At 46.1% G+C, this 288,358-nt stretch overlaps 1 protein-coding gene across 3 annotated transcripts; it reads left to right on the top strand.

Moving 5' to 3' along the window:
* The first annotated feature begins 120,402 nt into the window (after positions 1 to 120,402).
* On the top strand, positions 120,403 to 267,476 carry LOC137563315 (long-chain fatty acid transport protein 2-like). Of its 3 annotated transcripts, none has more exons than XM_068275612.1 (12): positions 120,403 to 120,436; positions 144,594 to 145,072; positions 156,199 to 156,408; positions 170,227 to 170,385; positions 172,848 to 172,972; positions 193,955 to 194,149; positions 202,414 to 202,504; positions 220,135 to 220,333; positions 241,146 to 241,243; positions 259,826 to 259,956; positions 265,344 to 267,214; positions 267,458 to 267,476. In XM_068275612.1, the coding sequence occupies exons 2-11, from the start codon at positions 144,595 to 144,597 to the stop codon at positions 265,518 to 265,520; spliced, it is 1,863 nt and encodes a 620-aa protein (XP_068131713.1). In that variant the 5' UTR covers positions 120,403 to 120,436; position 144,594; the 3' UTR covers positions 265,521 to 267,214; positions 267,458 to 267,476. The 3 variants fall into 3 exon arrangements, with proteins under 3 accessions (XP_068131713.1, XP_068131711.1, XP_068131712.1); XM_068275610.1 differs by lacking the exon at positions 120,403 to 120,436 and adding an exon at positions 120,500 to 120,603; XM_068275611.1 differs by lacking the exon at positions 120,403 to 120,436 and adding an exon at positions 126,805 to 126,868.
* Positions 267,477 to 288,358: the final 20,882 nt, after the last annotated feature.

The raw sequence follows: 288,358 nt of genomic DNA, 5'->3' as shown, positions 1-288,358 counted from the left end.
TCTGTGGGGAACGTTATCTGATTTGATTTGTAGAGGACATACCACCTGACATTATTTGTGCTATTATATATCTGAACATGTTCAGAATTGGCCATGTTATCTGCTGTTGTGTGACGTTAGCGTTGCGTTGTATCGTGTTGTGTTATGGTAACGCACTGCTGCAGTGCTTTGCCTCTAAACGCACATGTCAACATGTACAGTGAAAGCATACTTTTCATTGTCCGTATGCTTCACTATACCTATTTTATGCAACGGTAACACAGCGTTAATGTGAGTTACCATTTTGTGTTGAGTCATAATTTTGCATTGCTTCTTTAACGTTGCATCACAACGCATCATCCCACTGTGAACCTAGCCTTGAGGTTGAAAATTGATGTTTTGTTTATTTACTGCAATTTGGGATTTCTGGTTTGGTTACTTTCAAATTCCAAAGTTGCACAGGGGGCTTTATATTCCTTCTATTTTGCTGACAGCCCATGGGAACTTCACTGCATATAGCCTGGATCAGTTGTGATTTGCTAAGTTTCTGAATGTGTTATTAAACTCTTGAATTGTATAATATATTTTATGGGGAGCTGGAATAGATACAGTGGCGGACACAGCCAGCAGTGGGCCCCTGTGCAAAATATCAATTGTGGGCCCCCCTGACCTGCGCCGCGGCAAAAAATGGGCGTGGCTATAACCTACAAATGGGCGTAGCGCCACGGCAAAAAATGGGCGTGGCAATGACCAGATAAGGGCGGAGCTAACTGTAATTTAAAGTGATCCCGGGGTGAGAGTGATATGGAGGCTGCCATATTTATTTCCTTTTAAACAATACTAGTTGCCTGGCGGCCCTGCTGATCTATTTGGCTGCAGTAATAAACTGAATTACACCAGCAACAAGCATGCAGCTTAATCTTCTCAGTTCTGACAATATTGTCAGAAACCCCTGACCTGCTGCATGCTTGTTCAGGGTCTATGGTTGAAAGAATAAGAGGCAGAGGACCAGCACGGCAACCAGGCAACTGGTATTGCTTAAAAGGAGAGAAATATGGCAGCCTCTATATTATTCTCACCTCAGGTTCCCTTGAAAAGTGCAACGCAAAGACAGTGGGCCCAAGTTTTGGTGACCCTTTCCCCAGAAAATTCACATAATTGTGCAGGTTTTCTCAAGAAAATACACATAATGTGAGCAGATTTGCCCAGAAAATACATTCAATCATGTCGGCAGATATGCCCAGAAAATATGTGCAATGATGTCGGCAGATATGCCCAGAAAATACATGCAATGATGTCGGCAGATATGCCCAGAAAATACGTGCAATCATGTCGGCAGATATGCCCAGAAAATACGTGCAATCATGTCGGCAGATATGCCCAGAAAATATGTGCAATCATGTCGGCAGATATGCCCAGAAAATACATGCAATCATGTCGGCAGATATGCCCAGAAAATACGTGCAATGATGTCGGCAGATATGCCCAGAAAATACGTGCAATGATGTCGGCAGATATGCCCAGAAAATACGTGCAATGATGTCGGCAGATATGACCAGAAAACACGTGCAATGATGTCGGCAGATATGCCCAGAAAATACGTGCAATCATGTCGGCAGATATGCCCAGAAAATACGTGCAATCATGTCGGCAGATATGCCCAGAAAATACGTGCAATCATGTCGGCAGATATGCCCAGAAAATACGTGCAATCATGTCGGCAGATATGCCCAGAAAATACGTGCAATCTTTTCGGCAGATATGCCCAGAAAATACGTACAATCAAGTCGGCAGATATGCCCAGAAAATACGTGCAATCAAGTCAGCAGATATGCCCAGAAAATACGTGCGATGACGGGTACATGAACTTAGCAGCAGTTAATTCAGCAGTTGACATCAACAGGGAACTTTGAGTAAAGCCCTGTCTCCTAATAAAAAATGATGCGCTATTTACTATACATATAGAAGATATTAGATAGTGAGCTCCTCTGAGCACAGTCAGTGTCGTGACTTTGTACTCTGTAAAACGCTGCAGAAGATGTCAGAGCTATATAAATACATAATAATATGATAAGACATTTAACTATGACTATGGTAGGAGTAGTGTGAGCTCCTCTAAAGGACAGTGAGCGACATAACGATGTACTCTGTAAAGTGCTGCAGGTGGGTGGGTGGGCTAAACGATTACCTGGTGAGGAGGGTGGGTGAGCTAAAAGATTATCTGGTCGGGAGGGTAGGTGGGTGTGTGGGCTAATAAAATTACCTGTGAGGGTGGGTGGGCTAAAATATTACCTGTGAGGGTGGGTGGGCTAAAAGAAAACCTGTGATGCAAAAGATTACCCATGAGGGTGGGTGGGCTAAAAGATTACCGGTGAGGGTGGGCTGAAAGATTACCTGGGTCTAGGTGGGTGGGCTGTAGGATTACCTGGGTCTGGGTGGGTGGGCTGTAGGATTATCTGGGTGGGTGGGCTGTAGGATTACCTGGGTCTGGGTGGGTGGGCTGTAGGATTACCTGGGTCTGGGTGGGTGGGATGGAGGAATACCTGGGTCAGGGTGGGTGGGTGGGATGGAGGAATACCTGGGTCAGGGTGGGTGGGTGGGCTGTAGGAATACCTGGGTCAGGGTGGGTGGGTGTCGTGACTATGTACTCTGTAAAACGCTGCAGAAGATGTCAGAGCTATATAAATACATAATAATATGATAAGACATTTAACTATGACTATGGTAGGAGTAGTGTGAGCTCCTCTAAAGGACAGTGAGCGACATAACGATGTACTCTGTAAAGTGCTGCAGGTGGGTGGGTGGGCTAAACGATTACCTGGTGAGGAGGGTGGGTGAGCTAAAAGATTATCTGGTCAGGAGGGTAGGTGGGTGTGTGGGCTAATAAAATTACCTGTGAGGGTGGGTGGGCTAAAATATTACCTGTGAGGGTGGGTGGGCTAAAAGATAACCTGTGATGCAAAAGATTACCCATGAGGGTGGGTGGGCTAAAAGATTACCGGTGAGGGTGGGCTGAAAGATTACCTGGGTCTGGGTGGGTGGGCTGTAGGGTTACCTGGGTCTGGGTGGGTGGACTGTAGGATTATCTGGGTGGGTGGGTGGGCTGTAGGATTATCTGAATGGGTGGGTGGGCTGTAGGATTACCTGGGTCTGGGTGGGTGGGCTGTAGGATTACCTGGATCTGGGTGGGTGGGCTGTAGGATTACCTGGATCTCATCGGGCTGTAGGATTACCTGGGTCTGGGTGGGTGGGCTGTAGGATTATCTGGGTGGGTGGGCTGTAGGATTACCTGGGTCTGGGTGGGTGGGCTGTAGGATTACCTGGGTCTGGGTGGGTGGGATGGAGGAATACCTGGGTCAGGGTGGGTGGGATGGAGGAATACCTGGGTCAGGGTGGGTGGGTGGGCTGTAGGAATACTTGGGTCAGGGTGGGTGGGTGGGCTGTGGGATTACCTGGATCTGGGTGGGCTGTAGGATTACCTGGGTCTGGGTGGGTGGGTGGGTGGGCTATAGGATTACCTGGGTCTGGGTGGGTGGGCTATAGGATTACCTGGGTCTGGGTGGACTGTAGGATTACCTGGGGGGGCTGTAGAATTACCTGGGGGTGGGCTGTAGGATTACCGGGGGGGGGCTGTAGAATTACCTGGGGGGGCCTGTAGGATTACCTGGGGGGGGAGCTGTAGGATTACCTGGGGGTGGGTGGGCTATAGGATTACCTGGGTCTGGGTGGGCTGTAGGATTACCTGGGGGGGCTGTAGAATTACCTGGGGGTGGGCTGTAGGATTACCGTGGGGGGGGGGCTGTAGAATTACCTGGGGGGGCCTGTAGAATTACCTGGGGGGGGGGAGCTGTAGGATTACCTGGGGGTGGGTGGGCTTTAGGATTACCTGGGTCTGGGTGGGCTGTAGGATTACCTGGGGGGGCTGTAGAATTACCTGGGGGTGGGCTGTAGGATTACCGGGGGGGGGGGCTGTAGAATTACCTGGGGGGGCCTGTAGGATTACCTGGGGGCGGGCTGTAGGATTACCTGGGGGGCGGGCTGTAGGATTACCTGGGGGGTGGGCTGGTCGGTCTGGGAGGGTGAAAGATAAGATTACCTGGTGGGTGGACTATTTGCCGAGGCTGGGAGGAGGGCCCGATCACTCCCTCACCTCGGCGGGCCCCCCTCCTGTTATGCGCGGCGCCGAGCGGGAGATACAGCTATTAGTCTCCGGGCTGCAGCAGACACTAGAGCTCCAGCCGCCTGTCCACTCCTGTCTCCTCCTCAGCAATACCGCTCTGCACTACTTCCTGATTCAATGCGTGCAGAGCGGTATTGCTGAGGAGGAGACAGGAGTGGACAGGCGGCTGGAGCTCTAGTGTCTGCTGCAGCCCAGAGACTAATAGCTGTATCTCCCGCTCAGCGCCGCGCATAACAGAGGGGGGGGGGGGCCGCTGAGGTGAGGGAATGATAAGAGTCGGGCCCCCCGGGGATAAAAAAAACTTTAAAAAAAAAAAAAAAAAAACGCCTGCAATGCCTAATGGGCCCCTCAAAAACGGAGCTTGAGGGGCCCCTGTGCGCTTGCACGGCCTGCACGGCCGTATGTCCGCCACTGAATAGATATTTGCTTTGGTTGTGCATCATATTGTGAAGCAGTTTATGTTATGGAAGCTTTTTACTCATTACTGGTACTCTCCTCCTTTGTAGGCTTCATCATGAAACGATCAAAGCCTTCAGGGGCAGAATTTAAAAAAAGGAGGAAAGAGGCGGAGCAAAAAGCAGTTCAATACAGAGGTATTTTATATAGAAATATAATAGGTGAATTTTAAGTTACTAAAGGTGAACCTGGTTTGACCTCATCTTAAGTTTAGTGATGACCCCTCAGCCGCTTTGGTCAAGCAACAGGGCTCCAATGTAGTGCACATCATACAGGTAGGTAGGTAGGAGCTCCAAATTAACAAGGATTTGCCAAGCTTTTGGGAAATGTGCATCAGTATAGACTTTGCATCTGCCACAGCCAGTGAGTGGTGCCCTGAGGGAGGAGACTTGACTAAACTTAAGGTTACTCTCACTTTAAATGTCTGATTTTAAGGATCCCCTCTTTGCCAGTATGAAACACTTTCTGTCTGACTAAAAATAAGATGCCTGTGAGTCTCATTGCAATGCAATGGGATTTCCTTCTGATGAAAAAGTGCAACTTTGATAGTTCAAACTTTGGATTTGGACAGTATTCTCAGGGCTGTGGACTGTGGAGTCAGAGCCGAGGAGTCGGAGCAATTTTGGGCACCTGGAGTCGGAGGTTTCAGAAACTGAGGAGTCTAAGTCGGATTATTTTTGTACTGAATCCACAGCCCTGAGTATTCAAATGACCAAGACAAGGTGCTTAACTGTGCATTGAAGAAATTGAGGTCAAAATCTGCAACCATGCTGCCTGATGCTACGTGATTCAGAACATTTTCTAGTTAAAATTTCATATTTACAAATGAAAGTTTTTATACATTGTGTGCCCGGATTACAAGAGACACCCAGAACTCTACATTGGATGGCTCCATTAGCGACACATGATGAAGACACAAGAGATATCGTATCAAGAGATCGGTTTAGCCTCTACATGGGTATTCTAAAATATTTAAACAAACTGGAATGAGTCATGTAACAAAATGATGGATTCAATATTTAGGAAACCACAAACATACTTGGCTTTTCTTGTGAAACAATATCTCAGGTGTCCAGAGGATGACTACTGGTCTAAAAACCTCATGGCATTATTGGTGTGGTGTCTCTAATAATTTGGACAGTCAGTATGCATGTGCATTATCGTTTTGATTGATCTTGTTCAGAGTTCAGGTTTTACAACATGCAGTACTGTGGTTCGTGATAAGACCAGGATCTTTCAGTGACTATAGTGTCTAATTTTGCACTGAAGTGCTTTAAGAGTGTAGATTATTGTAAATTCATTAAAAACTTTACGGATGCCATGAAGAAGTACTTGGAACGCTCAAAACCAGATCCGAATAGTGGACCCAGTGAGGAAGGACCATCTGGAGTAACGGTCACATGTACATCACTTTCTACCCTTTATTCTTTATTAGAGTACAATATCTATAGATTCTAAGGATTTCATGCTACATAAGTGTTTGGTTTTTCACACAGGTGAAACTGCATCGTGCTCAAGACCTGAAACACAAGAGGCGACACATTGTACTACAGAGACAAGTACTGAGAAACGATCTGAAGTGCAGGTGGTTGCAGAGGTTCATTTAGCACAGGAAAGTACAGCAGGAATCGCAGCAAGTCATGAAGCCGCAGATCCAATATCAAAGGAACATACTTCTTCCGAAGTACTTGAAGTTGAAGTCCAAAAAGCTCCAGAAGCGCATGGCGAGACAGGGGTGTGTGACCCTATCAAAGCAGCACCTCTAGACCCTGCTGATTGGCCAGTCCTTACAAATAGTGTAAGGGATGAGTTGGTGAGAAGTGGACCATATTATGTTGAATCTGGATTTATTTTTCCAAGAAGAGAAGATGGGAGATGCTGCCACCACCATGTCTTCCATAGAATTCTAGTAAATGGTGAAAAAATAAGAAGAAGTTGGCTCATTTATTCTAAAAAAAGTAACACAGTATTTTGCTTTTGTTGTAAGCTGTTCTCCAACAAAGAATTAGAGTTGGGCCGAACGGTTCGCCTGCGAACGGTTCCATGCGAACTTCCGTGGTTCGCGTTCGCGTCCCGCAGGCGAACCTTTGCGGAAGTTCGGTTCGCCCCATAATGCACATGGAGGGTCAACTTTGACCCTCTACATCACAGTCAGCAGGCCCAGTGTAGCCAATTAGGCTACACTAGCCCCTGGAGCCCCACCCCCCTTATATAAGGCAGGCAGTGGCGGCCATTACGGTCACTCGTGTGCCTGCATTAGTGAGAGTAGGGCGAGCTGCTGCAGACTGTCTCTCATAGGGAAAGATTAGTTAGGCTTAGCTTGTTCCTGGCTGCATACCTGTTCTGTGAACCCACCACTGCATACCTGTACTGTGAACCCACCACTGCATACCTGTTCAGTGAACCCACCACTGCATACCTGTTCTGTGAACCCACCACTGCATACCTGTACTGTGAACCCACCACTGCATACCTGTTCAATGAACCCACCACTGCATACCTGTTCAGTGAACCCACCACTGCATACCTGTTCAGTGAACCTGCCACTGCATACCTGTTCTGTGAACCCACCACTGCATACCTGTTCTGTGAACCCACCACTGCATACCTGTTCAGTGAACCCACCACTGCATACCTGTTGTGTTCAGTGAACCTGCCACTGCATACCTGTTCTGTTCAGTGGACCCGCCACTGTATACCTGTTCCGTGAACCCGCCACTGTATACCTGTACTGTTCAGTGGACCCGCTACTGTATACCTGTTCTGTTCAGTGAACCCGCCACTGCATACCTGTTGTGTTCAGTGAACCCGCCACTGTATACCTGTACTGTTCTGTGAACCCGCCACTGCATACCTGTTCTGTTCAGTGGACCCGCCACTGTATACCTGTTCTGTTCAGTGGACCTGCCACTGTATACCTGTTCTGTGAACCCGCCACTGTATACCTGTACTGTTCAGTGGACCCGCTACTGTATACCTGTTCTGTTCAGTGAACCCGCCACTGCATACCTGTTGTGTTCAGTGAACCCGCCACTGTATACCTGTACTGTTCAGTGAACCTGCCACTGCATACCTGTTCTGTTCAGTGAACCTGCCACTGCATACCTGTTCTGTGAACCCGCCACTGTATACCTGTACTGTTCAGTGGACCCGCTACTGTATACCTGTTCTGTTCAGTGAACCCGCCACTGCATACCTGTTGTGTTCAGTGAACCCGCCACTGTATACCTGTACTGTTCAGTGAACCCGCCACTGCATACCTGTTGTGTTCAAATTTGATCAGCTGGACAGTCACTGTTCTGTCATTCAGCTACATCAGCCAGGCGACCATATGGGCTGTAAAGCCACCAAAACCTGCACTCTCGCCATGGTGCGCACCAGTCCAGCACGGCCGTCATTACACAAACAGCTGTTTGCGGTGCGTTACACGGTGAGTTTGGTGTGTCAGTGTGAAGCAGTACCTTAATTACACTACCTGATTGATGTATACACATGCAAGATGTTTTAAAGCACTTTAGGCCTGTCATTTAGCATTCAATGTGATTTCTGCCCTTAAAACGCTGCTTTGCGTCAAATCCAGATTTTTACCGGGGACTTTTGGCGTGTATCCCACTCCGCCATGCCCCCCTCCAGGTGTTAGACCCCTTGAAACATCTTTTCCATCACTTTTGTGGCCAGCATAATTTTTTTTTTTTTTCAAAGTTCGCATCCCCATTGAAGTCTATTGCGGTTCGCGAACTTTAACGCGAACCGAACGTTACGCGAAAGTTCGCGAACCCGGTTCGCAAACCTAAAATCGGAGGTTCGGCCCAACTCTACAAAGAATTCAAACTGATCAAGGACGGATTTCAAGATTGGAAGAACTGTGGAGAGCATTTAAAGAACCATGAGAACAGTGCAGAGCATCATACGTATATGTCAATGTGGAAGGCATTAGAGATCCGTCTTCAACAAGGCAAAACGATAGATAAAGTTGAAATGGAACTTTATGATGCTGAAAGGAAACGATGGCGAGCAGTCTTAACAAGGTTGGTTGCTATTATACAGTCACTAGCAGAACGAAATATTGCTTTGAGAGGCAAAACAAAGGCCCTTTTCCAACCAAACAACAGAAACTTTCTAAAGGAAGTGGAACTTATGGCTAAATTTGACCCGGTACTCAAACAGCATATTAGTGAAGTGCAAAGGGGAGCCAGTCACACTACATATTTGGGACTTAATATTCAGAATGAGCTGATTGACTGTATTAGAACCAAAATTCCAGATGCCATTGTGAAAGAAATAAAAGATTCTAAATATTATGCAATCATTTTGGATTGTACACCTGATGTGAGCCACAAGGAGCAGATGTCAGTGATTATTAGAATGTGAGCCACAAGGAGCAGATGTCAGTGATTATTAGAATTGTGGCCCTTGAAAGTCTTCAAATCAAAGAGCACTTTATGGGTTTCCTTGAAGCAGAAGAAACGACTGGTGAAGGCCTGGCATCTCTCATTTTGAAGAGACTTGAAGATCTCAACATCTCTTTTGAAGACTGTAGAGGACAGCCCTATGACAATGGCGCAAATATGAGAGGGAAAAGGAAGGGCGTGCAAGCCAGACTCTTGGAAATCAACCCAAGGGCATTTTTTGTGCCCTGTGGAGCACACACATTAAACCTAGTGGTTGCTGATGCAGCTAAAAACTCTCCTGAGGCCAATGCCTATTTTGGTTACCTACAAAATCCTTTCAAACTTTTCTCAGCTTCTACTCAGAGATGGAGTATTTTAAAAAGCAAGGTCACCATCACACTGAAATCATGGTCGGAAACAAGATGGGAGAGTCGGGTGGAAAGTGTAGAAGCTGTAAGATACCAGGCTTCAAATATTAGGGAGGCTCTTCTTCAAGTGAGGGAAACGTCTTCTGACCCTGGAGTGCAAGTAGAGGCGCAATCTTTAGCTGAGGAAGTGGGGTCATACCGGTTTTTGATCTGTACTGTTGTATGGTATGACATACTTCAGAAAATCAAAATTGTAAGCAAATTGATGCAGTCAGAATCCATGCAGTTGGATGTTGCTGTAGACCTTCTGAAAAAAACAGAAGCCTCCTTACTTGATTACAGAGGTACTGGATTTGTTTCTGCACAGATCTAAGCGAAGCATATTTGTGAGGAGATGAATGTGGAACCTGTGCTAAAGCAAAAGAGGCTGAGAAAAAACAAACTCCATTTCTCCTATGAGGCCCCGGATGAGCCTATTCAAGATGCACTTAGGCAATTAGAAGTCTCTTTCTTTAACAGAGTAGTGGATACTTCAATTGCATCATTGCAAGAGAGATTTCTGACAGTAGGGGAAATTGAAAAGAAATTTGGAGTTCTTACAAACTTTCCTAAGCTTTCCATTGAGGAGAAGATTGAGCAATGTACAAAGCTCTGTGACAGCCTGACCTACAATGGACATTGTGACCTTGATGGGAAAGGACTAGCACAAGAACTACAAATCTTCCCAGATTTGCCTAAATCCACCATGACTGCCTTTAAACTGTTGGCGTTTTTACAGGAAAAACGTTTAATGGAGATATATCCTAACATGTGGCTAGCCCTTAGAATTGCAGCAACTACTCCCATAACTGTTGCTTCAGCTGAGAGAAGTTTCTCAAAACTGAAGCTAATGAAAAACTATTTGAGGTCAACCATGTCACAGGAACGTCTCAATGGCCTTGCTATGATGAGCATTAATAGAGATGTGTCTGGGAATATATCATTTGATGATGTCATTAACGATTTTGCTGCTAGAAAGTCCAGGCGTGTTAAGTTTTAAATATTCTGACTTTGATATTGAGCAAGCACTTTTATGTTTACATTATTGTTCACTTGTGCATTATATTTATTCTTAAGTTATTGTTCCAAGCACATCATTTGTTTCTCTTACTGAAGTTATGAAACTTGAAAGCAGTTGAAGTTCCTACTTTGTGCACTATATTTATTTGTTCTTAAGACCAGGCATGTTCAGCTTTAAATAATGTGCCTTATGGATCAGCCAGGGCACTATCTGCAAAGAGTTTGTATGTTCTCTCCGTGTCTGCGTGGGTTTCCTCCGGGCACTCCGGTTTCCTCCCACATTCCAAAAACATACGGATAAGTTAATTGGCTCCCCCTAAAATTGGCCCTAGACTACAGTACTTACACTACATAATATAGACATATGGCAATGGTAGGGATTAGATTGTGAGCTCCTTTGAGGGACAGTTAGTGACAAGACAATATATATATATACACTGTACAGCGCTGCGTAATATGTCGGCGCTATATAAATACTAAATAATAATAAATAATAATAATAGTAATGGATCTCAAGCCAGCACTTTTGTAATGTTTACATTGTTCATTTGTGCACTATATTTAATTGTTCTTAAGTTATATTGTTCCATGCACGCAAATTTTATTTGTCTCAAGTTATAACACTCAAAAGCATTCCAGCTTTGTGCATTATATTTAATAGTACTTAAGTTATTGTTCCAAGTGTGTAATTTGTCTCTTACTGAAGATATAAAACATGAAACGTATAGAAAAAAGATAAAATGTGGAACTTTATCATTATAGTATAATATTGTGTGTGTGTGTGTGTGTGTGTGTGTGTGTGTAAGGGGGGGTTTCATGTGGCTGAAGATGGGGGGGGGGGGGGGCGCCACAGGTTTTCCCGCCTGGAGTGACAAAATGGCTAGAGGCGCCCCTGCATCTGCAAATAGGTGATAGTTGAAACCCAGAGAGGAGATGAGTTTTCCGATGGAGGCGGTGTAAATGGAGAACTGCAGGGGACCAAGAACAGAGCCTTGGGGGACCCCAACTAAAAGTGGGAAGGAGGTTGAGGAGGAACCATTGAAGGAGGTCTTGAAGGAGCGATTTAAGAGGTAGGAGGAAAACCATGCTAGGGCACGGTCTTGGATAGGGCTGACCGGAACAGCTGAATTCCGATTTCGTCGAAATTTCGTGTACCGCATGTGAAAACCGAGTTTCGTGTTCCAAATTTTCGTGTTCCGAGTGCATTTCTATTGAATTAAATAGTGTTAACTTCTGCGGTTAATTGTAAAGCCCCCGTACATGCTATCATTACCAAATTTGCCATGTTTATTAAGCAGATGAGTAGGAACATGGTAAAAAAAAAAATTGTGAAAAGAGCTTATAGTTTTTGAGCAAATCGATTTCAAAGTTTCATAAGAAATATGTTTTTTAAACTGTGTAAAATGACACTGCTGCAGAACAGGTTACTGCATTCCGAGTTCTGTATACATATTGTATACATTTCATGAAAACAGACAGCGTGGGGTCCCCCCTCCCAAGCCTCCTTAACCCCTTGTCCCCCATGCAGGCTGAGATAGCCAGAATGCGGAGTCCCGGCCACGTGGGGCTTCGCACCCTGAGCTATAGCAGCCCGCATGGTCCATGGTATGGGGGGGCTCTGGAGGAGAGGGGCGGCCAACCTCCCCCTCTCCTCCAGAGCCCTTGTCCAATCCATGGACAAGGGGCTCTTCCCCACCTCCGGTGCCCAAGGAAGAGGTGGGGGCCGCCGACGTCCTGGGGGGTTCATGGTGCCATCCGGGGTTCCCCTTTAACAAGCGGACCCCGGAAGCCACCCCCTCCCCAGGAGAAATGAGTATAGGGGTACACGGTACCCCTTACCCATTTCAGCAGAGTTAAAAAAAAGAAATAAAAACACGACAACGAAAAAAGTCCTTTATTGTTCTAAATTAACCAGGGATACTTACCTTGGGATAATCTCACGCCAGTAACCTCAGGAGTGGTCCCACGCCAGTATCCTCTTATGACATCCCACCTCCCTCCCACACTGACGAACTCCCACTACTGAATGGTCACAGTCAGCCTCTGCATCTGTATAGCAGAGGCTGAGAACACGAAAATTTTGCCTTTAAAACAAGAAATTTCGGCAAACAGTGATGCAATCAAAATGGCTACTGGGAAATCCCCGATCGCTGGAGGCCACACTAGAGTGGCGAAACCAGTGATTTTTCACATAGATGGTGGGTCCAGGTGACCAGAGCAGGAGGTGCCCTAATCCCCTGGACCCACCCATTCATGTGAAATAACGCGTATTCTGACACTCTGAGGTTGCCTCCGGGGAACGGGGATTCCCCAGCAGCCATTTTGTTTATGACACTGTTTGCCGAAAATTCTTGTTTTAGCAAACAATTTTCGTGTTTCTAGCCTATTCAATACAGATTGCAGAGGCTGTCTACAGCCATTCATCCCCAGGAGTTCTGCAGGATCGGCAGGTGCGCGGGACCTCCTAAGAGGATAGAGGGGGGGCACAGCGCAGGAAGGTGGGAAAGTGGGCACAGAGCGGCGGGGAGAGGGGGAAGCCTCCCCTCCCTCACCTTGGGCCCCCCCTATCCCTGGTTAATTTAGAACAATAAAGGACTTTTTTCGTTATCGTGTTTTTATTTCTTTTTTTAACTCTGCTGAAATGGGTAAGGGGTACCGTGTACCCCTATACTCATTTCTCCTGGGGAGGGGGCGGCTTCCGGGGTCCGCTTGTTAAAGGGGAACCCCGGATGGCACCATGAACCCCCCAGGACGTCGGCGGCCCCCACCTCCTCCTGGGACACCGGAGGTGAGGAAGAGCCCCTTGTCCATTGATTGGACAAGGGCTCTGGGGAAGAGGGGGCGGTTGGCCGCCCCTCTCGTCCAGAGCCCCCCCATACCATGGACCATGCGGGCTGGTATAGCTCAGGGTGCGAAGCCCCACGTGGCCGGGACTCTGCATTCTGGCTATCCCAGCCTGCATAGGGGACAAGGGGTTAAGGAGGCTTGGGAGGGGGGACCCCACGCTGTATGTTTTCATGAAATGTATACAATATGTATACAGAACTCGGAATGCAGTAACCTGTTCTGCAGCAGTGTCATTTTACACAGTTTAAAAAACATTTTTCCTATGAAACTTTAAAATCGATTTTTTTCAAAAACTATAAGGTCTTTTCACAATTTTTTTTACCATGTTCCTACTCATCTGCTTAACATACATGCCAAATTTGGTGATGATAGCATGTAAGGGGGCTTTACAATTAACCATGGAATTTAGCACTATTGACTTCAATGTAAACGCGAATTCGGTACTCGGAATTGCCGAATTTTCGGGTTTCGAGAGCTTACTCGGAACTGCCAAATTCCGATGGCAAACTCGAAATTCGGAATCCGAGAGCTTAGCCCTAGTCTTGGATACCCACAGATTGCAGGGACTGGAGTAGCAGGGAGTGATCAACAGTGTCGAATGCTGATGAGAGGTCTAGGAGGAGAAGGATAGTGTATTTTCCTTCGGCCGTGGCAAGCGTGAGGTCATTGATGACCTTGGTGAGGGCAGTCTTGGTAGAGTGGCCTGGCCGAAATCCTGATTGTAGGGGGTCAAACAGGGAGTTGGAGTCAAGGTAATGGGTCATGCGTTGGTGGACTAAACGCTCCAGGAGTTTAGATGCAAAAGGGAGTAAGGAGATGGGGCGGTAGCTGGATGGAAGTGAGGGGTCTAGTGAGGGTTTTTTAAGTAGGGGAAGTGCAGTGGCCTGTTTGAAGTCAGAGGGGAAGGTACCCGTGGAGAGGGAGAGGTTAAACAGAGTGGTGAGGACAGGAGCCAGAACAGGGAAGTGAGGACGGAGGCATTTGGATGGCACAGGGTCTAGGAGGCTGGAGGTGGCAGGAGAAGTGGCTAGGAGACGGCTGTGATAGGAGTAAAGGCAGTGAGTGGTGGGTGGGGTGGGGAATAGGTATTGGTGGGGGAGGAAGAGGTGGTGGAGTGGAGGCATGAGATTTCCTGTCGGATGCTGGCTATTTTGTCGGTAAAGTGGGTGGACAGATCAGTGGCTGAGAGGGCAAAGGTGGGGGGAGGAGTGGTGGGGTTAAGGAGGGAGTTGAAGGTGGCGAAGAGGCGCCGAGGGTCGGAGGCTTGGGATCTGATCAAGGCAGCATAAACCGTATATACTCGCATATAAGCCGACCCGCATATAAGCCGACCCCCCAACTTTTCCATGAAAAACAGGGAAAAATGATTGACCCCCATATAAGCCGGGGGTAGGAAATGCTGGATTGGTGCAGGCCGCGTAATCCCCCCAGTGTGTCCCAGTATAGCTAGTATAGTGCCCAGTATGGGTAGGTAGTGCCCCAGTATAGCTAGTATAGTGCCCAGTTTAGCTAGTATAGTGCCCAGTTTAGCCAGTATAGTGCCCAGTATAGGTAGGTAGTGCCCCAGTATAGCTAGTATAGTGCCCAGTTTAGCTAGTATAGTGCCCAGTTTAGCCAGTATAGTGCCCAGTATAGGTAGGTAGTGCCCCAGTATAGCTAGTATAGTGCCCCAGTATAGCTAGTATAGTGCGCAGTATAGCTAGTATAGTGCCCCAGTATAGCTAGTATAGTGCCCCAGTATAGCTAGTATAGTGCCCCAGTATAGCTAGTATAGTGCCCCAGTATAGCTAGTATAGTGACCCAGTATAGCCAGTATAGTGCCCCAGTATAGCCAGTATAGTGCCCCAGTATAGCTAGTATAGTGCCCCAGTATAGCTAGTATAGTGCCCAGTTTAGCTAGTAAAGTGCCCAGTTTAGCTAGTAAAGTGCCCAGTTTAGCTAGTATAGTTTCCAGTATAGCTAGTATAGTGCCCAGTATAGGTAGGTAGTGCCCCAGTATAGGTAGGTAGTGCCCCAGTATAGGTAGGTAGTGCCCCAGTATAGCTAGTATAGTGCCCCAGTATAGCTAGTAAAGTGCCCAGTTTAGCTAGTATCGTGCCCAGTTTAGCTAGTATAGTGCCCAGTTTAGCTAGTATAGTACCCAGTATAGGTAGGTAGTGCCCCAGTATAGCTAGTATAGTACCTAGTATAGTGCCCCAGTATAGCTAGTATAGTGCCCAGTTTAGCTAGTATAGTGCCCAGTATAGGTAGGTGGTGCCCCAGTATAGCTAGTATAGTACCCAGTGTAGGTAGGTAGTGGCCGGTATAGTGCCCTGCTCCCCCCGCTGCTATTACCTGCAGCGGCTTCCTCGTCCCCGGCGCTTCCTCTTCCCCGCTCTCATGCCTGTATGAAGAGATCACAGCAGCGCGCTCGGCGCTGCTGCTGTGACGATGCAGGGGGCAGGAAAGAGCGCGGCTCCCTGTAGCGGCGATCTGTATCGCCGTTACCAGGGGAACCGCTCTTTCCTGCCCCCTGCATCGTCACAGCAGCAGCGCCGAGCGCGCTGCTGTGATCTCTTCATACAGGCATGAGAGCGGGGAAGAGGAAGCGCCGGGGACGAGGAAGCCGCTGCCTAAACAAGTAATAGCAGCGGCGGCGGCAGGGGGAGCGGGGAGGGGGTAGCGGGGGCCGCGGACCACGGACCACCAGGGAAGACTCGCATACAAGCCGACCCCCCAACTTTTGACACCCTTTTTGGGGGTCAAAAATTTGGCTTGTATGCGAGTATATACGGTAGTTAGCTGAGCAGTCCATTTGAAGAATGAAGAAAAATAGTCCAGTTTAAAAGCAGGCATTCAGGTTAAGAGTCCTTTGAACACAGCATGCGCCGATTCTCCTTAAGCACATGCTTGGACTTTCCTGGTCGATGAAATTTGGAGAACTGGGCAGGTTTGGTCTCGCCCCACTTTTATAGGACCTGAGTCTTGGAGCTGTCACTACCTGGAAAGTAGGTGTGTTTAAGGCGGGTTTACCTCCTAATCAGCAGGTTGCCGCCCCCCAGACTCAGAGCAAGAAATGTACCGATTATTAATAATCTGTGTAACTCTGCCCCAGATTGGCGCATCGCAAATCCGAGACTTCATAAGCGGCTTGCGACCCTGTATCAATTGAGGCTATACATGCCTATTCTATTGCATTCGCTCTACACAGGTCGGATAAAGTGGTTTCTCTATTGATTCCTGATAGCTAAAAAATTATAATTCAGGTGAATGACAGAACTGTTTCTTAGGTATCAGGGAATGTGATTTTTGTCTTGCTGTGCCAAACCTATTTTGAATTATTAATACATTAAGGATTCCTTTGTTTGAGCCTCTGAGTTTGGAGGGAACTTCGTATCTTACTGGTTCAAACTGGCTTTCGTTTGGGAGAGGCTGAAGCAGGAAATGGCCCTCGGCCGGGGGTCAGCCAGGCATGAAACTCCTTGCTGACCTGACACAGGATGTGGGTGAGGGGCTGTTGCTCTCAGTAAGAAGAGAGGGAAAAAGACATCTATTTTACATTTACACAGGACTGACAGGGATTGTGCACGACCATATGAAAATCGTTGGCAATTGCGCACAACCTTCCGTAATGTCCGTCACACATGTAATGACATCAGAACTGCTTGGGTTGCAATACCACTGCAGCCAGCAGTAAACGCTGCAGAAGCGATTGTGACAGTCAATTGTCCTGAGCCTGGGTGTTTCGCAGGTGACAGTGCCGACCCTCCACTATTGTTGGGACCCTTGATCCTCCCCCTCCTTTTCCTAGCAGAGGCTTCAATGCTCCCCCTCCCCTCCTTCTGTACAATGTCCCCTGCCTAGGCACTCCTGAGGACATGCTTCCCAATGTTTACATAGGGCGATACTTCAGCTCTGTCCAGTTGTCACCTGACCTGATCAGATGTTATTGCTGCTCTGATCAGGTCAGGTGACAGCTGGTCAGTGCCTGAGGTGTTGCCCTATGGAAACACTGCTGGAGGCCAGGTCTAGCCTAGAGGGACCATTGGAAGAATAAAGTGAAGGATAATAGGATTGCCTCAGCAGGGGATACTGTTTAGAAGGGGGGAGGGGGTGGGAGTATTGTAGTCTCAGCTAGAGAAGTGGGGAGATCAGTGAGGGTGATGAGGCTCCTATTAAAATTATTATTATTTAGTACTTTATATAGCGTCAACATCTTCCGCAGCGCTGTACAGAGTATATTGTAACTAACTGTCCCTCAGAGGAGCTCACAATCTAACCCTACCATAGTCATATCTCTGTGTATAAATCGTGTAGTGCATGTATCATAGTTTAGGGCTAATTAACTTATCTGTATGTGTTTGTGTTGTAGAAGGAAATAGAAGTGCCCAGGGGAAACCCAGGCAGACACAGGGAGAACATACAAACTCCGTGCAGTAGTTCCCTGGCTAGGATTTGAACCATGGTCCCAAATTGCAAGGCAAGAGCTATAGCCACTACACCATCCTTCTGCCCACTACAACACCATGTCAGTGTCACCAGTAAGGATCAAGTTCAAGTGTGACATCAGTTGGGTATACCCAAACAGTGTGCTGTTTCTATGGAATTGGGAGGAGGCACGACAGAGCAGCTTCCCACTGGCTGGGAGGAGAGGAACAAACTGGCTGGGAGGAGAGGAACAATGCATCAATTCCTGCCTGCCGTTAGATTCGACCAATTACTGCTTGCCTGCCTGTCACTAGAATCAACCAATCACTAGAAAAACGGCCCTCCATGCCCAAGTTGGACAGCACACTGCTGAGGTCTTCTATATTTGGCCCCACCCATGACCACGCCCACATGCTGTTGTGATCGTCCTCTTTTTTGGAAATCAAAATATGGTCACCCTATCTTAGACATGTCTTGCCTCAAAGCGGAGAGTCACACTGGACCAGCTCTTCTGACTGCTCTTAACAAACACAACACGGGAGTCAAAACTGGCTCAAACGTCCTAAAAAGTACTGAAAGGAGTGTTGCAAATCTCGGCCACTTGTTTATTTGTGTGTCTACACAGACTACATAATGGTTATTAAAAAATGCAATAAAATCAACAACCTTATATTGTGACTGTATGCCCAGGCGGGTGTCTTTGCCTATCCCCCCCCACAGTACACTAAAAAGTGTGGCAATAAGTGTACAGGCAGCTGTGTATTTGGCTGCACACGCTGTGGGTTGTGGCTAGCCCTAGAACACTGGGTTACAGTATACAGGTGTTTGTAGTAAATTACCAAAGTTGTGTAGAGCATAGAGGTGTCCAGACCTGCAGCAATGAAGGCAGGCAGGTAGCAACTTAGGCTGGCTGATATACTTGATTCCGTCAGTCTGTTGTCTCAATAGCGGACACCCACCTTGCTCACACAAAAAAGTTACAATGCAGCTGAGGGGTTATATACAGGGTTTAGGGAGTGCTACACATATTATATACAGTGCTAACAGTGCTTGACATGTTTCATCTTAAACAGATTTCGTCAGGAGCATAATAACGTGCAGAAAATAATAAACAGAGAACTCCACACCCACCACCGAAGTATCCCCCAGCAGCAAAATAGCTCAAGTCAGAGCTGAAGTGCCCATTGCATGATGGGCTATTAAATAGTGGATAATTGGGTAACGCCCACCCAGCCAGGTGTTGTCTATCAAAGGTAGCCACCCCCTTAGTGCTCTTTCATGCTCAACACATACCTTCTATTCAAAGTGCTGGAACAGGGCTCCCACCCTGCACCCTGTATACATCATAGTACCCTATTCAGCCGGTGTTCTGCTATATTGGTGTATAGTAAGCCTATAATTTATACATATTACAGAGCCACCAGTGCACAGCAAGCCTATAGCTTATACATGTTACACAGCGACCGCTGTGCAGCAAGCCTATAGCTTATATCTTATACATGTTAAAGAGCCGCTGGATGTATAGTCGGCCTATAGCTTATACTTGTTACCGAGCCGCTGGTGTATAGCAAAGCCTATAGCTTATACATGTTACAGGGCCGCTAGTGTATAGGGAGCCTACAACCTATACATGCTACAGAGCTGCGGGTGTATAGTGAGCCCACAGCTTATACATGTTACAGAGCTGCTGGTGTGTAGTGAGCCTATAGCTTATACATGTTACAGAGCTGCGGGTGTATAGTGAGCCTATAGCTTATACATGTTACCAGGCTGCGGGTGTATAGTGAGCGTGTATCTTATATCTTATACATGTATCTTATACATGTTAGAGGGCTGCTGGTGTGCAGTAAGCTTATAGCTTATACATGCTACATAACCCCTGGTGTATAGTGAGCCTATAGCTCATACATGCTACAGAGCTGCTGGTGTATAGCGAGCCTATAGCTTATACATGTTACAGAGCAGCGGGTGTACAGTGAGCCTATAGCTTATACATGTTACAGAGCAGCGGGTGTATAATGAGCCTATAGCCCATACCCGCTACAGAGCTGCTGGTGTATAGTGAGCCTATAGTTTATACATGCTACAGAGCTGCGGGTGTATAGTGAGCCCATAGCTTATACATGTTACAGAGCAGCGGGTGTACCGTGAGCCTATAGCTTATACATGTTACAGTGCCACTGGTGTATAGTAAACATATAGCTTATACATGTTACAGAGCTGTGGGTGTATAGTGAGCCTATAGCTTATACATGCTACATAACCCCTAGTGTATAGGGAGCCTATAGCCCATACATGCTACAGAGCTGCTGGTGTATAGCAAGCCTATAGTTTATACATGCTACAGAGCTGCGGGGTGTATAGTGAGCCCATAGCTCATACATGTTGCAGAGCTGCTGGAGTATAGCGAGCCTACAGCCTATATACGCTACAGAACCACTGGTGTATAATGAGCCTATAGCCCACACACGCTACAGAGCTTCTGGTGTATAGTGAGCCCATAGCTTATACACGTACCAGAGCCGCTGGACACGCTACAGAGCTGCTGGTGTATAGTGAGCCCATAGCTTATACACGTACCAGAGCCGCTGGAGTATAGTGAGCCTATAGCTTATACATGTTACAGAGCTGCTGGTGTATAGCGAGCCCATAGGTTATACATGTTACAGAGCCACTGGTGTACAGTGAGCCCATAGCTTATACATGCTACATAACCCCTAGTGTATAGGGAGCCTATAGCTTATACATGTTACAGAGCTGCTGGTGTATAGCGAGCCTATAGCTTATACATGTTACCGAGCAGCGGGTATACAGTGAGCCCATAGCTTATACATGCTACATAACCCCTAGTGTATAGGGAGCCTATAGCTTATACATGTTACAGAGCCGCTGGTGTATAGTGATCCTATAGCCCATACACACTACAGTGCCACTGGTGTATAGTGAGCCTATAGCTTATACATGCTACAGAGCTGCGGGGTGTATAGTGAGCCCATAGCTCATACATGTTGCAGAGCTGCTGGAGTATAGCGAGCCTACAGCCTATATACGCTACAGAACCACTGGTGTATAATGAGCCTATAGCCCACACACGCTACAGAGCTGCTGGCGTATAGCGAGCCCATAGCTTATACACGTACCAGAGCCACTGGAGTATAGTGAGCCCATAGCTTATACATGTTACAGAGCTGCGGGTGTACAGTGAGCCTATAGCTTATACATGTTACACTGCCACTGGTGTATAGTGAGCATATAGCTTATACATGTTACAGAGCCGCTGGAGTATAGTGAGCCCATAGCTTATACATGTTACACAGCAGCGGGTGTACAGTGAGCCTATAGCTTATACATGTTACACTGCCACTGGTGTATAGTGAGCATATAGCTTATACATGTTACAGAGCTGCTGGAGTACCTCAAACAATGCCTGCCGAGCTGAGCTGGGGAGATTCCCATTACTGCTTGAGATACAGAAGAGAGTGTTGTCCTTCTGGGCCCACCTACAGAGCAGCAGCCCTGACTCACCCCACTACAAAGCCATGCTGCACAATGAAGACCAAGAAAAGCCGTGTGCACTGAAAGTTGTGGTCAGCTCTATACTCCCTCCAACCCCCGACCCACAGGTCATAACAAAAGTCCAGATAAAACACACCACAGCTAAGAGCAAAGAAGACTATGTGGAAAAATGGAGGAGTGAAATAAAACAGTCACAAAAGCTAACCATATACCAGTCTCTACAAAGAGAATACAAAATGGCCCCATACCTGGAAAAGCTGCAAAACTCTCAAGAGAGGAAAATCCTGAGTGTCTACAGATTGAGTGCTCACAACCTCGAAATAGAGTCTGGGAGACACAGACAGACGTACAAACCCAGGGAGGAGAGACTATGCCAACACTGTGAGCAGAAAACCCTTGAGGATGAAAGCCACTTCCTGCTGCACTGCCCCAAATATACTGCAACCAGGGCCACTTACTTTAAGAAATTGTTGGAACTAGTCCCAGACTTTCTCACACTAGAAGATGAGAGAAAAACATATATCCTACTGGGAGAAGAGGAATCCACAGTGACAATCGCTGCACACTATGTCACAGCATGCCACAGACTGAGAGGAGCATAACTGAACTGTAAACGTAAAAAATGTCCACAGACTGCTTAGCCATTGTCCCCCCTACCCCACCCCCTCCCATGTCCCCTATTTCCCCTTGCTTTGGCAATACCTGTAATGAATCTTGGTCATGCCAATAAAGCTATCTTTGATTTGATTTGATTTGTATAGTGAGCCCACAGCTTATACATGTTACAGAGCTGCTGGTGTACAGTGATCCCATAGTTCATACATGTCACAGCGCCACCGGTGTACAGTGAGCCTATAGCTTATACATGTTACAGAGCTGTGGGTGTATAGTGAGTCCATAGGTTATACATGTTACAGAGCCGCTGGTGTATAGTGATCCTATAGCCCATACACACTACAGTGCCACTGGTGTATAGTGAGTCTATAGCTTATACATGTTACAGAGCTGCTGGTGTATAGCAAGCCCATAGGTTATACATGTTACAGAGCCACTGGTGTATAGTGAGCCTATAGCTTAAACATGTTACAGAGCTGCGGGTGTACAGTGAGCCCATAGCTTATACATGCTACATAACCCCTAGTGTATAGGGAGCCTATAGCTTATATATGTTACAGAGCTGCTGGTGTATAGCGAGCCTATAGCTTATACATGTTACAGAGCAGCGGGTGTACAGTGAGCCCATAGCTTATACAGGCTACATAACCCCTAGTGTATAGGGAGCCTATAGCTTATACATGTTACAGAGCCGCTGGTGTATAGTGATCCTATAGCCCATACACACTACAGTGCCACTGGTGTATAGTGAGCCTATAGCTTATACATGCTACAGAGCTGCGGGTGTATAGTGAGCCTATAGCTTATACATGTTGCAGAGCTGCTGGAGTATAGCGAGCCTACAGCCTATATTACGCTACAGAACCACTGGTGTATAATGAGCCTATAGCCCACACACGCTACAGAGCTGCTGGTGTATAGCGAGCCCATAGCTTATACACGTACCAGAGCCGCTGGAGTATAGTGAGCCCATAGCTTATACATGTTACAGAGCTGCAGGTGTACAGCGAGCCTATAGCTTATACATGTTACACTGCCACTGGTGTATAGTGAGCATATAGCTTATACATGTTACACAGCCGCTGGAGTATAGTGAGCACATAGCTTATACATGTTACAGAGCTGCAGGTGTACAGCGAGCCTATAGCTTATACATGTTACACTGCCACTGGTGTATAGTGAGCATATAGCTTATACATGTTACACAGCCGCTGGAGTATAGTGAGCACATAGCTTATACATGTTACACAGCAGCGGGTGTACAGCGAGCCTATAGCTTATACATGTTACACTGCCACTGGTGTATAGTGAGCATATAGCTTATACATGTTACAGAGCTGCTGGAGTACCTCAAACAATGCCTGCCGAGCTGAGCTGGGGAGATTCCCATTACTGCTTGAGATACAGAAGAGAGTGTTGTCCTTCTGGGCCCACCTACAGAGCAGCAGCCCTGACTCACCCCACTACAAAGCCATGCTGCACAATGAAGACCAAGAAAAGCCGTGTGCACTGAAAGTTGTGGTCAGCTCTATACTCCCTCCAACCCCCGACCCACAGGTCATAACAAAAGTCCAGATAAAACACACCACAGCTAAGAGCAAAGAAGACTATGTGGAAAAATGGAGGAGTGAAATAAAACAGTCACAAAAGCTAACCATATACCAGTCTCTACAAAGAGAATACAAAATGGCCCCATACCTGGAAAAGCTGCAAAACTCTCAAGAGAGGAAAATCCTGAGTGTCTACAGATTGAGTGCTCACAACCTCGAAATAGAGTCTGGGAGACACAGACAGACGTACAAACCCAGGGAGGAGAGACTATGCCAACACTGTGAGCAGAAAACCCTTGAGGATGAAAGCCACTTCCTGCTGCACTGCCCCAAATATACTGCAACCAGGGCCACTTACTTTAAGAAATTGTTGGAACTAGTCCCAGACTTTCTCACACTAGAAGATGAGAGAAAAACATATATCCTACTGGGAGAAGAGGAATCCACAGTGACAATCGCTGCACACTATGTCACAGCATGCCACAGACTGAGAGGAGCATAACTGAACTGTAAACGTAAAAAATGTCCACAGACTGCTTAGCCATTGTCCCCCCTACCCCACCCCCTCCCATGTCCCCTATTTCCCCTTGCTTTGGCAATACCTGTAATGAATCTTGGTCATGCCAATAAAGCTATCTTTGATTTGATTTGATTTGATTTGTATAGTGAGCCCACAGCTTATACATGTTACAGAGCTGCTGGTGTACAGTGATCCCATAGTTCATACATGTCACAGCGCCACCGGTGTACAGTGAGCCTATAGCTTATACATGTTACAGAGCTGTGGGTGTATAGTGAGTCCATAGGTTATACATGTTACAGAGCCGCTGGTGTATAGTGATCCTATAGCCCATACACACTACAGTGCCACTGGTGTATAGTGAGCCTATAGCTTATACATGTTACAGAGCTGCTGGTGTATAGCAAGCCCATAGGTTATACATGTTACAGAGCCACTGGTGTATAGTGAGCCTATAGCTTAAACATGTTACAGAGCTGCGGGTGTACAGTGAGCCCATAGTTCATACATGTCACAGCGCCACCGGTGTACAGTGAGCCTATAGCTTATACATGTTACAGAGCTGTGGGTGTATAGTGAGTCCATAGGTTATACATGTTACAGAGCCGCTGGTGTATAGTGATCCTATAGCCCATACACACTACAGTGCCACTGGTGTATAGTGAGCCTATAGCTTATACATGTTACAGAGCTGCTGGTGTATAGCAAGCCCATAGGTTATACATGTTACAGAGCCACTGGTGTATAGTGAGCCTATAGCTTAAACATGTTACAGAGCTGCGGGTGTACAGTGAGCCCATAGCTTATACATGCTACATAACCCCTAGTGTATAGGGAGCCTATAGCTTATATATGTTACAGAGCTGCTGGTGTATAGCGAGCCTATAGCTTATACATGTTACAGAGCAGCGGGTGTACAGTGAGCCCATAGCTTATACAGGCTACATAACCCCTAGTGTATAGGGAGCCTATAGCTTATACATGTTACAGAGCCGCTGGTGTATAGTGATCCTATAGCCCATACACACTACAGTGCCACTGGTGTATAGTGAGCCTATAGCTTATACATGCTACAGAGCTGCGGGTGTATAGTGAGCCCATAGTTCATACATGTTGCAGAGCTGCTGGAGTATAGCGAGCCTACAGCCTATATTACGCTACAGAACCACTGGTGTATAATGAGCCTATAGCCCACACACGCTACAGAGCTGCTGGTGTATAGCGAGCCCATAGCTTATACACGTACCAGAGCCGCTGGAGTATAGTGAGCCCATAGCTTATACATGTTACAGAGCTGCAGGTGTACAGCGAGCCTATAGCTTATACATGTTACACTGCCACTGGTGTATAGTGAGCATATAGCTTATACATGTTACACAGCCGCTGGAGTATAGTGAGCACATAGCTTATACATGTTACACAGCAGCGGGTGTACAGCGAGCCTATAGCTTATACATGTTACACTGCCACTGGTGTATAGTGAGCATATAGCTTATACATGTTACAGAGCCGCTGGAGTATAGTGAGCCCACAGCTTATACATGTTACAGAGCTGCTGGTGTACAGTGATCCCATAGTTCATACATGTCACAGCGCCACCGGTGTACAGTGAGCCTATAGCTTATACATGTTACAGAGCTGCGGGTGTATAGTAAGCCCATAGGTTATACATGTTACAGAGCCGCTGGTGTATAGTGATCCTATAGCCCATACACACAACAGTGCCACTGGTGTATAGTGAGCCTATAGCTTATACATGTTACAGAGCTGCTGGTGTATAGCGAGCCCAAAGGTTATACATGTTACAGAGCCACTGGTGTATAGTGAGCCTATAGCTTATACATGTTACAGAGCTGCGGGTGTATAGTGAGCCCATAGCTTATACATGCTACATAACCCCTAGTGTATAGGGAGCCTATAGCTTATACATGTTGCAGAGACGCTGGTCTATAGTGAGCCTATAGCTTATACATGTTACAGAGCCGCTGGTGTATAGTGATCCTATAGCCCATACACACTACAGTGCCACTGGTGTATAGTGAGCCTATAGTTTATACATGCTACAGAGCTGCGGGTGTATAGTGAGCCTATAGCTTATACATGTTACAGAGCTGCTGGTGTACAGTGATCCCATAGTTCATACATGTCACAGAGCCGCTGGTGTATAGTGATCCTATAGCCCATACACACTACAGTGCCACTGGTGTATAGTGAGCCTATAGCTTATGCATGCTACAGAGCTGCGGGTGTATAGTGAGCCCATAGCTCATACATGTTGCAGAGCTGCTGGAGTATAGCGTGCCACAGCCTATATTACGCTACAGAACCACTGGTGTATAATGAGCCTATAGCCCACACACGCTACAGAGCTGCTGGTGTATAGCGAGCCCATAGCTTATACACGTACCAGAGCCGCTGGAGTATAGTGAGCCCATAGCTTATACATGTTACAGAGCTGCAGGTGTACAGCGAGCCTATAGCTTATACATGTTACACTGCCACTGGTGTATAGTGAGCATATAGCTTATACATGTTACACAGCCGCTGGAGTATAGTGAGCCCATAGCTTATACATGTTACAGTGCTGCGGGTGTACAGTGAGCCTATAGCTTATACATGTTACACTGCCACTGGTGTATAGTGAGCATATAGCTTATACATGGTACAGAGCTGCTGGTGTATAGCGAGCCCATAGCTTATACATGTACCAGAGCCGCTGGAGTATAGAGAGCCCATAGCTTATACATGTTACACTGCCACTGGTGTATAGTGAGCATATAGCTTATACATGGTACAGAGCCGCTGGAGTATAGTGAGCCCATAGCTTATACATGTTACAGTGCTGCGGGTGTACAGTGAGCCTATAGCTTATACATGTTACACTGCCACTGGTGTATAGTGAGCATATAGCTTATAAATGTTACAGAGCTGCAGGTGTACAGCGAGCCTATAGCTTATACATGTTACACTGCCACTGGTGTAAAGTGAGCATATAGCTTATACATGTTACAGAGCCGCTGGAGTATAGTGAGCCCATAGCTTATACATGTTACACAGCAGCGGGTGTACAGTGAGCCTATTGCTTATACATGTTACACTGCCACTGGTGTATAGTGAGCATATAGCTTATACATGTTACAGAGCCGCTGGTGTACAGTGAGCCCACAGCTTATACATGTTACAGAGCTGCTGGTGCACAGTGATCCCATAGTTCATACATGTCACAGCGCCACCGGTGTACAGTGAGCCTATAGCTTATACATGTTTAGAGATGGGCCGAACGGTTCGCCGGCGAACGGTTCCACGCGAACTTCGGTGGTTCGCGTTCGCGTCCCGCTGGCGAACCTTTGCGGAAGTTCGATTCGCCCCATAATGCACCTTGAGGGTCAACTTTGACCCTCTACATCACAGTCAGCAGGCCCAGTGTAGCCAATTAGGCTACACTAGCCCCTGGAGCCCCACCCCCCCTTATATAAGGCAGGCAGCGGCGGCCATTACGGTCACTCGTGTGCTGCCTGCGTTAGTGAGAGTAGGGCGAGCTGCTGCAGACTGTCTCTCAGGGAAAGATTAGTTAGGCTTAACTTGTTCCTGTCTGGCTGCATACCTGTTCTGTGAACCCACCACTGCATACCTGTGCTGTGAACCCACCACTGCATACCTGTTCTGTGAACCCACCACTGCATACCTGTGCTGTGAACCCACCACTGCATACCTGTTCAGTGAACCCACCACTGCATACCTGTGCTGTGAACCCACCACTGCATACCTGTTCTGTGAACCCACCACTGCATACCTGTGCTGTGAACCCACCACTGCATACCTGTTCTGTGAACCCACCACTGCATACCTGTTCTGTGAACCCACCACTGCATACCTGTTCTGTGAACCCACCACTGCATACCTGTTCAGTGAACCCGCCACTGCATACCTGTTCTGTTCAGTGGACCCGCCACTGTATACCTGTTTAGTGAACCCGCCACTGCATACCTGTTGTGTTCAGTGAACCTGCCACTGCATACCTGTTCTGTGAACCCGCCACTGTATACCTGTTCTGTTCAGTGAACCCGCCACTGTATACCTGTTCAGTGAACCCGCCACTGCATACCTGTTGTGTTCAGTGAACCCGCCACTGTATACCTGTACTGTTCAGTGAACCCGCCACTGCATACCTGTTCAGTGAACCCGCCACTGTATACCTGTACTGTTCAGTGAACCCGCCACTGCATACCTGTTCTGTGAACCCACCACTGCATACCTGTTCAGTGAACCCACCACTGCATACCTGTTGTGTTCAGTGAACCCGCCACTGCATACCTGTTCTGTTCAGTGGACCCGCCACTGTATACCTGTTTAGGAAACCCGCCACTGCATACCTGTTCAGTGAACCCGCCACTGCATACCTGTTGTGTTCAGTGAACCCGCCACTGTATACCTGTACTGTTCAGTGAACCCGCCACTGCATACCTGTTCAGTGAACCCGCCACTGTATACCTGTACTGTTCAGTGAACCCGCCACTGCATACCTGTTCAGTGAACCCGCCACTGTATACCTGTACTGTTCAGTGAACCCGCCACTGCATACCTGTTCTGTGAACCCACCACTGCATACCTGTTCAGTGAACCCACCACTGCATACCTGTTGTGTTCAGTGAACCCGCCACTGCATACCTGTTCTGTTCAGTGGACCCGCCACTGTATACCTGTTTAGTGAACCTGCCACTGCATACCTGTTCAGTGAACCCGCCACTGCATACCTGTTGTGTTCAGTGAACCCGCCACTGTATACCTGTACTGTTCAGTGAACCCGCCACTGCATACCTGTTCAGTGAACCCGCCACTGTATACCTGTACTGTTCAGTGAACCCGCCACTGCATACCTGTTCTGTTCAGTGAACCTGCCACTGTATACCTGTACTGTTCAGTGAACCCGCCACTGCATACCTGTTCAGTGAACCCGCCACTGTATACCTGTACTGTTCAGTGAACCGCCACTGTATACCTGTTCTGTTCAGTGAACCCGCCACTGTATACCTGTTCAGTGAACCCGCCACTGCATACCTGTTGTGTTCAGTGAACCCGCCACTGTATACCTGTACTGTTCATTGAACCTGCCACTGCATACCTGTTCTGTTCAGTGAACCCACCGCATCAGTGCGCATACCTGTGCAGTTAAGTGAACCCACCTACCCACGTGAGTGCACGCAGTGTGATATACCACTCCGTGCATACCCGATATGGACAAAACAGGTAGAGGAAGAGGTAGTGCCAGAGCCAGAGGAAGGCCACCCGGCAGGTCTGCGCGAGGTCGTGTAAATGTAATTTCGTGTGGACCTGGCCCACAGTACAGTGCTCAGAAGAAGGCACGTCCCATCACCTCCCAAGATTGTCAGGACGTGGTTGAGTATTTAGCGACACAGAACACCTCATCTTGCTCAGCCACCAGCGCTACTACTAGCACCACTTCCGCTGCATTTGACACTTCGCAAGAATTATTTAGTGGTGAAATCACTGATGCACAGCCATTGTTGTTACAGCCAGATGAATTTTCACCAGCTCATATGTCTGCGTTACGCGGCAACACTATGGATGTAACGTGTAAGGAGGATGAAGGACCTACTGATGGTGCATGTTTGGATTTTTCTTAGTTAAGCGAAGCTGGGCAGGATGATTACGATGATGACGATGATAGGGATCCTCTGTATGTTCCTAATAGAGGAGATGAAGAGGGGGACAGTTCAGAGGGGGAGTCAGAGAGTAGTAGGAGGAGAGAAGTTGCTGAAAGAAGCTGGGGCAGCTCTTCGTCAGAAACAGCTGGTGGCAGAGTCCGGCACCATGTATCGCCACCTATGTACAGCCAGCCAACTTGCCCTTCAGCATCAGCTGCTGAGGTCCCCATAGTGCCCACATCCCAGGGTGGCTCAGCGGTGTGGAAATTTTTTAATGTGTGTGCCTCAGATCGGACCAAAGCCATCTGTTCGCTCTGCCAACAAAAATTGAGCCGTGGAAAGGCCAACACTCACGTAGGGACAAGTGCCTTACGAAGGCACCTGGAGAAAAGGCACAAACAGCAATGGGATGGCCACCTGAGCAAAAGCAGCAGCAGCACACAAAAGCAAAGCCACCCTCCTTCTCCTCTTCCTCCTCCATCAGGTGCATTATCTGCTTCTGCCGCTTTCTCCCTTCCACCTTCACAGGCACCCTCCTCCACTCCGCCTCTGCCCTTGAGCGGTTCCTGCTCCTCTGCCCACAGCAGCAGTCAGGTGTCCGTGAAGGAAATGTTTGAGCGGAAGAAGCCAATTTCGGCCAGTCACCCCCTTGCCCGGCGTCTGACAGCTGGCGTGGCAGCTGTTACCATACCGGCTGGTGGACTCTGAGGCCTTCCGTAAATTTGTGGCCATCGGAACACCGCAGTGGAAGATACCAGGCCGCACTTATTTTTCGAGAAAGGCCATACCCCAACTGCACCGTGAAGTTGAGAGGCAAGTGGTGTCATCTCTTGCGAAGAGTGTTGGGTCAAGGGTACACCTGACCACGGATGCCTGGTCTGCCAAGCACGGGCAGGGCCGCTACATTACGTACACAGCCCATTGGGTGAACCTGGTGGTGAACGATGGCAAGCAGGGCGCAGCGGACCAAATTGTGACACCTCCACGGCTTGCAGGCAGGCCTCCTGCCACCTCCTCTCCTCCTGCTACATGCTCTTCGCTGTCCTCCTCCTCCTTGGCTGAGTGGCAGTTCTCCTCTCCAGCTACCAGGGGCGTAGCAATAGGGGGTGCAGAGGTTGCGACCGCATCGGGGCCCTCCCCCAACTGCAGTATTTACTCTCTATTGGTCCTGTGCTCATAATAATCACTTCTATAGATACTTTGAATAGTGGTAATCATTAACAAACTGTTCCCCATCCCCTGCTTGCACCTATGACACTGTAGTTGCCTTTGGCAGGTTGTATCAATCGTTATGTATAGAGTGCTTGGGGGGCCCCATGTAAAACTTGCATCGGGGCCCACAGCTCCTTAGCTACGCCACTGCCAGCTACACAGCCCCAGCTCCGCAGGGCCTATGCTGCATGCCAGGTAAGACGGTGTCACGCCATCTTAGACATGTCTTGTCTCAAAGCGGAGAGTCACACTGGAGCAGCTCTCCTGGCTGCTCCTAAGAAACAGGTGGATGAGTGGCTGACCCCGCACCACCTGGAGATAGGCAACGTGGTGTGCGACAACGGCAGCAATCTGCTTGCCGCTTTGCATATGGGGAAGCTGACACACATACCCTGCATGGCACATGTCATGAATCTAGTGGTTCAAAGATTTGTGGCAAAGTACCCTGGCTTAGCGGATGTCCTGAAGCAGGCCAGGAAGTTCTGTGGGCATTTGAGGCGGTCTTACACAGCCATGGCACGCTTTGCGGAAATTCAGCGCAAAAACAACATGCCGGTGAGACGCCTCATTTGCGATAGCCCGACTCGCTGGAACCCGACCCTGCTCATGTTCTCCCGCCTGCTAGAACAGAAGAAAGCCGTGACCCACTACCTCTACAACTACAGTAGAATGAAACAGTCTGGGAAGATGGGGATGTTCTGGCCCGACAACTGGACACTGATGAAAAATGCATGCAGGCTCATGCGGCCGTTTGAGGAGGTGACCAACCTGGTGAGCCGCAGTGAGGGCACCATCAGCGACTTAATTCCCTACGCTTACTTCTTGGAGCGTGCTGTGCGTAGAGTGGCGGATGAAGCTGTGAATGAGCGTGACCAGGAACCGTTACGGCAGGAACAGGCATGGGACCAATTTTCATCAGACCCAGCTGTTTCCTCAACACCTGCGGCAGCACAGAGGGGGGAGGAGGAGAAAGAAGAGAAGTCGTGTGCAGAAGAAAAGTCAGACTCAGAGGATGATGAGCAAGGTGTTTCTTTGGGGGAGGAGGAGGAGGAGGAGGGGACAGCGGCAGGAGAACAACCGCAGCAGGCGTCGCAGGGGGCTTGTGCTGCTCAACCTTCCCGTGGTATTGTTCGCGGCTGGGGGGAGGAGGTTGACTTACCTGACGTCACTGAGGAAGAGCAAGAGGAGATGGAGGGTACTGGATCCGACTTTGTGCAGATGTCGTCTTTTATGCTGTCCTGCCTGTTGAGGGACCCCCGTATAAAAAACCTCAAGGGGAATGAGCTGTACTGGGTGGCCACACTACTAGACCCTCGGTACAGGCACAAAGTGGCGGACCTGTTACCAACTCACCGGAAGGTGGAAAGGATGCAGCACATGCAGAACCAGCTGTCAACTATGCTTTACAATGCCTTTAAGGGTGATGTGACAGCACAACGCCAGCAAGGTACCACTGCCACTAATCCTCCTCCCGTGTCCACGCAGTCAAAGACAGGACGCTCCAGCGATCTCATGGTGATGTCGGACATGCGGACGTTCTTTAGTCCAACGCCTCGCCGTAGCCCTTCCGGATCCACCCTCCACCAACGCCTGGAACGGCAGGTAGCCGACTACCTGGCCTTAAGTGTGGATGTAGACACTGCTGTGAACAGCGATGAGGAACCCTTGAACTACTGGGTGCGCAGGCTTGACCTGTGGCCAGAGCTGTCCCAATTTGCCATCCAACTTCTCTCCTGCCCTGCCGCAAGCGTCCTGTCAGAAAGGACCTTCAGCGCAGCTGGAGGCATTGTCACAGAGAAGAGAAGTCGCCTAAGTCACAAAAGTGTTAAGTACCTCACCTTTATCAAAATGAATGAGGCATGGATCCCGGAGGGCTGCTGCCCGCCCCAAGACTAAGTCAGTCCCCGCACACACAGCATCTCTGCCTGCACGCCGTGTGACTGGCTGCCTGGGCTGCCCCAAGAAGACTAAGTCGCTCCCAGTCCCTCCACACAGCATGTCTGCCTGCAGGCCGCTTGACTACCTTCTCCGCCACCACCAACAGGGTCCGGGACTCCAGGCGGATTGCTGAATTTTTTAGGCCGCTGCTAGCAGCGGCCGCTGTAATAATTTTTCTGGTGCGTGTACATGACTGCCTAATTTTTCTGGCTGCACTGCGGGCAGCTGCAACAACAAAAGAAAAGGCATGTACATGCGCCCATTCCCCTTCGTGATCATTACCTTGCCGTGGTAAAGGGGCTTGCCTATCACAATGAAGCAATGACCGGCGCATAGATGAGTGTCTCGGGGGGCACACAAAAGATAATAAGGTCGTTGCTTCATTGTGGTCAGACCAAATTTGATCAGCTGGACAGTCACTGTTCTGTCATTCAGCTACATCAGCCAGGCGACCATATGGGCTGTAAAGCCACCAAAACATGCACTCTCGCCATGGTGCGCACCAGTCCAGCACGGCCGTCACTACACAAATAGTTGTTTGCGGTGCGTTACACGGTGAGTTTGTTGTGTCAGTGTGAAGCAGTACCTTAATTACACTACCTGATTGTACCTTAATTACACTACCTGATTGATGTATACACATGCAAGATGTTTTAAAGCACTTTAGGCCTGTCATTTAGCATTCAATGTGATTTCTGCCCTTAAAACGCTGCTTTGCGTCAAATCCAGATTTTTCCTGGGGACTTTTGGCGTGTATCCCACTCCGCCATGCCCCCCTCCAGGTGTTAGACCCCTTGAAACATCTTTTCCATCACTATTGTGGCCAGCATAATTATTTTTTTTTTCAAAGTTCGCATTCCCATTGAAGTCTATTGCGGTTCGCGAACTTTAACGCGAACCGAACCTTCCGCGGAAGTTCGCGAACCCGGTTCGCGAACCTAAAATCGGAGGTTCGGCCCAACTCTATACATGTTACAGGGCTGCTGGTGTATAGTGAGCCTATAGCTTATACATGTTAGGGAGGATGGGGGGCTATGGATTTCATCCACAGTTCTAATTGGAGTAATTTTTTATCCAGATTTCCCCCACGTATAACCAATTTCCACTGTTGGACCCCCCAGAAGCATATTTGTCTAGGGTCCAATGAATGGTTTTCCTTCATGTGACGCGCTATGCTTGTGTCCCTCTTTTTAGTGATGTCATCGACATGTTCAAGCTTGAGTGGTTTTACCAATGTATACTTTATTGCAGGTACACCTAGCGGCGTATACCACCCCTTTAGTGTTGCAATTAATGAAAGAACGTATAGAGAACCTGCGTCCATTTGATGGAGAGTTAAATGTTTTTACTGTCAGCATATTGGGGCAGGCCTTACAATGGCCACACTTGAATGGCCCATTGGATTTCGGGGGTAGCCAGGTAGGTCTCGCATTAGTTTTTTAATTAAACGTACTATGCACTAGGATAGCTGTTAAATTGCATGTACGTCTATAAGTGACAGCTGGTCTGGCTGGTAGGATTTTTCGTAAGCTCCTTATCTTGATGCAGTATGGGCCAATAGTGTTCAATAATGTTAAATATTTCATGTGACTGATTTGAGAAAGTCCCAATTAATATCGGGGGACCTCTCTCGAGACCCTCAGACTGTTTGTCGGTTAATGTAGCAGTACGGTTGGTATTTTTGGCCCTAGTATATGCTTTTTGAATGACATTTTCTGGGAAACCTTTGTCTCTGAAGTGCCCAGCTAGAAGTCTGCTTTCCTTCTCAAATGCCCCCTCTGTCGAGCAGTTCCTGCGCGCCCTCAGGAACTGACCAGTAGGGATACCAGCTTGCAGAGATCTTGGGTGTGCGCTGTCCCACCTCAGCAGGGAGTTTGTGGAGGTGGGCTTACGGAATATTTCTGCATTTAGAAAAACGTTTTTTCCCCGTTTGTTATGCTGATGTCAAGAAAGGTGATACATTATTAGTTTGTTTCATATGTGAAATGCATCCCTATCCTGTTGTTGTTCAAAATCTCCACAAAATCAATTAACAAACTTCTAGGGCCCTGTTAAAAGAAATAATAATAACACAATGAGACCTTCTCCAATGTTGCCAATGAAAATGGAATCTTTTATTTACTCAGCTGAGGACTTTTTAATGTGCCAGCATATTAAAGCAACAGACTGACTGCAGCTTCACTAGCCCAAAATAGTGAGGAATTCCTTTCTCTGCTGATCTTTATACCCCAGTTAATATGCTAACATATTCCTCCCTCCAGGCAGTCTGTTCTTATATGAATCCAATGAGCATCATGTTAAGGTGGCTTGGACCTCCTCGCTGGGTGGGATCACCTGTGTCCTTCAGGAGACTTCCTGTAAAATTAAGTTTCACTTTGTGCTAAGTTTCATTTCCTTGAAATGACACAAAAGTCCTGGTAGATGAAGTTTCGAGTTCTGACCTCTAGTCAGTGACCAGCAAGGATAAATCCGCCTGGAAATCTGGTTTAAACTGCCTCTTAGATTCTTCTCTCGTCGTTTGAGGCTAGAATTCCACTGCAAAGGCATAAAGAACTATACACAGTTACCGAGCTCTTAAATGTAAATAATTATTAAAACAGTACTTATAATCATAATATTAAAGTGTCACTCTAGCACACTAGTCTGGTTACATTAATGTGATTCTTATAGCCACATGGGAATATAAAGGATATACATATAATTAATTATATAAACCTTTATTAATTCTTTCAACATTTCCCTCCCGTTTATAATTAATACTGTGGGTTAGTAGCTTGAATATATATTTGTATATAAATGGAAAAAGTATTTACATTCTCATTTCTGTGCTTATGCTTGCTTAAGTCTCGGTTATCTGCAAATGTGTCTCCACTACAGGGATTGGAGACTCAAGCCAACACAGCCTTCTATTCCCCTTTACTGCAAATGGGTATGCACTACAGCAAGTCAGGGCATAGAAGTGAAATGATCAAAAAAAAACATCAAGCACTGGCCGTGAGCTGGAACAACTGTCTCACACGTTGGCCTGGCCATCACCTTCCAGCATGCTATCATAATCTCCTCCCTGATCACCGTATGATCCTTCATCATGCTGCGATAAGGCTGCATACATAGTAGTACTCATATGCTTATCCAATACTGAGAACATTTTTTACAAGACTAATGTCTTGTAAAAAATGTTCTCAGTATTGGAAAAATACAGCAAGCTAATAGGAACAAAACTATAAGAACAGTTAGGAATGCGATACCAAAACTGAAAAAATTAGGTCCAGCTTCCAAACCAGTTCTGCAACCAGTCTGTTATTGGGTTTGAAGCACCTGAGTTTCATTTTAGCTCTTCAGATAGGTCTTTCAACTGCTGAAGAGCCACTGTCACTTTTCCATCAGGGGACGTATTATCTGGAATGTAGGTACAACATTGTTCCCCAAAAAATTCACATACACCCCCTTTTTCTACCAACAGCATATCTAATGCAATTCTATTCTGCAATGCTGTCAATGATGTGCTTTCAGTTGCTCTGCAAAACCTTCGATAGCATCTCTAGTATAATTAACAAATCTTTGCTGATTATAGTAAATATAATTAATCCAATCCACATTTTTGTTAACTGTTGGCCATAGAAAAATCGATTCAAAACCTGCAGCAATTTGGTTCCTAGCCTTGAACTCATCTGGCACACCTCTTGGAACCCCTATCGCATCAATATACACATATGGGTCCAAACTCCCTTTTCGTGTCTCTCTTTTACTCCGGTGTACCTTTTTATCCACCAAAATTTTAAAGGACTCATAGGGCAATATAGTTACATGTTCTATCATCCAGACAGGGGCACACAATCCTTTCCATTCTGGTGGCAATGATGATTCTGCTTTGTTGGGTTCACAAGTCCACTAAGTATCTTATAACTTTTTGTTCCTAAGCTCAACCCTTTATCATTTGGTACCTCCAATATTTCCCCACAATATTTCCCCACAATACTTAATCATTAAATGGTTACTGGGGCAGACCTATTATAACACGTAAGATTGCTGGCTGTAGCAAATGCACGCTGCGGTGTGCCCGGTACCTTCATACGGGCTCTCTCTGTGGTACAGTTTCGTGGTAGATTCACACTTATCATACTCTGTATCAAACATTCTAATTCAGTCCCACTCGCTACTATTGATACCAAAGCAATCTGCGGTCTAGCCGCTGCACATACAATACAATCAGACACATTAATTTGGTTTGCAGTAAAAGTTGCCAAAGTAGTCCAAAGATCCCCCCTGTATTCTACCTCCTTTAATAAATGGAGTAGTCTAGGGGGTAGCTGCTCTCCTTTTACTAGAACCTTGTTACTATATAATACTATAAGAGAATAGTTACCCCTATAAACAGCACCACTGCAGACCATATGTATCAATCAAAAAATTCTTTATTACAATCTTTGCAAACACATATCAATGATACACAAAATTAAAAACATCTAAAAACAGCATAATATTGTATTTCCAGCCATATTCAACATGATGGGTCTGCTAGATATAATAATCTATTATGTTCAATCTCAGTGGATGTACAACCTGTAACCACTGGGGGCTCAGAGGATGAGCCCCCTCGTGGACGAACCCGGGTTCAGTATGAATTATAAAGTGCAAAAAACCTGTGTATAACAGTGCATATCAGCCCTACTTGGAACCATGAAAGTGCATATAGTGCTATATTTACACAAACAAACAATCATTCAGCATATGCAATAACCTGTACTGTGCAACCTATCAGACTAGCATATGCAATAACCTGTACTGTGCAACCTATCAGACTAAAAGTACAATTTAAATACTGTCAGAGTCACTAATGACCAAGTGGAAGCAGCCTATAGGGTCTGCAAGGAAGTGAATAAGTAGAAGATATACTTAGCCGGGTATGAAAAGAGGCAGGCGCAGACTGGCTTGGAAAGACGGAAATATCCCCTCAGGACATAGCCCACATGCTCCGCGGTCGTCACTCCGCTTTGAAAGGTGAGGTGGATAGCCGTCATCAGAACCTTGTTACTAGTCACGTCAATCTTGTTAACACTGTTCGCTGGGGATGGGTCAGTAGTCTGTTTGTCTATCCTGTCGTTGCTGTTCAATGGAGGTCATTCAGTGGTCTGTTTAGGTCGAGCAGCTATTGTCATTGTCATAATAACATAGGGATCTGTCCCTGGAATCGTGACCCCGAGTACATATATGCCAGTATCTGACACCTCATGTCTTTGTAATATTATCCAAACTTCATTTGCAACCTTTTGGATGCCTATTCTGTCATACAGGTTTATGTCTTTGAGTTCTAACTTTTTACTCGATGTCTCCCACCCAGATGGATCAGTAGTCTTCCACACATCTTTCCAGCTCAATATGGGTAGTTTGTCTCTTGCTCCCAAGTAAAAGTTGTAGTTAGTTCCATACCTATCCACAAATATTTCAGTGGGTTTTAGTCTAAACACTACATTGTCCATTCCAGGTGAGATAGTTGCATTCAAGTCGATCACCCCTGGCCCATACCTGTGGTTAGTATATTTGGACGTTCTCTGTGTGATTAGTTTTCTGACCTGTCTAGTTAGAGTCTCGTCGGTAGGGAGTTGTAACCAGGTGATTCCTTCAATTACGATCACAATCAAGGCTAGTACAATCATAGCAACTATGGTCCCTTTTCCCACTGGAGTTCTAAAGAAACCCACGTCCATTATACTCATATGCGGGGGCGCCCTCTTTCCCTCCTCTACCTCCTTCATCCTGCTTCGAGCAAGAACAGCTGTATAGGTGAGAAGCAACCTGCTAATATATTTCTCACCTCGGCCCTTCTTGACCAGTTCAGGCAAATGTTCCTTCCCTGGAGGCAGATTCCACTGGAACCCTCTGCAGGCGTTAACTATTCTTTCCCTGAGACAGGTATGGGTGCCCTCTTACAGTGAGTGAGATGAACCCAGGAGTTCCTTTCTCCTATTCTTGCTGCAGTGGGAGTTGCTATTTAAGACTTGGTAAAGGCCCTCCCACCCTGGGGAAAGACAGTGCTTCTTCTTGATTACCTTGCCCTGTCTTTTCTGTGTGTATTTGGCCTGGGTAGGTGTTTGGTGCTTACGGGTGTGCCTCAGGTAATCTGCCAGTCACCCCTCCTCTGGAACTATTCCTGTGTATTGAAAAAAACAGGAGATCTGTATTGTTTCACAAACTACGGACAATATCTCACAAAATAACAGTTTCTTCTCATTCTTCCATGTGGTGTTATTCTAATTTAGCCACCACCCCTCCTGTTGACACATGAAATAACCCATGTGTCATAACTACAATTTAATTAAACATAAAGTCAGTCAAGGGAAGTTTAGTAGGTCAGTGGTATAGAGAGCGTCCTGTAAGTAGAGTCTGAGACTGCAAGTCAGCAGAGGGTGCTGTAGTTGTAGACTTTGGAACTGCCAGGTCGTTGCCACAGGAGATCGGGGGACTGGGATGTTGTACACATATAAATATCCAGTGTTGTGGGAGCCCGGAAAGCTTCCATAGTTATAGAAGCAACTCTGTGTGACGGACAGGCTTCCCTGTTGCTGTCACCTCACCCTGCTAATGCCATTAAAGGGACACTTAAGCCAGAAAAAAAAATGAGTTTTACTCACCTGGGGCTTCTACCAGCCCCCTGCAGCAGTCCTGTGCCTTTGCAGCCACTCACTAATCCTCTGGTCCCCCGCTGCCAGCTAGTTTCGTTTTTGCCAACAGGCCCGACAGGACTGGCCACGCGTAGCTTTTTCCGCATTCCCGACTGTAATTAGCGCTATTGCGGACCGCAACGTGTACAAAAATACGCGTTGCCGCATTATGAACGCATAGATATGCGGCAACGCATATTTTTGTATGCGTTGCGGCCCGCAATAGTGCTAATTACAGTGGGGGAATGCGGAAAAAGCTACGCATGGCCAGTCCTGACGGGCCTGTCGGCAAAAACAAAACTAGCTGGCAGCGGGGGACCAGAGGATTAGTGAGTGGCTGCGAGGGCACAGGACTGCTGCAGGGGGCTGGTAGAAGCCCCAGGTGAGTAAAACTCTTTTTTTTTTCTGGCTTAAGGTTCACTTTAAGCCGCAAATGTATGCATGATGGAAAAGCATACTGACTGTCAGTAGGGACAGTGGGGGATTGAATCCCGTGCAGCAGGCTCGCGTAGGAAAACAATAAAATATACAGGCTAGAACATCTAATTTTAATCTTTGTACTGAGGATGGAATAAAGGTGTTTTTTTGCTATCCACTGGTGCCCGGAAGCTTTTCTCTTGTTGCTGTTACATTGGATCTTAAATTCTGGAGGCGCAGTGGTCACACCGTTCCCTCAGTGGTCAACCAAGGATCTAGTGCCAGTCCGTTTTTTGATCTCCCCTTACATACAATAAAATATACAGCTTGAGCAAATACGCAGAAAGAAGCTTATCTATTCTACGATGTTCTTCAGCTTACTACTGCAAGCCCAGCTTAGTTGTTGGTTTTATTCCCTCCTATGCACATAGAACCTATCCGCAAAGATCTTTTAACTCCCCTGCGGAAAGGTCACTGTGCAGATGTGGATGGGGAAGAGAAGCATGGCGACATCCTCAAAACTGATATATGAGGACAGGTTGGTAGACAACAAAGATATCAAAGTTGCAGGGTCCAGGGTGGTGCAGCTTTGGACAGTAATACGTAGGTGTCCAAGGAAACTGGCTGTGCAGCATAGGTGGCTGCCGGGGAGGGGGGGGGGGTAGGCTGGTGGGGTGGGGCTGGTGGGGTGGGGCTGGTTGGGGGAGGCTGGTTGGGTGGGGCTGGTAGGGGGGGAGCAGGTGGCGGGCTCTTGGCAGAGAGCTACAGTCATGCATCCCTCTCTGCAGCTCGTCATTAAAAAGAAAAAACATTGTGGTCAAAATGTCCCATCAAGGTCATTTTACTTAAAGGGAAGGTTCAGGGTGGCTCTTAAAAAAATAAAAATGCCCATCCACTTACCTGGGGCTTCCTCCAGCCGTGGGCAGCCAGGACGCGCCCTCGGCGCCGCTCTGCAGGCTCCCGGTCCCCTCCCGTGGCCGACCCGACCTGGCCAGGCCGGCTGCCAGGTCGGGCTCTTCTGCGTTTCAAAATGCGCCTCACGGGGGCGCGCTGACGTCATCGGACGTCCTCCGGGCTGTACTGCGCAGTGGATGGGCATTTTTATTTTTTTAAGAGCCACCCTGAACCTTCCCTTTAATTTCTTCTAACAAACCCATGAACTATAAAATGCTAATCATGTGACAATTGAACAGTCAACGACCCATACTCCACAGTCATAATATACATATAACATTTTACAAATGTTAGCATTACATACACAATCCAACATACCTGACATACACAGACAGACAATCACACGGCAGTAAACATCGCTTTTGGATCTCCAATCTTCAGACAAAACATCAGACAAACAGATTATCCATTTAATACTGCACCTTAACATTCTATTTTCACATCCTTGTGTCCATCAATAAATTCACTTACATATTTGCCCTCTACTAGGGTGACCTCAAGTTTGCAGTGATTTTCCACAACTTCGGTACCCTTACTCACACCTCGTCATCGTCATTGTGGACCTCATACCCTCTGGGGGCACTGTCGGGCCAGATGACCTGTCAAACGACATTCAAAACATTCTCCGCGTTTCTTGCGACCTTCAAAATCCTTAAATCTGCGCTTTTGTGGGCGTGTGTGGTGCCCACCACCATTCACATAACAATTACTTTCATCATCATTGCAATCATTCAGTCAAAACTTCATGTATAGCAATCTTAAAGCGGAATATAACCTTGCATTTCAACTTTGCTCTAAAACATTATTTACAGCATATTATATGCAAAAAGCATTTTTTTTTACTAGACCAGCATTGGAAGGGTTACACACCGAGGTTTAAAGTTCCGTGGAGAGATATGCAGAAGTTCAGATTGTTACATTCTATTTAGTTATATGTATCTATTGAGAAATGTTACACACTCTTTGGCTGTCCTCCAACTCCTTCTCAGTCAGAGAGATGAGTCACATTCGACACTTAGATACATTTATGTAAACAAAATGTATCTATGTCAGCTTCGGATGCGTCTGCAGAAATCTCCAGGAACTTTAAAGAACTGTGCAACCCTACCAATGCTGGTCTAGTAAAAAAAAAATGCTGGTTGCATATAATATACTGTAAATAATGTTTTAGAGCAAAGTTGAAATGCAGGGTTATATTCCACTTTAAGCTGTTGTTCATACGGGGAATCTGTTGTTTTGTCAGCAGGGGGAGCTATACCTCTATATTTACTGCAAACCTCCATCACTCTATCCACTAACTCATCTATATCTATTCCGTTTGCATCATCTTTCACCTCATATTTCTGGGAGGCCCCATCCACCTTTTGTGGGAGGGGCGTGGTCTTGTCTTGGACTAGGGGAGGGTTCTGAGGAACCTGACATACAGTACATGGTACCTCCTCCAAGTCTTTGTTCTCCTTTCCTAACCAATATGTTAAGACTTGGCCCCTCCTCGTATATGCCTCTAGTAGCCATCTTTGAGCTTCTGGTAAACCATATTGCTTTTCCAAAATCGCATTACCTTGAGCATCACATTTAATTTGAGAAACAAGTCTTTTACAACTCTCGAGATGTAGATGTCCTGAAAACCCATATTTATCTCTCCACAGGCTGTGATACTTTACCCAGTTGCCATATTTTCTGCGCATAACACATTCATTATTAGTGGCCATAATCTTGCTTGTACCTTGACCCATTCTTTACCTCCCCGTTCACACACCTCTTATTTTGAAGGATTATTAGTCACCTGGATCCCTTATCCGGCACTCAAATATAGGCACGGGGTAACTGACACAACTTCTGTGTGTTGAACTTCTAGGGAGAAGCACCTCCAACTGAGGTACAGACGCAATCAGTGGTCTAGATCCACTCCGATATTACTGCCTGTCACGTGGCTGTATTCTGTCACAAGGGACTTACAATTCCGCTGAGGCACACGGTAGCTTAGGAAATTGACCACAGATTCTTTTATGCAAAACAATCACATCAAAAACGTATACTCTAATTTTGCGCAGCCCTGTGTATGAGAAGTTACAGAGAAAGAAAAAAAAGTAGTACTTACAATTAAGAAGTTTTCAGGACACCCGAGAACTTTGTTTTAGAATCCTAAGCAGGCGATTCCACCGACCATGGCTGAAGAAGTCTCACGGTTCGAAATAAACCGTATGTCACAAGGACATGAGGCCTAGTTGCGTCTGGCCACCTGTTTGAAGGGAACGTTTTGCCCCAGGGGTCTTTACTGGCCTACTATTGGATTTTTTCGCCAGTCACAAACGCGCTTCTAGGCCTCAAATCCTGTAGACGATAGGTTCCCGGTTCGACAGGACCAGATGTTAAAAGAAATAATAATAACACAATGAGACCTTCTCCAATGTTGCCAATGAAAATGGAATCTTTTATTTACTCAGCTGAGGACTTTTTCATGTGCCAGCATATTAAAGCAACAGACTGACTGCAACTTCACTAGCCAGAAAAAGTGAGGAATTCCTTTTTTTGCTGATCTTTACATCCCAGTTAATATGCTAACATATTCCTCCCTCCAGGCAGTCTGTTCTTATATGAATCCAATGAGCATCATGTTAAGGTGGCTTGGACCTCCTCGCTGGGTGGGATCACCTGTGTCCTTCAGGAGACTTCCTGTAAAATTAAGTTTCACTTTGTGCTAAGTTTCATTTCCTTGAAATGACACAGAAGTCCTGGTAGATGAAGTTTCGAGTTCCGACCTCAAGTCAGTGACCAGCAAGGATAAATCCGCCTCTGGAAATCTGGTTTAAACCGCCTCTTAGATTCCTCTCTCGTCGTTTGAGGCTGGAATTCCACTGCAAAGGCATAAAGAACTATACACAGTAACCGTATTAAAACAGTACTTATAATCATAATATTAAAGTGTCACTCTAGCACGCTAGTCTGGTTATATTAATGTGATTCTTATAGCCACATGGGAATACAAAGGATATACATATAATTAATTATAAAAACCTTCATTAATTCTTTCCACAGAGCATCAAGATATCATCTATAAATCTCCCCCAGAAGGTAATGTGAGCCGTATAAAATGACAGGTCTTCACAGAAAACATAGCTGTCTTCCCACCAGCCCAGGAACAGATCTTGATACATCCTCTGCACTATCGTCCTCCTCCTCCTTGGCTGAATGGCAGTTCAACTCTACTGGTGCTGCAATCTCCTCTCCAGCTACACAGCCATATCACCCCAGGGCCTATGCTGCATGCCAGGTACGACGGTGTCAAGCCATCTTAGACATGTCTTGCCTCAAAGCGGAGAGTCACACTGGACCAGCTCTTCTGGCTGCTCTTAACAAACAGGTGGATCAGTGGCTGACCCCGCACCAGCTGGAGATTGGCAACGTGGTGTGTGACAATGGTAGCAATCTCCTTTCCGCTTTGAATTTGGGAAAGCTGACACATGTAAACTGCATGGCACATGTGCTGAATCTAGTCATTCAAAGATTTGTGTCAAAGTACCCAGGCTTAGAGAACGTCCTGAAGCAGGCCAGGAAGTTGTGTGGGCATTTCAGGCATCCATGGCACGCTTTGTGGACATTCAGTGGAGAAACAACTTGTTGGTGAGACGCTTGATATGTGAGAGCCCGACTTGCTGGAATTTAACCCTGGTCATGTTCTCTCGCCTGCTAGAACAGGAGAAAGCCGTCACCCAGTACCTGTACAATTACAGTAAAATGACACATTCTGGGGAGATGGAGATGTTCTGGCCCAACAACTGGACACTGATGCGAAATGCATGCAGGCTCATGCGGCCGTTTGAGGAGGTGACCAACCTGGTGAGATGCAGTGAAGGCACCATCAGCGACTTGATCACGTACGTTTACTTCCTGGAGCGTGCCATGCGTAGAGTGGTGGATCAAGCTGTGGAGGAGTTACGGGAGGAACAGTTGTGGGAGCAATTTTCATCAGAACCAGATGTTTCCTCAACTCCTGCAGCAGCACAGAGGGGGGAGGAGGAGGAGGAAGAGTCATGTGGGGAAGAGGAGTCCGACTCGGATGATGAGGAAGGTGTTTCTTTGGAAGAGGAGGAGGAGGCGGCAGCAGAAGAACAACCGCAGCAGGCGTTGCAGGGGGCTTGTGCTGCTCGACGTTCCCGTGGTATTGTTCGTGGCTGGGGGGAGGAGGAGGACTTACCTGACGAGGAAGAGCAAGAGGAGATGGATAGTACGTCTGGATCCAAGTTTGTGCAGATAGCGTCTTTAATGCTGTCCAGCCTGTTGAGAGACCCCCGTATAAAAAAACTCAAGGGGAATGAGCTGTACTGGGTGGCCACGCTACTAGACCCTCGTTATAAGCACAAAGTGGAGGACATGTTACCAACTCACCTGAAGGCAGAAAGGATGCAGCACATGCAGATCAAGCTGGCAAGTATGCTTTAAAATATGTTTAAGGGTGATGTCACAGCACAACGCAATAAAGGTACCACTGCCAGTAATCCTTCTACCATGTCCACGCAGGCAAGGACAGGACGCTCCAGCGATCTCATGGTGATGTTGGACATTCTTTAGTCCAACGCCTCATCTTAGCACTTCCGGATCCACCCTCCACCAAAGCCTGGACCGGCAGGTAGCCGACTACCCGGCCTTAAGTGTGGATGTAGACACTGTGAGCAGCGATGAACCCTTGGACTACCGGGTGCGCAGGCTTGACCTGTGACCAGAGCTGTTCCAATTTGCCATCCAACTTCTGTCTTGCCCTGCCTCAAGCGTCCTGTCAGAAAGGACCTTCAGCTCAGCTGGAGGCATTGTCACTGAGAAGAGAAGTCGCCTAAGTCACAAAAGTGTTCAGTACCTCACCTTTATCAAAACGAATGAGGCATGGATCCCGGAGGGCTACTGCCCGCCCGAAGACTAAGTCAGTCCCCACACACAGCATCTCTGCCTGCATGCAGTGTGACTGGCTGCCTGCCCAAGACTAAGTCGCTCCCCACACAGCACCTCGCCCGCAGGCCGCTTGACTGCCTTCTCCGCCACCACCAACAGGGTCCAGGTCTCCAGGCGGATTCCTGAATTTTTAAGGCCGCTTTTAGCAGTGGCCACTATAATAATTTTTCTGGTGCGTGTACATGCCTGCCTAATTTTTCTGGCTGCAGTGCAGCTGCAACAACAGGGCATGTACATGAGCCCATTCCTCATCATGATCATTACCTTGCCGTGGTGATGGGGCTTGCGTATCACAATGAAGCAATGACTGCCGGCTATATGAGTGTCTTGGGGGGTGGCACACCAAAGATAATAAGGTCATTGCCTCATTGTGGACAGACCAAATTTGATCAACTGGACAGTCACTGTTCTGTCATTCAGCTACCTCAGCCCGGCGACCACATGGGCTAAAGGCCGCCATCACCTGCACTCTCGTCATTGTGCGCACCAGTCCAGCATGGCCGTCACTACACAAACAGCTGTTTGCAGTCACTGCATACCTTTCACTGCATCTTTGACTGCACATTGTATTATACCTGGCAGTCAGTGCATACCTTTCACTTGAATGGATGGCAGACTTGCCCTCCATAACAGATTCTTGTTAAAGGTAGTAAAGTCGATCAGTGTCATATACAGCAGGGCCTCGAAAGTCCTCCTTTTGGTCACTACCTCGGGACGTGCATGCCATGCCTGCTGCCTTCCTTGGATGTGTGGTAGCCGTTCCTGCTCCTTTGCCCACAGCGTGCCTGCTGCCTTCATTGGATGTGTGGTGGTGGTAGCCATTTCTTAGGCTCCCACTCCAGACCGGAATCGAACCAGGATTCCCCAGCCATTACCCGTGGTCACCATGCTACTGAGAAAGTACCATATAAAGTTTCACACAGTTGAATGAATGGCAGACTTGCCCTCCATAACACATTCTTGGCAAATGCTTTTGATTTGGTTCGTCTTGCGCTGGGTCAAGGATCCATCTGACCACAGATGCCTGGTCTGCAAAGCACGGTAAGAGCAGGTACATTACTTATACAGCAAATGGGTCCTTACTTGGATGTGCGATGGTGGTAGCCAGTTCTCAGGCTCCCACTCCGGACCGGAATCAAACCCTGATTCCCCGGCCATTACCCGTGGTCACTCACAATGGCAGACTTGCCCTCCATAAAAGATTCTCGTTGCAGGTACTGAACAGCAAGCAGAACAAGTATTTAAAAAAATAGATGTAAGCTTTAACAATGGTCTTGCAGCGCTGGCTCGCTGGTTTGAATCCCAGCCAGGTCAACATCTACAAGGAGTTTGTATGTTCTCCCCATGTCTGTGTGGGTTTCCTCTGGGCACTCAGGTTTCCTCCCACATCCCAAAAACATGCAGATAAGTTAATTGGCTTCCCCTAAAATTGACCCTAGACTATGATACATGCACTACACGATTCATACATAGACATATGACTATGGTAGGATTAGATTGTGAGCTCCTCTGAGGACAGTCAGTGACAAGACAATATACTCTGTACAGCGCTGCGGAAGATGTCGGCGTTATATAAATACTTAAATAAATATATGGGAGGAAGCCAGCACTAACAAGGCACCAGGTTGATTCTTTACACACAGGGGAAGCAGACTGATAGACAGCAGGAGGGGACTGACAGGACTTGCAAGCCTTCCGTTTAAGAAAGCAAATTTCACCAAGCATTGCTTATTAGTAGGAGGGCTCTTTTATCCCCCTATACACTCCTAGTGGTTTGGGTCACCCTGAGCTGCTTGGTTACTCTGATGGACTTGCAGTCTATTTTGCCTCTCTGCGAACAAGCACTCCACACAAAGCCTCTCCTTATGCAGACAAATCAAAAACAGCACTCAGCACCTAATAGGGAAAAGTGGCTGCACAAATCTGCCCCCTCCACCATAGCACTACAAGCACAGACTTTTCCAGCTTAGAAAGGGTTAAAGTACACTGACAGCCAGGCCCAATGCATATAGAGAACCAACAGATGCCATAGCTGCTTATCAACACAATTAACTTCAGATATTGTTAAAGGGTTGTAAATCAGTAAAGCACAGTGAAGCAATGTGATCCCCTGGAGAGCAGAGAGAGAGAGAGAATATGCTCCCTACCTCTGGATGATCACACTTGAGCAGCTTGTCCTGGGGCTCCGAGTGCTGGTGGGAGGTAACATCAGATGCTCTCTAGAAAGGGGGAAATGCTGGGGGCAGCTTGCCTTGCAGTCAGATCTCCAAGTCGGATCAGCAGAGGGCTTTCTCCCAGCCATGATCCTCCTTGCCTGTCTTTCAAATCTCCCGGCAAGTCTCCCTCACTGTGTGGGCAGGGGGCGGGGCCTCTTCCCTCCAGCAGCCATGTGGTCCTGTACACTGCACAGACAGCCTGGCTTTAGAGGAGGAGGGGTGGAAAAGAGCAGTGTTGTTCTGCATCTCTATTGGCTGAGAGAGGAGGGGGGGGGGTGTGTATCAAGGCGGAAGCACATGGTGGTAGTGTGCGAGTGCTGCTTTCGGCTGGTGGGACTGCTCAGCTTTTAAGTAAAATACATGACGGCTGGTCAGTGTAATGGAAGTAGCGGCAGGGGAGAGGGGGAAGGGCGCCTTTTCCTCCAACAGCGCCTCAGGCAGTGGCTTGTACTGCCTATTGATAGAAGCGACCCTGTGCGCACCAGTCCAGCACGTCCGTCACTACGCAAACAGCTGTTTGCGGTGCGTTACACAGTTAGTTTGGTGTGTCAGTGTGAAGCAGTACTCTAATTACACTCCCTGATTGATGTATACACATGCAAGATGTTTTAAAGCACTTTAGGCCTGCAATTTAGCATTCAATGTGATTTCTGCCCTTAAAACGCTGCTTTGCATAAAATCCAGACTTTTGGCATGTATCCCACTCCGCCATGCCCCCCTCCAGGTGTTAGACCCCTTGAAACATCTTTTCCATCACTTTTGAGGCCAGCATAAATGTTTCTAGGTATTAAAGTTCGCCTCCCAATTGAAGTCTATTGCGGTTCGCGAAAGTTCGCACGAACTGAACGTTTGGCGAAGGTTCGCAATCCCGGTTCGCAAACCTAAAATCGGTGGTTCGGACCATCTCTAGTTGTGATTAACCTTTGCTTGATTCCTGGATATCCTTGCCTACTGCCTGGACCGACCCTTGCCTGTTTATTGAATAATCTTTGCTTGTTGCCTGGACCGACCCTTGCCTGTTACTGGATACTCTTGCCTGCCACCTGGAACGACCACTGCCTGTTACTGGATACTCTTGTCTGCCGCCTGCACCGACCATTGCTTGTTTACTGGATACTTCTTGCATGCTACTTGGACTGGACGATAAGTTTACTCATACTAATCCTTATCAGTAGTTGAACACAGTGGCGGACATACGGCCGTGCAGGCTGTGCCGCCGCACGAGGGCCCCTGAAGTTTCGTTGCTTCAGGGGCCCATTAAGTATTGCTGTTTTTTTTTTTTTTTCCTGGGGGGCCCCGACTCCTATCCTCCCTCCCTCACCTCGGGGGGCCCCCCTCCCGGTATGCGCGGCGGGAGAGCAGCAAATACAGGAAGTCTCCGGGGCTCCAGGCAGGCGCTAGAGGCTCAGCGGCCGCTTGGTCTCCGATGTCTCCAACTCTATATACTGCTCGCTACTAAACCAGGAAGTAGCGAGCAGTATACAGAGTTGGAGACATCGAAGACCAAGCGGCTGAGCCTCTAGCGCCTGCCTGGAGCCCCGGAGACTTCCTGTATTTGCATACCGGGAGGGGGGTATCGCGCATACAGGGAGGGGGGCCCCCCGAGGTGAGGGAGGGAGGAAGGATAGGAGTCGGGCCCCCCACCCGGATAGCTACCGACCAACCCGGCTACCTACCTACCTACCCACCCACCCGGCTACCTACCTACTTACCCACCCGGCTACCTACCCACCCGGCTACCTAACCACCTACCCACCTGGCTACCTACCCACCCACCAGGCTTCCTACCTACCTACCCACCCGCTACCTACCCACCCACTAGGCTACCTACCTAACCACCCACCCACCCGGCTACCTACCTACTTACCGGGCTAGTTACCAACTCACCAGGCTACCTAACCACCCAGCTACCTGCCCACCCACCTACCTACCCACCTGGCTACCTACCCACCCACCAGACTACCTACCCACCCGGCTACCCAGCCATCCACCCGGCTACCTACCCACCCACCCGGCTACCTACCCACCCGGCTACCCACCCACCAGGCTTCCTACCTACCCACCCACCCACCAGGCTACCTACCTACCTACCGGGCTAGTTACCAACCCACCCACCAGGCTACCTACCCACCTGGCTACCCACCCACCAGGCTGCCTACCTACCTACCTACCTACCCACCCACCCACCAGGCTACCTACCTACCTACCTACCGGGCTAGTTACCAACCCACCCACCAGGCTACCTACCCACCTGGCTACTGTGGAAGTCACTTACTTACCAATACACCAAGATTTCAAAAATAAGTCAGGAGATGAAAAGAAAAACAACTTATGGCTTTATTCAAAAATGGCACATGTATACATAAGGGAAACCCAGTTAAGCCTAGCAAAAGGGTCAAGGCAGTTTAAGGTTTCTGAAACAACTTCCGCTGTGCACCAGTTCTTATACTCCAAATTACGTGGTCATGATGTAATTTACTTGTCCAATAATAATGTGTGTCTCCGAGGGTCTTCTTCTTTCACTCCAAGAGGGTGGAGAATTCCCACAGCCTTGCACCTGGTCTGGACTACAGCACACAATCTCTCCGACATCCTGTTCTCATAGTTATTTTCAAGGCAGTTTAAGGTTTCTGAAACAACTTCCGCTGTGCACCAGTTCTTATACTCCAAATTACGTGGTCATGATGTAATTTACTTGTCCAATAATAATGTGTGTCTTCGAGGGTCTTCTTCTTTCACTCCAAGAGGGTGGAGAATTCCCACAGCCTTGCACCTGGTCTGGACTACAGCACATAATCTCTCCGACATCCTGTTCTCATAGTTATTTTCAAGGCCTTTAGTAGTGTGTCTTGAACCATCTCCCGATGGGAGGTTGCAGTGCCAGGCACGCCATATCAGTTTAGAAATTCCTGAGAAGACAAAAAAACTTACACAGTACCAGGTCTTGGCTAGAGCATGTCTGTAATGAAAGAATCTAAGACTAACTTTAAAGGGTAACTCTATTCATCTGAATCATCTGTGTTACATTAGCCTTATTAAACATTGGTGTCACCTTATATCTATTAAGTGCATATATATGAAACTTGGATTAACATACAGCTATGACATTAACACTACCTACTCACCAGGCTACCCACCCACCAGGCTACCTACCTACCTACCCACCCACCAGGCTACCTACCTACCCACCCACCAGGCTACCTACCCGCCCGGCTACCCACCCACCCACCAGGCTACCTACCCACCCACCAGGCTACCTACCCACCCAGCTACCCAGCCACCCACCCGGCTACCTACCCACCCACCAGGCTACCTACCCACCCGGCTAAGGGCTACTTATCTACCCAGCCACCAGGCTGCCTACCTACCTACCCAGCCACCAGGCTACCTACCCACCCACCCGCCAGGCTACCTATCCACCCAACCACCCATGGGAGCTGCACGCCGGATGGAGGCTGGGACAGGAGGTCTGCTGCTGCAGGTGAGTAAATTTTTTTTTTTTATTTATATTAGCAGGTGTATGTTCTGGGCAGGTCTGCCACATGATTGCATGTATTTTCTGGGCAAATCTGCCGACATGATTGCACGTATTTTCTGGGCATATCTGCCGACATGATTGCACGTATTTTCTGGGCATATCTGCCGATATGATTGCACGTATTTTCTGGGCATATCTGCCGACATGATTGCACATATTTTCTGGGCATATCTGCCGACGTGATTGCACGTATTTTCTGGGCATATCTGCCGACATGATTGCACGTATTTTCTGGGCATATCTGCCGACATGATTGCACGTATTTTCTGGGCATATCTGCCGACATGATTGCACGTATTTTCTAGGCATATCTGCTGACATTATGTTTATTTTTTTGAGAAAATGTGATGAAACGCGGAAAAGCCGCTGTCTCTCAAGGCGAGGCGGCTGTTTCCGCGTCCAGCACGGCGTCACAACGCGGAAAAAACGCTGCATGCCGCTTAGGCAGAGCGGCGGAATCCGCATCGGAGGCGGCTCCCGCACTCAGTTCACTGGATACATTGCAAGACAGTACTGGTGTGGCTGGGACTGATAGTCCACCAAGATTCAGACTTACACGCGCGCGAGCACAGAGGCAGAGTTTAAATAGCAGTTAGAAGGGTGTCGGCTGACGAGCTGGGTCAGCTGACATATTCCACTGCTCTCATTGGACCAGCAATTAGGGAGGTCCTGGAAAGGTCCTAGAGTATATATACTGCTGGTTGTTCACTTGCTCTTGGTCTGGCGTGCGATCACATATGTGGAAGCACCCAGATCCGTAGTCAGATCCGCAAGTGTGCCGGGACCAGCTGGAGCTGTAATCCTACACTTAGCTAGATTTTGTTGATAGCTTAAAGTACTAGTTTGATTGTGATTATTTGTTATGACTTTTGCCTGCCTTGACTACCCTTCTGAACTCTGATCTTGTACCTTGATATTTCTGATACCCTGTTGCCGAACCCCGGCTCGTTTCTAGACTCCGCCTCAGCCTCCTGATTCTGTACCTCGATATTTCTGATACCCCGTTACTGAACCCTGCCTGTACTTAGACTCCGCCTTTGCCTCCTGATCTTGTACTTTATCTGTCCGTGTGTGTACGACCTGGCTTGTCCGACCTCGAGAACCGGCCTTACCGTTAGAGGCGGTTCCTCGCTCTGTTAGCGACCTTTCCTCCTGAGGGTCACTTCCAGACATCCTTCCTACTGTCAGTCTGACTCCTCCCGTCTTGGAGAGCTCAGGTCTGCAGAAGGAATCTGTGCAGTACTCCTTGCTGCACTGAGACCTAGTCCTCAAAGTGTTACTGTTACACCAAACACTACACTCTACTCAGGTGAACAGAGGTTAGCTAGTATATCGGATTATCGGTGAGACTGCAGATCACTTATAATCTGGTATATATCTGTATTCCCAGTGATACTGCAGATCACCGGTAATCAGATCCTCTCTGTGCTTCACCGATCGTTACAGAAAACCTGCACAATTATGTGAATTTTCTGGGGAAAGGGTCACCAAAACTTGGGCCCACTGTCTTTGCGTTGCACTTTTCAATGGAACTTGAGGTGAGAATAATATTGAGGCTGCCATATTTCTCTCCTTTTAAGCAATACCAGTTGCCTGGCTGCCATGCTGGTCCTCTGCCTCTTATTCTTTCAACCATAGACCCTGAACAAGCATGCAGCAGGTCAGGGGTTTCTGACAATAGTCAGAACTGAGAAGACTAGCTGCATGCTTGTTGCTGGTGTAATTCAGTTTATTACTGCAGCCAAATAGATCAGCAGGGCCGCCAGGCAACTAGTATTGTTTAAAAGGAAATAAACCCTCACCCTGGGTTCGCTTTAAATTACAGTTAGCTCCGCCCTCATCCGGTCATTGCCACGCCCATTTTTTGCAGCTGGGTAGGTAGTAGTGTGTCTTGAACCATCTCCCGATGGGAGGTTGCAGTGCCAGGCACGCCATATCAGTTTAGAAATTCCTGAGAAGACAAAAAAACTCACACAGTACCAGGTCTTGGCTAGAGCATGTCTGTAATGAAAGAATCTAAGACTAACTTTAAAGGGTAACTCTATTCATCTGAATCATCTGTGTTACATTAGCCTTATTAAACATTGGTGTCACCTTATATCTATTAAGTGCATATATATGAAACTTGGATTAACATACAGCTATGACATTAACATACCCCCCCTGTTGCACATATATATGTATAAGGTGGCAAAGGGTTCAACTACATAGACTTGAAACGCTTCTTAAATAATGGAAGCTAGCAGTTGCTTTCATTGTAGCCTTGTAGCATTGCAAAATATATATGTTTAACGCCTACTGCTTCTAGTGTACTATCTTATCAAATATCAAACAATCTACACAACTGAGAAGTCAATTTTTGGGAATTTGTGCTTCCCCATAAAGTTGTCCTCTTCCTCACTGTCATTGTATTCCTCATGTTGGAGTGAAAACATGGTTGCATCGGTTTTCTGAAACTGCCCAAGTATTTCCTGGCCAGGGGTATGACACAACAAGCAAAAAAACTGAACATGAGTATCACAATAAATATCATGATACCAACATTTTTTTAGGAAACCCTTCCAGTCTCCAAACCAGTCATTGAACCATTTTGTAAAGGAATCTGATACACCAGAGTTTCTTTTTAACTCGTCTGATAGGTCAGTCAGTTTCCTCAAAGCTTCTGTCACCCGTCCATCAAGGCCAGTTTCACTGGGAATGTAGGTACAGCAGGCCCCGCCCAGTCCCAGAAATTTGCAAACTCCTCCTTTTTCGGCAAGCATCATGTCCAGACTCATTCTGTTTTGAAATGTCATTTTGGAGTTTGGGCCTAACTCATTAACTATGCCCTGCAGAGCATCACGCGTGAAATTCACAAATCTTTGCTGATTGTAATATATGTAGTTTATCCACTCCACGTTTTTGTTAATGGTGATCTGTGGAATCAAAGACTCAAACCCTGCCCACACCGGGTTTCTGGCCTTAAATTCATCTGGAACCCCTCTGGGGACACCTATTGCATCCAAAAAGACATGTGGGTCCAGGTTACCTTTAAGTTCTCTCTTAAAGATCTTGTGGGCTTCTTTTTCAAAATCCTGGTCACCCTCTCTAAACATGTGTATGGGCATAATGAGTTTGGCCAGTGCACAGTGACCTTTCCACACTGGTGGCAATCTAGGGCGTAATTTAAGATCACCGCACAACCAGTAGATATCACCAAGGGAGTGTGTCTGATGAAATAGTAGGAAAGGGTCTGCTTGCTTCATTACAGTACAGTAACCAGGGGAAATTCACCCACATCTACTCCACCTGAATTGGTACTGTTATGACAGGTATAGTTACCCTTGTACACAGTTGCTGAGTGGTCAATTTGATCAGGGGTACCTTCCTTCAATGGGTATCGGTCTATCCACATTTTACAGAGTGGATCTGTTGTGGCTGGGGTCTGACCTTTACTCCTATAGAGTGACAGAAAACATTTCTGACCCCCTTCTGGAAGGGGAAGTGGCACAGTGCCAAGGTGTGGCCTTGCTCCTGCACATACATAACAATCCGACATATTGTGTTGCTTGGCTGTGTACCTCATCCATTCAAGCCACATGTTAGTATCTGAATATCCTGTCTCCATGGCAATGGTCTCCTCAAATGTAGGGTTACCCAGGGCCTGTACCCATGGTTCCTGATCCTCATGCTCCATGACTTTAAACTCAGGGTTTTTGTACATGTCCCTGAGCGAAAACTTCCCCAGAGGCCCCCCTGTATACCCTGGGACATGCATGCCTATCACATACGTTCCTGCATCTCCAGGGCTCGGGTTTTCTATATTCAGGGTCAGGCGCTGGGAACTATCTATTAGTTTTCCAGGCATACAGGCTCCCCCAGCTGTTGTTAAGGTCATCCTTGAGCGAAGGGGCACCCCATTTCTGTCAACCCGAGTCATGACAGGGTCAGGTCTGTATCCCCAGTCAGTACCTGTGTTCCAGGCAGCTGCTTTCCAAGAACTACATTTATACCCCCAATGGTCATCAGTCACACAAATGAAAAATTGTCCTTTTTCATAAAGGCTGCAGTGCCAATTATAACGTTGCACAACCTGGCAGTAGTCAAAGGTGTAAGTCGCCACTTGTATTTGTGAAGAATTATACCAGAACACTAAGCTCTGGTGTTCTCTTGTTACAGCAACCTGTCCTCTTCGCATCAGTCCTATATTTATGGCATCCCGTTTAACCCTTGGTCAGTTGTGGGTTACATTATCAGTTTGTGGAAAGGCTGAAGGAGGTGTTTGGAAATGCTCTAGGGCTTCTAACACTATCCACAATGCCCCATTGAAAAGCATAGAAATAATGACTCCCTTTCCACTTGGAGTCTTAAGGTATCCTGTATCCAAGATTCCCATTTCTTCTCTCTTTTTTTTATATATATATATATATTTTTAAAAGAACTCTGGGAATTAAGCGGGCCCCAACTCTCCCTAATCTAGCTCCTCAATCATCCTGTTCAGGGCTTGTGCCCGCTTTAAATGGAGGAAAATCTCTAATATTCCCACCACCCGCTGTGACGTTGTCTTGACTGGAGCTCAGGCAAATGTTCCTCACACTCCAGGGCCCAGGAGCCAACACCTCCCGTCACAGGATGCTGTCTATTCTGTCCCTGAACAGGGAATGGGTGCCCTTTTGCAGTGAGTTCAATGTAATCCAGTGCAATGGTATGAAAGGGGTAATGTGGTGTAGGTGTTTTACCAATAGGTGGCTTTAATCCCTTTCCTGTTTTGTGCTGGGCACATACAGTGCATTGTGAGACAAACTTTTTTTTTTAAAAAAGATACTTATGCCCAGACAGTAAAAATGTTTGGTGGCTATGGCCATCATACCACCCGTTGAGACATGGGTGACCCCATGTAACACAAGAGCCAATAATCTGTACAAAAGTCTGGGAAGGCATAAGGCATCATTGACACAGAGGAGGCCGCTATCATTAACTGTTGCATGTGCCCTTCCCCACTGAGCCTTTTCAGCTGCTGGTGCAGTGTTCTGGAATTCCACTAAGAGATCAGTGGTGATCGCTGCAGAGGATGGAATGATGAGAGGGGAGGGGGCTGATGGCAGAGGGGGATCAGTGGCAGGGAAAGAAGGGGAGGCGGCAGCTGTGGTGGGCAGAAGGGATGGGATGGGATGGCTCAGAAGTTGGGAGAGGGCGCAGCGCCGCCAATTTCGCCTCAGCATCTGCAAGATTGTTGCCACGGGTAACGTCAGAGTCATCACGCATGTGTGCCATGCAGTTTACCACAGCTACCTGCGAGGGCAGCAGTACACTATAAAGGAGCTGTTGCAATAAGTCTTTATGGCGGACTGGTTTCCCAGCCGCAGTTAACATGCCACGGTTCTGCCACTGTGCAGCGTAGGTATGGCAAGCAGAGAATGCATACTGGCTGTCAGTGTAAACAGTGAGAACTTCACCCTTGTGCAACGCACAGGCTCAAGTGAGTGCATGAATCTCTGCAGCTTGTGCGGAGTAGGAGATTGGTAAAGGACCAGACTCCAAAACAGCATCCAGGGTAACAACAGCATATCCCACTCTGTTCACTCCTAAGGCATCTTTGGAGGCAGAGCCATCGACAAAGACGAGCGTACTTCCGGGTATTGGTTCGGACTTCAGGTCTTCTCTGGGCAGAAAGACCTTTTGTGACTCTGTGACACAATCATGCTGGGGCTCAACACCCTCTGCAGCGGGGGTCAGGAGTAAAGTTGCTGGGTTGAGTGTGGTACAGCGTTTCACTGTAAGGTGAGGCTGACCCAGCAAAGTGGCAGTGCAATACAAGTGACGGGCAGGAGTAAGTAACGTCATTTTATCCTGCAACAAAAGAGCATGCACTGCGTGGGGAACAAGAACCTCTAGTGGATGGTAGAGGACCAGGGTGGCCGTTATGTCAACAGCCATCGCAGCAGCAATAACAGCTTGTACACAAGACGGCAAGGCACATGCAACCTGATCCAAAGGCTTAAAATAAAAACCTAGCGGCCTCTGTTTGTCTCTCCAAGTTTGTGTCATCACAGCTGTCATGCATTTATCTTTGCAATCAACATACAGTTTAAAAACCTTCGTGTAATCAGGGAAGGCTAAAACCAGGGGATCTTGCAGCGCAGACTTACACCTCTCAAATGCCATAGTCAAGTCATCTGTCCAGGTGACTTTGTCAGTCATTGCCATTGGGTCAGTGTGGATGGCATTGAACAAAGGCTTAACCAGTGCTGAGCAATGGATAATCCAGGCCCTGCAGTAGTTAAGGGTCCCAAGGAACGTCATCATGTATTTCTTTGTCACAGGTTTTGGTATATCTTGGATAGCTCGTATCCGCGTATCCTCAATAGTACGTCCTGCACCTGAAATGAGTTGTCCTAAATATTTAACAGTGGGCTGACAGAACTGTATTTTTTTTACGTGAGGCCTTGTGGCCCTGTTCTGCTAAGAAACAGAGCAGTTGCACTGTGAGTTGCAGACACCTCTTCTCATCTGGAGCACCTATACACAAATCATCGACATAAATGAGGAGTCTGCAATCATCAGGGACAGGGAAAGATTCTAGAGACCTATTTATCTCTTGTGAAAAGATTGCCGGACTTTTACAGTACCCTTGCGGGAGTCTCGAGTACGTGTACCTTTTCCCTTTAAAGGTAAATGCAAACCAAAATCTGCTGTCAGGATGGAGTTTTATCGAAAAAAAAAAGCGTTTTTTGTAAGGCCGGTACGCACCTTTAGCAACTACAATGACCTCCTCTGAATTTTGTATCAGGCCCACGCCAGTGTCAGATTGTGCCCACAGCTTGTCTGGGACACTGGACAACTCATGTCAGGACGCATCTGCAAAGTCTACATTGTCAGCTTCTTCAGGTCGTTTAATCAGGTGTATCAGCATTCCCGTGGTCTGAAGGTGGCGTGGGCAGTAAATGCCCTCACCACTTCCTTCTTTCCATTTGTTCAATAGAATCCCGGCCGTGTCCCAACGTCCCCACTGCGGTTTGTACAGTGAAGCATGAGGGGCGGAGTTTGGGACAGCAAACAGCTCATCCTGCAGGATGCCATCTGTCTCAACACTGTCCCAGCCTGGGATTGAAACCTCATACAGAACATAACCTTCTGCATTTTCCCATAGTCCGGTAATCTCTACACAGACTTTTCTCCTCATCGGGTACTTTTGCTCATAGTCCAAATCCCTGCATCCATTTGCTATGTAATGTGTGGTGACGTGTGCCACACATACTACCTCCTGAAATGTATCAGCCGGACCGGCATCCTGCTGCATCCAGTTCAGGAGTGAATTTGGCAGAATAATACCGTACCAATGCACGTCAGGTGCTTCTGCCATAGGAGCACGATGGATCTGCAGTGACTCTGGACCGGGAGCAATAGTCAACTTCAAATCACCAATCAAGTCTCAGCCACACAGATTAATTGGGCACCTTGCAGAGATTATGAAACTGCAAAACACAGCTCTGCCTGACTTTTCATCTAAAACCTGCAACAGTTTAGTGGTTGGGGACACTTCAAACCCATCACCGGCATTGCGTGTAACAACTGTACCCAACTTTTCCCACGGGATATTTAAACCAGTCCCAAGGACAGACCTACATGCACCAATGTCAACCAAAAACTTGATTCTAACACTCGATACAGACAAAATGATTTCAGGCTTTTTGTGTCAGCATAATCAATCTCAATCACAATAGTGTCACGGCTCAACTCTTCCCTGCCTAGTCATGCAGGCTGGGTTTGTTGCTTGGTTTGATTGGCCGTATTCTCTGGGCAGTCTCGTGCAATGTGATCCCGCTTTCCACAAATGAAACATTCCCCTCTTTCTCGTTTTCCAGCATAGTCACGCACAAATCTACGTGGACGGGGACGTGAGACATCTCCGCTGTATGCACCCTCCTCACCCGGGCCCTGGTTGCAGGTGGACAAGGAATAGGAGGCTGCCGCAGCAGGATGTCTCTTCTGTCCCCGCTTTTTTTTTTCTATCAGAATTTTCTCCGCATGCCTGGCATACTCCAAAAACTCTGTCACACTGCACGTACGCCATGTAATCAAATGTTTATGGATTGTCCACTGTAATTCTTCCTTTAAAGCCCTATCAATCTGTGCTTTGAGCTGTTGTTCCCATGGTGTAGTGCCATCAAGCACTGCAGGTTTCTGCAACCCACTGTATTTTTCAAAAGCATCCATGACCCGTGCTACCAGATCATCCACGCTTTCGTTTGCTTTCTGGGAAATCGTAGAAAGCTTGGTAAAATCTGGGGTGATCTTATAAAATGTTATCATTCGTTGGATCAATGCATCCCACCTGGTGGTTAAGGTTGTGCTATCCCAATCCAACTCCACTGGCGGGTCAGTCGCAAGTCGTCCAGGCCCCCATGCACTCCAATTACCCTCGACATTCACCCATCCAGTTCCACAGACTCTTCTCACAACTCTCTCACATTCAGTGGCAGTCAGCTTAAAACTCCGTCTCAACTCAGTCAGTTGTTTAACACATTCAACCACATCCTCTCTCGGGCTTGGTATAGTCTTAATTGCATTCAACATGTCGTCCTCTGTCCAGGGTCTGTAAACATGTATGGTTTGCCCTGCTCCGTTTGGGAGCTCTATCATAGGCATTTGCATTGCGGGTTCAGGGTTGCACTTTTCAGTAGGCATTGAAATGGCCACCGCCGGCTGTCGCAATGTGGTGGAAGATGGATATGGTAACATGGCGGAACCCGGGAGCTGTGACATGGCTGCCATCGGGTGCATAAAGATGGCGCCTGGATTATAGGAAGGAAGTTGAGGGTGTGGAAGCGGTGGGTAAATGTTGGTATATTTCGGCGGGGTCTGAGATGGCTGTTCTTCACTATTTGCACTTACTCTCAGATCTCCCGTTGTCACAGCTAACTGATCAACCTCCTGTTTGATGCCCGAGGCTGAGGGTGCTCTGCCTCGGGTTCCTGAGGTTCTTCGCCCCCGCAACTATCTATCAGACATTGTCACCTCAGTTTGTCTATTAACAGGTTTGGACTTAGTGGGCTCACTGATGTTTCCTGTACTTGAGGAGCGGGCTGGATGTCCTGACTTATGGTCTGGACCCCGCTAAGGGGATTGGGATCTCTGCCTCAGCCTTTGTGCTTCTCCAGCCTCAGCTCCAGGCACATCTCCACTTTCACTTTCACTCTCGCTCTCAACATCCTGCGCAGTCACACTGTGACCATATTCACCTTTCAAATCACTCGCTTTCTTCCCAAAATAAAAGAAGCACAGTTCCCTCTTACGCTTGTCAGCTTCATCTCGCCATTCTCTCGCCAATGGCAAACCATATTTATTCTGCAAAATCAATTTCCCTTTACTTCTCTCCTCTATAGCCTTTATCAATGCCCTGCATTGTCTCGGGTGCAAATTGCCCGGGAATTTGAACATCTCATGCCAAACCTCGCATTTCTCCGTCAAGCGGGGGTCTTTACGGTGCATGAGAAGTTCATCATCCGTTGCACGGAGAAGTTGAGCTTTAGTTGCATTTTGCCCCATCCTGTCTGACAACTCTACTTCGGGATACCTGTGACCTGTTTCCTATGATGTGACTGCTCAGCCGCCGCTGCCCCCCAGTGGACCGATACTGTGCTGGGGCCGACTTGCTGAATAGTACGCTTCACTGAATGCCGCTGTAACTCGGGCGCGCTTTGCGAGAATTACTACCCAGCCTAGCAAATCAGTGATGATAACCACGGCTATTATCCGGCTTGCACTTGAGCCCTGAATTCAACCCGGCTGTTTTAGCCCTGGATTAGATCCGGCTTGCACTTGAGCCCTGAATTCAACCCGGCTGTTGTAGCCCTGGATTAGATCCGGCTTGCACTTTCGCCCTGGATTACTTTTGCCCTGTGGCTATTGCGTGGTATCCGCTGTTTCTCCTCATCCGGTTAATGAGGATCTATTCCACCTCGCAGATACCACGACTGACAATTTGGTAAAATTGCCAGCTTTTTTACAGATCACAGGTATACCCCGGCTAACTCAATTGTCATGCAGTACTCGAATAAAATCAAATATCTACTTACTTTTTTGATGCAGCTTGATAGCTCTCAGCGTTGACAATCAATTTAATCCGCTCAATCCGTGGCCGGCCACACATTCACACACAAACACACCAAAAAAAGGTAAAGCCCGCCGCTCTTCAAAGCATCTCCTGAAATCTTGGTTCTTGGATTCGAGCTCCGTCCCGTCTGGGTATACCACTCCGAGAATTTGCCCCTTTTTACAGGGAATTTTCACCCTGGAGGACTTATTTTGTTGGGATGACTGGGATCATCACCCCCATATTTCAGAGATGTACCCCAGGCGAAACAGAATCGATTCCGGCTTCGAAGGACCAAAATGTGGAAGTCACTTACTTACCAATACACCAAGATTTCAAAAATAAGTCAGGAGATGAAAAGAAAAACAACTTATGGCTTTATTCAAAAATGGCACATGTATACATGAGGGAAACCCAGTTAAGCCTAGCAAAAGGGTCAAGGCAGTGTAAGGTTTTTGAAACAACTTCCGCTGTGCACCAGTTCTTATACTCCAAATTACGTGGTCATGATGTAATTTACTTGTCCAATAATAATGTGTGTCTCCGAGGGTCTTCTTCTTTCACTCCAAGAGGGTGGAGAATTCCCACAGCCTTGCACCTGGTCTGGACTACAGCACACAATCTCTCCGACATCCTGTTCTCATAGTTATTTTCAAGGCCTTTAGTAGTGTGTCTTGAACCATCTCCCGATGGGAGGTTGCAGTGCCAGGCACGCCATATCAGTTTAGAAATTCCTGAGAAGACAAAAAAACTCACACAGTACCAGGTCTTGGCTAGAGCATGTCTGTAATGAAAGAATCTAAGACTAACTTTAAAGGGTAACTCTATTCATCTGAATCATCTGTGTTACATTAGCCTTATTAAACATTGGTGTCACCTTATATCTATTAAGTGCATATATATGAAACTTGGATTAACATACAGCTATGACATTAACACTACCTACTCTCCAGGCTACCCACCCACCAGGCTACCTACCTACCTACCCACCCACCCACCCACCCACCAGGCTACCTACCTACCCACCCACCAGGCTACCTACCCACCCGGCTACCCACCCGCCCACCAGGCTACCTACCCACGCACCAGGCTATCTACCCACCCACCCAGCTACCCAGCCACCCACCCGGCTACCTACCCACCCACCAGGCTACCTACCCACCCAGCTAAGGGCTACCTACCTACCCAGCCACCAGGCTGCCTACCTACCTACCCAGCCACCAGGCTACCTACCCACCCACCCGCCAGGCTACCTATCCACCCAACCACCCATGGGAGCTGCACGCCGGATGGAGGCTGGGACAGGAGGTCTGCTGCTGCAGGTGAGTAATTTTTTTTTTTTTTATTTATATTAGCAGGTGTATGTTCTGGGCAGGTCTGCCACATGATTGCATGTATTTTCTGGGCAAATCTGCCGACATGATTGCACGTATTTTCTGGGCATATCTGCCGACATGATTGCACGTATTTTCTGGGCATATCTGCCGACATGATTGCACGTATTTTCTGGGCATATCTGCCGATATGATTGCACGTATTTTCTGGGCATATCTGCCGACATGATTGCACGTATTCTCTGGGCATATCTGCCGACATGATTGCACGTATTTTCTGGGCATATCTGCCGACATGATTGCACGTATTTTCTGGGCAGATCTGCCGACATGATTGCACGTATTTTCTGGGCATATCTGCCGACATGATTGCACGTATTTTCTGGGCATATCTGCTGACATTATGTGTATTTTCTTGAGAAAACCTGCACAATTATGTGAATTTTCTGGGGAAAGGGTCACCAAAACTTGGGCCCACTGTCTTTGCGTTGCACTTTTCAAGGGAACCTGAGGTGAGAATAATATTGAGGCTGCCATATTTCTCTCCTTTTACGCAATACCAGTTGCCTGGCTGCCGTGCTGGTCCTCTGCCTCTTATTCTTTCAACCATAGACCCTGAACAAGCATGCAGCAGGTCAGGGGTTTCTGACAATAGTCAGAACTGAGAAGACTAGCTGCATGCTTGTTGCTGGTGTAATTCAGTTTATTACTGCAGCCAAATAGATCAGCAGGGCCGCCAGGCAACTAGTATTGTTTAAAAGGAAATAAACCCTCACCCTGGGTTCACTTTAAATTACAGTTAGCTCCGCCCTCATCCGGTCATTGCCATGCCCATTTTTTGCAGCGCCGCTACGCGCCACAGGTTCTAACCACAAACCATTTTGTTATAGCCACACCCATTTTTTGCTGCGGCGCGCAGGTCGGTGGGGCCTGCAATTGCAATTTTGCACAGGGGCCCACTGCTGGCTGTGTCCGCCACTGGTTGAACAACTTTGCATGCAGTTTCATATGAACTATGTCACATACTGCCTGGAACATCCATTGCCTGTTGAATAATCTTGCATTAACTTTGTCATACCTGGATTACCTATTGCCTGAATCTTGCATGTGGACTTGCTTGATTCCTCCTCTGATATCTGAAAATCGGCACTTGTCATCTCAGCTACTATTGAAAAACGACGCTGGCAACCTCATCCCTCTGAATTAAGGTAATAACCCTGTGTGATACTGATGAACTATCGAACTGTGTTACTAGCCTCATTACGGTTCTAACAGGTTATTCCTCCCTACTTCAGTCTGTATGCCTTGCACGTTAAGACCAGGGGGTAACCATAGTCAGGAGACAGATAACGTGTCCTGTTCACGCGGGGGCTTGTCTATACGTGAAGACGTGGGCCGGCTCAGAGCTGCGGTAATAGATTGGGGCTTAGAGACTGATTAGTGACATAACCTGTCAAGCCTTACACATTCCCTGAAAAAGATTTATACAAAGATGCGGGCCAGCCTCCTTGCTCACTGCACACTTTTTTGGCAGTTGGACAGAGCAACTGCCATTTACTAAGTGGTTTTAAAAATAAAGAAAACCCAGAGAACCCCCCATGAGAAGATGGGCTAGTCCAAAGTCAGTAATGTCAGATTTCTACTGCTTACTGTAAGTGACAACAACATAGGAGAATAGTAATTTATGGCTCATTTTACTCTGGAAGACATGTACTTCTTATTGGTATATGTTTACATGTATTTCAAATTTTAAGATTTTCACGACAGAGGTCCTTTAACTACCTAACGACCGTGTCTTTTGACTAAGTACAGCGCTGCGATCTGCAGCAGCGCTGTACCTGGGGACAGCCGTGGGACATGGCTGTCCCCCTGGGGCACAAGAGAGCAATCAGCTCTCATAGGCAGAAGCCTATGACAGCTGATCGCCAGGATTTGCTGGCTGGGGGGAGGGAGGGGTTTTAGAAAAAAAAAAACAAGGAAAAATAGCAAAATATATTAATAAAAAAAAATAATGTAAATATTTGTTGAAAGAAAAATAAACACTGTGGGGGGATCAGACCCCACCAACAGGAAGCTCTGTTGGTGGGGAGAAAAGGGGGGGGGGATCACTTGTGTGCTGAGTTGTGCGGCTCTGCAGCGAGGCCTAAAGAGGAACTCCAGTGAAAATAATGCAATAAAAAAAGTGCTTAATTTTTACAATAATTATGTATAAATGATTTAGTCAGTGTTTGCTCATTGTAAAATCTTTCCTCTCCCCGATTTACATTCTGACATTTATTACATGGTGACATTTTTACTGTGGGCAGGTTATGTAGCTGCTGCTAGCTGTTTTGGCTGTTAGAGACAGCTGTAAACAGCTAATTCCTGTCTGTGAACCTTGTTACATTGTAACAAACTGCCAAAAGTACCGCGGTCCCAGAGTTTCTTGTGGGAGGGGTTTCAGCACAAAATCATACAGTCATACAGCGCCCCCTGATGGTCTGTTTGTGAAAAGCAATATATTTCTCATGTAAAAGGGGGTATCAGCTACTGATTGGGATAAAGTTCAATTCTTGGTTGGAGTTTCTCTTTAAAGCTGCAGTGGTCAATTTCAGGAAAAATGCCCTGGTCTTTAGGGGGTTTAACACTGCGGTCCTCAAGTGGTTAAGCAAACTCATATCAAATGTTTAGTTCAGTCACAGTGTATCTTCTATCTGGAGTTCTACTTTAGTTAATTTTGTAACTAAAGATTTGGTTACAAAATTAACTAAGGTAGAACTCCAGATAGAAGGAAAGGCTTAAAGGACAACTGAAGTGAGAGGTATATGAAGGCAGACATATTTATTTATTTTTAAGCAATACCAGTTGCCTGGCAGTCCTGCTGATCCTCAGCCTATAATGCTTTTAGCCATAAACCCTGAACAAGCATGCAGATCAGGTGTTTATGACATCATTATCAGATCTGACAAGATTAGCAGCATGCTTGGTTCTGGTGTTATTGAAACACTGCTGCAGCTAAATAGATCAGCAGGGCTGCCAGGCAACTGGCATTGTTTAATAAAGAAAAAAAATATGGTAGACTCCATGTTATTATCATTTCAGTTGTCCTTTAAGAAGTTAATAGGTTCACCTTAAAAATGGTCTTGGACTGTGACAAGGATTAGATTGTGAGCTGCTCTCAGGGGACAGTTTGTGGCATAAACGTTTTAGATTGAGGCTGGACTCAAAATGGTCAGTTGCATAAGGGATTCATAATAATGACTGAACTGCAATGGTGTCTGGACATAAACATTAATATAAGTAAACCAGGGACAGAAGTTCCCTAAAAGAACCGCACCACTCAAAAATATATCAATATAGATAAATCTTTATTCACAAAAATAATAAAAACACTTAAAAACATACAAGGACAGCCATGCCAAGAAACAAGCCAATAATGGATTATATCAAATGATAGAGTACATGGTAACCATATGGCTAAAAATCCATATTACATACTGACCAAAAAAGTAATAATAGTGATAGCAGATGGCAATGTAAACAATTGCAAAATATACAAAGCCATCCGCAGAACAAATTAATGTAGTAAAAACCAGTAGCAGCAACACTGTATACACATGTAAACCAAAAATATGTGCAAATTGGCAGTACAAGGAAGATCCCAATGGGGAAAAAAGGAGGGGGAGATCATGCAAACAGCAGAACAAGAAAAAGTGCAAATAGTGCATAGGACAGCGTGAAAACACTGAAGGAAGGTGCTAGTGCTTACCGATGATGGAGATCAGTAGAGGAAAAGGGGCATGGCGTCCACCTAATGCTGTCGCGATTCACCGCTCTCACAAGTCTGGCGGCTTCCACTGGGCCTACTCGCTCCTAAGCGTACTTGGCTATTTATGAAAGGACCTGAAGAGGTGGGCAGGCGTCACCTAACATCATAATGTGCGCTACGTCACTTCCCCTTCCTAGAACTAAGGGGTTATGGGTAATGTAGTTGCCAAGTAAAATTAAAAGAAAATGAATAAAGATAGAATACGGCTTGGTAAAGCCGAAAATGAATGCAGAAAATGGATATAAGAAAAGGCTCCGCAGAGTAAATGCAAATAATAACATATAATAGCCTTAAACCGTGCAAAACGGCACTATTAAACAAAACATTTATACAGATGAATGCAGTGCCATAGACAATGTCGCTATCTAGTGGCTACAAATTGTAAATACTTCAAATATATCAGTAATTTAACAAGACCAATAAAATACAGTCACATATTGTAGTAAGTCAAGAGAAACTTCAGAGATTTTCCAGAACTCCCAAGGAAGAGCTGATGGTCCTCACTCCCTCTCCCTGAGTACAAGTGCTCAGCAATCTCTATTTTAGAAGGATGTGAAACAGGGCACAAGAGCAAATCTAGGAGGACTCTACTTACTCATCCTCCATGTAAAGAAAAATACATCATTAGGCAAGAATAAAAACACCCCAGATCCTCCACAGTGTGATGGAAGAGCACACGTGTATGGAAGAGGGGACCCACTCACCAGAGGTCCCCATCCCCCCAATCGTACACCATTAGCGCAGGAACCCAAGAAAAGAGAAGTCCTCATTCAAACCTACCGGAGACCTTGAACCCAGGTCATAGATCCACTTTGTTTCATATTTCAAAAGACATGACACTACATTGCCGCCCCTAGAAGATAAAACAATACATTTAAGGCCACAAACAGTCCACCCAGTACTACTGCCCCCATGGACTTTAAATGCATGCTCGGCCACGGGGGTAAGGACTTTACCCTCCTCGGCATCCCTCTCCGCTAAACGTATAGTGGAAAGGTGTTTCTGTATCCTCGTTTTCAGTTTGTTTTTAGTCTGGCCTACATAATAAAGATTACAGGGACATCTAAGTAAGTATACCCCTGCTTCCGTTTGACAATTGAACTCATTAATGCGGTGAACTTTGTTGGTCTTGGGACTGAGAATCTCTTTAGTAGGTGTCATCAGAGGACAAATACTACATCGGCCACATGGGTAACTTCCCTTCACTCCATGACCTAATGTCTGTGACCTCTGAAAATGGCTCCTGCAGAGTTGATCTTTAAGACTCGGTGCTCTTTTGGCTGTTATAGAGGGCCTGGCCGAAATGGGTCGGTGTGTAAGATCGACCAATGTTGAGATAAACATTAATACAAAGCTTGCATGCAGCAAGTTAGAATAACGAGATCAGTTACAACACAATACTATAAACAGGCCCATAGAATTGTATGGGCAGTGAGATGACGTGCAGAATTATTCTGCAATGCAACTGACCACTGTAAACTAGCCCATAGTATATAACTCTGTGGAGGTTGTAAGTGGTATATAATTCAATAATAATCACAATAACCTATTAGGGTTTTTCGTTGTTTAATTTTTCCTTACTGAGGCTACGTTCACAGTGGGACATTGCGGTGCTGTGTTATAAAGTGTTATTGTAATGGATTACGGAGACACCGCCATGCGGTCTGACAGCGAGGCGGCTGGTTCCGTGTTCAGACCGGCGGTTTCTCCGCAGCAGCATGCGTCTGGTTTGTCTGAGCCCAGTAGTGCACACAGATGGAGAGCTACGCACGCGCGCGCTAACAGGCAGGCCCTTTATGCCAATAGGAGAGGGATCAGCTGATCAGGATGATCAGCTGATCCCAGCGCAGTAGGTGATTGGCTGAATGGGACTGGGCGGCGCTGAGGAGCGCTCTGCTATATATACTTCTTACTTGTCAGTTACTGGTTGTCTGCCGTTGCAAATGCTTATGTGTTAGCACTCAGGCCATAGTCAGATCCCTCAGTGTGTTAGAACCAGGTGGACCTGGGAATTCACACTTAGCCAGATTACTGTGTTATTACTGTGTTATACTTTAGACCAGTTCCAGGGTGTAGAGACCACGGACCTCACACCCAAGATTAGGGATACTGTGTCATTGCTGTGTTATTCTTTAGACCAGTTCCAGGGTGTAGAGACCACGGACCTCACACCCAAGATTAGGGATACTGTGTCATTGCTGTGTTATTCTTTAGACCAGTTCCAGGGTGTAGAGACCACGGACCTCACACCCAAGATTAGGGATACTGTGTCATTGCTGTGTTATTCTTTAGACCAGTCCCTGAGTGTTGAGACCACGGACCTCACACTCTAGACTAGGCCTCTGCTTGATATCTGTTATGACCTATTGCTCTCTTGATCCTTCTCCTGCTCTCTGATTCGGTACCTTCGCATATCTGATTACCTGTTGCCATCCCTGCCTGTCCCTGGTTACCAAATCAGCTTTCTGTCTCTGTACCTTATCTGCTTGTGTGTTGCCGACCCTGCCTGGCCGACCCTTCTACCCGTGACACCCCTGTGTCCAGCAGTTGCAGGGACTCCCTGCCCTCCAGAGGGACCTCTCTGCAATCCAGTTAGGGACTCTATCCCATAGGAGTCCTTTGACTGCAGTAGAGTCTGACTCCCAGCGGTTCAGGGAATCACTGGCTCTCTGGTTATCTCCAACCCCAACTAGGAGATACTCGTTATACGGTCTAGGGTCACCTGCTCCTCAGGTGGTCCAGGCTCATATAGTGTTGCACCAAACACTTACACTTCATCAGGTGTCCAGAGGTTAGTTATACTTGTATTATTGGTGATTCTGCAGGTCATCAATAATCAGGTATATATCTGTATTCTTGGTGATACTGCAGATCACCAATAATCAGATTCTCTCTGTGTGCTGACACCGATCGTTACACTTATAATGCAGCTTACTGCACTGCAATGATAAGCCTATGGGGTGTTCACAGTGTGACATTAGCGTTATGGTAATGCACTGCTGCAGGTACAGGAAAGCATACTTTTTATTGCCTGTATGCTTTACTGTATCTACTGTATGTGACGGTAACACAGCATTAACACAGCAATAACGTGCGCTACCACCTTTTTCATGTGTTGCATTGTAATGTTGCACTTTAAAGTGCAACGCAACTTCCAACTGTGACCCTAGCCTAAACAGAATATCAATCATTTCTGACTGTCATCATGGTCTCCTAAAGAAGCAAAAAAAAACCCTCTACGAAGGAAATAGCCACAATAAAAAATATTGTACAGCATGCGTTAGTGTTGGTGGTCGAATTTGGGTTATTGAAGTTCAGAAACCTGAATTTGCCCATCACCACATTTCAGCACGCAGACAAGTGAACAGTCGCAGGGTGAGTTCACTTATTGGCACTTTACGTGGAGATTAATGTCTGCTTCCTCAGGAGCTGAATAGTGATGCAGGCGTTAATTCCTGCTTACCGTGGGGCATTTGAGTGGGATTCTTTCCCAGTCTCCTTCCTGGCATTCTGGATATTGTAATCTCAAGTACTCAGTCTGACGCAGTGTAGTATGCACTTTGCACTCTCTGTTGCCCCTTATTAGTACTGTTATATGCTGTTCCATTATATCAGTGACATTCCAACCAGCACTTTACATTGATATTGATTTTTCCAGTATTTGTGATATCTGTGATATATATTATTCATGTGTTGCACTCTTTTCTTTACAGTTGTGGAATATATGGCTGCACTTTGTCTTATTTTTTCACCTAGTATTTATTATGAACAAGGGTTCAGCACAGAAAAGGTTCTATTTAGAACCCATTGACGTCAATTCATTATCATACCTTGTTATTGGATTATGGAAGGAGGTTTTGATTTTGTGTTATATATGAGGTTTTAACATATCATTGTAATGAAATTAAAATGTTTTGTTCAACAGGAGATGCTGTTAAAACACCATTCTGTTTCTCTAACTCTGTTTAGTTATCAGTGAACGTCAAACTACAGGGCTCTATAGCCAAACTGTAGTTATAAGGAATGCAATAAAAGTTGTAAAAAAAGAAATTAGGCTGGCAAAGATTGAAGCTGAAAATCAAATTGATAGGCATATCAAATTTAACCCAAAGAAGTTTTACAAGTACAGGTAGTCCCTGAACCGACTTACGAACATCCGACTTACGAAAGACCCACCGATATGAATGGCATGGAATCTCTGTTTCCATGGGAACAAGTAAAAAAAATTGGTTTAAAAAAATCAAAAAAAAAAATGGCTTTTAAACTTGTATAAACTGGTACAAAGGGCAGAGGTGAAACAGTGGGGGACACTGGAGGCACAGGGGGGCACAGAGAAGGTACAGGGGACAGAGATCGCACAATGTTCCGACTTAAGAACAGATTCAGGTTAAGGATGAATTTACAGTCCCTATCTCGTTCGTTAACCAGGGACTACCTGTACATCAATTCTAAAAAAAAAATAATAAAAAAAAGTTGACTGTATTGGTCTCCTAAACGATGAGGGTGGGAAGTCAATGATGGATGAAAGTTCGGCACTTGCAGCGATGTGTATTATAAAAAAAGCTTTAATTGTGCACATGGAGCCTCTGAAGACGCTCAACCCGAGCGAAACGATCGTCTGGCGTGCCACCACTCCCACCTCACCCCACAGCTGCCTTTAAGGATCGGGTAGGATTTGGAGACCTTTGCACATTGGTGTATGTTTATGTACATGTAGGCCTTCAAGTGCTGAATTTTCTCTTCTTTTTCTCAAGATACATGGATGTTGTTGTTCTGTAGTTCTGAGCACGCTGCTTGTATTTGAAGGGTACCCAATCCAATCACAAAGACAATCCTGCAGTATTTATTTTTTCACTAGAAATTGTAGTGCCTGTCCCTGTTTCTCTTGTGTACTACTCAATGGTGGATGACCAAGGTAGAGCAGAGTTATTAAGTGCTTTCTGTGCTTCTGTCTTCACAAGGGAAATATTGCTTTTGAAAATTACAGATGAGGAAGGGTCTCAATCTTCCAATTGTAATATTAAATACTTAACACAGGAAGAAGTGAAGGCAATCAACATCCTCGGGTCCTAAGGTAAGTAAGTTCAGTTATTGATAAACCCCTTTATCTTATCTTTTGTGACTCTCTATCAACTGGCAGAGTTCCAAAATTTGTGAACAGCCCACGTTTTCCCATTATTTAAGAAGGGCAAACAATCAGATCCGGGAAATTATAGACCTGTAAGCTTGACGTCAGTTGTGTGCAAACTATTAGAGGGGGTACTAAAAGATAATATACATGACTTCATAGCAGAAAATAATCTTATTTCTCAGCAACAGCATGTTTTAATAGGTACAGGTCCTGTTTAACTATCATGCTCAGCTTTTATGAGGTGGTGAACGCTAATGTGGATATTGGGAATGCTGTAGATGTGATATACTTCGACTTTGCAAAGGCCTTCAACACTGTTCCCCACAACAGTCTGGTGCAAAAGTTGAGGATGCAAGGACTGGGGAAGAGTCTGTGTGCATGGATAGCAAACTGACTAATGGACATAAAACAAAGAGTTGTGGTCAATGGATCTTATTCAAATTGGGTGACTGTTAGCAGTGGGGTCCCACAGGGGTCTGTACTGGGTCCAGTGCTCTTCAATTCATTTATTAACCCCCCTGGCGTTACAATAAAATCGCCAGGGGGTGGCGCAGCACTTATTTTTTAATTTATTTATTTTTAAATCATGTAGCTAGCCTAGCGGCATCCCCCACCCCTTCCGATCGCCTCCGGCGATCAGAGCAAACAGGAAATCCTGTTCAGAACGGGATTTCCTGTTTGGCTTCCCCGACGCCATGGCGACGATCGCGATGACGTCATCAACGTCGTGACGTCAGAGGGAGTCCCGATCCACCCCTCAGTGCTGCCTGGCACTGATTGGCCAGGCTGCATACGGGGTCTCGGGGGAGAGGGGGGGGGGCCTGTTACACGGCGGGTAGGCGTCCCCAACACGTAGCTAGTAAAGTGCTAGCTGCGTGTTTTTTAAAAAAAATATATGAAAATCGGCCCACCAAGGCCTGAGAAATCCTCCGCGGCGGCATAGCCCGAGCTCAGCTCAGGATTACAGCCAAGGAAGTTAATGAATGCAATTTGCATTAGAAAGCAATGTTGCTATTTTTGCAGATGATACAAACTTGTGCAGAATCATCAATTCTCAGGAGAATAGTGTCATATTGCAACAGGATCTGGATAGGATGGCTATATCAGCACTTAAATGACAGATGAAATTCAATGCTAAAAAATGTAAAGTCATGTATTTTGGTCGTACCAATTGTCTCGCACAATACAAAATAAACCGGATACAGATGGGGACATCAAACATGGAGAAGGACTTAGGAGTACTTATTAACAACAAGTTAAATAATCGTATTCAATGCCAAGCCGATGCAGCTAAAGCAAATAACATTTTGGGATGCATTGAAAGGGAAAAAAACTCAGGATGCTAGGATAATATTGCCCCGTTTAACTCTCTAGTAAGGCCACATCTGGAATATGGAATTCCGTTCTGGCACTACATTACAGGAAAGATATTGCAGTTTTAAAGCAGGTGCAGAGACAGGCAACAAAATTGATACAAGGGATGGAAGGTGTCACTGACGATGAAAGGTTAGATAAGCTGGGCTTATTTAGTCTGGAGAAAAGACGCCTTAGAGGAGATCTAATTAACATGTATAAATTCATCAGAGGGCAATATAAAAGCTTGGCAGATGAGCTTTTTGTCCCTGGGCTTTTACAAAGAACTAGGGTAAATGATCTGCGCATGGAGGAAAATTGTTTTAGTTATTTATTTCGGAAATGGTTCTTTACAGTAAGAGTGATTAAAATGTGGAATGCATTGCCACAGGAAGTAGTTATGGCAAATTCTATATCTGTGTTTAAAGCGGGCTTAGATGCTTTTCTTGCACTGAAAGACATCTATAGTTATAATTACTAGGTAATGCCTGGTGGTGTGGATCCAGGGATTTTATATGATTGCCATCTGCAGTCAGGAATTTTTTTACACCAGGCCTGGTCAACATTATAGCCACACCAGGAGATTAGCCTGTAGTGGCTTATCATCCTAGGTGTCCACTGATTTAGTATATAAGCTTATGCAGGTGACCATAGATGGGTGAGGAACCTATTGGTGCAATATTTGATCTCATAAGGTCTTATTTTAATGGGGGTGGCTCTAAAGGGTTTGAAAAAGCATGAAATATACATTATTTATTGGCTAATTTTGAGCAATAAAGTGTTTATTTTTGCAATACTTTTCCATTAGTAGTTATTGTTTGACTTATTGTACTATATTGGTTTTCTAGATCATCACTTGGATGTTTCTCAATACCAGATTGCTCTGATTAATTTGCTCTTCCTGGCTTTTACCATTTGCAAGGAACTGATGTCCTATGGAGCTACTGTAATACTGTACGTGCAACAGTTTGGGGCAATTTTTTGCATATCAGAGTCTTATGTAACTGTGGTCACCGCCTCAGGCCAGGGGATTGTAATTTTAATAGCCACCTTTACAGTTCACCCAGTTCTCAGGTTGTTAAAGCAAATGTAGGTTGCAGGGATTAAATCACAAAAAAAGTTGCACTTTTGACAGGTATAGTAAGGAGTCTTTCTACCTTGCTCCAGGGATATAGACCAGCTGATAAGCTATGCCTGGGAAGAAAACAGCAGAAAACTTCACATGGTGTGCATCACTTTACGCTACACTCTTGTGAACATCACACATTGTAAACAGCCCGGGGCAGACCTTTGGGATGTATCCTGTACCTTACTTGCAATGTCACAAGGACAGCTGCCTTGGAGCATGGAGCGGGAGCCAGTACCGTAAGGTACAACGCTTTGTTATATGTGGTTTTCAGGTTTTTTATGTATGCTTTATTCTGTGGGACAATGGAGGCTTATTAGAGGTGTTATTACCCTATTAGCGATATGCTATTCAATAAGGGGGAAGGATTTTTGAAGTGTTTTATTATACGCTGAATAGAAGCCTGCAGGTGAGCAGGGAACTGGGCAGGGGTGTTTTTAGGCATAGACATTCCAGGCCATTGCCTGGAGTGCTATTCATCCTGGGGGCGCCATGCCCCTAAATAAGCCCCACCCTCCTAACTAAGCCCTGCCTACCAAATTAAGCCATGCCTCTGTCATGATCGCTGCTGCAGCAGGTATTGCTGGAAGTAGTAGTGCTGCAGCTCAGGCAGTTCTGATCTCTTTCTATGCAAGCTGCATAGCTTTGTCTGCCTTTCCCTGCTGTCAGCTTGTGACTGATTATCATTCACCTGTGTGGGAATCTGCATGTCTGCTCCCATTGGATGACCTCAGTATAAAGATCTGCTTCCTGCAGGACTCCTCGGGTTTTCATAGCTTCAGTTTAAGCCTGTCTTGCTGTCGCTTCAGCCCCCGATCGTGTTTCTTGTTCTAAAGATACTTTGCTGGTTTTGCATCATATATTGGTTCATTGCCCATATATATGCATACCAGCACGTTTATTATTTTCCTTGTATTCGTGTTACGTTGATACATCAGTGACGCTGATATATACGTACACGAACTGTTTATACCCTGTGTTCAGTTAGTCAGTTCCAGCACGTTTTGGTGGTTGCGCGTATCGTGATCACCCGTGCTGAGCTAGTTATCCTGTTCCTGGTCCTGTTTGTGGATTGCGTTCATCTCTGCGAGGAGATAACGAATCCTTCTGAATCCTGTCCTGTTACCGTTTGTGGATTGCGTTCATCTCTGCGAAGAGATAGCGAATCCTTCTGAGTCCTGTTCCCTGTATCGTTCCAGTCCTAAGTCAGTGTTCCTGCTTATGTCATATATCGGTTCATTGCCGATATATACATATGTTAGTCAGACGTTACAAATAGTTTCATTGATAGCTGTAATTGTAATACGCTAGGAAATCATACTTATTGTATATTTACAATCCCGGCCAATCCCGATCTCCAAGCGACTCCTGTTTCAACCTGGGCACTCCAACTAAGTTATATTTTGTTTAAAGGGGAATTATTTCAGTGGGCATTTGATGTTCTCAATCATTCCGATTTGAAAGAGAGACCGCTGGAATTTCTAGCGTTTGTGATCCATAACTGGTTGCGCATAGATCCATTGCCTTTTCCTCTAAATGAACTCCTGGCAGCAGGCCAATCAGCTTCCCCTTCAATTGTTTGCAAAAATGATCAGCAAGCAGAGAGTGTTCCTGATAATTTTCCTGCAGCTTTGAATAAGTCACCAAAGGCAGCAGGGTCTAAGGCAAAACGCAAACGTTCTAAGAAACGTGTCCGATCTGCAGAGTCGTTATCCTTAGCGACTAAGACCTATAATGAGATTCTGCCATTAACAGATAATGAAATGCAATTGTCTTTCAGGGGAGTTAAATGGACTTATGAAACTACTAATGAACTTTCCTCCCTGGCTAGGGAAAATAAAGATTTTTGTTTAAAAGAATTATCTGAGTATGATTATGAGGAGATATTACAGAGTATGGAACAAATCAACTTATTTGTGAAGCAAGGAAAGTTTGCATACACTACAGTTCAGCACTTGCTACAGGTATTGGAGATTCTTAGGAATAAGGAATCTGCCAATCACCTGCTAATTAACCCAATATATGTCCCTGCTACAATCATATCTGCAAACCATGATCTGCCTGTTAAGTATGCTTGGAATCCTCCATTTGAGAAAGGAGAGATGGAAGCCCTGGTCTGTGAATGGAAGAATGATTCAAGTTCATTTTGTCAATTTTATCAGTGCAAAAAGTGAAATGGTATTGAATGCATGCATTAAGTCAGCCTATAACCTAATAGAGACTGGTGTGTGTAGGTATGACTGTGTGGCTCCTTTGATTGATGTGTGGGAACTGATTTTGGATGATTTTTATGTGACTCCGAATTCGCAAATTTGGCGTTCTGGCCCGCCTGCTTCAGCACCTTTCGCTGATTCAGCAGGTGATTCGGAGCTCTTTTTGTGTGAAATTGAAGTTCCTGCAATTCCACCCTGTACCATGGATAACTCAGTGTTACTTCCCAGTAAAACAGAAGCCACTGATACTTTCTTAACCTTGCCCTGCACAAATTTCTCAGCAGAGAATCCAGAGGTCCTGCTGACTTCCGAGTCCAGTCTAGCCAGTACTCATGAGTCTTTGTTCAGTGAAACAGACACCAGAAAAAGTCTTGCCTGCCTCTGCAAACACTTCTGCAGAAATTACCTGTGTTAATAAAGTTCAACTCTTGTCTGATCCAGCAGATGCCAATAGATGCACTACATCAGTTTCCGAGTCCCAGCAATCCTGTCTAGAAACCTCAGAACCCCAGCATCTGAATTTTCCAATTTTACAAATGAATGGTGATTCAGATGCGCAAACATTGTGTCTTGATCTTCCTGTTTCTACACCTCGCTCTAGTTTCGTGAATAGCTCAGAGCATCTGCTATGTGAACCTGAAATCGCAGAATTATTACCTTGTTCAGAAAATGTTCCAGTAAATTTGCCCTGTATCGTGAATAGCTCAGAGCATCTGCTATGTGAACCTGAAATCGTAGAATTATTACCTTGTTCAGAAAATGTTCCAGTAAATTTGCCCTGTATCGTGAATAGCTCAGAGCATCTGCTATGTGAACCTGAAAGCGCAGAATTATTACCTTGTTCAGAAAATGTTCCAGTAAATTTGCCCTGTACCATGAATTGTGCAGTAGATCTCTCCTATGAAGCTCAGGTCACAGAATCCTTATGCTGTCCAGCAGGTGCTTCCATGGTTTTGCCCTGCAATATGGACTGTTCAGTGATCCTGTCCAGTGAAGCTGGAGTCGCAGAGTCCTATGCTTCACCCAGTACTTTGGATACTTCAAACCCTCTAGCAGAAGACTCTGAGGCACTGCTTACCTCAGTGGGTGTTGCAGCAATATTCACTTGTTTAGCAGCTGTCTTAGAATTAAAGTCCACTCTAAATAAACTTGATGAATCTTTGTCTGATGAAGCAGAAGTCATTGAAATATTGTCCTCGTCAGCAAGTGTCTTAGATACCTTGCCCTGTACACAGTCTGATTTAACCAATATTGTGGAGTCCCTCTCCAGTGTTGTAACAGCCGAGGAACTCCAGCCCTGTCCTCTGAATGTTTCAGAAGTCTTGCCCTGTAACATGAATAATTCTGATTCTCTGGTCAAAATAACAGAAGTCTCAGAATTTCAGTCTGATTTAGTAAGCGTTCCTGAAACCCTGCCTTGTATTTTGGAAAATTCTGATTCTCTGGCCGGTGTGGCAGAGATTCCGGAGTTCCCTTCCTGTCCAGGGAATTCCTCAGATTTGCCCAGTTCAGTGGGGGATGCTGTAATATTGACTTGTTTTGCAGCTACTTTGGAGCCCCAATCCCAGGTACTAGATGAGTCTCTGTCCAGTCCAGAGGAAGTTGTGGAATTCCTATCTAGCTCAGGTCATACATCAGAAGACTTGTCCTGTCTTGTTTATGCCCCTGAACCTGATTTGTTAACAACCTTGCTAGAATCAGCGACATCCAAGTCTGTTCCTGCATTCTTTAGTGAGAGTCCAGTGCTTGTGAAGTCTAGTCATAATGAATTTTCGTCCAGTCCTGGTTTCGGTCCTATCTTGGCTGACCCTGAGGTTCACAGTTCCTTGACATGCCCAGAAGTTTCTCTTGTACCAGTGTGCCCAGATGTGCTTTGTGTGCCAGAATGCCCAAGTGTGTCTAAGGTGTTAGCGTACTCAGATGCTTCCTTAGGGGAGACATGTTCTGATGTTGCCAGTCTGCCTGCATGCCCAGAGATGGTTCTGGTCCCTGAAAGCCCTGATCTTGATGTTTGTCCTTGTAACCCTGACTCGGGAATTGCCATAGGTTCCATGGGGATTCTTGATGGTTCTCCATGTGAGCCTAAAGGGCGTTCTGACCTTTTGGGATCTCTTTGGAGCTTTAAAGTGTTCTGGGAGATCTCTGAGGAAGCTTGTCCTGGTACCTTGGACTGGTTCAACAGTGGGTTTTGTGTTGGTAAAGACAGTTCCGGTGGGCATTGCAAAGGCTTTGGCATTTTTGGACGGTCCCTGGAAGGCAGTGGGTATCGCTCAGAGAGCTTCGGGGGGCTTTCTTCTGGAAATCATGGTTCTGATGGGTGTCACACTGAGACTTGTAGTACTGATGGGCATGGTTCTGTAGGTTCTGGTTCTGATGGGTCCAGTCTTGTGATGACTGATTCTGGAATTTGGTCTTGCCAGGCTGTCCCGGTCATCATGAATTATCAGTTAGGTTGTCTCCTTGGGAAGGTCAGTTTTGAAAGGCGTCTGGTATCCGCCTTTAAGGGCGGGGGTACTGTCATGATCGCTGCTGCAGCAGGTATTGCTGGAAGTAGTAGTGCTGCAGCTCAGGCAGTTCTGATCTCTTACCATGCAAGCTACATAGCTTTGTCTGCCTTTCCCTGCTGTCAGCTTGTGACTGATTATCATTCACCTGTGTGGGAATCTGCATGTCTGCTCCCATTGGATGACCTCAGTATAAAGATCTGCTTCCTGCAGGACTCCTCGGGTTTTCATAGCTTCAGTTTAAGCCTGTCTTGCTGTCGCTTCAGCCCGCGATCGTGTTTCTTGTTCTAAAGATACTTTGCTGGTTTTGCATCATATATTGGTTCATTGCCCATATATATGCATACCAGCACGTTTATTATTTTCCTTGTATTCGTGTTACGTTGATACATCAGTGACGCTGATATATACGTACACGAACTGTTTATACCCTGTGTTCAGTTAGTCAGTTCCAGCACGTTTTGGTGGTTGCGCGTATCGTGATCACCCGTGCTGAGCTAGTTATCCTGTTCCTGGTCCTGTTTGTGGATTGCGTTCATCTCTGCGAGGAGATAACGAATCCTTCTGAATCCTGTCCTGTTACCGTTTGTGGATTGCGTTCATCTCTGCGAAGAGATAGCGAATCCTTCTGAGTCCTGTTCCCTGTATCGTTCCAGTCCTAAGTCAGTGTTCCTGCTTATGTCATATATCGGTTCATTGCCGATATATACATATGTTAGTCAGACGTTACAAATAGTTTCATTGATAGCTGTAATTGTAATACGCTAGGAAATCATACTTATTGTATATTTATCTGTGTTACATTCATCTATCTTGATCCTGCTATTTCCTGACTATCCTGTCCTGTCTTTGTGAGGCACGCCATCGCTGCTACGCATTGCTGCCTCATTCCAGTCTGTCTTGTTGTGGACGCTTGCTGTCACTAAGTAGCGGCTAGCTAGCAAGCGTTCATTCTGTCTACCTGTCCTGATCTCCTCAGTTCTGGTTTATGCGCTCAGCTCTACTTTGCGCTGAGACGTTATAGTGAAAGTATTGTTTGTGGCTGTCGGATCTGCACCGGCTCTGTGCGCCACAATCTCCTAGTCAGTCCTCCCCTCCACTATACTAGGGATAGCCTGTTTCCTTGTGCTAGTGTGTGTACCTCCTTCACGTCAGCTCATGCGTTGCATGCTGACTGTGGAGAATACACCACCAAGCCTTACAGCCTCCAAGGGTGTTTGTGCCTCCTTCTGTTCCAAGTGCCTTCTTCTGTCTCCCTTTGTGCCTCCTTCTGTCTCCTTGTGCTAACTTCAGTCCCCAGTGTGTCCAGAGATGTATTAAACTCCTTAGCGGTAATCCCCAGTCAGGCTCAGGATGGAAATCCGCAGCTCAGAGCGGTAATCCCATGCATAAAATTTTTTTTTACTAGACTTAACTTGCCCTTTAAATGCCAGAGCATGGCAGTCTTGAGAAAACCTCTCCAGATATATATATTTAAAGTGCACCCCAGGTGAAAAGTGCAACCAATTATATACAACCAATTACATTAATTACAGTGAGAGGATATAGACATATGGGGAAATATACATTTTTACCGGACTCAGAAACAGGGCTCAAAAATGTTGCATTTCAGTCGGCTTAGTACTCCCAGCTTGAACTCAACGGACAGGAAGCCAAAGGAGGGACTTGATAAGCATTATACCTTCAATCTCATTTAACTTCCTTAACTAGTTCATACAATTTTGAAATGAGTACACTGCAGGCACTGTCATCAACAATACGCAGTGTCAATCACATTTAAGAATGTGAACTGTAGGTCATGCCCTTGCTTCAGTTGCAGAAACGACCTACCCTGCTTATAAAAATCTTATTACTGACTACAATACTTATAATAACTATACGTCAATATATATTGGGTTTAACCACTTCGCGTCCCTGGGGTTTTCCCCCTAAAAAAACAGAACAATTTTCTACATTTCACACTGCTCCAATTCGTTTGCGAATAACTTTATCACTACTTATCATACATAAATTATCTATACCTTGTTTTTTCCGCCACCAATTAGGCTTTCTTTGGGTGGTACTTTTTGCTAAGAATTATATTATTGTCTATGCATTTTAAAGGGAACAAGGGGTAAAAAAATGAAAAAAGTCATTATTTCCCAGTTTTCAGCCATTATAGTTTGAAAATAAAAGTTGCTGCTGTAAGTTAAACCCACACATTTTACTTTTCTATTTGCCCTGGTTATTTTACCATTTAAATTTCAATCCTAGTACAATGTATGATGACAATAAATTTTTTGGAAATAAAATGCATTTTTTCATTTTGTGTCTGACTTTTATTTAGTTATTTTTTTCCTCCCTTATAATCTGATCCTCCCCCCAGTTAGCCAGATGTGCACCTACATATGCCTCCCTCCCCCATAGTTGGTCAGATGTGCCTCTGGATATCCCTCCCCCCCCCCCAGCCAGGCCTTAGTACCCCTCCCCCCCCAGATGTATATCCTTGGCTATTCACACCCCTCTCCCCCCAAAGCTGGCTGGATGTGTCTATTCCCTCCCCCCCTCCATAGCTAGGTGTGTGTGCGCCCCTTTAACCCCCCCCCCCCGGTAATCCCATGTGTGTTGCTCTTCTTCAACCCCCCTCCCCCCAGCAGCGGTGTCTCTTTAATGATTTCCCTCCCCCCCCCCTCTCCATGCTGCGATCGGCCAGCATGGGGATTTACAAAGATGATTTCCCACCTAATCTTCTTCCTGCGCGGCGATCGGCTCCCTTCCATTCAGTACTGCTGACAGCCTCTATGTGCAGAGTGGATCGGGTCCCGGCTTGATGACGTCATTAAGCCGGGACCCGATCCATTCTGCACATAGAGGCTGTCACCAGTACTGAATGGAGGGGAGCCGATCACTGCGCAGGAAGATAATTAAGTGGGAAATCATCTTTGTAATTCCCCATGCTGCCCGATCGCAGCATGGAGGAGCAGGGGGTGTAATTACAGGGGATAGGGCGTGGGGTGGGGGGATCAGACCCCCGGGAGGCCATCCAGGATTAGTGTAGTTAGAGGGAGGGGGGTTGATGAGCCCAGGTGCGTGCTAGCACGCACGCTGTGCTCATTTAAAGGGGACAACTTATATTCACGTCATGTGGCTTTCAGAAGCCACTTGCAATGACGTGAATATACTGTAGTTAGGATATGAATTGGTTAATGTTCACACTTATGGCATACAGTACTGCTTTCACTCATTATCTCCATCTGGATATCAGATCCCTTACCCTTAGGAATCCCTGATTCCTTTCACACTGGGACGCACTATCAGAGTGCTTACCGGGGTTCAGGCAATCCGTGCAAACAATATAGGGTAGTAATAAAAACATTGAATTACTTGCCCAATACTGGTGATAACGGATCCAACGCTTCTGACACCAGCTGTTAGAATTTTGACCAGGCCTCCACCTTACCACTCCCAAGTGTCTCATGAGTGTGAACTCTGCTCTAATTTAACATTTTTCCAAGCAAGGTATATACTGTATAGGCAAACAGTGAACAGCTGAACCAATCAACTGCAACATAATAAGGAAAAGATGGCCAATATAATTCATATAACTTACAGGTAACGTATATTAGGGCTTAGCCATTTCAGCGCAATTTCTTGTCTGGCCACAAATAAAGTTTCGTACAGAAATTTTCTGCTTTCAGCTTGAATACTGTCATCAGAGAATACCTCTAGCACGCATTGTAGTACATCAGTGGACACTGGACAACCCATCAGTGGACACTGGACAACCCATCAGTGGACACTGGACACCCATCGGGTGTCTCTAAAGGGTTTGAAAAAGTATGACATGTAAATTATTATATTGGCTCATTTTGAGCAATTATAGAGCATATTTTTGCAATACTTTTCAATTAGTAGTTATTGTTTGACTAATATTGTACTCTATTGGTTTTCTAGATCATCACTTGGATGTTTGCCAATACCAGATTGCTCTGATTAATTTGCTCTTACTGGCTTTTACCATTTGCAAGGAATTGATGTCCTACGGAGCTACTGTGATACTGTATGCACAACAGTTTTGGCAATCTTTGGCATATCAGTGTCATACAGGGAGTGCAGAATTATTAGGCAAATGAGTATTTTGACCACATCATCCTCTTTATGCATGTTGTCTTACTCCAAGCTGTATAGGCTCGAAAGCCTACTATCAATTAAGCATATTAGGTGATGTGCATCTCTGTAATGAGAAGGGGTGTGGTCTAATGACATCAACACCCTATATCAGGTGCGCATAATTATTAGGTAACTTCTTTTCCTTTGGCAAAATGGGTCAAAAGAAGGACTTGACAGGCTCAGAAAAGTCAAAAATAGTGAGATATCTTGCAGAGGGATGCAGCCCTCTTAAAATTGCAAAGCTTCTGAAGCGTGATCATCGAACAATCAAGCGTTTCATTCAAAATAGTCAACAGGGTCGCAAGAAGCGTGTGGAAAAACCAAGGCGCAAAATAACTGCCCATGAACTGAGAAAAGTCAAGCGTGCAGCTGCCAAGATGCCACTTGCCACCAGTTTGGCCATATTTCAGAGCTGCAACATCACTGGTGTGCCCAAAAGCACAAGGTGTGCAATACTAACTCAGAGACATGGCCAAGGTAAGAAAGGCTGAAAGACGACCACCACTGAACAAGACACACAAGCTGAAACGTCAAGACTGGGTTAAGAAATATCTTAAGACTGATTTTTCTAAGGTTTTATGGACTGATGAAATGAGAGTGAGTCTTGATGGGCCAGATGGATGGGCCCGTGGCTGGATTGGTAAAAGGCAGAGAGCTCCAGTCCGACTCAGACGCCAGCAAGGTGGAGGTGGAGTACTGGTTTGGGCTGGTATCCTCAAAGATGAGCTTGTGGGGCCTTTTCGGGTTGAGGATGGAGTCAAGCTCAACTCCCAGTCCTACTGCCAGTTTCTGGAAGACACCTGTCAGGATCGGTGTCAGCGAAGAAAGAATCTGATTATTGGTGATCTGCAGTATCACCAACAATACAGATATCACCTGATTATTGATTATCTGCAGAATCACCAATAATACAAGTGAAACTAACCTCCAACACCTAACACAGTAAATAACAATAACGACAGCAATAATTCGTAAGATCATGGAAATATCCACCACACGGCAATTCCTCAGAGGTGTGGTTACCTCTGAATGGGAACCCCGTATGTGAGATCCTCCGACCCAGCAAAGAGAGGAATCTCAGCCCCAGGCAGTAATCGTCTGCTGGGGCAGGCGTCTCGGAGAGGCAAGCCTCAGAGATAACCCTACAGTGGGAGACGTTCCACTGAAGGGAGAAAGGTCAGACAAGCGGAGGTTCGGCAACAGAGAAGGCGGCAGCAGTACAGAAATGGAAAGCTGATTCAGAGTCGTTAAACAGGCAGGGTCGGCAACATGAATCAGATAGGCAGAAGTACAAGAGCGTTTAGAGTAAAGAGTAGTCAGGGATAGCCAGAGTCAAAACACAGGTAAATATACAATACAATCCTAATCTAAGGTGTGACGTCCTTGGTATCAACACCTAGGAAACTGAGCTAAGGTCTGAGCGTTAACACGGATGTATTCACGACAGCAGACAACTTGCTACTGACAAGCAAGTCCTATATGTAGCAAGAGAGCTGCCCAGCGCCGCCCCAGAGCCCCAGCCAATCACCAGAGCAGTTATGAAAATGTCCACAGCGCTTAAAAGATAAATATCTTTAATGATCCAAATTCATAAAACAATGATAATTGATCCTAGGCCACAAGAAAACTTATAGCACCTTCCCCGCTCTATACAAACATTCAACTCTCACACCACTCGCTCTGTCTCACTGCAGTGAGTGCGTGAAAAAATGCCGTAAAAAAATAGGGATCCCAGTAAAGAATAAAAAAAAACAAAGTTCCACAGGCACATGAATAAAAGGTTCAAGTTGTAGGCGTCGCACTGATTCCAATGCAAGTCCCAGTCAGCCTGCCTGCCCAGCAGTAGCTGACCCAAAGTTCAATCTTCAGTCAAATTGGCAATAATGTTGCTCATACGTTACCCTCCTAAGTTGGGGCAAGATCACGGCTCCACGTTCTGCCTCAATCCGTCACCCGTTTGGCCAGTTACGTGGTTACGGAGAGGCTAGTTGTATAGCACTGTCGGGGCTAGATTCCGGATAGATGCGGAAGTGAAACGCTCCACAGCGGTGGATTAGTTTTCAGTGACGTCACTCTAACGTGCGGCGCAGGGTTGCTGACGTTTCAAGGGGTACGCCCCTCTTCCTCAGAGCTGTCCATTCGCCGCTAGTCCACCGCTTATGAGCGTCCACTCCTCCTCAGAACTCCGCCCCTTCACCATGGAGATTAACCAGCGTATTATGACTTCCTCATTCCTCCATTAGCACGCAGTATAACCCCTCTGCATTACACATGGGTAGTCACTGATGTTTGTTTGATACTTGACATTTACTCAGCATTTCTCCGGCATTTTCAACGTTCCTTAGCATTTTCTAAGCATTTATATAGCCTTTTTATGGCGTTTTTCATCAGTTAGTGGAATCGCATACTTTGTTTAGTGTCATATTAATGACATAATGTATAGGTGAAAAACCAGCCTGTATATTCATTTATTCCAGTCTAATTCTCACAGGGAGACTGTTCTAATCCTCTTACTTTATCATAAAAATTTGATTGTAACAATAATTGTAAAAATATTTGTAAAAATATGTATACATATGATCATACTAAAATCCACATGTCCACAATTCTCACATCAATCTTCAAACACTCCTCCTCCATTTTCAACAGATGGCCTAAAAAACACACATTTGATTGACATCAGCCTAAGAAAGCATACATTTCAAAATCACAATTTAACCCTTTTGGAGTCATAGTATCCATTTTAAAAATCCATGCAGATTCTGTACGGGATAATTTTTTAATATAATCCCCTCCTCTCCATTCCCTTTCTACCTTCTCCACACCACAGAAAGAGGAGCCCCGTATTTGGCAGTTATGTACCCTCTTGTAATGCATAGATAACGGATGTTTTTCATAACCTCTTGATACATTATAAAGGTGCTCCCCCATTCTTTTCTTTAATGTACGTTTTGTGCGCCCTATATACTGCTTATTGCACGGGCAGCTAATCATGTAAATCAACCCCTTAGTGGAGCAAGAAAAATTGCCCTTAATCGGAAATGTTTCTCCAGTATGGAATGAAGTGACCTCCTGTGTCACTCTCAAACCTCCCGCTGCCTCACACATCCCACAATCTCCACATCTTCTAAATTTACCTCCCCTACGGTTGGACGGACAAGGGGGGTTAGGCACTGTAGGTGCTATTATTTGCCCCACATTGGTACTCCTCCTGTAAATAATTCTAGGAAACTCCTCCAAATGTTCATTTAATAACTCATCCTCTTTTAGTATTCCCCAATATTTATTAATAATCACAATCACCAGAGCAGAGGGAGTCAGCTGACTGACCTGGTCAGCTGACTCCCCGTCTAGAGGCATAAAGATCCTGCCTCCTCGCGCGCGCGCGTCATGCGGAGGGTAAGGGCCGGCGAAGGGGACCCCACAGGAAGCAAATGCGGAGTCCGCCGAGCATGCGGACTCTGCCGTCCGCACTGCCCCGCTCAGCGGCACACCGGCGGTGAGAGCCTGGGAAGCGGAGCCCGCTGCCACATGCATATTGGCAGCGGGTCCGCTATCCCTTACAGTACCCCCCCCCCCCCCCTTGAGGAGTGGACTCCGGACACTTCCTACCTGGTTTCTCAGGATGTAACTGATGAAACCTCTTCCTCAACCTCTCGGCATGCATGCGACCCTCTGGTACCCAAGATCTCTCCTCCACACCATACCCCTTCCAATGGACCAGATACTGCATAGAATTTTGTACCAAACGAGAATCCAAAATCTTTTCCACCTCAAATTCTGTCTGGCCCTCCACTACCACTGGGGGGGGGGGGGGGGGGGAGAGGAATCCACATATACTGCCGGTTTCAACAAAGAGACGTGGAATTATCTCCCACTTCTCATGCTGGCTGAGAGATCAATCACATAAGAAACGTCATTGATCTTTTTAGCCACCGGATAAGGCCCTCTAAACCTGGGACCCAACTTGGTGGATGGTTGTCTGAGTGCCGAATGTCTGGTCGACACCCACACCATGTCCCCCGGGGTAAAGTGCCACTCCACAGATCGCCTCTTGTCTGCCTGTTTCTTCTGATTTTGAAAGGCTACTCTTAAACTCTTTTTCACCTGTGCCCAAAGCTCCTTTAAAACCTTCTGCCACTCTTCCAGGGCTGGGAAGGTAGAGGAACACACCGTTAAGGGGAAAATTTAGGAGACCTTCCTGACACAACCTGAAAAGGAGACAATCCCGTAGAGGAACTTTTCAGGTTGTTGTGCGCAAATTCTGCGAAGGGCAAAAACTTAACCCACTCAGTTTGCGCATCCGCCACATAACATCTGAGAAATTGTTCTAGTGCCTGATTAACCCTTTCGGTCTGTGGTGGTACCCAGATGAAAAGGACAAATTCAAACCCAAACTACGGCAAAAAGCCCTCCAAAATTTAGACACAAATTGGACTCCTCTATCGGAAACCACATCATCCGGAATCCCATGCAAGCAGAAAATGTGTTGTATAAAAAGATCTGCCAACTCTTGAGCTGAAGGAAATCCTTTCAGGGGGACAAAATGGGCCATTTTGCTGAACCTGTCTACGATCACCCATATGACTGTCATACCCTTGGACCGAGGAAGCTCGCCAACAAAGTCCATGGACAGATGGCTCCATGGTTCACTCGGCACTGGCAGGGGTTGCAGGGTACCCACCGAGGCCTGGCGAGAAGGTTTGCTCCTGGCACACACAACACATTCCCTGACAAACTCTCTGCAATCAGAGGCCAATGAAGGCCACCAAACACACCTCGTGAGCAAGTCCAGAGTACGAGTAACCCCAGGGTGACCTGCGTTTTTATGGGCATGGAACAACTGCATGATCTGTAATCGGAAGGGAAGTGGTACAAACAAAACCTCCTCTGGTTTCCCTTCCGGAGTATCTAACTGGTAGGCAGCTAATGTGACTGCCCAATCCTGTCAGGTCTCAGTGGCAGCAACCACTACTTTGCGAGGTAGAATGCTCTCTGGAATTGCAGACTGCGCTGTCTCAGGCTCGAAACATCTGGAGAGAGCATCCGCTTTGACGTTCTTACTACCTGGGGTGTATGTGATGACAAATCTGAAATGCGAGAAAAATAAAGACCAGCAGGCCTGACGAGGACTAAGCCTCTTAGCCCCTTCGATGTACTCCAAGTTCTTATGGTCTGTGAAGACCGTGATCGTGTGTTCTGCCCCCTCTAGCTAATGGCGCCACTCCTCAAAGGCCAACTTAATGGCCAACAGTTCCCGATTACCAATGTCGTAGTTTCTCTCCGCCGGAGATAATCTACGGGAAAAGAAGGCACATGGGTGCAGTTTACCCTGAAGTCCTGAACGCTGAGACAGCACAGCTCCAACCCCGATTTCTGATGCATCCACCTCCAGGATGAATGGAAGGGTAACATCTACGTGTCTCAGAATGGGTGCAGAACAAAATAACTTTTTTAGGGTATCGAAGGCTGCCTGAGCCTCCGATGTCCAATGATATGGATCAGCCCTCTTCTTGGTAAGACTGGTAAGGGGGGCAACTACTGAGGAAAACCCCTTGATGAACTTCCGGTAGTAGTTGGCGAAACCAAGAAATCTCTGTAAAGCCTTCAAGCCTACCGGTTGGGGCCACCCCAAGACAGCGCAGACCTTTTCTGGGTCCATAGAGAGACCTGAAGTGGAAATAATGTAACCCAGAAAAGGAATCTGAGTGACTTCAAAGAGACACTTTTCTAGTTTTGCATAGAGCGAATTCTGTCTCAATTTCTTTAATACGAATTTAACATGTTTACGATGTTCAACAAGATTTGGGGACAAAATCAATATATCATCTAGATACACGAGTACATACTTTCCCAGCACTTCTCTGAAGACCTCGTTGATCAACTCCTGGAAGACGGCTGGGGCGTTACACAGCCCTAAGGGCATAACTAGATACTCGTAATGTCCGTCGGGCGTGTTGAAAGCCGTCTTCCACTCGTCGCCGTCCCTGATGCGCACCAGGTTGTATGCCCCACGCAAGTCCAATTTTGAAAAAATACTGGCACTAGCTATCTGAGCGAAAAGATCGTCTATCAAGGGCAGAGGATAGTGATTCTTTATGGTGATCTTGTTTAGACCACGATAATCAATACAAGGTCTAAGACCACCGTCTTTTTTTTGCACAAAAAAAACCCCTGCCCCGGCCGGTGACCGGGAAGGACGGATGAAACCCTTTGCCAGATTTTCTGTAATGTATTCCCGCATTGCCAGCTTCTCAGGCCCGGACAAATTATAGAGATGACCTCTAGGGGGCATACAACCAGATCTCAAGTCAATGAGGCAGTCGAAACTCCGATGAGGTGGGAGTTTATCAGCAGACCTAGGACAAAAGACATCAGCAAATTCAGTGTAATGTTTTGGCACCCCTTTAACCTCCACCTTGGTGCTACAAATAGCTATTTTCGCCAAACAATGTTTATGACAATACGGTGACCAACTGAGTAACTGGCCTGAGGCCCAGTCAATCTGCGGGGAGTGGAGCTGCAACCAGGGCATACCAAGGATAATGGTGGAGGTTGTCATGCGTAGCACAAGAAACTGTAATTTCTCTTTGTGTAAAACCCCTATCGTGCATGACAACAGCGGGGTCTGAGAGAGGGGTTGTCTGTATTGCAATGGAGAGTCATCTACTGCAGTGACTACTAGTTGACGGTTTAAGGAATGTAACGGGACTCCCAGTCTTTTGACAAACTCGTAGTCAATAAAATTGGCCGCCGAGCCAGAGTCCACGAAGGCCTCAGTGCACGCGGCCCGGCCTTCCCAAGAAATAGAACAAGTTAAGAGTAAACGATTATTGTTCAGAGGTAACGTCTGCTCGCCTAGGGTGCAACCTCCAACTACTCCTAGGCGGCAGAGTTTCCCGACTTCTTCGGGCAATTTTTTGCAAAGTGACCCTCCTCTGCATAATACAGACAAAGCTTCTCAGATCTCTGCCGATCCCTCTCTGCTTGTGTCAAGCGGGAATGTCCGATCTGCATCGGCTCATCTGTGGGTTTAGTAAGTGATGAGGAGGCATAGGAGAGTGACCTTAGCGCACCTTTCCCTCTTGACTGACGCTGATAGCGTAAGCGGCGGTCCACTCGGATGGCCAACGAAATAGCGTCATCAATAGGTTTAGGTTCAGGATGACCCAACATTAGCTCGGAGACCGCGTCTGATAGACCTGAAAGGAAGCGGTCCAACAACGCATATGACCCCCACCTAGCCGACACAGCCCACCTTCAAAATTCTGCCGCATAGACTTCAACAGAATCCCGACCCTGTTTAAGATTTTTAAGCTTCCTCTCGGCAGTGATGGAAGCGTCCGGGATCTTTATATATTATAGTCATTGCTTTAAAAAATTCCTGGACTGAGGTTAATGCCGTATCTTCCGGCGGTAGTCCGTATGCCCAGGTTTGTGAGTCCCCGGTTAATAAAGTCTTTATAAACGTCACCCTTTGAGACTCAGAACCTGATAAATTTGGCCTTAATTCAAAATAGGACAATACTCGATTGCGGAAATTCTGGAAGTCAGACCTATGCCCTGAAAACTTCTCAGGTACTGACATACGGAGATCTGTGACCGAAGGGGATTGCATTGTGGTAACAGTCGTTTGGAGGACCTGCACAGACCCAGTCAGTTGATTGATCTGGGTTTGTTGCGTATTAACCACCTCGATGAGGTTATTTACCGAGGTGGTCAAAGCCTCAACCTGGCTGCGTAATGCATCCATAATGTGGTCTGCTGTTCTGTCAGGATCGGTGTCAGCGAACAGAGAGAATCTGATTATTGGTGATCTGCAGTATCACCAACAATACAGATATCACCTGATTATTGATGATCTGCAGAATCACCAATAATACAAGTGAAACTAACCTCCAACACCTAACACAGTAAATAACAATAACGACAGCAATAATTCGTAAGATCGTGGAAATATCCACCACACGGCAATTCCTCAGAGGTGTGGTTACCTCTGAATGGGAACCCCGTGTGTGAGATCCTCAGACCCAGCAAAGAGAGGAATCTCAGCCCCAGGCAGTAATCGTCTGCTGGGGCAGGTGTCTCAGGGAGGCAAGCCTCAGAGACAACCCTACAGTGGGAGACGTTCCACTGAAGGGAGAAAGGTCAGACAAGCGGAGGTTCGGCAACAGAGAAGGCGGCAGAAGTACAGAAACGGAAAGCTGATTCAGATTCAGAATCGTTAAACAGGCAGGGTCGGCAACTTGAATCAGATAGGCAGAAGTACAAGAGCGTTTAGAGTAAAGAGTAGTCAGGGATAGCCAGAGTCAAAACACAGGTAAATATACAATACAATCCTAATCTAAGGTGTGACGTCCTTGGTATCAACACCTAGGAAACTGAGCTAAGGTCTGAGCATTAACACGGATGTATTCACGACAGCAGACAACTTGCTACTGACAAGCAAGTCCTATATGTAGCAAGAGAGCTGCCCAGCGCCGCCCCAGAGCCCCAGCCAATCACCAGAGCAGAGGGAGTCAGCTGACTGACCTGGTCAGCTGACTCCCCGTCTAGAGGCATAAAGATCCTGCCTCCCCGCGCGTGCGCGCGTCATGCGGAGGGTAAGGGCCGGCAAAGGGGACCCCACAGGACTCCGCCGTCCGCACTGCCCCGCTCGGCGGCACACCGGCGGTGAGAGCCTGGGAAGCGGAGCCCGCTCCCACATGCATACTGGCAGCGGGTCCGCTATCCCTTACAACACCTTCTTCAAGCAGTGGTACAGGAAGAAGTCTGCATCCTTCAAGAAAAACAAGATTTTCATGCAGGACAATGCTCCATCACACGCGTCCAAGTACTCCACAGCGTGGCTGGCAAGAAAGGGTATAAAAGAAGAAAAACTAATGACATGGCCTCCTTGTTCACCTGATCTGAACCCCATTGAGAACCTGTGGTCCATCATAAAATGTGATATTTACAAGGAGGGAAAACAGTACACCACTCTGAACAGTGTCTGGGAGGCTGTGGTTGCTGCTGCACGCAATGTTGATGGTGAACAGATCAAAACACTGACAGAATCCATGGATGGCAGGCCTTTGAGTGTCCTTGCAAAGAAAAGTGGCTATATTGGTCACTGATTTGTTTTTGTTTTGTTTTTGAATGTCAGAAATGTATATTTGTGAATGTTGAGATATTATATTGGTTTCACTGGTAAAAATAAATAATTGAAATGGGTATATATTTGTTTTTTGTTAAGTTGCCTAATAATTATGCACAGTAATAGTCACCTGCACACACAGATATCCCCCTAAAATAGCTAAAACTAAAAACAAACTAAAAACGACATTCAAAAATATTCAGCTTTGATATTAATGAGTTTTTTTGGGTTCATTGAGAACATGGTTGTTGTTCAATAATAAAATTATTCCTCAAAAATACAACTTGCCTACATGGATGTCCGCAGAAAATTTTCCAGTGGGGGGGCACAAAGGGGGGAGGAAAAAGTGGGGTGGTGTTGTGTACGCGCAGCCAAAAATGGGGCTACATCATATGCGCGCCGCACCGAAAAATGGGTGTGGTCATGAACAGGAAATGTGGGTGTGGTCGTGGGTGGAGACAAGTTTACATGAACTAAGCAATGGTGGGACATTAGATTAGGACAGTGGTGGCGAACCTTTTAGAGGTCGAGTGTCCAAACTGCAAAGTCACTTTACTATCACAAAGTGCCAACAGCAATTTAAACTAAATACAAACGTTTTAACTCACACATGAACATTATGGAAAATCCAAGTTGAAAATAAACTGTGAAGATAAACAATTTCATCCATCCTACTCCTGAAAAATGTATTCATTTTTTTAGAACCTCCCAGTTTCATTTTCTGTTTTAAAAATCGGAAAAAGTAGGTTTAATGCTATTGTCTCATATGATGATGATTCAGCTTTTTCCATAGTCTCGCAGTTAGCAATCATGTGACCCCCAACAAGACAAATTCAGCAATTATGAGGCCCCCCATCAAGACAAATTCAGCAATCATGAGGCCCCCAACATGACCAACTCAGCAATCATGAGGCCCCCAACAAGACAAATTCAGCAATCATGAGGCCCCCAACAAGACAAATTCAGCAATCATGAGGACCCCAACAAGACAAATTCAGCAATCATGAGGCCCCCAACAAGACAAATTTAGCAATCATGAGACCCCCAACAAGACAAATTCAGTAACCATGAGGCCCCCTACACTACAAATTCAGCAGTCATGAGGCACATAAATAGACAGAATTTCACATAAATAGGCAGAATGCCCCCTTAATATGGTAGACACCTCTCACCTGGCAGCAGTTCCCCAAAATACACTCAATCTGACAGCAGTGGTTCCCCAAAAATAGGTAGCCCCAGGTCTATAGGTGTCCCCAGAATAGGTGGCCAGCGGTATAGATTTCCCCAGAACTGGTAGCCAGGGGTAGAGATGTCCCCAGAACAGGTAGCCAGGGGTATATGTGCCCAGTATATGTAGGCAGGGGTATATGTGCCCAGTATATGTAGCCAGGGGTATATGTGCCCAGTATATGTAGGCAGGTGTATATGTGCCCAGTATATGTAGTCAGGGGTATATGTGCCCAGTATATGTAGGCAGGGGTATATGTCCCAGTATATATAGCCAGGGCAGAGGCGTCTGAGCCATTAGGCAGCTATACATTCTTGCCTAGGGTGACAGGAGGAGGGAAGGGCGACAGGAGGAGGGAAGGGCGCTGCTGAACTGAGTAGTGAGAGGAGAAATGCCTCTCAACTCACTCATGTATTAGGTTACACAGCAGCAGCAGCAGCAGCGCCTGACTCATGACTAAATTACTGACTGATTAATTCATTTCCTTCAGCTCAATGATTCAAAGAACCACAGTAATGAATGAGTCAGTGAGAGAAGGCACTCATCCTAGTCAGGGATCCGAGTACAGCATCAGCTCCTGAGATTCATTCAGTCCCTCTCTCTGCTACTGGTAACTGCGTGAGTAGAGACTGTAGCAGCCAGGCATTGACTGCCCCCCAGGCCGCCTTTCATTCAGTGATTTAGGGTTGGTCCTGTGTCTGGTGTATTCAGGTTTGTTGTTCTAAGGCATTGTAAAACACTGGGCTAGCTGATAAAAGTGCAATTAGAGGGCAGGCAAGCTGGTAAATATACACAGCATGATGCAGAGGAGGGTCCGTGGGAAAAAATCTGTCTGGTCTCTCTCCATTGTTAAAATGACTGCATGTGTGCAAGGTGTTAAACAGGTTGAAAAGTTTTGACAGTCCCTAGACTCCAGGAGGGCTGCTTTCTGACTTGTGTGGGAGACTGGCAGGGACAGCAGTCCTATTACCAGCAACTAGCCTCTGTGTAATGTTGGAATGCAATACAGATAAGCTCTCTGCTCCATCTCAGGCTATTCTCAGTCTCACTCCACTCCTCCTATCTCTGGGCTAGTGCACGACAAAATCGCTAGCAATTCACGAATGCAACTTTGTGAAGCGATTTTTGAAAGAATCGCTCCAATAAATGCTACCTGCAGCATGTTTGCGATCACAACACTGCTGTGGGAACACCCTCATAGGTTAACATTAGCCCAGCGCTTTTCAAATTGCTGTAAATTTGAAAAGCGCTCTGAAGCACTCTTGGTGTGCACCAGCCTTCTTCATTCACCTTTGTTTCCCTCTTTCCCTAGTGCTGGGTGTCTGCGTCTTTTTGTCATACAGGAAAGCTAAATAAAAGTGCAATCCTGGTGAGGCAAATATCTTCTTCTCTCTCTTTCAACTTTTCTCTCCTCATTATTTCTCTGCATAAGGGATCAGACACACTATAAGGTAGTGAAAACCGGGATTAGTATAATAGTATAGTGTATGTCTACTGTGTGCTGTGTATAGTGTGCTCTGTGTGTGCGTGTGTATAGTGTGTGTGTGTATAGTGTAGTGTGTGTGTGTGTAGTGTGTGTGCGTGCGTGTGTGTACTTTGTATAGTGTGTATGTTGTGTGTAGTGTATGTGTGTGTACTGTGTGCGTGTTTATAGTGTGTGTGTACTGTGTGCGTGTGTGTATAGTGTGTTTGTGTGTGTGTGTGTGTGTGTGTGTGTGTACTGTGTGTGGTGTGTGTGAGTGCATGCCGCAATAAGTATATTTTATGGTTAAACGCTCTGCTGCGTTACAAATTTTTTCTGGTGAACCCATGCCGCAATAAGTGTATTTTCTCTTGAAACGCTGCTGCATTATGATTTTCAGGGGTTGGGTTCACCACAGGAGTGGGGGGGGTATGGGGCTGGGGGCAATCACAGGGGGGGGGGACCACAGGATTTCTCGCCTGGAGTGACAAAATGGCTAGAGACACCCCTGAGCCAGGGGTATATGTGCCCAGTATATGTAGTCAGGGGTATATGTGCCCAGTATATGTAGGCAGCGGTATATGTGCCCAGTATATGTAGCCAGGGGTATATGTGCCCAGTATATGTAGGCAGGGGTATATGTGCCCAGTATATATAGCCAGGGGTATATGTGTCCAGTATATGTAGTCAGGGGTATATGTGCCCAGTATATGTAGGCAGGGGTATATGTGCCCAGTATATGTAGGCAGGGGTATATGTGCCCAGTATATGTAGGCAGGGGGTATATGTGCCCAGCATATGTAGGCAGGGGGTATATGTGCCCAGTATATGTAGGCAGGGGTATATGTGCCCAGTATATGTAGCCAGAGCTATTTGTGCCCAGTATATGTAGGCAGGGGTATATGTGCCCAGTATATATAGCCAGGGGTATATGTGCCCAGTATATGTAGGCAGGGGTATATGTTCCCAGTATATGTAGGCAGGGGTATATGTCCCCAGAATATGTAGCCAGGTGTGCCCCAGCAGGAGGGGAGCAGTGCAGAGAAGAGAGAGAGCTATGGGCACAGTGGGGAAGGGGGGCCATCTCCCTCCCCCTTCCCTCACCTTAGGGGGCTCTCTCTCCCTTGCTGTCCCCTCCAGAACGAAGTGTGTAGCGGCTGGGCAGCGGGCGGAACTTACCTCGTCTCGTCGCACACGCCGGATGGTTTAGCCGCTACTCTGGTCTGGTCCAGACCAGAGTGCGGCACCAGAACTTCCGGCGCAGGAGCGAGACGAGGTAAGTTCCGCTCGCTGCCCAGCCACTGCACACTTCGTTCCGGAGGGTTCGCGTTCAGTTCGCGAACTGCCACGGAAGGTTCGGTTTGCATGAACTTCCGCGAACCGCAATAGACTTCAATGGGGTAGCGAGCGAACTTTGAAAACTAGAAACATTTATGCTGGCCAGAAAAGTGATGGAAAAGATGTTTCAAGGTGTCTAACACCTGAGATCTTTCAGTGACTACAAGAGGGGAAAAAATATTTTCAAAAATACTTTATAGTTTTTGAGAAAATCAATTTTAAAGTAACTCCTTCTGACCGTGGGAAAATTAAGCGCCCGCCGACTTTAGCAGTTAATAGCAAAGCCGCTTTAAAAGCTTGAAACACCAAACTTGTAGAAAATGTTAAGAAGAACAGTGGGAATAAGAGGAACATTTTTTTTTCAAAAAGACCTTATAGTTTTTGAGAAAATCAATTTAAGTTTCAATGTAAATTCTCCTTCTGACCGTGGGAAAATATACCCCCGCTGAATTTAATGGTAATTGCAAAGCCCCTTTAAAAGCTAGCAACACCAAAATTACTGGGAATGTTAAGAAGAACAGTGGGAACAAGAGGAAACATTTTTTTTTCAAAAAGATGTTATAGTTTTTGAGAAAATCGATTTTAAAGTAAAAAAAAAGAGTCGATTCATAAAAAAAGAACCAATTCATTAAAAAGAACCGGCTCATTCATGAGCCGTTAGTATAGCAGAGAATGCGTCCTCGGAAGGACGTGAAGCTGCTGGCTCCCGCTGCTGTCTCTCCCCTCCTGACTGCACCTGTCAACTCCCACCTAGGCTGGCACCCAGTGCACCCATGGGTGTACTGGGTGCCAGCCTAGGTGTGGGGTTGACAGGTGCAGGCAGGCAGGTGGGGAGAGACAGCGGGAGCTAGCAGCTATGCGTCCGTTAGGACGCATTCTCTGCTATTTGGGTGGGGGGCTTCGGAGATCTTCAATCAACTTAATAGAAGATCGCAAAATAAGAGGATACAGCTCGTTGGATCATTTACCGAGGATATTGGCGTGGGAATTTTTTTTTAAAGGTACAGGTAAGTATTTCTGGTTAATTAAGAAAATTAAAGGACTTTTTTCGTGGTTGTGTTTTTATTTCATTTAACCCTTTGTGGAAATGGGTAAGGGGTACTTTGTACCTCTATACTCATTTCTCTTGGGAGGGGGTGGGCATCTGGGGTCCCCTTCTTAAAGGGGACTCCCAGATGCCACCATGACCCCCCCCCGGGAGTCATCACCCCCACCTCCTCCTGGGGCACCGGAGGTGGGGAAGAGCCCCTTGTCCATGGATTGGACAAGGGCTCCGGGGGGGGGGGGGGAAGGGGAAGGCTTGGCCACCCCTCCCTTCCCCCGGAGCCGCCCATACCATGGACCATGCGGGCTGGTATAGCTCAGGGTGTGAAGCCCCAGTCGGCCGGGGCTTCGCATTCTGGCTATCCCAGCCTGCATGGGGGACAAGGGGTTACAGAGGCTCGGGAGGGGGGACCCCACGTCATTTTTTTTCAGATTTCCCACACTCAGCACATAAAAATAATAATAAAAAAAAAATATATATATATATATACATATATATATATATATATATATATATATATATATATATATATATATATATATTATTATTTTTTTTTTTTTTAAAGGACTTACGTGGCCACGAGTATGAAAAAAGTTAAATACCATTTCATAATCCAGATTCATGGAGGATGCCATCTGCGCCCCCCCCCCCCCCCCCCCGTTCATTCCGCCATGGCACCCGCAGTAATACCGGCCCCGGTCGGGTCCCGACCCCTCCAAACGGGTCGGGGTTATCATTCCCCCCTCAAAATGGCCGCCACAGATTGCAGCAGCTGCGCAGTCCGCATAGATGCGATTGCGGTTGCGCAGCTCTAGGTCCTCCTCCCGACGCGTCTGATGTATGCACGCATATTGATGACACGGCAGGAGGAGGCCCTAGAGCTGCGCAGGTGCAATCGCATCTGTGCGGACTGCGCAGCCGCGGCAATCTGTGGCGGCCATATTGAGTGGGGGATTAAAACCCGACTTGTTTGGAGGGGTTGGGAGTCGGGACCCGAACGGGGCCAGTATTACTGCGGGAGCCATGGGGGAATGAACGGGAGGGCGCGGTTTGTGTCCTCCATGGATCTGGATTATGAAAAGGTGTTTAACTTTTTTCACATTTGTGGCCTCGGAAGTCCTTTAACCCTCCTGGCGGTTTATTAAAATCCGCCAGGGGGCAGCAAAGCCGTCTTTTTTTTTTTTTTTTCCAGCGGCATCCCCCAGCCCCAAAGAATGGGATCTCCTGGAGGGCTTCCCCCGTCGCACTGATTGGCCAGGCAGCGCACGGGGTCTGGGGGGGCGGCTGCGGCGCGACGGATAGTGGCGGATCGGCAGGTAGCGGCGGCGATCGGATTGCACATGCAGCTAGCAAAGTGCTAGCTGCGTGTAGCAAAAAAATTATGCAAATTGGCCCAGGGGGGCCTGAGCGGTGCCTTCCGGCGGCATAGCCCGTGCTTACCGCCAGGGAGGTTACATATTGTTTCCTGCTATCTTTTTAACATGTCCTGCAAATTTGGCGTTGCTAGGATTGACTGGTGATTTTCGGGCCCCTAGGCCGAAGAGGTCATAGCCTAGGGTCACAAAAACCTGTTTATTTGAGCAATTTCAATGGTGGCGATTCTGACGTACATAAATCGCAGCCATGGGCGTTACCAACGGTTTGAATCTCACGAAATGTCTCATGCAGGTAGAAGACATATTTTTAGACTTGGACTCCAAAGATGGGTTCCCTCCATCTCTGCAAACCAGAGTTACAGGGGTGCAAAAGTAGTAAAATCACCCATAGGCTTCCATTAGGCTCACTATTTCACTTTCAAAAATCTCAAATCTTTTCAAAGGGCAATGGCTCAGCAGTTGCAAATTTTCTAGCATTGTAGGAACTCTTAGGAAGATCATAACTGGTGAGTTTCGGGCCCCTAGGCCAAAGAGGTCATAGCCTAGGGTCACAAAAACCTGTTTATTTGGGCAATTTCAATGGTGGAGACTCTGACGAACATAAATCGCAGCCATTGCCGTTAGCAACGTCTGAATCTCACGACATGTCTCATGCACGTAGAAGGCATATTGTTATACTTTTACTCCAAAGTTGGGTTCCATACATCTCTGCAAACCAGAGTTACAGGGGTGCAAAAGTGGTCAAATCCCCCATAGGCTTTCATTGGGCTTCCTATTTAACTTTCCAAAATCTCACACCATTTCAAAGGGCAATGGCTCAGCAGTGGCAAAAAAACCTGTCTATTTGGGCAATTTTAATGGTGGTGATTCTGACGTACATAAATCGCAGCCATGGCCATCAGCAACGTCTGAATCTCACAAAATGTCTCATGCAGGTAGAAGACATATTTTTAGACTTGGACTCCAAAGATGGGTTCCCTACATCTCTGCAAACCAGAGTTACAGGGGTCCAAAATTGTTAAAATCCCCCATAGGCTTTTATTGGGCCTCCTATTTACAGTTCCAAAATTTCACACCATTTCAAAGGGCAATGGCTCAGCAGTGGCAATTTTTCTAGCATTTTAGAGACCCTTAGGGGGATCATGACTGGTGAGTTTCGGGCCCCTAGGTCGAAGAGGTCATAGCCTAGGGTCACAAAAACCTGTTTATTTGAGCAATGTCAAGGGTGGCGATTCTGACGTACATAAATCGCAGCCATGGCCGTTAGCAACGTTTGAATCTCACGAAATGTCTCATGCAGGTAGAAGACATATTTTTAGACTTGGACTCCAAAGATGGGTTCCCTACATCTCTGCAAACCAGAGTTACAGGGGTCCAAAATTGGTAAAATCCCCATAGGCTTTCATTGGGCTTCCTATTTACAGTTCCAAAATCTCACACCATTTCAAAGGGCAATGGCTCAGCAGTGGCAAATTTTCTAGCATTGTAGGGACCCTTAGGGGGATCATGACTGGTGAGTTTCGGGCCCCTAGGCCGAAGAGGTCATAGCCTAGGGTCACAAAAACCTGTTTATTTGAGCAATGTCAATGGTGGCGATTCTGACGTACATAAATCGCAGCCATGGCCGTTAGCAACGTCTGAATCTCACGAAATGTCTCATGCAGGTAGAAGGCATATTGTTAGACTTGGACTCCAAAGATGGGTTCCCTACATCTCTGAAAACCAGAGTTACAGGGGTGCAAAAGTAGTAAAATCCCCCATAGGCTTTTATTGGCTCCCTATTTCACTATCCAAAATCTCACATTTTTTCAAAGGGCGATGGCTCAGCAGTTGCACATTTTCTACCATTGTAGGGACTCTTAGGGGGATCATGACTGGTGAGTTTTGCCACCGCTGAGCCATTGCCCTTTGAAATGGTGTGAGATTTTGGAACGTGAAATAGGAGACCCAATGAAAGCCTATGGGGGATTTTACCACTTTTGCACCCCTGTCGGCCGCTAGCCAATCGGAAGAGGCAGAGAGGAGAGGGGCGGCGCAGCAGGAATGGAGGACGCCGCGACGTCATATCTGGGGGCGGTGCTGGGCACAAAACATCAGCGCACGCTGCCCGCCGCCCCCTTCGCTCGCCGGAGTCTTCTTCTATGCCGCGTATCTGCACTGACTCTAGCCAGCGAGGCCGAAGGAGGGGAGACCAGGAGGAGCCCCAGACACCGCCACTGGAACTGGAGGGAGGTGAGTGGCACCTACATTTAACTACTCTATACCTGGCTAACTATACTGAAGGTCCCTACACCTAACTATACTATACCTGGCTAACTATACTGAAGCCACCTACACCTAACTACTTTATACCTGGCTAACTATACTGAAGGCACCCACACCTAACTACACTATACCTGGCTAACTATACTAAAGGCACCCACACCTAACTACACTATACCTGGCTAACTATACTGAAGGCCCCTATACCTATCTACCTATACTGAAGGCACGTATACCTAGCTACCTAAATGTTGGTAGATCTCCTGGGCTTGGCAAATTTTAAAGTAGCTCGCGAGCCGAAAAAGTGTGGGCACCCCTGCCCTAGGCTATGACCTCTTTGGCCTAGGGGCCTAAGGGAACCCATCTTTGGAGTCCCAGTCTAACAATATGTCTTCTACCTGCATGAGACATTTCGTGAGATTCAGACGTTGTTAACGGCCATGGCTGCGATTTATGTACGTCAGAATCACCACCATTGAAATTCCTCACATAAACAGGTTTTTGTGACCCTAGGCTATGACCTCTTCGGCCTAGGGGCCCGAAACTCACCAGTCATGATCCCCCTAAGAGTCCCTACAATGCTAGAAAATTTGCCACTGCTGAGCCATAGCCCTTTGAAAAGATTTGAGATTTTTGAAAGTGAAATAGGGAGCCTAATGGAAGCCTATGGCAGAATTCAGCACTTTTGCACCCCTATAATTCTGGTTGGTTATCATCATCACCCGTCGACTTTAGCAGTTAATAGCAAAGGCCCCTTACATCCTAGCAACACCAAATTTGCAGGATATGTTAAAAAGATAGCAGGAAACAATATTTAACGGACTTCCTAGGCCACAAATGTGGAAAAAGTTAAATACCTTTTCATAATCCAGATCCATGGAGGACGCCATCAGCGCCCTCCCGTTCATTCCCCCATGGCTCCCGCAGTAATGCCAGCCCCGGTCGGGCCCCGACCCCTCCAAACAGGTCGGGTTCTCATTCCCTCCTCAATATGACCGCCACATATTGCCGCTGCTGTGCAGTCTGCATAGGCGCGATTGCGGCTGCGCAGCTCTAGGCCCTCCTCCCGCCGCGTCATCAATATGCGTGCATACATCGGACGCATCGGGAGGAAGTGCTAGAGCTGCGCAGCCGCAATCGCGTCTATGTGGACTGCGCAGCCATCTGTGGCGGCCATATTGAGGCTGGAATGAGTTGAGAACCCGACCCGTTCAGAGGGGTCGGGACTCGACCAGGGCCATTATTAGTGCTGGAGCCATGGCGGAATGAACGTGAGGGTGCGGATAGCGTCCTCAATGGATATGGATTATGAAAAGGTATTTAACTTTTTTTTTCACATTTGTGGCCTCGAAGTCCTTTAAAAAATGTTTTTATTTTTTTTATTTGCTGTGTGTGGGAAATCTGAAAAAAAAAATGGCGTGGGGTCCCCCCTCCCGAGCCTCTGTAACCCCTTGTCCCCCATGCAGGCTGGGATAGCCAGAATGCGGAGCCCTGGGCGACTGGGGCTGAGCACCCTGAGCTATACCTGCCCGCATGGTCCATGGTATGGGGGGGCTCCGGGAGGGGGGGGGGGTAGGTGCGGCCAAGCCTTCCCCTCCTCCCCCCCCCCCCCCCCGGAGCCCTTGTCCAATCCATGGACAAGGGGCTCTTCCCCACCTCCGGTGCCCCAGGAGGAGGTGGGGGTGAAGACTCACTGGGGGGGGGGTTCATGGTGGCATCTGGGAGTCCCCTTTAAGAAGGGGACCCCAGATGCCCACCCGCTCCCAGGAGAAATGAGCCATTTCCACAAAGGGTTAAATGAAATAAAAACACAACCATGAGAAAAGTATTTTATTATTCTAAATTAACCATAAATACTTACCTGTACCTTTAAAAAAGTTTTTCCACGCCAATATCCACGGTAAATGATCCAACGAACTGTATCCTCTTATGTTGCGATCTTCAATTAAGTTGATTGAAGATCTCCGATGCCTCCCACATAGCAGAGAATGCGTCCTTTTGGACGCATAGCTGCCGGCTGCTGCTGTCTCTCCCCACCTCCTCACCTGTCACTCTCACCTAGGCTGGCACCTATGGGTGCACTGGGTGCCAGGCTAGGTGAGGGTGACAGGTGCAGGCAGGTGGGGAGAGACAGCAGCGGAGCCGGCAGCTTCACGTCCTGCTCAGGACGCATTCTCTGCTATACTAACGGTTCTTGAATCATCCGGTTCTTTTTAATGAATCGGTTCTTTTTTTTATGAATCGGCTCATTTTACTTTGAAACTTTAAAATTGATTTTCTCAAAAAGTATAAGGTCTTTTTGAAAAAAATGTTTTCCCTCTTATTCCCACTATTCCACTTAACATTCCCAACAATTTTGGTGTTTCTACTATGTAAGGGGACTTTGCTATTAACCGTTAAAGTCGGCGGCCATTAAAGTCTATGGGCGAACCGAACTTTGAAAAAAGTTCCCGGTTCTCTGCGAACGTGAACCACCAAAGTTCGCCTGGAACCGTTCGCCGGCGAACCGTTCGCTACATCTCTAATTCTGACCCGCTGCTACTTCTGTGTAGTATTTCAGCTTCAACATCAGGATATTATGGATGGCTTGAAGCTGTACCTTGTGGCAGCTCTCCAGAAGTACTTCAAGGTAAATCATGCGCTGCCAGAGAAGATTGTGGTGTACCGAGATCATGTAGTGTCAGATGGAGAGCTCAGCACAGTTCAGAATTATGAGATCCCGCAGTTACAGACCTGCTTTTGTACTTTTGAAAATTATTCCCCTCGCATGTCATCGTAGTGCTGAAAAGGATCAGCACCAATCTGTACTGCTCCGCGTCCGGAGCATTTGTCACAGGGCAGAAATTACATTGCATTCCTAAACTGGAGGCATAAAGTGCTTTAGACAAGACAAGACAAATAACATTTATATTGCGCTTTTCTCCTGGCGGACTCAAAGCGCCAGAGCTGCAGCCACTAGGACGCGCTCTATAGGCAGTAGCAGTGTTAGGGAGATTTGCCAAAGGTCTCCTACTGAATAGGTGCTGGCTTACTGAACAGGCAGTTCAGTAAGCTTGCGTGTGTATACATAGATCAGGTAGTGAAGTAGTGTACTGCTTCACACTGACAGACCAGACTCACTGTTTAACGCACCGCCGCAAACAGCTGTTTGTGTAGTGATGGCCGTGCTGGTGCGCACGTTGGCGAGAGTGCAAGCGATGGCAGTTTTCCAGCCCAAATGGTCGGGCTGAGGTAGCTCAATGACAGAACAACAGTGACTGCCCAGCTGATTGACTTTGGTCTGGTCCCAATGAAGCAACAACCTTATTATCTTGGGTGTGCCCCCCAACACACGCATATAGGTAATTGCTTCATTGTTATACACAAAATTATTATTCTTTTTGGTACTGGCCACTGATAGCAGCGGCCTTAAAAATTCAGAAAACCACCTGTAGTCCTGGATCCTGTTGGTGGTGGCGGAGAAAGCAGTCAAGCTCACCTGCAGGCAGAGATGCTGTGTGGGTATTGACTTAGTCTTCAGGCAGGCAGCAGCGGTGTGCACGCAATTAGGCAGGCATGTACACGCACCAGAAAAAAAATCATTATTGTTTCTGCTAGCGGCTGCTGCTAGCAGCGGCCTTCAAATTTCAGGAATCCACCTGGTGTCCTGGTCTGGACTCTGTTGGTGGTGGCGGAGAACAGAGGCGTAGCTAGGGTTTTTAGCGCCCGGGGACAAAGACTATTAATGCGCCCCCCAAAGTCAAGGTTGCGGCGCGCGTAGCGCGCCGCGCCAAAAAGGGGCGTGGTCACATAATAAATGTGGGCGTGGTTATGGGTGGAGCCAAATGTATATGGAGGTTAGCAGGCTCACGTTCACCCACCCTCCCTCAGTATGTACCTTCCAGCATGTTCCAAGACAAATTCAGCAATCATGAGCCCCCCCCATCAAGACAAATTCAGCAATCATGAGACCCCCAACATAACCAACTCAGCAATCATGAGGCCCCCAACAAGACAAATTTAGCAATCATGAGGCCCCCAACAAGACAAATTCAGCAATCATGAGGCCCCCAACAAGACAAATTCAGCGATCTTGAGGCCCCCAACAAATCATGAGGCCCCCAACAAGACAAATTCAGTAACCATGAGGCCCCCAACAAGACAAATTCAGCAGTCATGAGTCACATAAATAGACAGCATTTCACATAAATAGGTAGAATGCCCCCTTAATATGGTAGACACCTCTCACCTGGCAGCAGTTCTCCAAAATACACTCAATCTGACGTGGTTCCCCAAAAATAGGTAGCCCCAGGTCTATAGTTGTCCCCAGAATAGGTGGCCAGCAGTATAGATGTCCCCAGAATAGGTGGCCAGCGGTATAGATGTCCCCAGAATAGGTGGCCAGCGATATAGATGTCCCCAGAACAGGTAGCCAGGGGTAGAGATGTCCACAGAACAGGTAGCCAGGGGTATATGTGCCCAGTATATGTAGGCAGGGATATGTGTGCCCAGTATATGTAGCCAGAGGTATATGTGCCCAGTATATGTAGCCAGGGGTATATATGCCCAGTATATGTAGCCAGGAGAATAATATGTGCCCAGTATATATAGTCAGGCGTATATGTGCCCAGTATATGTAGCCAGGGGTATATATGCCCAGTCCATGTAGCCAGGGGGTATATATGCCCAGTATATGTAGCGCCAGGGGGTATATATGCCCAGTATATGTAGCCAGGGGGTATATATGCCCAGTATATGTAGCCAGGGGGTATATATGCCCAGTATATGTAGCCAGGGGTATATATGCCCAGAGTAGGTAGCCAGGGGTATATATGCCCAGTATATGTAGCCAGGGGGTATATATGCCCAGTCCATGTAGCCAGGGGGTATATATGCCCAGTATATGTAGCCAGGGGTATATATGCCCAGTATATGTAGCCAGGGGGTATATATGCCCAGTATATGTAGCCAGGGGGTATATATGCCCAGTATATGTAGCCAGGGGTATATATGCCCAGTATATGTAGCCAGGGGGTATATATGCCCAGTCCATGTAGCCAGGGGGTATATATGCCCAGTATATGTAGCCAGGGGTATATATGCCCAGTATATGTAGCCAGGGGTATATATGCCCAGAGTAGGTAGCCAGGGGTATATATGCCCAGTATATGTAGCCAGGGGGTATATATGCCCAGTCCATGTAGCCAGGGGGTATATATATGCCCAGTATATGTAGCCAGGGGTATACATGCCCAGTATATTTAGCCAGGGGGTATATATGCCCAGTCCATGTAGCCAGGGGGTATATATGCCCAGTATATGTAGCCAGGGGGTATATATGCCCAGTATATGTAGCCAGGGGGTATATATGCCCAGTATATGTAGCCAGGGGGTATATATGCCCAGTAGATGTAGCCAGGGGTATATATGCCCAGTAGATGTAGCCAGGGGTATATATGCCCAGTAGATGTAGCCAGGGGTATATATGCCCAGTAGATGTAGCCAGGGGTATATATGCCCAGTAGATGTAGCCAGGGGTATATATGCCCAGTAGATGTAGCCAGGGGTATATATGCCCAGTAGATGTAGCCAGGGGGTATATATGCCCAGTAGATGTAGCCAGGGGTATATATGCCCAGTAGATGTAGCCAGGGGGTATATATGCCCAGTAGATGTAGCCAGGGGGTATATATGCCCAGTAGATGTAGCCAGGGGTATATATGCCCAGTAGATGTAGCCAGGGGTATATATGCCCAGTAGATGTAGCCAGGGGGTATATATGCCCAGTAGATGTAGCCAGGGGGTATATATGCCCAGTAGATGTAGCCAGGGGTATATATGCCCAGTAGATGTAGCCAGGGGTATATATGCCCAGTAGATGTAGCCAGGGGTATATATGCCCAGTAGATGTAGCCAGGGGTATATATGCCCAGTAGATGTAGCCAGGGGTATATATGCCCAGTAGATGTAGCCAGGGGTATATATGCCCAGTAGATGTAGCCAGGGGTATATATGCCCAGTAGATGTAGCCAGGGGGTATATATGCCCAGTATATGTAGCCAGGGGTATATATGCCCAGTATATGTAGCCAGGGGTATATATGCCCAGTATATGTAGCCAGGGGTATATATGCCCAGTAGATGTAGCCAGGGGTATATATGCCCAGTAGATGTAGCCAGGGGTATATATGCCCAGTAGATGTAGCCAGGGGTATATATGCCCAGTAGATGTAGCCAGGGGTATATGTGCCCAGTAGATGTAGCCAGGGGTATATATGCCCAGTAGATGTAGCCAGGGGTATATATGCCCAGTAGATGTAGCCAGGGGGTATATATGCCCAGTAGATGTAGCCAGGGGGTATATATGCCCAGTAGATGTAGCCAGGGGTATATATGCCCAGAGTAGGTAGCCAGGTGTCCCCCTTCCTGCCTCCCCAGCAGGAGGGGAGCAGCGCAGAGAAGAGGGAGAGCTGCTCTCTCTCCCTCGCTGTCCCCTCCATTAATGTCCGGGTGCTGGCAGCGGCGGGCGGAACTTACCTCCGTCTCGTCGCAGCGCGGATGGATCTGCCGCTACTCTGGTCTAGTCCAGACCAGAGCAGCGGCTGCGGGATCCGAACTTCCGGCCGGCGCTGGAGCGAGACGGAGGTGAGTCCCGCCGCTGCGCCAGCACCCGGACAATAACGGAGGGGACAGCGATGGAGGGAGGGAGAGCCCTAAGGTGAGAGAAGGGGGGGAGATGGCCCCCTTCTCCACCGTCCGCATAGCTCTCCCTCTTCTCTTCTCTGCGCTGCTCCCCTCCGCAGAGGGAAAAAAAAAAAAATCAGCTCAGCTGGGCGCCCTTAGGGACCCGGCGCCCGGGGGCACTTGACCTACCCCGACCCCCCCTAGCTCCGCGCCTGGCGGAGAAGGCAGTCAAGTGGCCTGCAGGCAGAGATGCTGTGTAGGGACTGACCTGGTCTTGGGACAGGCAGCAGCGGCCGGCAGGCAGAGATGCTGTGTGGGGACTGACTAAGTCTTGGGGCAGGTAGTAGCCCTCCGGAATCCATGCCTCATTCATTTTAATAAAGGTGAGGTACTGAACACTTTTTTGACCTAGGCGACTTCTCTTGTCAGCGACAATGCCTCCTGCTGCGCTGAAGGTCCATTCTGACGCTTGAGGAGGGGCAAGCCAGAAGTTGGATGGCAAATTGTGACAGCTCTGGCCACAGGTCAAGCCTGCGCACCCAGTAGTCCAGTGGTTCATCGCTGCTCAGAGTGTCTATATCCGCACTTAAGGCCAGGTAGTCGGCTACCTGCGGGTGGAGGCTTTGTTGGCTGCGACAGACAGGGCTGGAAAGATATGCACTGGTAATACAGTGTGCTGGGCCTGGCACAGTACAGCAAGGGCCAGCTGCGACAGACAGGGCTGTATCTATGCAGTGTCACCCACAAAGAGAGCTATGGTATAGTAAGTTAAATCACACAAATACAATTGAAAGATATGCACTTGTAATACAGTGTGCTGGGCCTGGCACAGTACAGCAAGGGCCAGCTGCGACAGACAGGACTGTATCTATGTAGTGTCAGTGTCACACGCACAAAAAATCAGAAGAATAATAGCCCTCAAAAGAGCTTTTTTGGGGTGCTTTCAGCAACAAATTTCAGCGAGGAGCAAGCTAACAAGAGCCTAACTAACACTTTCCCTATCTCCAAAAATGTCTCTCCCTTCCTCTTACTACAGCAGCAGACTGAGAACATGGCCGACGCTGCTGCCTTTTTATAGGGGGGAGCAGGGGTCCAGGAGAGAGTGCAGCCTGATTGGCTGCCATGTGTCTGCTGACTGTGATGTAGAGGGTCAAAGTTTAGCCCAATGACGAGGTATAGGGGGTGAGTCGAACGCGCTATGTGTTCGCGGCCCGCCTAAATACGCGCAAACTACCTGCCATGCGAACTGTTCGGACCATCTCTAGCAGGGATTTAATCACAAAAAAGCTGCACTTCTGACAGATACAGACATAAATCTACATCACCTTGCTACAGGGATATAGAGTGACCAGTGTAATGGATTGTGGAGACACCGCCGCACGGTCTGACAGCGAGGCGGCTGGTTCCGCGTTCAGACCGGCGGTTTCTACGCAGCAGCTGGTTTGTCTGAGCCCAGTAGTGCACACAGATGGAGAGCTGCGCGCGCGCGCTAACAGGCAGGCCCTTTATGCCAATAGGAGAGGGATCAGCTGATCAGGACGATCAACTGATCCCAGCGCAGTAGGTGATTGGCTGAATGGGACTGGGCGGCGCTGAGGAGCACTCTGCTATATATACTTCTTGCTTGTCAGTTGCTGGTTGTCTGCCGTTGTGAATGCTTATGTGTTAGCACTCACTCAGACCATAGTCAGATCCCTCAGTGTGTTAGAACCAGGTGGACCTGGGAATTTACACTTAGCCAGATTACTGTGTTATTACTGTGTTATTACTGTGTTATACTTTAGACCAGTTCCAGGGTGTTGAGACCACGGACCTCACACCCAAAATTAGGGATACTGTGTCATTGCTGTGTTATTCTTTAGACCAGTTCCAGGGTGTTGAAACCACGGACCTCACACCCAAGATTAGGGATACTGTGTCATTGCTGTGTTATTCTTTAGACCAGTTCCTGAGTGTTGAGACCACGGACCTCACACTCTAGACTAGGCCTCTGCTTGATATCTGTTATGACCTATTGCTCTCTTGACCCTTCTCCTGCTCTCTGATTCAGTACCTTCGCATATCTGATTACCTGTTGCCAATCCTGCCTGTCCCTGGTTACCGAATCAGCCTTCTGTCTGCAGTGCAATCTCCTCCAGTTACAGACTTGCGTATGTCTGTACCCGAAAGGTTTTCTGGTCATAGATCTGACTTTCAGAATTTTAAGAATCGTATAATGTTGTATTTTGAACTGAGACCTAACTTGTCAGGAACAGAGGCACAGAGAATTACATTTATTAGGACCCTGCTGTCAGGAGATGCTCAAACTTGGGCATATAGCCTGCAGACAGGGCACGAGGCGCTGACATCAGTAGAGGAATTTTTTAAGTCCATGGCCATAATTTATGATGATCCGGATATTGCCTCTACTGCTGAGCGGAAGCTAAAAACCTTGCGTCAAGGCAAGGATCCAGTAGAAGTCTATGCAGCTGAATTCAGAAAGTGGTCTGTGTCAGCTAGGTGGGGGGCTTTTGCACTGTTAGATTGTTTTTTATCAGGGTTGTCAGACGCAGTTTCAGAGTTGATGTTGGGACACCCTGAACCAAAAACTATTGATGAGGCAATCTCTTTAGCAATACGGGTTGATCGCCGTTTACGGTATCAAAAGCAAACCCGTGGTAAGAACGTGGTCAGATATGTCTCTTACGCCTCTCCTCCACCCGTCTCACCTCCGTCAGAACCAATGCAAATTGGTCAGTCCAGGTTGATGATTGATAGAGAAAAGTAGACGGGCACTACACCGCTAGTGTGTTTCTATAAAGGTATATAAACGACATTGAGGGGATCCGGAATGAAGACCAGGTTGGATCAATGTGGTTCATGCGTGCTCAAAACCAAAAAACAACAACATGCATTACAAAAAAAGAAAAAAGAAAGGAGCAGTTTGGCACTTGCATTCCACTAAAAAAGCTTTATTCTTGTGGCTTCAAAATTTCTCTTAATCATGTGCACATATAAATATCATGCTAAAAAAGTTCCTACCAGGTCCTTTGAGCGCTGTGGGGTATGGTGGGAGCAGTGTGGGGCCAGTCCAGGTTGACACGGATGGAGAGGAATCGCAGGAAAACAGAACAGCTCTGTTTATACTGTGCAGAGGAGGGTCATAGAGTGCAGAATTGCCCCAAGAAGTCGGGAAACGCTGCCGCCTAGGTGTAGTCCGAGGTAATACCCTAGGCGCGCAGTCTTTACCTCTAGACAACAATCGTTTGCTCCTTCCCTGTTCTGTCACATGGAAGGGTCAGACTGTTACCACTAAAGCTTTCATTGACTCTGGTTCAGCGGCTAACTTTATAGATTTTGCAAGAAGATTGGGAATTCTTATACTCCCATTGGACCAACCGATTTTGGTCACTGCTGTAGATGACTCTCCTCTGCAAAGTAAACATCCTCTGTCCCGTACTCCGAATTAAAGGTTCAGTGTTGGGGTACTGCATGAGGAGAATCTGCAATTTCTGGTCTTGCGTATGGCAACCTCCACCGTCATTCTTGGCATGCCCTGGTTACAACTTCACTCCCCTCAGATAGACTGGGTTTCAGGTCAGCTAACGAGCTAGTCGACCCATTGTTATCATCATTGTTTAGCGAAAGTAACCATGGGTAATACCAGCATTCAGGTTGAAGGTGTGCCAAAACAATACGCAGAGTTTGCTGACATCTTCTGTCCCAAGTCGGCAGATAAACTTCCCCCCCACCGTACCTTCGATTGTCCCATTGATTTGAGATCTGGTTGTATGCCTCCCAGGGGTCACCTCTATAATCTGTCTGGGCCTGAGAAACTAGCTATGCAGGAATTCATCAGAGAAAACTTGGCTAAAGGGTTCATCCGTTCCTCCCGTTCACCAGCAGGGGCAGGATTCTTTTTTGTAAAGAAAAAAGATGGAGGCCTTCGTCCTTGCATTGATTATAGAGGCCTAAATAAGATCACGGTGAAAAATTGCTACCCTTTACCTTTAATTGACGATTTGTTCACCCAGGTGACCAACGCCAAGATTTTCTCAAAGCTAGATCTGAGAGGGGGATACAATCTGGTGCGTATTAGAGATGGTGACGAATGGAAGACAGCCTTTAACACGCCCGACAGGCATTATGAGTACCTAGTAATGCCCTTCGGGTTGTGTAACGCCCCGGCTGTCTTCCAGGAGTTAATTAATGAGGTATTCAGGGAGGTGTTGGGGAAGTTCGTCCTAGTCTATGTGGATGATATACTGATCTTTTCGTCCAATCTTTCTGAACACCGCAGGCATGTTAAGTTTGTGCTGGAAAAGTTAAGACAGAATCTGCTTTATGCTAAACTGGAGAAATGCCTCTTCGAAGTAACCTCGGTTGCCTTCTTGGGGTACATTATCTCCAACTCTGGCCTCTCAATGGATCCAGGGAAGGTTTCCGCTGTCCTGGAGTGGCCTCAGCCTGTTGGACTGAAGGCGCTCCAGAGATTTCTGGGCTTTGCCAACTACTACCGAAGGTTCATAAAGAGGTACTCTACCATCATCTCGCCCCTCACCAGTCTCACCAAAAAAGGGGCTGATACTCATCACTGGTCACCAGAGGCTCATGCGGCTTTTTCCACACTAAAGAAACTGTTCTATTAAGACATGTCGATGTCACCTTTCCCTTTATTGTGGAGGTTGATGCTTCAGAGGTGGGGGTGGGAGCTGTATTGTCTCAGAGGTCAGGCTTGCAGGGCAAACTCCACCCATGTGCCTACTTTTCTCGTAGATTTTCACCCGCAGAGAAGAACTACGACATAGGCAACCGGGAGCTTTTGGCCATCAAGTTAGCTTTTGAGGAATGGCGACACTGGCTAGAAGGTGCAGAACACACTATCACAGTTTATACAGATCATAAGAATCTGGAGTACATAGAGGGTGCTAAGAGACTTAGCCCCCGCCAGGCCCGGTGGTCCCTGTTCTTTGCAAGATTCAGATTTGTAATTACGTATACCCCTGGTAGTAAAAACATCAAAGCCGATGCCTTATCCAGGTGTTTTGAACCTGAGACAGTACAGCCCTCAGCCCCTGAGACCATTCTACCTCAGAAGGTAGTTCTGGCAGCCACTGAGACCTGGAGGGATTGGACAGTCACTTTGAGTCCTTACCAACAGGATGTTCCAGAGGAGAAGCCTGATGGGGTCATGTTTGTACCACTGCCTTTCCGTTTACAACTCTTGCAACTGTTTCATTCCCACAAGAATGCTGGTCATCCCGGGGCCACCAGAACTCAGGATTTACTGGCCAGATGTGCGTGGTGGCCTACATTGGCAACAGATTGTAAGGAGTTTGTAAGAGAGTGTGCAATGTGTGCAAGGAGTAAACCCTCTCGTCAGGCCCCTGTTGGCACCTTACAGCCTTTGTCAGTTCCAAGTGAACCATTGACCCATGTCTCCATGGATTTTGTGGGTGAGCTCCCTTGGTCTGAGGGCAAGCCGGTCATTTGGGTGGTAGTGGACAGATTCAGTAAGATGGCTCATTTTGTCCCTTTGAAAGGACTCCCCTCGGCCCAGGAATTGGCTGATCTTTTCATCCAGCACATTTTCCGGCTGCATGGCATTCCGGAGAATGTAGTGTCAGATCGGGGAGTCCAATTTGTTTCAAAGTTTTGGAAAGCCTTCTGCCATCAGTTAGACATGGATCTTGCATTTTCATCAGGCTACCACCCACAGACCAACGGCCAGACCGAGAGAGTTAACCAATCCCTGGAACAGTTCCTCAGGTGTTATGTTGCAGATGCGCAATCCGATTGGGTAAAATTTTTGCCGTTTGCGGAATTTGCGCACAACAACCTGAAAAGCTCCTCTTCTGGGTTTTCCCCATTCCAGGTAGTGTCAGGAAGATCACCTAAGTTTGCTCCTTTGCCGGTCGCATCTACACCATTCCCAGCTCTGGAGGATTGGCAGAGGGCTCTAAAGGAGATTTGGGGAATGGTTAAGAGGAATCTGGGGAAAGCTTTTCAAACCCAGAAAAGACAGGCAGATAAAAGACGGTCTGTGGAGTGGAAGTTCTCTCCAGGAGATTTGGTGTGGGTATCCACTCGACATTTGGCCTTGAAGCAACTGTCCGACAAACTGGGCCCTAGATTTGTAGGACCGTTTCCAGTGTCCAAGAGAATCAATAATGTCACTTACGCAATTGATCTCCCAGCCAGTATGAGAGGTGTGAGATCATTCCATGTGTCTCTGTTGAAGCCAGCAGTACACGTGGATTCCTCTCCCCCCCCCCCCCTGTGTTGATGGATGACCAACCAGAGTATGAAATTGAAAAGATCCTGGACTCTCGCTTAGTGCAGAATTCCGTGCAGTATCTGGTCCACTGCAAAGGATATGGCATAGAGGAAAGATCTTGGGTGCCAGATTGTCACATGCATGCGGAGGAATTAAAAAAGGAGTTTCATGACTTACATCCTGGGAAGCCTGGTGGGAAGTGTCCGGAGTCCTCTCCTTGGGGGGGGGGGGGGGGGGGGTACTGTAATGGATTGCGGAGACACCGCCGAGCGGTCTGACAGCGAGGCGGCTGGTTCCACGTTCAGACCGGCGGTTTCTCTGCAGCAGCATGCGTCTGGTTTGTCTGAGCCTAGTAGTGCACACAGATGGAGAGCTACGCGCGCGCGCTAACAGGCAGGCCCTTTATGCCAATAGGACGATCAGCTGATCCCAGCGCAGTAGGTGATTGGCTGAATGGGACTGGGCGGCGCTGAGGAGCGCTCTGCTATATATACTTCTTGCTTGTCAGTTGCTGGTTGTCTGCCGTTGCGAATGCTTATGTGTTAGCACTCAGACCATAGTCAGATCCCTGTAATAGAATGCGGAAAAGCCGCCGCGTGTACTGGCAGCAAGGCAACTGATTCCGCATCCAGCGCGGTGGTTTGCACGCAGCAGCGTGCGTCTGGTGTGGCTGGGTCTGTTAGTTCACACAGGTTGAGGAATGCGCGTGCGCTGAGAGGCAGAACCTGTATGACAACCGAGGAGGGATCAGCTGACCAGGTTGGTCAGCTGACCTCAGAGCAAGTGACTATTGGTTGATCACTGATGAATGGCGCCGGAGAGCGCCGCTCTATATATAGTTACTGCTGGTCAGTCTCAGGTTGTCTGCCGTTGCGAACACTTACGTGGAAGCACTCAGACCTTAGTCAGATCCTACAGTGTGTTAGAACCAGAAGGACCTGGGAATTCACACTGAGCCAGATTACTTCTGTGTTATCATTCTGTTATACTTCAGACTAGTTCCAGGGTGTCGAGACCATGGACCTCACACCCAAGATTAGGGACTCTGTGTATCATTGTGTTATACTTCAGACTAGTTCCAGGGTGTTGAGACCACGGACTTCACACCCAAGATTAGGGACTCTGTGCATCATTGTGTTATACTTAAGACTAGTTCCAGGGTGTTGAGACCACGGACCTCACACCCAAGATTAGGGACTCTGTGTTATCTTTGTGTTATACTCCAGACTAGTTCCAGGGTGTCGAGACCACGGACCTAACACCCAAGACTAGGGATACTGTTTACCATCATATTATATTCCAGACTAGTTCCAGGGTGTTGAGACCATGGACCTCACACCCAAGACTAGGCATTGTTTGATATCTGTTATGACCTATTGCATTTCTGACTATCCCTCTGCTTTCTGATTCGGTACCTTCGCATATCTGATTACCTGTTGCCAACCCTGCCTGCCTTTGGATACCAAATCAGCTTTCTGTCTCTGTACCTTGTCTGCCCGTGTGTTGCCGACCTGGCTTGCCCGACCTTGAGAGCTATCTCTCTCCATTTAGAGATAGTCTCCAGACTAGTGACATCCACCTTTCAGGTGTCACTCACTCACAGGTCCTTCCTACTTTCAGCCTGGGGCTCCACCCCTTTGGAGGTCTCAGGCTGCTGGAAGGTTTTTGCACTTTCCAAAGGGTGGTATCGCCCATACTGCCAAAGACCACCTGCTCCTCGGGTGGTCCAACTCAAAGTCATTACTGTTGCACCAAACACTCACACTATATAGGTGTCCAGAGGTTAGTTATACTTGGATTATCGGTGATTCTGCAGATCATCAATAATCAGGTATATATCTGTATTCTTGGTGATACTGCAGATCACCAATAATCAGATTCTCTCTGTGTGCTGACACCGATCGTTACAGAACGGCAGACCAAAACCAAATGGACGCACTGCATAGCCATGTTGAAGTCCTGACTACCGCGGTAAACAATCTTTCCGGGGTAATTATGAACCAACAGACCCAGATCAACCAGTTATTTGGGGCTATCCAGGAACTTCAATTAGCTATGAATTCAGTGCGATCTCCTCTAGTCACGGATATTCGTATGTCCGTACCTGAAAAGTTTTCTGGCCATAGATCTGACTTTCGAAATTTCAGAGATCGGGTGCTATCTTATTTTGAGTTGAGGCCTACCTTGTCAGGAACTGAGGCCCAAAGGGTAACGTTTATAAAGACCCTGCTGTCGGGTGATTCCCAAACGTGGGCATATAGTCTACATGCTGAGCATGAGGCATTATCATCAGTTCAGGAATGTTTCAAGGCCATGGCCATTATATACGATGACCCGGATATTTCCTCCACTGCTGAAAAGAAGCTCAAGATGCTCAGGCAGGGTCGTAAATTGGTGGAGGTTTACGCCGCTGAGTTTAGGAAGTGGGCTGTCTCGGCTAGATGGGGAACCTATGCTTTGTTGGACCGTTTTTTGGCAGGATTGTCGGATGCAATCCATGACGTAATGATAGGACATCCTGAGCCCAAATCGGTAGACGAGGCAATTTCTTTGGCCGTGCAGATAGATCGCCGTTTGCGCTATCAGAAACAGATTCGTGGTAGGAATGCTATAAGGTCTGTCTCAGACGACTCTTCTCGATCTTTGTCACCCTCTGACGAGCTGATGCAAATCGGATTTTCAGGGCTGAGTCAGGTGAAAAAGAGTCACAGAAGGCCAAGAAAACGCGGTCTATATGGTGCTAAGGGGCCAGGAGAATGCTGCCGCCTGGGGTTGGTCAACACCATAGGCAAACAGTCTTTATCTCTAAACAATGATCGTCTGCTCCTTCCCTGCTCTATTACATGGGAGGGTCAGACTAGTTCCGCAGAAGCCATTGTGGACTCCGGTTCTGCGGCGAACCTCATTGATTACGATTTCGTAAAAAAATTGGGGATACCCTTGTTCCCACTAGACCGGCAGATTCTGGTCACTGCAGTGGATGACTCTCTGTTGCAGAGTAGTCAATGTCTTTTTCAAACCCCCTTGTTGTCATGTTATTTAGGGGCGTTGCATAAAGAGAAATTACAGTTCCTGGTCCTGCCAATGGTAAACTCTACCGTTGTTCTTGGTATGCCCTGGTTACAACTCCACTCTCCGCAGATTGACTGGGTACAGGACAGCTACTGAAATGGTCAGCCCATTGTCATCGGCATTGTTCGGGGAGAGTTGAGGTTGGTAGTGGTACTACCACGATACAGGTCGGAAGAGTGGCAGTGCAGTGTGCGGATTTTTCTGACAGTTTCTGTCCCTCACGGTCACCTCTTATGCACATACCAGGTAGTAAAAATTCTAAAGCAGACGCTCTATACAGGGGCTTTGAGCCTAAGACCATTCTACCTCAGATAAAACGGGCAGATGGGAAACGGTCTGTAAAGTGGAAGTTTTCTCCAGGGGATTTGGTCTGGGTGTCCACACGACATTTGGCTCTGAAACAACTGTCACCCAAACTGGGCCCTAGATTCATAGGTCCTTTTCCAGTGATCAGAAAGATTAATGATGTCACTTATGCTATTGATCTCCCTACCAGCATACGAGGTGTAAGATCATTCCATGTGTCTTTGCTCAAGCCGGCAGTACACGTGGATTCCGCTCCCCCCCCCCCCCCTGTGTTGATTGATGACCAATCTGAGTATGAGATAGAAAAGATTCTGGACTCCCGGCTTGGGCAGAACTCCGTGCAGTATCCGGTTCACTGGAGGGGATATGGCATAGAGGAGAGAACTTGGGTGCCAGATTTTCGCATGCATGCAGAGGAATTTAAGAAGGAATTCCATGACTCACATCCTGGGAAGCCTGGTGGGAAGTGTCCGGAGTCCACTCCTCAGGAGGGGGGGGGTACTGTAATAGAACGCGGAAAAGCCACCGCGTGTACTGGCAGCAAGGCGGCTGATTCCGCATCCAGCGCGTCGGTTTGCACGCAGTAGCGTGCGTCTGGTGTGGCTGGGTCTGTTAGTTCACACAGGTTGAGGAATACGCGCGCGCGCGCGCGCGCTGAGAGGCAGAACCTTTATGACAACCGAGGAGGGATCAGCTGACCAGGTTGGTCAGCTGACCTCAGAGCAAGTGACTATTGGTTGATCACTGATGGGTGGCGCCGGAGAGCGCCGCTCTATATATAGTTACTGCTGGTCAGTCTCAGGTTGTCTGCCGTTGCGAACACTTACGTGGAAGCACTCAGACCTTAGACAGATCCTACAGTGTGTTAGAACCAGGAGGACCTGGGAATTCACACTGAGCCAGATTACTTCTGTGTATCATTCTGTTATACTTCAGACTAGTTCCAGGGTGTCGAGACCACGGACCTCACACCCAAGATTAGGGACTCTGTGTATCATTGTGTTATACTTCAGACTAGTTCCAGGGTGTCGAGACCACGGACCTCACACCCAAGATTAGGGACTCTGTGTATCATTGTGTTATACTTCAGACTAGTTCCAGGGTGTCGAGACCACGGACCTCACACCCAAGATTAGGGACTCTGTGTTTCATTGTGTTATACTTCAGACTAGTTCCAGGGTGTCGAAACCACGGACCTCACACCCAAGATTAGGGACTCTGTGTATCATTGTGTTATACTTCAGACTAGTTCCAGGGTGTTGAGACCACGGACCTTACACCCAAGATTAGGGACTCTGTGCATCATTGTGTTATACTTAAGACTAGTTCCAGGGTGTTGAGACCACGGACCTCACACCCAAGATTAGGGACTCTGTGTTATCTTTGTGTTATACTCCAGACTAGTTCCAGGGTGTCGAGACCACGGACCTCACACCCAAGACTAGGGATACTGTTTACCATCATATTATACTCCGGACTAGTTCCAGGGTGTTGAGACCACGGACCTCACACCCAAGACTAGGCATTGTTTGATATCTGTTATGACCTATTGCATTTTTGACTATCCCTCTGCTTTCTGATTCAGTACCTACGCATATCTGATTACCTGTTGCCAACCCTGCCTGCCTTTGGATACCGAATCAGCTTTCTGTCTCTGTACCTTGTCTGCCCGTGTGTTGCCGACCTGGCTTGCCCGACCTTGAGAGCTATCTCTCTCCATTTAGAGATAGTCTCCAGACCTGCTAGTGACATCCACCTTTCAGGTGTCACTCACTCACAGGTCCTTCCTACTTTCAGCCTGGGGCTCCACCCCTTTGGAGGTCTCAGGCTGCTGGAAGGTTTTTGCACTTTCCAAAGGGCGGTATCGCCCATACTGCCAAAGACCACCTGCTCCTCGGGTGGTACAACTCAAAGTCATTACTGTTGCACCAAACACTCACACTATATAGGTGTCCAGAGGTTAGTTATACTTGGATTATCAGTGATTCTGCAGATCATCAATAATCAGGTATATATCTGTATTCTTGGTGATACTGCAGATCACCAATAATCAGATTCTCTCTGTGTGCTGACACCGTTCGTTACAATCCCTCAGTGTGTTAGAACCAGGTGGACCTGGGAATTCACACTTAGCCAGATTACTGTGTTATTACTGTGTTATACTTTAGACCAGTTCCAGGGTGTTGAGACCACGGACCTCACACCCAAGATTAGGGATACTGTGTCATTGCTGTGTTATTCTTTAGATCAGTTCCAGGGTGTTGAGACCACGGACCTCACACCCAAGATTAGGGATACTGTGTCATTGCTGTGTTATTCTTTAGACCAGTTCCTGAGTGTTGAGACCACGGACCTCACTCTCTAGACTAGGCCTCTGCTTGATATCTGTTATGACCTATTGCTCTCTTGACCCTTCTCCTGCTCTCTGATTCGGTACCTTCGCATATCTGATTACCTGTTGACATCCCTGCCTGTCCCTGGTTACCGAATCAGCCTTCTGTCTCTGTACCTTATCTGCTCGTGTGTTGCCGACCCGGCCTGGCCGACCCTTCTACCTGTGACACCCCCCCCCCCCCCCGGTGGGGTGTCCAGTAGTTGCAGGGACTCCCTGTCCCTCAGAGGGACCTCTCTGCAATCCAGTTAGGGACTCTATCTCATAGGAGTCCTTTGACTGCAGTAGAGTCTGACTCCCAGCAGTTCAGGGAATCACTGGCTCTCTGGTTATCTCCAGCCCTTACTAGGAGATAATCGTTATATGGTCTAGGGTCACCTGCTCCTCAGGTGATCCAGGCTCATATACTGTCGCACCAAACACTTACACTTCATCAGGTGTCCAGAGGTTAGTTATACTTGTAGTATTGGTGATTCTGCAGATCATCAATAATCGGGTATATATCTGTATTCTTGGTGATACTGCAGATCACCAATAATCAGATTCTCTCTGTGTGTTGACACCGATCGTTACAACCAGCTGATAAGATATGCCTGGAAAAAAAAAAAGCAGAAAACTTCACATAATGTGCATCACTTTATACTACACCCTTGTAAACATCACACATTGTAAACAGCCCGGGGCAGACCTTTGGGATGTATGCTGTACCTTACCTGCAATCTCACAAAGACGGCTGCCTTGGAGCATGGAGCAGGAGCCAGTACCGTAAGGTACATCGCTTTGTTATATGTGGTTTTCAAGGTTTTTCTATGTACATTTCATTCTGTGGGGCAATGAGGGCTTGTTAGAGGTGTTATTACCCTATTAGCGATATGCTATTCAATAAGAGAGAAGGACGTTTGGACTGTTTTATTGTATGCTGCATAGAAGCCTGCAGGTGAGCAGGGAACAGGGGGTTGTTGTGAACTGAGACACACGATGTGAAGTTTTCTGCTTTTTTTCTGCCAGGACATATCTTATCAGCGTGTCTGTATCGCCAGAGGCCCATGGAAAGACTGATGTCCATGTCTGCCACAAGTGTGGCTGTTCTGTGATTAAATCTTTGGCTTATAGCCATATTTTTTATGTCGCTGACCTTTGAAGTCCTTATTTTTTATGTCAGTCCCATGGTAGAACACTTGATTTGCCGAAGGAAGCCAGAGAAATATGTGCATTAACTTTTGTAGTAATTTCCACACCTTTGACTTGTGAATTAAGCAGTAAGGTGTGGTATGCTAGATGTTTTGTGTATAGCTTCTTTACCTTTGTAAATGTATATTTGTTATTTGATCTATTAATAAAGTAATAGTTTGTAGTTTTTATAAACTCAGCTTGACAAAACCCTATTATTTCTTGTTGTTTTTTTGCTTCCGAATATGTGGGGTGCTCAAGGCGAGTTCTTTATTTTGATGTTTTTACATCTACTAGTTGACTTAAGCCCGTTTAAAAACAGGCTTTAGGTCTCGGTCCTGCTGCCGCCGCCAGTCAGTGCGCATGCGTGCACACGCGCTTGACTGGCCGGCCCGCCTCCTAACCCGTCCTGTCCCAACGGCTGTGTCAGTGCAGGACATGCGCCGTAGCACAAAAGCACTGACACACGGACAGGACGTAGGGACACTTGCTAATTATTAGGTAGGATAATTCATTTTCAATTTTTTTAAATGCACCCCGTATTTTTTTGTTGATGTCTACATTATGTAATATCTGTCTGTCTATGGTACGATCCCAACTTCATCTATCGATTTCTATCTGATTGCAATATCTGTCTGTCTATGGTACGATCCCAACTTCATCTATCGATTTCTATCTGATTGCATTATTATATGTCTGTTTGTAACACACCATGCCCTGCTATCTGACTATGGACATTCTTGGTTTTAAATTTGTGTCAACCTCTGATCTTTGGTTCCATTCCACCAGTTCCCAGCTTTTGGCCTTATCTAGGTCTTGGCCTTAAATTAACATATAATTTATTGCTTTGCCAGCAGTTTATGCAGTGTTCTATGCTGTGTTTGATCTGTGAGTTAAATTTCTGTCCAGCCCCATACAGAGTCTCCTTTAAATTCCAGCCTACAAGGCTGAGACTCCCATTCAAACACTTCACCATCTCACCTGCATTCAGTCTGCTAATTAAGATGCTGGCAGCCTGTTTGCATATAGCTAGGATAGGAGGTCAATTTTGACCACTGGTCAGTTTTGAGCATTTGAACTCAAAGTGCATCTGTAACTCTAAGTGTAAAGAAAATACAACGACCAAAATTAGACCAGAATTGAACCAGAAGGGAACAGAAGGAACTGACAGAAAACTCTGCTTCTCTGGTTAGTTGCAAAAATGTTTAACCCAGTGTTTACTATCTGCCTGCTCTCCCCAGCCATCCTCAAATCTCTCCACACACTACATCCCCCTGCTGTCAGCAATATGCTGTACATTTCACGATCCCTCCTATCCACTCCACAGCTCGCCTCTCATAAGATTTTCTTGTAATTACAACTTCACCTTCTATGTCACACTACGTCTAAATATGAGTCTACATCGCAACTTCTGCCTACTCCTCCTCCTTGTTGCTGGGGACATTTCACCTAACCCTGGACCCCCACTCCCCCCTGCTAATCACACTGTTTGCAATAAATCAAATTTCCCTCCCTCTTACTGTAACCTTATTAATATTCCACTCCTTCCCCCTACACCCCCTCCGATCTCGGCTGCCCTCTGGAATGTCCGCTCAGTCTGCAACAAACTGCCCTTTATCCAAGATCTTTTCATTTCCAATGCTTTCACATTCTTTGGGATCACTGAAACCTGGCTGACCCCTTCTGACACAGTCTCACCTGCCGCCCTCTCCTATGGAGGTTTCCGCTTTACCCACACTCCTAGAGGTGAGAATAAGCATGGTGGTGGTGTGGGCATTCTCCTCTCAGATAAATGCTCCTTCAAGCCTCTCACTCCTATTCCCTCTCTCTCCCTGCCATCCTTTGAAGTCCATGCAGTCCGACTATACTCTCCCTTGAACCTCCAAATTGCAGTTATTTACCGCCCTCCAGGCCCTGCTTCAGTTTTCTTGGATCATTTCTCTGCCTGGCTTCTCCAGTTCCTATCCTCTGACATCCCTACCATCATCATGGGTGATTTTAACATTCCTATTGACACCAATAACACTGTCTCCAAAAAACTTCTATCACTCACTTCCTCCTATGGCTTGTCTCAGTGGTCCTCTACCTCAACCCACACTGATGGCCATACGCTTGACCTTGTATTCACTCGTCTCTGCTCTGTCACTGACTTTACTAATGATCCTCTACCACTCTCTGACCATAACCTACTTAGCTTTTCTCTCTCCTCCTCTTTTCCTACCTCCCTGGCACAAGCACGCTCACATACTCGCAGAAACTATCGCAACTATCTAGACATTCAAACTGTCTCTGATGCCCTGGCACCTCTCCTCACACAATCCTTCACCGACCCAGACTCGGCTGCTATACACTACAACAGCTCCATTACAAAAGTCTTGAATGACTTCACCCCCCTCGTCAATGCCCGCCCTCACCGTGTCTGTCGCCAACCCTGGATGACCAAAACCACTAAACAGTTAAAAAAAAGATGCTCTAGAGCAGCTGAACGGCGCTGGAGGAAAAGTAACACAAGTGAGGACTTCATCTTATATAAAATTGCCTTGAACAACTTCAGAAACGCACTCTCTGTGGCAAAAAAAGTCCTATTTTTCTTCCCTAATATCCGCCCATTTACACAATCCAAAACGCTTGTTCAGCACCTTCAACTCCGTTCTCCATCCCCCTCCTCCTCCTCCTTCATCTTGCTTATCAGCTGAAGAATTTGCAACATACTTCACTGATAAAATTGAAAACATCAGAAGTGAATTCTCCATGCAGCCCTCAAATCCCACCTCCACACCTCTCATTGACTGTTCTCTAACTGCCTTCTCTCCACTCTCTGAACACTCTCTTTCCTCTATAATTGCCAAAGCTAATCTAACCACCTGTTCTTTGGATCCTATTCCCTTCCATTTCAATCCGCAGCTATCCTCATCTCTCCTCTTGCCTGCACTAACAGCGCTATTTAACCTGTCCCTCTCTACTGGCATCTTTCCGTCCCCACTCAAAAAAGCTGTTGTGACACCACTACTTAAAAAACCTTCTCTAGATCCTACCACACTTGCCAACTACCGCCCAGTGTCACTTCTCCCATTTGCATCCAAACTACTTGAACGCCATATACATGCAGAATTAAGCCATTATTTATCTGCTAACTTCCTACTTGATCAGTTCCAGTCTGGCTTTCGCTCTAACCACTCCACGGAAACAGCCCTTACCAAAGTGGCCAATGACCTTCTTACAGCCAAATCCAAAGGTCAATTTTCCATACTCATCCTTCTGGACCTTTCATCAGCATTTGATACTGCCGACCACACCTTACTCCTACAAATACTTTCAAATGTCGGAATAAAGGGCCTTGCTCTCACATGGTTATCTTCCTACCTCTCTGGAAGGTCCTTCACAGTCTCCTACTCAGATCAGATCTCTTCTCCTCATGCTTTGTCTGTCGGGGTTCCCCAAGGCTCTGTCCTTGGTCCCCTCCTCTTTTCCATCTACATGCATGGTCTTGGTGATTTAATCAACTCATTCGGGTTTCAATACCACCTCTATGCAGATGATACACAACTGTACCTCTCTGCCCCAGACCTTAACTCCCTCCTTAAACGTGTTCCTAACTGCTTGTCTGCTATATCCTCCTTCATGTCCTCTCGCTTCCTAAAACTTAATATGAGTAAAAGAGAACTAATAATTTTTCCACCGTCTCTGTCCACCTCCCTGCCTGAAGTAACAATAAATGTCAATAACACTCCCATAACTTCAGTTCCCAAAGCTCGGTGCTTGGGGGTGATATTCGACTCATCTCTCTCTTTTATTCCTCATGTTCACTCCATAACCAGCTCCTGCCATCTCCAACTCAAAAACATATCTCGCAACCGTCCCTTTCTCACTCAAGACACAACTAAAATGTTAATACATGCTCTCATCATTTCTCGTCTGGACTACTGCAACGTACTACTTTGTGGACTACCGTCTAACAAACTGGCCCCGCTCCAGTCAGTACTGAACTCAGCTGCTCGTCTCATTCATCTTTCTTCTCTATCTTCCTCTGCCGACCCGCTTTGTCAAGCTCTTCACTGGCTGCAAATTAACCAGAGGATTCAGTTCAAACTCCTAACCCTGACCTACAAAGCTCTCCACAATCTCTCTCCCCGGTACATATCCTCACTAATCTCCAGATACAAACCCAATCGCAATCTCCGATCGGCACATGATCTTCTGTTGTCCTCCTCTAGAATCAACTCCTCACATTCACGTTTACAAGACTTCGCACGCGCTTCACCCCTCCTTTGGAATGCCCTCCCGCAACACGTCCGTCACTCGCCAACCTTTGTTACCTTTAAACGCTCTCTAAAAACACACTTGTTCCGACAAGCATATGCTCTACCTTAGGCCACTTCCCTTTGTACTAAGACCAAATTGCACTCCTACTAGGTATCCTAAAACACAAAGCCTCTATATATTTGCTGCATACTACCCCTCCTCCTGTCCCCCCCCCCCCCCCCCCCCCATTCCCTTTAGATTGTAAGCTCGCAAGGGCAGGGCTCTTTCCTCCTTTTGTGTCTTGGTAACCATTATACATTTTATTCATCATGTTCATTTTATCACTGTCATTACCAATTCTATAATTTGTATTTTGTATCATTCTTTGTATATTGTCACTAATTATGTATCTTGTATATTGGTGTACACCATTGTCTGTATTATTATGTACCCCATGTTTGTTTCTTACTTTGTACAGTGCCACGGAATATGTTGGCGCTTTATAAATCAATAATAATAATAATAATTATGTGAATGCACTCCTAATTTTCAAATATTTGAAGCGTTAAAAAAAGGTGCATTTCCACCTCTTCAAATAAGACCTTAACCTGCTATTCACCCATGTAAATTAGGTGGCCAAAAGGGAGAAGCCGCCAAGCATATAGCCCCTCCTCCCCCTCCCGCTAATACCAGCCTACGTGAGAAGTACATTTCAACGGAGGTGAGGGTCAGAGATTTCAACACCCGTCCAAGTGCGCTTGTTCCAAGGCTGAGGGACAAGCTCTGCTCCATGTCCATGACAAAGGATGTGGGCTCATTAAACAGAGATTGGCTTATAGTGTTCCCCACATCAAGGTCATTTTTTAACCATTTACTGGTTTACACAATGCACCGGTTGAAAAAAAAATCCACACCATTAACCTTTCCAGGACCGACGCAGTACGAATCTAAGTCCAGCAGGTGGTGCTGTGGCCCTGACTGGATGTAGATTCTATGTCGCATTGACCGCGCACCCCCGCTGTTACCACCAGTCTCGCCGCTCTGTCCCCACCGCAATTCGCTCGCCCTGCCATCTCTTTGACGGCAGAGCTCTGTGAGCAGGTCAGGAGCCGATTTCATTGGCTCCTGGCCCTGTCATCACTGTAAGCCAATCCCATTGGGTTATATTGATTGACGGTGTCAGAAGCCAGTGAAAGCGGCTCCTGACCGGTGCACAGCGCTCTGCCGTCATAGAGACAGCAGAGAGAAGAGCCTGCGGCAGGGACAGAATGGCGTGACCGGCAAATTTTTGCGGCGATTTGTCGGGAAGCAGCATTTTTCTGTACCAGCAGCCTCTGGTCCTTAATGGGGAAGAGGCTGCTGGTACCGAAGTGGTTTAAAAAAAATACGTAAAATCTTTTTTTTCCACCTGTGCATGCCTGCTTACAATGTTTATTTTATTTACTTGCTATGGATACTCATTTAGCTTGACCAATGGAATGCCTCAGCACATATCAGACTTCAGATCACATATAATCACATCCCGCCTAAAGATATTTTTTTACATCCTCTGTATGATCGGTTTTATTATTACCATTATCTTACTTTTCTGTGGCGTATGCCAGTTAAATTACACCCTTTATGTTGAATATTTAATGTAACCAAGGCAGTTTCAAAGTGCAAATGTTATTGAACTGTTTTGAGTTCATAGTGCAGCTGCGGGATAGTTTAAAGCACTTCAGTCGTGACTCGTGACAACTAGATAAAGGAAGAACTCATTTACCTCAATGCTTGCAGGTTGATATATCAAGGTAAGCTAGCTCTGTTGATCTTGAGTAATGCATTTGATTTAAAAAAAAACACACATGCAATAGTTTATAAGGCTATGGATATGGGATGTTGCAATGCTTTAATCTGGTAGCAAAAAGCAAATGCAATTTGCTGGCTGATGTATTAAATTCAAATACAGATTCCTACAGTTGTAACATTCTGATTTTTACTATACTTAACATCACCTCATCAAAGCATGTCAGCAGGGGGTTTGTAGAATCAAATACAAACTTTACAATGTTTTTAGGCAATGTATTTTTTTAACAATTCTAAGTAATTTAATGTTAGAAAGGCCATTACAGTTAGTTAGATAATAAATATTGTCATTATTATCTTTTTTTTATTTCATATGTTTGTCACACTACCATTCGTTGTATTTCATGTGGTGGTAAGATGGGTTTTAAATGCCCAAATTCTATTTTAGCTTATAACAAATGGTGTATGCATAGCTCCCAACTGTCCCTCTTTTGGAGGGACAGTCCCTCTTTGGGAGCCCTGTCCCCCGATCCCTCTTTCCTCCTCATTTGTCCCCCTTTCAAGACTTTGTCCCTCTTTCTTTGTAAATATATATATTTATCTACTAAAAATGTGTTTGATTGACTCTAAACTTTATTCACATCCTTTAAATTGATATATTACTAATTTTAAAATGTTAATATGAAGGAAAATGAACCAAGATAGAAAGGAACAGTGTGGTTTGAATTATAAAACAACATATTTTTCTCATGAAATGTTTATGGTATGCGTGACTAGGGATGTGACAGGGGCGTAATCAGGGGTGTGACAGGGGTGTGGCTTAAGTGTCCCTCTTTCTCATCTCAAAAAGTTGGGAGGTATGTGTATGTACTTGTAATGAATAGCGGAAATGCCACCGCATGGGCAAGCGGCATGGCGGCTATCTCCACGGCCCAGCCGGCGGCTTCTGCCGCTCAGCAACATGATGCTGGTTCGCCTGGTCCTTCTAGTGCACACAGATGGAGAGCTACGCGCGCGCGCGCCAGGCGACAGGACCTTTATGCTGGTAGAAGGGGAGTCAGCTGATCAGGCCGATCATCTGACTCCAGCTATGCTCCTGATTGGCTGAGTGACTGGGGCGGCACTGAGAAACGCTTTTGGTATATATAGGACTTGCCTGTCACTTACAAGTTGTCTGCTCTTGGGAACATTTACGTGTGAGCGCTCAGACCTGAGTCAGATCCTACAGTGTGTTAGAACCAGCCAGAGCTGGGAATTCACACTGAGTCAGATTCCGTTAATAGCTTTAAAGTACTATTGCTTGCTACTGTTTATGTGTTAGACTAGTTCCCAGGTGTTGAGACCAAGGACCTCACACCGGACCTCACACCTAAGACTAGGAGATTGCTACATTGCTACTGTTTATGTTTTAGACTAGTTCCCAGGTGTTGAGACCAAGGACCTCACACCTAAGACTAGGATTGAGATATATTACTGTTACCTGTTATGACCTTTGGCTTTCCTGACTACTCTCCTGTTCTCTGATTCGGTACTTCCACTCATCTGATTATCTGTTGCCAACATTGCCTGTACCTGGATACCGAATCAGTCTTCCACCTCTGTACCTTATCTGTCCGTGTGTTGCCGACCTGGCTTGTCTGACCTTTCTGGCTGTCACCTAGCCCTTGGGTGATCAGCCTTACTGTACTATCTGTGACACTTGCTCTTCAAGTGTTTACTAGCTGCAAGATCAGGCCTATGGTCACCGGCTCCTCTGGAGACCATCTTGCAGCACAGTCAGTGGGTCTCTACCTCTCTAAAGTCTGATTCCTTGACCCTCAGGGAATCCCTAGCTGCAGACCAATCCTATTACTCCAGTCAGTGATCCCTGCTCTTCGGGTATCCACTGGCTGCAGTACAGTCTGATTTCCTGCTCCTCAGGAAAACCTCGGCTGCAGGTCTATCAGAATCACTCATTCCATTACACATCATTATCTGGCAGCACAGTCAGTGGAACTTTGCCCCTCAGAGGTCCACTGGCTGCAGTGCAGTCTGATTCCCTGCTTCTCAGGGAATCCTTGGCTGCAGTAGTGTCTGTGTCTCCCGCTTCTCGGAAGATAACCACTCCGATTATGGTTGCACAGGTGCGCCTCTAGACTTTTTGTCACTCCAGGCAAGGAAACCTGTGGCGCCCCCCCTCCCCCCCCCCCCCAGCTGATTGGGGCTGCGCCCCTCTCTGCAGTTCGGTGGCCAGACTTAACTAACCCTAGTTGGTGCATAACCTAGTCCTAGCCCACCCCCAACACTACCTTTTGCAGCCAAACTACAACCCTCTTGAGGATAGGGCATTAGGGGGCATCAGGCAATCACCTGTGGTCAGTCAAGCCCCATCTACACGATACAATTCTTTGTGCGATTCGATTACGATTCTATTTACGATCCAATTAAATCTGACCTGTCCAATCGGGATTCGATTCAATTCGATTTGCCATTGCAAAACAATCGGACATGTCGGATTTATTCGGATCGTAAATAGAATCATAATCGAATCGCACAAAGAATCGTATTGTGTAGATACCTTAACCTTAAAGGATATAAGAGCTGAAATTGCATCAATAAAAGGATCCTATACCCACACCAGGATTGCTGCTTCCATTTTCCCCTGCCCGGCTTCGTTTTCCTGAAGTCATTCCCAGTCTAGACCCAAACCAGGGTTGAAGCAAATATTCTTCAACTACGCATGAATAGTTTATTCTTGGCCACCACTGCCGCTGCGATCTGGTTTAGAGACTGATTGCATGTAAATGGAGCATGGCTGAGGCAATGGAGGCAGTGATCCTGGTGTGGATAACCCTAAAAATTAAGTATGTATAGACTCCTATTGTGTATACATTTTCAGCTTGGCTATCAAGACACCCAAAGCGAAAATAAACTAATGAAATAAACAATTTTATCTATCTTCCTTCTCCTAGAAATTACTTTTTAAAATATTCCACAGTTTTATTTTATGTTTAAATCTGTTGTTTTAAGTTTTAACTGTTTTTACTCAATGACACATTCTTTGAAGTATGCCAGAGCTAACATTTATGAACTATTGAACCTTTTATCTCCTTCCTGCTCTCAGAAGCCATCCTCTGCTAGTAAAGTGTTCTATAGTTGTAATTTCTTATCAGTGAGGGTCACACTGTAGTCACTTTCTGACTGAGTCAGCCACTTACATACCTGATATTTAACTCTTTCAGGCAGAGAAAGAAAAAAAGGAACACAGCACAGTTATTTGTGTGCTAGGCACTGTACATACACATGTCTATCTCCATGTCACAGATCATCTCAGTTATCCTTTAATCTCAAACGCACAGCGTCGTCCAGAATGAAGAGTATTCTATTTAACAAACTAATTTTTCCATACAATTATAATTAATTGCATTTATAAAGCGCCAACATATTACTCAGTGCTGGGCAATAAATACATACAATGATTCAAAAGGATGGCAGACATAACAAGGTTATACAACATAGTAAAGGCTATACAAGGCAAACAGGGTAGAGAATATGTGATCATGCAATTTTGGGCTGGTTAGGTGGGCCCAGTAATAGTAGTCATAGAAAAGGAGCACATGATCATGTTGAATTACGAGATAAGGAAGGACCCTGCCAAAGGCTTAGAATCTAAGCTACTTGGCTATAGACAGAAAAAAAGCTAAACCTAATGATTTGCCTATACAACAGAACTGCTAGGAGTTTACAAACACTTTTAACTGGCCTTAGTTTGAGATGGTAGTAGCAGCAGCTGCAGCCAGAAGTAACCCCTAGAAAAACAAATGTAAAACTGTAATCCTCAGTGCTTGCTATCCTGTTGGTCAACCGCTTAAAGTGAACCTGTCTCGTGCCAGTCCTCAACGATCCTCTGTTCTCCCACTGTGGCGCAGTTTCGGTTTGTAGAGTCACCGTTCGCTGCTCCTGCCCTGGGCGCACAGGTCCTCGTTCACTCCTGTAGCCAGAAGCATCCTGCGCAGTAGAGATTGCCCCGTACTCTGTCCGCACAGAGGACGCTTCCAGTGACTGGAGCGAATGAGGACCTGTGCAGCCAGGGCCCCACAAGCGCAGTGGACGTCGACTTTTAAGTTGGCAAAACCAAAACTGCACCGCTAGGATCGTTGGGGACCTGCGTGGCACAGGATGGCTGCAGGGAGCTGGTAGAAGCCCCAGATAAGTGAAACTTTTTCAGGTCTGGTTTAAAGAGACTCTGAAGCGAGAATAAATCTCGCTTCAATGCTCATAGTTAGCAGGGGCACGTGTGCCCCTGCTAAACCGCCGCTATCGCGCCGCTAAAGGGGGGTCCCTTCACCCCCAACCCCCCCCCCCCCCCCCTGCAACACTTGGTCGCAGACTTGGTCGCTCCTGGAGGCAGGGCTAACGGCTGCATCGCCGCCTCTCTCCCACCCCTCTCAGTGAAGGAAGACTGAGAGGGGCGGGGGAGAGGCGGAGATACGCGCTGACAGACGCGCGTGGGGCAGGGCTGCGGCGGTTAGCCCTGCCCCAACCAGGAAGCGCTCCCCCGCTGCACCGAGGGGATTTGGGGGTGAAGGGACCCCCGTTTAGCGGCGCGATAGCGGCGGTTTAGCAGGGGCACACATGCCCCTGCTATCTATGAGGTCTGAAGCGAGATTTATTCTCGCTTCAGACTCTTTTTAAGGGAACCAGAGACAATCTAAAGAAAAGATGTTATACATACCTGGGGCTTCCTCCAGCTTCATACGCATGGATCGCTCCCATGCCACCATCCTCCACTGCCCGCAACTACGAGAACCGGCTCCCTTCACCGACGTCATCGGAGCCAGGCTACGCAGGAGAAGTGCGCCCTCTACGTATCTCTCCAGCGGCTGCTGCAGAGATACGCAAAGAGCACTTCCCTTACGCTCAGACTGGCTCAGACTGACGGCAGAGCGGGGTCCCGGTTCTCATAGCTGCGGGCAGCGGAGGATGGCGGCATAGGAGCGATCCATGCGTATGAGGCTGGAGGAAGCCCCAGGTGTGTATAAAATCTTTTCTTTAGATTGTCTCTGGTTCTCTTTAAGCGTCCCCCCAGTGCTCAAGAATGTCATTGACCGGTGACCATTACCATGACACTCAAACAAACAGCAGATCTGTATATGTGAAATATGATCCTATACAGGTTGCAAGAATAGATAAAATGCTCACATATTGGGCCCCTATAACAAGGACCCAGCATCTTTCAAATTGCATCAAGGCATAAACAAACTGCAGCACACAGTATATACTGCTAAACAGATGACACTGATGCCCAGTCTCTCTTACCCTATACAATGCTCTATCAGTTTATACTGCAGCCTGGAACAATCACTGAATAGCCAGTGATTAATGAGGAGTGCCTGGCCATCCCTTACAGCAGACAGTTGTCAGCCTGCTTTTACTCACCGAGTAGAAAGAAGTGGTGTGTCCTGGGACTGGAGTTTCCTATCCCCCTGGGTACATCCTTCAGCTGCAGCCTCCCCCTTCTTTGCACAGAAGCTCTCCTTCCTGATCGTTCTCCTCCTCCCCCACAGCACATTGCCGTTACATGAAAGGGCTCAGACCTGCAGTCTGCACTCTGCAGACACAGACAGCCAGGGAGGCTCTGCTCACAGCCCGAAAGGACCCGGAGTCAATGTCATCAGACATTTCAATTAACGCGCCAGAGTGCTTGTATTGACTGGCGGGGGCGGAGTTAAAGGCAGAATGTGGCCACATGAGGTAAACACTTTACCCGGTGGCTAATGGAGAAGCAGGGGAGCAGCTTTAGGAGGAGTGGTGGAGAAGAGCCAGCGTTGACTCACTGCTCTATTGATCGGGGAGGCAGCGGAGGAGGCGGCGACTACTCAATGGAGAAACTATACAGAGGGAGGCACTAGTGAGCACATGGGCAGCGTGCTAAAGGTAAATAAATGCAAGAAGTTAAAAATGGTCACAGTAAATGCGGCGGGCGGCCCCGCCTTTTCAATGCACAGCGCCCCAAGCGGCTGCCTCTACTGTCTGGTGGGAAAGGCACCCCTGCTGTTGCACCAAACACTATACCACATTAGGTGTCTTGTGTTTAGCTATACTAGTATTATTGGTGATTCTGCAGATCACCACATAATCAAGTATAGCATCTGTATTATTGGTGATACTGCAGATCACCAATAATCAGAAAAATCTGTGTTGCTGACACCAATCGTTACAGTACTCTGCCTAGTCACTACTGTTGAAGGAACACCCAGTTATTCAAGCTCGGGTCGGCTCGGCCGAACATGGTCCAGATGTTCGGGATATTCGGCTGAACACCGAGCCTAATTGAAGTCAATGGGGACCCGAGCATGCCTGCTTTGCAGGCCTGAAAAAATTTGCAAAATGAGGGAAACTTCAGCAAAATGGGTTGGAAATAGTGGGGGGACATTTACACATAGATCTTAGGCTCAGAATAGAAGCAGTGACTCATGTTTGCAGAGCAGTGCGCCAATTATACTTGACTGCCAATAAAACAAATAAAACTCCCAAAAAAAGGCATACGTGTATTGGGAAAACTGCATGCTTAACTGTTCCCAGCTGGCACTGAAAGTACTGCTTTTTTTATACAACACTAAGGCACATATGCAATTCATTTTTTCACCTGAGTTATCTCCTAAGAGATCATTTTCACCTTCGCTTTAAACTTAATTTTCACAATGTTACAATCGAAAAAGTACCCAAAATTTGGTGAAAAAGTACTATCAAACTTACTTCAAGTATTTTCTTGTTTGCTGGTGGCTTAAAAGGCATATTTTGACAAGTTGTGAAAATATCACCTAGGAGAAAACTCAGGAGAAAAAGTGAATTGCATATGAGCCTAATGCTGGGGATACACGGTACGTTTCCGTACCGTGTATTGACCAGCTGATCCGGCCAGCTGATAATATTCAGCTGGCCCGATCATTCCGCTTGATCCGCACCCGCTCGATTCCCGCCGGCGGACAATGGCAGGGAATCGAGCGGTGATAAGGAAGCGCCGGCGGGGACGAGCGGCAATCGATCCGCGCGCACGTGCGGACGAGCGGGGATGCGCCGGCATCCAGCCGCTGGCTCCATCCGTCGCATAAAATGAGCCGTGCATGCACGGCATAAGGGCTTGATTCACAAAAGCGTGCTAACAGTTAGCACGCTGGTGAAAAGCCCCTTATCACACCTAAACTCAGTTTAGGCGTGATAAGTTTAGGCGTGATAACTCTAGCACCGACTGGGTTAGCACCGCAGTGCACAGCTGATAAAAACTTTTGCACTAGCAAAGTCTGGTGCGCGCAAAACATTGCATAGAGTTTAATGGCGCTGCTTTGCGCACAGGACTTTGCGCGCGATCTAAACTTATCTAAACTTATCACGCCTAAACTTATCACACCTAAACTGAGTTTAGGCGTGATAAGGGGCTTTTCACCAGCGTGGTGCAATGGTTATCACGCCTAAAGTCTTTTAGGCGTGATAACTGGGTTATCATCACTTTGTGAATCAAGCCCTAAGCAAGAGTAAAATGCAATAAAGTGTGTTTTTTTATGGGCACAACTGTTCTCAGCTGGCACTGAAAGTACTGCTTTTTTTCTCAACAATAACCAACCGTAAAATGCAATAAACTGTGCTTTCTATGATGGGCACAAGTTTTCGCAGCTGGCAGCAGGAAAAAGGCTGCCCTCAGAGTCCTGGCACAAACACACTGACAGTGGTTGGCCTGGGACCAAATATGGTGGGCACAGTGGCTGCTGGAAATGCCTGCTGGCAGTGGTGAGGCAGGTGCACTGTGGCTGACAACAAAACAAGATGGGCACAGTGGCTGCTGGCAGTGCCTGCTGGCAGTGGTGGTGAGGCAGGTACACTGTGGCTGCCAACAAAAAAAGATGGGCACAGTGGCTGCTGGCAGTGCCTGCTGGCAGTGGTGAGGCAGGTGCACTGTGGCTGGCAACAAAAAAGATGGGCACTGTGGCTGCTGGAAGTGCCTGCTGGCAGTGGGCTGGCAGTGCCTGCTGGCAGTGGTGAGGCAGGGGCTCTGTGGCTGCTGCTGGCAGTGGTGAGGCAGGGGCTCTGTGGCTGCTGCTGGCAGTGGTGAGGCTGGGGCACTGTGGCTGCTGCTGACAGTGGTTGTGAGGCTGGGGCACTGTGGGTGGCCTGGTTGGCAGTGCTGTCACCTAACCGCTAGTTCTGTCTCATGCCTACCCCAAGCTAAACCCCAATGCGAATGGTGGAGCCTGCCGCGCGTTCTGGTATTTATATACCAGAACACGTGACCCGCTCGGCCAATCAAAGCTATGGTCACAGCCAGCTAGGCTGTGTGACCATAGCTGTGGAAAAAGCATCGTCGCCGCTTATTGGCTGCCTGCAAAGGCGGCAATAAGCGAGGGGAGGAGACCGAAGAGCACGGCAGAGCACCATGCGGTGCTCGGCTGTGCTCAACCCGAACAGGCGAATGTTCGGGGAATAACAAACAGTGCCGAGCCCTGTTCGATCAACAGTACTAGTCACATTTGAACTCAATTTACAATGTCTCTGCATCATTTAAGGTGGGTACACACATCAGATAAAAGTCTTTGGAAAATGAAAGATCACAGACCAATTTTATCCCCTTTCATGTAGTATGAGAGCCATATCTACACAGTCTATTCTATTGAGCTGAACTCCTCATCAGATAAAAATCTTTGCAAGATGCTGCACACAAAGATGCTGTACACATTCAAAAGATTAGTATCTGCAAAAGATCAGTTCCTGCAAAAGATCCGTTCCTGCAAAATGCATTCATAGTCTATGATATTTGCAGATCCTCATACACACCTTGTTTAACAGACATTCATCTGCACATCAGACAATTATCTGCAGATCTGAAGATCGATCCTGGTGGATCTGATCTGCAGATGAATGTCCGTTAAACAAGGTGTGTATGAGATCTGCAGATATCATAGACTATGAATGCAGTTTTACCAAGTAGGGGTACCAGCAGGGGCGTTGCTAGCCCCAAAGATCAGTGGCATGTGCCCCATCTCTTCTGGGGTGCCCCGGATGTCCCCCAGGCAGAGTCAGCTGTGGTGCCTCAATGGTGGGCATGCTGGGAGCTGTGGTGCATCAATTGGGGTTATCCTGTGTGCTGTGGTGCCTCTATGTGGGCATACTGGGTGCAGAGTTGCCAAACCAATTTCTTATTTTTCCTGGACAAAATGGTCAAAAAATGTGGACACCCCAAGGTTTGGATGGACAGGGGGCGGAGTCAAAGGCAGAGTCAGTAGCGGGCTTTTTAGGAAACTTCTTGTGAATTTTGGAGGAGAGAAAAATAGCCAGGTCCGGATTTCTGCAAAGGCCACAAAGGCCATGGCCTAGGGCGATAAAATCAGATAAAATAGGAAGGGCGGCATGACTTGGAGAGAGAAGAGGTCATATGTCAAAGTAAATCATCTCCCCTGTTCCCGCAGTGCAGCCAGCGCCCTGCTCTGCACTAATAGATGAATTCCAGAGTTCCCCAATCCCTGCACCTCTCACTTCCTGATGTGTTATAACAATCAGGATCAATCATAACTGTCACCTGATGATTCAATTATCTATATGATCGACATACAGTACAAGTGGATGTGAGAAATACCAGGGATTTACATTACAAAGCAGATAAAACTAAGTTCCGCTGAGTTCTAATGCAGGCATTCACAAACATTTCTGCTAGTTTCTTTGCCTTCTTTTTTACAGCTGTGACACTGACCCCAGCAGTTGTAAATTACACTTTCTTATCTAGGCCTAATTTATTGCTTTTTTTTTCTTCCTAGCCAGTGATCTCGTCTCCGCTTAAGTTAACTCTTTCCTGACTCATTTTCTGTCCTTTAGCTCTGACCATCTATGAGAACTGCTGCAGCCTGGAATAAAAATGCTGTATGCTTCCCTTTCATTGCTAAACTGTCACTGTCACCTGAGCTGTTACTACCTCTATGCTATGTGTATGGTTTGGCATCCTGATTTCCTGTAGCAGTGAAGCATTGCACCATCTTAGCCATCAGCAAAAGCAGAGAGTTTTGAATCAGGATGATACCATTTATTGGCTTAAAAGAAAAAGAGTAATCGTTCTGCTAATAAACCTTCTTCAGACTTTGTTGCTGTATACTGTCAGTATGTTAGAGCACACCACAATGGCCTCGATTCACAAAGCGGTGATAACCCAGTTATCACGCCTAAAAGACTTTAGGCGTGATGACCTTTTCACCACTGAGTTATCACCGATTTTTCCTGCTCTTCGCGCGAAGTTACCGCGCGTAAGCGCGTTCGCGCGTACGCGCGTAAGAGCGCGCGCAAAGTCCCATAGGGCTTAATGGGAGCTTCGCGCGAAGCGTCGGGTGTTGCGCGCGCACTTACGCGCGTACGCGCGTACGCGCGGCAACTTCGCGCGAGTTTCTTCTTATCATGCCTAAAGTGACTTTAGGCGTGATAAGGGCCTTTTCACCATGGTGCTAACACTTTGCACCGCTTTGTGAATCGAGCCCAATATGTACATTCATCATTCAAAAGAGATACATAGATTTTTCAGCAAATATAAATAAATGTCATTCAGATGCTTTAAAGTGGAGCTGAACTCTTGCACAGAACAGAAGGAAAACATGCAGAAAAATACACCATGTATGTATTTAGAGAGCCTTTCGAATTCTTCCACATCTGTGTCTAATCACAAATTTGATATCTTCCCTGTGTCACCTGACTGCCACAGCATATAAGCTTATTTTAAAGCACAAGATGTTAATATGTCTGCTTCCATGAAAGTAGGAATTAGACACACTGTCTATTTATTTCAGGATTTGTATCAGCTGTAACAAAGACATGTTTTTTCTTTAAAGGTTATTATGTTGCTGAGTATCTTTTAGAGCAGAGAGGAAGTTCTGAGTTCAGGTCCACTAATTACAACCAAACATCCAAAGTAGGTCTTGACAGGATGTTTGCTACTTACCTGTTCTCTGCTTTGGATGGGCTTCTCTCCATTGCACTGCCCTGCCACCTGTCTGTGGCTCCGACTGCAGCCAGTCGCACAGAGGACAAAGAAGCAGCGCATGCTCTGGCCACTCGCACTCCCTATAATTTCCTGCTCCTGCTCAGATGTGCACAGCAACCGAGGCTGGTATAGTGTTATGCATTCTTGACGAGTACCGGTCATACATCAGCGTCATTTCTCAAGTATGCATTCCCAGAACACTATCGGCTGCTGTGCACATTCGAGTAGGAGCGCAAATTTCCATCGTGAGAGGACAGAGCAACCACTGATTCTTTGTTCAATGAGGGGCACAGCAGCACAACTGAAATGAGCCCATTCAAACCAGTGATCGCTAGTCAGATAGTTGGACAGAATGTTTTTTGGTGGTGGTGATGGCGGGGGGCGCTTGGTGACAGCAGGCCTAGGGCACTAGGAACTAGGAAGTACAAATCCGGCCCTGAACATAGCTGAACCTATGTGGACACATTTCACCAGTAAATACACTATGTGGGCAGCACATTTCACCAGTAAATAATATGGGCAGCACATTTCACCAGTAAATGCAAGTGAGCATGGGATGCACATTTCTCCAGTAAATGCATGTGGGCATGGGATGCACATTTCACTAGTAAATGCATGTGGGCATGGGCAGCACATTTCACAAGTAAATGCATGTGGGCATGGGCAGCACATTTCACCTGTAAATGCATGTGGGCGTGGGCAGCGCATTTCACCAGTAAATGCATGTGGGCATGGGACGCACATTTCACCAGTAGATGCATGTGGGTATGGGATGCACATTTCACCAGTAAATACAAGTGGGCATGGGCAGCACATTTCACCAGTAAATGCATGTGGGCATGGGCAGCACATTTCACCAGTAAATGCATGTGGGCATGGGCAGCACATTTCACCAGTAAATGCATGTGGGCATGGGCAGCACATTTCACCAGTAAATGCATGTCGGCATGGGATGCACATTTCACCAGTAAATGCATGTGGGCATGGGCAGCAGATTTCACCAGTAAATGCATGTGGGCATGGGCAGCACATTTCACCAGTAAATGCAAGTGGACATGGGATGCACATTTCACTAGTAAATGCATGTGGGCATGGGCAGCACATTTCACCAGTAAATGCATGGGGGCATGGGATGCACATTTCACCTGTAAATGCATGTGGGCATGGGCAGCACATTTCACCTGTAAATGCATGTGGGCATGGGCAGCACATTTCACCAGTAAATGCATGTGGGCATGGATTGTACATTTCACCAGTAAATGCACTATGTGGGCATATGATGCACATTTCACCAGTAAATGCATGCTGGCATGGGCAGTACATTTCACTAGTAAATGCATGTGGGCATAGAATGCACATTTCACCAGTAAATACATGTGGGCATGAGCAGCACATTTCACCAGTAAATGCATGTGGGCATGGGCAGCACATTTCACCAGTAAATGCATGTGGGTATGGGATGCACATTTCACCAGTAAATGCATGTGGGCATGGGATGCACATTTCACCAGTAAATGCATGTGGGTATGGGATGCACATTTCACCAGTAAATGCATGTGGGCAGGGCAGTACATTTCACCAGTAAAAGCATGTGGGCATGGGGTGCATATTTCACCAGTAAATGCATGTGGGCATCGAATGCACATTTCACCAGTAAATGCATGTGGGCATGGGATGCACATTTCACCAGTAAATGCATGTGGGCATCGGATGCACATTTCACCAGTAAATGCATGTGGGCATGGGAGGCACATTTCACCAGTAAATGCATGTGGGCATGGGATGCACATTTCACCAGTCAATGCATGTGGGCGTGGGATGCACATTTCACCAGTAAATGCATGTGGGCATGGGATGCACATTTCACCAGTAAATGCATGTGGGCATGGGCAGCACATTTCAACAGTAAATGCATGTGGGCATGGGCAGCACATTTCACCAGTAAATGCATGTGGGCACAGGCAGCACATTTCACCAGTAATGCATGTGGGCGTAGGATGCACATTTCACCAGTAAATGCATATGGGCATGGGATGCACATTTCTCCAATAAATGCATATGGGTATGGGATGCACATTTCACCAGTAAATGCATGTGGGCATGGGATGCACATTTTACCAGTAAATGCATGTAGGCATGGGATGCACATTTCACCAGTAAATAATTAGGGGGGGGGGGGGGGGGAGAGAGGCACCCTGAAGTGTATAAAGCTTCTAAAAACAGTTTAAAAATGAAAAGGGTAACAAGGTGTCTTACCTCAATGACGAAATCTTTGAATCATACAAAAGATTTTTATTTAGCACAGGCTGTCTCCTGTGCCTTTTTCTACAGGGTGCCCTGACAACCCCACCATAATTCTCACCAGTAAATACACTATGTGGTCATGGGATGCACATTTCACCAGAAATACACTATGTGGGCAGCACATTTCACCAGTAAATACACTATGTGGGCATGGGATGCACATTTCACCAGTAAATACACTATGTGGGCAGCACATTTCACCAGTAAATACACTATGTGGGCATGGGATGCACATTTCACCAGTAAATACTGTACACTATGTGGGCAGCATATTTCACCAGTAAATACATGTGGGCAGCACATTTCACCAGTAAATACACTATATGGGCAGCACATTTCACCAGTAAATACACTATATGGGCAGCACATTTCACCAGTAAATACATGTGGGCAGCACATTTCACCAGTAAATACATGTGGGCAGCACGTTTCTCCAGTAAATACATGTGTGGGCACTGGGCACTGCAGCACATTTCACCAGTAAATACATATGCGGGCACTGCAGCACATTTCCCCAGTAATACATGTGGGCATGGGCAGCACATTTTCCCAGTAATACATGTGGGCATGGGCAGCACATTTTCCCAGTAATACATGTGGACACTGCAGCACGTTTCCCCAGTAATACATGTGGGCACTGCAGCACATTTCCCCAGTAATACATGTGGGCACTGCAGCACATTTCCCTAGTAATACATGTGGGCACTGCAGCATATTTCCCCAGTAATACATGTGGGCACTGCAGCACATTTCCCCAGTAATACATGTGGACACTGCAGCACATTTTCCCAGTAATACATGTGGACACTGGGCAGCACATTTCACCAGTAATACATGTGGACACTGGGCAGCACATTTACCCAGTAATACATGTGGGCACTGCAGCACATTTCCCCAGTAATACATGTGGGCACTGCAGCACATTTCCCCAGTAATACATGTGGGCACTGCAGCACTTTTACCAGAAAATGGGCGCGGTTAAGCATAGCATGGGCGTGGTCATGGGTGGGGCCAAATATACATGGCCTTAGCAGTGGTATAAAAGGACTGCCAGGGGACGTTTGAGCTCTGTCGTAGTGTATCCCCAAAAAGTAGATGTAATCTCACAGCATTTCACCAAAAATACACATAATCTGGCAGAGGTTCCCCCAAAATACAGATAATATGGCAGTGGTTCCCCCAAAATAGACAATCTGGCAGCAGCAGTTCCCCCAACATACACATAATCTGGAAGCAGTTCCCCAAAATACGCGAACCCTGGCAGTGGATCACCCAAAATACACGTAACACCCAAAATACATGCAATCTGGCAGCAGTGGTCCCCCAACATACACAATCTGGCAGCAGTTCCCCAAAATACAAGTAATCTGGCATCAGCGTTTCCCCAAAAATACAGATCTGACAGCAGTTCCCCCAAAATAGGTACCCCCAGTATAGCTAGCCAGGTCTATAGGTGTCCCCAGTATAAGTAGCCATGTGTATAGTTGTCCCCAGAATAGGTGGTAAGATGTAGAGATGTCACCAGAATAGGTAGCCAGGTGTATAGATGTCCTTAAAATAGGTGGTCAGGTGTATAGATATTCCCAGAATAGGTGGCCAAGTGTATAGATGTCCCCAGAATAGGTAGCATGGTCTATAGGTGTCCCCAGTATAGCCAGGTGTCCCCAGTATATGTAACCAGGTGTTCAGGTGTCCCCAGTATAGCCAGGTGTATATTTGCCCAGTATATGTAGCCAGGTATATATGTGCCTAGTATATGTAGTCAGGTGTATAGGTGTCCCCAGTATAGCCAGGTGTGTATGTGCCCAGTATATGTAGCCAGGTATATTTGTGCCTAGTATATGTAGTCAGGTGTATAGGTGTCCCCAGTATATGTAGCCAGGTGTATAGGTTTCCCGAGTATATGTAGCCAGGTGTACATGTGACCAGAATATGTAGCCAGGTGTATAGGTGTCCCCAGTATATGTAGCCAGGTGTATAGGTGTCCCCAGTATAGCCAGGTGTATATGTGCCCAGTATATGTAAGCAGGGGTATATGTGCCCAGTATATGTAAGCAGGGGTATATGTGCCCAGTATATCTAGACAGGGGTATATGTGCCAGTATATGTAGCCAGGGGTATATGTGCACAGTATATGTAGTCAGGGGTATATGTGCTCAGTATATGTAGCCAGGGGTATATGTGCCCAGTATATGTAGCCAGGGGTATATGTGCCCAGTATATGTAGCCAGGGGTATATATGCCCAGTATATGTAGCCAGGGGTATATGTGCCCAGTATATGTAGCCAGGGGTATATGTGCCCAGTATATGTAGCCAGGTGTATAGGTGTCCCCATTATATGTAGCCAGGTGTATATGTGCCCAGTTTATGTAGCCAGGGGTATATGCGCCAGTATATGTAGCCAGGGGTATATGTGCCCAGTATATGTAGCCAGGGGTATATGTGCCCAGTATATGTAGTCAGGGGTATATGTGCCCAGTATATGTAGCCAGGGGTATATGTGCCCAGTACATGTAGCCAGGGGTATATGTGCCCAGTATATGTAGCCAGGGGTATATGTGCCCAGTATATGTAGCCAGGGGTATATGTGCCCAGTATATGTAGCCAGGGGTATATGTGCCCAGTATATGTAGCCAGGGGTATATGTGCCCAGTACATGTAGCCAGGGGTATATGTGCCCAGTATATGTAGCCAGGGGTATATGTGCAAGTATATGTAGCCAGGGGTATATGTGCCCAGTATATGTAGCCAGGGGTATATGTGCCCAGTATATGTAGCCAGGGGTATGTGTGCCCAGTATATGTAGCCAGGGGTATATGTGCCCAGTATATGTAGCCAGGGATATATGTGCCCAGTATATGTAGCCAGGGGTATATGTGCCCAGTATATGTAGCCTGGTGTATAGGTGTCCCCATTATATGTAGCCAGGTGTATATGTATTATTTGTAGGCATGGGCACTGGGCAGCACATTTCACCAGTAGTGTGGGCAGCACCTGACCTGTAAAAGAAAAAAAAAGAAAAAACATTTACTCACCTAGCCCATAGGAGCATGGGAGGGGGCCCACTAGAAGGTCAGGGAATGCTACGGGGGGACTTTCAGACAACCTGGCAGCAGGTCAGCCCACCCAGCAGAAAGCCAGACCAGCCAGCACAGAAGCCAGGTAACCCTAGTTATGTTTAAGTGACACTGCCTATTTTTGTAATATGCTGCCTTTTTTTATTATTATTAATGGAGAGGGGGCTTCATCCAACATTTTGCTGGGCAGGCCTACTTAGACTGCAGTTAAGTTCATGTAAATGTGGCTCCACCCATGACCACACCCCCATTCTGGTGCATGGCCACACCCATTTTCCAGCTGGAGTGCCCAAAAGTGCCCTGGATCTCTGAGGATCCTAGCCCCTGAGTACCAGTGTGAACTGATAAGGGCCCATTTCCACTTGTGCGGTGGGAATCGCCGCGGTAAAAATTTGCATGCGGATGCGAATTTCGTATGCGGTTGTATGCAAATTTTCATGCGAATTTGCATGCGAATTCGCATGGGTGACGATGTATGCGAATTTAACCATGGCAGTGCCTGTGTGCTTTTCCATTGATTCCATGCAAATTCGCATGAAAATTCGCATACCAAAACCGCATGCGAATTCCCTATTAAATACATTGTATGCAAATCGCATAGCGGTATGCGAATTCTGATGGCTCTGCCGTGCAGATTTTTTCTGCACAGAAAAACGCTCAGAAATCCTGACAAGTGGATCAGTCCCATCCACTTGTATTGTCTATGCGAATCTGCAAGCAGGAAACACATGCAGATTTGCTCTAGTGGAAACGGGCCCTAAGTGGATTAAGGTAGCCACTACGGTCCAATTTACAGCGAAACATTGTTCGAGCGATTAGAAATTCTGATTGGATTGGTTGTAAATAATCTCTGTTGATGGGCACAATCGATTGCGAACAATTATAAAAAAAATTTCGTCTAACCAAAATTTGGATTTTCTTGTTGGTTGTGATAAATAGGAAGCAAAGATTTGTTAGTTGATGGTGTAGTGAATGAGTTCACTTCCGATCAGAATTTCTGATTGCTTGAACGATTTTTCACTAGAAATTGGATTCTTAGTGGCCACATTTAGGCCTCTTGCACACTGCATGCATTTCCGATTCCGATTCTGCTTTTTAATCAGTTTTTACATCCGATTCCAATTCCGATTTTTAATCTTTACTGCACACTGCATTTTTTGATCCGTTTTTCTGTTGAATGTATACAGGGGAAAATCGGAATTGAAAATCGGAATCGGAATCGGAATCAGAGTCGGAAAACAAATTTGCAGTGTGCAGGGAGCCTTATTCTCATCTTTGTAAAGAAAAGAAATTTCCTGCATGACACTTTTTACCGCTTGTTCTCATCAATGTTCCTGGTATTTGTTTCTCCCCAGAATGAATATAATACTGATGATTCTGCTCTTGATCCTCCCCCTTTGGATAATAGTAAAGAGAACATTCCTCGCAAATTTGTGGGAGGACTTCAAGTTCGCTATAAAATTTATCTATTTCCCATTGAAGATTGAAAAGTCGGTGCAGTTTCGCCGCAGTGCTGGTGTATTGGATTCATTTCTTCAGCATGTCTCCACAAGACCGGATCACAAATTTATTTTATACCAAGACCAATCCTACACCTATAAGGAGATAGACCTTAAAAGTAATCAGGCTGCATGGGCTTTGACACAACATGCAAAGCTGAAACAAGGAGATTGTGTTGCTATTTTTTCATTTAATCAGCCTGCTTATGTCTGGATTTGGCTGGCACTGGCCAAATTAGGCTGCCCAATGTCATGCCTGAACTTTAATATTCGGGATAAAGCCCTCCTTCAATGCTTCCTGCCCTGTGAGGCCAAAGTGCTAATTGCAGCTGCAGGTGAGTGAACATCTTTGTAACTATGTGTATCTAAATATATTGTAAACAGTAGGGAAGGGCAATGGATGCAAACTTATTCAAAATAGTTTAGGAAAATGTTTGCAGCTTGAAGATGAATCAATCACATCCTTCCTCTACTTCATTCAACTGGTCCATTTTCAAGCTGTAACGATTTTCCCAAAGAATTTGCATAGTTCTGTATAACAAATATTGATAATACAGTTTCTTGTTAAGGTGGCCACTAACGGTCCAATTTTAGCGAAAAATCATTAGAGCGATCAGAAATTCTGATCGGATTGGTTGAAAATAATCTTAGTTGATGGGCACAATTGATTATGAACGATTATAAACAATAGTAGACTGACAAATGGAGTCAGGCAGGCTGTCCTCTCTCCCCTAGCTTATTTAATTTGGTACTGGAAACATTTATCCAGACTATACAGAAGAAAGAAAAGACAAGACAAGACAAATAACATTTATATTGCGCTTTTCTCCTGGCGGACTCAAAGCGCCAGAGCTGCAGCCACTAGGACGCGCTCTATAGGCAGTAGCAGTGTTAGGGAGACTTGCCAAAGGTCTCCTACTGAATAAGTGCTGGGTTACTGAACAGGCAGCTGGGTTACTGAACAGGCAGAGCCGAGATTCGAACCCTGGTCTCCTGTGTCAGAGGCAGAGCCCTTAACCATTACAACCAGCCAGAAAAGAATAAAGGTGTAAAAATGGGCAGGGAAGAACTTAAGATATGTGCATATGCAGACGATGTGATTCTGACCCTGACAAATCCAGGTATATCTATAGAAAAAACCCTTAAAATAGCAAAAACCTTTGGGGACCACTCGAACTATAAAATAAATATAGAGAAAACTGTGGCCCTTAATTTTGGCTGCAGCAGTGAGACTAAAAAGAAGGTGATGGAAAAACATAAAATACAATGACAATTAATAATTATATCAAGTATTTGGGGGTATACATATGTAGTGAAACGCAGTGTCTCTTCAACAGAAATTTGGGTAAAGAATTAGAATCCTGTGCTAACACCTTAAAACAGTGGGATGTACATTGCTTTAATACTTTAGGGAGAATAGATGTAATAAAAATGAATGTATTACATAGGATAACCTTTAAATTACAAAATATCCCAGTAGAAATCCCAAAAAATTGTTTTTCTGCCCTGCATAGGCTTTTTTTAAAAGTATATTTGGAAAAATAAAGCAGTAGGAATATCTTATAACAAAATCACAAGGGATAAAAAATATGGGGGGGGGGGGGGCTAGCCGCACAAGACCTCTCAAGATACAGTACTAGCAAGCTTTACTATTAGGTAGAATGTTGGAGTGGAGGCAAACAGCAATAAAATATGGATTATGATGGAACATGAGTGTGAATATGCAAGATGTATTGTCCTGGGACAAAATACAAATTAGGCGAGCGGTAAAAAAGTCAGACCGCATTTTATTATTAAAAACCAAGTCACAGATACCCCCCATTAGTGTCAATCAAAAACAACTCAGAATTCGCTCCTGCAAGGGAACCAGGCTGGTTAAAAAAGAATAAACTAGAGGAAGACACGATTATAATCGACCTAATACAAGGAATAATGCCAGCCACTAATTTTGGAAAACTACAAATACAAATTTTTCTTGGCAGACTGAAGAAAAACGCTGGACCAATAAGAGACCAATTGAACAAACTAGTAAGAAAATTTATAGAGAAGACGGTCCCCGAGAACTTGCTATCCTGGTTGTATGACCATCTGGGGTCAATAGGGTACGAATACAGTACAATTTGGTACTGTGATAAATGGGGAAAGGAACTTGGAGAAAAAATAGATGAACTTAAATGGGAGAAGATTATCTCATACATCTGGTTACCTAGAAATACTAGCACTCAGCTATTACAATTTAAGATTGTTACCAGATGGTACTTCACTCCTGAGAAATTATATCAGAGAAAGTTAAGAGAAAACAGTCCTTGTTGGAAATGTTATGCTAAGGTGGGGAATCTGTCACATACAGTGGGTTGCAAAAGTATTCGGCCCCCTTGAAGTTTTCCACATTTTGTCACATTACTGCCACAAACATGAATCAATTTTATTGGAATTCCATGTGAAAGACCAATACAAAGTGGTGTACATGTGAGAAGTGGATCGAAAATCATACATCATTCCAAACATTTTTTACAAATAAATAACTGCAAAGTGGGGTGTGCGTAATTATTCGCCCCCCTGAGTCAATACTTTGTAGAACCACCTTTTGCTGCAATTACAGCTGCCAGACTGAAATCCTTGCCCATTCTTCTTTGCAAAACAGCTCCAGCTCAGTCAGATGGACAGCGTTTGTGAACAGCAGTTTTCAGATCTTGCCACAGATTCTCGATTGGATTTAGATCTGGACTTTGACTGGGCCATTCTAACACATAGATATGTTTTGTTTTAAACCATTCCATTGTTGCCCTGGCTTTATGTTTAGGGTCATTGTCCTGCTGGAAGGTGAACCTCCGCCCCAGTCTCAAGTCTTTTCTCTCCAAGAGGTTTTCTTCCAAGTTTGCCTTGTATTTGGCTCCATCCATCTTCCCATCAACTCTGACCAGCTTCCCTGTCCCTGTTGAAGAGATGCACCCCCCGAGCATGATGCTGCCACCACCATATTTGACAGTGGGGATGGTGTGTTCAGAGTGATGTGCAGTGTTAGTTTTCCGCCACACATAGCGTTTTGCATTTTGGCCAAAAAGTTCCATTTTGGTCTCATCTGATCAGAGCACCTTCTTCCACATGGTTGCTGTGTCCCCCACATGGCTTGTGGCAAACTGCAAACGGGACTTCTTATGCTTTCTGTTAACAATGCCTTTCTTCTTGCCACTCTTCCATAAAGGCCAACTTTGTACAGTGCATGACTAATAGTTGTCCTATGGACAGAGTCTCCCACCTGAGCTGTAAATCTCTGCAGCTCGTCCAGAGTCACTATGGGCCTCTTGACTGCATTTCTGATCATCGCTCTCCTTGTTCGGCCTGTGAGTTTAGGTGGATGGCCTTGTCTTGGTAGGTTTACAGTTGTGCCATACTCCTTCCATTTCTGAATGATCACTTGAACAGTGCTCCGTGGGATGTTCAAGGCTTTGGGAATCTTTTTGTAGCCTAAGCCTGCTTTAAATTTCTCAATAACTTTATCCCTGACCTGTCTTGTGTGTTCTTTGGACTTCACGGTGTTGTTGCTCCCAATATTCTCTTAGACAACCTCTGAGGGCGTCACAGAGCAGCTATATTTGTACTGACATTAGATTACACACAGGTGCACTCTATTTAGTCATTAGCACTCATCAGGCAATGTCTATAGGCAACTGACTGCACTTCTCATGTGTACACCACTTTGTATTGGTCTTTCACGTGGAATTCCAATAAAATTGATTCATGTTTGTGGCAGTAATATGACAAAATGTGGAAAACTTCAAGGGGGCCGAATACTTTTGCAACCCACTGTATGTTATGGCATTGCCCAATAATATGATCTTTTTGGCCAGAAATAGAGCTATTTATTAAAAAATATATTGCCTCAGATGGTGTTATAAATGCCATGATAGCAAATTTCGGAATTGGTCAAAAAGGAGAAAATAAGACAGCGGAACTTTTACTATATATTCTCTCAATAGCAGCAAAAACCATCAAAGTAAGGGACTGGAAATCCACAAACAAACCCTCAAAAAAAGAATGGATGAAATTATCATCACACTTGCTGCTGACGGAATCGGGGGAGGAGGGAGAATCGGAAGGTGGCCCATGTAAAAACTTTCGGATAGTTAGAGAACTGTGGGAAAAGGCAAGGTAAAAACACGATGAGAGAGAGGAGAGGATGAAAAAATACGGGATATTAAGTATGATCAAGTGCGGTGTATATACATATGGTTAGATGAATAGAGGGATGATGGGGTACAAGAACCTTTTTTTGCTTGGTCGGAGATTGGAAGTTAGAATGTGTTGGAAGGAAGGTAACGGATTCAAGTAATGAATGGGTAGTATATAAGTTTAGGAGATTGAATGAAACTTGGAGTACATAATCTGTCATGTATAATATGAATCCAGAGATTGGGGCCATTTCGACCCCTTTTTCTCTCTTATTTTTTTTTTGTCTTTTTATAATCAAGAACTACTAAATCAAGAACTACTAAATGTGAAGCACAGTTATTCTAATTGGGTACAGTACAAATATGTACGCTGAGTTTGAAAAAAAGAAAAAATAGTCGTCTGATTGGATTTTTGTCAAACCAAAATTTGGATTTTCTTGATTGGTTGTGATAGATAGAAAGCAAAGATTGGTTCGTTAATGGTGTAGTGAACGATTTTTCTTCCGATCAGAATTTCTGATCGCTCAAACAATTTTTCACTAGAAATTGGACCGTTAGTGGTCACCTATAGAATCCCCTATTCTGATCTTTCATATTTCTGCTTTGGCACGTCCAACTTGCCCTTGAGGTTGAAGATACACATGTTTTTCATTATTGCAGTGTAGTTCTAGTTAAGCCCTGTTAATTAAATTTCTGGTGAAATCGAAACACTAGCATTTCATTAAAGAGGATCTGTAACATCAAAAGATCCCCTGGGGGGTACTCACCTCGGGTGGGGGAAGCCTCCGGATCCTAATGAGGCTTCCCACGCCGTCCTCTGTCCCACGGGGGTCTCGCTGCAGCCCTCCGTACAAGATGACATCATTATTTACCTTCCCGGCTCCTGTGCAGGCGCTCTGACGGCTGTTGGCTCCGAACTACCTGGAAATACCCGATCGCCGTCGGGTCTGCTCTACTGCGCAGGCGCAAGTTTCCGGCGCCTGCGCAGTAGAGCGGACCCGACTGAGATCGGATATTTCCGTGTAGTTCGGAGCGGAAAGCAGCCACAGCGCCCCCGCTGGAGCCTGCAAAGGTAAATATTGAACTGACAGTCGGCTCTGTCGCCGGCTGTTCGGAGGGCTGCAGTGAGACCCCTGAGGGATGGAGGACAGCGTGGGAAGCCTCATTAGGATCCGGAGGCTTCCCCCACCCGAGGTGAGTACCCCCCAGGGGATCTTTTTGACGTTACAGAGTCTCTTTAAGATCAGTGCTACTACCAGCTGCCTCCCTCCACAGGGCCGGATTTACCATAAAGCTCTGTAGGCAAGTGCCTACAGGCACCTGATGATGGAAAAGTGGCAAAATTCCCTCCCCTAGCACCTCCCTCCTTCCTTCCCTGTGTAGAGTCCTGAGGAGAGTGCAAATGAGAGGTTACTCACCCAGGTCTCTGCATTCCACTAACTAGATCTCCCCTCAGTTGGGGGCACCTCTAACTACTTAATACTGAAGGTACTTCTGGCTACCTAATGCTAAGGGACACCTGTAGGTATGAGGGGCAAGGGAATTAAGGGAGAAGTTATAGCTGGGATAGCCGGTGCGGTTTGGAGGGGATTTGTAGGTTCATGGAGGGCAAAGTCTAGGGAACCAAGACATCTGCGCCAATAGGCTCCTGTGATGTAAATCCAGGCCTGTCCCTCTCCCATCCTTTAGGGCTACTGCGTTGGGCCTCTTTCACACTGAACACTGAAAGATGGATACGTTTTAACTGATCAGTTGCAGTGTAAAAGTGAAAAGCTTTCAATTGTGAAAAGCTTTCAGTTAAAACGCATATAGTATTAACTGACCCATAGGGAAGCATGGACATTGTGCTGTCCATCAATTTTCCATTCATATATAACTAACAGCAACTGATTCAATGCGAATGGAACCTTAAAGGAATCATCAGGGAAAATTATAGCAAATCCGATTTACTTACCTGGGGCTTTCTCCAGCCCCTCACAGCTGTCTGTCCCACGCCTGCGCAGTACTCTGCGGACAACGTGGGCTTAATTGACAGCGGCGCTTTACCCAGGCACAGTAAGGACGACCTCGAGGTCGTCTTCTGCACTGTGCTTTCCATGAGAAAATGTATGCGTGCTCACACACCAAGTTTAACCCTAGCAAGTCTGGCTTTGCAAATTTGGCCTAATTGGCTATTCATGAGGCAATGCTCATGCAAATATGGATTTGCTTTCGCATGCCAAACTATGCAGGGTCAAAAAAACAATACCGCAAAGCGGTCGCCCTGCGGGAATTAGTTCATGCTACATTAGCACTATCCAGGAGCGCCACGGGGAGGCTTCCCAATGCCCCCATACAACCGGGGGACCGCGGGGTCCCAGGCGCTCTCACTGCCTGGGAACCACAGCGGCACCCCGGAGGGGGAGGCTGGGTGGCGCAGGCGACCCCCCCCCCCCCAAGCGTGGCCAGCACCGGGGAGAGCCGTCCGCACCCACCTCCCAATATTAAAAACAGACACTTACCTTAACGTCCATTGCGTTCTGCTACATGCGCATTAACTTGGGGGCACCACATGAGAAAGGAGTGAAGCATGGGTCACCTCAAGCTTTGGAGCTCAGGGCTGGCTCACATACAACACTCCAGAGGGGGGGGGGGGGGAGGACAGGCGCAGACAACTCACTCCAGGGCTCACACCACCAGAGCAAGCCATCAGCCACCTGCCTCCAAAGGATACAACTACGAAAAATGCTTTCCATGAGAAAATGTATGCGTGCTCAAACACCAAGTTTAACCCTAGCAAGCCTGGCTTTGCAAATCTGGCCTAATTGGCTATTCATGAGGCAATGCTCATGCAAATATGCATACATTTTCTCATGGAAAGTGTCCTCTGCACTGTGCGGGGACCCCGGGCCGGCGGCTGCAAACTGAGCTGTCAGCATGGGACAGACAGTCGCGAGGGGCTGGAGAAAGCCACAGGTAAGTAAATTGGATTTGGTATAATTTTCCCTAATGGTTCCTTTAACCACTTAAGCCCAAAGGGTTGAAATTTTTTTACATCCGAGCAACTTTCACCCCCCATTCATTTGCCAATAACTTTATCACTACTCATCACGATTAATTGATCTATATCTTGTTTTTTCCGCCACCAATTAGGCTTTCTGTGGGTGGTATATTTTGCTAAGAGCCACTTTACTGTAAATGCATTTTAACAGGAAGAATAAGAAAAAAATGGAAAAAATTCATTATTTCTCAGTTTTCAGCCATTATAGTTTTAAAAAAATACATGCCTCCATAATTAAAACTCAGGTATTGTATTTGCCCATATGCCCCGGGTATTTCACCGTTAAAATTATGTCCCTATCACAATGTATGGCGACAATATTTTATTTGGAAATAAAGGTGCATTTTTTCAGTTTTGCGTCCTTCACTGTTTAGAAGCCCATAATTTATTAAATCATATTGATATACTCCTTTGACATGAATATTTAAAAAGTTCAGACCCTTAGGTAACTATTTATGGTTTTTTTTTTTTTTTATTATTGTAATTTTTTTTTTTTTTAATTTAAACTTGTATGTGGGTATTTTTTGGTGTGGGAGGTAAACAGGTTTTTTTTTAATATATGTATAGGGCAGCACGGTGGCGTAGTGGTTAGCACTCTCGCCTTGCAGCGCTGGGTCCCTGGTTCGAATCCCAGCCAGGTCACTCTCTGCAAAGAGTTTGTATGTTCTCTCCGTGTCTGCGTGGGTTTCCTCCGGGCACTCCGGTTTCCTCCCACATTCCAAAAACATATGGATAAGTTAATTGGCTCCCCCTAAATTGGCCCTAGACTACAGTACTTACACTACATAATATAGACATATGGCAATGGTAGGGATTAGATTGTGAGCTCCTTTGAGGGACAGTTAGTGACAAGACAATATATATATATATACTCTGTACAGCGCTGCGTAATATGTCGGCGCTATATAAATAATAATAATAATAATAGGTTTATTCTTAAAACTTTTTTTTTTTTGGGTGTAATTTGCTATTTGGCCACAAGATGGCCAGAATCAAAAAGTCCTGGGAGCGATCGATCTCGCTCCCAGGCAGAAGAAAGGAGACCAGAGCTCAGAAAAGCCGCAGCGTCTGAAGAGACGCTGTCGGCTTTTCTCCGGGGGGGTCCGATCAGAGAAAGGGATTTATAATCCCTTTCACTGATCGGTGGGCTAGCGGCCAGTAGCGGGGGCGCGCACGGGGGGGGCCCGCGGGCGCGCGCGCGACCCGCGGGAGTGCGCGCAGCCCAACTGGACGACAAATCTCGTCCAGTTGGGCTTAAGTGGTTAAGGTGGCCATACACTCAGGTAAGGTAGCTGATCGACCAGCCGATTTGATTATCAAATTCAGATAAAAATCAAGCGATATCGGCCCGAGCGACGAATGCAGTAAAACCACTGGCACTGTTGCCCTTATGTATGAACGTGTAAGTAATGTGTGCATTACCTGTCCTGTGTCGCAGAGTCTGTCATCTTCCAAATCCCTACTCTGTATGACGTCACATGCTACGCCAGTGGTGTGTATGTGGATATGGAAGAGCATCAGATTCAGAAGACGGACGGGCACCGCGGCACAGGAGAGGTCATTTATAAATGCACACATTACATACACATTTATACATTGGGGGAACAGCGGCGAGGCGGCAGATGTGACTGGCTCGGTTGATTCCCAGGAATCGGCCTATGATGTATGGGCAGCCAACAGATCTCTCTCTAATCAGATTCAATTAAAGAGAGAGTTGTATCTTGGTCGAATCTGCCCACACATCGCTAGATGTATGGCCACCTTTAGGGTCATTTCACACTAGGCCCTTATTCAATTCACTTTTTCTACTACATTTTCTACTAGGAGATATTATCATACTAAAAAAAATATAGTACTTTTTCAATTACTTATCAGTAGTTTTTCAGTTGCAAAATGTTGAAAAGTTATTTTAAAGTGTACCTGTGCCGAAGCTTGGGTACAAAATTAGATACTTACCTAAAGAGAAGGAGGCCTAAGGATCCTATTGAGGCATCCATCTGTATTCTGATGTCCCCTGTCACTGTTAAAAATAAAAACAACTGTTAAAAATAAAAATAAATAAAAGATAAAAAAAAATACAATAAAAAGTATTTTCTTGCTTGCTGGTGGCTTAAAATTGCATTTTATTGATTATTCAATCCACTTTTTCTCTATTCAATTCAGTTTTCTCCTAGAATTAGGAGATCATTTTTGTATCTACGCCTTCAAATAACTTTCCAGCACTTTTGAATTGAAAAAGTGGCAAAAAGTAGGTGAAACGTAATATCAAAATTGTTCTGAATGTTGCTGGTAGTTTTAAGGGATTTTATTGATAAGTTGTGAAAATATCGCCTAGAAGAAAACTTGAGAAAAAAAAGTAACTGCATATGGGCCTATAAACATAATGTTGTGATGAGATCCCAATGGTGATGAAAAGTCACATGGTGTGTTATAAGTGAGATTTGATGCATACAGTGAAACCTGCAGTACATACACTTCAACTATAAATGTGCACGTTCTCCAGTAAAAGCACTGCATGCTGTGCGTTATTCCATTGGAAACTGCACCGCTGATGCGCCAATGTGAGTGTACCATAGAAATATGATTTCATCGCACTGCTATGCGATTATATTGTCCAATGAAATATGTGCACATCCCTGGTTGTGTCAGGAATGGTGAAAGCAGCTCTTCACAATGGGATTGTGTGTAAACACAATCATTTGAACTTTTTATAAGATATTATCAGGGTATTCCAATTTTTTACAACTTGATGCAAATGTGGTAGCAATTTGTACACAGATTGAAGCTGAACCAAACAGATGCATTTGATCAGTCCCCAGGTTCAATCTGCATACATCTTCAACCCTATTTGCATCAACTTAGAAAAATAATGATCTTATTGACCATCCATGGGCATAGCAATCACCCCTGTGACCCCTGCCATCGCAGGGGACCCTCCACCCTCTCCCCAACTGCAAGTGCAGCCAATTAGCAAAAAAAAAGCCTCCCTGTTTGCTCACAAAACCATCCCAGACAGCTCCGCCCGCCATGCAGAGTAGTGAGTAGCGGTAGCGTCTGTCATTTTTTCCTGCTTCTAGACACTGGTTCATAGCAGAACACTCCCTGCTGCCATTCGCTGGCTCCTGATCACGTGATCCGCATGGGGTTTGGGAAGCAAAATGGCCCCATGCTATCATTTTTGCAGGGTGACCCTATTAAGTATAGCTACGCCTCTGTGATCATCTGCAACTTTCAGTAATGTTAGAAGGATCTTGGCAGTGTTTAGGAAACTTGAGCCTTTGGTCAACTCAAATAGTAAATGAAATCTCATTCAATAACCAGTGTAAGACAATGCACCATTTCAGAGTGTGTGTATCTTGCATTTCAGACGTGTATGGCTAGGTTCACTCTGCCACGTTGCAGTGCGTTGGACAATATAATTGCATAGCCAACAAACTGCTATTATATTGTAATGGTACATTCTTAACGGCGCATTAGCAGTGTGGTATGGTAGTAATCGGAGGCGTGCTGTGCAGTACCGGATAACATGCAGGTTCACAGTTGCAGTGAATCGGATTTACATCACTGGAGCCTATAGGCACAGATGTCTTGGCACCCTAAACTTCACCCTCAATAAACCTACAAACCCCACCAAACTGCAACATTATTTTTTTTATTTTTTTTTAGCATTAGGTAACCAGGGGTCCCATAGTATTAAGTAGCTAGAGGTGCCCCCAAGTATTAGGTTGCTAGATGTTCCCCTCACTGAAGGGAGATCTCATCAGTGGAATGCCAAGAGCTGGGTGAGTAACCTCTCATTTACATTCTGCTTGGGACTATGCATAGGGAAGGAGGCACTCAGAGAGGGAAGTTAGCACTGGAAGGTACTGTAGGCACGTGCTTACAGTGCCTTATGGTAAATCCGGCCCTGCATATAGCACACGAAGTGGCGCACACTGTAAAGTTTACACTGTGCTCCACTTTCGCACACGCAATGGGAATTTTACCCTCCATTGCGTTGCAACCCTATTTTTATAGCATATATACAATGGAATGAACTTAGCCTAATGGAGATTCTTAGAAATAATCAGTATTGTGAATGTTTACAGGAGACTTTTGTTTATAAATGCACATTATAAAAGGTAGTGATAATCAATAAATTATTTCAGGCTGCTACAGGATTATGCCAATGTATGCACATCTATGCAGTTTGAAAATGGACCAATTTGCATCCCTTATACCGCATATGGTATCTCTGTTTTCTGCCTAGAACTGAAGCCATACGTAGAAGAAGTGTTACCTAGACTCCTAGAACAAGGAATTATGGTGTTCTATCTAAGCAGAGAGGCACTTAGTGATGGAACACACAGTCTACTTGACAAAATGGACGCTGCATCTGAAGAGCCCGTCCCACAGTCCTTCAGATCCAATATTTCTCCAGAATCCCCAGCTCTGTATATTTACACATCAGGAACTACAGGTATGAAAAACTTCATTTGTTTCTCTTAAGAGGATTTTTGTATACTGGGACTAGAATTGCATAATCACATACCATACCTCACAACTTTTTGAGATGAGAAAGAGGGACCGTTAAGCCACGCCTCTATCACACCCCTGGCCACGCCCCCATCACACCCCTAGTCACACATACCATAATGATTTCATAAGAAAAATATGTTGTTTTATCATTCAAAACTTGGCACTGCTTGTTATCTATGCAAGTGTTGCATACAGTTAAGCATACAGTCAATGATAATGATGCTTCACTGTCAGTGTTAATGCACACTGCACTGGCCGCACTGTGAATGTCACAATGTCACAGTGCATTGCAGTGCAATGTTCCATGTTACAATGCGGTCGTTACATTGTACCACAATGTACCACTGTGAACGTAGCCTCACTGATAACACACTGTTCAAATTGTTCATAGAATGTTCATTACAGCAAATACACTGGGATCAATTTAAAATTCAACCAAATAAGAAAAATCGACCCAATGTTTTTGTTTTGGACTCTTTCACAAGTCACTATTGACTTGAGGAGCTAACTTGAATAATGATGACAAAAAAAAAAAACCTCTACTGACTTATGGAGAGCAGAGGCGGCCTTTGGGGGTGGCAAGTGGGGCGATCGCCCCAGGCCCCGCACATGAAGAGGGCTCCGCATGTCATGCCCGCCATACCATGCTCATTTTGGTGGTGGTGAAGGAAAGGTTTACAGAAGTCTAGCTGTTTGTGTTCTGAGCAGTGTGTCATTAACAACTACTCAGATTTTCCTATTTTGTTTTACACACCTTATATTTTGCACCGCCCCCCCTTTTATTGCTCAGGTTTTCGTCTCCAGCATGCTTTACTGTACTATGCCGTTTGCATTTTTGTAATGAATTTCTGCACTGACATGAAGCTTGCCAAATGTCAGATTAACCTCCTTGGCGGTTCAATTTTTCCGCCAAGGAGGCTGCATTGCACTTTTTAAAAAAAAAAAAAATTTTGTTTCATGTAGCTACCTGAGTGGTAGCTACATAAAACACCACTAGAGGGCGCATATGTCCCTCTAGTCCGATCGCCGCCGGCCACAAAAGTAAACAGGAGATCGCGTATAGAACGCGATCTCCTGTTTGGCTTCTCCTGTCGCCATGGCGACGATCAGAATGACGTCATGGACGTCAGCCGACGTCCTGACATCAGACCCATCCGATCCATCCCTTTGCGCTGCCCGGGACTGATTGGTCCGGGCTGCGCAGGGCTCTGGCGGGGGGGGCCTCTTCCGCCGCTGCGTGCGGACGATTGCGGGCGATCGAGCTGGACGCGCAGCTAGCAAAGTGCTGGCTGCGCGTACAGCAATTTACAGGACAGGAATCGCCCCACCAGGGGCTGAGATATCCACCGCTAAGGAGGTTAAGGTAACGTGCAAGAGCCTCAGCCTGAGGGCCCCAAGGGCATTTAGGTCAGTCTAGCATGGACTGGAGCTAGAGATGGCTCAGGCTGGAGCTTCCAGACTGGCTGAGGATTGGTGCTAGTAGGTTTCATGGGGAGCTAGGGATAGGTAGAGGCTGGCTGGGGAGCTAGGGACAGGTACAGTTTGATTACATTACGTATTGTAATTGTTCCTGTGTTGGCTTAGGGGCCTTTAACAAGTTTTTAAACAATAATAAGGCATACTGCTTTAGAGGTGGACAAGCCCGTGACTGTAGTGGTACGGTACATGGCCTTCACTTATGCCGCTAGGCCCCGCATATGACACTCGCCCCAGGCCCCGCGTACTCTAAGGCCGGCTCTGATGGAGAGGATTACATTTTGCCCATTAAATTATCTAACTGCTCATAAAGAAAAAAGCTGCAAGCTAACCGATTGACAGCCTTCTGTAAATAGAAATTTGCACGTAAGGAAAATTGTTTGCTCATCACTAATGGTGAGCAGGATGCTGGTAACCGACATTCATTTGATTCCAAAGCATTTGATTCCAAAGCCCCGCCCTGCTGACCCTGCCAAATGCTGCTCGCACTGAAGCATCAGCAGTAATTACTCACCTCTCCCAGCGGGCGGTGGCTGCACAGTCTAGGCACTCTTTCCACGCTGGCCTCCTTCTTCTCTATGACCCGGCGCATGTTATGTGTAAACATGTGCCGGGTCATAGAGAAGGAGGACAGTGCAGTTAAGAGTGTCCGGAATGTGTAGCCACTGCCCGCTGGGAGAGGTGAGTAATTACTGCTGCTACTTCATAAGCAAGGGTCCCGGAGGGCAATGGGATAATGGCTGCAAGGGGGAGGGGCTGTCCGAGTAGGGGGCCCCTGCTTCAGTTTGCCCCAGGGCCCCGGAGCCCCTTAAACTGGCCCTGTTGGATGCTGGTATTTTAAGTCCATCCAGGTCAATATCCTACCACTATATTAACCCCTCTTACAGTATACACATATGCTTGGTGTGATTTGCCTTCTTAAAACAGAAGGTACTTGCGATAATTCAGCTTTTAGTGAACATCAGTGGTTAACCAACATGCACCGCTACTGAATATGCAAATTATCTCTTTATGCCCTTGTAGCCAGGCTTACATCCAGAACCACTGATGTAAAGCATCATCATCATGTATAGCTTTACATTTTACACAGCCATATCAACCCTACATGCAGACAGCCGGTTTCCGACTTTTGGTCTTCATCAGTATATGACAGGGATTGATATGGCTAGCTAGGGGATAGGGCTTGGACCAGTACAAGAGAGTAATCAAGTAGCTCAGGATGCCCCAAACCACTAGTAAAGTATGGGGGACTAAAAGAGACCAAAAAGCACTCCTACTAAAAAGCAATGCTTGGTGTGATTTGCCTTCTAAAAACCAGTATAGACATATGCAGTTTTGTGACCACTCTGGGCATTATATGGCTCTATATGATGTGGCAGAACAATATTCTTCTTGCTGACTATTCAGGCTAATTGGATATTGTTTATTTCTATTGACCAATCTTGCCTTAAAGTGAACCTAAAGTCAATGTAAAAAAATGAGATTTACTCACCTGGGGCTTCCCTCAGCCCCCTGCAGCCGATCAGAGCCCTCGAAACCCCGCTCCGATGGTCCAGGACCCGCCGGCGAACACTTCCGGTTTGGCCGACAGGCAAGGGAACGCGAGTGATTCTTCGCGTTCCCAGCCTGTATATCACCCCCTATGCTGCTATTGCAGCCAGGACGGTGATGGCCAAACTGGAAGTGTTCGCCGGCGGGTCCTGGACCATCGGAGCGGAGCTGCGAGGGCATCGATCGGCTGCAGGGGGCTGAGGGAAGCCCCAGGTGAGTAAATCTCATTTTTTTACATTGTAGTAGCAGTAGGGTATTGTACCGTGTTAGCCATCAGTAAAAGCAAGAAGTTTTAAATCAGGATGATACCATTTATTGGCTAACTAAAAATGAATAAAATAAGCAAGCTTTCGGCCTTGCAGCCTTCGTCTGGCTTATATCCTGTTAGTTTGCAAACTAGTGGTACAGAAAGCTGTCTGTACCACCAGTTTGCAAACTAATAGGATATAAGCCAGACGAAGGCTGCAAGGCCGAAAGCTTGCTTATTTTATTCATTTTTAGTTAGCCAATAAATGGTATCATCCTGATTTAAAACTTCTTCTTTTTTTTACATTGACTTTAGGTTCACTTTAAGAACCACAGAAGGAATGTCTTGTTATTTCTCTAGTTTAACACTAGGTACACACCATACAATTTTCTGGCAGATTTACCTGCCAGATCGATTATTTCCAACCCGTCCGATCTGAATTTCGATAGATTTTTTTGATTTACCAATCACTTTTTTAAACACTTTTTTAATTGATTTTCACAAAACTGAATGAAAATCGATCAAAAAACTTCCTTCTCAGAACTGGTACTGATTTATAGGATGTGTTTGCACAGCGTCCTGGCTCCTGACACTGCACTTAGTGCATCCAGTGCAGGGTATCTGAGCTGCATGTCACAAATTTGCACAGACTCCCAGCGACTGTGTGCAAAAGAGCAATACACCACAACATCATTCATAAGTGCTTTTCTTGCTGTATTTTGATTGTGTAATATCAAAAATCTCTTTGCCCAGTGCAGTGTAACTTGAGCTGTATGTCACAGATTTGCACAGACTCCCAGCGACTCTGTGTGCAGAAGTGCAATCAGGTTCGGGCCGAGGCATAGGCTGGAGAGGCTCCAGCCTCAGGGCGCAGTGTAGGAGAGGGGGCACAATTCATTCAGCTGTCATTCCTAATTGTGTATGAAGCAGAAAGAAATAAGAAAAGGGGATACATAGCAGTGACTGCAAGCCAGATAACTAGATATTAAGGTGTTGGTGAGGTTGTGGGCCCTGTGGCCCTCTTAGTCTAATAGCAATCAGTGTGTGAGGGCTGGGGTGGGAGGGATGGAGGGGCGTACTTTGGTGTCTCAGCCTTGGGTGCTGGAGGACCTTGTCCCAGCTCTGAGTGCAATACACCACAACATCATCCACAAGTGCCATTCTTGCTGTATTTTGATTAAGTTATATCAAAATGACAGGCAGGCCACACCGCCGGGGTCGTGTCGTTGTGATTTCCTGTGGTCTTAGAATGATGCACAGTGTTCAGGGGCCACGTACTCTGAACTCCCAAAATACTAAGGAAGTGTTTGATTGGCTTACACAACAAACCCATCTTCTTCCACTTCCTCTCGGAACCTTGACGCACCATCCTTCTCTTCCTCTGATTCGGGCACCCCAGGAGTTACCACTCGCCCCACCACCACCACCACTAGCACCACAGCCGCTTCACTTGATGTCTCAGAGGAGTTATTCACACATCAGTTTGAGGAAATTACTGACGTGCAAGCATTATTGCCAGAAGATGCAGCAGATAAGGTGTTACACCACCTGATATGCCTCAGTCATTACACACATAGATGTAAGGTATCATGATGATTATGTACCCGCTGCTGGTGCCTATTGTGAGTTGTCACAAGCAAGTGAAGCAGTTGATGATGAGGAGGAGGTATCCGCTAGAAGAGATGAAGAAGAGGGGGAGAGTTCAGATGGGGAGGCAGAGAGGAGGAGGAGTCAAGTTGTTAGCAGGGGGAGATCATCGCAAGGAGGTAGTGGCACTGCCACACAGCATATCAGCACCTGGCACCTGACAACTTCTGCTGTTACTATAAGGAGAAGCAGCTCCAAGCCACCTTCCTCTTGGTCCAGCTTCTTCAGCCACGTCACTCTATGCTGTCCTCGTCCCTTCGTAACCACCCTCCACTCCACCTCTCACATTGAGCAGTCCCTGCTCATCTGTCCAATGTCAAGTTTCTGTCAAGGAAATTTTTGAGCATAACAAGCTGATGTGTCTGAGTCACCCCCTTGCCCAGCTTCTGACAGCTGGCTTGTCGGAATTATTAGCCCGCCAGCTGTTACCATACAAGCTGGTGGACTCTGAGGCCTTTAAAAAATGTGTTGCGATTGGGACATCACAGTGGAAAGTACCCGCAGAACTTATATTTCCAGAAAGGCAATCCCCAACCTGTACCGTAATGTGAAAAGCCAAGTCATGGCATCTCTAACACAACGTGTTGGGGCAAGGGTCCATCTAACCACTGATACATGGTCTGCAAAGCATGGTCAGGGCAGATATATTATCTATACCACACGCACACTGGGTAAACCTGCTAACCGCTGGCAAGCGTGGAATACGTGGCTCAGCAGTGGAGTTAGTGATGGTGACACTGCCACGAATCACAGGTAGGCCAGCTGCCACCTCCTCTTCTCCTCCTCCTACTCCTCCTCCATTCTCTTCACTATCGTCCTCGGCTGAGTGCTCCTCTGCTGCTGTTGTGCACTCCTCTACAACTGCAAACTCTTAGCTCCTCAGGGCCCATTCTACATCCCAGTGGAGCTACAGTGCTGCAACAATAAAAAAAACATTTTTTTTAAATAACATTAATTTTTCTTTTTCTAAATAACAGTCCTTTTTTTTTCAAAATAACAATACATTTTTTTTCTAAATAGCAATAACATTTTTTCTAAAATTAAATGTGTATGTGTAAGCCTGCACATACATGTGCAGAGCCAAGCCATCACCTCTCTGGTCAGTGTCACTCACCAGGGATGCAACAAAACATACAGTACATTTTCTTTTTAAAAAATTCAATTTTTGGGGTAAAATGTATAGGCCATGAAATTCTGGCCTCCAATACAGTAGCTGCAACAAAACAATTTTTTTCCCTCAAATTAAATGTGTATGTAAACCTGCACCATCATGTGCAGAGCCAATTCACCGCATCTCTCGTCAGTGTCACCAGGGCTGAAACAAACGTGTATGTAAAAATGACATCCATTTTAGACCTGTTAGCGCTCAATCTCGCGTGGCTGCATGGTCGCGTAACTAGATAGCATGGAGGAGTTCACAAACAGGCTAAAAAATAGGCTAAAAAAATAGGCTGTACACTGAGCAAGTCTGGTTGGTACCATAATAAATTTCCACTAACAACTTTCCATCCTAAAACATGGTCTCTTCTACACACCACGCTGCTGGTCCATTCAGTTGAGCGCACATACAGCACCACACACACACCTAAGGGCCTTAAGGACCTGTTAGCGTTCAGTCTCGTTAAACGCAGTGTTTGGTCTGTCAGTGTGAAGCGGGCATAACCCTTACAATACCTGATGGACATGTACATGCTCCGGACATTTTAATGCAGCACTTTATTCCTCGAATGTAGGAATGTAATGTGATGTCTGCCCTTTAGCGATTAAAACACGACTCTGCGTGAACTACGTAATTTTTGGTGGGACTTTTGCCATGGATCCCCCTCCAGCATGCCACAGTCCAGGTGTTAGGCCCCTTGAAACAAGTTTTCCATCACTTTTGTGGCCAGAAACAGTCCCTGTAGGTTTTAGAATTCACCTGCCCATTGAAGTCTATTACGGTTCACGGTTTGCCTGTTCACAAACTTTTACGGAGATTTAAGTTCAAAGTTCGCAAACCCAAGATTTGATGTTCACCCTATCTTCGGAGTGTATCAAACTTTTAAAGACCTTGTCCTGGAGGGGTTGACATAAGAGCTAATGCCTTTCCTGAAGGAGGAGAAGTTCCAATCCTCTTGCCAAAGAGCAGAAATCTGGCAGAATGTGATTGTCCTGTGCACGTTAGTCCGATTAACGAACGGAATACACCTTGGCACTCAGGAGCATGCCACAAGTCAGCACATATGAAAAATAATAGCTATTACAGGGGTAGTATTACAGTGTTATTTTGAACCTGTATTATTCCAGGTTCAGAAGTCCAATTAGTCTGCAAACCTCTCAGAACCGGCACCAGCCTGAACCCAGCACCCTGCGTGAAGGTGAGCAACTTATGAGTTTTTCAGCCCATGAAATATGAAGAAAATATGGAGATTATTTATTTTTTGAGTTACAGGAGGCTTTAGCTGCAGCTAGCAAACGCCTGACCCAGTACCTCAATACCAACTCCCTGCTAGACCCACTGCAATGTGGATGTCGGCCTACCCACTCAACCGAAACAGCTCTCACCAAAGTGGTCAATGATCTCACCTTAGCTAAAGCTGAAGGCAAATACTCCATTCTCCTTGACCTTTCAGAAGCTTTTGACACAGTGGACCATCCCCTACTCTTCCAGTCCCTCCAGTCCATGGGCATTTATGACCTCGCCCTGGTCTAACTCTCATCCTACTTCTCCAACCGCACCTTCACCACCTCCTTCAATGAATCCTCATCTAACCCCAATCACCTCTCGGTAGGAGTCCCCCGAGGCTCGGTCCTTGGCCCCCTACTGTTCTCCCTATACACAACCTCCATTGGCAATTCCTCCATGGGTTTTAATTATCGTCTGTATGCAGATGACACCCAGCTCTACCTCCACACCCCTGACCTATCCACCACTACCATGGACAAGGTCTCGTCCTGCCTATCAGCCATTTCCTCCTGGATATCTGCTAGGTTCCTCAAACTAAAACTGGACAAAACGGAATTTATGATCTTCCCACCCCAGCCATCCCTGACCCTCCCAGATGTGAATTTCACTGTTAACCACACTACCATTCGCCCTGCCTCTCAAGCCCACTGACTGGGTGTTACCCTAAACTCTCCTTCACCCACCACATCCAAAACCTCACAAAGTCCTGCAACTTCCATCTCCGTAACATCTGTAAGATCCGCTCTTTCCTGACCTCTGCCACCACCAAACACCTCATCCATGCCCTCATAATTTCCCGCCTTGACTACTGCAACACCCTTCTGTCTGTTCTCCCTATGACCCGAATTGCCCCTCTGCAGTCCGACATGAATGCGGCAGCCAGAATTATTCACTCCTCCCATCGCTCCGCTCCACCACAGCTGCTCCCCTTTGTGAATCCCTCCGCTGGCTTCCTATCCAGTCCAGAATCAGATTCAAGATACTGTGTCTGGCCTACAAATCTGTCCACAAAACCTGCCCAACCTACATTTCCAATTTTACCCAGAGGTACACATCTAGCTGCTCACTCAGCTCCTCCAATGAACTTCGCTCGACTGAACCCCGCATCACCCGATCCCATGCACGCCTCCAGGACTTCTCATCAGCTGCTCCAACACTTTTGAACTTCCTACCTCCACCCATTAGGGTTTCCCCCTCCTTAAACATCTTCAAGAAGGCCCTCAAAACTCACCTTTTTACTCTGACCTACCCACTTCCTCACTAGTGCTCTAAACCCGCAGCTGAAGTCTGGTTTCCTACCTGTTGTGTCCCCACCTCTCCCTCTAGATTGTAAGCTTTCGGGCATGGTCCTCCTCCTTATGTCTCCTACCAGGATCCGTTGAAAAGGGCGCCTGAGCTGCCTGTATGAAAAGGGCGCCTCCATAGACATCAATGTTATTTCTGGAAATATGGGCTACAAGGTGGTGAAAAGGGCACCCGGGTTTTGATATAGGCTACAAGCGGGCGCCTTTTGTAGCCCATATTTTTTTGTCTACAAGGTTTTCGGCTACAGTAGGGCGCCCCTTTGTAGCCCATATTTTTTTCCGCTACAAGGTTTTCGGCTACAGTAGGGCACCCCCTTTGTAGCCCATATTTATTTCGGCTACAAGTTTTTCGGCTACAGTAGGGCGCCCCTTTGTAGCCCATACTTTTTTTTGGCTACCAAGTTTTCAGCTACAGTAGGGCACCCCTTTGTAGCCCATAGTTTTTATTCAGCTACAAGATTTTTTATTCTGCTACAAAAGGGTGCTTTTTGTAGCCCATATTTTTTTACTCAGCTACAAGATTTTCGACTACAAGGTTTTTGATTCTGCTACAAAAGGGCACCCTTTTATAGCCAAAATTTTTGATTCAGGGGTGCAGGGGGGTTAGGATTAGGCATCACAAGCGGGGGGGGGGGTCTAAGGGTTAGGCACCACTAGGAGGGTTTAGGGTTAGGCACCACCAGAGGAGTCTTAGGGTTAGGCACCACCTGGGGGGTCTTAGGGTTAGGCACCACCAGGGGAGTCTTAGGGTTAGGCAGCACCTGGGGGGTCTTAGGGTTAGGCACCACCAGGGGAGTCTTAGGGTTAGGCACCACCAGGGGAGTCTTAGGGTTAGGCACCACTAGGGGGGTCTTAGGGTTAGGCACCACCAGGGGGGTTAGGGAGGGTTCTTTGTGAGACTAGGGAGAATTTAGGTCATAGTAATCACCAAGAGCTGTCTTAGGGTTAGGCACCACCAGGGAGGGGTTAGGCACCACCAGGGACGGGTTAGGGTTAGGCATCACCAGGGGGGTTAGGGTTAGGCACCATCAGGGGAGGGTTCTGTGTGAGAGTAGGGAGAAGTTAAGTCTTAGTAATCACTTTTCTCAGCTATATCTAGAGCCCTTTTATAGCCCAAGAAATTTTGCCTATAACAGCATCCTTTTTATAAACTAAAACTATATGGCATATATGGGCTACAACAGGTGCCCTTTGTAGCCGAATTTGACATATATGGGTTACACCAGGCGCCCTTTGTAGCCGAATATGGCATATATGGGCTACACCAGACACCCTTTGTAGCCTAATTTGGCATATATTGGCTACACCAGGCGCTCTTTGTAGCCGAATTTGGCATATATAGGCTACACCAGGCGCCCTTTGTAGCCTAATTTGGCATATATGGGCTACACCAGGCACCCTTTGTAGCCTAATTTGGCATATATAGGCTACATCAGGTGCCCTTTGTAGCCGATTTTGACATATATGGGCTACACCGGACACCCTTTGTAGCCGAATTTGGAATATATGGGCTACACCAGGCGCCCTTTGTAGCCAAAGTTGGTATATGGGCTACACCAGCCGAAGTTGGTATATGGGCTACACCAGGCGCCCTTTTTGTAGCCGAATTTGGCATATATGGGCTACACCAGGCGCCCTTTTTTCCAGGCGCCCTTTTCAAATAGACGCTACCTACCTGTTCACGCATCTGAGTGAACACTTGAGTGAACTCGACTTGCCTAATCTCCATGCTCCCGTCCAGTGACTGACTAAGCATTACCTTGTACTCATACTGTGCTGCGTGATCTGGTTTTTCTTGTATTCCTGTATATTCTAATCGCTGCATGTAACCCCTAAATATTGTCTGTAACCTTAAACTACAGCACTGCATAATATGTTAGCGCTTTATGAATGCAATAAATAAATAAGCTGGTGGGTGTGTAAAAAGCAGATAAGAATCAAGCCAGGAGATCTGGTAGAGGTGTGATGAAAGTCCTTTAAACTTCAGGCTTTCAGAGGAAGGAAGTCTAAGTAGGGAAACTTATAATAGGAATTGTTAATTAGGTGGAAGATGGATGACAACTTAACCTGGCAGGGGGTACTGGGAAAAGCCCCCTTTTGAATTGACTTTGATTAATTGTCAGTTCTAATGCTTGTGACTGATATGTGATGAGGTATTTGATTATAAAATATGGTGAATGTGTCTCAACTCCTACATAAGACTTTACTAGAATCCAATGGTTTCAAATGTCAGTTAATGTTTTTTTATTAATGCAGCTTAATGACATGTTTTTTTAATGCACCACAGCTTTTTTTTTTTTACCTATTTCATGCATTCAGACGTGATTCTATGCTCTGCAAAAGTTTTATGGCTGTATTTACTTACACCTACTAAAGAGGGAATTTGCACACCTGAATTCTTAACCCTTATATTGAGTTCTACCTGTATGTGTCTTTGGGACTGTACATACATACCGTATATACTCGCATATAAGCCGACCCGCATATAAGCCGACCCCCCAACTTTCACCTCAGATATCAGGATAAAGTGATTGACTCGCATATAGGCCGAGGGTAGGACATTGCAACAGCCACCCCTATATAAAATTAAATAATCACCCCATGTGAAATGCAAGAATCACTCCAGTACAACTGGCATAAGGTTTCTATAACCCCCAAATTAATTGCAACAACCACCCAAAATGAAGCTATCACCTCTATGCGCAATGCAAGGAACAGATGTCTGCAGCACTGTAATAAGATCTATTAATGGTACATGTAGGAGCACAAGATAATATAGTATAGCAGTTATGAGGCTGACAGGTGGCTGTGGAGACACACACACACACACACACACACACACACACACACACACACACACACACACACACACACACACACACACACACACACACACACACACACACACACACACACACACACACACACACACACACACACACACACACACACACACACACACACACACACACACACACACACACACACACACACACACACACACACACACACACACACACGTCATGCCTACTTGCTCCCAGTGCTTACCAGTAGCTCATAAAGATAGAGGACATCTGTCCAGCCTACTTTTTCCCTGCTCTCACAGGACAGCTATCCTGCCTGCTTTTGTCCCCCCGAGTGACCGTGTGTGCAGGATTGCCTGCTTTTGTCCCCCGAGTGGCTGTGTGCAGGCTCACCTGTTCAGGATCGGGTCCTGCAGGATCCATGGGTGATCGTGCTGGAAAGCGAGACATGAGCTCCTCCACTTGCGGGTCCCGCTTTGCCTGCACGTGGGTGGCCAGGGCGCTTGAAGAATCCGATCGGGGAACAGAGAGGAGAGAGTGCATCACAGAGGAGAGAGCGCAGGACGAGCGCTGCACCATTCAAATCACTGTGCGCTCGACGTCCATTTGTCACCGCTGCATCGCGTCACCGTGAGCAGTGTCCTACATATGCTTCGCCCATTGGCTGGAATTCCAGCCAATGGGCGAAGCATATGTGGGACACTGCTCACGGTGACGCGGTGCGGCAGTGACGAATGGACGAGCACACAGTGATTTGAATGGTGCAGCGCTCGTCCTTCGCTCTCTTCTCTCTGATGCACTCTCTCCTCTCTGTTCCCCGATCGGATTCTTCAAGCGCCCTGGCCACCCACGTGCAGGCAAAGCGGGACCCGCAAGTGGAGGAGCTCATGTCCCGCTTTCCAGCGCGATCACCCATGGATCCTGCAGGCGCCGATCCTGAACAGGTGAGCCTGCACACACGGCCACTCGGGGGGGACAAAGGCAGGCAAGCCTGAACGCATACGGCCACTCGGGTGGGGACAAAAACAGGCGGCCCTGGACTGGACACTTTGGTGACTCGCATACAAGCCGAGGGGGGCACTTTTGAGCACATTTTTTGTGCTCAAAAATTCGGCTTATATGCGAGTATATACGGTATGTTTATCTCATCATGGCACATGTCATTTCAGGTATCCTTTATTCTAATATTTTAGGTACCCTATATACTAATATTTTAGTGAAGGTCTATTTTAAATGTCAACATAAACACAGCTAATAATTCAGAACACAGAGGGCCTAATTTACTAACAATAGGTCCACAAAAAGCAGTTTTGTGCCTTAGATCAACCTCATGGTTGCCAGGCATGAAGCAATTATTTCCTGCCCACCATATTATGATGCTTTATGTGCAAAAGACTATGGTCATCAGAGGTCATGTTAGGCCACATTAAAAAGCACTGTTCCCTATGCAGATATTACTCTGCCTTGCTGACAGATATTTCATTTATTTTACTGAAAATGCACTGCAGACATGCAGTATGATGGCTGTCAAGCACAGTTTTGCCATTAGCCTGTACACACGTGTTCATGTACTGTATAATTTAGACCCAGGAAGATATGAAATAAAAATCCTAGCCCATCATAGATTTTCCATTTAGCTTCCTGCCCAGCCATGCAGACTGGGGGACAGGTGGAAAAGAGGCCAATAAACATGTCACTCCACCCCTCCTACACCACTACCACCATCACCACGCTATCTAACCCACTTGCATAGCTCCCAACTGTCCCTCTTTTGGAGGGACAGTCCCTCTTTGGGAACCTTGTCCCCCTGTGCCTTTTTCATCCTCAGTTGTCCCTCTTTCAGGACTCTGTCCCTCTTACTATGTAAATATATGTATTTCTCTACTGAAAAATGTGTTTAATTGACTCTAAACCTTATTCCCGTCCTTTAAATTGATATATTTCTTATTGTCAACGGTTAATATGAAGGAAAATAAACCAGGATAGAAAGGACCAGTGTGGTTTGAGTTATAAAACAACATATTGTTCTTATTATATCTTTAATCTCTATGATATCCATGACTAGGGGTGTGGCATGGACATGGGTTAAGTGTCCCTCTTTCTCATCTCAAAAAGTTGGGAGGTATGCACTTGTAAATGATCGAATAGGTGTTTGAAACTTGTTTATGTTGCTGGGATTCAGATAATGTTTCTACTAATGTCCATTTGAAAAGCTTTTTTTTTTCTATAAAGCAGATGTATAAATAAATATTAAAGATATTCCCACTATGAACTTTTCTCCAAGGTCTTCCCAAAGCTGCCATCATATCCCAAAGACGAGTTTTCACGGGTGCCTCTGTGATAATGTTGTGTGGCCTCACAAGCAAAGATGTTTTATATATTCCGATTCCGCTTTACCACAGTGCTGGCCTGATTGTCGGACTCCGGGGGTGTATTCAGCGTGGTATGACACTTTATTACCATAACATGTTATCTATGTAGTTAGTTGGTCAATGAAGAGATTTGTTATCATTTCATAATATAACGTCTACTGTCTAGAACTAGAATGATTTCTGAGTACCGTATATACTCGCAAGCAAGCCGAATTTTGGACCCACAAAAAGTGGGTCAAAAGTTGGGGGGTCGGCTTGCTTGCGAGTGATGTGCCTGAGGGTCGCCCCCCCCCCCGCTCCCTCCGCCCTCTCCCACCCGCTCCCCCCGCGGCCGCTGCTATTACCTTAGCTCCCTCGGAGGAGCGCCCAATCTAGTCCCTACCATAGTCATATGTTTATATCATGTAGTGTATGTATTGTAGTCTAGGGCCAATTTTAGGGGGGAGCCAATTAACTTATCTGTATGTTTTTGGGATGTGGGAGGAAACCAGGAGTGCCTGAAGGACACCCACACAGACACGGGGAGAACATACAAACTCCTTGCAGATGTTGACCTGGCTGGGATTGAAACCGGGGACCCAGCGCTGCAAGGCGAGAGTGCTAACCACTACGCCACCTTGCTGCTCATTTAGCCATAGACCCTGAACAAGCATGCAGCAGATCAGATGTTTCTGACATTTTTGGCAGATTTGACCAGATTAGCTGCATTAGCTGCATGATTTTTTTCTGGTGTTACTCAGACAGTACTGCAGCCAAATAGATCAGCAGGGGTATTGCTTAAAAGGAAATATGGCAAGCCTCCACATACTTCTCACTACAGTTGTCCTTTAAAGAGGGATTGTCAGCCACAAAATCAAATTTGCGCAGTGCGATGCAATATGCCGGAAGTCTCCAATTTTACGGGCAGGCGACGCAAAAGCAAGAACGTGACGATGCGCGGTGAACCGGAAGTCGTGTAAGTCTATGGTGATGCAGCTTTTTTATGTTTTTTTGTGTTTGCGTTTTAGCACTCATGCGCAGAAGCATATTTTTTTCAATACACTTCCACGGAACTTGAATTTCTGCTACAGGAAGTGAGTGCTAGAGAGCCTCACTTCCTGCTTGGATTGCAGCCAGAAGGGGTATTACCGCGCATTGCCACGGTAATCCCCGAAGAATATTTTTAGCTGTGTGGTGCGATGCAATCGGCGCACCACATTGCTCTCCCAACGCCTTAAATTTTGAAACCAGCCTTAAGGGAATCGTCAGGCAAAAAAAAAAAAATTGAGTTTAACTTACCTGGGGCTTCTACCAGCCCCCTGCAGCCATCTTGTCCCCTCGTAGTCACTCACTGCTGCTCTGGTCGCCCGCCGCCAGCTAGTTTAGTTTTTGCCGACCTCGGGTTTGGCGGGCTGCCACGCGTACATTTGCAGGCATTCCCACTGGTGCATGAACATTTACACATACATTTTTACGTGTTAGTGGTGCAACGCGTAAATGTTTACGCGTTGCACCACTAACGCGTAAAAATGGATGTGTTAATGTTCATGCACCAGTGGGAATGCCTGCAAATGTACGCGTGGCAGCCCGCCAAACCCGAGGTCGGCAAAAACTAAACTAGCTGGCGGCGGGGGACCGGAGCAGCAGTGAGTGACTACGAGGGGACAAGATGGCTGCAGGGGGCTGGTAGAAGCCCCAGGTAAGTGAAACTCATTTTTTTTTTCCCTGACGATTCCTTTAAGGTTAAGGATGGTTCCTACTAGGTCTGCTGCCAGACTGCTTCCCAGAATGGAAGGCAACAAACCAATGGACATGTAGAAAGGTCTCCCCTCTTATGTATGGGAAAGCATGGACCCAATCACACATGTGCATACCTGTTGTGTCCAGGTTTGTCAGTTGCATTTCCGCAACACTCATACCCAACCTGCACAAAACTCTTGAAAAGTACATGCATTGCCATAAAATGCCATGCATCCACTGCCATAGACTGCCAGAGTACACAGCATATCTTTCATACATAGAGACACTGCCACTCCAGCGTAGTGTAAACCAGCCTTCAGCCAATAGGTTTCAAAAAGTTCTGCCATCTCTAGCAGAGTAATGCGTACTCAGTAATGCAAGATTGGAAAATATAAGTATGAAAACACAGGAGAGCATTCAAACCCTAATACACTGGCAGAACTTTCCAGAAATCACAAAATGCTTGCTATTTAAAAAATGCAGTAGTCCCGTGAGTTTGACTGTGATTCCAAGAATGATTCCGATTTGGCTCTACAGCCATTGAATGTAATCACTCCAGGATCGCTCCCAAAATGCTCAACACTTGCACCCCATAGAGTTCCACTTTTGGTGGTGTTTCAACTTGCAGAGTTGATTGCCGATCGCTGGTGATCGGCAAGCGCTGCAAAAGCACTGCCAGTGCGGCCCAGGTCCAAGAACATGGGGTCAATGGTAGAATTTTAAAATAAGACCACAGCTAGGCCAGCAGTATACCAATCACTAAGTCACTTTGCTGTCCACTGATAATATGATGTTTTCTCTTTTTATTATTCAGGAGCTACTTGTGTTTTAAAAAATAAATTCTCAGTCAGCCAGTTCTGGGATGACTGCAGAAAATATAAAGTTACAGCATTCCAGTATATTGGGGAGATAGTCCGATATCTGTGCAATACACAAAAGGTATGTCTGTAATTTTATTTATAAGCATCTCATCATACAAAATATTATAATGTATCAGATCTTTCCAGAGAGGAGCTACAGACTGTCTGTTAAGAAGCCATTTTTGTGTGTGTTGTTGGATAAAAGCAGAATGTCCCAAAACTAGACCCTAACAACCTACCAAAATTCAGAACAACCTTAGAACTTGGTGCTCCCTTCCTTCTGCCAACATCCCTTCAATAAAAAGGATAGAAAGCTTCATTTTCTCGATGCCAAATGGGCACTAATAATGACATATTTGGACAGAACTAAGAAATTCAGAAGATCCAACCATTTAGTTTCCTACTCTGAATAAATGATTGCATGCATCTAAGAAATCTATACCTAAATGGTTGAAAGAATATCTTATAATGTGGCAAAGATACTAATTTTATCAGTCGTATAAGTCTCCTGTACATGGTAATTATCCAGTGTAGCTACTTCTTGGAAAGGAAGAGTTGGGGCATTGATGGATCAGATTTGTCAAATGGCTATTTGGGCAATTCCACTAGCATTCATCACACATTATTGAGTGGATGTTAAGTCGGAAGATAGGTGCTCTAAACGGTGGACCCTCCTAAGGTAGGTCTATATTTATGTGCTTTTATCGCAGGTTAACTGTCCTAAAAAATATTAGAGAAAATCCAGGTTAAATTAACATTAACTGTATTTCTAGGTAGTATTCAGCACAGTCCTACTTCCCTCCCTTTCCTTTTACACTTCTCTAGTGTATTTGCTTTTATCCTTGGTGCTGGGCTGGACATTTCCTTTGCCAACTAAAGAAGTTTTGCAGGAGCTTCTGAGGAACTTCTACTCTGCCACTATTGAATCTGTCCACTGCTCATCCATGCTGGTCTGGTACGCTGGCTCCTCCCTCTGCTAGTGACAGATGCAAACTTCAGTGGGTCGTCAGATCAATGGAAAGGATCACTGGGAAACCACTCCCCCCACTAGACCTCTTCTATGATTCCTGACTGTGGTCTAGTGCAATGAGGATTGTCAATGACCCCTCACACCAAGGCCACCGCTTCTTCAGTAAGCTCCCATTAGGCCGGAGATTTTGCGCCATCTCCACCAGGATCACAAGGCATAGAAACACTTTTTTCCCCTCTGCTGTTAATCCAGGGGTCTAGTCCTGGGAAAAGAAGTGAGTGGACTCACATGGAAAACCTCTGCGCCGCGCATAGAAAAATGGGTGTGGTCAAGCATAATGTGGGCGTGGTCATGGGTGTGGCCAAATATACATGACCTTAGCAGTAATGTAAAAGGTCTGTCGAGGAAGTTTAAGCTCTGCCGTAGTGTAACCCCCCAAAATAGATGTAATCTGACAGCATTCACCAAAAAGACACATAATCTGGTAGACGTTCCTCCAAAATACAGATAATATGGAAGTGGTTCCCCCAAAATAGACAATGTGGCAGCAGCAGTTCCCCCAACATACACATAATTTGGAAGTTGCGCAAAAAGGTGGATCAGCGCAACACCAGGCCGCCTCCGAATGGCCTCCATCAGAGATGCGCTGAGCCCCCCAGGAACTACAAACGCACCTTGAACCCAAACAAAAGCTCTGCATATACACCAAATGCATGGCTGTTAAGTGGGAGCAGCTGACAAAAAACGAATTACATTAGTACATAGCAAGGAAATGAGCAGCGCTACTTAAAAACAGACTAGTGCCTACCTGCAAAAGAGTGCAAGCCCCACTTGTGGGGTCGAATACACACCGAGCATACACATGACCTGTCTACCACTAGAGGAGGATGTTGGTTTCCATTAACAGCTTGCATGCAACCTATTAAGTATTCGTCCCTCCCACTGCGAAGAAGTCAATCCTCCATGGGAGGGGCCTAACACTAACTAAATCCTAACCTATGTATATGCATAGCCTGGGTGCGGCTAATCAAATAAAATTAAAAATTGAAAATTGCGCAAAAAGGTGGATCAGCGCAACACCAGGCTGCCTCCGAATGGCCTCCATCAGAGATGCGCTGAGCCCCCCCAGGAACTACAAACGCACCTTGAACCCAAACAGAAGCTCTGCATATACACCAAATGCATGGCTGTTAAGTGGGAGCAGCTGACAAAAAACGAATTACATTAGTACATAGCAAGGAAATGAGCAGCGCTACTTAAAAACAGACTAGTGCCTACCTGCAAAAGAGTGCAAGCCCCACTTGTGGGGTCGAATACACACCGAGCATACACATGACCTGTCTACCACTAGAGGAGGATGTTGGTTTCCATTAACAGCTTGCATGCAACCTATTAAGTACTCGTCCCTCCCACTGCGAAGAAGTCAATCCTCCATGGGAGGGGCCTAACACTAACTAAATCCTAACCTATGTATATGCATAGCCTGGGTGCGGCTAATCAAATAAAATTGAAAATTGCGCAAAAAGGTGGATCAGCGCAACACCAGGCCGCCTCCGAATGGCCTCCATCAGAGATGCGCTGAGCCCCCCCAGGAACTACAAACGCACCTTGAACCCAAACAGAAGCTCTGCATATACACCAAATGCATGGCTGTTAAGTGGGAGCAGCTGACAAAAAACAAATTACATTAGTACATAGCAAGGAAATGAGCAGCGCTACTTAAAAACAGACTAGTGCCTACCTGCAAAAGAGTGCAAGCCCCACTTGTGGGGTCGAATACACACCGAGCATACACATGACCTGTCTACCACTAGAGGAGGATGTTGGTTTCCATTAACAGCTTGCATGCAACCTATTAACTACTCGTCCCTCCCACTGCGAAGAAGTCAATCCTCCATGGGAGGGGCCTAACACTAACTAAATCCTAACCTATGTATATGCATAGCCTGGGTGCGGCTAATCAAATTAAATCGAAAATTGAAAATTGCGCAAAAAGGTGGATCAGCGCAACACCAGGCCGCCTCCGAATGGCCTCCATCAGAGATGCGCTGAGCCCCCCCAGGAACTACAAACGCACCTTGAACCCAAACAGAAGCTCTGCATATACACCAAATGCATGGCTGTTAAGTGGGAGCAGCTGACAAAATGAATTACATTAGTACATAGCAAGGAAATGAGCAGCGCTACTTAAAAACAGACTAGTGCCTACCTGCAAAAGAATGCAAGCCCCACTTGTGGGGTCGAATACACACCGAGCATACACATGACCTGTCTACCACTAGAGGAGGATGTTGGTTTCCATTAACAGCTTGCATGCAACCTATTACCATACATAATTTGGAAGCAGTTCCCCAAAATACGCGAAACCTGGCAGCGGATCACCCAAAATACACGTAACACCCAAAAGACATATAATCTGGCAGTAGTGGTCCCCCAAACATACACAATCTGGCAGCAGTTCCCCAAAATACACGTAATCTGGCAGCAGCTGTTCCCCTAACATACACATAATCTGGCAGCTGTTCCCCAAAATACATAACAGCAGTTCCACAAAAATGCAGATAATCTGACAGCAGTTCCCCCAAAATAGGTACCCCCAGCATAGGTAGCCAGGTCTATAGGTGTCAGGGGGTATATGTGTCCCCAGTATATTTAGCCAGGGGTATATGCCCCAGTATATGTAGCCAGGGGTATATGTGCCCAGTATATATAGCCAGGGGTATATGTGCACAGTATATGTAGTCAGGGGTATATGTCCCAGTATATGTAGGCAGGGGTATATGTGCCCAGTATATATGTAGTCAGGGGTATATGTGCCCCAGTATATATAGCCAGGGGTATATGTGCCCAGTATATGTAGTCAGGGGGTATATGTGCCCAGTATATGTAGTCAGGGGGTATATGTGCCCAGTATATGTAGTCAGGGGTATATGTGCCCAGTATATATAGCCAGGGGTATATGTGCCCAGTATATGTAGTCAGGGGGTATATGTGCCCAGTATATGTAGTCAAGGGGTATATGTGCCCAGTATATGTAGTCAGGGGGTATATGTGCCCCAGTATATATAGCCAGGGGTATACAGTATGTCCCCAGTATATCTAGTCAGAGGTATATGTCCCAGTATATGTAGTCAGGGGGTATATGTGCCCAGTATATGTAGTCAGGGGGTATATGTGCCCATTTTATGTAGTCAGGGGCAGGCACGTGCAGAGGGGGGTGCTCTGGGTGCCCAGGCACCCCCCCTTTTTAAAATCTGCAAAAAAGGCCCCTCTGATCGCGCAAAATAAGCCCCGCCCCTACCGCGGTAAGCCCCGCCCACCCGCGAGAAGCTCCGCCTCCGCCTGGGGCACTTTCAGGTGAAGAGGCCTGGATAGGAATCCTAGTGTGGCATACTGACCTCACCCTCCACCTAGGACCCATACTGACCTCTACCTCCCCAAGCACCCATAGTGACTTCTCCCTCACCCACAGGGACCTCTCCATCCACCTAGCACCCAGTGATTTCTCCCTCCTCAGCACCCACAGTGACCTCTCCATCCACCTAGCACCCACAGTGACCTCTCCCTCCACCTAGCAGCCACAGTGACCTCTCCCTCCACCTAGCAGCCACAGTGACCTCTCCCTCCACCTAGCAGCCACAGTGACCTCTCCCTCCACATAGCACCCACAGTGACCTCTCCCTCCACCAGCACCCACAGTGACCTCTCCCTCCACCTAGCACCCACAGTAACCTCTCCCTCCCCCAGCACCCACAGTGACCTCTCCCTTACCCAGCACCCACAGTGACCTCTCCCTCCACCTAGCACCCACAGTGACCTCTCCCTCCACCTAGCACCCACAGTGACCTCTCCCTCCACATAGCATCCACAGTGACCTCTCCCTGTACCTAGCACCCACAGTGACCTCTCCCTCCACCAGCACCCACAGTGACCTCTCCCTCCACCTAGCACCCACAGTAACCTCTCCCTCCCCCAGCACCCACAGTGACCTCTCCCTTCACCTAGCACCCACAGTGACCTCTAGCTCCACCTAGCACCCACAGTGACCTCTCCCTTACCCAGCACCCACAGTGACCTCTCCCTCCACCTAGCACCCACAGTGACCTCTCCCTGCACCTAGCACCCACAGTGACCTCTCCCTCCACCAGCACCCACAGTGACCTCTCCCTCCCACAGTGACCTCTCCCTCCCACAGTGACCTCTCCCTCCACCTAGCACCCACAGTGACCTCTCCCTCCACCTAGCACTGACCTCTCCCTCCCACAGTGACCTCTCCCTCCCACAGTGACCTCTCCCTCCACCTAGCACCCACAGTGACCTCTCCCTCCACCTAGCACCCACAGTGACCTCTCCCTCCACCAGCACCCACAGTGACCTCTCCCTGCACCTAGCACCCACAGTGACCTCTCCCTCCACCAGCACCCACAGTGACCTCTCCCTCCCACAGTGACCTCTCCCTCCACCTAGCACCCACAGTGACCTCTCCCTCCACCTAGCACTGACCTCTCCCTCACACAGTGACCTCTCCCTCCCACAGTGACCTCTCCCTCCACCTAGCACCCACAGTGACCTCTCCCTCCCCCTAGCACCCACAGTGACCTCTCCCTCCACCTAGCACCCACAGTGACCTCTCCCTCCACCAGCACCCACAGTGACCTCTCCCTCCCACAGTGACCTCTCCCTTCACCTACCACCCACAATCACCTCTCCTCCCCAGCTCTAGCAGTGATCCTGCCTACCCCAGCACCCACACTGACCTATCCTTCCCCCAGCACCCACAGTGATCTTTCCCTCCCCCAGAGGCTACCCACCTGTCCCCTGCAGCACTTACAGGGACCTCCCATCCCAAAAGCAGCGCCCACACTGATCTCTCCCAACACCCAGCATCCACAACAACTCCCTCCTCCAATAACTACAATGACCTCTCCCAGCACCCACAGTGACCTCCCCTTCCTCCAGCACTCATACTGACCTCTTCCTTCCACAGAACCCACAGTGACCTACCCTTCCACCAGCACCCACACTGACCTCTACCTCCCCTAGCAACAACTATGCCATTCATAGCAGTACCCACAGTGACCTCCCACTCCCTGCACCCACCGCAATCCCACCAATATTCAGCACTCACATTACACTCAACCAGTAACCCCCACTATAGCAAGCACCCAGTACTTGCACCAAGCAACTTTCACCCAATACTTATGTCCGACCTCCATATGGCACTTAGTACTTGCATCATTCACCCTATAGCTGGCACCCAGTACTCACACCCACTTGGCACAGTACTTGCACATTATCTAAACTCACATAAACCAGTACCAGCACCCAAAGTACCTGCACTCAGAATCCACATGACACACAATGCCCACCCATAGCTAGCACCTAGTGCAGGCAATGCACCAAGTATTCGCACCAATGTACCTGCACCCAACACCCACATGTTTCATCTGCAGTAGTTCCAGTTGCATTAAGCCTCCACTTGGTGCCCAGCACAAACACCAAACACTCACATATGACATCCAGTACTTGCACCCAGAACTCACAAGGGCTTGAGTAACTGCAATCAACACCTACATGATGCTTGACACCAACCCATACAGCCAGAATCCACATGACACCCTGTGCCAGCACCCAGAACCCACATGGCACCCAGCTTCTGCATTTAGCACTCACATGACAACAAATACCCCACTAACCAGCACCCATTACCCAGATGTTACCATGTACTTGCTCCCAGTACCCACTTGGCACTCAGTATTTGCACCTAAGACCCACATGACACCCTATAACCCCCATAATCAACACCCACATGGCATAGTACTCACACAGCACAAAGTTCCAAAGCCATTATATGCACCTAGTACTCATCCATGGCCAGCACTCAAATAGCACCCAGTACCCACCCGTGGTCTGAACCCATATGAGACTCAGTGCTCTCCCATGGCACACACCCAGACCACACATACTCCCTGCTCACTCATGTCCAACACTCACATGGCTCCCTGTACCAATTAGCACTCACATGGCACCCACTATTGTTTATCGCCTTCTGCTACTCATTCAGCACCCAATACAGCATAGCATCCACTGCAAATAAACACCCAATACAAACTGGACCTTGGTACTCAAAGCAGCTTGACACGTACTGTACTTTGGCACATCGGCACCCACTGCAACTTAGCACAAACTGGACCTTTGCGTCTTACCACCCACTGCATCTGTGCACCCACTGCACCTTGGCACTTATTATTTATTTATTTATTGTATTTATAAAGCGCCAACATATTACGCAGCGCTGAACATTAATTTAGGTTACAGACAATATTTAGGGGTGACATACAGCAATATGACAATACAGGAATACAAGAAAACCAGATCACACACCATAGTATGAGTACCAGGTAATGCTTAGTCAGTCACTGGATGGAGCATGGAGATTAGGCAAGTTAGGTTCACTCAGATGCATAGCATGGGATCACAGTAATGAAGGTGCAAGATCAGGTAGGACACAAAAGGAGGAGGACCCTGCCCAAAGGCTTACAATCTAGAGGGAGAGGTAAGGACACGAATGGTAGGGGACTAGAGTTCAGCTGTAGGTTTAGAGCACTTGTGAGGGGTAGTAGGCCAGAGTGAAAAGGTGAGTTTTGAGGGCTTTCTTGAAGATGTTGAAGGAGGGGGCTGCCCTAATGGGTGGAGGTAGGGAGTTCCATAGTGTTGGAGCAGCTCTTGAGAAGTCCTGGAGGCGTGCATGGGACTGGGTGATGCGGGGGGCGGTTAGGCACTTACTGCAGTTTTGCATCTACTAATGCTTAGCAACCACTGCATATTGGCAACCACTGCTTCTTTGACTGAAAAGAAGCTTGGGTGCTGATCTAGAGGGACAGAGGTCCCAGTAATGAAAGGTGAATCCATGCCTACATCAGGCTCCACTGTGCCCACTCTGATAGTGCACACCTATGACTGCTGATTTGAGGGTGGTGGCACCAAAGAAGTTGGTTGGAAGAAGACACAAAGTCTGCCTGATACTTCTATAAAGAGAGGGGTGTGTGTGTGTGTGTGTGTGTGTGTGTGTGTGCGTGCGTGCGTGCGTGCGCGCGTGTGCGTGCGTGTGCGTGTGCGTGTGTGAAGACTGCCTAGTGCTTTCTAGAGAAGGGGTATTACATACACAATTTAGCACGATTTATCGATTAGGGCCCATTTTTTCAAATTTGAGCACCCCCCCTTGAGAATCCTCTGCACGGCCCTGGTCAGGGGGTATATGTGCCCAGTATAGGAGAGAGGCCAAGGGGGGAGGACAGCGAGACACGAAGCTGGCAGCTTGATCTGTTACATTGCCACCGGCTTATTTGTCATTTAATTAACTCACTTTTTTAATATACATATTGTTACGTCAACTAGTAATACAATTAGCACCACCTGCGGCGGTTACAATCACAGTTTTGTTACGTGAAGCAAGTATGATTGAAATTAGCAACAACAGCGCCACCTGCCAGATGCGCCCGGCTAACGGATAAGTACCGAAAAATGTTTTTTAAACTGTCATTTTTCTGAGTTTAAAAAACATTTTTCTTTTTATTTTTAAAATCAAAAAATTATTTTTTTTACTTATACCCACTATTCTCCTTAAAGAGAATCTGTACTCTAATATTCTTACACTAAAAAGCATACCATTCTATTCCTTATTTTCTCCTGTGCCCCTGTGTGCTGTTTCTGCCACTCTCTGCTGCAATCCTGGCTTGTAATTAACAGTTTTAGGCAGTGTTTACAAACAAACTAACCAGCTTGTGATAGGCTCACATAAACAGAGTGTGTGAGTCATACAGAGTGTGCAGGGGGCCTGCAGAGGGTGTGTATCGCTTCTATCCAATCACAAGCAGCCCTGCACATTCCACATATTCAAGCCTTAGCCTGACAGACACGACAGAGGAAAGGAGATAAGATTTATTACAGAGACAGTGCAATTAGGAAAGGCTACAGTAAGCCAGAGCACATTAGAACAGGCATAGGAACTTATAGGATAGAAGAACTAAGGCTGAAAAATTTGTTACAGAGTCTCTTTAAAGTGAACCTTAACCACTTGAGGACCCTGGGCTTTAACCCCCTTAAGGACCAGGCACTTTTTTTCCATTCAGACCACTGCAGCTTTCACGGTTTATTGCTCGCTCATACAACCTACCACCTAAATGAATTTTGGCTCCTTTTCTTGTCACTAATAAAGCTTTCTTTTGGTGCTATTTGATTGCTGCTGCGATTTTTACTTTTTATTATATTCATCAAAAAAGACATGAATTTTGGCAAAAAAATGATTTTTTTAACTTTCTGTGCTGACATTTTTCAAATAAAGTAACATTTCTGTATACATGCAGCACGAAAAATGTGGACAAACATGTTTTTGATGAAAAAAAACCCATTCAGCCTATATTTATTGGTTTGGGTAAAAGTTATAGCATTTACAAACTATGGTGCAAAAAGTGAATTTTCCCATTTTCAAGCATCTATGACTTTTCTGTCCCCCTGTCATGTTTCATGAGGGGCTAGAATTCCAGGATAGTATAAATACCCCCCAAATGACCCCATTTTGGAAAGAAGACATCCCAAAGTATTCACCGAGAGGCATAGTGAGTTCATAGAAGATATTATTTTTTGTCACAAGTAAGCTGAAAATGACACTTTGTGACAAAAAAAAAAAAAAAAAAAAGTTTCCATTTCTTCTAACTTGCGACAAAAAAAAATGAAATCTGCCACGGACTCACCATGCCACTCTCTCAATACCTTGAAGTGTCTACTTTCCAAAATGGGATCATTTGTGGGGTGTGTTTACTGTCCTGGCATTTTGGGGGTGCCTAATTGTAAGCACCCCTGTAAAGCCTAAAGGTGCTCATTGGACTTTGGACCCCTTAGCGCAGTTAGGCTGCAAAAAAGTGCCACACATGTGGTATTGCCGTACTCAGGAGAAGTAGTACAATGTGTTTTGAGGTGTATTTTTACACATACCCATGCTGGGTGGGAGAAATATCTCTGTAAATGACAATTTTTTTATTTTTTTTTACACACAATTGTCCATTTACAGAGAGATTTCTCCCACCCAGCATGGGTATATGTAAAAATACACCCCAAAACACATTGTACTACTTCTCCCGAGTACGGCGATACCACATGTGTGGCACTTTTTTGCACCCTAACTGTGCTAAGGGGCCCAAAGTCCAATAAGTACCTTTAGGATTTCACAGGTCATTTTGCGGAATTTGATTTCCAGACTACTCCTCACGGTTTAGGGCCCCTAAAATGCCAGGGCAGTATAGGAACCCTGCAAATGACCCCATTTTAGAAAGAAGACACCCCAAGGTATTCCGTTAGGAGTATGGTGAGTTCATAGAAGATTTTATTTTTTGTCACAAGTTAGCGGAAATTGATTTGCATTGTTTTTTTTTCACAAAGTGTCACTTTCCGCTAACTTGTGACAAAAAATAAAATCTTCTATGAACTCACCATAGTCCTAACAGAATACCTTGGGGTGTCTTCTTTCTAAAATGGGGTCATTTGTGCAAAATGACCTGTGAAATCCTAAAGGTACTCATTGGACTTTGGGCCCCTTAGCGCACTTAGGGTGTAAAAAAGTGCCACACATGTGGTACCGCCGTACTCAGGAGAAGTAGTATAATGTGTTTTGTGGTGTATTTTTACACATACCCATGCTGGGTGGGAGAAATATCTCTGTAAATGACAATCTTTTGATTTTTTTTACACACAATTGTCCATTTACAGAGAGATTTCTCCCACCCAGCATGGGTATGTGTAAAAATACACCCCAAAACACATTATACTACCTCTCCTGAGTACGGCGATACCACATGTGTGACACTTTTTTGCAGCCTAGGTGCGCTAAGGGGCCCAACGTCCTATTCACAGGTCATTTTGAGGCATTTGTTTTGTAGACTACTCCTCACGGTTTAGGGCCCCTAAAATGCCAGGGTAGTATAGGAACCCCACAAGTGACCCCATTTTAGAAAGAAGACACCCCAAGGTATTCCGTTAGGAGTATGGTGAGTTCCTAGAAGATTTTATTTTTTGTCACAAGTTAGTGAAAAATGACACTTTGTAAAAAAAACAATAAAAATCACTTTCTGCTAACTTGTGACAAAAAATAAAATCTTCTATGAACTCGTCATACACCTAACAGAATACCTTGGGGTGTCTTTTTTTCTAAAATGGGGTCACTTGTGGGGTTCCTATACCGCCCTGGCATTTTACGGGCCCAAAACCGTAAGTAGTCTGGAAACCAAATGTCTCAAAATGACTGTTCAGGGGTATAAGCATCTGAAAATTTTGATGACAGGTGGTCTATGAGGGGGCGAATTTTGTGGAACCGGTCATAAGCAGGGTGGCCTTTTAGATGACAGGTTGTATTGGGCCTGATCTGATGGATAGGAGTGCTAGGGGGTGACAGGAGGTGATTGATGGGTGTCGCAGGGGGTGGTTAGAGGGGAAAATAGATGCAATCAATGCACTGGGGAGGTGATCGGAAGGGGGTCTGAGGGGGATCTGAGGGTTTGGCCGAGTGATCAGGAGCCTACACGGGGCAAATTAGGGCCTGATCTGATGGGTAGGTGTGCTAGGGGGTGACAGGAGGTGATTGATGGGTGTCTCAAGGTGTGATTAGAGGGGGGAATAGATGCAAGCAATGCACTGGCGAGGTGATCAGGGCTGGGGTCTGAGGGCGTTTTGAGGGTATGGGCGGGTGACTGAGTGCCCTAGGGGCAGATAGGGGTCTAATCTGATGGGTAGCAGTGACAGGGGGTGATTGATGGTTAATTAGTGGGTGTTTGGAGGAGCCCACAGATGTAAACACTGCACTTGGGAGGTGATCTGATGTCGGATCTGCGGGTGATCTATTGGTGTGGGTGGGTGATCAAATTGCCCGCAAGGGGCAGGTTAGGGGCTGATTGATGGGTGGCAGTGACAGGTGGTGATTGATAGGTGATTGACAGGTGATCAGTGGGTTATTACAAGGAAGGACAGATGTAAATAATGCCCTGGCGAATTGATAAGAGGGGGTCTGAGGGCAATCTGAGCGTGTAGGCTGGTGATTGGGTGCCCGCAAGGGGCAGATTAGGGTCTGATCTGATGGGTAACAGTGACAGGTGGTGATAGGGGGTGATTGATGGGTGATTGATGGGTAATTAGTGGGTGTTTAGAGGAGAGAATAGATGTAAACACTGCGCTTGGGTGGTGATCTGATGTCGGATCTGCGGGCGATCTATTGGTGTGGGTGGGTGATAAGATTGCCCGCAAGGGGCAGGTTAGGGGCTGATTGATGGGTGGCAGTGACAGGGGGTGATTGATGGGTGGCAGTGACAGGGGGTGATTGATGGGTGATTGACAGGTGATTGACAGGTGATCAGTGGGTTATTACAGGGAAGGACAGATGTAAGTAATGCCCTGGCGAATTGATAAGGGGGGGTCTGAGGGCAATCTGAGCGTGTAGGCTGGTGATTGGGTGCCCGCAAGGGGCAGATTAGGGTCTGATCTGATGGGTAACAGTGACAGGTGGTGATAGGGGGTGATTGATGGGTGATTGATGGGTAATTAGTGGGTGTTTAGAGGAGAGAATAGATGTAAACACTGCGCTTGGGTGGTGATCTGATGTCGGATCTGCGGGCGATCTATTGGTGTGGGTGGGTGATCAGATTGCCCGCAAGGGGCAGGTTAGGGCTGATTGATGGGTGGCAGTGACAGGGGGTTATTGATGGGTGGCAGTGACAGGGGGTGATTGATGGGTGATTGACAGGTGATTGACAGGTGATCAGTGGGTTATTAAAGGGAAGGACAGATGTAAATAATGCCCTGGCGAATTGATAAGGGGGGGTCTGAGGGCAATCTGAGCGTGTAGGCTGGTGATTGGGTGCCCGCAAGGGGCAGATTAGGGTCTGATCTGATGGGTAACAGTGACAGGTGGTGATAGGGGGTGATTGATGGGTGATTGATGGGTAATTAGTGGGTGTTTAGAGGAAAGAATAGATGAAAACACTGCGCTTGGGTGGTGATCTGATGTCAATTCTGCGGGCGATCTATTGGTGTGGGTGGGTGATCAGATTGCCCGCAAGGGGCAGGTTAGGGGCTGATTGATGGCTGGCAGTGACAGGGGGTGATTGATGGGTGATTGACAGGTGATTGACAGGTGATTGACAGGTGATCAGGGGGGATAGATGCATACAGTACATGGGGGGGTCGGGGGGGGGGTCTGGGGAGAATCTGAGGGGTGGGGGGGGGTGATCAGGAGGGAGCAGGGGGCAGGGGGGGATAAAAAAAATAGCGTTGACAGATAGTGACAGGAAGTGATTGATGGGTGATTAGGGGGGTGATTGGGTGTAAACATGGGCCAGGGGGTTGGGCAGGGGGGGTCTGAGGGGTGCTGTGGGCGATCAGGGGGCAGGGGGAGGGGAAATCAGTGTGCTTGGTGCAGACTAGGGTGGCTGCAGCCTGCCCTGGTGGTCCCTCGGACACTGGGACCACCAGGGTAGGAGGCAGCCTGTATAATACACTTTGTAAACATTACAAAGTGTATTATACACTTTGTATGCGGCGATCGTCGGGTTAACATCCCGCCGGCGCTTCCGTATGGCCAGCGGGATGTTGCGGCGGGTGAGCGGAGCCAGGCGGCGGCGGAGAATCGCGTCACAAATGACGCGATCGCTCCGCCCATGCCCTTACAAGGACCGCCGCCTCTGTGGGTGAGCTGGTCCTTGCGGGCTCCACTTCCCGGCCGCCGCTGTGCGTTAGGCGGTCGGGAAGTGGTTAAAGGGATACTGTAGGGGGGTCGGGGGAAAATGAGCTGAACTTACCCGGGGCTTCAAATGTTCCGCCAGCGGGTTCCGCTGGCGGCCTGACGGCGAAACCGGAAGTGGCCGCCAGCGGGACCCGGAGCATCAGAGCGACTCGTCGTGGGCACCGATCAGCTGCAGGGGGCTGAGGTAAGCCCCAGGTGAGTAAAACTCAATTTATTTTTTACACTTAAGGTTCACTTTAACATATGTAGCAATTTTGGTACAATAGCATGTATTGGGCTTTTGCTATTCAACCACAAAGTCGGCACGAAATTACACTTAAATTCATGCGTAATTACAAATGCTTATACAAGGTCAATTCATTTAATAATTATTAATTATGTATAGGCGTAATTGCACAAATTCACACAAAATGTCCCGTAATTGTAATTAGCTGATTACGATCATCACAATGTTTACAATGCTGTTTAACTTGTTTAATTTTGTATGAGTACCTCTTACCCTTGAGTCCTGCTTGCCACTTTTATGTGCCAAACCAAATTCTGGACATGACCCAGTCATGGTGTGCATGAAGAAAGTGCCCCAGGAAAAAAGGGCCCAGGTTGGGTAACGAAATGGCGTCGGTGGATAACAAAATCTTAATAACGATAAACATTGTTGACGAACTTGGTTAACGATAAATACCATTTTAAAAGCAGACGGAAAATAATAATAAAAATATATTACCGTTAAAAATTGTTACTTTATTCAACAATACAGCTTAACCCAACCCTACTCTACTACTACTACTACACAGAACCCTCCCCTGGTGGTGCCTAAAACTAACCACTTCCCTAGTGGTGCCTAACCCTAACCACCTACCCGATGGTGCCTAACCCTAATCACCACCTACCCGGTGGTGCCTAACCCTCCCCTCCCAGTGGTGCCTAACCCTAACCACCACCCTGGAGGTGCCTAACCCTAACCACCCCCCTGGAGGTGCCTAACCCTAACCACCCCCCTGGAGGTGCCTAACCCTATCCAAACCCCCGGTGATTCCTAACCACTCCCCCTGCAGAAACACCCTTTTAGAAATGATAATATGTTTGATAATGTAAAATCTGTACATACAAACAAAATAATATGAAAAAAATATAACATTGCAAGCTTCTAAAGCGATAACATACTGCAAAAAATTTTAATGCTCTAATGTTGTTAACGATATTTATTGGGTGCCCTTTTTTCTGCTTTTTTGCTGTATTAACGATAATTGCATTAGAGTCAATGGCAGCGCCCTTTTCGTCCACTAGCCGCCGCCGCCCTTTTTTCCTGCTACCTAGTGTTGGGCGAACAGTGTTCGCCACTGTTCGGGTTCTGCAGAACATCACCCTGTTCGGGTGATGTTCGAGTTCGGCCGAACACCTCATGGATTCGGCCTTTTTAGTTCAGGTTCGCCCGAACAGCTCAATGCCAAGCCGAACAGGCCGAACAGGGCCCCTGTTCGGCCGAACAGGGCCCTGTTCGGCCGAATACTGCCCCCCTATGGGGTCGCAGGCATAGGGGGGGAGCATGCCCCGATCGCGGGGGGGGTCGGAAATTCCCCCCACCCCCTCCGCTAGCGCTCCCCCCTCTGCCCGCTTCCCCATACAAAAATTTTCCGTAAAGTTCAATAGTACCTTCAGTGGCTGGCCTGGCTGGCACTGTGGTGTGAGTGAGGAGGAGGAGGAGTCCGAGTAGGACGCGTTGAGGCCGGGCAGCGGGCGGTTCAGCGGTAGTACCCTTGTGGTACTTCCGCCCTTTCTCTGACCTTACGTCCTCTACGTGATGACGCATACGAGGGTACGCGTGACGCGTACCCTCGTATGCAGAGGACGTGAGGTCAGAGAAAGGGCGGAAGTACCACAAGGGTACTACCGCTGAACCGCCCGCTGCCCGGCCTCAACGCGTCCTACTCGGACTCCTCCTCCCTCACACCACAGTGCCAGCCAGGCCAGCCACTGAAGGTACTATTGAACTTTACGGAAATTTTTTGTATGGGGAAGCGGGCAGAGGTGGGAGTGCTAGCGGAGGGGGTGGGGGGAATTTCCGACCCCCCCCTGCGACCGGGGCATGCTCCCCCCTTATGCCTGCGACCCCATAGGGCCCCCAAAAGCGGGATGTTCGGGGAGTTCGGGGTTCGGGCCGAACATGCCGAACATCTGGCCCATGTTCGGCGAACGGACCCGAACCCGAACATCCAGGTGTTCGCCCAACACTACTGCTACCTAGTCGTGCTTGGAGAATAAACTAATTCTGATTGTAGAGGCCTCCCTTATATCACCTCTATACCTTTTCACTTTGTTCCATGCCTCCCCACAAGCCTCCTGTATCTCCTGTATCATTAAGCCAGCCCAGTCATGCTTCACTAGTAGTCAGGCCATCACTGCACTTGCACAACTTGGAGCTCAAGGGCACACGTAGTTTGGCATACAGCAGACAGAAATCTTTGGTTCTGGATTACCATGAACTATCTGGGAACTTGGTCCTCCCTAAGTAATTAATGTGGACAGTATTTGTCCCCCTCACTAGTAATCATGATGGCCCAGGTAATCAGCCATTATCTGCCCCCCCCCCCCACCCCCTCCCCTGGTAATCAGTGCTGCTAGTATTTGCCCCCTTCCACCTTGGTAACCAATGCAGTTATTATCTGCCCCCCCCCCCCATGTAATCAGTGTAGCTAGTATCCCCCAATGCTTAACTCCCCTCTCCTTGGTAATTAGTGTAATAATAATAATAATAATCCGAACATTTGTATAGCGCTTTTCTCCTTTCGGACTCAAAGCGCTCAAGAGCTGCAGCCACTGGGACGCGCTCAGGAGGCCACCATGCAGTGTTAGGGAGTCTTGCCTTGAACTCCTTTCTGAATAGGTACTTAACCTAGCCAGGATTTGAACCCTGGTCTCCCATGTCAAAGGCAGAGCCCTTAACCAGTACACTATCCAGCCACCTTCAGTGCAGCCAGCATACTTCAACCCCCACCCTCCACAAGGAGGCCCGCCTCTCTCTCCCCCCTATGTAAGTATCAGAGGACTCAGTGCTGGAATAGTTACGTCGTTTCCGCTGCTACCACACTGCATGCACTTGCATAGGGAGAGACAGAGCCCCTCCTCCCTTTCCATGGCTAGAAGTCAGAGATTTAGATCTGACTCTGACACAAGTTAACTCCTATACCTTTCTTCAGTAAGTCAGATCTACATTTCTTGACTTACAATAAATAAAAAGAAAACATGGCAAGTTATAAATAGGATTGGAATTGTATGTACACATTTATCACATCATGGGGTATAGTCACTAAACTGAGAAGAATAATATGCATAAAATCTTACTGCATGGTAAGTAGAGCAGTATGCAATACATTACATGCAATTCAACAACCATTACGCATTACAGTAATACTTACTGCAGTTTATAGAATCTACCCCCATGTCAAGTGGCACTTCAGAGTCCCTTTAAGGATTCTGCTAAATTGTTCCTGTTAATATTGGGAGTTCATGTTAAAGGACAACTATCAATAACTTAGTGTTCTAAAATTACAATGTACAAATAATGTATAAGAAGCTGTGTAAGCATTTTCCTACTTTTCATGTTAAATATCAAGGCCAAGAGATGTACTTCATTGTGTGTAAGTTTTAGCTGCATTGGAAGGATTTATTGGCGAAGAGCGCGGCTGGGCACATCCACAGTTAAAATGCCAACTTTAAAACCAAACTATTAAAAATTGCAGGTACATCAATGGCAAAGACCACTTGGAGAGAGAGAGGCACAAGCAGGCAAGAGATGGACAGCTGTTTCGCACTCTCAAGTGGGGTGCTTCATCAAGACACTGATGACACTTGGTGTCCTGATGAAGCACCCCACTTGAGGGTGCAAAACAGCTGCGGTCTTCTCTTCATATATGCATTGTTGGACTATTGTTGGGTTTAGAGCACTCCATTGAGCCTCATAAGCAGATCCTGTGCACCTATTTCTACAGTTACTGGATATTATTAGCAAAGGGTATGTGCTTCATTAGAAATGTCATAATACAGCCAGTGCTGGTCTCTGCATCTCTCAGAAGAGTAAAGTATTTTAGACAGCAAAGAACTTTAGCGTGAAAATCCTGCCTTGGTAACAGGTTTCACACACAATTAGCAGAGCATGTTTACTTATGCTGCAGGTAAGAGATATATTTCCTTCTACAAGCTACTCAGACAGCGATGCCTGAAAGCCCAGGCATCTCAGCTCACTCAGAGAGACAAAACAAGCAACTGTAGTTTAAAGGAGGTTGTAACATCCAAAAATTAAAAAAATGCCTAAAAATAGTTAGTGCTCAAATATATGTAAACCCCTATTTTCTAAAATAGGTCTCTATATGTCCCTCAATTTTTATTTTACTTGCTGTATCTATGTTCCTTTGCTGAACTATGCAGTGCCAACAGAATTGTCGGAAGTCTTTTTTTGCTTAGCTACAGTAGCAAGCGTATCTCAAAATGTAAATAATAGAAACCTCCCATTTCAGATAAGATAATGGCACTATGACCAGAAAATAATTGAATTCCTCCTCCATTTGAAGAGTTTACACAGTGACATAAGCCTGTTATCTAGGGCGTATATCAAAAAAGGGCGCCTGGAAAAAAGGGCGCGGGGTGTAGCCGAAATTAGAAGTTTGAATGCAAAACCGTATTTTTCGTTTAAGAGGTTATAAACGATAATTTAGTGCTAAATACGTAAAATAAACGGAAATGAAATGGCAAAATACCGTCTATAACAGTAAACGAATTCTGAAATGAAACGTCAAATAGCGTCTATAGAAAAAACGATATTTACACTTGTATTAAGCATAGTACTAGAATGGTAGGTTTTACAGGTATTTTACTACAATTATACCTAACTTTAGGGTCACAGATATCTCTCCTTATCCCTATCCCTCACACCTAGACCCCCCTTTGTGTAAATACACATAATGTAATATATTGTATATATTACATATATTGTACTATAACTATACCTAACCTTACTCTCATACAGAGCCCTCCCTGTACCTATCCCTAACCCCTAGACCCCCCTGGTGGTGCCTAAACCTAAGACCCCCCTGGTGGTGCCTAAACCTAAGACCCCCCTGTTGGTGCCTAAACCTAAGACCCCCCTGTTGGTGCCTAAACCTAAGACCCCCCTGTTGGTGCCTAAACCTAAGACCCCCCTGTTGGTGCCTAAACCTAAGACCCCCCTGTTGGTGCCTAAACCTAAGACCCCCCTGTTGGTGCCTAAACCTAAGACTCCCCTGTTGGTGCCTAAACCTAAGACTCCCCTGTTGGTGCCTAAACCTAAGACCCCCCTGTTGGTGCCTAAACCTAAGACCCCCCTGTTGGTGCCTAAACCTAAGACCCCCCTGTTGGTGCCTAAACCTAAGACCCCCCTGTTGGTGCCTAAACCTAAGACCCCCCTGTTGGTGCCTAAACCTAAGACCCCCCTGTTGGTGCCTAAACCTAAGACTCCCCTTCTGGTGCCTAAACCTAAGACCCCCCTGGTGGTGCCTAAAACTAACCACCACCCTGGTCCTAACCCTCCCTGTACCTATCCCTAACCCCTAGACCCCCTAGTAATGCCTAAACCTAACCATCCCCACTGCACAAAACACACTAAACACATATAAACAATAATATATTTAATCCTTAAAATACTTCACTCCAAATAACATGAATAAAATAATTTATATATTTGTAATAGAATAACTAGCCTTAAAATCACGTAGAAATCTTAAAATAACAGTAATTTGTAATAGAATAACTAGCCTTAAAATCACGTAGAAATCTTAAAATAACAGTAATATTTAAAGCGATATTTTAGTAACTATAATCAACGCATTAGAAGTGTAAAAACAAAGTTAATACCATAAGCGATGTATTTCTAATACAATCAGCTTTAGAAACGTTATTTAAGCATTATACATATGAAAACGAATTTTAAATGATAAAAGAAGTGTAAACGAAATTTTAGTTGTTATAGTTTTATAAGCGCATTTTTAAAACGAAAAAAACTAGTTAAAACCCATATAAGCGAAATTTACAAACGAAAAAATAAGTATAATACAAAGTCTAAACTAACTTGTAAACGATATTTGTTATAAACTTTATCCTGTAAACGAAAACCTTTGTTAACACGATCCCTGTAACCGCTATTTCTCGTGCGCCCTTTTTTCCTGTCGGGCGCCGAATAGCCGATATTTTGCATTGCAGTCTATGGCGGCGCCCTTTTTGTCCACTATCCCTGTGCGCCCTTTTTTACTAGTTCCTTATCTAGGTGATGTTTGCTGTGGGGTACATTAATCCGTAAAAAAAGCAGTAAAAAAATGTTTTAAAGGGCAGAAGTGATGTCACAGAGAGACAGTAAAAACCAGCATAAATATTGTTTTCTTTTTTTCATATCGAATTTCTCTTAAATCTGAGTGTGAACACTAAAAACAACAGGATAGATAAGCTAAATAAATAAACAAAGGCCCTTGCCGCCTGTGTACTTGCTGCAAGCGACACAACCAGCAGCACAGCAAGCTGTGCATCTTGTGTCGCTAGCAGCAAGGACACAGGTGGCAAGAGCTGCCCTGCAGGCCAGGTGCACTGACAAAGGCTCTTGCTCCCTTTGTACTTGCTACAAGCGACACAACCAGCAACACAGCAACCTGTGCAACCTGTGTCGCTAGCAGCATGGACACAGGTGGCAAGAGCTGCCCTGCAGGCCAGGTGCACTGACAAAGGCTCTTGCTCCCTTTGTACTTGCTACAAGTGACGCAACCAGCAACACAGCAACCTGTGCCACCTGTGTCGCTAGCAACAAGGACACAGGTGGCAAGAGCTGCCCTGCAGGCCAGGTGCACTGACAAAGGCTCTTGCTCCCTTTGTACTTGCTACAAGCGACACAACCAGCAACACAGCAACCTGTGCCACCTGTGTCGCTAGCAGCAAGGACACAGGTGGCAAGAGCTGCCCTGCAGGCCAGGTGCACTGATAAAGGCTCTTGACACCTGTGTACTTGCTGTAAGCGACAGAACCAGCAGCACAGCAACCTGTGCCTCTTGTGTCGCTAGCAGCTGCCCTGCAGACCAGGTGCACTGACAAAGGTCCTTACCACCTGTGTAGGCAGGGAAAGATTTACAGCAGTACTTAGAAACACCTAAACAAGCTATTCCCATTCCAGTAAAAAAAAAAACATAATTGATAGTTGTCCTTTAAATATGTGTGTCACCATTACAACAGCACTCCCTTACACTGGTAATGTATGTATATTATCATTTGCGGTATTTGTCATTTTCTAGAAGGACAATGACAAGGACCATTGCATTCGGTTTGCTTTGGGAAATGGTCTCAGAGCAGATGTCTGGAGAGATTTCACACAACGTTTTGGCAAAATAGAATTCTATGAACTTTATGGAGCAACAGAGGGCAATGCTTTCTTCTGTAATTACAGCCAAAAAGAAGGTGCAATTGGCAGACACAACATGTTTATGAAGGTAAGGCATTATTTGTCCTGCATTTCAAATATTACTACACTGATAAGCTATTCATCTGCAACTGATTATCAAAGTGGAAAACATTTTTCAGCTTGCTTACTTTGCTTTTATGTGCATAGACAAATGCACCCATTCCAAACACTGCCAGACAGAGCATGTTGAATAGTTGTGACACAGCCTAGGTTAGAGCAGGAAGAACAGCAAGGGTTTCTGCTCTAGGCAGCCAATTACTCCTGAAGGAAGATAGGAGTTTGTTGGCAGTGGGTCCTCCAGAATGCAGTTACCATGGTTGCAAATGAATGCAAGTTTAGATCACACTGAGTGTTGGAAACGCAGAACTGGCTGCAATTTGATTATTGGCTGCAATAGAAACTGGCTGAAATAGAAATTTCAATAGTCAAAACACATGTAAGCCTGACAAAAATGTTTATGGCTAGTAAACTTTGGCTAGTTGCCAACAATAAAACTTTATTGCAAGATTGGTCCTTTTTCAATTCCCTTCTGGGTATTTTCTTGCTTGCTGGTGGCTTAAAGAGAACCTTCCTTTCCTTTTAAACAAAACTAGTTTCCTGGCACCATGTTGATCTCTTTGGCTGAAACAAGCATGCAGCCAGGGATGCTCATCCGGATTCCGGATACCCGAACTACCCAGATAATCCAAACTTTTTCTGCTATCTGAACTCAGATCCGGATTCCGATTATCTGTGCAAATCCGAATAGCACTATCCGAGTTAACTCGGATATCTATCTGAAATCCAGAATCCAGTTAGATACTTAGTTTGGATATCCGAATCCGGATACTGTAACCATGGGGTGTGTGTGGGAAGTGTAAGCTGAATTATGAAATATGTCATATTTGGTGGATGGGAAATGCCCCACCCAGGAGGGTAACTGCCCCTGTCCAGCCCCTGGGCTGAAACTGAGACCCCACCCAAAAATGTGGTTCATTCAAAAGAACTTGCCATGGGCTCCTCCCTTAGTCCTCCGAATTCCATCTTCATGGGAGCATGCTGCTGCTCTGAGGATGAGCAGCAGCCATTTTTGTTTCAACTTTGCTCTGGAAACAAAGAAACTTCACGTGTTTTTTCCAGAAAGGACATATTTTCACCTGACCTTGAGTATAGGTATTTTTCTTCCCTTTTTATTTTCATACTGCGCTATTATTGTCTCTATAATTGTTGATTTTAATAATTTCCTGTATATATTAATTATTTATATTGCATTTATAATAAAATACTTCTAAAAAGTGATTTATTTGTTCAGCTACCCCTGCTATTCAGCCTCACAAACCAAATCCTAGCTTCTGGTGAGTCGCTACTACTGTTGATAGCTAGATAAAATAGAGTGTGTTTTATTTGCAGGTATTAGTATCAGTGTAGTTAGGCAGATGGGGTCTCCTACCCTTCTGTAGGAGTGGTGGCAGTTATACCCTGAAATAGTGTGTAATTTGTATTACTGTAACTCACAAGCTCCCTTCTAGTCTGTCTGCTGCCAAAATTCCAGCGGTTTCTGCGCACCGATTGCAACCACAGATCTGTGTGCTGAAACCGATTGGAATCCATTGTGGGGTCCGACCACTAGGGGGAGTGACAGTGTTTGGCAGCGCTTGGGATCTGTGTTGTGCTGAGCGTATCTCAGATAGCGCTATCAAATTAGCCCTGTTGAGAAACGAACTAATTTGTTGGTGTTGTAGCTGAACGCAATATATTTTTTATATATACAGAGAGACTGTGTAGCCCAGTACCCCTCCCCAAAAGTTTTATTTTATTTGGCGTGAAAATGTCTAGGAACTACAAGAACATGTGCCAAGCAGATCTGGAAAATTTTTGTGAAGCGAGGGGCATTGACATCCTCCGCAAGACAAAACAGGAAATGATAAGAGACTTGTTTCAATGGGATACCCAGCAACTGCAGGAGTGGGATGTGTCCACTAAGGAGGACACCAGCCCATCTGACTCAAGTCGAGTGGAACCAGAGACTGAAGATCCTATGCGTACAGAGGTTGAGCATCCTGAGGGCCCTGCTGCAACGACTATGCAGGAGACTGTCAGTATGGACCCTGGTTTCAGAGCTTCTCCAAGTACTTGCCTGGAACCGGCCAGTACTGGACTGTCCATTTGTGCTGACCCGGTAATGCAGCAGGCATTACAAAAGCTGATGGACACTGACCTGGAAAAGTACCTGCAGTACATGGCGGAGCAAAAGCAGGAAGAACGTCAAGCCGCTGCTGCAGAACGCCAAGCTGCTGCTACAGAACAGGAGCGCCAACGACAGCATGAACTGAACATAGACAAGGTGCACCAGGCCAGCCGGAGTTCATTGCCCAGCCTCCCTGCTGCAGGAGCCGCATCACCTGTAAGTGCAAAGTTTAAATTTGCTACTATTGAAAAAGACACTGATATTGACTTGTTTTTGCGATCTTTTGAAAAAGCATGCCGTCAGTATCGTCTGTCCCAAGACCAGTGGGCCAGACATCTGACACCTTTGCTGCACTACAAAGCGCTTGATGCTTTTGCGGAGTTACCTGTGGAAAAGGATAATGACTATAACGCTATAAAAGACGCTATTATTGCCAAATATCAGCTGACGCCAGAGGCTTATAGTAGACAGTTTAGGTCCTGACAGAAAAAGCCTACGGACTCTAATCCGGATGTGGTCAGCAGTTTATGCACCACATGCCGCCAGTGGACTCTAGGCCTCACCAAAGGGTCTTATGATGTCCTGGAGGACTTGATAGTGCTAGAACAGTTTCTGAACATTTGCCCTGCTGATGTACGACAGTTTGTGCTGGAACGGAAGCCCGAGTCAGCGACTGCTGCCGCAGACCTCGCTGAGACCTTTGTGACTACCCGGGTGCCTGACACACGCAGAACTGCACCATCTAGCTGGAGAGGAGGTCAGCCCAATACCCTGGCAGACCCTCCTGCCCCTGTGAGCCGTCCGCCACAGAGGCCACCCAGTGCAGCTGCGGCGCCCAGGCCTGCAGCACCTGAGGGGGTCACTCACCTGTCACTACTGCCGCAAGCCCGGACACATGAAATTCGACTGTCCTGAGCGAAGGCAGACACCACCAGCACCTGGATCACCTGTAGTACCTGTACCTCACCCGCGGCAGATGCAACCAACCAGTGAACCACAGCCTGGATCATCAGATCTTGTTTTGTTTGCCCACAGAAAGGAAATCTGCGACCGAACCAACCAGCAGCAGCCTGTTGAGTGAATGACCAGGTTGTCACTGGATTCAGAGACACCGTAGCAGACATCACCTTGGTTCACTCACACCTTGTTCCGAAGGAGAGCATCAGCTCCAACCGATCCCTTGCCCTTACTGGAGTGAAGGGCACCCTTTTACACATAGCCCAAGCGAGAGTGAAGCTCGACTGGGGGGTAGGGGTTTAAGAAAGGGTTGTTGGGGTTGTGGATGATCTCCCGGTCCCTGTGTTGTTGGGGACCGACCTGGGCAAGCTTGTGTCTTATTACGAACCTTCCGCAACCACCTTGACGCTCACGGAAAGAGACAGACTCTCCGCCCACCACCAGGTACTTGACACACTGGGGGAGCACCAGGGGGAGGTGGGCTGAATGTGCCCAGTTCAAGGGTACCGGGTTCAATAGTACCTGAGTCGAAGGTACCTGGGTTTAATGTACAAACTGTCTGTGATGAAAATGTTACTGTACCTGTCACTGTCATTAATGCATGTGTAAATGCTGTGAAGAATGTCAATTATTGTAATGCTAATGCTGTGCCTGTACTAGCAGCCACCCAGAGTGCTGCAAGGGTTGTGGACTCAGTGCCGGACTCTTCATTCAGTGCTGACCCCAGAAGTGAGAACTTTCAGCCGCTGACCTCATGTGACATGAGCCAGCTGGCTGAAACTGACAGTGCTGCATTCACAGCAGCGCTACAAAGTGACCCAAGCCTGGAGGCGCTCAGGCAGCAAGCCTGTGAGCCCCCGCAGATGGGGCTGCTTTCAAGGTGTACTGGGAAGGTGGAAGACTGTACAGTGAGTCTGTGCAGCCCACTTCAGGTAACCCACATGCAAATACCAAGTGGCTTGTGGTACCGAATGCATTCAGGGGCCATGGGCTGCACTCCGCACATGACAGCCCTCTGGCCAGGCACTTGGGGGTCCACAAGACACTTGCCTGTATTCAAAAACAGTTTTATTGGCCCAGGATGAACATGGATGTAGCAAGATACTGCAAGGCATGTGCCATCTGTCAGGAGCTGGGAAGGTCCAGGGATTCCCGTGGGGTTCCCTTAGGTCCACAGCCACTTAGCAGGAAGCCCTTGCGTGGGTTGGCTGTTGACCTACCTGACCTACTGCCTGTTGTCAGCAGTCCTGACAGACGCCACACCCGAATGCGGTGGTGCAAACACCCTGTCGAGAACGGTCCATGTTGGGTCAATCCTGAGGGTAAAGGACAGCGACCTGTCCAGATGAAATGAGCCGCAGGCTCCAATGAGTTATCCCGCCGTAACGGCAGCTCGAGATGCATCAGCCAGATTAGCAACAACACCACACATCTTGTGGATGCATGGCTGAGGCCTCTATGCCCGGGGGGAGATGTCATGGAAGAGCCGTGAGAAAAGAGAATACATTCGCAATCGGTTTGCTGCACCGATTGTTGTTGATGTACCAGATCAAAATATTATGTCTAGGTACAGCAGGGTGTGTGCCTGGGGTCTCTGGCTTTCATAGCTGCTAGAGGAACTCTTTCATGAAGTATGTTTGTTGACCAGTAAAGGCATGTTTGTTTAAATTAACTTGATCAAAAGAAGTTCCTTCATGGGCAGTGTCACCCAAGTGTGAACATGCCCTTTGATAAGGATACCATTTGGTGAGCCCCAGCAAAGCGAGCTTCCCACACAGCAGGGCTCAGACACAGTGGCGCCGAGTAGCCAGCATTAGGAATACATGGAGTTTATGATTTTTAGCTTGTTTAAGGAATACCGTGCCCAGGACAGTTATGGGAGTTATAGCATTGGATTCGTGGTGTTTTGCTGGACATTTTGATACCAGTTTTGAGGGGGTCAGGGATAAGCCATGACAAAGTATTAAACCTCTCAGGAACTACACATAATATGGAAATCAAGTATGATGTCATATGAACTATCCTATTCTGAGAAATATGAATCTGTGGTTGTAGGGTGTATACGGGAAGCGTAAGCTGAGTTATGGAATATGTCATATTTGGTGGATGGGAAATGTCCCACCCAGGAGGGTAACTGCCCCTGTCTAGCCCCTGGGCTGAACCTGAGACCCCACCCAAAAATGTGGGTCATTTAAAAGAACTTGCCAGGGACTCCTCCCTTAGTCCTCCAAATTCCATCTTCATGGGAGCATGCTGCTGCTCTGAGGATGAGCAGCAGCCATTTTTGTTTGAACTTTGCTCTGGAAACAAAGAAACTTCACGTGTTTTTCTCAGAAAGGACATATTTTCACCTGACCTTAAAGGGAAGGTCCAAGCAAAAAAAAAAAATGAGTTTAACTTACCTGGGGCTTCTACCAGCCCCATGTAGCCATCCTGTGCCCTTGTAGTCACTCACTGCTGCTCCAGTCCCCCGCTGGCAGCTTTCTGACCTCGGAGGTCAGGGCCACATTGCATACATTTTTACGCATTCCAGCTAGTGCAGGAACAAAAATGTACGCGTTGCACCACTAACGCGTAAAAATGTATGCGTTAATGTTTCTGCACTAGCGGGAATGTGTAAAAATGTACGCAATTCGGCCCTGACCTCCGAGGTCAGAAAGCTGCCAGCGGGGGACTGGAGCAGCAGTGAGTGACTACGAGGGCACAGGATGGCTGCATGGGGCTGGTAGAAGCCCCAGGTAAGTGAAACTCATTTTTTTTTTTGCTTGGACCTTCCCTTTAAGCATAGGTATTTTTCTTCCCTTTTTATTTTCATACTGCGCTATTATTGTCTCTATAATTGTTAATTTTAATGATTTTCTGTATACCGGTATATTAATTATTTATTTTGCATTTATAATAAAAGACTTCTAAAAAGTCATTTATTTGTTCAGCTACCCCTGCTATTCAGCCGCGCAAACCGAATCCTAGCTTCTGAAGAGTCGCTACTACTGTTGATAGCTAGATAAAATAGAGTGTGTTTAACCGTTTTATTTGCAGGCATTAGTATCAGTGTAGTTAGGCAGATTGGGTCTCCTACCCTTCTGTAGGAGTGGTGGCAGTTATACCCTGAAATAGTGTGTAATTTGTATTACTGTAACTCACAAGCTTCCTTCTAGTCTGTCTGCTGCCAAAATTACAGCGGTTTCTGCGCACCAATTGCGACCACAGATTGCATGGTCTGTGTGCTGAAACCAATTGGAATCCATTGTGCGGTCTGGCCACTAGGGGACGTGTGACAGTCTGCTGGCACTGGCAGCCAGGGGAGGGGCAGCAAGACCAAGAGGAGAGGGAGCAACATTGTGGCCACCGTCAGCAGTTCTGCCGCGTTAGTGTTCATTCTGCCGCTAGCCACTGGCCGTCCAGCTGTTAGGGGTAGTCACGCTGCAGAGGCATAGCAGCGTGTAGCGGCCATTTTCCAGCTGATGGTGGATGAGCAGACCACCACCAGCTCTTCAACTGAGACCTCCACCAGCACTCCTGTTTGCAGCAAGATGGCGCTGGCAGTGGTCAGACTCAGAGCACCAGAACCCCCTCTGCCACTCCTGCCGACACTGAGGCCTGTTCAGGCAGCCAGTCATCGGTTGCCTCATCTTCTCCCTCTACTGCTTCCCGTGGAAGGAAAAAACGCCGCCAGACCCTGCTGGGCAAGTCTTTCCCTGTTGTTGGCAAGAGGGGGACATGAAGTGGCTGGGAATCACTATGCCTGCCTTACCACCCTTTACCACCACCACAACCTCCTGGCTCCTCCTGATTGTTAACTATTACTAACTAAGCCGCCTGGTTCACAATTTGTTTACATCCGTGGTACCAACGCTACGTGCCATGGTACAATCTCCAGCATGCTCCTGGCACACGTTACACCTGCTGCTGCTGCATTGCCCTGCTCTTGCTGCCTGTGCTGTTCCCACCACCAGGGTGCCGCAGGCCACTGCTGCTGATACCACCTATATTTAACCCAAAACACAAATGCTGTGTAATTTTTTTTTTAGGTGTCTGGGCTGAAAACTGTGATGTCCCAGTTGTGCGGTTGGACTTTGGACACAATGTGGGCTGCACGACCGCTGACTGGAACCTAGTCCTGATGTTAATTTACAGCCATTTTTTTTGTATTTTAACTCCCCACATAATCAATTAGTGTTTCTCTTTAAAAAAACATGATGCTTCATGCATCATTTACTCTAAAAAAAAAGTTTTGGAAGCAATTTAAAGGCCACTTTCGGTTTTCTATCCGGATATCCGAATTAATTTGGATTTACCCGGATAATGGGTTCAGATATATCCGGATCTATTCGAATATCGGAACGGTTCTGATTCGGATATCTGATCGGATCCGGATTTCTAGCTATCTGGGTCCGAATCAATTCAGATTTAAAAAGAGGTATCCGAGCACCCCTGCATGCAGCTAATCTTGTCAGATTTTGTCAGAAACATCTAATCTGTGTGCTTGTTCACAGCCTGTGGCTAAAAAGTATTAGAAGCAGAAGATCAGCAGGACAGCCAGGCAACTGACATTGTGTAAAAAGGAAATAAATATGGCAACTTCTATATCCCTCTGAGTTGAAGTTTAAAAGGCATTGTAAGAATGTCATCTAGGTAGAGCAGGATTGCCGGAGATTGCTGGAGTCGGGCCAGGAGCGTTCTGCGCATGCACACGAAGGCACAATGATGTATCCTTTACATGTTTTGCAAGAAACCGCACACATGCACAGGTGAGGTAATTAGTGTCTCAGCGGAACTGATTAACTACCTCTGTGGATTTCTGCAAAACATGCACTGTTGGTGGGCCTTGAAGACAGGGTTGGGAACAAGGCTTTAGGGCACATTCACGCTTTTCTGAACACTTTGTGAGTGATTAGCGTTTTTTAGAAATCGCTCCCATTCACTTTCATTAAAATCGTAAAAATCGCAGCAATTTCGTGATCACGTACGCAAAAATTGTGGCGTTTTTTACTGCGATTTTAATGAAAGTGAATGGGATCGATTTTTAAAAAGCGCTAATCAATCAAAAAGCGCTCAGAAAAGTCAATCTGGCAGTGTTTGAAGGGGTAATAATTATTAATACATCTCATCTATTTTTGTCTGATTATCTAATGTTAACACATTTTGTTGTGAACGCAACCTTTCAGCTTGTCCTCCCCTATGAGGTTGTCAAATATGATAAGGAAACATTTGAACCACTTCGGGACAGCAAAGGACGCTGCATTAGAACAGCAACAGGTAAAATATTTCAAATGAATGTATTACCCTAATTATATTATAATTATACGCAATGTAGTAGAAGCAGGGATGTAAAGTGCTCAATGTAAGACCCTCACTTCAGGTACTTCAGGGAACAGCAATCAGCATGCTTTAATTAAAATTTTGTTTCTGAAGAAAATCAAAATCTCATTTTGTTTCAGGGATGCATTAGGCTATGTTGGTGGATCATACTTGTCTATGTACTCCCAGGGTCCGTTTCCACTAGCCGCCGTGCGTCCTGCGAAATGCACAGCAGCACCTCTTTTTTGAGTGAGTACGCAGCCAAATGCCGGAGGTGGTGCTGTGCACGACTATGGGATTCTCTGTCACCTGCGCGGAAAAATGGTGCAATGTTGGCCAAATCGCTATAGCAAGTGATTCAGATGGCCTGCGGGATTTGTCTGAAGGAAACCCTGCAAATTCAGCTCGATTTTCACAGTTGTTGAAATGGGCCCTCATTCAGGTTGTCTACTGGGCATGCATAACGCTGTCCTTTGTTTTTGTCTGCTATAATCATACTTTCTGCTCAACCTTTTCTGCGTTTACTAGGAAACCTCATCTCAAGCAGCATAGTGCTTCAGCGATTTGGACTTTTGACTTGCAGCACCAGTCTTAAAGTGGTATTATACCTAAATATCACCTATGGTCTGAATAGTAAACATAGCATAAAATTACCAGCTAAAATCAGGTCGGGAGAAAAAGTTACCCTATTTTTCGGAGCATAAGACCACAGGGCTACAGCGCCATCATTGAGTCAATCACTGATCTCGCTTAGTAACAGTGAGACCGCTGGAGCCAGTCACTTAGCGGGCAGCCGTGAAGGCAGGGCTGCTCACCGCTGATCTTTAGCCATGTGGGGAGCCTCTCTCTTCCGGCTCTCAGCATCAAGGAAATGTAGCCTGCCCAATACTGCACTCAGTCTGCTAAGCTGAAAAGGCAATGCTTAGCAGCAGCAGCAGCCATATGAAATGCCTCTGACTGAAAAGCCTTTGTTTAAAGATCGCAGCCTGCAAGATGAAGGTAAGGCACACAATTATTGATCACGGACCATGATCAATTTTTGCAATGCTGGGGAGGAAGCAACCTAATTGTAGCATCTATGTTCTGGGACTCAGGAAGAAGACAGTGACAGAGGACACATGACAAGGGCAAAAAGGGACAGAGTGGGACACAGGAGGTGGACACAGGGTAACAGAGGAGGACACATAGGGACAGAACAGGACACAAGGACAGAGAAGAACAAAGGGGGACAGAGGAGGAAAAGGGGCAGAAGAAGGCACAGAGGAGGATGTAGGAGGAGGACACAGCAGGACAGAGGACTGAGAGGACACAAAGAAAGAGGAGGACATGGGAGGGGACAGAGTCATTTCCTATGACAGTGGAATTGTAAGCTTGCAATTGTCTCCTCTAATCCACCTCAAGAAACTCCCAGGGTTTACTTGCCTTGAAGCACTTGAGAAAAGTTCTGCGTTATGTAAACAGGTACAGGGTAGAGATAGGCCGAACGGTTCGCCGGCGAACGGTTCCAGGCAAACATCGGGTGGTTCGCCTTCGCCTGCGAAGGCGAACTTTCCCGGAAGTTCGATTCGCCCATAATGCTCTATGAGGGTCAACTTTGACCCTCTGCATCACAGTCAGCAGGCGCATTGTAGCCAATCCGGGTATACTAAGCCCTGGAGCCCCACCCCCCCTTATATAAGGCAGGCTCTGGCGGCCATTAGCCTCACTCGTGTGGCTGATAGAGACAGAATAGGGACAGCTGCTGCAGACTTGTTCTCCTAGGGACAGATTAGTCAGGCTCTTGCCTTCTTAGCTTGCTTAGCTGAATCTTATTGCTATAATAGCGCCCCAGAAAAGCTCTTTTCAGAGCTCATCCTGCTCGTGTGATCAATTTTTTTTTCTGTGTTTGAAACTGACACTTGTGTTTTTTAGACAGCATTGCTAATTCATACTGTGTGTCCCACTGCCAGTAGCAGCACATTCAGTGACTACCTGTGTGTGTGAGACACTTGTGTTTTTTAGACAGCATTGCTAATTCATACTGTTTGTGTCCCACTGCCAGCAGCAGCAGCACATTCAGTGACTACTACCTGTGTGTGTGAGACACTTGTGTTGTTTAGACAGCATTGCTAATTCATAATGTGTGTGTCCCACTGCCAGCAGCCCGCCAGCATTCAGCAGCACATTCAGTGACACCTGTGTGTGTGACAGGGAGCTGCACATTGTACTACCTACCCAGTACTGCATTTACCTACTACTAGTACCTGTTGTGTTTAATTAACCCACCCAGGGGCGTAACTAGAAATCACTGGGCCCCCCTGCGAATATTTGGATGGGGCCCCCCCAATAGGTGCCAAATAATCGTAATGGGGCAGCGTTTCACTGTAAATTAATTGTAAAGTGGGCAGCATTTTACCAGACAATCGTAATGTGGGCCAGAAAATCGTAATGTGGGCAGAGTTCACCAGAAAATCGTAATGTGGGCCTTTAGAAAATCATAATGTGGGCAGAGTGCACCAGAAAATCGTAATGTGGGCACCAGTCACCAGAAAATAGTAACGTGAGCAGCAGTCACCAGAAAATTGTAACGTGGGCAGCATTCACCAGACAATCGTAATGTGGGCAGCGTTCACCAGAATATCGTAATGTGGGACAGAAAATCGTAATGTGGGCAGAGTTCACCAGAAAATTGTAACATGGACAGCATTCACCAGACATTCGTAACTTGGGCAGTGTTCACCAGAAAATCGTAATGTGGGCCAGAAAATCGTAATGTGGGCAGCGTTCACCAGAAAATCGTAACGTGGACAGCATTCACCAGACAATCGTAACGTGGGCAGTGTTCACCAGAAAATCGTAATGTGGGCCAGAAAATCGCAATGTGGGCAGCAGTCACCAGAAAATCGCCATGTGGGCAGCAGTCACCAGAAAATTGCAATGTGGGCATCAGTCACCAGAAAATCCTAATGTGGGCAGCAGTCACCAGAATATCGTAATGTGGGCAGCAGTCACCAGAAAATCCTAATGTGGGCAGCAGTCAGTCACCAGAATGTCGTAATGTGGGCAGCAGACACCAGAAAATCCTAATGTGGGCAGCAGTCACCAGAAAATCCTTATGTGGGCAGCAGTCACCAGAAAATCGCAATGTGGGCAGCAGTCACCAGAAAATCGCAATGTGGGCAGCAGTCACCAGAAAATCCTAATGTGGGCAGCATACACCAGAAAATCGCAATGTGGGCAGCAGACACCTGAAAATCGCAATGTGGGCAGCAGACACCTGAAAATCGTAATGTGGGCAGCAGACACCTGAAAATCGTAATGTGGGCAGCAGACACCTGAAAATCGTAATGAGGGCAGCAGACACCTGAAAATCGCAATGTGGGCAGCAGTGACCAGAAAATCGCAATGTGGGCAGCAGTGACCAGAAAATCGTAATGTGGGCAGCAGACACCTGAAAATCGCAATGTGGGCAGCAGACACCTGAAAATCGTAATGTGGGCAGCAGACACCAGAAAATCGCAATGTGGGCAGCAGACACCAGAAAATCATAATGTGGGCAGCAGACACCTGAAAATCGTAATGTGGGCAGCAGACACCTGAAAATCGTAATGTGGGCAGCAGTGACCAGAAAATCGCAATGTGGGCAGCAGTGACCAGAAAATCGTAATGTGGGCAGCAGACACCAGAAAATCGCAATGTGGGCAGCAGTGACCAGAAAATCGTAATGTGGGCAGCAGACACCAGAAAATCATAATGTGGGCAGCAGACACCTGAAAATCACAATGTGGGCAGCAGTGACCAGAAAATCACAATGTAGGCAGCAGACACTAGAAAAAAAATGCACCTGTGAAAAAAAAAACAATTCACTTACCTGACAGAAGTCTTCTCCTCTCCCGGCATCTGGCTCGCAGCTCCCCGAGTCCTCCTGCAGCACATCTCCCGCGCTGACAGGCAGAGTGCAGGGCTACGGCAAGATGGCTGCCGAAGCCCTGTACTAGAGACACAAATAGTCTCCAGTGTAGGGCTTCTTCGGCGGCCATCTTGCCATAGCCCTGCTCTGCCTGCCGGAGACTATGCAGGCTACTGGAGCGGGGCTGCGGGGAATGAACTGGCGCAGCGTCTATTAGACGCTGCGGCCAGTTGAGCACCTTGCTGGGGGGTCCAGAGCAGCGCTCCCCCCACGCACAGTGAGCGGGCCCCAGAGCAGCCCCGGGCGGCAGGGCCCCCCTGCGGCTGAGAGAGTCGCATCCCCGGTAGGTACGCCGGTGGTGACAGCCTTTCCTCCTCCGGGCCCCTGACTTGCTAGGGGCCCCCCTGCAACTGCAGGGGCTGCAGGGTCTATTCCTACGCCCCTGAACCCACCTCATTACTGCATACACCTATGTTTGTGTTGAGTGAACCCACCTCGCTGCACATAACTACCTTTTGTGTTGAGTGAACTTGCCTCACTGCATATAACTACCTTTTAAGTTGAGTGAACTCACCTCACTGCATATCTACCTTTTCTGTAGAGTGAACTCACCTCACTGCATATAACTACCTTTGTGTTGAGTAAACTCAGCTGACTGCATCTAACTACCTGTTGTGTTCAGTGAACTTACCTCACTGCATATATAACTACCTTTGGGTTGAGTGAACTCACCTCACTGCATATCTACCTTTTCTGTTGAGTGAACTCACCTCACTGCATATAACTACGTTTGTGTTGAGTGAACTCAGCTGACTGCATCTAACTACCTGTTGTGTTCAGTGAACTCACGTCACTGCATATATAACTACCTTTGGGTTGAGTGAACTCACCTCACTGCATATAACTACGTTTGTGTTGAGTGAACTCAGCTGACTGCATCTAACTACCTTTTGTGTTCAGTGAACTCACCTCACTGCATATATAACTACCTTTGGGTTGAGTGAACTCACCTCACTGCATATATAACTACCTGTGGGTTGAGTGAACTCACCTCACTGCACATAGCTACCTTTTGTGTTCAGTGAACTCACCTCACTGCATATATAACTACCTTTGGGTTGAGTGAACTCACCTCACTGCATATATACCTACCTTTGGGTTGAGTGAACTCACCTCACTGGATATAACTACGTTTGTGTTGAGTGAACTCAGCTGACTGCATATATAACTACCTGTTGTGTTCAGTGAACTCACCTCACTGCATATATAACTACCTTTGGGTTGAGTGAACTCACCTCACTGCACATAGCTACCTTTTGTGTTCAGTGAACTCACCTCACTGCATATATAACTACCTTTGGGTTGAGTGAACTCACCTCACTGCATATATAACTACCTTTGGGTTGAGCGAACTCACCTCACTGCATATCTACCTTTTCTGTTGAGTGAACTCACCTCACTGCATATAACTACGTTTGTGTTGAGTGAACTCAGCTGACTGCATCTAACTACCTGTTGTGTTCAGTGAACTCACCTCACTGCATTTACAACTACCTTTGGGTTGAGTGAACTCACCTCACTGCACATAGCTACCTTTTGTGTTCAGTGAACTCACCTCACTGCATATATAACTACCTCTGGGTTGAGTGAACTCACCTTACTGCATATCTACCTTTTCTGTTGAGTAAACTCACCTCACTGCATATAACTACGTTTGTGTTGAGTGAACTCAGCTGACTGCATCTAACTACCTGTTGTGTTCAGTGAACTCACCTCACTGCATATATAACTACCTTTGGGTTGAGTGAACTCACCTCACTGCACATAGCTACCTTTTGTGTTCAGTGAACTCACCTCACTGCATATATAACTACCTTTGGGTTGAGTGAACTCACCTCACTGCATATATAACTACGTTTGGGTTGAGTGAACTCACCTCACTGCACATAGCTACCTTTTGTGTTCAGTGAACTCACCTCACTGCATATATAAATACCTTTGGGTTGAGTGAACTCACCTCACTGCATATATAACTATTAACTACCTTTGGGTTGAGTGAACTCACCTCACTGCACATAGCTACCTTTTGTGTTCAGTGAACTCACCTCACTGCATATATAACTACCTTTGGGTTGAGTGAACTCACCTCACTGCATATATAGCTACCTTTGGGTTGAGCGAACTCACCTCACTGCATATCTACCTTTTCTGTTGAGTGAACTCACGTCACTGCATATATAACTACCTTTGGGTTGAGTGAACTCACCTCACTGCACATAGCTACCTTTTGTGTTCAGTGAACTCACCTCACTGCATATATAACTACCTTTGGGCTGAGTGAACTCACCTCACTGCATATATAACTACCTTTGGGTTGAGTGAACTCAACTCACTGCATATATAACTACCTTTGGGTTAAGTGAACTCACCTCACTGCATATCTACCTTTTCTGTTGAGTGAACTCACCTCACTGCATATAACTACGTTTGTGTTGAGTGAACTCAGCTGACTGCATCTAACTACCTGTTGTGTTCAGTGAACTCACCTCACTGCATATATAACTACCTTTGGGTTGAGTGAACTCACCTCACTGCACATAGCTACCTTTTGTGTTCAGTGAACTCACCTCACTGCATATATAACTACCTTTGGGTTGAGTGAACTCACCTCACTGCATATATAACTACCTTTGGGTTGAGCGAACTAACCTCACTGCATATCTACCTTTTCTGTTGAGTAAACTCACCTCAATGCATATAACTACGTTTGTGTTGAGTGAACTCAGCTGACTGCATCTAACTACCTGTTGTGTTCAGTGAACTCACCTCACTGCATATATAACTACCTTTGGGTTGAGTGAACTCACCTCACTGCACATAGCTACCTTTTGTGTTCAGTGAACTCACCTCACTGCATATATAACTACCCTTGGGTTGAGTGAACTCACCTCACTGCATATATAACTACCTTTGGGTTGAGTGAACTCACCTCACTGCATATCTATCTTTTCTGTTGAGTAAACTCACCTCACTGCATATAACTACATTTGTGTTGAGTGAACTCAGCTGACTGCATCTAACTACCTGTTGTGTTCAGTGAACTCACCTCACTGCATATATAACTACCTTTGGGTTGAGTGAACTCACCTCACTGCACATAGCTACCTTTTGTGTTCAGTGAACTCACCTCACTGCATATATAACTACCTTTGGGTTGAGTGAACTCACCTCACTGCATATATAGCTACCTTTGGGTTGAGCGAACTCACCTCACTGCATATCTACCTTTTCTGTTGAGTGAACTCACCTCACTGCATATACCTAGCTTCCCCCCGAGATGGACAAAATGGACAAACCAGGTAGAGGAAGAGGTAGAGGAAGACCCAGAGGAAGGCCACCTGGCACTGGCAGGTCTGTGCGAGGTGGTGTTGCTGTGATTTCGTGCGGACCTGGACCAAATTACAGTGCTCAGAAGAAGGCACGTGCCATCACTTCCCAAAATTGTGAGTACGTGCTTGAGTATTTAACACAGAAGACCTCATCTCCCACAGCCAGTACTACCAGCGCTAGTACAAGCACCACATCCACTGCATTTGACACTTTGCAGGAGTTATTTGGTGGCGGTGGTAGTGAAATCACTGATTCACAGCCACTACTGCAACAACAAGAAGAAGGCGCAGGTACACCACCTCATACGTCTGAGTTAGGTGGCGATAGTATGGACGTAATGTGTGAGGAGGGGCATGATGAACCACCTGAAGTTGGTGCAGTTGTGGAGTTGTCTGAGGAAAGCGAAGCTGGGCAGGAGGATTATGATGACGATTATACGGATGCCACGTATGTTCCCAATAGAGGAGATGACCAGGGGGACATTTCAGAGGGAGAGCCAGAGAGGAGTAGGAGGAGATGACTCCATGATAGAAGCAGAGGGAGCTCGTCCTCAGAAACAGCTGGGGGCAGTGTCCGGCGCCATGTATCGCCAGCTATGGCCAGCCAGCCAACATGCCCTTAAACGTCAGCTGCTGATGCCATCGTAGCGCCATCACCCCAGGGGGGCTCAGCAGTTTGGAAATTTTTTAACGTGTGTGTCTCAGATCGGAGCAAAGCCATCTGTTGTCTCTGCCAGCAAAAATTGAGCCGTGGAAAGGCCAACTCTCACGTAGGGGCAAGTGCCTTACGAAGGCACCTGGAGAGAAGGCACAAACAGCTATGGGAAGAACACCTGAGGAAAAGCAGCACCCCTCAAAAGACAAGCCACCCTCCTTCTCCTCTTCCTCCTTCAGGTGCATCGTCTTCATCCGCTTTCTCCCTTGAACCTTCACAGCCACCCTTCTTCACACCGCCTCTGCCCTTGAGCGGTTCCTGCTCCTCTGCCCACAGCAGTAGCCAGGTGTCCGTGAAGGAAGTCTTTGAGCGGAAGAAGCCAATTTCGGCCAGTCACCCTCTTGCCCGGTGTCTGACAGCTGGTGTGGCGGAACTATTAGCTCGCCAGCTATTACCATACAAGCTGGTGGAGTCAGAAGCTTTCCATAAATTTGTGGCCATTGGGACACCTCAGTGGAAGATACCAGACCGCACTTATTTTTCACGAAAGGCCATACCCAAACTGTACCGTGCAGTTCAGAGGCAAGTGGTGTCATCTATTGCGAAGAGCGTTGGGTCAAGGGTCCACCTGACCATGGATGCCTGGTGTGCCAAGCACGGGCAGGGCCGCTACATTACGTACACAGCCCATTGGGTCAACCTGGTGACCGATGGCAGCAAGCAGGGAGTACGTGGCTGTTCAGCGGACCGACCTGTCACACCTCCATGGCTTGCAGGCAGGCCTCCTGCCACCTCCTCTCCTTCTCCTCCAGCTACATCCTCTTCGCTGTCAACCTCCTCCTCCTCAGCTGAGTGTCAGTTGAACTCTAGCGGTGCTGCCATCTCCTCTTCCTCTCCAGCTACACAGCCTCATCTCCCCAGAGCCTACGCTGCATGCCAGGTACGATGGTGTCACGCAATTTTAGACATGTCTTGCCTCAAAGCGGAGAGTCACACTGGAGCAGCTCTCCTGGCTGCTCTTAACAAACAGGTGGAGCAATGGCTGACCCCGCACCAGCAGGAGATCGGCAACGTGGTGTGTGACAACGGCAGCAATCTCCTTTGCGTATCACAATGAAGCAATGACCGCCGGCTATATGAGTGTCTCGGGTGAGGTTGGCACACCAAAAATAATAAGGTCGTTATTTCATTGTGGTCAGACCAAATTTGATCAGCTGGACAGTCACTGTTCTGTCATTCAGCTACATCAGCCGGGCGACCATATGGGCTGAAAAGCCACCATCACCTGCACTCTCGTCATGGTGCGCACCAGTCCAGCATGCCCGTCACTACACAAACGGCTGTTTGCAGTCACTGCATACCTTTCACTGCATCTGTGACTGCACATTATACCTGGCAGTCAGTGCATAACTTGCACTTGAATGGATACAGTTTTAAACAATTGAAAAATACAACCATCTACATTTTGAAACAATTTAAAAATACAACCATCTACATTTTCAAACAATTTACAAATACAACCATCTACAGTTTAAAACAATTTAAAAATACAACCATCTACATTGTCAAACAATTTAAAAATACAACCATCTACATTTTCAAACAATTTAAAAATACAACCATCTACAGTTTCAAACAATTGAAAAAAAGGCAGAAAACTTGCCCTCCGTAAAACATTCTTGGCAAATGCTTTCGACTTGGTTTGTCTTCCGCTGGGTCAAGGGTAGTGATGGGCGAACAGTGTTCGCCACTGTTCGGGTTCTGCAGAACATCACCCTGTTCGGGTGATGTTCGAGTTCGGCCGAACACCTGACGGTGCTCGGCCAAACCGTTCGGCCACATGGCCGAACTAAGAGCGCATGGCCGAACGTTCCCCGAACGTTCGGCTAGCGCTGTGATTGGCCGAACGGGTCACGTGGTTCGGGCCCGAACGCGCTCTGATTGGCCGAACGGTCACGTGGTTCGGGTAAATAAATACCCGAACCACGTCATATCTCCGCCATTTCTCTGTGGGTTTAGCTTTGGGTAGGCAGGCAGGGTAGTTCGCTCTCCAGCCACGCTAGCCAGGGTCCCCCCCAGTCATTGTGTGTCGCTGCTGGGAACAGTAGTACACCGCTCGCTCAGCCACACTATATAGCATTCTGTTTACTGCCACTCTGTGTACCTCGCTCAGCCACACTATATAGCATTCTGTTTACTGTTCTGTGTCTGCTGGGAATAGTAGTACACCGCTCGCTCAGCCACACTATATAGCATTCTGTTCACTGTTCTGTGTCTGCTGGGAATAGTGGTACACCGCTCGCTCAGCCACACTATATAGCATTCTGTTTACTGTTCTGTGTCTGCTGGGAATAGTGGTACACCGCTCGTTCAGCCACACTATATAGCATTCTGTTTACTGTTCTGTGTCTGCTGGGAATAGTGGTACACCGCTCGCTCACCCACACTATATAGCATTGTGTTTACTGTTCTGTGTCTGCTGGGAATAGTAGTACACCGCTCGCTCAGCCACACTATATAGCATTGTGTGTACTGCCACTCTGTGTACACGGCTCAGCCTGACTATATAGCATTGTGTGTACTGCCACTGTGCACCTCGCTCAGCCACGCTATATATAGCATTGTGTTTACTGCCACTCTGTGTACACCGCTCAGCCAGACTACATAGCATTGTGTGTACTGCCACTCTGTGTACACCGCTCAGCCAGACTCTATAGCATTGTGTGTACTGCCACTCTGTGTACACCGCTCAGCCAGACTATATAGCATTGTGTGTACTGCCACTCTGTGTACACCGCTCAGCCAGACTATATACCATTGTTTACTGACACTCTGTGTACACCGCTCAGCCAGACTATATACCATTGTTTACTGACACTCTGTGTACACCGCTCAGCCAGACTATATACCATTGTTTACTGACACTCTGTGTACACCGCTCAGCCAGACTATATACCATTGTTTACTGACACTCTGTGTACACCGCTCAGCCAGACTATATACCATTGTTTACTGACACTCTGTGTACACCGCTCAGCCAGACTATATACCATTGTTTACTGACACTCGGTGTACACCGCTCAGCCAGACTATATACCATTGTTTACTGACACTCTGTGTACACCGCTCAGCCAGACTATATACCATTGTTTACTGACACTCTGTGTACACCGCTCAGCCAGACTATATACCATTGTTTACTGACACTCTGTGTACACCGCTCAGCCAGACTATATACCATTGTTTACTGACACTCTGTGTACACCGCTCAGCCAGACTATATACCATTGTTTACTGACACTCTGTGTACACCGCTCAGCCAGACTATATACCATTGTTTACTGACACTCTGTGTACACCGCTCAGCCAGACTATATACCATTGTTTACTGACACTCTGTGTACACCGCTCAGCCAGACTATATACCATTGTTTACTGACACTCGGTGTACACCGCTCAGCCAGACTATATACCATTGTTTACTGACACTCTGTGTACACCGCTCAGCCAGACTATATACCATTGTTTACTGACACTCTGTGTACACCGCTCAGCCAGACTATATACCATTGTTTACTGACACTCTGTGTACACCGCTCAGCCAGACTATATACCATTGTTTACTGACACTCTGTGTACACCGCTCAGCCAGACTATATACCATTGTTTACTGACACTCTGTGTACACCGCTCAGCCAGACTATATACCATTGTTTACTGACACTCTGTGTACACCGCTCAGCCAGACTATATACCATTGTTTACTGACACTCGGTGTACACCGCTCAGCCAGACTATATACCATTGTTTACTGACACTCTGTGTACACCGCTCAGCCAGACTATATACCATTGTTTACTGACACTCTGTGTACACCGCTCAGCCAGACTATATACCATTGTTTACTGACACTCTGTGTACACCGCTCAGCCAGACTATATACCATTGTTTACTGACACTCTGTGTACACCGCTCAGCCAGACTATATACCATTGTTTACTGACACTCTGTGTACACCGCTCAGCCAGACTATATACCATTGTTTACTGACACTCGGTGTACACCGCTCAGCCAGACTATATACCATTGTTTACTGACACTCTGTGTACACCGCTCAGCCAGACTATATACCATTGTTTACTGACACTCTGTGTACACCGCTCAGCCAGACTATATACCATTGTTTACTGACACTCTGTGTACACCGCTCAGCCAGACTATATACCATTGTTTACTGCCACTCTGTGTACATGGCTCAGCCAGACTATATAGCATTGTGTGTACTGCCACTCTGTGTACACCGCTCAGCCAGACTATATAGCATTGTTCACTGCCACTCTGTGTACACGGCTCAGCCAGACTATATAGCATTGCGTACTCTGCCAGTCAGTGTGTATATTGCTGGGATCAGTAATACTCCACTCACCGTCAACCACTATATGAGCTCACCATGAGTTCCTCAGAGACCTCCGCTGTGAGCAGCACTCCCAACAACAGCAACAGCCAACGCCCCACGCAAGCTATAACATCCACCCCAGCAGCCAGTGGTCAGCAGCAGCCCTCCCCGGAGGAGAACGTTGTGTCCATCGGTCCGGCGCCAGAGCGATTAATGAGGGCTGCCATTGAGGGGATGATGGGGCCTGATGTGGAGGAGGAGGTCGGGCTCAGGCCAGCATCCCAAGTTAATGTTGAGGACGATGAGGGGTCTGTGACTGTGTCTGGGGATGTTGGGGTGGCAGAGGTGGTGGGTGGGTCAGACTCAGGAGAAGAGTTGTATGATGAGGATGATGATCGGGACCATCTGTATGTGCCTCAGAGTCCGACCCCGGAAAACATGTTGTATCGTGTGTTTAGGTACTAAAATCTGCGTTCCCAGTAGTGTTGGGCGAACAGTGTTCGCCACTGTTCGGGTGCTGCAGAACATCACCCCGTTCGGGGTGACTATATAGCAGACTATATAGCATTGTGTTTACTGCCACTCTGTGTACACGGCTCAGCCACACTATATAGCATTGTGTTTACTGCCACTCTTTGTCTGCTGGGAACAGTAGTACACCGCTCACCCGCCACTGTATAGCATTGTGCTCTGTGTCGCTGCTGGCAATAGTGGTACACCGCTCACCCACCACTGTATAGCATTTCTGTACTGCCACTGTACTGCTGCCAGTCAGCGTGTACTGTAAGGATAAGTGAAATGAGGAAGAAATCCGGTGAAAGAGGGAGGGGCAAGGGAAGAGGTGTTTCCCCTGACGGTTGTGCTGGGGAGCTGTACTCCACGGCGGCGGCCCCCCACAATGACATATGACGAGTTTGAGGAGATGGAAGAGGAGGGTATGGACAATGTGGACATAGACCCAGATTTTGTTTGTGAACGAGAACATCGCCGTCGTAGCAGCAGCACAGATGAGTCTGTTGAAGAACCCACTGCTGCACGAGTTCGCCTTGTGCCACAAGGTAGGCGGCGCGCAATTTCAGGCACCACAAGCGTGGAAGTTCAAGTGAGAGGCAAAAGAGGCGCAAACAGAAATCGCCAGCAAGGCAGGTGCTCCAAATTCTGGGCTTTCTTTGAAGACTGCACTGAGGATGTTACCATGGCGATTTGCAAGGTGTGCAAGACCCGCCTGAGCAGGGGGAAAAGTATTAACAACCTCTCCACCACCAGCATGAGCCGCCACATGCTATCCAAACATCCCACTCTGTGGGCAAACGCGGCAGGACAGGGTACCACCAGCAACACTGCCTCCCTTGGGTTCACCAGACTCACCACCAGACCCGCCTCAGCAGCAGCAGTAGCCCAGCCATTGCGTGGTTCAAAACATTCCAAAAAATCAGATGACGCTGACACTGTCACTTTCCGGAGTAGTGCTCTTGAGGTCTCCCAGTGTTCATCAAACACAACAACCAACAGCCCTTCGTTGTGCAGCCCTACGGTTCAGTTGTCTGTCTCGGAGATGTTTGAGCGCAAGAGGAAATTGCCAGCAAATGACCCCCGGGCCGTGGCAGTAAGAGCCAGCATAGCCAAGCTTCTGGCCTGCGAAATGCTGCCATATCGAGTGGTGGAGACAAACAGCTTCAAGGGCATGATGTCAGTGGCCATCCCACGTTACGTGGTTCCCAGCCGCTACCACTTTGCGCGCTCTGCAGTGCCTGAGTTGCATGAGCACGTGGTCAGCAAAATAACCCGAAGCTTGAAGAATGCCGTTGCCTGCAAGGTTCACGTATCCGCCTCTCCACAGAAAATGCAGACCGTCTGACTCAAATTAAAATGAATCAATCCTGGATTGGAAATGACTACGCAACACTCCAGGACCCCAACCAAGTAACATGACCAATGAACATCTGGGATGGTTTAGCGTTTCCGGTCCCTGTTTATTGAACCTCTCATCTGTATTACATTTATGACTGCATGGCGGTAAAAAGCATGCTATCTGCACGCTTCTTGTCCTCATGCAAGGCCTGGGTTGTTGTGTCTCAAAGCGTGGCCTTCTCCTCCTGCGCCTCCTCCTGTTCCGTCACGTGTGCTCTGTGCTGCTGCTGCTGCTGGGTTAGCGTTACCGGTCCCTGTTTATTGAGCCTCTTCTCTTTATTACATTTATGACTGCATGGCGGCAAAAAGCATTGCTGCTATATCCGCACGCTTCTTGTCCTCATGCAAGGCCTGGGTTGTTGTGTCTCAAAAAGCGTGGCCTTCTCCTCCTGCGCCTCCTCCTGTTCCATCACGTGTGCTGCTGCTGCTGCTGGGTTAGCGTTACCGGTCCCTGTTTATTGAACCTCTTATCTTTATTACATTTATGACTGCATGGCGGTAAAAAGCATGCTATCCGCACGCTTCTTGTCCTCATGCAAGGCCTGGGTTGTTGTGTCTCAAAAAGCGTGGCCTTCTCCTCCTGCGCCTCCTCCTGTTCCATCACGTGTGCTGCTGCTGCTGCTGGGTTAGCGTTACCGGTCCCTGTTTATGGAACCTCTTCTCTTTATTACATTTATGACTGCCTGGCGGTAAAAACCATGTTACCTGTGCAAAGAAACATGACATTTTCAGCATTTAAAAGACAATTTTTCCTTTGAAACTTTACAATCAATTTTCTCAAAAACTATAAGCTCTTTTTGCTAAATTTTTTTCCCTCTTGTACCCACTCCCAAGGTGCACATACCCTGTAAATTTGGGGTATGTAGCATGTAAGGAGGCTTTACAAAGCACAAAAGTTCGGGTCCCCATTGACTTCCATTATGTTCGGAGTTCGGGTCGAACACCCGAACATCGCGGCCATGTTCGGCCTGTTCGGCCCGAACCCGAACATCTAGATGTTCGCCCAACACTAGTCAAGGGTCCATCTGATCACAGATGCCTGGTCTGCAAAGTACGGTCAGGGCAGCTACAGCATGGGTCTCAGCAGGCTCCCAGTTTGGGCCGGAATCCCGCCCATTACCCGTGGTGACAAACAATGGCAGACTTGCCCTCCATAACGGATTCCCGTTAAAGGATTTAAAGTTGATTCATTACAATTAGGGCCTCAAAAGTCCTCCTGAGTCCTGTATTGTTATTTTTGGTCACTTCCTCGGGGCGGGCGGGCGTGCATGCCTGCCTGCTGCCCTCCTTGTCTGTATAGTGAAAGCCGTTGCTCAGGCTCCACACCGGATTCCATCCCTCATTCCCCGGCCATTACCCGGGGTCACAAATGGCAGACTTGCCCGCCTCCATATGATTCTCGTGAAAGGAATGTGGTGTCATCTTTGCCCGCCATAACTGGTTCTCGTTAAAGGATTTAAAGTACATTCATGTCAAATACAGCAAGCCCTCGATAGTCCTCCTGTATTGTTATTTTTGGTCACTACCTCGGGGCGGGCGTGCATGCCTGCCGGCTGCCCTCCTTGGGTGTGTAGTGGTAGCCGTTGCTCAGGCTCCACACCGGATTCCATCCCTTATTCCCCGGCCATTACCCGGGGTCACAAATGGCAGACTTGCCCGCCTCTATATGATTCTCGTGAAAGGAATGTGGTGTCATCTTTGCCCGCCATAACTGGTTCTCGTTAAAGGATTTAAAGTACATTCATTTCAAATACAGCAAGCCCTCGATAGTCCTCCTGTATTGTTATTTTTGGTCACTACCTTAGCCGTTGCTCAGGCTCCACACCGGATTCCATCCCTCATTCCCCGGCCATTACCCGGGGTCACAATGCCAGACTTGCCCGCCTCCATAGGATTCTCATTGTAGCGGTACTGAACAAGTACACAGCAAGTAGAAAATGTAATTTATAAACAAAACGTAAGCTTTTTAACAATGCCATGGAAAGTTGAGAAGGCAGTCACACATTACCAGACATCACCGAGTGAGGAAGAGCAATCTCGCCATGTTGCGCAGTAGTCCAGCATGGCCGTCACTACACAAACAGCTGGTAACTTGCGGTGCGTTACACAGTTAGTTTGGTGCGTCAGTGTAAAGCAGTACTCTAATTACACTACCTGATTGATGTATACGAATGCAAGATGTTTGAAAGCACGTTAGTCCTGCAATTTAGCATTCAGGGCCCTTTTCCACTAGGGCGTTTGCGACTGCTTAATCGCAAAACCGCAAACCGCTAGTGATTTTAAAATCGCTACGGTTGGCTTTTTAACATAGGAATCGCGGTAGGTAATTTCCACTACCGCGATTCGTTTTTTACTTGATCGCGATCGCGCCGCGGAGCGACTTTTGCCGCGATTTTGCTATGCAGTGCATAGCATAGCAAAATCGCGGCCCCAAACGTCGGGGAATCGCCGGGAATCGCCGGGAATTGCGATTCAGCAATTGCTAGCGTTCAGCGTGAACGCTAGCGATTGCTAGTGGAAAAGGGCCCTCAATGTGATTTCTGTCCTTAAAACGCTGTTTTGCTTCACATCCAGATTTTTCCCCGGGACTTTTGGAGTGTATCCCACTCCGCCATGCCCCCCTCCAGGTGTTAGACCCCTTGAAACATCTTTTCCATCGCTTTTGGGGCCAGCATAATTTTTTCTATTTTTCAAAGTTCGCCTCCCCATTGAAGTCCATTGCGGTTCGCGAACTTTTCCCGAACCGAACCTTCCGCGGAAGTTCGCGAACCTAAAATCGGAGGTTCGGCCCATCACTAGTACAGGGTACAGTTATACAGTGAGGGAACATTGGCAGGAGTTTCGTCACTCATCCTGATATCGCTCTCCATTACCACAGCACACCCGATTCACCACGATGGCCCGACATCTTGCAGCATGTCTGATCGATACATCCGACCAATTTCGGCACAAAGTCGGTCGCATCATCGATCAGTCATGCTTTTGGCGGCACAGATTGTCATTATTATCTAATAATTACCTGCTCATTACCTGTATTCTGCTTATTACCTGTATTGTGGTATCTATTACATATTACCTGTAGTGTGCTGTCGGTCACCCCTGTCCCGTTATCATTGTCTGTAATCCTATGTATTGTACAGCGCTGTGTAATATGTTGGCACTATATAAATCCAATACATAATAATAATTATTGATTCAGGTGTTCGATCGGCCGCCATGTCGAGATATGTATGAGCACCTTTAGATGCATTTTTTGTTGTTGTTGCAAGCAAATAATTTTTTCCCAACATAATTTTAATTTGCTACATTTCAGCAGTCAGAGTTGTCATATGTACATTTGTGTTGCAGGGGAACCTGGACTAGTAATTGGAAAAATCATTAAAAGTAACCCATTTCGCGGATATGCAAAAAATCCGTCTCTGACCGAGAAGAAGATCATTCGGAATGCAATGGTAAAGGGAGATATGTATTTCAACAGTGGGGATTTGGTCAAAAGCGACAAAGAGGGATTTGTTTACTTTGTTGACCGCACTGGAGACACTTATAGGTAAGCTAATTATTCCTATACATGCAGAACTCAGTGATAGATCAGCTCACATCTGTTACCTCGCTGATTAACCACTTAATGACATGCTGACTTATAAAAACGTCCTGCTAGAGCCTCTTAACCTTTTGCCGACCACGTCACGCCGATGGGCGTGGCCGCGGCGGCAGCCCCAGGACCGCCAAACGCCAATTGGCGTAAAGTCCTGGGGCTCTGTTTTGAATGAGATCACGCGCACGCTGCACACGCATCTCATTCTTGGAGGGCGTAGCTCCACCCCCTCTTCAGTCTCCGTGAGGCTATTGCCGCTCGGGAGACTGTTAGATGGCGTAATCGCCGTCTAATTACCCGTACGGCGTTACGATCAGCAGCAGCGCTGTACTGGGGACAGCCGTGTGACACGGCTGTCCCCTCCTGAGGCACGGAGGTGATCGGCTGTCATAGCTGAAGCCTATGACAGCTGATGATAGGGATTGGCCGGCGGGGGGGAGGGAGGGAGGGGGGTTTACAAGAGAAAAGAAAAAGCACACACTTTTTATTAAAAACAAAAACAAATAAGCACATACAAATAAACAAACAAACACTGGGGGGGGGTGATGAGACCCCACCAACAGAGAGCTCTGTTGGTGGGGAGAAAAGGGGGGAGGAATCACTTGTGTGCTGTGTTTTGCGGTCCTGCTGCTCGGCCTTAACCACTTGAAGACTGCAGTGCTAAACCCCCCTAAAGACCAGGCCATTTTTTACAATTCAGACCACTGCAGTTATAACTGTTTATTGCTCGGTTATACAACTTACCACCCAAACAAATTTTACATCCTTTTCTTCTCACTAACACAGCTTTCTTTTGGTGCTATTTGATTGCTGCTGCGATTTTTAGTTTTTATTATATTCATCAAAAAATACAGGAATTTTGTCAAAAAAATGATTTTTTTAACTTTCTGTGCTGACATTTTTCAAATAAAGTAAAATTTCTGTATACATGCAGCACGAAAAATGTGGACAAACATGTTTTTGATAAAAAAAAACCCACTCAGCGTATATTTATTGGTTTGGGTAAAAGTTATAGCGTTTACAAACTATGGTGCAAAAAGTGAATTTTCCCATTTTCAAGCATCTATGACTTTTCTGACCTCCTGTCATGTTTCATGAGGGGCTAGAATTCCAGGATAGTATAAATACCCCCCAAATGACCCCATTTTGTAAAGAAGACATGCCAAAGTATTCACTGAGAGGCATAGTGAGTTCATAGAAGATTTTATTTTTTGTCACAAGTTAGCGGAAAATGACACTTTGTGACAAAAAAAATAAATAATAAAAAGTTTCCATTTCTGCTAACTTGTGACAAAAAAAATGAAATCTGCCACAGACTCACCATGCCCCTCTCTGAATACTTTGGGATGTCTACTTTCCAAAATGGGGTCATTTGTGGGGTGTGTTTACTGTCCTGGCATTTTGGGGTGTGCTAAATTGTAAGCACCCCGGTAAAGCCTAAAGGTGCTCATAGGACTTTGGGCCCCTTAGCGCACCTAGGCTGCAAAAAAGTGTCACACATGTGGTATCGCCTTACTCAGGAGAAATAGTATAATGTGTTTTGGGGTGTATTTTTACACATACCTATGCTGGGTGGGAGAAATATCTCTGTAAATGACAATTGTTTGATTTTTTTTACACACAATTGTCCATTTACAGAGATATTTCTCCCACTCAGCATGGGTATGTGTAAAAATACACCCCAAAACACATTATACTACTTCTCCTGAGTACGGCGATACCACATGTGTGGCACTTTTTTATAATGTGTTTTGGGGTGTATTTTCACACATAACCAATCCTGTGTGTGAGAAATATCTCTGTAAATGACAATTTTTTCCATTTTTTTTACACTAAATTGTCATTTACAGAGATATTTCTGCCACCCAGCATGGGTATGTGTGGAAAGACACCCCAAAACACATTATACTACTACTCATGAGAATGGCAATACCACATATGTGACACTTTTTTGCAGGTTAGCTGCACAAACTTGCCCAAAGTCCAATGAGCACCTTTAGGCTTTACAGGGGTGCTCACAATTTAGGCCCCCACCAAACAATTCCAGGACAGTAAAACACCCCAGAAATGACCCCATTTTGGAAAGAAGAGACCCAGAGGTATTCCACGAGGGGCATACTGAGTTCATATAAAATTTTATTTTTTGTCATAAGTTAGCGGAAAATGACACTTTGTGGGAAAAAAAATAAAAAAATCCATTTCTGCTAACTTATGACAAAAAATAAAATCTTCTATGAACTCACCATGCCACTCAGCGAATACCTTGGGGTGTCTTCTTTCTAAAATGGGGTCACTTGTGGGGGTCTGTCCTGGCATTTTAGCGTCTCCACAATCATTACATGTATGGCCAGTATTAGGAGTTTCTGCTATACTCCTTATATTGCGCATACGGGTGATGCACTTTTTTCTCCATAAAAGGAAAAATGAACGGCAAAGATTCTCACATTCGCATTGATCAATGTGGATGAAAAAATATCTGCCGAAATATGTGAAAAAAGAGGGGGGCATGGCGTTTGCCAGGACGTAGGAGCACCACCCACAAAATTTTCCAAACCCACTTTGCTCCTATGCCCTGGCAAACCAGATTAATCCATTCACATCGATCGATGTGGATGAAAAAAACCTTTGCCAGTTTTGATACAAAGTGCTTGCCAAAGCATAGGAGCTCCAACACCACCCCTCAGCTCATATGCCTTGACAAACGTATCTTACTGCGGAGGAGAAATCTCGTCCTGCAGCGCTGCATGCACCGACTTGTGTGTAATCTGACAGACGCGCAATGCTTCTGTCAGGATGCACCATCAGTGCTGCAGCTGGTTGGTCGATCAGTCGTTCGCTCGGTCCACCTGGAAGGGTAAAGGATGGAAAAAGAGAGAGAAAAAAACATACAAAAAAAAACCAAGCAAGCAGCAATGCAAGAAATTCATTAACATTCACATTAACTTTCGTAAACTTTATTAAACCTTTTTAACCAAACAATAACATTTGGAACTTTTGCTTACCTGTTTTTTTGTTTGTTTGGTTTTTTTTTAACTTACCTTCCGAGGACAAACTTCTCCTTCCCCATGGGACAGTGTGCAAAGCGCAAATCGCACAGAGATGTAGCAAAGTACACTATGCACTTTGTCCCAAGTGAAAGGAGAGGTTTCTGGCAGCCCTGTGTATTTGGGTCTCTCAAAAGCAGATGTCTGGTTTCACACACAGGAGTCGCGCAGTAGCGTAGGTATGCACTAGCTTTAAGTCGAACACTTCCGGCGTAAGGGGGGACCGCAAAGTGGGACTTTCGCTAGGCAATTTGCTGCAACCATCACTCCAGTGTATTTGGGTCTCTCAAAAGCAGATGTCTTGTTTCACACACAGGAGCCGCGCAGTAGCGTAGGTATGCACTAGCTTTAAGTCAACCACTTCCGGCGTAAGGGGGGACCGCAAAGTGGGACTTTCGCTAGGCAATATGCTGCAACACATCGCTCCAGTGTGAAAGAGCCTTGAGAGACTACTACCGTGTCTCACGTTCCCTACTCCAATAGCGAATGTGTTCGTGGAACTTTTCAAAACACTCCCCTATGCATAGGGCAGGCTGGTCAGGACAGTAGGGACAATAAAAAGTGGTGTCACGCCTCATTCCATCCCTCTTACAGACACGACAATGTTTTCTTGGGGTGCGTTGACCTGGGGTACTCGGAAAGACATAAGCATAGTGTCTTTCATGTAGCCGGCTAACTACATTAGGGGGATTGGCCACGGCCCCTCCTGGATACAGGAGTTCCGAAATGATCTCTTCCAGAAATTGAAGGAAGGATCCTGTTCTCCCAGCCTTACTGTAGAGAACAAAGCTGTTGTACATTGCCAATTGAATCAAGTAAATAGCCACTTTCTTATACCAGCAGCTGGTCCTTCGGGAAACTAAATAGGGAGCCAACATCTGGTCATTGAAGTCCACCCCTCCCATGTTTAAATTATAGTCGTGGACGGCGAGGGGTTTCTCAACAACCTCAGTTGCTCGCTGAATTTGGACTGTCGTGTCTCCGTGAATGGTCGACAGAAGGTAAACGTCCCTCTTGTCCTTCCATTTCACTGCAAGAAGGTCGTCATTACACAAGGCAGCCCTCTCCCCCCGTGCAAGTCGGGTAGCAGTGAGATATTGGGGGAAGCCCCGGCGACTAGGCCGCACGGTGCCACAGCAGGGAATTCCAAGTATCTTCAAATGCTGATAGAGGGCCACACTTGTGTAGTAGTTGTCCACATAGAGATGGTACCCCTTGTGGAATAAGGGTGACACCAAGTCCCACACAATCTTGCCACTGCACCCCAGGTAGTCAGGGCATCCGACCGTCTCCAATTTTGTGTCTTTTCCCTCATAGACCCTAAAGCGATATGTATAGCCTGTGGCCCTTTCACAGAGCTTATACAGCTTGACCCCATACCGGGCGCGCTTGGTTGGGATGTACTGCTTAATGCCAAGGCGCCCGGTAAAATGTACGAGGGACTCGTCTATACAGATGTTCTGTTCAGGGGTGTAAGCATCTGCAAATTTGGATGACAGGTGGTCTATGAGGGGCCGAAATTTGTGGAGCCGGTCATAGTCAGCTGGCCTCTTTCATGACAGGTTGTATCATCATTAAAGTGCAGGAAGCGCAGGATGTCCTCAAAACGTGACCTGGACATGGCAGCAGAGTACATGGGCATGTGATGTATTGGGTGCGTAGACCAATAGGACCGCAATACATTTTTTTTAGTTAGACCCATGTTAAGGAGCAGGCCCAAAAAGATTTTAAATTCGAAAACTGTGACCTGTTTCCACCGAAAAGGCTGGGCATGGGAGCTGTTCGGACTGGCGGTGATAAATTGTGTGGCCTTCCGGTTGGTCTCTGTCACGACTAAGTCGTAGAGATCCTCGGTGAAGATCAGATGAAAAGCGTCTAGGGCCGATCCTAGATGATCTGTCTCCACCTGGACTCCAGACTGGGCGGTGAAAGGGGGCACTACGGGTGCGGCGGAATTAGGGAATTTACAATGAGGGTTTGCCAGCACCTCTGGGAGCCTAGGGGTACTACGGGCCCGTGTTTCTGGTGGCTGCGACTGGGGTCTTACTGCACGTACCACCGAACCAGTTTCAACTGCCATGCTGGTGCTCGCCACTTCACCAGGGTCTACGGCAGTACTGGTTTCAAGTCCAGGATGTGCTGCGCTGTTGGTGCATGCCTCACCATCAAAATCTGGATCAGCGCTAGCACCACTCTGCTGGCCTTGAGGTTGATCCTGCGCAACCTGTGGTCCACTGACATGGGGTCGGGAACGCCTGGCGCTAGCAGGGACCACAACCTCGTCATCAGAACTATCGGTCAGAGAGTCACTGTCCTCTACAGGTTCATATTCCGAGCCGGATGATTCGTCGGATGAGAAGTCCCAATCACTCTCACCCGACTCGGCCATAATACTGAAGGCCTCTTGCAGGGAATACATCTTTTTTGCCATTTTGGGCTGCTAAATTTAGGGGGTATTCCTCTGAGACCACCCAGGAAAAAATGCACCTGTCTAGCAAATGGGAGTATTTGTTAAGTAAAGAGCTGCGATCGCTCAGTTTTGATTTAAAAAAAAAAATCAAAACTGATCTTTATAGCGTCGCAGCTATTGTGTTTTTTTGCAGTGATCAGAAAACAAAAATTTCTTTCACTTGGTGGGGAGGGCTGAACGCAAGTGCGGCAGAACGATCAGGCCTGATCGGGCAAACACTGCGTTTTTAGTGGAGCTTACTCTAAGGTGACCCTAACGTACTTATATAGATCTGACTGCGATCAGTACTGATCACTTAGAGATACTATATAGTACCAATGCTGATTAGCGACAGTGATGACGCTAATCAGCGACTTATAGTGATTGCGGTGTAGTGGGCTGGGCGCTAACTACCTAACAAAGGGGCCTAGCTAACTCACTGGCCAAAAAAACAGTGCACAGGCAAAAGATGTCACTCAGACCTCGATCAGAGCCGTGACAGGCGACCAGATATCAATCACAGTGCCGCTGTCAGATGCCAACAAATGTAAACAGCAATTGGAATCACAGGGCAATCACAGATGATCAAAAACCAATCACTAATCAATCAATCAGATGTCAAAAATCAGTACACAGACAATAGATGTCACTCAGATCTCACTCAGACCTCGATCAGAGCTGTGACAGGCGACCAGATATTAATCACAGTGCCACTGTCAGATGCCAACCAATGTAAACGGCAATTGAAATCTCAGGCAATCACAGATGATCAAATACCAATCACTAATCAATCAGATGTAAAAAAAATCAGTGCACAGACAATAGATGTCACTCAGACCTCGATCAGAGCTGTGACAGGCGACCAGATATCAATCACAGCGCCGCTTTCAGATGCCAACCAATGTAAACAACAATTGAAATCTCAGGCAATCACAGATGATCAAATACCAATCACTAATCAATCAATCAATCAGATGTCAAAAATCAGTGCACAGACAATAGATGTCACTCAGACCTCGATCAGAGCTGTGACAGGCGACCAGATATCAATCACAGTGCAGCTGTCAGATGCCAACCAATGTATACAGCAATTGAAAACAGGGCAATCACAGATGATCAATAATCACAACGCAATCAATCAATCAGAAGTCAAACTGTGCACAGGCAATGATGTCACTCACATGTCACTCACATGGCACTCAGACCTCGATCAGAGCTGTGACAGGCGACCAGATGACACTCAGACCTCAGTCAGACGCCTTGGCAGGGCCAGTGAGGGGGGTAGTGGGGGTGATCAGCGGCGATCGGGTGGGGGATCGAGCAGGGAAACGTGCGGGTCTAAGTGAGCAGGGCTGCCGTCCTCTCTCCTGGTGGTCCCGGAACGCTGTGACCAGGAGAGGAGGAGGCAGCCAGTATAATACATGTTGTTTACATAACAACGTGTATTATACACTTTGCATTGGGCCATTTAAAAGATCACAGCCCGCCGGTGCTGCTAATTGGCCGGCGGGCTGATGACACAGGGGGGCCGCAAGTGATGCCAGGCGATGTGCGCGCGCACGCGCGCACGATCGCCCGCATTTCTAATTGACAGGACCTTCCGCCAATCGGCGTTAGGCGGTCCTGGGGCTGCCGCCGCGGCCACGCCTACTGGCGTGACGCGGGCGGCAGGTGGTTAAACCTGCAGTGGCCAATTTAATGAAAATGTGCCTGGTCTATTGGGGGGTTTAACACAGCAGTCCTGAAGAGGTTAATGGCTCCAGGACATTTTTATAAGTCAGACAGTGCTGCTGCCTCTGTGCGCGTGCACGTGCGCACTCCCGTGGGTGCGCGTGTGCGCTCCCGCAGGTGCACGTGCATCCCCATGCACGTACAGGTGCAAATTGTGACAAAAAAAAAACACCCCCCAAAAAATACACCTTTATTTCCAAACGATACATTGTCACCATACTTTGTACTAGGGTCATAATTAAAATGTTGTGATAACCAGGACAAGTGGGCAGATAAAATGTGTGGGTTTTATGTACAGTAGCAGTGTTTATATTAAAACCATAGGGGATAAAATTGGAGAAATAGTGTATTTTTTCATTTTTTCCTTGTATTTCCCTTTAAAATGCATAGAAAATAAAGTAATTACTGAAAACAAATATCAACAACAGAAAGCCCAATTTGTGGTGAAAAAAACAAGATATAGATCATTTAATTGTGATTAGTATTGATTAAGCTATTGGCAAATGAAAGGGATGAGCACTGAAAGGTGAAAATCGCTCTTGTCCGTTAGGGTAAAAACCGCTTTGGGGTAAAGTGGTTAAGCAACAAAATGTAGATTTTTTTATGGCATAACTCTCAGCAGCTCTTTTTTTACGAGCAAATTTACAAGCAAATTCTCTTGTACCGCTTTTAGAGGATTAATATATTTACAATCACACAGATAGGAATCTGTGTGATTGTAAATATATTAAAGGGATACTGTAGGGGGGTCGGGGGAAAATGAGTGGAACTTACCTGGGGCTTCTAATGGTCCCCCGCAGACATCCTGTACCCACGCAGCCACTCGCCGATGCTCCGGCCCCGCCTCCAGATCACTTCTAGAATTTCAGACTTTAAAGTCTGAAAACCACTGTGCCTTCATTGCCATGTCCTCGCTCCCGTTGATGTCACCAGGAGCGTAATGCACAGGCACAGACCATACTGTGCTTGTGCAGTACGCTCCTGGTGACATCAGCGGGAGTGAGGACATGGCAATGCAGGCACAGTAACTTTTCAGACTTTAAAGTCTGACATTCCAGAAGTGAACCAGAGGCGGGGCCGGAGCATTGGGGAGTGGCCGCGTGGGCACAGGATGTCTGCGGGGGACCATTAGAAGCCCCGGGTAAGTTCAACTAATTTTCCCCCGACCCCCCTACAGTATCCCTTTAATCTTCTAAAAATATTTGGTTACATTGGTCTGCATTTCATGTACAACATCACAACTGTCTTGCTTATCTCCAAATGCTAATATATGGGAAGGCTACGGATTGAATAAAGCGCCAGTGTGTTTTGAAAAAGGAAAATATGTGTTTTGATATGGAATTCTTTGAACAGGCCTGGCTGGAAGTGGGGGGAAGACAGGGTTTTTGGGGAATTTCTGTGCTCCAGGCAAGGTCCTTTTGACCCCATATGGGGAAATAATATTAATATTACAAATAGAAAGATTGTAGCCAACAATAAGGCCATGTTTACACCTAATCAGTTGCTCTCAGTTTTAACTGAAAGGACAACTGATTTTCAAAGTAATGCCCATGTTTTCTTTTGGCACAGTTCACACTTAACGCATTTTAACTGAAATCTTTTTCACAATGCTATGGAAAAACCACGTACCAACGCATACTAACGCATACTAACGCACACTAACGCATACCAACTGATTAAGTGTAAAAGGTCTCTAACTAGTTTTGATCTCGGCCATTACACATAAATAGGTTATCCTATATACAAAAATGATGTTGTTTATCAAAGTAAGTCTATAAAGGATACAGATATTATTACTAAGGCAGATACTCCTCACTGGCTCAAACTCACTGAACCCACATAACAAACCATTTCAATATTTGTTATGAAGGGTATAATAAGGGAATTAAAAATAGCACTTTTGTATAAGAATTCCATAAATCATAATGTCCTAATAGTACCTCTGTGATGTCTGCTTCTGCAGGTGTCAATCTAGTAATCTGCCTGGTTTATCAATACTTAAAGGACTTACGAGGCGAAAATGCTAAAAAAAGTAAATTACCTGCCTCATCTTTTATGGCACGGAGGACGCCGTCCGCGCCCTCCGTGCCGATCCGCCGGGTCCCCCCGCTCATTAGCCCCCCGGGCCGGCTGCCGACCCCACGGCCCGGGTCGGGCTCTCCTGCCACCCGCAATATGGCCGCTTCCTTTGGCCGCAGCTGCGCAGTCCGCCTGGCCGCGAGTGCGGCTGCGCAGCTCTAGGGCCAACCCCCCTGATCCACACTACGTAGCGTGGATCAGGGGGGTTGGCCCTAGAGCTGCGCAGCCGCACTCGCGGCCAGGCGGACTGCGCAGCCGCGGCCAAAGGAAGCGGCCATATTGCGGGAGGCAGGAGAGCCCGACCCGGGCCGTGGGGTCGGCAGCCGGCCCGGGGGGCTAATGAGCGGGGGGACCCGGCGGATCGGCACGGAGGGCCTCCATGTCATAAAAGATGAGGCAGGTAATTTACTTTTTTTAGCATTTTCGCCTCGTAAGTCCTTTAAGATGGCCCTGGATGAAGACATGACTTGAGGTGTGATGGGGACCGTACTTTTGTATAAATAAGTTTGTGCCCAAAAGTGTCCTATCTTTTTCACACAGAGGCCCATATGCAATTCACTTTTTCTCCACAGTTTTCTCCTAGGTGATATTTTTAAACTTGTCAATAAAATGCCTTTTAAGCCACCAGCAAGCAAGAACATACTCAAAATAATTTTGATAGTACTTATTCACCTACTTGATGGTACTTTTTTAGTTGAAAAGTGCTGGAAAGTTATTTAAAACTGAAGATGAAAAATTATCTCCTAGGAGAAAACTCAGGTGAAAAAGAGAATTGCATATGGCCCAGAAAGTTGGATGGTATGGCTGAACGCAAGAGTTGTTTATAGCCTCAACAACCTAAAGTATTTCACTTAAAGCGGACCCAAACCAAACATTTTTTTAATTCAAAATATTTAGTTGCACCACTCTAACACATACAAAGATAAATAAACACTCCTTCAAGCCTATAAGCATTTCAGTGCATGCTTTTCACCCTTCTCTTTTCATAACTAATGTTATACAGGTGGCAGCCATTAGCAATTCCTCCTTTGCTGGAGACCATCTACTAAACCAGTTTGCCGGATTCTGTCCCGGCAATATGAAAGGAAGGGGGGGGGGGGGGGGGGAGGGTTCGTCCAATAAATGTAAAATATTTTATATTTGTCATCATGCAGCCGACAAAAAGGCTGCTATTTATTATTATAATGTAGAAAATAGATTTTATTTCTGAAATCTTGAATTTTTAATTTGGGTCCACTTTAAGGTGGACCTGAGCTCTTGCACAGAACACAAGGAAAACAGAGAGAAATGCACCCGGTGTGTTTTTAGAAAGAAGAGCCTGTCTAATTCCCCCCTCATCTTCAAGTAATCACACGTGTAATTTGCTCTCTCAGCTGTGTCAGCTCAGAAATTTGGCAGTCCTCGGCAGACACAGTTAAAGTGGAATATAACCCTGCATTTCATCTTTGCTCTAAAACATTATTTACAGCATATTATATGCAACCAGCATTTTTTTTTACTAGACGAGCATTGAAAGGGTTACTGTGAGAAAACGCGGAAAAGCCGTGCGCTTTGAGCAAGGCGGCTGATTCCGCGTCAAACGCGGCGGTTTGCACGCGTAGGCCTACATCTGCCAGTATGGCTGAACGCGGAGAAACCGCCGCATGTCTTAATAGCGGTGCGGCGGGCTCCGCGTCCAGTGCGTCGGGTGGTACGCAAGACATGTCTGGTGTGGCTGGGACTGATAGTCCACATAAGTTCAGAAGGACGCGCGCGCGCGTTGAGAGGCAGGACTTTTATGACAGCCAGAAGGGAGTCAGCTGACCAAGCCGGTCAGCTGACGATTGTACCGGTTCCCATTGGTCCAGCACTTAGGGGAGGCGCTGGAGAGCGCTTGGCTATATATACTGGGTGCTGGTCATTCACTGGTTGTCTGTTGTTGCGATCACTACGTGGAAGAACTCAGACCTTATTGTCAGAATCTGTGTTATCATTCTGTGTTGATGATCAAGGACCTCACACCCAAGATTAGGAATCTGTTATCTTTCTGTTATACCTCAGACTAGTTCCAGGGTGTTGATGATCAAGGACCTCACACCCAAGATTAGGAATCTGTGTTATCATTCTGTTATACCTCAGACTAGTTCCAGGGTGTTGATGATCACGGAGCTCACACCCAAGACTAGGCATTGTTTATTATCTGTTATGACTTTCTGCTTTCCTGACCACTCTTCTGTTTACTGATTTGGTACTTCGCTATATCTGATACTCTGTTGCCAAACCCTGCTTGCCTTAGGATTACCAAATCAGCCTCCTGTCTTTGTACTTTGTATGTCCGTGTGTTGCCGACCTGGCTTGTCCGACCTTGAGAGCTATCTCCCCAGTTAAGAGATAGTTCACAGATCAGTCAGTGACATCCTTCTATTGGTGTCACTCACGCTCTGGTCCTTCCCTCTCCCAGTCTGACTCCTCCCTGCGGGAGAGTCTCAGGCTGCTGAAAGGTACTCATTCTCTAGTGCAGTATTCCTTACTGCCTTTGTACCTGTCCTCCTGATATTGTTCTCAAATTATTACTGTTGCACCAAACACTCATATCTCTCAGGTGTCCAGAGGTTAGTAATATATCTGATTATCGGTGATACTGCAGATCATCAATAATCAGGTATATATATCTGTATTTTTGGTGATACTGCAGATCACCGATAATCAGATCCTCTCTGTGTTACACCGATCGTTACAGTTACACACAGAGCTTGAAAGTTCAGTGCAGTGAAATGCAGACAAATCCGAACTTTAGATAATGTTATCTTGTGTTTACTTAAATGTATCAAGTGAGGAATGTGACACATTCTCTGACTGTGGAGAAGCTGCTCAACACAGACACAGAGTCAAAGCATGTCTGCTTGAATGAATGAATGAATGAATAAAACCAGTTATTAATATAATGCAAAGTCAGCTCGCAAAGCAAAAAACTGTACTTTTGGGAACCTATAACTTCTAAATGAATAATAATACTTATGTACAAATGCAAATATGATAACCGTATGGCATATAAAAAGTAGGAAAATATGTTTTTTATTGAATATTATGTCAGGGCTTTATACCGCTTTAATATGTAAACACAGGATGTTAACACTTTGTCGGCTTTCATGAAAGCAGGAAGTAGACACACTGCAGATTTTTTTGCAGGAGTTCTGTAAGCTGCAACACATATTTTTCTTTAAAGGTTATTATGCTGTTGCTAATCTTTTAGAGAGGAATGCTTAAGAATGCTTTAAGAATGAATGAGCTGGATTTAACTTAGCCATGCAATGGCAACTCCCAGCAGTTGTTGGTTGTTATGCCAAATGAATGCCCCTTTAATGTATCATCAAGTAGATTCCATTTTGCACTCTCGGGAAATGGGTACTTATCCGTTAGCCGGGCGCATCCGGCAGGTGGCGCTGTTGTAGCGAATCTCGATGCGCTGGGTTGTATCCAGTGCAGTTTCTAGGCTAAAATGCACCCAGGGCGAGTGTGTAAAAATTGCGCCCGCCCCCCCAAGCAAGGTATGGGTGCCCGCAGTATAGGTTAGCCAGGTCTAGTTGCACTTAGTATAGGTCCCCCCAGTATAGGTAGCCAAGAATAGGTACCCCAGTATAGGTAGCCAGGCATAGGTGAGCCAGTATAGTTGCCCCCGCTATAGGTTAGCCAGGTAGGTGCCTCCAGTATAGGTAGCCAGTATAGTTGCCCCCAGTATAGGTTAGATAGGCAGGCGCCCCCGGTATAATTTAGATAGGTAGGTGCCCCAGTACAGGTTAGCTAGGTGGGTGCCTCTAATATAGGTAGCCAGAATAGTTGCCCCCAGCATAGGTTAGATAGGTAGGTGCCCCCAGTATAGGTTATTTAGGTAGGTGTCTGCAAGGAATACATTGTATTTGAAGTGGCTGGCACTTTTACATGGAATTCAAATGAAGGCGGCGGCAATGTAACAGATGAAGCCGCCGCCTTCGTCTGTTCTTCTTCTTCTTCTCCCCCTTTGCCCTCCTCTCGCTTCTACAATGCTGGCAGCCTGCGGGGACATGCGTCTCCCCCCAGAGTCGTTTGTCGCGGCAGGGAATCCTGCTTGTTTCCTTGCGACGAACGACTGTGGGGGGGACAGCTGGCAGGGTTGTATAGTTGAGAGAGGGCAAAGGGGGAGAAGAAGAACAGACGAAGGCGGCGGCTTCATCTGTTACATTGCCGCCGCCTTCATTTGAATTCCATTAAGTGCCAGTGCCGGCCACTTCAAATACAATGTATTCCTTGCCATTAACACTGTATTGTTATCAACGTATCAATGTAATTAGCGCCACCTGCAGTGCTTCCATTCACACAGTACTACATTTAAGTATGAATGGAATTAGATACAACCCAGCGCATTGAAATTCGATACAACAGCGCCACCTGCCGGATACGCCCGACTAACGGATAAGTACCGGGAAATGTTTTTAACCTGGGCCATTGTCTATACAAATTGATCCTGGTGCTGTACTGGGTATTAATCCTGGTAATGGAGCTGGTGCTGTACTTGTTATTATTCCTAGTGTTGTATTGGTAATTATTCCTAGTATTGCAGCTGGTGTTGTACTGGTAATTATTCCTAGTAATGCAGCTGGTGTTGTACTGGTAATTATTCCTAGTAATGGAGCTGGTGGTGTACTGGTAATAATTCCTAGTATTGCAGCTGTGGTTGTACTGGTAATTATTCCTAGTAATGCAGCTGGTGTTGTACTGGTAATTATTCCTAGTAATGCAGCTGGTGTTGTACTGGTAATTATTCCTAGTAATGCAGCTGGTGTTGTACTGGTAATTATTCCTAGTAATGCAGCTGGTGTTGTACTGGTAATTATTCCTAGTAATGCAGCTGGTGTTGTACTGTATAACCAGTACGACACCAGATGGATCACCAAGAATAATAACAACACCTCATGACAACACAGAAATGTGAACATACCTACATAATAGTATGGGCAAGTTCACGTAGCATTATTGAACAATTGAATGCATATAGCATGAAATATATATGTGTGTATATATATATATATATATATATATATATATATATATATATATATATATATATATATATATATATATATATATATATATATATATATATATATATATATATATACAGTGGTGTGAAAAACTATTTGCCCCCTTCCTGAATTCTTATTCTTTTGCATGTTTGTCACACTTAAATGTTTCTGCTCATCAAAAACCGTTAACTATTAGTCAAAGATAACATAATTGAACACAAAATGCAGTTTTAAATGATGGTTTTTATTATTTAGTGAGAAAAAAAACCTCCAAATCTACATGGCCCTGTGTGAAAAAGTGATTGCCCCCTTGTTAAAAAATCACTTAACTGTGGTTTATCACACCTGAGTTCAATTTCTGTAGTCACCCCCAGGCCTGATTACTGCCACACCTGTTTTAATCAAGAAATCACTTAAATAGGAGCTATCTGACACAGTGCTGGGCCGAAATTACGCATTAGCGTAATTACGCATCGTAATTCACTACAAATGCACCGTAAGCGTTACGTGTAAGGTTACGGTATTACGCGTAATTAATTACGCGTAGACCGTAGGTTACATTATTACGCGTAACAAATTACGCGTAAGACAGTAAACTCCCATTGAAATTACACAGTCTGCCGTAATCGCGTAATATTACGCTCCCGTATATTATATAAAAAAGCCGCCGACTTTAAGGGTTAATAGCAACGCCCCCTTAAGTGCTAAGAACCTCAAATTTGGAGAATATATTAAGGAGATCAGAAGGAATAAGAGGAAAATTTTTTTTTTCAAAAAGACCTTATAGTTTTTGAGAAAATCGATGTTAAAGTTTCAAAGGAAAAATATATACATTTAAAAACCCGCCGACTTTAACGGTTAATAGCAAAGCCTGCTTAAAATTTAGGAACACCAAATTCACAGGGTATATTAAGAGGATCAGTGGGAATAAGAGGAAATTTTTTTTTTTCAAAAAGACATTATAGTTTTTGAGAAAATCGATTTTTAAGTTTCAAGGGCAAAAATGTCTTTTAAATGCGGAAAATGTCAGTTTTTTTTGCACAGGTAACAATAGTGTTTTATTTTCATAGATTCCCCCAAGTGGGAAGAGTTTTACTTACTTCGTTCTGAGTGTGGGAAACATTAAAAAAAAACGACGTGGGGTCCCCCCTCCCAGACCTCTTTAACCCCTTGTCCCCCATGCAGACTGGGATAGCTAGAATGCGGAGCACCAACCGCGTGGGGCTCCGCACCCTGACTATACCAGCCCGCATGGTCCATGGATTGGGGGGTCTCGGAAGGGGAGGGGCAGCCAAGCTTTCCCCTCCCCCTCCGAGCCCTTGTCCAATCCAAGGACAAGGGGCTCTTCTCCACCTCCGATGGGCGGTGGAGGTGGAGGCCGCGATTTCCTGGGGGGGGGGGGGGTTCATGGTGGCATCTGGGAGTCCCCTTCAAAAAGGGGTCCCCCAGATGCCCACCCCCCCCTCCCAGGAGAAATGAGTATAGAGGTACTTGTACCCCTTACCCATTTCCTTTAAGAGTTAAAAGTAAATAAACACACAAACACATAGAAAAAGTATTTTAATTGAACAAAAAACATAACCACGAAAAAAGTCCTTTAATATTCTTAATTAACCATTAATACTTACCTGTCCCTTTAAAAGCCAGTTCCCACGCAATATCCTCGGAAATATACTAATCAGTTACAATGTAACAAAGTTGTTACAATGTAACAACTTTGTTACTTTGTAACTCCACCGCACCCGACGTCACTCGCCGCTCACCCGCCGACCGCTGCATACACTAACGCTAAGTCCCCGCCGGCTCCCGCCGTCCACTCCACCCACACCTGTCACCCATATACATGCTGGCACCCATGGGTGCCAGCATGTATATAGGTGACATGTGGGAGAGGCGGGGAGGGCAGCGAGAGCCGGCGGGACTTAGCGTCCTGCACCCGACAGAGCTCTGACCTATATAGCTCAGAGCTCTCTAAAGCATCTTTGTATTTGGGCTCCAAGGAGCCCCATTGGTCCTTAGCAGACCAATGGGGTTCCATGAAACCCCCCCAGGAAATCGCGGCCTCCACCTCCACCGCCCATCGGAGGTGGAGAAGAGTCCCTTGTCCTTGGATTGGACAAGGGCTCGGAGGGGGAGGGGAAAGCTTGGCTGCCCCTCCCCTTCCGAGACCCCCCAATCCATGGACCATGCGGGCTGGTATAGTCAGGGTGCGGAGCCCCACGCGGCCGGTGCTCCGCATTCTGGCTATCCCAGTCTGCATGGGGGACAAGGGGTTAAAGAGGTCTGGGAGGGGGGACCCCACGTCGTTTTTTTTTAAATATTTCCCACACTCAGAACGAAGTAAGTAAAACTCTTCCCACTTGGGGGAATCTATGAAAATAAAACACTATTGTTACCTGTGCAAAAAAACTGACATTTTCCGCATTTAAAAGACATTTTTGCCCTTGAAACTTAAAAATCGATTTTCTCAAAAACTATAAGGTCTTTTTGAAAAAAAAAATTCCTCTTATTCCCACTGATCCTCTTAATATACCCTGTGAATTTGGTGTTCCTAAATTTTAAGCAGGCTTTGCTATTAACCGTTAAAGTCGGCGGGTTTTTAAATGTATATATTTTTCCTTTGAAACTTTAACATCGATTTTCTCAAAAACTATAAGGTCTTTTTGAAAAAAAAAATGTCCTCTTATTCCTTCTGATCTCCTTAATATATTCTCCAAATTTGAGGCTCTAAGCAATTAAGGGGGCTTTGCTATCAACCCTTAAAGTCGGCGGCTACCTAACATTGATCCATGCGTCAACTTTTCCGCTTGGCAGCATGACCTTACGCATTAAGTGCTAGTAGGAATTTACGCGTAAGCCAATAAAGTAACAACCTGAATTACGGTATTCTTACGCGTAATTGCGTAAGGGCTATGCGTAATTACAGACATTACCGTAATTACAGACATGTACCGTAAATGAATGTCTATGCCGTAAGCGTAATTCCGTAATGCGTAATAGCGTAAAATTACGCGTAATGATCCGTAAGCGTAGTTTTTTCCATTACGCCCAGCACTGATCTGACACAGAGAAGTAGACCAAAAGCACCTCAAAAGCTAGACATCATGCCAAGATCCAAATTCAGGAACAAATGAGAACAAAAGTACTGTAATTGAGATCTATCAGTCTGGTGAAGGTTATAAAGCCATTTCTAAAGCTTTGGGACTCCAGCGAACCACAGTGAGAGCCATTATCCACAAATGGCAAAAACATGGAACAGTGATGAACCTTCCCAGGAGTGGATGGCCGACCAAAATTACCCCAAGAGCGCAGAGAAAACTCATCCGAGAGGCCACAAAAGACCCCAGGACAACATCTAAAGAACTGCAGGCCTCACTTGCCTCAATTAAAGTCATTGTTCATGACTCCACCATACGAAAGAGACTGGGCAAAAACGGTCTGCATGGCAGATATCCAAGGCGCAAACCACTTTTAAGCAAAAAGAACATTAAGGCTCGTCTCAATTTTGCTAAAAAAACATCTCAATGATTGGCAAGACTTTTGGGAAAATACCTTGTGGACCGACGAGACAAAAGTTGAACTTTTTGGAAGGTGCGTGTCCCGTTACATCTGGCGTAGAAGTAACACAGCTTTTCAGCAAAAGAACATCATACCAACAGTAAAATATGGTGGTGGTAGTGTGATGGTCTGGGGTTGTTTTTCTGCTTCAGGACCTGGAAGGCTTGCTGTGATAGATGGAACCATGAATTCTACTGTCTACCAAAAAAATCCTGAAGGAGAATGTCCGGCCATCTGTTCGTCAACTCAAGCTGAAGCGATCTTGGGTGCTGCAGCAGGACAATGACCCAAAACACACCAGCAAATCCACCTCGGAATGGCTGAAGAAAAACAAAATGAAGACTTTGGAGTGGCCTAGTCAAAGTCCTGACCTGAATCCTATTGAGATGCTGTGGCATGACCTTAAAAAGGCGGTTCATGCTAGAAAACCCTCAAATAAAGCTGAATTACAACAATTCTGCAAAGATGAGTGGGCCAAAATTCCTCCAGAGGGCTGTAAAAGACTCGTTGCAAGTTATCGTAAACGCTTGAGTGCAGTTATTGCTGCTAAGGGTGGCCCAACCAGTTATTAGGTTCAGGGGGCAATTTCTTTTTCACACTGGGCCATGTAGGTTTTGAGTTATTTTTCTCACTAAATAATAAAAACCATCATTTAAAACTGCAATTTGTGTTCAATTATGTTATCTTTGACTAATAGTTAACGGTTTTTGATGAGCAGAAACATTTAAGTGTGACAAACATGCAAAAGAATAAGAAATCAGGAAGGGGGCAAATAGTTTTTCACACCACTGTATATATATATATATATATATATATATATATATATATATATATATATATATATATATATATATATATATATATTCATAAAAAGTTTCCATGTTTTTATTGAAAACACCATGTAAACATTTACAGTGCAGGTGGAAAAAGTATGTGAACCCTTAGATTTAATAACTGGTTGAACCACCTTTGGCAACAATGACTTCAACCACACGTTTCCTGTAGTTGCAGATCAGAGGTGCACAACGGTCAGGAGTAATTTTTGACCATTCCTCTTTACAGAACTGTTTCAATATCAGCATTATTCTTGGGATGTCTGGTGTAAATTGCTTTCTTGAGGTCATGCCACAACTCCTCAATCGGGATGAGGTCAGGACTCTGACTGAGCCACTCCAGAAGGCGTATTTTCTTCTGTTTAAGCCATTCTGATGTTGATTTACTTCTATGCTTTGGGTCATTGTCCTGTTGCAACACCCATCTTCTACTTAGCTTCAGCTGGTGGACAGATGGCAATAAGTTCTCCTGCAAAATATCTTGATAAACTTGGGATTTCATTTTTCCTTCAATGATAGCAATCCGTCCAGGCCCTGATGCAGCAGAGCAGCCCCAAACTATCATGCCCCCACCACCATACTTTACAGTTGGGATGAGGTTTTGATGTTGGTGTGCTGAGCCTCGTTTTCTCCTCACATAGTGTTGTGTGTTTCTTCCAAGTATATATAAGCTGCATTTTTCAGTTTTTGTCAGGAACCAAGTCCGACGAAGGTTTTTTATAAGCTGAAAGCTCACTGTTTATTCATCTATATGTTAGCCAATACATGGTATCATCCTGATTCAAAACTCCTTGGTGTTTCTTTAAAAAAACTCAACTTTTGTTTCATCTGTACACAGAATAATTGTATTATTCAAACCCCTGGCAAATGTTGACTTAAAGTTACTTTTATTCAACCAGCAAGTTATTTTTTGACTGGAAATGGCATAGGGTTTTAACAAAAGATAATAATGTACAAGATGCATTATTGTGAAAAAAAATTCTCAGCATTTATTTACATTTAAACAAAAATTATCCAGTCCAAAATTATTCATACCCTTCTCAATAATCAATAGAAAAGCCTTTATTGGCTATTACAGCAATCAAACGCTTCCTATAATTGCAGACCAGCTTTTTGCATGTCTCCATATGTATTTTTGCACATACTTTTTCAGCAATGATCTTTAAATCTTCAGGTTGGAGGGTCTTCTTGCCATCACCCTGATCTTTAGCTCCCTCCACCAATTCTCAATTGGATTCAAGTCAGGATTCTGGCTGGGCAATTTCAAAACATTCATGTTGTTGTCTGCTAACCATTTCTTTACCACTTTTGCTGTGTGTTTTGGGTCATTGTCATGCTGAAATGTCCACGGGTTTTTTTTCTCTTTCACAATAATGCCTCTTGTACATCGTCTTATTATCTTTTGGGAGACACCTATGTCATTTCCGGTCAAAAAACTACTTGTTGGTTGAATAAAAGTAACTTTAAGTTAAAATTTGCCAGGGTATATGAATAAGTATGGGCAACACTGTAAATTTGCTAACAGGGATGTTAGCATACTCCAGAGATCTTTGTAAGTCTTTAGCTAATACTCTGTAACCAACACCTTCAATCTCATCTCATTGAGTGGACTCAAGCTGGCTAACACCTCACTCCAATTAGCTCTTGGAGATGTCATTAGTCTAGGGGTTCACATACTTTTTCCACCTGCACTGTAAATATTTACATGGCGTGCTCTATGAAAACATGGAAACATTTAATTAGTTGTGTGGTATTAGTTTAAGAAGACTATGATTGTCTATTGTTGTGACTTAGATGAAGATCAGATCACATTTTATGACCAATTTGTGCAGAAATCCATAGACTAGGAATGGCAAAAAGCAAGACAACTTGATCTTTATACCTGTTCTACGTCAGTAATTAATTTAGTATTATAGCTAAAAAATGACTACTGCAGCCCAGCCTCTATATAACCTTCATAGTAGCACACATAATATAATGTATAGATAACCATCATTGAACTAAATTCAGTCTTGTACTTTGTCTTTTTAGGTGGAAAGGAGAAAATGTGGCAACTACTGAAGTGGAAGATGTTTTATTAACAGTGGACTTTATTGAGCTATGTAATGTTTATGGTGTTTCTGTACCTTGTAAGTTTGCTGTAAAGCTTTCTGGTACTTTTGGTATATTTAGTTGTCTGCATCTCATGCATGCGTAGGCATACATAGTCAGGCCTGAGGGGCAGGAGTGAGGGACTGGGGAGCTAAAGGAAGGGGTACAGTGTCCACAGAGCTCAGGACCCTAGAGCAATATAATAACCATGAGGAAACAGATCTGGAAGCCGTGAGGGTCACCACAGTGTGGGACTTAGGAAGGATGACCTATCAAAGCTAGGAATCTTTGTGATTTCTAGCTATGCCCAACATCAAAGGGACTTAGAATAACCACCTATACAACTTATCAAGAAGTAGAACTGAATTTCCATACACCTTTGGCTTATTGGCATGCAGTTTCTTTCACGGTGGTCTCAGGGACAGTAGTCTGTCTTGAGCGGTTTTAAACCAGGCCAATAAGAAGGTCCAATGACCAGAGTCTAATACACAATATCCAGGCTTTACACACACAGAGAGGATTATGGACCTTCAGGGTACATGCCCCATGCAATTGCCTTGTACCTGCCTCAGATGGTGATGGGCAGGAGTAAAGCAAGACACCATATTGAGAAACATGATCATAGGCCAGAGGTTAGAACAGGCATAAGGTCTAAATCAGAACTGCACAGTACTTTTGGAATCGAAAACCAAATACCCCATCTGATGTTTACTCTCAGCAGCCATTATTACAACAGAATAAGTTCATTCTTTATATACCAGTGTAGCACATCTACTCTTTGCAGTTTATGACTGATACTGAATGGCCTCAAAATGGCAATGCTCAGCTGTGGACTATGTGATTGCAGTTCCCTGGAACAGCTGCAACATAGCTGTACACAGGCTGTAAGGCTCGGTACACACTCAATGGATTAAAAACTGATCCGTGTAAAACATCATCTGTTTTTATTGGGAATCAGTTTTTGATCCATTCCCAGGTCAATGTCATGCATTTGCCGCTCTGGAATTATTGCAGCCTCCTGAAATTGCAGTCTGCTTAGGGGAATGTGCCGAACAAATCGGTTCTAATGAAGCTATGTCAACAGATCCTATGGATTAACATAGGATCCAGCTGGTTAGCTACGCGAAATGGACCATTTTTAGTGCCAACGTGTACCGGACCCAAGTGTTTTTAGAGTATACGTCGGAAAGGGTTGCCTGGTAGATTATCAGTAATTAAACTAATATTCTATCCACTACAACCTAATTCTCACACTAACTCTACCCTATCTATGTCTAACATCAACCTCCCCGCCGACTGCTAACATTATTTCCCCCTATATATGCCTAACACTAACTCCCCATCCCTATAAGCATAACCCGCCGCCTAAAGTTGTCCCCCACCCTGTCCAAGCACCCACCCCTGCACCCAAGCTTACCCCAGGCACTGAAAAGGTGCCAAACTCCGTCCCACTATTATGTTCAGCCCCCAGAGTCTAGCAGACTGTATTTAAATTAAAAAGCCAGCTGAACTTTGGCACATTCAGAGCGGCTATATAGCCGCTGGAAACTGCAGCACAACAATTTTGCAGATCGGCTGTAAAGCCGCAGTTTACTGAAGCGGTTGTAAAACAACTAATTACAGGGTCTGTAAAGTTGAAATTTAACCAATCGCCTACAAAGCTGCTAATGATATTGGTGTAAAACCGTTCAAATCAGCTAGCCAGAGTTCAGCTACAGTAGTGCATTCTTATGCCCAAATGACTCACCTAGTGTCGTCATAACTAGTGTTGGGCGAACATCCAGAAGTTCGGGTTCGGGGTGGTTCGGCCGAACATGCCCCCGATATTCGGTATGTTTGGGCCGAACCCCAAACCCAACCCGAACATGTCCCTTTGGGGCCCCCTATAGGGTCCCAGCATAAAGGGAGAGCATGCCCCGAGCGCGGGGGGGGGGGTCGGAAATGCCCCCCACCCCTCCCCGCTAAGCTCTCCCTTCTGCTGGACCCTATAAAATTAAATCTAAGTCCCCTGAAGGTACCTTGCAGGCTGGCAGGAGGAGGGCAGGAAGCGGGCAGCCGGAGAGCTTAGGCGCTAGTACCATCTGATACTTCCGCCCTCTCTCTGACGCACTTCCTGTTTACATTTGTAAGTCAGGTCAAGAGAGAGCAGAAGTACCGCGATGACGCGTACGAGGGTAGGTGTCATCATGTAGACGACGCGTACCCTTGTACGCGTCATCGCGGTACTTCTGCTCTCTCTTGACGTGACTTACAAATGTAAACAGGAAGTGCGTCAGAGAGAGGGCGGAAGTATCAGATGGTACTAACGCCTATGCTCTCCGGCTGCCCGCTTCCTGCCCTCCTCCTGCCAGCCTGCAAGGTACCTTCGGGGGACTTAGATTTAATTTTATAGGGTCCAGCAGAAGGGAGAGCTTAGCGGGGAGGGGTGGGGGGCATTTCCGACCCCCCCCGCCGCGCTCGGGGCATGCTCTCCCTTTATGCTGGGACCCTATAAGGGGCTTTGTTCGGCCGGACACGGCTGTGTTCGGCCGAACAAAGAAGGCCTGTTTGGGTTCGGGCAGCGTGGCCGAGCACCCTCCCGAACACCATGAGGTGTTCGGGGGGTGCCGAACCGAACCCGAACAGGCCAAAATCCGGGCGAACCCGAACAGTGGCGAACACTGTTCGCCCATCACTAGTCATAACTGCTAATTGCATTGTGGCCTATGGCGATGCCCACCTTACCAAGTGCAGCCTGTGCCTATTGTACCTGTTCTGCTTTTAGGTGGGGTGTGCATCTACCCTGCTTTTAGCTAGTAAAAGGGGTGGAATAAGTCAGAAAGGTATATTGCTTGGCTCCAGTTCTGAGAGGTCCTTGAGTGCTGCGTGAGCTGAGGACCAGATCCTAGATTCTCCCTATTAAACTAGCCCACTAGGGGATGGAAGTTCTGTGCAATGTGCCAGATTTACCAGATTCATTATAACCAGGGCAAGGAATCAGAAACATAATCAGCTTTATTTGCCAAATATGACGGATGTCATACCCCAAATTATTTGTGGTACACAAAGCATTGGCAGTGGTACAGATTACAGACAGTGAGTTAACAGACATAGGGTTTTAATGAGCGGTAGTGTGCGATATGCACGGCTTACATAGCAGCGCTAGCTTTGTGCCTTCCTTAGTTACGCGCATTGCTTCCTTAGCAATGCCCTTAACATTAACTGCAGGTGGTCCTGCTTCTGCCGTGAGTGAAGTATCGCTACCTCGATACGTCGCAGAAACAGGGCCACCCACAGCTAATGTTACGTGCATTGCTAAGGAAGCAATGCGTGTAACTAAGGAAGGCACACTCCTTACATGGCAGCGAACACGCTGCTATGTAAGGCGTGCATAGCGCACACTACTGCTCATTAAACTGCACTGCTTTAGCAGCGCAGCTTGAGGATTCAAGCCCATGGAGATCTAAAACATTAAAGGACAACTGTTACTGAAGTGAGAAATATATGGAGGCTGCCATATTTATTTTCTTTTGTACAATACCCGTTGCCTGGCAGTCCTGCTGTCGTAGTAGGATGCAGTAGTGTCTGAATAATGGCAGAAACAAGCATGAAGCTAATCTTGTCAGATCTGACAATAATGTCAGAAACACCTGATCTGCTGCATGCTTGTTCAGGGTCTATGGCTAAATGTATTAAAGGTAGAGGATCAGCAGGGCTGTCAGTCAACTGGTATTGCTTAAAAGGAAATAAATAGGGATGGTCGCTGGATTCCGCGATTCCGGACGGAATTTGGTGATTCCGGTTCCGATATGACGGAACGGAATTGCTATAGCTCTAAAACGGAATTCCGCAGAAAATTTTAAAATTCCGCGGAATTTTACGGAATTCAAATTTATTTCCCCACCTAACTGATTTCTACCTGATAACCTGTATTTCTTTCTCGCTTCCTCCCTCTTCCCTCCGGGAGGAGGGTCTCATCTTCCAGGGAATTGTAGTATTTCAAAAGCCAGCTTACATACCTTGGCTGGGAATTGAACCCAGGTCTGAGTGCGTGGTAGGTAGCTCTCTTCACCACTGTACCACCACCAACACTACATGCTGAAGCCAGCCTCGCATGTACCATTATGATATATCCAAGAGAAAACTTAGCTTGCTTAAGGATTTGTAGCATGTCAAAAGCCAACTCACATTGGCCGGGGATAGAACCCAGGCTGAGGAAGAGGGGTGGCCTCATATGGAGGAGAATGAGGCAATAAACGGAAAAGGAAGACACCAAATGGGCACAACACATGGAAGAAGGGAGCAGCTGTACAAGGGAACATGAAAGAGGAATGCTTCACATTGATGTTACACATGGAAGAGGAAGCTGCATATTGAAAGGGAGGGGGCTGTTTGCACATAGAAGGGGCAGCACAAGAAAGTTGGGAAATGAATGAATCCGGCCTTGGGCAGAAGGGGAGGTAATGTGACTTTCTTATGGGATCTCAGATGTTCTTTTTTTTTTTTTTTTAAACAAAAATAAGTTTATTGAAGTACAGCAAGCAGTTACACAAACCGTTTTGTATAAATTTCAAGTAAATAACAATGACTTGTCCACTTGAGAAAAGTAACCATGTCATGAGTACTTCAAAATTACAGTAGAACATTATCATGGGTAGCCACATGTCTCATGGAAACATGATAGTATAATAGAAACATAATAAAAATAAAAGCACATAACATCTGATATCATCATTAGGACAGAATTATCTCAGGAAACACTGGAATGTGAGGTCATAGTAGTCCAATCAGGCCAGGAACACTTATATTAGGCAAACAATAGAAAGTCTGAATCTGGAATACAGAGCAGATCTCTAGTCTTGTCATAAATTAACGACCCCGCCATTCATCCCAAATCTTACCAAATTTAGCAAGAGTGTTGATCTCAGATGTTCTATTTAGAGCGCATGGGACTTTGCTGACTGTTAAAATCGCAGATCCAGCTTTACAGGTTCAAATAGATGATGGAGTGAGTGCTGCTTCAAAATGTAGTGCAGATAACAGCTAGAGAGACTAGAGACAGGATAGCCCGCACTTACACCATTCAGCAATTATATAGTGTAGCTGGAGGCAAGTGCTGGGAGGGAGTGTGACCATGTAATTCAATATTGCAAGTAAAGTTAACCCTCTGCACACCACCATGTTTTAGCTGACAATTATCACTGCACAAAAATAGGGACTAAACACGGACTGTCTGTTTGCTTATGCTCAAAAACAGGGACTATTTAAAGCTGAAGCTGAAAACCTAAACTCTGCACAAAAACATAGACTGTGTATGAAACAGGAACACTTCTGCTTTAAAAAAAAAGGGATTTTCATTTTGGTTGCATTTAGAGTATAAGCTCACCAATGGCGACAGCCAATGTATCCCTTGTCTGGTGATCCCTACTCTACCTGGCAGTATGCCTATGTAATTGTACAATGTACCTTGCGCAGAATGAATTGTCAATGCCAGCAGGTATTGCTCAACAGATTGGGATGGGGCGAGAGAAAGGCAGGAGAGCATAATTTGCACAATTTGGTAGCAGCATAGTAAAAAAAAATAGAGGTTTCAACAGAGTGGTTTCATTCATAAAACATAACATTTAATATATTATTTAAAAAAAGAAAACACATCTTACCTTGAATATATAAAAATGTCAACAATAACGGTCAGCGATGAGAATGCATGCCTGACGCACGTTTCACAGCCAGAGCAGAAGCTTCATGCAAAGTCATACATTGTCTCGTCAATACAAATTTGAGATAAAAGTAATGATGTGTTCGAACAACCAGTATGCATACAAACATATTACTGCAGTCCTTGCAATAGAGACCAGTTAAGGGCATTGGAAATAACACTTATAATGGTGAAAAGCCAACAAGGCAGAAACACGTGCAGCCTGAATGATTCAGAGGAGTATGCTGGACGTACTGTGTGTCAGCTGAAAGGCTTGACAGGTTATGTCCCCAATCAGTCTCTATGCCCCTATCTATTACCGTGGCTCTGAGCCTGACCCATGTGTTCACCTATAGACAAGCCCCCACGTGAACAGGACACGTTATTTGTCTCTTGACTACGGTTACCCCCAGGCCTTAACGTGCAAGGCATACAGACTGAAGTACAGAGGAATAACCTGTTAGAACCCTAATAAGGCTAGTAACAAAGTTCAATAGTTCATCAGTATCACAAGGTTATTACCTTGGTTCAGAAGGATGAGGCTCTCAACGTCGATTGTCAGCAATGTCAGAGGTTTCAGGAACAGGCAGTGCAGGTTTTCAGGTATCAGGAGAGGGATCATGCAAAATCCACATGCAAGGTTTATTCAACAGGCAATGGGTAATCCAGGTTATGAGACAGTTCATACAAGTAGAGATGGCTCTAACCTCAGATTTTGGGTTAGCGAACCGCGGACGCGAACTTCCGCAAAAGTCCACGAACCGGCAAACTCGGAGAACCGCAATAGACTTCAATGGGCAGGCGAACTTTAAAAACTACAAACACTGTTTCTGGCCACAAAAGTGATCGAAAAGATGTTTTAAGGGGTCTAACACCTGGAAGGGGGCATGGCGGAGTGGGATACATGCCAAAAGTCCCAGGGAAAATAATGGATTTGACGCACAGCAGGGTTATAATCCCTAAAGGGCAGAAATGACATTGCATTCGAAAATTGGAGGCATAAAGTACTTGAAAACATCTTGCGTATGTAGACATGGATCAGCTGGTAGTGTAAGTAGTGTACTACTTCACACTGACAGACCAAACTCACGGTTTAACGCACTGCCGCAAACAGTCGCAAAGGGTTGTCATTAGTTGACACTCCCAGAACATAAAATGTCAGTCCTCTGGGTGGCAATGTTTGTGTAGTGATGGCCGTGCTTGTGCGCACATGGGCGAGAGTGCAGGCCATGAAGATTGAAAAATACGTTTGTTTTTTTTAGTTGATTGAAAATTGAAGAGTTATTTATTGAATTCTACACAGTTTTCTCCTGATATGTTACTTTGATAACTGTGGTAATTCCAGAGCTCAACTAATACCTGCCGATGAGAGCTAACCTGTACGGTGCCTCTAGATAACCTTGGGCCTATCGCACCTCCCCGTGATGGCAACGACGCATTCGGATGTCTGACATACTTTCGATGGTACTTTCACTACCATGGTGACCACAGGTAATGGTCACTGTAGTTGTGATGTATTATCCGCTGTGTCCATCCATTTAATTGCCTGTTGCAATGGACATGTCACAGATACCATACTACTCGTGTCATGTCTGTGTAGCATGCAATATGCGGAAAAGTCATGCAAGATGGGACTTTGCAGTTAACTGCAAACTCAGGGAGGTAGTGATGAACTGTTTGGGCCATCTCTACATACAAGTCTGCATGCAAGGTTATTCAACAGGCAATGGATGCTCCGGGCAGTATGTGAGAGAGTTCATATGAGTCTGCATGCAAAGTTATTCAATAACTGGCAGGGATTAGTTCAAGTATACTTAACGTCCAATCCAGGTAGCATGCAAGAATATCCAGTAAACTGGCTATGATCGGTCCAGGCGGCAGCCAAGAGTATCCAGTAACAAGCAAAGATCAGTCCAGGCAAGAGTACCGTATATACTCGAGTATAAGCCGAGATTTTGGGCCCAAAAAAGTGGCCCAAAAGTGGAGGTCTCGGCTTATACTCGAGTCTGACAAGTTAATGTGACCCCCCTCTTAGTGCCCCCTCCCGCCGCCACCTCTTACCCGCCATAGGCACAGCGGAGAAGTGCGGGGACGGCAGTAACAGCTGTGCGATCCGTGCTGCCAACTCCTCCTGACTGAGCACATGCTTATTTGCATAGTGAGGTGAGGCCTATCGCGCTGCTCTCACCTCCTGCTCGGGTGTCCTTCTGCTTCTCCGGTATTTTCTCTGCCCCCAGCTCTTTCATCTCCTTATGCCGCTCGTTATCCGTCAGCAGCATGGAGCTCCGGTTTCGTTGGGACACAGTGCGCAGCCAGGAACACTCATAGGCTCATTGCTATGACGCGTGCATAACATCGTGGGAAGCGCCACTAGATGGCGTCATAGCACGACTATGAGCGTCCCTGGCTGCACACTGCCCCGACGAGACCGGAGCTCCATGCTGCTGACAGCCAGAACGAGCGGCATAGGCGATGAAAGAGCTGGAGCAGAGGAACTACCGGAGACACGGAAAGAGGCCCGGACAGGAGGTGAGAGCAGCGCAATAGGCCTAACCACACTATGCAAATTAGCATGCGCTCAGTCAGGGAGAGGGGGCAGCACGGATCGCACAGCTGTTACTGCCGTCCCCGCACTTCTCCGCTGTGCCTATGGCAGGATAAGAGGTGGCGGCGGGAGGGGGTACTCAGAGCATGCGCTCAGTCAGGTAGAGGGGGCAACACGGACCACACAGCTATCACCACTGTGCCCCCACTGCTCTGTTGTGGCTAGTGGAGGGAGGGGGCACTCAGAGGGGGGAGCAATTAGCATGACTCTGCACGGAGGGGGGCAGCATGGCACAAAGCCCACACAGCTATCACCACTGTGCCTTCCCTGCTCTGTTGTGGCTAGTGGAGGGAGGAGGCACTTAGAGGGGGGAGCAATTAGCATGACTCTGCACGGAGGGGGGCAGCATGGCACAAAGCCCACACAGCTGTCACCACTGTTTACCCATGGCTCCATTGTGCCTTTGGTGGGGTAGAGGGGACACTCGGGGGGGCCAGTTAGCATGCACTTTGCCATGGATGAGAGGGGGGGGGTAGCATGGCACAAAGCCCACATAGCTATCACCACTGTGCCCCCACTGACCCGTTGTGGCAATGGTGGGGGGAGGAGGCCATTTAGCATGCACTCTGCCATGGAGGAGAGGGGGACAGCAATCTCCACTGTGCCCTCCCTGCTCTATTGTGAGTATAGTGGCGGGTAGGGGCCTCTCAGTTGGATCAGTAGCTGGAGCAATTCCTATCCTCGGCTTATACACGGGTCAATACTTTTCCCCAATTTTTTTGGGGGGGGGAAGTTGGGGGGTCGGCTTATACTCGGGTCGGCATATACTCGAGTATATACGGTATACAGTAACAGGCAAGGGTAGGTCCAGGCGGTGGGCAAGAGTTTCCAGGGATCAAAGCAGAGGTTAATAACAGCAGTCAAGGATAGTCAAATACAAGCCAAGGGTCAATATTCAGTAATCTTAACAAGTGAGTGCACACCCAGTAACTAGCCAAAGCTATGCTTATCACAGGCGATGACTGGGAGCACTCTTCAGGTTTAAATACAGCCTTTCATCAAATCAGTGGCCGGCCACACTCCGCACATCCAATCACACAGCAAAACACCTACCTAGGTGTCAGCTGTAGCGTCAGCTGAAACAGCGCTATCAGCTGACCGGAGTCAGCTGACTATTGTTTACATCTGCGGAGGGCGTACTGGGAACGTGTACTCCGCCTATAGGAATGTGCGGCCTGTACGCCAGCAGCAGCGTCATCAGTGGGGAACAAGCACCAAGACCTGGAAACAACGAATTCCGCCCTGGTCTTTCGGAAATATCACTAGAGACAGGTAGATTCCTTATACCAGCGTGTTACTAGTTATCACTGCAGTGCAAGAAGCCAGAGGAGGCAGTGTGAAGAGATAAATGTCACCTGAAACAATCAGGTGACAGGCAGGGTAGAGATGTGCTTCTCCACTCTCAACAGATCCCTGAAGTGGAGGCTGCTGACATTGGGGCATACATGTAATCATTTGTGTGATAGAAATTTAGTGCATGTAAGTAGGATTAGATATTTGCTGGAAGTGCCTGGCTAGGTACAGTAAGAGAAGATTGAGAGACATGCAGAGAGTGACATGCAAACAGAGCTACGTTTTAACCTTTTATTAACCTATTTAATTATTGGTTTGCAGTCTTCCAATTATTGGCTTGCCACCTACAGATGAACAAGAGCAACTCAACTCGTAAATTCGTAGGGCACAGCAAAATTATCGTGGGGCCCCATGCAGATCCCCACACGCGGTGGACAGTCACCCTTTCAACTACTTGAAAGGGCACTATGGTAAAAAATTGTAAAATTTTAAATATGTGATAGATGGACTAGTCCTTAACCTGTCGCTTCCGTCAGGTTTCTACTACCAAAAAAAAAAAAAAAAAAAGGTTTCTACTACCGACTGTAAGTGACAGCAACGTAGGAGAAAAGTAATTTATGGCTCATTTTACTCTGGAAAAAAAACGTACTTCTAATTTTTCTATGTTTGCACATATTTTAAATTTTACAATTTTTTGCCATAGTGCCCCTTTAAACACTCTCATAATCTCATCAGCGCCCATCAATTTAATGCAGTAAATACCTTGGCATTATTCTCGGAGGGGGAGGGGAGGTGGGGCTAGGCGGAGGAAGTGTAGTGATGCGAGGTCTTCAAGGCGGCTTTGTGGGACAAGACTCCGGAGGTAAATATAACTTTGCATTACAGCAGCGCTGATGGATTTTGTGTTTATGTACGGAGGTCCTCTTTAATTGAGTTGCATTGATATATGTGAAGATCTGTGCTAGCAGCTGGGGTTGTGGACGCCCAGAGCTTGTTGTGTGAAGAATGAAGGTGTCTGCCATTATTCTTCTTTGTACAAGACTTTGAGCATCCAGCATGTGGGGAAGGAGAGTGCCAAACTAGCATGATGCTGATATCCAGGATGCAAGGAGTTATATCTCCACAAAATTGTTAAATACACTAAAGCTGTCTCTATAGGAGTACTACACTAGGCATACTTTTAGACATCAACCAAAAGTGATTGATGTTCTAAGATTTGATGGTCATTTTGGTTGTGGTGTCCTGACTCGGGGATAGTCTTCTGAGTGCATTAAGAGCAGGGGCGTAGCAATAGTTGCAGAGGTTGTGACTGCATCGGGGCCCTTGGGTCAGAGGGGCCCCGAAGGGCCCTCCCTCAACTGCAATAGTAGCTCTCTATTGGTCCTGTGCTCATAATAATCACTTCTATAGATACTTTGAATAGTGGTAATCACTAACACGCTGTTCCCCATTCCCTTCTTGCACCTCTGACACTGTAGTTGCCATTAGCAGGTTTTGGTGTGCCATATCAATTGTTATGTATAGAGTGGTTGGGGGTCCCCATTGTAAAACTTGCAATAGGGCCCACAGCTCCTTAGCTACTCCACTGATTAAGAGTTAGCCATCTGTAGGTGAGCAAGGGGAATTCTTAACCACTTAAGCCTATTATTATAGCTCCCATTAGTTGAACGAAGTACCCTCCCCCCCCCCCCCCCCCCCCCACACACACACACAGAAAAACCGACAGCCTCTTATTAGAGGCTGTGTTTTTTCTGAGTTAAAACAAGTTTCCCGTCCTCATTCATACTTTTTTTGACTGTGGCCATCTTGTGGCCAAATAGTAAAACTACACCCACATTCATTTTTTTTATTAAATAAATACATTATTTTACATTTAAAATTAGCTGTTTACCTCCCACACCAAAAATTACCCAAATAGAATTTTTAATAAAAAAAATAAAAAAAATTACAATATATAAAAAAAAACATAGATAGTTACCTAAGGGTCTGAACTTTTTAAATATGTATGTCAAAGGAGTATATTAATATAATTTTTTAAATTATGGGGCTGGTAAACAGTGATGGACGCAAATTGAAAAAATGCACCTTTATTTCCAAATAAAAATATCGGTGCCATACATTGTGATAAGGACATAATTTAAATGGTGTAATAAACGGGACAAATGGGCAAATAAAATACATAGGTTTTAATTATGGTAGCATGTATTATTTTAAAGATGTAATGGCCAAAAACTGAGAAATAATGATTTTATTCCATTTCTTTCTTTATATTCCTGTTAAATGGATTTAGAATAAAATAATTCTTAGCAAAATGTATCACCCAAAGAAAGCCTAATTGGTGGCGGAAAAAACAAGATATAGATCAATTCATTGTAATGAGTAGTGATAAAGTTATTGGCAAATGAATGGGAGGTGAAAGTTGCTCAGTTGCAAAAAATGAACAACCCTGTGTCAGGATCTCTCCTGTAGCATGTTCTGTCGGTTGCAGTGGATCTGCAACTGGGCAGTTCTGACTTATCTGCTTGCATTCGGTTGCGCATTCGCAATAAGACTTATTGTCATTTGCAATCACTCTGCAGTTCAGAGCAGTTCAGGATGCTGTCAGGATTCCTCCTATTGCTTGCTGCAGCTGAACTGCAGCCAGATAGCTCTGTATTTTCTACATGCATGTTGTTGCATAATATTGCATGTATTTGTTATGAGAGTCTTTCAGCTAGCAGATTGTAATCAAGCTAGCTCAGGATTGAGTGATTACTCAATTATTTCAGCTGTGTGTGAATTTGCATGTCTGCATCCATTGGCTGATGTCCACATAAAAGTCTGCCTCCCATTTCAGACCCCACCCAACACTCTGAGTTGTCGCTGGGTCATTCATGTGAATTGTATTTGCATTGTTTAACCTTGTTTCTTAATCTACACCAATAACACAGCGCTAAAGCTCCACAGGAGTCATGTAAATCACCTATAAGGGATATAATATTCCCTATGTGAACCTCCTAGATCAATATGATCAAACTTGCTACTAATATAGTCAATATATAGAGAGAATAAGTTCCAGACAGGATTTCCACAAGTTCACACTAGGCCAGGTAATACAGTCTCTTAAGGTGCGCTTCTGTATTAAGAATGAGCAATTCTTCTTTTATGCACTATCAAGATCAGAACAGCGCTCCTCTTCTACTGTATTCTACACCTCCACCAGATTCACCCTGTGAGGTTGACACTCACCAACAGCGGTGGGCCTGAGTCACATAGGCCTTAACACGCCTCTGGGGTATTTATAGGCTCCCCTCACCCTCGGATCTCCTGCAGCCTTCCTTATACCAATGTTTCGTCACAGACCATCCAGGCATATTGTATGCATTGTACCTCAACAATAATAAACATCTTCATTGCGCAGCATATTTAAAACCAAGTATCTTTATTACAAAAATGCACTCACATTTAGTGTGGATTTTGAAAGGCTTGCGGAGTACATTAACGCCCCCCCCCCCCCCCCCCCCCCCCGTGTGACCTCCCGGGCTGGCCGCCGTAAGATGTATGTTCGGGTCCCGAGCCGTCCTGTGCCCCGCTACACCTCCTCCCTCCACGCGTACTCCGGCTTCCGCATAAGGCTCCTCCCAATCGATTTCGTCACCAGCGTGACTCATTCAGGGGATGGAGCCTTCTGCGGATTCTGATCCTATATGCTGCAAAACCCCTCCCCAATGGGCGGATTCCCAGCGCCGTGCGCTTCACACATATCCTGGTATCTGCGTTCCAGGACTCTTTATGATGTTATTCTCGGAGCCCGGTAGCTCACACTTACATAGATTATCGGTTTACACATCCAAACTTCTGTACAATCTTAGACAATAATATTAGGAATGCCAATAATGATAAAAAATAAAAATAACAATAAAATTAGATTAAAAAAGTTAAAATCTGCCTATGCTTATCTGCTGCCAAAGAAGATAAATTATAGAAAATGTTCCCATAGTAGAGGCCGTTCATACCAAAAAGTGTCCCCTGCCCAAACCAATCCCAAGTTATATGCTTTCTACAATTTAAGGTGCCACTCCTCCCCAAAACATCCCTTATTATATCCTCTCATCCCATATCAGCTATCATCTATAAAGCAGTTTAGATCCACTTCCTCATTCATTCCTTTGGGGTACATCGTTTCCATATTAAAAATCCATTATGTTTCTTTTCTGGAGATTAATCTAATTCTATTTCCCCCCTCCAAGGAATATCCACCTTCTCTATTGCACAAAACCGTAAGGAGGAAGGGTCACATTTATGTTTTTTTCCAAAGTGGTCAGACACGCTATGTCCCTTCACCCCCCTCTTAATGTTCCTTATATGCTCCCCAATCCTCTCAGTCAGTGTCCTCTTTGTTCTACCAATAAATTGTGTACCACAGTCACACCAGAGGAGGTACACCACCCCCCTAGTGTGACACGTAATACACTGCTTGATCTTAAAGAGAAACTCCAACCTAGAATTAAACTTTATCCCAATCAGTAGCTGATACCCCCTTTTACATGAGAAATATAATGCTTTTCACAAACAGACCATCAGGGGGCACTGTATGACTGATTTTGTGATGAAACCCCTCCCACAAGAAGCTCTGAGTACCGCGGTACTCTGGGCAAACTGCCATAATGTAACAAGGCTCACAGACAGGAATTAGCTGTTTACAGCTGTCTCTAACAGCCAAAACAGCTAGGAGCAGCTGCATAACCTGCCCACAGTAAAAATGTCACCATGTAATAAATGTCAGAATGTAAATCGGGGAGAGGAAAGATTATACAATGAGCAAAAACTGACTAAATCATTTATACATAATTATGGTAAAAAATGAAGCACTTTTTTTACTACATTATTTTCACTGGAGTTCCTCTTTAAAGGACCTTCCATTATAATAAGAGGCAAAGGTGTCTGTTCTAACCCCTATAGCCTCTCTACAGGTAAGGCACCCCCCACATGGAAAAAAAACCTTCCTCTGCTATGATGCCAGCCTGGGTCTTGGGGGTGGGTTCACACAGCTAGGTGCAACCATAGATTTCAGGTTACACGCTCTTCTGTAGATAATTCTTGGCTTCGTTGGTAGCGTCCCCCTTAATGTCTCATCCTCTAATAGTATTTTCCAATGTTTGCCCATGATGTTTTCCAGTGTCCTATATTGCCCATTAAATTCAGTAATGAAAGATGTCTGATATTCATTATTCATCCCTTCTATATCCCTATTCCTCAATAGATGTTCCCTATCTTTTTTCCCCACTTCCATCATGGTTCTCTGCAGCCCTATTTCATCATATCCCTTCTCACAGAATCTCTCTATTAGAGTCTGTGACTGTTCAGTATATTCATTTAAATTGCTACAATTTCATCTCATCCTCACCATTTGGCCCTTAGGTTTTCCTCCAATCCACCTTGGGTGATGGTTGCTACTAGTTGGAATATATCCATTCCTATCTGTGTCCTTGAAATAACTCTTAGTGATCAGGTGACTCCCCTCTTTTTTAATATCCAAGTCAAAAAAATGGATCTGATTGCTATTATGTTCCACACTGAGTTTAATGTTCCAGCTGTTAGTGTTCAAGTCTTTTACAAAATCATTCAATGACTGTGCACTACCCTCCCATAACCAAAAGAGGTCGTCTATATATCTTGACCATTGTGATACACACCCCGTGTTCTCTTGTTCCAATATTCCCTCCTCCCCCTAGACATAAAAAGGTTTGCCAGGCAGGGGGCAAACCCCGCCCCCATGGCACAGCCTCTCACCTGTAAGAAGTAATCCCCATTGTGCCAAAAATAATTTCTCTTAAGTGCAAATTCTAATAATTCTAAAATAAACCGGATCTGTTTGTCTAACATCTCATCATTCCTTCTAAAATAGTGATCTACCGCCTCCAGGGCCAAATGGTGAGGAATGTTTGTATACAAGGATGATACATCTGCGGTCACCAAAATGGTGTTCTCAACATTCACCATCCTCCCAATTTTCTGCAACATGTGTTTAGTGTCTTTTATCACATAGGGGAGCTTCTCTACCAGGGGCTGCAGAAAGCCATTCAGGTATTTCCCCAATTTGTGGGTGATGGACCCAATCCCACTAATGATAGGTCTTCCCGGTGGGTTGACCCTATCCTTGTGGATTTTGGGAACTTGGTAAATGATAGGTACTCTCGGGGCTGAGGGAATCAAGTACGAAAACTCCTGATCGTTCACCATTCCCTCCTCCAAGCCCTTCCTTAAAATCCTCCTCAATTCCTCCAAGTACTCTTTGGTGGGGTTACCCCTTAGTTTTTTTATATGTGTCAGGGCCATGTACCAATCTATTCAACTCCTGTGTGTACTGCCCTTTATTCAGGACAACTACACCTCCCCCTTTGTCCGCTGGGCATATTACCAAATCCTTCTTTTCTAATAGATCCCTTGCTATATCCTTCTCATTATTATACTTACCTTCTGGTATCTTCCTAATATCTGCCTCTACCATTTTTTTGAAAATGTCAATGGCTTTGCTGTTAGTTTGTGGGTTGAATGTCGAGGGATTTTTTAGGGCTGAATGTGTATATGGGTCTATAGGATTTGCCCTGGAGTTGGGCCCTTCCCTTTGGGCAAAATACTTCTTTATGTTCAGTTTTCGCGTACATTTCTGCAAATCAATGTATGTGTTAAATGTATTCAATCTGTTCTTTGGGGCGTACTTTAAACCTTTATCCAACAATTTGATTACATTCCTCTCTAGGGTGACTCCACTCAGAGCGTGTAACCTGAAGTCTATGGTTGCACCTAGCTGTGTGAAGCCACCCCCAAGACCCAGGCTGGCATCATGGCAGAGGAAGGGCTTTTTTCCATGTGGGGGGGTGCCTTTCCTGTAAAGAGGCTATAGGGGTTAGAACAGACACCTTTGCCTCTTATTATAATGGAAGGTCCTTTAAGATCAAGCAGTGTATTACGTGTCACACTAGGGGGGTGGTGTACCTCCACTGGTGTGACTGTGGTACACAATATATTGGTAGAACAAAGAGGACACTGACTGAGAGGATTGGGGAGCATGTAAGGAACATTAAGAGGGGGGTGAAGGGACATAGTGTGTCTGACCACTTTGGAAAAAAACATAAATGTGACCCTTCCTCCTTACGGTTTTGTGCAATAGAGAAGGTGGATATTCCTTGGAGGGGGGAAATAGAATTAGATTAATCTCCAGAAAAGAAACATAATGGATTTTTAATATGGAAACGATGTACCTCAAAGGAATGAATGTGGAAGTAGATCTAAACTGCTTTATAGATGATAGCTGATATGGGATGAGAGGATATAATAAGGGATGTTTTGTGGAGGAGTGGCACCTTAAATTGTAGAAAGCATATAACTTGGGATTGGTTTGGGCAGGGGACACTTTTTGGTATGAACGGCCTCTACTATGGGAACATTTTCTATAATAAATCTTCTTTGGCAGCACATAAGCATAGGCAGATTTTTAACTTTTTTTAATCTAATTTTATTGTTATTTTTATTTTTTATCATTATTGGCATTCCTAATATTATTGTTTAAGATTGTACAGAAGTTTGGATGTGTAAACTGATAATCTATGTAAGTGTGAGCTACCGGGCTCCGAGAATAACATCATAAAGAGTCCTGGAATGCAGATACCAGGATATGTGTGAAGCGCACGGCGCTGGGAACCCGCCCATTGGGGAGGGGTTTTGCAGCATATAGGATCAGAATCCGCAGAAGGCTCCATCCCCTGAATGAGTCACGCTGGTGACAAAATCGATTGGGAGGAGCCTTATGCGGAAGCCGGAGTACGCGTGGAGGGAGGAGGTGTAGCGGGGCACAAAATCCACACTAAATGTGAGTGCATTTTTGTAATAAAGATACTTGGTTTTGAATATGCTGCGCAATGAAGATGTTTATTATTGTTGAGGTACAATGCATACAATATGCCTGGATGGTCTGTGATGAAGCATTGGTATAAGGAAGGCTGCAGGAGATCCGAGGGTGAGGGGAGCCTATAAATACCCCAGAGGCGTGTTAAGGCCTATGTGACTCAGGCCCACTGCTGTTGGTGGTGAGTGTCGACCTCACAGGGTGAATCTGGTGGAGGTGTAGAATACAGTAGAAGAGGAGCGCTGTTCTGATCTTGATAGTGTAACCTTGTTTCTTGCTTGGACGTTTGCTGTATCCACGGGGATACAGTAAAGTCCTTCTAATCCTGATAGCTTGGATTCTGCCAGCACCACGTTGGTGACTAGTAGTATTCCTTCTTGCCTTGTTCCTGAAGATGTAACGAAAGCAGCGGTTGCCGTTAGTTACGCTTCTACCTGTTACTCTTGTCTATGTCAGTGGGAATGTTGCCGTCGCTGGGGCAGCGACTAGATTGGCAAAGCATTCCGTCTGTCTGTCTGTTTGTCTTGTTAATTGTTATTACTTGTACTTAAGCTAGTTTCTTGATAAATATATATGCAGATCTGCGAATATATATTTATCCGTTAGTTGAGCCGTTTGTTATTTTTCTTATTTAACGTGTATGACCTTAGCCTGTTACCGACTCTGATTCTGTCTAGTCCACTGTACTACTACCATCTGATCTATCATGTATGACCCAAGCCTTTCACCGACTACGTCTGTTCTGTAGTGTATCACATAGCATCTAGCGTGATAGGTGGCCCAGAGCTGCAGCTGCTCTGGGCAATCTTGCTCCCTTGTTCATTACTCCTGTGTCCATCTGTATAGCCTCTTCCATTACCCAGCTACATAGTCTTGAGCACACACGCTGACTCATAATGTATACCCCCCCCCCCCCCCCCAGCATTACACCCTGTGGGCTGAAGTGGTTAATCTGCACTTACTGTCCAGCAGGAGAGAAGAACTATAATATAAAGATTTAGCATCTATTCTGTATGTAAAGGATGCATATATTCTCCACAGACACAGCTTGTGAACAGCAAAAATGAGGTCCCCGATAATATACATTGCAAAGCTTGTGGCCTGCAGATGCATTTGTATCTTCATATAAAAGGGCAATGTATATTTTGTATTTTCAGATCACGAAGGCAGAATTGGAATGGCGTCCATAACACTTAAAGAAAACAGATCATTTGATGGTAAAAAATTATATGGAATACTTTTGGATTATCTGCCAAATTATGCCAGGCCTCGCTTTGTGAGGATAAAGGTGAGGAGTCTGTAATATCTAGTTCACTGCTTGATGAGTAGAATTGCACATTTCCCTCTGCCAAAATTTCCATATAAGCAATAAAGTTTCCACAGAAAATAAGTGGATAAAATAAATACTTACACCCTTTTATTGCCTACCATTCCAGTACTGGGTCCATCTTTATCTTTTGGCCATGAGCACATCTGTGGACAAGTGTATCAACACTGGGCATGTGTGAATACAGTCCGCACATGCCCAGTCCAGATGCACTCATCCACAGCAAGAAGATAAAACGGAACCCATCTCAATAAATAAGAATACCCTCAAAAAGTTAATTTATTTCCATAATTCAAGTCATAAAGTAAAACTCATATAGCATATAGATTCATTACACACAGAGTGGTATTGCAAGTGTTTATTTATTTTTCATTTGGTTGATTATGACTTACAGGTAATGACACCCCAAAATTTAGTATTTAGAAAATGACTGTAGAATATTGTGAAAACAAAATCTCTATTGTAGACTCATGGTGCCTCATTCCGCTTGGTTAATTAGCCCAAAATATAAGAATATAGTTATGCTAGTTGTCCAGAAGACATTGACATCCTCCACAGGCAGGTTAAGTCACGAAAGGCCATTGCTAAAGAAGCTGCTTGTTCACAGAGTGCTATACCCAAGCATATTAATGGAAAGTTAAGTTGAAGTGACAGAAAAAAAGTTCTCAAGCAATGGCAGCCTTGAGAGGACTGTGAAGCACAGCCCATTCACACATTTGGGGGAGATTTACTGAGTGGACTGCAACTGGAGTCAGAGCTTCAAGAGCCACCACACATATCCAGAACATTAGCTACAACTGTAACATTTCTTGTGTCACGCCACTCCTGCCTCCTGGTTCAGAGTTCAAGTTGCTTGAGGTCCAGTTTGCAGTTTCCATAGTCAGTGATTATTTGGGAAGCCATGTCATTTGCTGGTGTTGGTTCGCTATGTTTACTTAAGTCCAAAGTCAGCACAGCCATCTACCAGGAAAATTTAGAGCACTTCATGCTTTCCTCTGCTGACAAGTTTTATGGAGATGCTGATCTTATTTTTAGCAAGACTTGGCACCTGCCAACTCTACCAAAAGCACCAATAACTGGTTTAAAGGGAACCTTAACTGGGAGGGATATGGATCTTTCCTTTTAAACAATACCAGTTGCTTGGCAGTCCTGATGATTTATTTGGCTGCAGTAGTGGCTGAATCATACACCTGAAACAAGCATGCAGCTAATCCAGTCTGACTTCAGTCAGAGCACCTGATCTGCATGCATGTTGTGGGGCTGTGGCTAAAATTATTAGAGACATATGTCAGCAGGAGAGTCAGGCAACTGGTTTTATTTTAAAAGGAAAGATCCATATCCTTCACAGTTTAGGTTCCCTTTAATGACCATGCTGTCACTGTGCTTGAGTGACTTGATCTAAATCCCAGAATCAATGGGCAACAGACAAGAGCAAAATGAGACAGCAGACCCAAAAATGCAGATGAGCTGAAGGCTGCTATTAAAGCATCCTAGGCTTCCATAACACCTCAGCAGTTCCATAGGCTGATTGCCTTTATGCCACACCGCATTGAAGTAGTAATTCATGCAAAAGGATTTCCAACCAAATGCTGAGTGTGTACATGGATGTGCTTTTCAGTAAGCCAACATTTCTGTACTAAAAGGGGATTTTTTAATGGCCTTGTGTAATATTCTAGTTTTTTTAGGTACTGTATTTAGGGTTTTCATTGTCTATAGGTCATAATCATCAAAAAGAAAAGAAATAAAGGTTTAACATACATGTCACTCTGTGTGTAAGGAATCTACAGGGTGGTGTATGAAAGACAGGCCCAGTTGCCAGTCACATGCACAAGTGTACAGGCAGACGCTGGCCAGCCGGTCCCATGTGCCTCTCTATCCCTGGTGTGGGAGTGTGGTCTCTGCCTTAGTGATGCCTGTTTCAGTAAAGCTCTCATTCGGTGGCAAATGCAGGCAAAACAGGCTTCATTAAGCTGGAGACCACATGCACATACAGCAGGGATAGAGAAACCAGCCAGCATCTGCCTCTATAATTATATACATGACAGGCAGCCAGACCGGTCTTTCATGCACCACTCTGTATATGATCTATGAGATTCTCTTTCTGAATTGAACTACTGAAATAAATTAACTTTTGGATGATATTCTAATTTATTGATATGTACTAGTATATGTTTTTATTAGAAGTACTTTTTTTACAGCTGTCAGGAACTGGCCCAGCGGCACGCCTGCAGAGACAGTTCCTGGGGGGTTGCACGCAAATTCGAGAGGAGGAGCAGCCTTATTTAAGCTAGAACAAGGCTGTGGCCCTCAACCGCACTCTGCAAGATTCAGCCACCACTAGCAGTTGTCCATGACAATACTGCTAGACATCATACACGCACAGATTCCTGTACCAAAGGAGATCTGTCCCTGTCTATGGCACCTATGACAATTCCAGGCCCTGCTTTCGAGTTGCACGCACCCAGGCTTGTGTTCACGTATCTTGAGTCAGCCGTGGGCTTTAGGCCAAAGAACAAGAATGCTACTCACACAATGCAATCTCACGGAGTAGCAATGAACAATCCGGGCATACAATCTGGTACTGAACTGTAACACAAATACACTGTAGTCTCTCTCTAGGAGATGTACATTTTCTGCTTAGAACACAGAAGCCCAACTTATTAAAGATGAACTTCAGTGAAAATAATGTAATAAAAAAAATGCTTCATTTTTACAATAATTATGGTGATATTTTTACTGCTGGCAGGTGAAGTCAGTGGAAAGAGATGCTGCTTGCTTTTTTGGCAGCTGGAAACAGCTGTAAACAGCTATTTTCCACAATGCAATGAGGTTCACAGACAGGAAACTGTCAGGACCATGGTCCTGACATCACACTGTGGGAGGGGTTTCACATCAATATTAGCCATACAGACCCTCCCCTCCCCTTAAGGACCATTTGAGAAAAGGAAACGATTTCTCATGGGAAAGGGGATATCAGCTACTGATTGGGATGAAGTTCAATTCTTGGTTACAGTTTCTCATTAACCTTCCTGGTGGTGCATTTCTGTCTGAAATATATATATGTATATGTATGTATATATATATATGTATATGTGTGTGTTTGTGTGTGTATACATTCATATATACGTATATACAGTACAATTGTATACCTATATACAATTGTATACCTATATATGTATATACATGTATATACATATATGTATATGTCAGGGGATGAGCAGCACAAACCAAATTGTATGCAATACTATGCAAAGCATGCACGCAGCACTGGAGAACCCCAATCTCCATAAGAAATATATAAATACAGGGGGGCTGCAGCAGCCCCTCTGTATTTACATATATGTATATAAACATATATATTTACACATGGGCGATCAGTGAAAAAAAAAAAGCATCGCTTGAATTTTATTGCCCCCCCCCCCCCCCCCCCCGATGACGTCACACCGCACCTCTGCAAGCCGGCGCTTGGCCATCCTGATTGGCCACCGGAAGAAGATCGGAGCAGAAGGGGATCACAGCGCCCGGGGGGAGATGCCTGGGTCCCGCGCACGATCGCGAAATTACAGCGCGCGGCATAATGCTTAATTTCCGGGTGTAGAAGGACACGAGTTCTCATCAGATAATGGACCTTTCTGGCTAATCTTCACTCTAAGGGGGTGCGGTACGGTAAATTTACCGCACCCACCACAGCCTAATAAAAGTCTATGGGGTTCACACTGCGGTATGCTGCGCCGGAAGTGCCCTATCTAATGCGCTTCCAAACTTAAATTACCGCGTGGCTCCTGCGGCGATCTGCAGTGATCTGCGTCAGCCTGGAAGTCATGTAAGGTTATGGCAACACGCTTGTCTTTAAAAAAAAAACGCCGCAGTATTTTAGAAATATGCTTCCGCACACGTCATCAATTACCCAACAGGAAGTGAGCGTCACTTCCTGCTTGGTCGGATGCCAAACGGGGATTACCGCATATCTGTTACACCTACTAATATATGCTCTCTTTTCAACTGAACTACAATACATAGGTTTACATAGGGTAGTATTTCACACACAGCATACAGGACATACCAAAATGGATTCACCCACAAGGTCACACAAGATGGCTTCTATGTCCTGGATGCCATGACACTGCATTTATTCTTACACCAGCAGCTTTGGATGTACACTTATCCCACAAGAATGTAAAATAATAATAATTTGACAGACTGCCTCTTTGAACTTTGAAATGCCTTGTTAATTGTATATGAGCAGTTTAAATATTTCCAGTTTTAAGAGAGCATTACTGTACTTTACACACATTTTTGGTTCCTTTAGTCCTTCTTCTTTAAAGTGGACCTGTCACCCACCCTTGTGTTAAATTATACATTTTATTGGTTAACTTAATAGGTTACTCCCAGGGATTTCATTACAACACATCAGGTCTTTTGATTATACATACTGTAATTATAATGGATACCATACCTGATGAAAAGACCTGAACTGTCTTCAAAAGGTTGCAGATGTAAATAGTTTGGATAGTTAATAAACAATAAGTTTATAACACGTAACATAATAATTTTGGAAAGGGGTCACCTCCTATGACTTTACACTTCACTGGTGAGCCTAAATCAGTCTGTTTCAAGGAATGGATCATAATGGACAAGTCGATGCATTTTATGTCAAGGATAGGACTCCCTCAGACATGTGCCGACATGTCTGCAGTCCTTGCGGCAGTAATGGAACACAAAGTTCTAGCCTGCATAATTTTTTGGACACCAGACAGAAGAAGGACAAGTCATAAACAGCATGCTATCTATGACATGCATGTTACAATAGACACCAAAAAGGTTGACACCACCAGTTGTATTCAAAGCTCAATTACGTTTATTGCATCCAAAAAGCAAAATGAAACAGACTGAAGCAGCGACAGACCACTGTTTTGGACTTTCATCCTTCCTCAAGCTGCATATAGTGCATATAGGGGACTATAAAAGCCCTTGAGGAAGGACGAAAGTCGGAAAGGCCGTCTGTCGCTGCTCCAGTCTGTTTCTTTTTGCTTTTTGGATGCAATAAACAAAATTGAGCTTTAAATACAACTGGTGGTACCAACCTTTTTGGTTTTACTGGATGTTTGACCCCTGACGGTACAGGAGTGCAGGTCTGGGCACGCCATTTCTTCATACTTGTGGGGGCTGCTTCTATCCATAGTTTTTGAATGTTACAACAGACACAACGGTAGTACTGAGAAAGTGTTGTTCCATAAACAGTCACATTGGATTTGCTGTAAGTGTCCATGTGACGAACCCCAACCTTATGAACTTCAACATAAATCACTTGGAAATTAGATTATTTGACTAAATGCAATTATTTGCAGGATTCCATGGAAATTACTGGGACTTACAAACATATTAAATGGCATCTGATGAATGATGGTTTTAACCCTCTCACCATAAAAGATCATCTGTATTTTTTGGATGAAGATGTGAAATCGTATGTACCAATGGACCAGAACATTTATAATGCCATCCTCGAGAAAAAAATAAAACTATGAATCCTCAAGTGGAGAATGTTAACGTGTACCTAAGGGGACATGTGACGTGATGAGATAAAAATGTGTATGTACAATGCAAAACATATTAATGACCAGGCAGTTTTACTTGTTTTATTTTGCTGCTTGAAAGAGGCATGGAAGTGACAGCTTCTGTCTTGTCGGTACAACTGCTGAGAGTAGGGGGAGATAGAAAAACGTCAATAGTTCATGTATTTCATTTAGGAACACTTAACAGGCTGCCACTGAGCAGAGACAACAAAACATTCAATCTACTTTGTAAATGTTGAAATATAAAATAAAATCATGGGATATACTGTATATAAAAAAGTAATTTATAGGAGTAGGAGGATGAATACAATTGTTTATCTCATCAGTTTATTTTCACCTTAGGTTCACTTTAAAGGCCTCTGTCATATTACAATCTTAATTGTGTCAGTATGGCATGTATACTATTCTGAATAATTAATCATAAATCAAGAAAAACCAAGGATCCAGGCAAAGTCTCACTTTCACAAGGAAAAAAAAAACAAAGCAAAGGAAAAAAAAATGTAGTTCAATTGTATTAAGCTAACATACAGTGCTGTCCATAACTATTCATACCTCTGGCAAAGGCTAACTTTCACAGTGCGACGTTAAAGTCGCGCGTTAAAACAACATTTAACGCAGATTAACTCACTGCAATGAAAAATCAATGCCCTGTTCACAGTGCACACATTGCGTTGGTGTCTAACGCTGTACGTTAAGTGAAAGTGCTGCATGCTGTGCGTTATACACGTTATTAGCTGCGTTAGACTGTTTGCACATGCTCAGTAATGACTTGGAAGCATAGTTTTCATTGCCTGTATGCTCTACTGCAGGGGTGCCCAATGCGTCGATCGCGATCTACCAGTAGATCGCAAAGGACTCCTGGGTAGATCGTGGCCGAGTGTTAAAAAGTAGTGCGTTGGACACTGCCGCTGCGCCGGTGTACTAGCTAATTGTGCTGCTCTGCTGCGCTACGCAGAGCAGCACATGGCCAGTCAGAGGAGAAGAGGAACAACCAGTGAGAGTCAGTATCTGTGGCCCCTCCCCTCCAGGATGCACAGAGGAAACAGCGGGAAGAGTGAATGCAGGAGACAGCGTGGTGTTTCACGGAGCTCCAGAAGGGGATGAAGGGAGACTGGGAAGGCTGTCAAAAGAAGCTGAGAGCTTCCTGCAGAGAAGTCCACATGCAAATATCTCACCCTGGCTGGCATGGGTCTGCAGCTGCTGGCTGATCACACTGTAGTCTTTAACACCAGCCAGCAGCACACTGAGATGGGAGCACAAATGTGGTGTTTGTAGGACTGTTTTGATGTCTCACTGGGTAAATGAGTAGTTAATGGATCCTCTTTGATAAGGATCTCTGATAACACTGTAAATAGTTCAAAGGATTCCAAATACTGCATACCAGCTAGCTTGTAGATTGAACCCCTGTCTATACTGGACATACAAGGACAGTTTCAATCCTATTTAAGGGGCCCATACACCTAACGATTTCATCACAGTGATCGAATTGGCTGTGAAATCACCGCGCACACCGCTGACAGAACGATCGATTTCCGTACGAAATAGATCGTTCCCGTCGATTCCCGTCGATCCGTCCGAGATTTTTCTCGGTCGGGAGTGCGTCGATAGCGGCGTTCGTATGCTCGACGACCGACGCAATACAACGGGTATACATTACCTGTTCCGGCCGGCGCGAGTCCCCTGGTCCCCGCTGTCTTCTTTCCGCGCTGGGTTCCGGACCGGCTGCAGCTACACAGAACTTCCTGTCCCGGCAGGAAGTTTGAACAGTAGAGCGCCCTCTACTGTTTAAACTTCCCCTGGACAGGAAGTTCAGTAGCTGCAGGAACGGTCTGGAGCCCGGAGCGGAGAAGAGACAGCGGGGACCAGGGGACTCACGCCGGCCGGAACAGGTAATTTATGAAGCGGGGGGGGGGGGGGCGGCGGCAGCGGCAGCTCCACAGATTGTGATCGGTTTCATGCTGAAAATCGATTCACAATCTGTTTGCAGTAAAGGTGGCCATACGATCCTTCTCTGATCAGATTCGATCAGAGAGGGATCTATTTGTTGGTCGAATCTGATGGCAAATCGACCAGTGTATGGCCACCTTTACACTTACTGACTTGCTTTTTAGAAATCAGGATGGGGGATTCTGCAGCTGTCCAATTATTTTTTTTGGGGGGGGGGGGGGTGGAAGTTGGTAGATCTATCAGGCTCTGTAATTTTCGTAGTAGCTCACATGCCGAAAAAGTGTGGACACCCTGCTCTACTGTGTGCGATGATAACAGGGCATTAAGTTGCGTTGTGACTTTTTTGGGGCGTTGCATTGTAATTTGCGTTGCAACTTTAACGTTGCATCAAAACGCAACGTCCTACTGTGAAAGAGGCCTTAAAGTTACTTTTATTCAACCGGCAAGTCATTTTTTGATGGGAAATGACATAGGTGTCTCCCAAAAGATAAGAAGACAATGTACAAGAGGCATTATTGTGGGAAAAAAACATTTCTCAGCTTTTATTTACATTTGAGCAAAAAGTGTCCAGTCCAAAATTATTCATACCCTTCTCAATAATGAATAGAAAAGCCTTTCTTCGCTATCACAGCAATCAAACGCTTCCTATAATTGCAGACCATCTTTTTGCATGTCTCTACAGGTATTTTTGCACATTCATCTTTAGCAATGAGCTCCAAATCTTTCAGGTTGGAGGGTCTTCTTGCCATCACTCTGATCTTTAGCTCCCTCCACAGATTCTCAATTGGATTTAAGCCAGGAGTCTGGCTGGGCCACTCCAAAATGTTGAGGTTGTTGTCTGCTAACCATTTCTTCAATACTTTTACTGTGTGTTTTGGGTCATTGTCATTCTGAAATGTCCACTGGTGTCCAAGGCCAAGTTTCTCTGCAGACTGCCTGATGTTGTCATTGAGATTCAATCCTCATGTATCACTCTTTTTTCATGGTGCCGTCTACTGAGATTAGGTTCCCTGGTCCATTGGCTGAAAAAACAACCCAAAGCATTAGGCTCCTACCACCATGTTTAGCAGTGGGGATGGTGTTCTTTGGATTGGAGGTTTCTCCTTTTTTACGCCAAATGAAGGAAACATCATTGTGACCAAACAATTCAATTTTTGTTTCGCAGAAGACCAGAATTCTTCTTCTTTGTCCAGATGAGCATTTGCAAAGGCCAATCGAGCTTTTGTGTGCCTTCTGCAGAAGTGGTGTCCTCATTGTTCTGCATCAGTGGAACATAGCAGTGTGCAGTGTCCGTTGGATTGTCTGCCTTGAGACATTGCCACCAGCAGAGCCCATATTCACCAGGATGGCCTTGGTGGTGATCCTTGGATTCTTTATCACCTCTCTCACTATCCTACTGTCCAGCACAGGTATCACTGTTGGCTTTCAACCACGTCCTCTGAGATTTTCCACAGTGTGAAATGTCTTTTATTTTTACATAATACTTTGCACTGTAGCCACTGGCACTGGAAAACATTTAGATATGGCCTTGTTGCCCTTTCCTGACTTGTGAGCAGCCACAATGCGCAGCCGCAGGTCCTCACTGAGTTCCTTTGTCTTAGCTAGAGATGTCGCGAACCTTCGATTTTCGGTTCGCGAACCCGATTCACGAACCTTCGCGGAAGGTTCAGTCCGCTGAAAAGTTTGCGAACCGCAATAGACTTCAATGGGGATGCGAACTTTGAAAAATAGAAAAAATTATGCTGGCCACAAAAGTGATGGAAAAGATGTTTCAAGGGGTCTAACACCTGGAGGGGGGCATGGCGGAGTGGGATACATGCCCAAAGTCCCGGGGAAAAATCTGGATTTGACGCAAAGCAGCGTTTTAAGGGCAGAAATCACATTGAATGCTAAATTGCAGGCCTAAAGTGCTTTAAAACATCTTGCATGGGTATACATCAATCAGGGAGTGTAATTAGAGTTCTGCTTCACACTGACACACCAAACTCACTGTGTAACGCACCGCAAACAGCTGTTTGCGTAGTGACGGCCGTGCTGGACTGATGCGCAACATGGCCAGAGTGCAGGCCGTGGCAGTTTTCCAGCCCATATGGTTGCCGGGCTGTGGTAGCTCAATGATAGAACAGTGACTGTCCAGCTGATCAAATTTGGTCTGTCCACAATAAAGCAACAACCTTATTATCTTCTTGTATGTAGGTAGGCATAGGTAGGAGTCCCAGTATAGATAGGCATAGATAGGTGCCTCAGTAGTTAGCTAGGCATAGGTAGGAGTCCCAGTATAGGTAGGTAGGTGCCTCAGTAGTTAGCTAGGCATAGGTAGGAGTCCTAGTATGGGTAGGTAGGTGCCTCAGTAGTTAGCTAGGCAAAGGTAGGAGACCCAGTATAGGTAGGTGGGTGCCTCAGTAGTTAGCTAGGCATAGGTAGGAGACCCAGTATAGGTAGGTAGGCATAGGTAGGTGTTTAGCTAGGCATAGGTAGGAGACCCAGTATAGGTAGGTAGGTGCCTCAGTAGTTAGCTAGGCATAGGTAGGAGACCTAGTATAGGTAGGTAGGCATAGGTAGGTGTCCCAGTAGTTAGCTAGGCATAGGTAGGAGACCCAGTATAGGTAGGTAGGTGCCTCAGTAGTTAGCTAGGCAAAGGTAGGAGACCCAGTATAGGTAGGTAGGTACCTCAGTAGTTAGCTAGGCATAGGTAGGAAACCCAGTATAGGTAGGTAGGTGCCTCAGTAGTTAGCTAGGAAAAGGTAGGAGACCCAGTATAGGTAGGTAGGTGCCTCAGTAGTTAGCTAGGCATAGGAAGGAGACCCAGTATAGGTAGGTAGGCATAGGTAGGTCCCCTAGTATAGGTAGGTAGGTAGGTGTCCCCGTATAGGTAAGTAGGTGCCCCAGTAGTTAGGTAGGCATAGGTAGGTGTCCCAGTATAGATAGTTAGGCAGGACCTGGCTGGCACAGTAATAACAATTACCAAGGTCCAGCTGCAACAGATAGGGCTGTATAATGTTAGTGAGCAACACAAACAAAAAAACACATCAGGAAAACATTAGCTCTCAAAAGAGCTGTTGAGGGGGGCTATTTTAGCAATAACAATCAGCCAGGAGCAAGCCAAGAGCCTAACTAATCTTTCCCTAGGAGAAAAAATCTGCAGCAGCTCTCCCTAGTCTGTCTATTTGCAGCAGGCACACGAGTGAGTGTCATGGCCAGCGAGCCTACCTTATATAAGGGGGGGGGGGGCTCCAGGGCTTAGTGTAGCCTGAATGGCTACAATGTGCCTGCTCACTGTGATGCAGAGGGTCAAAGTTGACCCTCATGGTGCATTATGGGGCGAATCGAACTTCCGAAAATGTTCGCCTGGTGCAGGCGAACGCGAACCCCCAACGTTCGCCTGGAACCGTTCGCCGGCAAACCGTTCGCTACATCTCTAGTCTTAGCCATGACTGTCCACAAACCAACTGCAGAGAGCTGCTGTTTTTCGCCTGCTGAATTGATTCTTCCCAATTAATCAGGGTAATTGGGATGCTTTAGAACAGCTTGGACTATTTGGAATGGTATAGAACTGGGTAAGATGCAATTCTTTATTGGCGGCTTCATAACATCATTAGATTAATTTGGCATATCGGAAGGTGTACTTATTTGTGTAGCCTATAACTATCATTGATTAACTTTCTTGCCACCACTGCAGATAGTAGATATTGTGATATTATATACTATACATATTATTAATGTGGAATCATGCTGACTGATCTGTGCACTAATGGTTTTAAATGATTTTATTTGTTGCTGGGATAAGTCCCTAATAAACTTCATTGATTATTCAAAATACATTATTTTTGGTGGTCTGATAATGACATAAATTTGATAGCCTAGATGGATACTTTTTGTGGATATATAAGAGTTGACAGATCCATGGCTTTGGCCCTCTTTGGGGGTATATTGCTCTTTTTGTGTGTAAAAACTTGAATTACTTGAACTAATACTCCAGTGTATGATCTGGCATTGTGTGTCTTACTGCTCATTATCTGTAATGTATTGTCTGTCATACCTATTATTTATTTATTTATTTATTATTGTATTTATAAAGCGCCAACATATTACGCAGCGCTGGACAATAAATAGGGATACATACAAAATTTAGGGGTGACATACAGCAAAATGACAATACCTGAATACAAGAAAGACCAGATCATGCAGCACAGTATGAGTACAAGGTAATGCTTAGTCACTGGAGGGGAGCATGGAGATTAGGCAAGTTAGGTTCACTCAGATGCATAGCATGGGTTCACAGTAATGGAGGCGCATGATCAGGTAGGACACAAAAGGAGGAGGACCCTGCCCAAAGGCTTACAATCTAGAGGGAGAGGTAAGGACACGGAAGGTAGGGGACCAGAGTTCAGCTGTGGGTTTAGAGCACTTGTGAGGGCAGTAGGCCAGAGTGAAAGGTGAGTTTTGAGGGCCTTCTTGAAGGTGTTGAAGGAGGGGGCTGCCCTAATGGGTGGAGGTAGGGAGTTCCTTAGTGTTGGAGCAGCTCTTGAGAAGTCCTGGAGGCGTACATGGGACTGGGTGATGTGGGGGGCGGTTAGGCGAAGTTCATTGGAAGAGCGGAGTAAGCGGCTAGGTGTGTACCTCTGAGTAAGATCGGAAATGTAGGTTGGACAGGTTTTGTGGACAGATTCGTAGGTCAGACACAGTATCTTGAATCTGATTCTGGACTGGATAGGAAGCCAGTGGAGGGATTTAAGGAGGGGATCCGCCGTGGTGGAGCGATGTCTGTTATTGTCTGTAATCGTATTTATTGTACAGTGCTGCTGTGTAATATGTTGATGCTATTTAAATCCAATAATAATAATACTGGTCTCCATGACCTTTCTCAGGGAGAAACACAAAAGATTTAAAAAACAACCTCACACAAACCTTGAACAAGTAGTGTGAAGAAGAAATGTCTTGCTCTGATATAGCAGACGCTTGGGTAGGTTTATGAGAACCGCTGCAAAGAAAAATGGAGTGAAAATGGTGCAAAAGAGGAGGAGACACCCAGATAAAGAATCTTGATTGGTCACACTGAGCAACTGCTCCACTATCACCCCAACATGGCACAAGCTTTGTGCCAAAGTTCCTTGCACTAGTTTTGATAAATCTGCCCCCTTATCTTAAAATACTTTACTTTGCAACTTTCCACTTTCCATTCCACAGCTGTACACAATGGCATACATATACTTTTATAGCAGACATATAAAATAGTCATCAAGTGATTATAAATATGTCTATAAGACTTAATGGGGTATTATTTATGGAACCCTGGTAAATGCAATGTATGTGAGCAGGGCATGTTAAGTTTACTTGTTGTTTGAATAAAGTCTGGTAAACTTAAAGGACAACTATTAAAGTTATCAATTTTGTGAGAATCCCATTAATGAATGCCTTACACCTTTTATTAATGGGCAGTAACAGTAAAAAAAAAGTTATTTTAGTTTTTGTTTTTCTAATTTACCTGAAATAAAGCATCTATTCTTGACTGTGTCAAACTGCAGTATAGTCCATCTTCACAGGTGAGGCCACCTTGGAAAGCACAGGATGGATGTATTTGTTGTTTGGCCCATACCGCAGTGAGTATGAGGAGCGAGAGAGGAGCACTCCTGCAGTGTGTGTAAAAGAGCACATGTGCTGTCAGTGCAGCATGATTGGATTTTTGCTATTGACGTGCAACAGCAAGAAGTTAGGTAAGAGCTGATGGAGCGGGGCATTAGCAGGCAGCCTCTCTGGTGAGGTTTCCCCTCCCCAACTCTTACCTAGCAACAGCAAACAGTACTAATTGCATGCATGCGCATTTTACACACTTTTCAGGAGCGCTCCTCTAACAAATTATTTGCAGGGCACAGAAAGAAGTAATAGTGGTTTTCTCTCACTCCTTACACTAGCTTTGTTGTGGCAATCACATGATTTAACATGCCCGAGCAGGTCCCCTGTAAACATGGACTACTCTGCAGTCCGACGCCGTCAGTATCTTAATGGGACGCACATAAAATGAAAAAACAAATAACTGAAAAAACTTTTAGGCCTCGTTCACATTGCGTTCCGATTGCATTAGTGATTGCGTTGGGCGTTTTTTGACGTAATTTTTTTTTTGCGAATCCCAGTGCTTGGGTGAGCGGTACGTTTTTGTTAAAAGGGCTTTTCTAGGCGCTTTTCCAGAGTGTTTTTTTAATCCACTCCCTGACACAAGTCAGGAAGTGAACTCTTTGACTGGGAAAAGAATAAATACAGTGCATTTATTCTTAAAAACGCGAATGCAATCGCTGCACAAAGCGATTTTGTGAGCATTTTGCGTTTTTCCTATACCTTCCATTGAGATGGAATCGCCTCACAAATAGTACAGACAGTGCTTTGCTGAGCGTATCGGAAACTAACCGCTCAGCTGTGACCTCTCTCGTAGGGAATCATTGCACAAGGGTTTTTAGGGCAATTTTGAAAATCGCCTGCACTTGAAAAAAAACGCCCTTAGTGTGAAAGAGCCCTAACTATCACTATTAATTATTGTAATTGTTATTTGATTCATTCATCTACTTCTCACATAATTGTATAGCTTCCATAGTTGTCAGCACATAAGTTTACTGGTGGGTTAGTGAATATACTCCAGTGGGTGCTGGTTGTGGTTTGCAGGTTTACATTATAGTTCAAGGTTCAGAGAACTTGATTGCAGAATTATGTGAAATCACAAGAAGATCCATTTCTACAAAAACTGTGTTTTAGTGACCTTTGTGTGTTTTGCAGGAGAATGAATCGTAGCAGGGGAGGCAGTGCCAACAGTTTCCCCTGACAGACATGGGTGCTTCAACTTAAAAAAGTTAGGTTGGTTGACCTTTGTGTGCCTGGCAGAAGAGTGAGATTTAGGAGCCCAGAGGTGGTAACAGCACTGCGTCAGTGGTTTCCCCTGACACACTATGGGGCCTCAGCGTAGAACTCATACACAGAAAATAATCAGCCGTCAGGTATCAAATATTATCCTCTTTAATCTGGTTAGTTCTGTGCAAAGGGCATATTCAGCCCATGTGAACTCTGTGTCATGTTTTGCAAAAGAAACCTCTACATCTGGAATTTATTGTGTTCATCTGTAGTCTTCAGTATAGCTGAAGCTGAACTTTAAACTTAGGTCACATGCTAATTTCTACTTGAAAAAGTCAATAAAACCCAGTAGCTGCTCATCAATTTTGCTCGCAGCTCATTAATTAACCAGTATCTACTTGGTTTAATTAGATCAGTTTTAAAAGTGGCGTGCTAACTCAAATTTAGAGTTTATCTCTAGTCTTTACTATAATATGAGTCTCAAGGTGGAGATACATACTTATATATTACTGACATCCATTGATGGATTTGCTGAACCAAACCTAGAGAACATTAGAGGTCAGTAAAACATCACAAATGTGGGACATTTATACCACCAGGGAAGCTATATGGGAGAGAGAGAGGGCCACTAAACACCACCAGGGAAGCTATATTGGGGAGGAAGGAGGAAAATACTAGGGCTATATTGGGGAGTGAGAGGGGGAGGCACTAACACCACCAGGGAAGCTATACTGGGGATTGAGGGGTGCCACTAACACCACCAGGAAAGCTATAATTGAGGGGAGGGGGCCACTAAACACCACCAGGAAAGCTATATTGGTGGTGGTGGTGGTGTGGGGGGGGGGGGGCACCAGGAACTAGACTCGAGGAAAGTTATATTGGGGAGTGTCTGCAGGATCGCATGTGGGGAACTCAGCAGCTGCTAAGACATGAAAAAGGTTTAATAGGATGCCAAAAGAAATATGTATACCAAACGGGAGTTTAATGTCTTTCTTTATCCGAACTCAGCTTCCGTGTAGCTCCGCCTCCCAGTGCTGTTGTTTCCTTTCAGTTGGCCCCTAATGCTTCACTATCCCGCATAGATTTGGCAGTCTTCTCTAGGCATGTACTACCTATGAAACGTGGCATACAGTTTTCACCCTGTGGTGTCTCTGATCGTATTCCCTTGGAGTTGACACTTAGATATGGAATAGCTGTGGGAGACTGTCACTATACTGGGTTGTAGGGTTGTAGAGAAGCCCATTGATTGGACTATCAAAGGTGCCCTCTATTAGTCCTATTGGGATGTAAATGAGGATACAGCATCACCTCAGGCAGAATGTGATGTGGCCAAAGCCTTTGGCAGAGGTCAGCCTATTGAATTGTAAATACATCCACAATCCCTTAGCATCTAAATATATGCTGTGGCAGCTGGCACTCTCTGAGTTGGCACTACATCATGTCTCTGTTTCAAAGAAGGCTCTGCTCTACCAAACGCAGAGAATACTTGAACAGGATGACAGGAACAGTAAGACGCTGGCATGGATGATTAAAAAGAGATTGGTCTGGGGGTAGTTCCTTTCCTAGAGATTGCTCCCCAAAAAACCTCATCTGACCAATTGCTTATTAACAAAGCTTTCTATAATTTCTATAAAAAGCTTTACACTAAAATGTAACATTTACTGCCTCTGTGTGTGCTCAAGGATTTGAAGCTGCCTACAATCTCTACTGAGCAAAAGAATATGCTAAGCTCTGCAATTACATTGAATATGATTATAGATGCTGTTGGTAGTCTACAGTGTGGTAAGACACTTGGCAGTGACAGGTTAACAGTCATAGCCAGCGTTTGACATGAGCGACCGGAGCGGTCGCTCAGGGCGCCGGCTTCCAAGGGGGCACCTATCGCTGGTTACCTATACTGAGGGCACCCACACCTGACTTCCTATACTGAGGGCACCTATGCTTGGCAACCTATATTGAGGGCACCTACATATGAGATCCTATACTGGGGGCACCTATACCTGGCTACCTACCTATACTAAGTCTGAGGGCGTTTTTTTTTTGGGGGGGGGCGTACTGCGGCTATAATGCGTGGTGTAAATTGTTTGTGCTGTGCTATCATTCTAAATGGGGGAGGGGGGGTAGCTGTCCCTCTGTTTTTATTAATATTCCTGAAAGGTTCTAGCCTTCTTTTTTAAGTATATTCAGGATAATGCACTCTTTCCATCCAGTCGTGGTTATTAATAGTATTTTTTCTATTATACATACAGTATGTGATGTGTCACGGAGAGCTGAGCATTTGGCGTGATGTGTCACAACGTCAAAAATGTTGGGAACCACTGTCCTAGGAGATATCTCAGGGGAAAAGGTGGATTGAATATGGGCCTGTGTGTGTATGCGCGCACGCGGGAAGAGGATGAAGGGGGGCACAAAAATCAGGTTTCGCTCAGGGCGCTGTGAAACCTAAGGCCAGCCCTGTTAACAGTTAAATTCTACAAACACAATGTTATTATTTTGGCAGTATCTTTTTTTTTTACATGCCCTATAGCGCCACGTTCTGCCTCGCCATGTGCCTCCCTCAGCCTCCCAGGCTTATGTGGAGTGGGTGCAGAGAGCGATTTAATATCTACCTGCTGTGGACGCAGAATCGGCTCTCTTGTTCCCCCACGGAGCGACACTCTAACACTGCCCTCTATGACGCACTCGCGCGTGCGCAGTATTGAGCCGTCTGTCTTTGGGAGGACTCGGCTCCCGAAGACTTCCGAAGTCCCCCACGGTGGGGGATTTGAACAGAGGATCCTGAGGGCACCAGGAGAGGAGAGGGAAGGCTCATGAGGACTCAGAGCCTTCCCTCTCCTTAGGTGAGTATCTGACTTTTGTTTTTATATGTCGGGTAACACTGACTTTAATATATATAACTCCGGTAGTGGCGGAGATTGATGTCACATAGTTGGATAGATAGGAATGGGATCAGTGTAACTTTTCTTGAGGCAGCGGCGGCGAACAGCGCCGCCTCTGCAGCTGCCTCCGTGCCCCTGCCGTCCCTCCGGTGTCTAGGACGCCGAGGACGGGACTGTCTTTTGCCCACAAGGTCGCTGTCTTGCGCGGGCGGGCGCACAGACAGGACCTTTATGCTGGCAGGAGGCTCGTCAGCTGACCTGCTGGTTGGCTGACGTCAGAGGAGTCTCACAGCGCCCCGGATTGGCTGACTGCAGGGGGTGTGCCTGTGCGGTCTCCTTTGCTTCTTAAGCCTCCGGGCTTCAGTTATGCGCTGTCTGCTGTTGTGATACTATGTGTTAGCGCTCAGACCTTAGACTAGTATCCGGTGTGCTTTGATCTGGGAGGAAACCAGGGATTTCACACAGGACTAGGATTGTTGTATATATTGTTATTGATTACCTGTGTATGACTCTGGCTAATCTCTGACTTTGCATTTGCTTCCTGATTCTGTACTGCTGCCTATCTGCCTAAGTTGCTGAACCTCTGCCTGTTTGCTGATTACTCTTCTGCCTTACGATTCCTGTACTGATACTTACCTCTCTGTTGCCGAACCTTGCCTGTCTGACCATTCTACTCATCAGTGGGCCCTCGCCACTGGTGAGGTGTGCTATATACCCACCAGCTCCTCTGGTGCGGTATCGCTACTCTTCCTTAAAGTGACTAATAGTACCTTACCAGCTCCACTGGTAAGGTCTAGTTAACTACACAGTCACAAGCTCTGCTATACCTTTTCAGCTCCTATGGAAATGTCTGCTGTTCTGTAACGGTTGGGTGTTATAACTCAGATGTCTGATTATATGGTGATCTGCAGAATCACCAATAATGCAGACACTATACCTGATCATGTGGTGATCTGCAGAATCACCAATAATACTGGTATAGCAACCAAGAGAGTGTGTGAGTAGTGCTTGGTGCAACCGTAACTTTAATAGTTTTGCGAGACCTTATCATAGAAGCTGGTAAGGTACTATCAGTACACTGACTGTATAGTTTTGCCCAAACCTTTCCAGAGGGCCTGGAAAGGTACTAACAGTGAGAGTATCTAAAATAGTATTGCTGGTCTCTGCCAGGGGAGCTGGCAAGAGACCAGTAGCAATCAGACAAAAAAATCACACAGACCTTTTCCAGACTAGGAGAAATACAGAAATAGACTGACTAGTCCTTACCAGAGGAGCTGGCAAGGAACTACTTAAACAGGTAGCCGAAAATAGCTACGCTAGTACCTTACCAGATCCTCTGGAAGGTCTAGCCAATACTATCCAAGTCACTTGTATTATCTTTCCAGCTCCTCTGGAAAGGTCTAGCGTAGCTATTTTCGCTACCTGTTGCAAGTTTTACAATGGGGCCCCCATGCACTTTATACATAACAATAGATACGGCGCACCAAAACCTGCAAGAAGTGCAAGAAGGGGATGGGTAACAGTTTGTTAATGATTGCTACTATTCAAATTATCTATAGAAGTGATTATTATGAGCACAGGACCAAGAGAGCTAATACTGCAGTTGAGGAAGAGCCCTTCGGGGCCCCTCTGACCCAAGGGCCCCAATGCGGTCGCTACCTCTGCACCCCCTATTGCTATGCCCCTGTGGATTGGCTTAGGGATTTTTTTCCCCTGCAGCCAATCCCCCCTGTTGCCGGTAACAGCACAATCGTAGGCATCTGCCCGCATGAAACTGCAGGGACATGACTAGCGCATTCCTGCTGCTGTAGCGGACGCAACGCTCACGTCCTAGCGGCACAAATGGTTAAAGTGACACTGAAGCGGAAAAAAAAAACTTGTGATATAATGAATTGCATGTGTAGTACTGATAATTAATAGAACTTTCATAGCAAAGAAAAGAGTCTCATTTTTTTTCAGTTATATAGCTTTTTTTTTTATAGAATATTGCATCATTCTGTAATATTTGGAGTATAAAAACTACACTGTGCATTTTAAACTATGAAACAGAGCAGAGCTAATGACCCTTTGAACCTCCCTGCAGTAAAATCTTATCTGACGTTGTCTTTCACTGTTTCTTTGATGTGATTGTGATGCTTCAGAAAACAGCACTGTAGCTGACTAAATAAGTCAGAGAGCTCAGAGAAGCTCTTTTGCATAGATAACAAGTGAAGTTTCTTAACTCTTCCTGTACTGGAAACAATATGAGACTCATATATTTGCTACTAATGTTCTATTTCTTAGCTGTACTACACATACAATATATCATATGTTTATTTTCACTTAAGATTCCCTTTAACAGACCAATGGGAACCCTGCTCAGGGACCAATGGTGAGCCCGGTTCAGCACATTTAAAGATGCTTTGCCAGTGCTTGCTGTACTTTGGTATAGCAAGTGCCTGCAGCAGGGATGGACATGTGCGAAATGTGTCATGTGCACGAGTTCGACGGGGATCAAGGTTGAGAAGATATTGGTGTGGATTCATTTCTGAGGCTATTTGCATGGAAAGATTAATTAAAGATGAGTATTTGTGGTATTAAAGGACTTTTTTCGTGGTTGTGTTTTTGTTTCTTTTTTAACTCTTTGTGGAAATGGGTAAGGGTGCAGCTATCTGTGTTTTGTAATGCAACATTTAAAAAATGCGCAGCATGTTGTATCTTCTCGCATACTGAGTGTGAATCCCATGCAATTTGCATATGATGCTTTCTTAACCACTTGCCGACCGCACGCTTATACCGTGCGTCGGCAAAGTGGCAGCTGCAGGACCAGCGACGCAGTACTGCGTCGCCAGCTGCAAGCTGATTAATCAGGAAGCAGCCGCTCGCACGAGCGGCTGCTTCCTGTCAAATCACGGCGGGGGGCTCCGTGAATAGCCTGCGGGCCGCCGATGGCGGCTCGCAGGCTAAATGTAAACACAAGCGGAAATAATCCGCTTTGTTTACATTGTACGGCGCTGCTGCGCAGCAGCGCCGTAAGGCAGATCGGCGATCCCCGGCCAATCAGCGGCCGGGGATCGCCTCCATGTGACAGGGGACGTCCTGTCACTGGCTGCACAGGACGGATAGCGTCCTGTGCAGCCCGGATCACCGGGAGGGAGAGGTAGGAGAGGGAGGGGGGTAAATGTCGCCGCAGAGGGGGGCTTTTAGGTGCCCCCCCCCCCCGCAACTAGCCTGCAGGCAGGGGCGATCAGACCCCCCCAGCACATCATCCCCATAGGGGGAAAAAAAGGGGGGCGATCTGATCGCTCTGCGTGCCCTCTGATCTGTTCTGGGGGCTGCAGAGCCCGCCCAGCACAGATCACAACAAACAGCGCTGGTCCTTAAGGGGGGGTAAAGGGTGGGTCCTCAAGTGGTTAAGGAGAAAAAAATCCTATGCAGTTTGCATGCATATTTCACAAAATAAATATGATACTGTATTTTTCTCCATTGAAAAAAAGGAAGTATATTAAAAAAATGCAAATGCATGAAAAACCACAAACACAAAACGCAATTGCAAACTAATACAAAAACACAGAACCAAAATCGAAAAAGCAGAGAAAAATGCAGAAACGCACATGGCAGAAAACTCATGGTTTTCCACATAGACGCCTGCTCAGCCTAATTGGTACTTTCAGTGCTTCAATAGGTATTCCAATTCATAGCACTTCATTTTTTTATGTTTCCATTGAACTTGCTTTTACCGTGGTAGGTGAAAGGTAAAGGGTAAAAGGTATGAAATATGATCTTTTCAGAGTTCATAGTACAATTCGTTCTCTTCTGGCTTCATGTGAAGCAAACACACCTTCCTGTGCTTCATTGTTTGGGAGCCTCCGTTCAGTATGCAGGTACTCTCTGTATTGCTGCCTCAAAGGATTTCTTTGGCAAAGAAAGTTTTACTTGCTGTGCCTGTGCTATGGATGCTGAAGCGTATATTTCTGCCTTACCTGTGGCAGGACTTCAGTTTCTTTATCAGAGCATTGCGTTACACGTTGAAGATAGAAGGAGGAATAAAACGCTGCCCTTACTTTGGTGTGGTGGAAATATTTCGGAAACAGGTTGCCACAAGACCAGACCACCAGTTTATATTATATCAAGATGAGTCGTATACCTACAAGGACATTGACCTTAAAAGCAATCAGGCTGCATGGGCGATAAAGGAGCATGCAAAGCTGACAAAAGGAGACTGCGTTGCTATATTTATGGGCAATGAACCTGCTTATGTGTGGCTTTGGCTGGGACTGGCCAAAATAGGATGTCCAATGGCGTGCCTGAACTACAACATTCGTGCAAAATCCTTTCTGCATTGCTTCAACTGCAGTAAGGCTAAAGTGCTCATTGCTGCTCCAGGTAAGAGATTATAGCAAGATAAATGGGGAATGAAAAAAACTAATGAATTCAAAGAGTTCTGTTTCTTCATGTACAAACAATAGTTGTATGATCAGAGCATAAGTTGAATATCCATTTAGGACCTATTTATAAAACAGGGCAAACACCATAAATCAGCAGTAACACATTTCACAAAGACTCGCCTTCCCAGGGATATGGAGGCTGCCATATTAACCAGTTCAGCCTTCACTCGTTTTCACTTTATGCATCCGAGCAATGTTCACCTCCCATTCATTAGCCTATAACTTTATCACTACTTATCGCAATGAACTGATCTATATCTTGTTTTTTCCGCCACCAATTAGGCTTTCTTTGGGGGGTACATTTTGCTAAGAGCTACCTTACTGTAAATGCATTTTAACAGTAAGAATAAGAAAAAAATGAAAAAATTCATTATTTGTCAGTTTTCGGCCATTATAGTTTTAAAATAAAACATGCCTCCATACTTAAAACCCACGTATTGTATTTGCCCATATTTCACCGTTTAAATTATGTCCCTATCACAATGTATCGCGACAATATTTTATTTGGAAATAAAAGAGCATTTTTTCTGTTTTGCATCCATCGCTATTTACAAGCTTATAAAAAAAAATAGAGAGAAATATTTCATCTTTACATAGATATTTAAAAAGTTTAGACCCTTAGGTAAATATTTATGTGTTTTTTTTTTTTTTATAGTAATGTTTTTTTTTTGTTTTTTTTATTAAACATTTTATGTGGGTATTTTTGGGAGGGTGGGATATAAATAGTTTTATTTGGGGAAATATTTGTGTATTGTAATGTTTTTTTCCATTTACTTGTAGTTTTACTTTTTGGCCACAAGATGGCAATCTCGATTTTGTTTACATGACGTCACTCTAAGCGTAAAATGTACGCTTAGAGGGACAGAGCTTCAGAAAAAGCGTAGCTTCCGAGAGAAGCTGTCGCTTTTTCAGCGGGGGAGAGGAATCAGTGATCGGGCACCATAGCCCGATACATTGATTCCTGGGCTACCGAACCTGCGGCTGGGAGTGCGCGTGCACGTGCGCGATCGGCCGCGGGAGCGTGCGGACGCGCACGTGGCCTCCTGGACGTAGATACTACGTCCTGGAGGCATAAATGGTTAATACCAGTTGCCTGGCAGTCCTCGTGATCCTGTGTGTCTAATACTTTTAGCCATAGACCCTAAATAAGCATGCAGCAGATAAAGTATGCTGACTCCAGCCATATCCATATGCTTTTTCCAGGGTTTTGACTCAGACACCACTTATACCAGAGGATAAACAGGGCTGCAATGCAACTGGCATTGTTTACAAGGAAATAAATATGGCAGCTTCCATATCCCTCTCACCTCGTGTTCCCTTTAAGTCATGATTTATCTCTCCTTAACTGACTTAAAGGGGCACTAAGGTGAAAAATTGTAAAATTTAAAATTTGTTCATACATTTACAAATCAGAAGTACATTTTTTTCCAGAGTAAAATGAGCCATAAATTACTTTTCTTCTATGTTACGGTCACTTACAGTAGGTAGTAGAAATCTGACAGAATCGACAGGTTTTGGACTAGTCCCTCTCTTCATCGGGGATTCTCAGGGATGTATTTATTTTCAATTGCACTTAACCACTTCAGGACCACAGTCTTTTCGCCCCTTAAGGACCAGAGCCTTTTTCTCCATTCAGACCACTGCAGCTTTCACGGTTTATTGCTCGGTCATACAACCTACCACTTAAATGAATTTTACCTCCTTTTCTTGTCACTAATACAGCTTTCTTTTGCTGCTATTTGATTGCTGCTGCGAGTTTTAGTTTTTATTATATTCATCAAAAAAGACATGAATTTTGGCAAAAAAATGACTTTTTTAACTTGCTGTGCTGACATTTTTCAAATAAAGTAAAATTTCCTATACATTTGAGCGCGAAAGTTATTCTGCTACATGTCTTTGATAAAAAAAAAACCATTCAGTGTATATTTATTGGATTGGGTAAAAGTTATAGCGTTTACAAACTATGGTGCCAAAAGTGAATTTTCCCATTTTCAAGCATCTCTGACTTTTCTGCGCAAATTCCAGGATAGTACAAATACCCCCCAAATGACCTCATTTTGGAAAGAAGACATCCCAAAGTATTCAGTGAGAGGCATGGTGAGTTCATAGAAGATTTTATTTTTTGTCACAAGTTAGCGGAAAATGACACTTTCTGACAAAAAAAAGAAAAAAAAAAAGTTTCCATTTCTTCTAACTTGCGACAAAAAAAATGAAAAAAAAAATGAAATCTGCCACAGACTCACTATGCTCCTCTCTGAATACCTTGAAGTGTCTACTTTCCAAAATGGGGTCATTTGTGGGGTGTGTTCACTGTCCTGGCATTTTGGGGGGTGCCTAATTGTAAGCACCCCTGTAAAGCCTAAAGATGCTCATTGGACTTTTGGCCCCTTAGCGCAGTTAGGCTGCAAAAAAGTGCCACACATGTGGTATTGCCGTACTCAGGAGAAGTAGTATAATGTGTTTTGGGGTGTATTTTTACACATACCCATGCTGGGTGGGAGAAATATCTCCGTAAATGACAATTGTTTAATTTTTTTTACACACAATTGTCTATTTATAGAGATATTTCTCCCACTCAGCATGGGTATGTGTAAAAATACACCCCAAAACACATTATACTACTTCTCCTGAGTACGGCGATACCACATGTGTGGCACTTTTTTGCACCCTAACTGCGCTAAGGGGCCCAAAGTTCAATGAGTACCTTTAGGATTTCACAGGTCATTTTGAGAAATTTCGTTTCAAGACTACTCCTCACGGTTTAGGGCCCCTAAAATGCCAGGACAGTATAGGAACCCCACAAATTACCCCATTTTAGAAAGAAGACACCCCAAGGTATTCCGTTAGGAGGATGGTGAGTTCATAGAAGATTTTTTTTTTTTTGTCACAAGTTAGCGGAAATTGATTTTAATTGTTTTTTTTCACAAAGTGTCATTTTCCGCTAACTTGTGACAAAAAATAAAATCTTCTATGAACTCACCATACTCCTAACGGAATACCTTGGGGTGTCTTCTTTCTAAAATGGGGTCATTTGTGGGGTTCCTATACTGCCCTGGCATTTTAGGGGCCCTAAACCGTGAGGAGTAGTCTTGAAACCAAATGTCGCAAAATGACCTGTGAAATCCTAAAGGTACTCATTGGACTTTGGGCCTCTTAGCGCACTTAGGGTGCAAAAAAGTGCCACACATGTGGTACCGCCGTACTCAGGAGAAGTAGTATAATGTGTTTTGGGGTGTATTTTTACACATACCCATGCTGGGTGGGAGAAATATCTCTGTAAATGACAATTGTTTGATTTTTTTTACACACAATTGTCCATTTACAGAGAGATTTCTCCCACCCAGCATGGGTATGTGTAAAAATACACCCCAAAACACAATATACTACTTCTTCTGAGTACGGCGATACCACATGTGTGACACTTTTTTGCAACCTAGGTGCGCTAAGGGGCCTAACGTCCTATTCACAGGTCATTTTGAGGCATTTGGATTCTAGACTACTGCTCACGGTTTAGGGCCCCTAAAATGCCAGGGCAGTATAGGAACCCCACAAGTGACCCCATTTTAGAAAGAAGACACCCCAAGGTATTCTGTTAGGAGTATGGTGAGTTCATAGAAGATTTTTTTTTTTGTCACAAGTTAGCGGAAAATGACACTTTGTGAAAAAAAAAACAATACATATCAATTTCCGCTAACTTGTGACAAAAAATAAAATCTTCTATGAACTCATCATACACCTAACAGAATACCTTGGGTGTCTTCTTTCTAAAATGGGGTCACTTGTGGGGTTCCTATACTGCCCTGGCATTTTAGGGGCCCTAAACCGTGAGGAGTAGTCTTGAACCCAAATGTCTCAAAATGACCTGTGAAATCCTAAAGGTACTCATTGGACTTTGGGCCCCTTAGCACAGTTAGGCTGCAAAAAAGTGTCACACATGTGGTATCGCCGTACTCAGAAGAAGTAGTATAATGTGTTTTGTGGTGTATTTTTACATATAACCATGCTGGGTGGGAGAAATATCTCTGTAAATGACACATTTTTGATTTTTTTTACACACAATTGTCCATTTACAGAGAGATTTCTCCCACCCAGCATGGGTATGTGTAAAAATACACCACAAAACACATTATACTACTTCTCCTGAGTATGGCGATACCACATGTGTGACACTTTTTTGCAGCCTAGGTGCGCTAAGGGGCCCAACGTCCTATTCACAGGTCATTTTGAGGCATTTGTTTTCTAGACTACTCCTCACGGTTTAGGGCCCCTAAAATGCCAGGGCAGTATAGGAACCCCACAAGTGACCCCATTTTAGAAAGAAGACACCCCAAGGTATTCCGTTAGGGGTATGGTGAGTTCATAGAAGATTTTATTTTTTGTCACAAGTTAGTGAAAAATGACACTTTGTGAAAAAAACAATAAAAATCCAATTTCCGCTAACTTTTGACAAAAAATAAAATCTTCTATGAACTCATCATACACCTAACAGAATACCTTGGGGTGTCTTCTTTCTAAAATCGGGTCACTTGTGGGGTTCCTATACTGCCCTGGCATTTTACGGGCCCAAAACTGTGAGTAGTCTGGAAACCAAATTTCTCAAAATGACTGTTCAGGGGTATAAGCATCTGCAAATTTTGATGACAGGTGGTCTATGAGGGGGCAAATTTTGTGGAACCGGTCATAAGCAGGGTGGCCTCTTAGATGACAGGATGTTTGGGGCCTGATCTGATGGATAGGAGTGCTAGGGGGGTGACAGGAGGTGATTGATGGGTGTCTCAGGGGGCGGTTAGAGGGGAAAATAGATGCAATCAATGCACTGGGGAGGTGATCGGAAGGGGGTCTGAGGGGGATCTGAGGGTTTGGCCGAGTGATCAGGAGCCCACACAGGGCAAATTAGGGCCTGATCTGATGGGTAGGTGTGCTAGGGGGTGACAGGAGGTGATTGATGGGTGTCTCAAGGTGTGATTAGAGGGGGGAAATAGATGCAAGCAATGCACTAGCGAGGTGATCAGGGCTGGGGTCTGAGGACGTTCTGAGGTGTGGGCGGGTGATTGAGTGCCCGCAAGGGGCAGATTAGGGTCTAATCTGATGGGTAACCGTGACAGGTGGTGATAGGGGGTGATTGATGGGTAATTAGTGGGTGTTTAGAGGAGAGAAGAGATGTAAACACTGCACTTGGGAGGTGATCTGATGTCGGATCTGCGGGCGATCTATTGGTGTGGGTGGGTGATCAGATTGCCCGCAAGGGGCAGGTTAGGGGCTGATTGATGGGTGGCAGTGACAGGGGGTGATTGATGGGTGGCAGTGACAGGGGGTGATTGATGGGTGGCAGTGACAGGGGGTGATTGATAGGTGATTGACAGGTGATAAGTGGGTTGTTACAGGGAATAACAGATGTAAATATTGCACTGGCGAATTGATAAGGGGGGTCTGAGGGCAATCTGAGCGTGTGGGCGGGTGATTGGGTGCCCGCAAGGGGCAGATTAGGGTCTAATCTGATGGGTAACAGTGACAGGTGGTGATAGGGGGTGATTGATGGGTAATTAGTGGGTGTTTAGAGGAGAGAAGAGAGGTAAACACTGCACTTGGGAGGTGATCTGATGTCGGATCTGCGGGCGATCTATTGGTGTGGGTGGGTGATCAGATTGACCGCAAGGGGCAGGTTAGGGGCTGATTGATGGGTGGCAGTGACAGGGGGTGATTGATGGGTGGCAGTGACAGGGGGTGATTGATAGGTGATTGACAGGTGATCAGTGGGTTATTACAGGGAATAACAGATGTAAATATTGCACTGGCGAATTGATAAGGGGGGGGGGGGTCTGAGGGCAATCTGAGCGTGTGGGCGGGTGATTGGGTGCCCGCAAGGGGCAGATTAGGGTCTAATCTGATGGGTAACAGTGACAGGTGGTGATAGGGGGTGATTGATGGGTAATTAGTGGGTGTTTAGAGGAGAGAAGAGATGTATACACTGCACTTGGGAGGTGATCTGATGTCGGATCTGCGGGCGATCTATTGGTGTGGGTGGGTGATCAGATTGCCCGCAAGGGGCAGGTTAGGGGCTGATTGATGGGTGGCAGTGACAGGGGGTGATTGATGGGTGGCAGTGACAGGGGGTGATTGATAGGTGATTGACAGGTGATCAGTGGGTTGTTACAGGGAATAACAGATGTAAATATTGCACTGGCGAATTGATAAGGGGGGGTCTGAGGGCAATCTGAGCGTGTGGGCGGGTGTTTGGGTGCCCGCAAGGGGTAGATTAGGGTCTAATCTGATGGGTAACAATGACAGGTGGTGATAGGGGGTGATTGATGGGTGATTGATGGGTAATTAGTGGGTGTTTAGAGGAGAGAATAGATGTAAACAATGGATTTGGGAGGTGATCTGATGTCGGATCTGCGGGCGATCTATTGGTGTGGGGGGGGTGATCAGATTGCCCGCAAGGGGCAGGTTAGGGGCTGATTGATGGGTGGCAGTGACAGGGGGTGATTGACGGGTGATTGACGGGTGATTGACAGGTGATTGACAGGTGATTGACAGGTGATCAGGGGGGATAGATGCATATAGTACACGGGGGGGGGGGTCTAGGGGGGGGGTCTGGGGAGAATCTGAGGGGTGGGGGGTGATCAGGAGGGGGCAGTGGGCAGGGGGGGGGGGGGGGATAAAAAAAAAATAGCGTTGACAGATAGTGACAGGGAGTGAT

The sequence above is a fragment of the Hyperolius riggenbachi genome, chromosome 3, assembly GCF_040937935.1.
Source record: "Hyperolius riggenbachi isolate aHypRig1 chromosome 3, aHypRig1.pri, whole genome shotgun sequence".
Taxonomy (NCBI): Eukaryota; Metazoa; Chordata; class Amphibia; order Anura; family Hyperoliidae; genus Hyperolius; species Hyperolius riggenbachi.
The sequence above is the reverse complement of the archived record's forward strand: the minus strand, read 5'-3'. Positions and strand labels throughout refer to the sequence as shown.

Bases quoted from the DNA above. Each gene is read 5' to 3' on its own strand.
- LOC137563315 (XM_068275610.1), top strand. From the start codon at position 120,539: ATGCTATTCAATAAGAGAGAAGGACGTTTGGACTGTTTTATTGTATGC. The intron at 120,604-144,593 runs GTGAGCAGGGAA...GTTTCTCCCCAG, and splicing joins TGCTGCATAGAAGCCTGCAG to AATGAATATAATACTGATGA. The intron at 170,386-172,847 runs GTATGACACTTT...TTTATTATTCAG, and splicing joins CCGGGGGTGTATTCAGCGTG to GAGCTACTTGTGTTTTAAAA.